Source organism: Crassostrea angulata, chromosome 10 (genome assembly GCF_025612915.1).
Source record: "Crassostrea angulata isolate pt1a10 chromosome 10, ASM2561291v2, whole genome shotgun sequence".
Lineage (NCBI taxonomy): Eukaryota > Metazoa > Mollusca > Bivalvia > Ostreida > Ostreidae > Magallana > Magallana angulata.
This window is the reverse complement of record NC_069120.1, coordinates 48,596,439-48,842,649: the sequence shown is the minus strand read 5'-3', so window position 1 is coordinate 48,842,649 and position 246,211 is coordinate 48,596,439. Positions and strand designations below refer to the sequence as shown.

The 246,211-nt window shown below is 34.1% G+C and overlaps 11 protein-coding genes and 1 long non-coding RNA gene across 23 annotated transcripts; 7 read left to right on the top strand and 5 right to left on the bottom strand.

Annotated features, from left to right (window-relative positions):
* Positions 1 to 33,165: 33,165 nt before the first annotated feature.
* Positions 33,166 to 56,034, top strand: LOC128167261 (uncharacterized). Its single transcript, XM_052832865.1, has 4 exons — positions 33,166 to 33,237; positions 54,501 to 54,776; positions 55,074 to 55,196; positions 55,411 to 56,034. The coding sequence occupies exons 1-4, from the start codon at positions 33,216 to 33,218 to the stop codon at positions 55,656 to 55,658; spliced, it is 669 nt and encodes a 222-aa protein (XP_052688825.1). The 5' UTR covers positions 33,166 to 33,215; the 3' UTR covers positions 55,659 to 56,034.
* A 3,982-nt stretch (positions 56,035 to 60,016) lies between these two features.
* LOC128166023 (uncharacterized) lies at positions 60,017 to 61,966 on the top strand. The gene is made up of 2 exons (XM_052830939.1): positions 60,017 to 61,497; positions 61,916 to 61,966. Exons 1-2 carry the CDS (start codon positions 60,073 to 60,075, stop codon positions 61,964 to 61,966), a joined length of 1,476 nt encoding a protein of 491 aa, XP_052686899.1. The 5' UTR covers positions 60,017 to 60,072.
* A 3,376-nt stretch (positions 61,967 to 65,342) lies between these two features.
* On the top strand, positions 65,343 to 70,905 carry LOC128167425 (uncharacterized). 3 transcript variants are annotated; one of them, XM_052833143.1, is made up of 5 exons: positions 65,343 to 65,584; positions 65,689 to 65,716; positions 68,111 to 68,386; positions 68,833 to 68,988; positions 69,939 to 70,905. In XM_052833143.1, the coding sequence occupies exons 2-5, from the start codon at positions 65,701 to 65,703 to the stop codon at positions 70,157 to 70,159; spliced, it is 669 nt and encodes a 222-aa protein (XP_052689103.1). In that variant the 5' UTR covers positions 65,343 to 65,584; positions 65,689 to 65,700; the 3' UTR covers positions 70,160 to 70,905. The 3 variants fall into 3 exon arrangements, with proteins under 3 accessions (XP_052689103.1, XP_052689102.1, XP_052689101.1); XM_052833142.1 differs by lacking the exon at positions 65,343 to 65,584 and adding an exon at positions 67,015 to 67,110 and having other exon boundaries at positions 65,699 to 65,716; XM_052833141.1 differs by lacking the exons at positions 65,343 to 65,584; positions 65,689 to 65,716 and adding an exon at positions 66,893 to 67,110.
* LOC128167423 (AP-4 complex subunit beta-1-like) lies at positions 70,899 to 73,476 on the bottom strand. Of its 2 annotated transcripts, none has more exons than XM_052833138.1 (3): positions 73,428 to 73,476; positions 73,111 to 73,224; positions 70,899 to 72,806 (listed from the first exon to the last, which is right to left on the bottom strand). In XM_052833138.1, exons 2-3 carry the CDS (start codon positions 73,198 to 73,200, stop codon positions 71,274 to 71,276), a joined length of 1,623 nt encoding a protein of 540 aa, XP_052689098.1. In that variant the 5' UTR covers positions 73,201 to 73,224; positions 73,428 to 73,476; the 3' UTR covers positions 70,899 to 71,273. The 2 variants fall into 2 exon arrangements, with proteins under 2 accessions (XP_052689098.1, XP_052689099.1); XM_052833139.1 differs by having other exon boundaries at positions 73,111 to 73,204; positions 73,428 to 73,472.
* Positions 73,477 to 73,641: 165 nt separating this feature from the next.
* On the top strand, positions 73,642 to 130,878 carry LOC128166022 (U3 small nucleolar RNA-associated protein 6 homolog). The gene is made up of 22 exons (XM_052830938.1): positions 73,642 to 73,733; positions 74,720 to 74,804; positions 75,213 to 75,254; positions 75,423 to 75,494; positions 76,317 to 76,337; positions 76,467 to 76,514; positions 76,914 to 76,977; positions 77,418 to 77,536; positions 78,009 to 78,041; positions 78,143 to 78,187; positions 78,392 to 78,467; positions 78,924 to 79,008; positions 79,757 to 79,842; positions 80,056 to 80,103; positions 120,778 to 120,866; positions 122,467 to 122,544; positions 122,843 to 123,028; positions 125,943 to 126,020; positions 126,137 to 126,243; positions 127,691 to 127,757; positions 130,252 to 130,324; positions 130,462 to 130,878. The coding sequence occupies exons 1-22, from the start codon at positions 73,642 to 73,644 to the stop codon at positions 130,620 to 130,622; spliced, it is 1,755 nt and encodes a 584-aa protein (XP_052686898.1). The 3' UTR covers positions 130,623 to 130,878.
* LOC128164878 (uncharacterized) lies at positions 99,438 to 112,883 on the bottom strand. 3 transcript variants are annotated; one of them, XM_052828936.1, is made up of 2 exons: positions 112,692 to 112,883; positions 99,438 to 101,154 (listed from the first exon to the last, which is right to left on the bottom strand). In XM_052828936.1, the coding sequence occupies exon 2, from the start codon at positions 101,072 to 101,074 to the stop codon at positions 100,088 to 100,090; it is 987 nt and encodes a 328-aa protein (XP_052684896.1). In that variant the 5' UTR covers positions 101,075 to 101,154; positions 112,692 to 112,883; the 3' UTR covers positions 99,438 to 100,087. The 3 variants fall into 3 exon arrangements, with proteins under 3 accessions (XP_052684896.1, XP_052684898.1, XP_052684897.1); XM_052828938.1 differs by lacking the exon at positions 112,692 to 112,883 and adding an exon at positions 105,519 to 105,648; XM_052828937.1 differs by lacking the exon at positions 112,692 to 112,883 and adding an exon at positions 103,689 to 103,970.
* Positions 130,879 to 131,037: 159 nt separating the features above from the next.
* On the bottom strand, positions 131,038 to 137,553 carry LOC128164876 (kelch-like protein 18). Its single transcript, XM_052828935.1, has 7 exons — positions 136,189 to 137,553; positions 134,633 to 134,779; positions 134,365 to 134,496; positions 133,592 to 133,768; positions 132,970 to 133,116; positions 132,454 to 132,619; positions 131,038 to 132,105 (listed from the first exon to the last, which is right to left on the bottom strand). The coding sequence occupies exons 1-7, from the start codon at positions 137,138 to 137,140 to the stop codon at positions 131,949 to 131,951; spliced, it is 1,878 nt and encodes a 625-aa protein (XP_052684895.1). The 5' UTR covers positions 137,141 to 137,553; the 3' UTR covers positions 131,038 to 131,948.
* Positions 137,554 to 144,167: 6,614 nt separating this feature from the next.
* On the bottom strand, positions 144,168 to 205,506 carry LOC128165362 (uncharacterized). 7 transcript variants are annotated; one of them, XM_052829782.1, is made up of 105 exons: positions 205,440 to 205,506; positions 197,398 to 197,474; positions 195,348 to 195,441; positions 194,638 to 194,764; positions 193,372 to 193,514; positions 193,049 to 193,182; positions 192,671 to 192,868; positions 192,218 to 192,426; positions 191,952 to 192,076; positions 191,609 to 191,783; positions 191,328 to 191,458; positions 191,105 to 191,238; positions 190,779 to 190,964; positions 190,163 to 190,389; positions 189,930 to 190,060; positions 189,701 to 189,807; positions 189,410 to 189,595; positions 188,020 to 188,279; positions 187,459 to 187,592; positions 187,091 to 187,221; positions 184,592 to 184,771; positions 184,145 to 184,353; positions 183,747 to 183,910; positions 183,381 to 183,517; positions 182,916 to 183,113; positions 182,541 to 182,758; positions 182,124 to 182,287; positions 181,871 to 182,007; positions 181,464 to 181,661; positions 180,567 to 180,775; positions 180,252 to 180,397; positions 180,018 to 180,145; positions 179,223 to 179,390; positions 178,739 to 178,935; positions 178,311 to 178,447; positions 177,931 to 178,049; positions 177,553 to 177,759; positions 177,070 to 177,272; positions 175,992 to 176,796; positions 175,660 to 175,839; positions 175,222 to 175,412; positions 174,726 to 174,841; positions 174,095 to 174,213; positions 173,704 to 173,892; positions 173,233 to 173,456; positions 172,979 to 173,097; positions 172,732 to 172,850; positions 172,309 to 172,485; positions 171,840 to 172,024; positions 171,435 to 171,544; positions 171,223 to 171,326; positions 170,923 to 171,111; positions 170,422 to 170,603; positions 170,217 to 170,332; positions 169,999 to 170,126; positions 169,521 to 169,712; positions 168,686 to 168,849; positions 168,301 to 168,437; positions 168,013 to 168,107; positions 167,569 to 167,759; positions 166,739 to 166,869; positions 166,342 to 166,472; positions 165,985 to 166,191; positions 164,955 to 165,145; positions 164,534 to 164,667; positions 164,273 to 164,391; positions 163,962 to 164,159; positions 163,530 to 163,707; positions 162,990 to 163,145; positions 162,669 to 162,808; positions 162,207 to 162,326; positions 161,389 to 161,641; positions 160,908 to 161,037; positions 160,635 to 160,808; positions 160,345 to 160,462; positions 159,862 to 160,052; positions 159,344 to 159,482; positions 158,771 to 158,975; positions 158,473 to 158,583; positions 158,017 to 158,185; positions 157,721 to 157,840; positions 157,485 to 157,568; positions 157,155 to 157,351; positions 155,547 to 155,705; positions 154,899 to 155,110; positions 154,266 to 154,398; positions 153,589 to 153,850; positions 153,185 to 153,280; positions 152,811 to 153,038; positions 152,173 to 152,345; positions 151,901 to 151,961; positions 151,520 to 151,697; positions 151,118 to 151,233; positions 150,708 to 150,855; positions 150,038 to 150,291; positions 149,716 to 149,836; positions 149,388 to 149,456; positions 149,168 to 149,274; positions 148,515 to 148,656; positions 148,019 to 148,153; positions 147,571 to 147,674; positions 147,016 to 147,108; positions 146,822 to 146,927; positions 146,117 to 146,254; positions 144,168 to 145,997 (listed from the first exon to the last, which is right to left on the bottom strand). In XM_052829782.1, exons 2-105 carry the CDS (start codon positions 197,461 to 197,463, stop codon positions 145,767 to 145,769), a joined length of 16,911 nt encoding a protein of 5,636 aa, XP_052685742.1. In that variant the 5' UTR covers positions 197,464 to 197,474; positions 205,440 to 205,506; the 3' UTR covers positions 144,168 to 145,766. The 7 variants fall into 7 exon arrangements, with proteins under 7 accessions (XP_052685742.1, XP_052685741.1, XP_052685740.1 ...); XM_052829781.1 differs by lacking the exon at positions 205,440 to 205,506 and adding an exon at positions 200,275 to 200,328; XM_052829780.1 differs by lacking the exon at positions 205,440 to 205,506 and having other exon boundaries at positions 197,398 to 197,576.
* On the top strand, positions 179,321 to 180,289 carry LOC128165364 (uncharacterized). Its single transcript, XR_008241052.1, has 3 exons — positions 179,321 to 179,408; positions 180,027 to 180,107; positions 180,200 to 180,289. It is a non-coding gene; the product is annotated as an uncharacterized LOC128165364 (long non-coding RNA).
* A 10,818-nt stretch (positions 205,507 to 216,324) lies between the features above and the next one.
* Positions 216,325 to 227,227, bottom strand: LOC128165646 (uncharacterized). Its single transcript, XM_052830376.1, has 4 exons — positions 227,122 to 227,227; positions 222,777 to 224,225; positions 219,481 to 219,654; positions 216,325 to 218,487 (listed from the first exon to the last, which is right to left on the bottom strand). Exons 2-4 carry the CDS (start codon positions 223,735 to 223,737, stop codon positions 217,844 to 217,846), a joined length of 1,779 nt encoding a protein of 592 aa, XP_052686336.1. The 5' UTR covers positions 223,738 to 224,225; positions 227,122 to 227,227; the 3' UTR covers positions 216,325 to 217,843.
* LOC128165647 (cytokine receptor-like factor 3) lies at positions 227,130 to 234,108 on the top strand. Its single transcript, XM_052830377.1, has 8 exons — positions 227,130 to 227,251; positions 228,183 to 228,331; positions 228,625 to 228,832; positions 229,406 to 229,493; positions 229,965 to 230,145; positions 230,750 to 230,993; positions 231,606 to 231,848; positions 232,049 to 234,108. The coding sequence occupies exons 2-8, from the start codon at positions 228,224 to 228,226 to the stop codon at positions 232,321 to 232,323; spliced, it is 1,347 nt and encodes a 448-aa protein (XP_052686337.1). The 5' UTR covers positions 227,130 to 227,251; positions 228,183 to 228,223; the 3' UTR covers positions 232,324 to 234,108.
* Positions 234,109 to 238,442: 4,334 nt separating this feature from the next.
* On the top strand, positions 238,443 to 239,574 carry LOC128166745 (sperm motility kinase Tcr mutant form-like). The gene has a single exon (XM_052832082.1). The coding sequence runs from the start codon at positions 238,610 to 238,612 to the stop codon at positions 239,417 to 239,419; it is 810 nt and encodes a 269-aa protein (XP_052688042.1). The 5' UTR covers positions 238,443 to 238,609; the 3' UTR covers positions 239,420 to 239,574.
* Positions 239,575 to 246,211: the final 6,637 nt, after the last annotated feature.

The window sequence follows — 246,211 nt, the reverse complement described above, 5'->3', positions numbered from 1 at the left end:
TTTATAACTTCAAAATCAGTTGAACAGAGTAAAAAATTAAGTAATTTCAAAGTCATATCTTGGATACGGGGTAACCAATTTCTATGCATGTTTACCGGGGGGGGGGGGGTCATTTTTTTATGGGGGTCATTTTTCTTCATGTTTAACATGAAGAAAAATAACCCCTGGGTCTTTTTTCTTCAGAAAAATCCAATTATTCTTCAGCTAGGTGGTGGGGGGGGTCATTATTCTACGTAGAAAAATGACCCCCGGTCATTATTCTACGGGGGTCATTATTCTTCATTACACCGGCTCCTGTAATTAAAAGCTGGAAAACAAATAAACAAAAACAAACACTTTTTGAATGAATACTTTTGGTCTCAAATTTTGGCCTGGCTTCAAATTTAGCACGTACAAAAATTGTTGGCGTCTATTTTATTTTGATATATTTGTTTCGTTTAATATGGGTGATTTTATTGAATTTTACAGATTTAAGTGCAATACGCATGAATCATCACAGTAGATGGCTTTTAGTGTCTTAGAGTTTTAGTTGTATTGAAACATATTTATGACTACAGGTATATGTATGAGTGATTGATTCTAATAGATTTTGATCACTATAATAATACTTCCATTGTATTAGCATGGCATGGGTGGGGGTTTTTCAATGTACATTGTTATTTAACTCAGATTGCTCTCAGCATCGACCAATACTTACACCAAATACTTGTTTGAGAAAAAAATAATTTCAGAGACCAATTTCTGTTTATTCCAACCTACAGCAAAGGTCACAAAACGTTTTGCGTTGTTCAATGTTCTGAAATTGAAGTTCCTAAATTGTTTCCTTAATAAACCTATGCAGAAAACTCTACTTTAATCAAAAGGTAATGATTAATGGCTTCACTTATAATCAAATTATTGAGGATGCAATGTTGCAATCATTCACTGACGATATATATTAGACCGAATGCTGTTAACCTGACAGATGCATTTTGCCTAAAATAAACTAATCAGATCATATCGAACCGTTAAGTACACTGCAATACTGCAAAGTCACCCCCTTTCCGACTTTCTGTATGCAATATGCAACACGTTGATGATGACTTCGTTTTTTATCTTTCTTGAATTGAATTTTCCACATTCACAACATATACATACATGTACAAACGTGACATATCTTGTTCATTAGTTGATACAATCATATTGGAAAACTTTTGACTATTTGAATATTTAATACTGTACAGTCCGTGTATAGTAAAGGTAAATTTTGAGAGAGAGAGAGAGAGAGAGAGAGAGAGAGAGAGAGAGAGAGAGATATGAAGAAGGGGCATTTTTTGCACATGTATGTAATATGTAAACCATATTCACGCGATAGGACCCTGTTCTACATGGATACTTTAAAGCGGATACGAAAATTAAAAGAAAACCATTGCAGTTCTAAACAAAATAAAAAAAAACACAATAAAGAAACAATTTATCCTTATATACTACAGCACTAAAGCTTATTTTTGCTATAGATTTTATGTTCCTTATATCTCCAATTTTTCATTAGCATATATTTTTCGGTCAAAAGCCTCTCTATTATAACAGTTTTTAATTCATGTATATTTGGATTAGCGTTACTTTTATATTTACAAGAAAAAATATTGCTTCACAATAAGAATTACCAAGTTAAATTTTTTTTTTATAAATTTTTCTATTTTCATATTTTCTAAAAAGAACTAATTGTTTATCAAATGTTATTAATAAATCAAACTGTCTCAAAATCAACATCAGTCCATAATTCTGTTATTACAGTACATTCATTATTAAAATAAATGTTAAATACTCTCTTCATCTCTTTTACAGAAAGTGCACACAGGAGACTTTGTTTTTTGTTTTGAAAAGATATGTATTTGTTTAAAAAATACTATGAAGAATTTGGATTAATAGATGTTATTCTTTATTGACACTCAGTAAAGAGATAACTTTTTCGAGATAAGTTACAAAAAGCAGCTGTAGTTTCTACTTTTAAAAACTGTTAAAATGAGTATGATTTCCTGGGAAACTTATATGGTAAATCCAAATAAAGTTTAAAGTTATGTAAGAATATGCCCGTATTATTTACTAGATTCAAATGTCGTTTTTACATACCATAGTTATACTCAAATGGAGTCAAAGTCAATGCCAAAGCCCTTTTTTGTGTCATTGTTTCTTTGCAATTTGTACTAGCTGTTAAATACCGAAGTTTGCAAGTACATTCTTAATGTCAATTTGATTACAACAGATATCATTTCAAATTCATGCAAAATCATTTGTAGTATTCTGTTTCTTGTGTTCAATATTAACTCGAAGTTTTGGGATTGGTTATGTTTATATGGTTTTCATTTCCTGTTTACAATTTGTACGATTTTTTTTAAAATTTGGATTAAGGCGGTATATGACATCTGTCGATATTAATGTGGATTAAAGTACTATATAATTGAAAAACTTTCACCTGTTTAGAATTTTCAAATTTTACAATATTTAACCAAAAAATAGTTTGTAAAAATATTTGAAAAGGTAAAAATTGGGAAAAAAACCAAAAAACAAAACCCAGCAGGATTCGAACTCATGACTTACAGGTTCGTAGTAAACCCCCTAACCCACTCCGCTACGGAGCTAGGTAACCATTTTTGGAAAGAAACGTAGAAAAATGACCCTCGGTCTCGGACCTCGGGGGTCACTTTTCGTTGTTACACCGGCCTTAAACACAATTTTAAAAAAATCATTTTCTGAAAATATGTATGGTAAATTATACATTATTTTAGCATATTTGAAGAAAAAGGTAAGCTTTTGCACTTTTTTACTAAGAGAAATGTAAGAAAATTACTTGTTCTAAAAAATATCATTGCAAATGTATTTTCCCATAGACTTCAATGTTAACTTCAACATATGGTTAATGGGTGTTCAATTTTTTTTAATTCTAAAGGTGAATCTTTATTATCTAATAAACCCCTGAAAATCACACTATGATTTTAATGATCAAAGTTGCAATTTATTAGATATGAAATATGATAGTTATGGATGGACTACCTTAATGCTTACACCCAATGGCAGATTAAGGAGGAAGGGGCGCACCTCCTAAAATTGTCAAAATGAAGTTAAATCATACCTCTCTTGGCAAAGAAATCGAACAGTGTATGGGTCTTAATAATAAGCTTTCATTTGTTGAAAGTAATATTATTTCTCGACATTGATTATATCTACTATGCAGTATGAATAAACCCGTGGGTTCAATGATACAGTGTATTCGAAAAAAAAACACTCTCCCTGGTTTCAATTGTGACCAATTAGCCACTTCAAGTAATTAATTATACTTTCCCCCGCCCTTTCGTGTCTATACACGGTTAAGATTTATAAAGTCTACGGAGACTTTGCAAACGCAATAAAAGTGTTTGGATAATAACGTTGAATTTTTGTGCGAGGTGTGCCGAGTATTTCCGAATGTAAAAAAATGTCAACATTTCCCATTATTAATTTGATTAGATTCTGTAAGTTTATCCGGGTAAAAATACATGAGGTTATAATGAAGGAATTTAGCTTTTTACCTTTCAACGGTTTCACTAGTGCGTAATTGACAGGTATTTTTATTTTCTATAAAAATCGTCAAAAACTATAACATAAATTTTGAGGAATGTAACAGTGCGATTGAAAATGAAATTAAATGAAAATGTAAGTGGCACTAGGGAAAAGAGTGGTGAAGAAAATAAGTGGTGAATGTAACAAAGAAAGTTGGCTTGGGTTGAAAATTGACCTGAAGTCATTTTCCAACGTTGAATTTTGCTCCGTGGGTGCCTATTCAACGTTAAGAATTGTGACAAAAAGAAACTTTTTTTCAACAGCTTCATTTTTTTCATTTCTGATGACTTTCATCTTTTGAAAAATTACCGTTTGGAAAATTGACCCTAACTACATGTACTTGAACTGTCTTTGAACGGGAATATGCTCTACGCGATTTAAATAAATCTACTTGAAATTTTATTTTAAGTGTTTGAGGAGATATTGGACCTTCCTAAAGCACTAGATATATAACAATTTCATTAACGATTTTTTTTGGTAAAATTTCTGTAAAACACTTACATGTAAGGAAAGGATAGGACCCATTGCATACCCCAACGCATGATCATCTAATTGAATGAATAAAAACATGAGTTTTCTTATTTTTAAAAACTGTAGTTTAGTATTTTGGTGACCAAAAAACGGATAAAATTGAAAACAAGTGTAAGAAAAACTATTTAGAGATTTGAATTGAAGCAAAATTACGTCATTGTCATTCTGTACAACAGTTAGATTACTATATTTTCCATTGCAAAAAAATTGGTTGGTTTTTTTCCATCATCCATATCAACTATGGAAAAATACACGTTTTCAAGATAAATATTTACAGTATAATAGCACTGCACAAAAAAGAGTATGCATTAAAATGTATTCGCAACGTGTCTCCAACCACTATACAGTTTCCAAAATACACATGACTGTTCAAAAATTAGTAACTTTCGGAAAAAAAAAATTAAAAATAAAAACATTTCTCTTTAGCAAATTATGTTAGTCTATTGTCGTATCGTAAAGTTAACGACCTACCTACCTACCAACCTAGTCTTTGTTGCACTCGAGGGAACATAGAGCAAGAACTAGGGATTTTCATTTTTCTCCATTTTTATCTGTTCTTTTCTTTCTCACCCTTATCACCTTTTCCCAGGTAAGATTCATGTCTTTAAGTTCTTTATCTTGGTCGGCTTTTTCCCCTTTTCCCTTCTGGGGTCCATCTTAGTGCTACTATTGTTGCTCTCGTTAGTTGGCTTTCTTAAGACATGACCAATCCATCTCAATCTGTATTTCCTAAATTATGTTCTCAAATCTGCTGTTTTTATGTATTTATGTGGGTTTTTGTTGGTAATTTTTTATGGCTGGAATATCCTGAAGATCGTTCTAATGCAACCATTATGGAAACTTGTTAGTTTGTTTATATCCCTTGTTTATATCATCCTCCAGCATTCAGCACTATACATTAGGACAAATAATACGCAGATATTATATATCTTGATCTTCGTGCGTATGCTGGTGCTATTTAATTTTCACAAATTCTTAAGCTTGAAAGGGATCCCCTGACTTTACCCAATAATTCTATTATGACCTTGTCAGCACCGCTCACTGGCGTCACTACATTTTCAAGGTACATGTATGTTAAATGTGATGTTCATTTCACATATTTTCCATTTAGCTGCATTTTGGTGGGGGTTTTTGTATCGAGACATTACTTCTGGTTTCTTTATATTGATGTTCTGACAGATTTTACTCACATTTCTAGATTAGATGTTTTTCTTTGCATTTGTGTTTCCATATGAGATATTAAAGCCAGGTCATCTCTATAATCTAAGTCTTTAAGGTTGCTGGGAAGAGTCCGCCTGAAGCATGTGTTGTCTTCATTAAAGGGTTGATCTCATTACCCAGTCTTCTGCTATGTAAGTGAAAAGGCTGACACATTCTTGTCTTGCTCTAGATTTTACAAGAAAGCTTGTGTTTGCTGAGATACCAAAAATGCATTTAAATTCTGCAAAGAATGCTTTTATTGAATCAACTATTTTAGATGATATACCATAGTGACTTCGAATCTTTTAAAAAAAAAATTATTAACTGTGTCTGTGACTACCTCAAAAGCTTTTTCAAAGTCAATGAAATCTATTAGTTGGATTTGCCATTCTGTGCATTGTTCTACTATGTTTCTTACTATACAGAGGATTATGGATCACATCGCTAACCTGAACAGCAATACACATAATAAAATCAGCTTTATGGAGTCATATACAGTATATCTGAATAATGTCGTATAATAGTTCCAATTTATAAAAAAAAATTCGTTCATATTTTTACGTTTACTATTTTGTCATACAAAGTTTGGAGTAGAAAATCTAACATGTGAATAGATACGTATTATCGTTTCAGGTGAGAAAAGGTAAACGGTAATATGTTATACTGAAACATGTTTTGTGTTTAATTCAATATATTGCAGGATATTAACACTGATCAAATAAAAGCCTGTATGGAAAACTGCCAAAATTATATCCCACCAAAATAATCCAGCTATACGGTATACTAATACCTTTAAGTGACAAATTCGTTTAACAGATGGCAGCGATTCAACTTTTGTATTACCCATGACTATGAATAACTGAAAGAGATTTGTCATCCACAAAAGAAACTTGTAGCCATTATGGCTCTCATTTTTTCTCAATGGTTGTATCGTATGTGCAGATCTCTTGGTATTGAATATACATATGTACTATTCAAGGATCTTAGCTAGATTATGAATTCCCTACAAATCAATGGAAATAGCGCTAAAAAGGTTGACAGTTTTTATGTACATAGTAACTTCGTTTTTGATAACAGATTATATGTATCTTGTACTTTCGAGGTTACTTTATCTCCTGTGTTGTACAATTCTAAGATTAAGGTTGGGGAAAAATTTGCTATTCAATACATGGTCTGGAAAGGGTGTAAAAGTTGTAAATAATGGATTTCGAGATTTAAAAAAGATGTCAATATATTATCTAAAACTTAGAGAGATGTCTGTATGTTTATTAGGTTCTTTTTCAGGTTTGAAAATTATCCTATAAGTGGAAATTAACTTATAATGTGAATTTTGATAGACTTTTATGTATCATCGGATAATTTTTTTGTAGCACAACTATTAAATATTTCACAGATCACTCCACTGATTTATGAACGTAAAATTACAAGGTATTACTTCATTAGTCAACTAACCTTAACTAATATATGAACAGAGAAAATCAAACCAAAGCTCCTTAGAAATGTTTTTGTTGTAAAACAAGACTGTGACGTAAACATTTGTTTGCATTGTCCATTCATAGCTTATTGTTGTGATTTGACTTTGATTGGTTAAGGAATATCGCAAACATATGTATAAAGCCCCCATAAACTGCATGCAACCGTCCATTATTAGGACAGATAAAACAATTGTTATGTTGCATCTCGTATCGTTGTAAATCTTCGACAAATGTCGACACCCTTATTTACATGTAGAAAGACTTCTGTTGTCCATTCTGTCACTACTGTAGATCGCTATTCGACACAATCCTTCATAATAATTTACCTGGGGTTTTTTCAAAACTAATGTTTTCTCTCTATCCAAAGAAAGGTGAAAGATGCTTTAAGTTTGAATGGTCTGCATTCTGTTTGATGTCCTAATGAAAATGAGATATTCCTTCAATTTTGTGACAAATACCTGTATTTTGTGTACTATTTGACAGTCTAAAACAAATTAAAAATAACTAGTTTTATTAGCGAAAAAAACAGGATCCTTTTAAAAAAAACATCAAAGAAACTCATGACATAGAAAAGATTATGATCTTAATAAATTTAAACAGATAAAGTTCTTTGCATCTACCGACGACTTTCGGATTATTTTTTACCTAACTGAGAATAATTATTCCCAGCTGTTTATTTGAAACAGTATAATATTTTTACTGCTGACACGTTTAAAAATGCTTATCTCTAAAATTTAGAAAATGTTCTAATCGATAACAGGATTAGAAAGACAAGGAATAAACGCAGGTCCAAAAAACTTAAACTGGAAATATTTGTCAGGAAAAAGGAAACTATTCACACTATCAATACTATATATACCTGTGCAAATTTATCTGAACAAACACTCTGCCCTTAAACAGCCAGGAGACACTTCTCTGCATTGCTATAATTTATAAAAACAATGGGAGGGAACTGTTTTTCTGGTAAGAAAATATACCACAGTTTCTTAAGAAATAATCTTTTAAAATTTAAAGTTTGTTTTTTTTTAGTTAAATATTTTTAAATCATATAATGTCACGTTTAATATTAGTGTAAAAGTTGTAGTATTTAATATAATTGAGGATTCAATTATTACAATATATTTTTATGGCTATAAATCATCGTTTTAATGTTTCAGATACCATTTATGATTTTATTCAACATAATAAATGTATTTATTAATGGCCAAATATTGATTTTGAAAAGTTTTTTTGGTTGAGAAAAACTTTCTATTTAAACAATTAATCTCATATAATTGCGTTAAAAAAGTATACCTTATAAGCTTTTCAGGTATTTAAAGTGGTACGGAATACTTTTCGATCTTATGAATTAAAAAATTATCCTTTTATTTTGATGGGAAGTTCGTCATAATATTGAGGTGTCCAATATCACCTTAAAGATAAAAGTATTTGGTCGCCATTTTATTTTCAGTAGCTCCTCACCTGCTGAATGCTGGGTTATACATGTATATACCTGTTCCGATCAAGAAAGTTACAGTCGCTTCCATTCTGATCAGGCATTGTGGGTGCCTGGACTTCTATTTAATCAAGATGATGTTGCGCAACCGTAGAAATTGACACTTTACACGTTATTATGATACAATGCTTAAAATAATGAACCATGAATGTTGTTGTTAATTGCTTTCTTAGCCTATTCTTTTAAATTGAAATAAAAATACATTTGCATGGCTGAATATTTAGAGGAGTATCGGAACTAACTGGGAAAAGAAAAAAATTGTTTAATTTTATTTCAAACACGTGAGTGTGTATTTAGTGCATCTTTCATCTTAATTTTGTTATATAAGTCAACTTTCACTATTTATTTTACCACTGTCCCACAACAGAATTTTAGATAAAAAACATGCTTTGAATAAAACAACTGAGGAGAGAGCCCTCTCCCCCCCCCCCCCCCCCCCCAATTCAACGACCCCGTTTTTTGCATAATCATTTATTCATTTGGACTGTTCATCATTTACAAATTATTGTTAAAGGTTTACTACTCTACCAGACTGATCTAGTTTTAAAACAAAACCGCTAGGTTAGCCTTTGTATATTTATTTCGATATTTTAAACCACGTTAATCATTCATCCCGCTTTCCTAGTTACCACGTTCTAGAAAGTTCTTTCCATCAACATGAAAATCGCATCGGTCCATGTGTATTAACTTTTTGTATTAACTAAGATATCCAATACAAAGGTACATTTATCTGCCAAAAATGCTTGATAAATCGTCCTAAAGTATAATACATGTACTAAATATTCGCCATGACGTTAATTAGTCAACACACGTTCTTGTTAACCCCGTTCTAGAAAGTTCTATTCTATTCTCTCACCAGAGGTCGTGCTTCGCAAGCGTTCTATCCATCAAAAATAAAATCGTGCATTCAAGAAACAAATTGTCTTTTTTATCAATTCATTTTTTTTTCAAATCTTAACTTCAATGTATACTCTAAGGAAGATCACAATATATATTCACTCTTTGCATAATCATTCAATATCATTTTATTGTATTTTACTCGATTAGCTTAGTCGATTAATTGGATGATTTAGTCGAGCGATAGTCGAGTACTCGATGAATTGATACTTTGTGTCCTTTTCAAATCAAATAATGCTATTGCCCCATGATCTTAATATCTTAAACTAAAAAAATGAAAAAGTTATGCACTTAATATATTTAATTTGAAATAAATTGAAAAGTATTTTATTAAAATGTTCTGGCTTTTCTTTTTTTTTCTTCTAAAGCTTACGCATAATTGTGCTCCATAATATCTTAGGCAAATCAAATGTGACTTGTTCAATTTTAATTAAATAACTGTCCATCTCAATCAATTATCAAAGATTAATGCTTATAAAAACAAACGCCTTGAGATAATTGTTGATATGATTATTTTTTTGATTATGCAAACATCTAATCCATTAAATGATAAGAAGAAACACAGATTGTTCACAAGTACATGTACATTTCTGCCTAGGTTAAACAAAGTAGATAAATTATTAGCCGCTTCAAAAATACACCAGAATTAAAAGAGTGTAATTATGGGATCAAACATGTCGAGAAAAGAATTTTTTATTTTACATTCGTTGCCAAAAAACTGCTGCAATAATAAAAAATATATATTTTTTTAATATTTTCAAATTGTATTCACTTTATTACGAGTAATCTACTAAGAAAATTTTATTCGTTGATCAGTGTGACCGAGCGATAGTCGAGTTCTCGGGTACTCGTTGATATCCCTAATTGTTAGCATATATTTTGTTGCAAATTTCCACTGACTCGGATCCGCCAAAGCGTGTCCACCACCTTACTTTCATTTTTTGCTATTTCGGGCTGATTTGTCGAAAATAAAGGTAGTTTTTAATTAATTTAACAATTTAACAATTAATTAATTTATCAGGTAAAATTCAATTATAACTACGGACATCACATTCTTGTGTTAAAATACCAAAGGTGTAAGCAGTTACTCTGGTGCAGACATGCTTGAGTTTATTGGCAAAATGTCTTATAGGTATATATTTTAGCAATATGTTTCAAACAAAAGTAAATAAAATAAAAGATAAAATCAATAAAAGAAAGAGAGGGGGTATTCTTTGAAAGACGTTCAAGATATCCGTACAGGTGCAGGTAGTGCTGCCTGCACATTGACCACGTGTGTTGTTCACAGGGTGCACAGCGTCTACATGATAATGTAGACCCCAACCGCACAACATTCAACATAGTAAATAAACTAGAGCAGAGCTCGTGGCAAAGCCACGAGTAGGTCTTCTGTTGTTGCTGCGGGTTGAAAATATATGATATGATGTCAAACGATTATAATGACTAAACATTCAGTTTTGCTTTGGTTATAAAAACGTGTTGTGATTGAATGCCTGTATATAAAATGTGTTTTGAAAAAGGAAGAAAATGTTTTAGGAAAAACTATTTGTCGAACACAGTTTGTGTAATCGTTTCAAAAATTCTTTAAAAAATGAGATGTTTAATGGCGAGTTAAATTTTCAAAGGGTAGCAAGCCTTATTATAAACAGTATGTACTCATGATTCATATCAGGAATTGTATTTTTTTTTTAAACCGAACCCGCCTAAAAACACGTAACCTTTTCTATGGGATAACTTCTTTATTTAAATCTTTCTAAATTTTTGAAGACTATGTGCAAGTTTAGAATTATTACGTGCTGACAAAATTTAGTAATTAGTCAAAATTGATGGCTTCTCTGAACTTTTCTACAGGGAAATGTGTGTTGTCTGATATTATTTAATAATACGAGTAGACTTGGACATGCAAAATAATATATAATCAGCTAAAAAAAAAAGATCAGCGGGTGAATTTATGCAAAAGCGAGCATCTAAATTTTACACCAGATGGTGCTTTTTCATAGAGACACCGCTATGTAACGTGAATTAAATAACCTTATTTACAGAAATGAATATTACTTCTCTCGACAATGTAATAATATGCAAAATCCTTATTTTTATGTCAGTGGGTTGACTAATTAAATTGAAAAAAAAAACTTCAATTGCGCTTGCGTAAATTGGAATTCTGGGAAGGAATTAGACTGTCCGTGTTAGAGAAATTCGAAGAAGTTATGAAACTGGTCAGTTTCTAGATCAAACTCGGCATTGATGTATTAAAGGACTATCATGGGTATCGTCTGTACCCACGGTCCGGAATCTGTATGTGCAGTCATACATTGTATGTACATCGATACACCTTTACCTCCCCACCTACAGCCATACAAATCAGAGTGCAACCTTCATATACACATGCATAGTATTATAGTGATACTATTTATCTTGTATTTTAATATATTGGGTATTCATTTTTCAGCTAAAATTAGTATTCCACTGGCTGTAGCTAACCTTGTAAGTAAATTAAGTTGCATTACAACCTCATAATACACAACTTCAATTAAAAGTGTTTTTTTTTATCAATTTTCATACAATTAGCAATAAATTAAATCCCCAATAACGCACATCTATCTCACTTAAGTGTAACTTTGAGAAGCGCATATATTTTTGGGAGGCAGATATGTCGCTATACTAGTATTATAGTCTGCGAGTCAAGTGAATTATCACGGTCTTCCAAAGAAATAAGAAATCTGTCGACACTTGCAGTACTTTGATGATTTCTATGGCGATCGACTGCATTGCATAATGTAGTCGTATTTCCCAAGAACAAAATTTCCTTTGACTTCAAACTTTTAATTATAATACATTATGAATTATTCTGTTCATAACTATAGAAGTTTAGCGTGTTTAACAGGTTAATTTATTAGCCACATTCTCAGGTTACGATTTCACATCTTCAATGTGAAGATGATTGACTTCGAATAAGAGTCTTATTGTTTATAAAAGCACCCTTCCAACTGTTACTCAATAACATATGTTCTGAGAGGCGACACAAGATTTTCGGTCGCACGTGGCGATTGAATTAACACAGACTGACCGAGTATACAAACGGGTGGGAAAACGAAACACGTTGAGGAACAAATGTTACACATAAGGAGAATTCACCAAAAATGATTTTCGACAGATCTGGATATCTCTTCGCCAACTTAAAAAAATCCAGCGCGAGCACTTGTCAGCGGTGCGGGAGGAGGGGGGGGGACGCTGCAATGAGTTCGCTTCCACACTGAAACGAACAACCATGTAGAAAAAACTACAAAGTGATTAATATGTGGCCGATAAAACCTAATCTTAAGTTGTTTAAAACTCATGTTAATATTCTTTAAAATAATCATCAAATGCCTCAATTCAGGACAATTCAGGACATTCTTTTATCGTGCTAGCACCTACCGCAAACATGTAACATGGAACTTTGATTATAATTTGATTTGATTTTTAAACTACCTTGTACGCTATCGTATAATTAAATCAATGCTTAATCAACTGTACAAGTAAAATAAATTTATCTTTTCATCTGAAACCTATATAATAGTTGAAAACATAATAAAATATAGTTCTATGTCCGTGCAAAATATGAAAAATGAACGCGTGATAAGGTACATGTAGAAGAATACGAGCCGACCGCGGATCACTTGTCCACTCGCGCTGGATCTCCTTGGCCATGTGCGAGGGATGATCATCATTTAATATTTGGGGGGGGGGGGGGGGGGGTGGTTAAAATTTTTTAGATATACAAACCAACCATTAATTTATATCTGACGATGTTTCCGATTTTGAGTAATATCGTTCATTTATATTCACTTACACTCAATTTTTAATAAAATAAATACAAGATGGACAAACTTTTGTAACATAAATTTAAAATAGTTCTTGTTTTTACGGCTATATATATATTCATCTAAGTGTGCGTCGCGGTGTGCGACACTGTGTATTAGATAACCGCTTACCGCTAGGTAGTGCAGCCGTGGCTGATCTCCTCGGCCGTGGACGAAGGATAGATTACGTAAAGGTACAACGCGCAGACACGCAAAGCTCAGAACCCAGGAAGATTTGAAAAGTTTGCAGTATAATCACCATATTCTATCAAATTGAAGTTCTTTATTTTAAACTTGAAACCCACAATTGATCTATGTCTGATATTGCTTTAGATTGAGAATGACACAATATTATATGTTGCTTTTATTAATTAACTGAACGATTTCTTAATTGACACCTTGTCGTTTAGTCCATAAACTTTTATGTGTAATCAACACTAAAACAATTCTTGAGTTTGCGGCTAAATAAATTCATATTTAAGAGACGCAACTCTCGTGTATTAGATAACCGCTGACCGCTAGGTAGCCCAGCCGCGACCATGGTGACCGATTTTCTCGGCCGCGGGCGAGGGAGAGTTTCGTTAACTTGGCCAAATTGCCGCGAGACCTGGTCAACGCGTATTGCTTTTTACCCTCATATTATGCAATACCTGAACACAAAAACAGTTTTATGAGATCAATAAAGTCACAAACAACATTTTTTGCAGCGACGCCCATATCGAAAAATTTACCGTTTTAGAGTTATGAGGCAAAGACGTCTAAGTGATCTAGACCCCTCATTGTAGGGGCTAGCCCCTTTTTTATGGTATCAAATGAAAGCTCTTAATATTCTGCACAACTTTTGTTCTAAATGTGACTAGAAAAAATTTACGACTAAAAAGTTATTGAGCAAATATATAAGCAAGATTTAACATTTTTTTAAACATAAATTTCGATGTAATTTTTTAAGACGTAAACGTGGGTTAATCAAACATGTAAAACTAGGAGAGCAACGTTCAAGATGTCTACATTAAAGATTTGTAAATTAAAACTACTTGCTACGGATCAACTCGGAGCCTTTGCAGGTACACGAGACCCACTAAAATATTATTCAAAGGGGAAAAACTCAAAACCGGAATTAGCGATTTCACAATATTTTGTGCTATAGTAAGCTATTGTCATTTCCAATAAACCCTGAAAATTTGAATAAAATCTAATGACAAACAAGCGAGATATTACAGTTTAAAGAAACGTCTAGAAGAAAAAAGAAGAAGAACTAGAGCAAAGCTCGTTGCAAAGCAACGAGTGGGTCTTCCGTTAATGTCGGAAGTAAAGCTGGAAGTTCCTGTACGAAGCAGAGCTCTTTTACCAATTACAAGAGTAACTAAAATAAAAAGATGAAAAAATCGAATTATTCCTGGTACGACTTAACAAAATACGAATGATTTTAAGTACGACTTAACAAAAACCTTTCCAATTTCAAGAACGACTTAACAAAAAAAATCCGAATGTGATCAAGTACGACTTAGCAATTATTTTTGGTATGAGTTATTTTACTTTGAACATTACGTTATTTTTTAAACCAAGGACGCGGAATCAAAATTTCCGGAAAACTCAATTTTAACACCCCAATTTCTCTGTAGTACATCGTCCGATTTTTAAACGGATTTCAGTTTTAAATTAAGCTTAATAAAAGCTTCTTTGCTGCTTCATGATTAATATCAAATTATTGGTCAGAAAAGACTTAGTAGCCCTCCTGATCCCTAATTTGAGGGGTCAGCCCGTTTTTCTTGATATCAAATAAAAGTACTCGTTAATATAAACATATTTTGTTCTACAAGTGTTCACGAATTGTAAACCGTTCTCGAGATATCTAAACAACTGTGTTTTAGGGGCCAACCCTTTAACCCCTTACCAGGGCCGCTAACAACAAAATTTTTGGTATCATATTGTGCAGAACATTATTTTGAACAATTTTTGTTCTACATTGCTTTTCAAAATATTTATCCTTTTTCAGATATTAATGATCAAAGTTTTGAATTCTGGCCCCTTGAAACCCCTAATTGCGTAATATATGACTTAAGTATGGTACTGTATAGAGAAACAGCTGCACAATGAACATTTTTGCTTCTATAATTGATAACAAATTATTGATCAGTAAAGAGTTATTGTAAGAAGACATTAGAGCCCTCTTGGCCCCTAATGTGAGGGGCCAGCCCCTTTTTCTTGATATCAAATGAAAGGTCTCGAAAATATAAACATATTTTGTTTTACAAGTGTTCACGTAATGTTAACGGTTCTTGAGATATCTGTACAAATGTGTTTTAGGGGCAGACTCTTTAACTCCTTAATGGGGTCATAAACAAAAACATTTAAGGTTGCATATTGTACAGAACATTATTTTGAGCAACTTTTGTTCTACATTGCATTTAAAAATATTTCTCCTTTTTCAGATATAAATGATCAAAGTTTTGAACTTCTGGCCCCTTGAAGCCCCTCATTACGTAACATATGGCTTAAATATTGTACTGTATAGATAAACAGCTGTACAATGAACATTTTTGCTTCTATAACTAATAACAAATTATTGTTCAGTAAAGAGTTATTGTAAGAAGACTTTAGAGCCCTCTTGGCCCTTAATTTGAGGAGTCAGCCCCTTTTTCCTGATATCAAATGAAAGCCCTTGTAAATTGAAACAACTTTTGCATTACATGTTTTAACAAAATATGTACACATCAATAGGTATTACAGAAAATGTGCAAAAATTTCGTGAAAAAATTTGGTGCTAATTTTCAGGTTCAGGCGAGCTTCAAGGCCATGAGCAATTTTCATAATTGGAAGCATGGGGGTACATCTACAGACACTCATCTACAATCCCTGAAAATTTCAAGCTTCTATCTTGATTAGTTTCGGAGGAGATGCGTGGACAAAATGACCCGTAAAAATTTACAAAATCGTCTATATCTGAAACCGGAAGTGACGTTATCATTTGAAAATTTTTTAATATGTAGCGACGACGTTGTTCTATCACTCCTGCAAATTTCGTGCAAATTGGTTTGGCAGTTTTTGAGAAATGACGCTCCAAAAAAGTCAGAAAAAGAAAAAAAAGAACTAGAGCAAAGCTCGTTGCAAAGCAACGAGTGGGTCTCCCGTTAATGTCGGAAGTAAAGCTGGAAGTTCCTGTAAGAAGCAGAGCTCTTAAACCAATAACAAGAGAAAATAAAATAAAAAGATGAAAAAATCGAATTATTCCTGGTACGACTTAACAAAATCCGAATGATTTTTAGCACGACTTAACAAAAACCTTCTTGATTTTAAGAACAACTTAACAAAAAAATCCGAATGTGTTTAAGTACGACTTAACAATTATTTTTGGTACGAGTTAATTTTACTATTAACATTACGCTATTTTTGAAACCAAGGACGCGGAAACAAAATTTCCGGAAAAATCAATTTTTAAACCCCGATATCTCTGTAATGCATCGTCCGATTTTAAAACGGCTTTCAGTGTTAGAGTCAGCTTAATAAGCTGTACAAAAGACATATTCTATTTTGATTTGATCAGAAAATTCATTTTTTCGAAAAATTTGTTTCACTTCCGGTTTCGACCGGAAGTGACAGATTTTCATTTCGAGCCTTATTACAGAGGTAAATCGATTAAATTATTACCATTGAAAATTTCAAGCCTCTATCTTAAAGCGTTTTTGAGAAACGCCGCGGACAAAATGACTTTTTGAAAATTTTAAAAATGACGTAACGTTAAAACGGAAGTGATATTTTCAAAGAAACTTCATAAACTTCGAGGTATTATAATTGCACATAATCTCTGAAAGTTTCATTAAAATCGGTTGTATACTTTTTGAGTTATAAAGCCGAAAAGGAGTCAGAAAAAAAAATAAAAAGAATAATAACTAGAGCAAAGCTCGTTGCAAAGCAACGAGTGGGTCTTCCGTTAATATCGGAAGTAAAGCTGGAAGTTCCTGTATGAAGCAGAGCCCTTAAACCAATAACAAGAGTAACTAAAATAAAAAGATGAAAAAAATCGAATTATTCCTGGTACGACTTAACAAAATACGAATGATTTTACGTACGACTTAACAAAAACCTTTCTGATTTCAAGAACGACTTAACAAAAAAATCCGAATGTGTTCAAGTACGACTTAGCGATTATTTTTGGTACGAGTTAATTTTACTTTGAACATTACGCTATTTTTTAAACCAAGGACGCGGAATCAAAATTTCCGGAAAAATCAATTTTTAAAGCCCAATATCTCTGTAATGCATCGTCCGATTTTAAAACGGCTTTCAGTGTTACATTCAGCTTAATAAGCTCTACAAAACACATATTCATTTTTGATTTGATCAGAAAATTCATTTTTTCGAAAAATTTGTTTCACTTCCAGTTTTGACCGGAAGTGACAGATTTTCATTTCCAGCCTTATTACAGAGGTAAATCGACCAAATCATAACCATTGAAAATTTCAAGCCTCTATCTTAAAGCGTTTTCGAGAAACGCCGCGGACAAAATGACTTTTTGAAAATTTTTAAAATGACGTAACGTAAAATCAGAAGTGACGTGGTCAAGAAAACTTTAACATCTTTGCGGGATATTAGTTTCACATTATCTCTGAAAATTTCATCAAAATCGGTTGGAAACTTTTTGAGTTATAAAGCCGAGAAGGAGTCAGAAAAAAAAAGAAAAAGTATAATAATAATAAAAAGAAACCGAAGAATAACAAGAGGGTCTTCCGTTGGAAACGGAAGACCCTAACTAGAGCAAAGCTCGTTGCAAAGCAACGAGTGGGTCTTCCGTTAATGTCGGAAGTAAAGCTGGAAGTTTCTGTAAGAAGCAGAGCTCTTAAACCATTAACAAGAGTAACTAAAAGAAAAAGATGAAAAAATCGAATTATTCCTTGTACGACTAAACAAAATCCGAATGATTTTAAGTACGACTTAACAAACACCTTTCCGATTTCAAGAACGACTTAACAAAAAAAAATCCGAATTGTTCAAGTACGACTTAACAATTATTTTTTGTACGAGTTAATTCTACTTCAAATCAAAATTTCCGGAAAAATCAATATTTAAACCCCGATATCTCTGTAATGCATCGTCCGATTTTAAAACGGCTTTCAGTATTAGATTCAGCTTAAAAAGCTCTACAAAACACATATTCATTTTTGATTAGATCAGAAAATTCATTTTTTCGAAAAATTTGTTTCACTTCCGGTTTCGACCGGAAGTGACGGATTTTTATTTCCAGCCTTATTGCACATGTATATTGCCAAATTCATAACCACAGAAAATTTCAAGACTCTATCTTAAAGCATTTTTGAGAAATGTCGCGGACAAAATGACTTTTTTTAAAGTTTAAAAATGACGTAACGTGAAAACGGAAGTGACGTTGTTATGGAAACTTAAACATCTTTGAGGCATTATAATTGCACATAATCCCTGAAAGTTTCCTTTAAATAAGTTGAAAACTTTTTGAGTTATGAAGCCGAAAAGGAGTCAGAAAAAAAAGAAAAAGAAAAAAAATAATAATAAAAAGAAACCGAAGAATAACAAGAGGGTCTTCCGTTGGAAACGGAAGACCCTAATAACTAGATTCGATCTCGTTGCGAGCAACGAGTGGGTCTTCCGTCCAATTTTTGAATAGATAAGATTAAACCTATCAATTCAAAGATAAAATCGTAGATCTAAGCGAAAAAAAGAGAAAAAAATTTTGCGGCACTCGAGGCTTGAACCCGGGTCGCCTGGGCCATGTCCACGACTATAACGACTGAGCTACTCGAACTCTCGCTTCAGGACTTTGACGCTTAATTTCTCGAGAATGCCTTGATCGATTTTAAAACAAATTACATATTATGAATCAGTAAAAGGGTCACTATAAGATGTATAAGTTTCAAAAAAAAATATTAAAAAATAAAAAAGTCGAAAAATTCAATTTTTCAAATTTCCTTCCAATGACGACCGGAAGTGACGGCGGAAATTTTCTTGAGTGTGTTGCACCAGAAAAACGGTAGATCTATCGTCTCTGAAAATGTTAGCCCTATATCTTTACTCATTTTTGAGAAACGTCGCAGACAAAATTCGCTTTTAAAAATCGTTTATCGACGATAACTTCCGAACGGAAGTGAATTTTCAAATATTGAAAAAAACCTATAAACTTCAGATACCAGCGCGTTAGTGTTGAAAATTTGGATGAAATCGATGGAGCCATCTCCAAGAAATCGTCTGCACAAAATCAGCTTGAAAAAAAAGAATAATAACAATAAGAAAAGTGAAAAAGAAACAATAGAATAATAGAAGGGTCTTCCGCTGAAGACGGAAGACCCTAATAAGAACTAGAGCAAAGCTCGTTGCAAAGCAACGAGTGGGTCTTCCAGTGGTGTCGAGAGTAAAGATAGAAGTTCCTGTAAGAAGCAGAGTTCTAAAACCAACTACAAAGAAAATAAAAAAAAAATATTTTTAAAGAATCGAATAATTCTTAGTACGACTTAACAATGTCTGAATGATTTCAAGAACGAATTAACAAAAACCTTTACAATTTCTAGAACGACTTAATAAAAAAAGTCCCGAATGTCTTCAAGTACGAATTAACAATTTCCGAATCATTTGAGGTACGAGTTATTTTAATTTTTAACATAACTCTGTTTCCTTAACCAAGAACGAGGAATCAAAATTTCCGGAAAACTCAATTTTTAAATCCCAATATTTTTTTAATGCATCGTCCGATTTTAAAACGCATTTCAGTTTTAAATTAAGCTTAATAAAAGCTCCTTTGTTGCTTCATGATTTTTATCAAATTGTTGGTCAGAAAGGAGTTATTATGAAAAGACTTAATAGCCCTTCTGGGCCCTAATTTGAGGGGTCAGCCCCTTTTTTTTATATCAAATAAAAGGTCTTGCTAATATAAACATATTTTGTTTACAAATGTTCACGGATGGTTAACCGTTATCGAGATATCTAAACAACTGTATTTTAGGGGCCGACCCTTTAACTCTTTACCGCGGCCACTAGCAACAAAATGTATGGTATCATATTGTTCAGACAATAATTTTGAACAACTTTTGTTCTACATTGCTTTTAAAAATATTTCTCCTTTTTCAGATATTAATGATCAAAATTTTGAATTCTGGCCCCTTGAAACCCCTAATTATGTAATATATGACTAAGGTATGATACTGTTTAGATAAACAGCTGTACAATGAACATTTTTGCTTCTATAATTAATAACAAATTATTGTTCAGTAAAGGGTTCTTGTAAGAAGATTTAAGACCCCTCTTGACCCCTAATTGGAGGGGCCAGCCCCTTTTTCTTGATATCAAATGAAATGTCTTGCAAATATAAACATATTTTGTTCAACAAGTGTTCACGAAATGTTAACCGTTCTTAGGATATCTTTACAAATGTGTTTTAGGGGCCGGCCCTTCATCTCCTAAATGGGGCCATGAAGAAAAAAAATTAAGATATCATATTGTACAGAACATTAATTAAAGCAACTTTTGTTCTACGATGCTTTTCAAAATATTTCTCCTTTTTCATATATTAATGATCGAAATTTTGAAATTCTGGCCCCTTGAAACCCCTTATTACGTAACATATGACTTAGGTATGGTACTGTATAGATAAACAGCCGAACAATGAACATTTTTGCTTCTATAATTAATAACAAATTATTATTCAGTAAAGAGTTATTGTAAGAAAACTTTACAACCCTCTTGGCCCCTAATTTGAGGGGCCAGCCCCTATTTCTTGATTTTAAACGATAGCCCGTGTATTTTGAAACAACTTTTGCATTACATGTTTTAACTAAATATTTATACATCAAAAGATATCACAGAAAATGTGCAAAAATTTCGTGAAAAAATTTGGTGCCAATTTTCAGGTTCAGGCGAGCTTTGAGGCCTTTAGCAATTTTCATCATTGGAAGCATGGGGGTACATCTATATTCATTCATCTACAATCCCTGAAAATTTCAAGCTTCTATCTTGATTAGTTTCGGAGGAGATGCGTGGACAAAATGACCCTTAAAAATTTACAAAATCGTCAATATCTGAAACCGGAAGTGACGTCATCATTTAAATTTTTTTATAATATGTAGCGCTGATCATGCTTTATCCGTCCTAAAAAATTTGTGCGAATCAGTTGGGTAGTTTTTAAGAAATAGCGCTCCAAAAAAGTCAGAAAAAGAAAAAAAAGAATAATAAAGAAAAAGAAACCGTAGAATAACAAGAGGGTCTTCCGTTGGAAACGGAAGACCCTAAAAATAGTAATGAAGAATTTCCAACAAAATCAGTACAAGGTCTTCCGTTGGAAACGGAAGACCTTAATATGCGATAGTAAATCCAGGAGGTTAACAACGAGTGATTGTTTTATTTAATTTCTACAAAAAATTGCTCAGTTTTCTGAAGCCCGTGCGCTCACTGAATGATCTACTTCAGTGTGTAGTTTGTACATGTGCGGGGTGTTGAAACAGTACGTATACGACACAGGAAAACGTTTTACAATGATAGAAGATTATTGAAATACGTGTACCTTTCAGTATCAGATATATCCCAATGAACTGAATTAAAAAATACCACAGCTAAAGTCTGAGCCATTTATTTTGTATTTTAGATGTTTCGATCAAAATAAAAGACATTAAAGCTAACCTGACAAGAAAACTTAATGATTAACGTGATGACTTCAATTTTTCTATCGTCAACTTTCCTTACTTATGTAGCAGTATACCCTCATCACCTCCATATCGAATTTTTGTCGCTCAGTTGATTCGATACGCAAGGACATGCACAACATATGAACAATTTCTATAACGAGTCAAGCTACTGACAAACTAGTTGAAAAAAAAATGATTACAACAGAGCCTGAAGTCGTCATTTTGTAAGGTCTTCGGTCGATACAACAACTTGTCAACAAATACAATCTTCCGCTTCATACTTATTCTTAGGTCTTTATCAATGAATTGTCTAGGAATTTTTCCGTTTTCCCGATTAGACAAAAAGCACACGGCGGATGTGACCGATCAGAAAAGGATGCTCACTCCTCCATGGCACCTTATCCCACCTTTAAGTTTTGTAAAGGTCCGTGTTTGCTCTGGTCCTGTTTATTTTTTTTTTTATCTTGGACTTTTGATTTTGGAACACTCTTTGTTTTCCCCACATTTATTATGTTTTGTTTCGTCTTTCATTTGATATTCTCTACCAGTGTAGTGGTTATTATATATTTTTTTCAAAATGTGTTTCTACAAACTATTCCGCGCAAAGTAACGTGTGTGGTAATCTCTCACCTGGGGCTTGTTTCATAAATGGTCGTACGCCCAGACTTAGATATTTGCGTCTCATTAAAGAGCGCATCTTTAAGTCCTACGAAAGTTAAATAAAAATTTTACGTCCACTCCTATGTGGGCGTAAGTTCGGACGTAACCACAAGTAAGCATATATATTCTGAAAGGACGATTTTGTCTTGTCACTTATGCGATGTGAAATACATCTACTTTAAAACAGGTTTATGAAAAACAAGGTGCCTTTCTCTTTTTTACTTTTCGACATATCTTTCACAACACATGTTACATGTAATCAACGGCCTTCATATGAGATTCGTAAGTTGCATTTTACAAACTTTCATTTTATTTTTCTAAATCATTTTTTTTCTATAAGATTTTTACTGGATAAGTTAACATCACAATTAAAAATAACGTTACCTTTAAAAACATATTCATGAAAACATATGCTTCCGAATAACAGATACTAGTTTTTCGTTGTAATTTATATATGAACAGAATATAATATTTTTATAACCTATGATGTGTGTACTGGTAGATGCATTAATATTGAATGCAAATGGTACTGAAAATCAAAGCCGATTAAACTCATTTATACTGATGCACAATCATAAACTTAATTTGTGATTCTCTTTTTAAGGTCACGATTTATTATTGATACAGGGTTCTTAACTACAATAATGATGACACATTCAAGTTTAGACAAATTTGCAATTAAACCTGATTTGATTTATACACTTTCAAAATATTTTTAATACTGGACACAAAATTGTCCTTTGAAAATGAAACTTATTATATTACATGTTCATGTATAAAAAAAAATTATACTGTGCTAAAATATAAAACATAGCGAAATGATAAAAAACAGAAATGCATTAATTTTGTTTAAGAACCTTTTTTGAAATGTGCAATATTAATAACCGACAAAGGACCAGAAATTTGATGTAAACACAAAATTTACAATGTGACAACTTGTAAATTGACAGATACCCAGTAAATTGAACATTTTCAATATGATAAAAGTAATAAGTTAACATATTTTTTGGTCTTAATTATTACTTCAAATGATTTCTCTTGAAATGATGTATAGAAAATTCTATTGAGCAAATTACACAAGTCATTTACTTTAACCTAAATAATGTTAAGTAAGGGCCCATTTTAAAAGAAAAACGATTTTACCATGATGCGTATTTTAGCAGTCTATGCATGTATAATAAGAAACAATTCAGGTCAATAACAATAATCAAATACAATGTCGTGTAATATACGAATAGTGCATATATACGATTTACATGTCTCTTTGATTTTAAATAATACTCCTTGCGGTTGTATTCCAGAAAATCATATACACTATCCCATTTATTGGTTTCCGTTAAATGTTTTATCTATTTGTAGAATCTAATTTTGATACTTTGTGCTTTTCGTTCTGTAAATTGTTGAAGGACAAGGAATTTTATACAATAATTTTAACATTGGTACAATACTAGTAGTTATGCATGCGTCTTTGTACATACTAAAACAAGAATTTATCAAATCTTTTAAATAGTTTTCATTTAAAAGTAAAAATTATTGCAATTGATAATTCCACTAAAATTGATCATATTTTAACATGCTACATACACCTGTACATAACAGAATAATAAAAACATTTTTGGGCGTGTTCAATGCTCCGTTGCCAAGGACTTATGCCAAAGCAATAGTCTAACGTTACGCCTCTAGTTACGGCACTTGATGTGAAAGTCTTCGGACTAGACTAAAGTTAGACCCAAAATTTAGGCCTCTTTTTGAAATGAGCCCTTGATCTTATAAAGGGGGTATGAAGCGATGAGCAGAACAATTGAAATCGAAACTGATATGACAGTAGTCGGATATAAATACTTATGAATTAACATCACCTTTAAATATGCCCAGTGATGGTAAAAAATACCCCACTTGTTAATATTTGTTTTCCAGGTACGTACCTTTACTCGTGCCGGAGACAGGGTGCACACATACTCTTCACGATTTTCTCACAACTGTAAATTGTAAAATGTACAATCACAAACTAATTCCAAACATCTGATTAGGAATTATTATATCTACAAATACACAATGAAACAAAGTGTTCACCCAGTCATTTTAATTACATGAAATAAACGCTACGCAAAGCTTTGATTCATAAATGATGATGCATGGTTCTCTTGGTTGTTCCGATTAAATCGACTAAGTGCTTCAAATGACTTTAGGGTAGTCCTTCCATAACTAAGGCAAATTTAACAATTTTGATTGATCTATACTACATCAAAACACGTATTTTAAAGTATTTATGATTCTGACATGAACCAAACTGGGCACTTAAAAATTTTTTTGTAGAGTTGTCCGGTGTAACGACGAAAAGTGACCCCCGTAGAATATTGACCCGGGGGTCAAATTTCTACGGAGAAAACTGACCCAGGGTCAATATTCTATGACAACTAGGGTCCTTTTTCTACAGAAGAAAACCATTCCAGACCTGTAGATCTACGACCCCCCACACGTTGAAAACTGACCCCCATAGAATTTTGACCTCACTTATAAACTACATAGAAATACTAGTAATAGAAATTAAAGGCGATACATTTAGCATTCATTTTAAGTGTCCCGGGGGGGGGGGGGGGGGGTTGGAGGGCAGCGAAAGCATGTGAAAGATTAGACAGAACTACCGTTTTACCCTTTTACATAATAAAACATAATTTTGAACAAAACGATGTCTGTGTTTATCTTGAAGTACTTGTCAGCTTGCCTTGTGGCCTTGCCCCTTCACTAAGCCGTATTAGGGTTGTATAACCCCGAGGTATATGCATTATGATGTGCTCGCACGCGCTCCCTTTTTGCATTATGCTCGTTTTGCTAAATAGGCCTCATTATTATAGTACATGATTTTACAGACAAACCTAAATTTTATGACTGCGTAGTGCATATTTTTAGAAGAAAAAACCCCGAAGACAGATGTGAAATTTCGACAAATAACGCGGATTTTTTTAGTATCTATTCTATTTGGTAACACTGAATGTCTGACAACCAAACACACCGTCACACCAACAGACTTATTTTATAGGTACACAGAAAACAGCACCTCGCGTGTAAATTCGGAAGTTTGAATTTATCACGATTGCGCTAACGTTACACAAAATGTTTGATAAGTTTAATTTCAAACTCTGCATCGCTGTCATTATATATGCTCAGTAAAGTTGTTAAGTACAGTCATATAGTATCGTTTTTTAAAAGAAATAGGACAGACTAATCCGAAGTCAGGACAAGCGAAAAGAAGAAGAAAAAAGGAAATAATTAAGGAAAACTTCAAGATAAACACAGACATCCCGGGGGATGGGGCCTTATAAATTCATTTTTTTCCTTTGTAAACTTAAATATTTTACCATGAGAGGAGAGGTTTGGAATTCGACTGTGGTTTTTTTTTAACTATATACAAATTGGCCGGCTCTTGTAATTAAAAGCTGGAAAACAAATGAACAAAAACAAACACTTTTTTGAATGAGTACTTTTGGTCTCAAATTTTGGCCTGGCTTCAAATTTAGCCTGTACAAAAATTTTTGGCGTCTATTTTATTTTCATATATTTGTTTCGTTTAATATGGATGGTGTTATTGAATTTTACAGATTTAAGTGCAATACGCATGAATCATCACACTAGATGGCTTTTAGTGTCTTAGAGTTTTAGGTGTATTGGAGCATATTTATGACTACAGGTATGTGTATGAGTGATTGATTCTAATAGATTTTGATCACTATAATAATACTTCCATTGTATTAGCATGGCATGGGTGGGTTTTTTTTCAATGTACATTGTTATTTAACTCAGATTGCTCTTAGCATCGACCAATTCTTACATCAAATATTTGTTTGAGAAAAAAATAATTTCAGAGACCAATTTTTGTTTATTCCAACCTACAGCAAAGGTCACAAAACGTTTTGCGTTGTTCAATATTCTGACATTGAAGTTCCTAAATTGTTTCCTTAATATACCTATGCAGAAAACTCTACTTTAATCAAAAGGTAATGATTAATGGCTTCACTTATAATCAAATTATTGGAGGATGCAATGTTGCAAGCGTTCACTGACGATATAAATTAGACCGAATGCTGTTAACCTGACAGATGCATTTTGCTTAAAATAAACTAATCAGATCATATCGAACCGTCAAGTACACTGCAATACTGCAAAGCCACCCCTTTCCGACTTTCTGTATGCAATATGCAACACGTTGATGATGACTTCGTTTTTTATCTTTCTTTAATTGAATTTTCCACATTCACAACATATACATACATGTACAAACGTGACATATCTTGTTCATTAGTTGAATTAATCATATTGGAAAACTTTTGACTATTTGAATATCTAATACTGTACAGTCCATGTGTAGTAAAAGTAAATTTTGAGAGAGAGAAAGAGAGAGAGAGAGAGAGAGAAAGAAAGAGAGATATGAAGAAGGGGCATTTTTTGCACATGTATATAATATGTAAACCATATTGACGCGATATGACCCGGTTCTACATAGATACTTTAAAGCGGATGCGAAAATTAAAAGAAAACCATTGCATTTCTAAACAAAATAAAAACACAATAAAGAAACAATTTATCCTTATATACTACAGCACTAAAGCTTATTTTTGCTATAGATTTTATGTTCCTTATATCTCCAATTTTTCATTAGCATATATTTTTCGGTCAAAAGCCTCTCTATTATAACAGTTTTTAATTCATGTATATTTGGATTAGCTTTACTTTTATATTTACCAGAAAAAATATGTTGCTTCACAATAAGAATGACCAAGTTAAATTTTTTTTTAATAAATTTCTCTATAAATATAAATATTTTCTAAAAAGAACTAATTGTTTATCAAATGTTATTAATAAATCAAACTGTCTCAAAATCAACATCAGTCCATAATTCTGTTATTACAGTACATTCATAATTAAAATAAATGTTAAATACTCTCTTCATCTCTCTTTTACAGAAAGTGCACACAGGAGACTTTGTTTTTTGTTTTGAAAAGATATGAATTTGTTTAAAAAATACTATGAAGAATTTGGATTAATAGATGTTATTCTTTATTGACACTCAGTAAAGAGATAACTTTTTCGAGATAAGTTACAAAAAGCAGCTGTAGTTTCTACTTTTAAAAACTGTTAAAATGAGTATGATTTCCTGGGAAACTAATATGGTAAATCCAAATAAAGTTTAAAGTTATGTAAGAATATGCCCGTATTATTTACTAGATTCAAATGTCGTTTTTACATACCATAGTTATACTCAAATGGAGTCAAAGCCAATGCCAACGCCCTTTTTTGTGTCATTGTTTCTTTGCAATTTGTACTAGCTGTTAAATACCAAAGTTTGCAAGTACATTCTTAATGTCAATTTGATTACAACAGATATCGATTTCAAATTCATGCAAAATCATTTGTAAAGTATTCTGTTTCTTGTGTTCAATTCTAAATTCGAAGTTTTGGCATTGGTAATGTTTATATGGTTTTCAGTTCCTGTTTACAATTTGTACGATTTTTTTTAAAATTTAGATTAAGGTGGTATGGGACATCTGTCGATATTAATGTGGATTAAAGTACTTTATAACTGAAAAACTTTCACCTGTTTAGAATTTTCAAATTTTACAATATTTAACCAAAAAATAGTTTGTAAAAATATTTGAAAAGGTAAAAATTGGAAAAAAAAAAACAAAAACAAAAAAACCCAGCAGGATTCGAACTCATGACTTACAGGTTCGTAGCAAACCCCCTAACCCACTGCGCTACGGAGTTAGGTGACCATTTTTGGAGAGATACGTAGAAAAATGACCCTCGGTCTCGGACCTCGGGGGTCACTTTTCGTCGTTACACCGGCCCTTAAACACAATTTTTAAAAAATCATTTTCTGAAAATATGTATGGTAAATTATACATTATTTTAGCATATTTGAAGAAAAAGATAAGCTTTTGCACTTTTTTACTAAGAGAAATGTAAGAAAATTACTTGTTCTAAAAATTATCATTGCAAATGTATTTTTCCATAGACTTCAATGTTAACTTCAACATATGGTTAATGTGTGTTCAATTTTTTTAATTCTAAAGGTGAATCTTTATTATCTAATAAACCCCTTAAAATCACACTATGATTTTAATGATCAAAGTTGCAATTTATTAGATATGAAATATGATAGTTATGGATGGAATACCTTAATGCTTACACCCAATGGCAGATTAAGGAGGAAGGGGCGCACCTCCTAAAATTGTCAAAATGAATTCGAAGTTAAATCATACATCTCTTGGCAAAGAAATCGAACAGTGTATGGGTCTTAATAATAAGCTTTCATTTGTTGAAAGTAATATTATTTCTCGACATTGATTATATCTACGATGCAGTATGAAGAAATCCGTGGGCTCAATGATACAGTGTATTCGAAAAAAAAACGCTCTCCGTGGTTTCAATTGTGACCAATTAGCCACTTCAAGTAATTAATTATACTTTCCCCCGCCCTTTCGTGTCTCTACGCGGTTAAGATTTATAAAGTCTACGGAGACTTTGCAAACGCAATAAAAGTGTTTGGATAATAACGTTGAATTTTTGTGCGAGGTGTGCCGAGTATTTCCGAATGTAAAAAAATGTCAACATTTCCCATTATTAATTTGATTAGATTCCGTAAGTTTATCCGGGTAAAAATACATGAGGTTATAATGAAGAAATATTAGCTTTTTAACTTTCAACGGTTTCACTAGTACATAATTGACAGGTATTTTTATTTTCTATAAAAATCGTTAAAAACTATAACATAGATTTTGAGGAATGTTACAGTGCGATTGAAAATGAAATTAAATGAAAATGTAAGTGGCACTAAGGAAAAGAGTGGTGAAGAAAATAAGTGGTGAATGTAACAAAGAAAATTGGCTTGGGTTGAATATTGACCTGAAGTCATTTTCCAACGTTGAATTTTGTTATGTGGGTGCCTATTCAACGTTAAGAATTGTGACAAAAAGTCGTGAAATTTGTAGCCAAAGTCATTTTTCAACAGCTTCATTTTTTTCATTTCTGATAACTTTCATCTTTTGAAAAATTACCGTTTGGAAAATTGACCCTAACTACATGTACTTGAACTGTCTTTGAACGGGAATATGCTCTACGCGATTTAAATAAATCTACTTGAAATTTTATTTTAAGTGTTTGAGGAGATATTGGACCTTCCTGAAGCACTAGATATATAACAATTTCATTAACGATTTTTTTTTTGTAAAATTTCTGTAAAACACTTAAGGAAAGGATAGGACCCATTGCATACCCCTACGCATGATTATCTAATTGAATGAATAAAAACATGAGTTTTCTTATTTTTAAAAATTGTAGTTTAGTATATTGGTGACCAAAAAACGGATAAAATTGAAAACAAGTGTAAGAAAAACTATTTAGAGATTTGAATTGAAGCAAAATTACGTCATTGTCATTCTGTACAACAGTTAGATGACTATATTTTCCATTGCAAAAAATTTGTTTGGTTTTTTTTCCATCATCCATATCAACTATGGAAAAATACACGTTTTCAAGATAAATATTTACAGTATTATAGCACTGCACAAAAAAGAGTATGCATTAAAATGTATTCGCAACGTGTCTCAAACCACTATACAATTACCAAAATACACATGACTGTTCAAAAATTAGTAACTTTCGGAAAATAAAATTTAAAAATAAAAACATTTCTCTTTAGCAAATTATGTTAGTCTATTGTCGTATCGTAAAGTTAACGACCTACCTACCTACCAACCTAGTCTTTGTTGCACTCGAGGGAACATAGAGCAAGAACTAGGGATTTTCATTTTTCTCCATTTTTATCTGTTCTTTTCTTTTTCATCCTTATCACCTTTTCCCAGGTAAGATTCATGTCTTTAAGTTCTTTATCTTGGTCGGCCTTTTCCCCTTTTCCCTTCTGGGGTCCATCTTCGTGCTACTATTGTTGCTCTCGTTAGTTGGCTTTCTTAAGACATGACCAATCCATCTCAATCTGTATTTCCTAAATTATGTTCTCAAATCTGCTGTTTTTATGTATTTCTGTGGGTTTTTGTTGGTAATTTTTTATGGCTGGAATATCCTGAAGATCGTTCTAATGCAACCATTATGGAAACTTGTTAGTTTGTTTATATCCCTTGTTTATATCATCCTCCAGCATTCAGCACTATACATTAGGACAAATAATACGCAGATACTATATATCTTGATCTTCGTGCGTCTGCTGGTGCTATTTAATTTTCACAAATTCTTAAGCTTGAAAGGGATCCCCTGGCTTTACCCAATAATTCTATTATGACCTTGTCAGCACCGCTCACTGGCGTCACTACATTTTCAAGGTACATGTATGTTAAATGTGATGTTCATTTCACATATTTTCCATTTAGCTGCATTTTGGTGGGGGTTTTTGTATCGAGACATTACTTCTGGTTTCTTTATATTGATGTTCTGACAGATTTTACTCACATTTCTAGATTAGATGTTTTTTTTTTGCATTTGTGTTTCCATATGAGATATTAAAGCCAGGTCATCTCTATAATCTAAGTCTTTAAGGTTGCTGGGAAGAGTCCGCCTGAAGCATGTGTTGTCTTCATTAAAGGGTTGATCTCATTACCCAGTCTTCTGCTATGTAAGTGAAAAGGCTGACACATTCTTGTCTTGCTCTAGATTTTACAAGAAAGCTTGTGTTTGATGAGATACCAAAAATGCATTTAAATTCTGCAAAGAATGCTTTTATTGAATCAACTATTTTAGATGGTATACCATAGTGCCTTCGAATCTTTAAAAAAAAAAAAATTATTAACTGTGTCTGTGACTACCTCAAAAGCTTTTTCAAAGTCAATGAAATCTATTAGTTGGATTTGCCATTCTGTGCATTGTTCTACTATGTTTCTTACTATACAGAGGATTATGGATCACATCGCTAACCTGAACAGCAATACACATAATAAAATCAGCTTTATCGAGTCATATACAGTATATCTGAATAATGTCATATAATAGTTCCGATTTATAAAAAGAAATTCGTTCATATTCTTACGTTTACTTTTTTTTCTTACAAAGTTTGGAGTAGAAAATCTAACATGTGAATAGATACGTATTATCGTTTCAGGTGAGAAAAGGTAAACGGTAATATGTTATACTGAAACATGTTTGGTGTTTTATTCAATCTAATGCAGGATATTAACACTGATCAAATAAAAGCCTGTATGGAAAACTGCCAAAATTATATCCCCGCCAAAAAAATCCAGCTATACGGTATACTAATACCTTTAAGTGACAAATTCGTTTAACAGATGGCAGCGATTCAACTTTTGTATTACCCATGACTATGGGTTATGATGGCAGCGATCCACAATTATGGCTCTCATTTTTTCTCAATGGTTGTATCGAATGTGCAGATCTCTTGGTATTGAATATACATATGTACTATTCAAGGATCTTAGATTAAGAATTCCTTACAAATCAATGGAAAATAGCGCTAAAAAGGTTGACAGTTTTTATGTACATAGTAACTTCGTTTTTGATAACAGATTATATGTATCTTGTACTTTAGAGGTTACTTTATCTCCTGTGTTGTACAATTCTAAGATTAAGGTTGGGGAAAAATTTGCTAATCAATACATGGTCTGGAAAGGGTGTAAAAGTTTTATATACTGGATTTCGAGATTTAAAAAAGATGTCTATATATTATCTAAAACTTAGAGAGATATCTGTATGTTTATTAGGTTCTTTTTCAGGTTTGAAAATTATCCTATAAGTGGAAATTAACTTATAATGTGAGTTTTGATAGACTTTAATGTATCATCGGATAATTTTTTGTAGCACAACTATTAAATATTTCACAGATCACTCCACTGATTTATGAACGTAAAATTACAAGGTATTACTCATTAGTCAACTAACCTTAACTAAAATATGAACAGAGAAAATCAAACCAACGCTCCTTAGAAATGTTTTTGTTGTAAAACAAGACTGTGACGTAAACATTTGGTTGCATTGTCCATTCATAGCTTATTGTTGTGATTTGACTTTGATGGTTAAGGAATATCGCAAACATATGTATAAATTCCCCTATAAACTGTATGTAACCGTCCATTATTAGGACAGATAGAGCAATTGTTATGTTGCATCTCGTATCGTTGTAAATCTTCGACAAATGTCGACACCCTTATTTACATGTAGAAAGACTTCTGTTGTCCATTCTGTCACTACTGTAGATCGCTATTCGACACAATCCTTCATAATAATTTACCTGGTTTTTTTTCAAAACTAATGTTTTCTCTCTATCCAAAGAAAGGTGAAAGATGCTTTAAGTTTGAATGGTCTGCATTCTGTTTGATGTCCTAATGAAAATAAGATATTCATTCAATTTTGTGACAAATACCTATATTTTGTGTACTATTTGACAGTCTAAAACAAATTTAAAATAACTAGTTTTATTAGCGAATAAAAAACAGGATCCTTTTTAAAAAAGAATACTTGAACGAAAAACTCATGACATAGAAAAGATTATGATCTTAATAAATTTAAACTGATAAAGTTCTTTGCATCTACCGACGGCAGGCAACTTCATAAAGACTTTCGGATTATTTTTTACCTAACTGAGAATAATTATTCCCAGCTGTCTATTTGAAACAGTATATTTTTTTTTACTGCCAACAGGTTTAAACATGCTTATCTCTAAAATTTAGAAAATGTTCTAATCGATAACAGGATTAGAAAGACAAGGAATAAACGCAGGTCCAAAAAACTTAAACTGGAAATATTTGTCAGGAAAAAGGAAACTATTCACACTATCAATACTATATATACCTGTGCAAATTTATCTGAACAAACACTCTGCCCTTAAACAGCCAGGAGACACTTCTCTGCATTGCTATAATTTATAAAAACAATGGGAGGGAACTGTTTTTCTGGTAAGAAAATATACCACAGTTTCTTAAGAAATAATCTTTTAAAATTTAAAGTTTGTTTATTTTTGAGTTAGATATTTTTAAATCATATAATGTCACGTTTAATATTAGTGTAAAAGTTGTAGTATTTAATATAATTGAGGATTCAATTATTACAATATATTTTTATGGCTTTAAATCATCGTTTTAATGTTTCAGATACCATTTATGATTTTATTCAACACAATAAATGCATTTCCTTAAACTTGGACAAATATTGATTTTGAAAGATTTTTTGGTTGAGAAAAACTTTCTATTTACACAATTAATCTCATATAATTGCGTTAAAAGTATACCTTATAAGCTTTTCAGGTTTTTAAAGTTGTACGAAATACTTCTCGATCTTATGAATTATAAAATTATCCTTTTATTTTGATGGGAAGTTCGTCATATTATTGAGGTGTCCCATATCACCTTAAAGATAAAAGTATTTGGTCGCCATTTTATTTTCAGTAGCTCCTCACCTGCTGAATGCTGGGTTATACATGTATATACCTGTACCGGTGAAGAAAGTTACAGTCGCATCCGTTCTGATCTGGACCCGGGGCCAAAAAACTAAGACGAGCTCACTTTTGATCTAAGTCTCACTTTTCTACTATATATTCCTTGTGGAAAAGTGAGACTTAGATCAAATGTAAGCTCGTCTAAGTTTTATGGCCCCGGGGCCAGGTATTGTGGGTGCCTGGACTTCTATTTAAACAAGATGATGTTGCGCAACCGTAGAAATTGACACTTGACACGTTATTATGATACAATGCTTAAAATAATGAACCATGAATGTTGTTGTTAATTGGTTTCTTAGCCTATTCTCTTAAATTGAAATGAAAATACATTTGCATGGCTGAATATTTAGAGTATCGGAACTAGCTGGGAAAAGAAAAACATTTTTTTTAATTTGATTTCAAACACGTGAGTGTGTATTTAGTGCATCTTTCATCTTAATTTTGTTCTTTAAGTCAACTTACCACTGTCCCACAACAGAATTTTAGATAAAAAAAACATGCTTTGAATATAACAACTGAGGAGAGAGCCCTCTCCCCCTCCCCAATTCAATGTCCCCGTTTTTTGCATAATCATTTATTCATTTGGACTGTTCATTATTTACAAATTAATGTTAAAGGTTTACTACTCTACCAGACTGATCTATTATTAAAACAAAACCGCTAGGCTAGCCTTTGTATATTTATTTCGATATTTAAGACCACGTTAATCATTCATCCAGCGTTCCTAGTTACCACGTTCTAGAAAGTTCCTTCCATCAACATGAAAATCGCATCGTTCCATGTTTATTAACTTTTTGTATTAACTAAGATATCCAATACAAAGGTACATTTATCTGCCAAAAATGCTTGATAAATCGTCCTAAAGTATAATACATGTACTAAATATTCGCCATGACGTTAATTAGTCAACCCACGTTCTTGTTAACCCCGTTCTAGAAAGTTCTATTCTATTCTCTCACCAGAGGTCGTGCTTCGCAAGCGTTCTATCCATCAAAACTAAAATCGTGCATTCAATAAACGAATTGTCTTTTTTATCTATTCAGCTTTTTTTTTCAAATCTTAACTTCAATGTAAACTCTAAGGAAGATCCCAGTATATATTCACTCTTTGCGTTATCATTCAATATCATTTTATTGTATTTTACTCGATTAGCTTAGTCGATTAATTGGATGCTTTAGTCGAGCGATAGTCGAGTACTCGATGAGTTAATTAATACTGTGTGTCCTTTTTAAATCAAATAATGCTATTGCCACATAATCTTAATATCTTAAACTAAAAAAAATGAAAAAGTTATGCACTTAATATATTTAATTTGAAATAAATTGAATAGTATTTTATTAAAATGTTCTGGCTTTTCTTTTTTTTCTTCTAAAGCTTACTCATAATTGAGCTCCATAATATCTTAGGCAAATCAAATGTGACTTGTTCAATCTTAAATAAATAACTGTCCGTCTCTAATCAATTATCAAAGATTAATGCTTATAAAAACAAACGCCTTGAAATAATTATTGATATGATTAATTTTTTGATTATGCAAACATCTAATCCATTAAATGATTAGAAGAAACACAGATTGTTCACAAGTACATGTACATTTCTGCCTAGGTAAAACAAAGTAGATAAATTATTAGCCGCTTCAAAAATACACCAGAGACACCTTATTAAGTGTAATTAAGGGATCAAACGTCGAGAAAAGAATAATTTTTTTTACATTCGTAGCCAAAAAACTACCGCAATAATAAAAAATAATTTTTTAAAAATATTTTTAAATTGTATTCACTTTATTGCGAGTAATCGACTAAGAAAATTTTATTCGTTGATCAGTGTGACCGAGCGATAGTCGAGTTCTCGTGTACTCGTTAATATCCCTAATTGTTAGCATATATTTTGTTGCTTTCCACTGACTCGGATCCGCCAAAGCGTGTCCACCACCTTACTCTCATTTTTTGCTATTTCGGGCTGGTTTGTAGAAAATAAAGGTAGGTTTTAATTAATTTAACAATAACTACTTATCAGGTAAAATTCAATTATAACTACGGACATCACATTCTCGTGTTAAAATACCAAAGGTGTAAGCAGTTACTCTGGTGCAGGCATGCTTGAGTTTATTGGCAAAATGTCTTAATTTATAAGTATAGATTTTAGCAATATGTTTCAAACAAAAGTAAATAAAAAAAAAAGATAAAATCAATAAAAGAAAGAGAGGGGGTATTCTTTGAAAGACGTTCAAGATATCCGTACAGGTGCAGGTAGTGCTGCCTGCACATTGACCACGTGTGTTGTTCACAGGGTGCACAGCGTCTACATGATAATGTAGACCCCAACCGCACAACATTCAACATAGTAAATAAATAAGCGATAGTAAATCCAGGAGGTTAACAACGAGTGATTGTTTTATTTAATTTCTAAAAAAAATTGCTCAGTTTTCTGAAGCCCGTGCGCTCACTAAATGATCTATTCCAGTGTGTATAGTTTGTACATGTGCGGGGTGTTGAAACAGTACGTATGCGACACAACGACACAGGAAAACGTTTTACAATGATGGAAGATTATCGAAATACGTGTACATTTCAGTATCAGATAAATCCCAATGAACTGAATTTAAAAATACCACAGCTAAAGTCTGGACCGTCTATTTTGTATTTTAGATGTTTCGATAAAAATAAAAGACATTAAAGCTAACCTGACAAGAAAACTTAATGATTAACGTGATGACTTCAATTTTTCTATCGTCAACTTTCCTTACTTATGTAGCAGTATACCCTCATCACCTCCATATCGAATTTTTGTCGCTCAGTTGATTCGATACGCAAGGACATGCACAACATATGAACAATTTCTATAGAGAGAGAAAGAGGGAGAGAGATCATATCATCTAAGGTGTAAAATACACCTACTTTAAAACAGGTATGAAAAACAAGGTACCTTTCTCGTTTTTTACTTTTCGACATATCTTTCACAAAACATGTTTAAAGTAACCAAATGCCTTCATATTAGATTCGTAAGTTGCATTTTACAAACTTACATTATATTTTTCTAAATATTTTTTCCATAACATTTATACTGGATAAATTAACATCACATTTAAAAATAACTTTTTAAAAAATATTCATGAAAGCGTATGCTTCCCGATAAACAGCTTCTATTTTTTCGTTGTTATTTATATGAACAGAATATGATGTATTTATAACCTACGATGTATGTACTGGTAGATGCATTAGTATTGAATGCAAATAATATTGAAAATCGAAGCCGATTAAACTTATTGATACTGATGCACAATCATAAACTTAATTTGTGATTCTCTTTTTAAAGTCAAGATATATTATTGATACAGGGTTCTTAACTATAATAATTATGACACATTCAAGTTTAGACAAATTTGCAATTAAATCTGATATGATTTATACACTTTAAAAATATTTTAATACGGGACACAAAATTGTCTTTGGAAAACGAAACTTATTATATTACATGTTCATGTATAAAAATATATCATTTTGTGCTAAAATAAAATCCATCGCAAAATGATAAGAAACAGAAATGCATTAATTTTTTTTAAGAACTTTTTTGAAATGTGCAATGTTAATAACCGACAAAGGTCCGGAAATTGGATGTAAACACAAAATTTACAATATGACAACTTGTAAATTGACAGACACCAAGTAAATTGAAAATTTTCAATATGATAACAGTAATAACTTAATGTATTTTTTTTACTTGAAATGATGTATTGATAATTCTATTGAGCACATTACACAAGTCATTTACTTCAACCTAAATAATGCTAAGTAAGAGCCTACTTTAAAAGAAAAAACGATTTTACCATGGTGTGTATTTTAGCAGTCTATGCATGTATAATTAGAAACCATTCAGGTCAATAATCAAACATTATACAATGTCGTGTAATATACGGATAGTGAATATATACGATTTACATGTGTGTTTGACTTTAAATAATACTCTTTGCGGTTGTATTTCAGAAAATCATATACACTATCCCATTTATTGGTTTCCGTTTAATGTTTTATCTATTTGTAGAATCTTATTTTGATACTTTGTGCTTTTCGTTCTGTAAATTGTTGAAGGACAAGGAATTTTATTCAATAACTTTAACATTTGTATAGTTCTAGTGGTTATGTATGCGTCTTTGTACATGGGGGAACAAGTTTTTATCAAATCTTTTAAATACTGTGGAATCATTTAATTTCGTGGGGGCAAAATTTTCGTGGATTGTAGGATTTTTGGTTATTCGTGGGGATGTAATTTCGTGGATGCGCCGGTTTTCAGTTTCAGTAGGAATACTAAATCTTTTAAAATTAGTTAATTAAAACAAGTTTCGGTATAAGTCCTTGGACTTGACTAAAGTTAGTCCCAACCTTGAGGCCTCTTTGTGAAACGAGCCCTTGGCCTTGTATAGTGCGTATGAAGCGATGAGCAGAACAATGGAAATCGAGAACTAATAGGGCAGAAGTCAGATATAAGAGGGAAATTATGCGTATTTATGAATTGACATCATCTTTAAATATGTCATGTGTTGGTAAAAAAAAAATACCCCGCATGTTAATATTCGTGTTTTGGTACATGCCTTTAATAGTGACAGAGAAAGGATGCGCACATACTCTTCAAGATTTTCTCACAACTGTAAATTGTAAAATGTACAATTACAAACTAATTCCAAACATCTGATTAGGACTTGAGATATCTACAAATACACATTGAAACAAAGTATTCACCCAGTCATTTTAACTATATGAAATAAACGCTACGCAAAGCTTTGAATCATAAATTATGATGCATGGTTCTATTGGTTGTTACGATTTAATCGACTAAGTGCTTTATATGACTTTAATGTTTACACCCAGTGGCGAACTTAATAGGGGCCTCCTAAAATTGTCAAAATGAAGTTAAATCATACCTCTCTTGGCAAATAAATCGAACAGCGTATGAGTCTTAATAATAAAATTTGTTGAAACTAATGGTATATCTTGAAATTGGATATATCTACGATGCAGTATGAAGAAACTCGTGGGTTAAATGATACAGTGTATCGAAATAAAAAAAACCGCTCTCCGTTGTTTCAGCTGTGACCAATCAGCCACTTCAAGTAATTTATTATAGTTTCATCCGCCCTTTCGTGTCTATCCACGGCTCAGAATTATAAAGTTTACGGGGACTTTGCAATGCAAACGCAGTGAAAGTGTTTCGGATAATGACGTTGAGTTTTTGTGCGAAGTGTGCCGAGTATTTCCGAATGAAAAAAATGTCAACATTTCCCATTATTAATTTGTTTTCGATTCTGTGAGTTTCTCCAGAAAAAAAATACACGAGGTTCCAATGAAGAAATATTGGCTTTTTACCTTTCAACGGTTTCACTAGTACGTAATTGACAGGTATTTTTATTTTCTATAAAAATCGTCAAAACCTATAACATAGACTTTGAGGAATGTAACAGTGTGATTGAAAATAAAAAGGCACTAAAGAAAAGAGTAATTTAGAAAAAAGAAAGTTGTGAATGTAACAAAGAAAATTAGCTTGGGTTGAAAATTGACCTGAATATTGATATTGATTGAGTGCCTATTCAACGTTATTGAGACAAAAAGTCGTGAAATTTGTAGCCAAAGTCATTTTTCAACAGCTATTTCATCTCTGATGACTTGCACCTTGACATTGACTTGAAAAATCAATGTTTTGAAAATTGACCCTAACTACATGTACACAGTTTTGAACTGTCTTAAAACAGGAATTTGCTCTACGCGATTGAAATAAATCTACTTGAAATTTTATTTTAATGTTTGAGGAGATATTAGACCTTCCTGAAGCATTAGATATATAACAATTTAATTAAAGAAATTTATTTTCTGTGAAACACTAAAGGAAGGGATAGGACCCAATACATAACCCTACGCAGGATTATCTAATTGAATAAATAAAGCAATAAAAACGTGAGCATTTTTATTTTTAAAAATTGTAGTTTACCATTTAAGTGCCCAAAAAATGAAAAAATTGATAACAAGTGTAAGAAAAACTGTTTAGAGATTTGAATTGAAGTAAAATTACATCATTATTCTGTACAACAGTTAGCTTGCTATATTTACCATTGTAAAGAATTTGTTTTGTTTTGTGGTTTTTTTATTTAGAAAAATATTTTTTTCATATCCTCTACATCATTCATATGAACTTCGGATAATTACCCGTTTTCAAGATTAATATTTACAGTATTATAGCACTGCACAGAATAGAGTATGCACTAAAAAGTACATGCAGCATGCCTTAAACCACTATCTCGTTTCCAATATACACATGACTGTAAAAAAATTAGTAACTTTCGGAAAATGAAATTTAAAAATAAAAACATTTCTCTTTAGCAAATTATGAAAATTATGTTAGTCTATTGTCGTATCGTAAAGTTTACTGCCAACATGTACCTACATGTACCTACCAACCTAGTCTTTGTTGCACTCGAGGGAACATGGAGCAAGAACTAGGGATTTTCATTTTTCTCCATTTTTATCTGTTCTTTTCTTTTTCATCCTTATCACCTTTTCCCAGGTAAGATTCATGTCTTTAAGTTCTTTATCTTGGTCGGCCGTTTCCCCTTTTCCCTTCTGGGGTCCATCTTAGTGCTACTATTGTTGCTCTCGTTAGTTGGCTTTCTTAAGACATGACCAATCCATCTCAATCTGTATTTCCTAAATTATGTTCTCAAATCTGCTGTTTTTATGTATTTCTGTGGGTTTTTGTTGGTAATTTTTTATGGCTGGAATATCCTGAAGATCTTTCTAATGCAACCATTATGGAAACTTGTTAGTTTGTTTATATCCCTTGTTTATATCATCCTCCAGCATTCAGCACTATACATTAGGACAGATATTATATATCTTGATCTTCGTGCGTCTGCTGGTGCTATTTAATTTTCACAAATTCTTAAGCTTGAAAGGGATCCCCTGGCTTTACCCAATAATTCTATTATGACCTTGTGTTTATAATGTGCTTTAAAATATCTTTTCCATTTAGCTGCATTTTGGTGGGTTTTTTGTATTGAGACATTACTTCTGTTTTCTCTATGTTGAAGTTCTGACCTGTTTTACTCACATTTCTACATTAGATGTTTCTCTTTGCATTTGTGTTTTCAGATGAGATATTAAAGCCAGGTAATCTTCATAACTTAAGTGCTTTAGGTTGCCGGGAAGAGTCCACCTGAGGCATGTGTTGTCTTCATGAAAGGGTTGATCTCATTACCCAGTCTACTGCTATGTAGATGAAAATGATAAAAATGAATCGACAATATGTCAAAATGCTTGCATATAAGTAAATCCATATATAATAACACTTACGTTTTTGCATTTTAAAATTTTTCCTTTGTAATATTGGACCCTCTTGTGGCCCAACCCTACTCCTGAAGATTATTATTTTGACAAATTTTATTCTACATTCTCTGAACTGACTAAAGTTACAGTTGACCACCCCCACCCCTCCCATTGTGGCACCACCCTTCCTCCGGGGGATCACGATTTAAACGAACTTCAATCTTCCCTATGTGATGTGCCTTTCAAACAAATTGCAGTTTTTCTGGCCAAATGGTTTCTGCGATAAAAGTTCTAATTATTTTTCATACATATTCCAATGTAAAAATTTGACCCCTTCCCCACTGTGGCCCCATCCTACCCATGGGAATCATAATTTCATCAGCTTTTTTGGCCGAACAGTTTCAGAGAAATAGAAATGTAATTATTAACTCTATATATGATTTTGTAAAATTTGAACCCTTGTGGCCCCATCTTACCCCCGTGGTCATAATGTTCACAACTTTGAATCTACACTTCCTAAAGATGCTTCCACATAACATTCAACTTCCACGGCCAAATGGTTCTTGAGAAAAAGATTTTTCATAATTCTTTTTATCTTCCCTTGGAAAAGCGAGTGGTTCTTAATTTTCAAAACTCTGCATACTTTTTGCCTAAGTGTGCTTTGAGTCAAGTTTGAGATTGGACCAGTTGTTCTGGAGAAGATTTTTAAAATGTGAAATGTTTACGGACAGACAGACGGACGACAGACAAAACTGAATCAGAAAAGTTCACTTGAGCTTTCAGCTCAGGTGAGCTAAAAACTTAGCTTGTTGTTGACTACTGTCTTAATTCTGTTTACAATTAATTAACTGATGATCTTGCTTGGTATTGAGAGTAAAATAATACCTCTCTAGTTGTTACAGTCTGTGAGATCTCCTTTTTGGTAGCATGTCGATGTTACCCTCAGACCATATTGTTGGAATCATTTTATTCTTCCATATTTTGCGGAAAAGACGATAAAAAATATATACTACTAGGATAGGGTCTGCTTTGTAGATTTCAGCTGGTAAGTCGTCATTACCAGGGGATATACATATATTATTCTTCAAACTCTGGATTACTTTTACAAATAGTATTTCTTGATGATTCGTATGTATTAATCTGAAGTCGGTGTTTGCTTCAGATATTTCTGATCTGTTGTTAGGGTTGGGTGGTTCAATATCTCTTCAAAGTGTTCTTTCCATTTTTGATCTCGCCTTTTCTCAAGTGTAATCATTGGGTCATGTTTGTCTCTTACTGTGATCTGATAAACATCGCCCATCCTCTGTTCAGATGCTGCTCTCTCAGCTTCGTTTGCCATATTTTCAATGAAGTTCTTATGGTCTCTCTTTGTGGCCTTCTTTACTTCTCTGTTGTTGTTTTAACATTGTTCTCTTAGTTTCTCTTTGATTATTTTTGAATGTGTTTTACCTATTTTCTTTCTTAGTCCATACTGTTATCTCTAAGTATCAATGAGTGTCTGGTGTTTATGTACTTGATTCCTAAAACCTATAATTCTCTCTATTGCGTTGTTAAAAGTATCCTTCGCTTTTTGACAGGGCTTGTCTATCTGCTCTTTATCTATATCACTGCTTTGTTGGATATGGAATCTGTTTTATCTCAAGTCTAAACTCTTGCTTGGTTTTGAAGCAACTTAATTTACCAGTGTTTATTTTTTTACTGCTGCTTTTTGGGATTGATTTCATCAGCTTAAGTTTAAAAACCTATAATTTTTTCGTTTGCGTTCTTAAATGTATCCTTCACTTTTTACCAGTGGTGCTCGTCTATTTGATTTTCACACGTGTCACTGCTTTGTAAGTTATGGAATCTGTTTTTCAGCTCCAGTCTAAAATCTCTCTTCACTTAATTTACCAGTGGCAAAGTTTTCCTGTTGCTTTTTTGGTACTGATTTCATCAGCTTAAGTTTAAAACCTGCAGTTACTAAATGGTGATCACTAGCCATATGTATCCAAAGAACATTTCTTCACGTATAGATGGCATACTGAACCTTGTGTTACTCTCACATCCTGAAGCGATCTTCTCCATTTTCCATTTATGATCTATTTGATATTTGTCTCTTCCTCCAGCTGATACGTCAACTAGTGTATTTTTTTATGTGGGAACAATACCCCACCTATCACAAGGTATTTGTTACCACATAACTCTGCTAGCAATTACCATTCTCATTCATGGTATACTTACCATTCTTTCACATGATTCTTTCATATCCAGTGTTGTCTTGTCCTAGTTTTGCATTAAAATCACCCATGATGATGGTTAAATCATATTTTGAAATCTTTTCTAGCTCGACCTGTAGTGCATCATAGAAGTCAAGTTTCACTTCATCTTCTGCATCATTTGTAGTAGAGTAGACTTGTATGATATATGTTTTAATCGGTTTGTGTTGAGCCTTGTTCTTATCATTCTCTAACAGGATGGTATTCTATCAATGACTTAGCTGCTGCTTTACTCAGAATAATTGCTACTTCCTCATTTCTACTATCTATCCTGTCTTAGTATATGACTGCTTCACAGCTATTTGTCATTCCTTTTACATGTAATTTGTTCATCTCTCTGACGACTTGAGCTTAATTTCCTGCTTCGTACTGTAGACGTCTTTAATTCTGTATGTCTAAAATTTCACGATTTCCTGTGTTAGTACCTTTTACAGTGTCTTGAATTTCACGGTTAATCGGCTTTAATTTAAATGAAGACTGCAAAACATATATGATATGTAATGAACTTGTAACCATACATTTACATTTTTTTCTTTGGAATCACGCGCACCCGACATTTTGAGCCTGAAAATTAAGGGGCGTAATATGTTAAAAAAAACTGTACGACTTTATAATCAATTAATCTTAAAAGTGAATTGCTCATCATGAACGTCATCGTAAACAATCCACAAGGTGTACAGGAAGCTTCGGAGATGTTCGAAATAAGTGGCAATTAGCGCACGTCTTCACAACAATTGCTTCGATAGGGCCGCAGATCTGAGGGGTATTAAAAGATAAAGGTGAATAGAATGTTCCGTTATAATAAGTTGTTTAATTAACAATATTCATACATAATATTTATGCTTGCGTTTTTAAAAGTACGATAGGGAAGTGGTAATTTAGGCCCCACTCATGCACACGCCTATCAATAACATCTGTAATGGCGGCATACACGGAGATTGCAAATACACATTTAATATTTACGGTAGCTTAATGTTCACGGAAAATTGTCTGACAGTGAACATAGTGATATTAAATTACTGTAATGTTTTCCACGTCTACAGTAGATTGTACATACCAAAAGCCAATCTTAAGTTTCGTTCTTGTGCTCAGTATTCTCTTTATGCGACCAGATTCCGGTTGGCTTTCACATGTTGCATTTATGTATATACGCAGGTTGCTGCTGGTATTCTGATGCTTCAAGAAAACTTAAAGGTGAAATATTCCTAACCGTTGTATCTGTAATCAATTAGTTTTCTCGAGAAGGGGAGATTTCTACCCTTCCTCAACCTCCAAACTGGTGGACCAGGGATTTGTGATTAAGGTTACCTTCCTCTAAAATTGTTGTTTGCCACAGCTCATGAAGCCATTCTCTACAGGTTATTATCTGAGTTTCGTTTCTTTGATTTTCTCTCTGGATTTTCTTCCATAGCTTTTGACCTTTCCAAGCCATTCTCGAAGCAGTGGAACTGTTTAATACATAGCTGGGAACAAGGTTCGCAGGCATCTGGGCATAACCAAACACCGTTGAGTCATGCATACCGTACATTTAGGGGAATAGTTTCCTCCAAGACCTTTTGGTTCTTTTTGCCATCGTAAGGTAACGAATTCCCAGAGTCAAATATCTGGGACAAGTAGGCCTTGCTGAGGAGAGACTAAACCTGGAGGAGAAAACTTACACATTTGCTCACTCTTTCGCAGTAAACTGCTAGCCAAGGGAGGTGCTGAAAGCGAGAGTGAAAAACACAGACACAGACGAACACACACACAGTACGCACCACACAACCATTTAGAAGACCGATAATCCGATAATTATATTTCCTTGGTAGGTGTAAATATGTCGTATTGCAACTTTTGCTGTAAATTTCCCTAGAGAACGTAAAACGTACAGTTGATATATAATTAGTAGACACATATGAAACAAGAGGTACATCGGACACATCGCTCACCCGAGCAACAATGTCACAATTCTAGTCAAGTCAGCTTCATCTAATAGAATACAAATAAACAAATACAAAAAAATTAAATACAAATTTCTAATGATCAAATAAAATTTGAGAGTCATCCGTAGAGTTATGAGCAAGATACAGGGCTCACAATTCTTTGTTATGTAAACAAGGCTCGTGCCCTGTTTTTGTTTACATAGATTCAGTATACAGTAAACAAACTTTTTACTGCTTATTAAATGTCTATTTATTTCATTTTAAAGGTATATGTGGCGTATTTGTTTCATGCTAAGAAATATTTGATTGATTTATTTATTTCAATATGTTATATAAAGACATATCTTCACAATAAATTACGCAGTTTATATCAATCGGGTTAAAAAGATATAGAAATTAATAAATAATTTTTATAATTATTTTCGCGTCCACAATAAATACAGCATTTGAATAAACTCCGCCTTAAATCGGCCACGTGATACCACGCTCAGTCTTTCACAACAACAATGGCGACGACGAGAAAGATAGGTATACCCGTAACACCGTTAAGTTTGACAGATTTGGAAAAGAAAGAAAAAAGAGACAGACTGACAAGGATAGGAACAAAGGGAAGATTGTTATCGGAGACCATGTAGATTGAAAGCCGAATTAAAATTAAGTTTAATAAGTTTTTATCATGAAGTTGTATGGTTTTGCTAGTTAGGTTCGTACGTGCTCCATGTGTTCCATGTCTTTACTTTAAAAATTATGAACCACAAGTGGATTTTCGTTAAGAGAAATTTTTGAATAAAGAATTAATAAACACTCTCAGTACATGCATCTCTCAGGAGAGGCTCGTTTGGGTATTTATTCATTTTACCGTGTCGTTAATGATTATAAAATGTTTCATCTTATTACACATAATTAGCAATTTATATCATTCTACATTAATGAATAATGCGCCTCTGGTATCATCTGATATAAGAATTATCTAATTAAGACATGAAAAACCTCATTCTAATTTGTAAACAAACTGTTCTTTCATCGTGTTTTCAATACTACATTTTCCCGCACTCATGCGCAGTGGCGTTACAAATGGCCGATCACATTAATATTCATCAGACTTGTAGCAAAGTTTCTAGACAAATAACTAAAGAAAAAACATGTTTTACGGGCCTAGAGTTTGTCAAACGTCTAATTATAAGAAGCATGATGCATATTTTTACTAAAACTCATACGTCCAAAATTTTACTCCAAGCACGCCACATATACCTTTAAGCACAGATAACAGTTTCTAACGTTTAACCAATTCATTTTAGGTCTAAACCTGGAATTTTCACTTCATCGTTCAAAATGTAAATAAACGCTTTGTTTACATAGCAAATAACTAGTACTCAACAAATGACTCTCAAATTTAGGTTGCCTATTAAAAATGCCTTACTGAAGCATTGTATATATTAAAATCAGAAAAATAATTTTTGACCAAAATCGTTACCATGCCCCTTTAAAAGAATTTTATGCTTAACGTTTAGTATCTTTTGTATCGTCACGTTTTGTGTTGTTTCAACAATTTAGAATAAAACATTATTTTGGGAATTTAATGTTACGAATATTAGCATCGAATTCCGTAAAAGAATATTTGTTATAGATTTTCACAAATATTCCTACTATGAATTTTTAACCTCGCCAGACACCCATTATTAATTTTTGGGTTTTGGGGTCATGATTTGAACAATGCAAAATCTAAACTTTATTCCAAAATTAACAATTTCTTAGGATGATATTGCATATACAATTTTATAAAATCATAACATAGGTGTTCTTGCGAAAAAAAATTCTTTAAAGATATTTTCTAATGTTTAATATAATATCACCATGTGGCCCTACACTACTCCCAGAGATCATGATTCAAACAAACTTGAATTTCTGCTACATCACTTCTTAAGGATGCTTCCTCACAAGTTACAGCTTTTTGGGCTGATAGATTCTGAGAAGAAGTTCTTTTGTTTTTTCCTATGTAAAAATTCAACCCTCGTTTTGACCCCCAACTATCTCCATGGTCACGATTTGAACAATTGAATCTACACTACCTAAGGAGGCTATTACAACAATTTAAGCTCTTCTGACCAACTTTTCTTTAGAGATTCTTTAAAAAATGCAAACAAGTTTTAAATAATTTCACTATCACTATCTCCACTTAAAAGAAGGTTCCTTTTTGAAGATGCTTATGTTTAAACACTTTAAACAAAACATAATTGTAAATCAACTTTAATTTTTTTTACTTTGAATATATCATAAATACTACTATCAATTCATTAATACATAATATTTTGCTGTTGAACTTAGAACCTGTTTCATGACTAAAATATCACGATGCGCGTCAATTTTCAACTGACAAGTGTCTTAATTCAACGACTTTAGTCTCAATATTCAACGTTGAAAAGTTACCCCCGGGTCAATATTCAACTCGGGTCAAAATTCTTCGTTACAGAGAAAGAAAGGGGTCACATAAATGAGACTTGCAGAAATTGTCAATTCCATCAAAAAGATATGTTACGTTGCCTTCTTGTTTTAAGGATGCCTCATTACTTAACTTAATCTAGAACAATCCGATTTTTAAGGTAATAAAAACATCAGTATGTTTTCTCTTGTTTCTCCTGTCTAAGCACGTCTGCTACAATCTATAGTCCGTCAAAGGTTTTACTTTTCGTCACTTATTGACGAATTTAAACGAGAATAGACATAGTTTATCTATTTTTACCCGGGAAAATTAACATGTACGAAAACAAATTTCTTACGGAGATTTTTCATTGGAAATATTGAAATATTTTATCTTTCGGATGTCAATCGACTCACACACTTTTCAACGTAATCATCCGGATACTTTTCATGTCGTTTGCAATGCAAAATCTCCATAGACTATTTTTGGTTGTATATTGAAACCAGAAGCGGTAAATAGAGTGTTTTCAAAGAAAATAATTAGGTGTTTTTTTTCTAGTTGATGAACGTAGTTTGGGCATCAAGGTATTTATGATTATCAAATTATTAAGCAAAAGATGGTGGAAGCAAAAACTTGGAACATGGTGTAGTGCACCATCTTTCTTTACTTACTTTTAAGAACTTTTGTTTTTCCCATTTACAGTAAAAGTCATTCTGATGCAGTAGGTACTAGTGTTCAGATGTTCTTACTTCAGGATTTAAAAAGAAGTGTATGTTACGAGGGTCATTCAAAAAATACGAAGACAATGTGGCTGTCCATCATATATTTTTCATGAAAGTCATACTTAACAGGTTAATCTGTGCACATACACTTATGATATTGATATGCGAAGTTTTAGTCCATTTGATGAAACGGGTTTTTTGTTACCCCTTTTTAAAAACAACATGTTTTGTCACCACGGCGCACGGTAACGTTCAAAACATGACGTCAAGATTAAATTTGCACACATTTGTTTGAGAATCATAAGTTTTCATTTTCTAACCGGGTATCTCTTAGTTTACAGTAAGAATAACCCTGAACGTCGGTTGACGTTACTTCTTTTTTGACCAAATATTTACAGATATTCTACTCTCTTTCGTACGAAAGCCGAGAAGGATCATTCGAGATTCGAAATACGAGATTCGAAATACGAGATTCGAGATTCGAAATTCGAGATTCAATATATAAATTAACCAATCAAATCAAGGATCTGAAAATATGTATCCTAGCGACATCAAACTGTTCTAAATAAAAATCATACGTACATGCTCTTATATACAAATAAATGATATGTTCACTTCTCCCTACCTAACTAAATAATTATTTGTATTTACTTTTACACAGAATATCTAAGTAGACTAGTAATAATGCAGTGTGCTTCGCGGATCTAAGTGATTTTTTTTGCCCTGGTGTATTTCCACCTGATGCGTTTGAACCCTAAGGTATTTCACCACCAGTAATAGTTTAAAACCCGGGTTTATTCACCCCTTTTGTGTAAAAATGCGGTTATGGTAGAGATCTTCATAAGCGTAGCTAATTTTTTCTGTAGGGGGTCCTAGGCCAATTTTAAAAAATTTTACAATGTAAATTTAATAAGCTCCAATTTTCCCGAGGAGGGGGTCCAGATCCCCTGACCCCCTCCTTTCTAGATCCCCGCATGAAGAATAGTACATGTATCTAAATAATCTAAATATAAATAATCTGTCCTGTTTCACTAATAAATATAAGCATTACTTATCGTTTTTATGTATGCATACAGTGATACACTAGTACTATGATTATAAACAAATCATTGAGATATTATCATATCATACGGAATTACAATTTTTTTTCCTTTTCCTCAGTAAACAACTTATTATGAGTCTTACTTTTGGAATTGTTTTCAATATAGAAGGATACCTACTCTCTACAATTAAAGGTAGGGATGATAGGATGCCAATTTGTTCACATTGACGATTTCTTGTGCAGAGAACAGTAAAACCTTTTATTTGATTGTGCATGAATATTTTTTTTTGGTCTTCTTTGTAACGTAATTCACATTAATTCTTTAAAGTGCAAATCAATACGGTTTTTTTATGATTAAACAGCAGTATTTTTACAAATGAAACTATGGGAAATAAAAAAAATATATTGCAATACCTATGCAAATGATAAAATATATCTCCAAAGTGTTATGATTGTTTCAAATCAGATTATGGCACATTTCACATATCTTGTTAAATATCAGGGAAATTCAAAAGCTGCATGTTCTTAAAGAACATAATAACTACTTACTTTACAGATAATAAAGCAATATTTTCTTGTGTCCATATAAATTTGATGGGAATGGGCAATGAATTATATTTCAAAATAAGTCTGTAGAATAAAACAAGCAACGTAACGTAATTCACAAACGAAGTTGTAAGAGTCAATATGGAAATAAAAATAAAAAGTAAATAAAGTTAACTTATTGAAAAGATTTTAATAGTTAATCACACAAACTTTGAACTTTTCTTCATATATTTCAGAAAATTTAAGCATATTTCTAGTCTCTTCCTGCTATACTGGGTCGTTCAAAGAGCAAAGAATATCACTATTTCTCTGTACTAGGAATCCAAGTTTTGTCTGTCTGTTCGGGCATTTAAAGGACTTTTCCCCACCTATCATAACTGTGATATGATATCCCTGGTCTTATTCGATAATTATTTCAACATACAGTGTACTATAAACCATCGTACATGGTGGCAACATGCACGCATCTACTTGATACTTGCGTTCACCTAATCACCAACAATATAATTATATGTTCCAGTGCTTGCTTTCTGTAAAACTGTTGGTAGGGGTGTTACCTTCACTGCCTTGCCAAGGAACAGAGCTCATACAACAAGTTACCCACTCTTTGCAAGCCACATGGTACCAAATTGACGTTTTTGAAACTTGCGTCCCAGAAACATGATCTGCACGGCTATTACAACTCACAACCCCCCCCCCCCCTCCCCCCCCCCCCCCCCGTGAAATAACAGCATAATAACCTCTTTTTTGCGATAGTTTTCTCTAACCTTTGGTCTTTTTTGTTCCCAGGATTTCTTTTAAAGCTTTGCATATTTCATTCTAGTCATTATATTAAATTAAAACAGTAGTTATGTTTGTTCGTGAATTACGTTACACTGTTGTAAATTACGTTACACTCTAATATAGACTTATACCTCATTTAAACACCAAACGAATCAATGTTTCATATTTATGATATCAAAGTTTAACCTTTATTCTTCATTCTCAATATAAAATTCCAATAACATCATTAAAAACCAAAAAGTTTTCGTCAGTCACAAATAAGCATAATCACACTTCTGACGATTGCGTACACAACTGTAGTAGTCAAAATGGTTACCGCATGTAAACTTTCTTTCTACAAGTGCGTGTATGTTAAGCGGTGTCAATAAATAAAGATTCATGGTGATTTTGCCCCCCTTTAGGATTATTTTACAATATAAAGTAAATCGGTCATAACGTAATTCACTGCAACGTAGTTCACAGTCTTGACTTTTAATCAGAATACGAAATAAAACTGTGGCAGTTAGAAGCATTGTGTATGTAGTAACAATGATAGGCATCGGTGTGTACATCAGTCTGGATAGTTGAAGTTTGTAGCATTCAGGAACTGTTTGCAAGATTGCGTAACGTAATTCACAATTTAATGTAAATATGGAAATTTTTCGAAATTTGTTATTCTTTTTTCAAAAATGGTATCTTTTGTTAGTGAGTCATAATTTTTTTCATAACTTTGTAACTTTGTGATCAGTTTTATCCATTTAACATCACGGTAAACGCCTATTACAATTTCATTATTGATGCAAGAAAATTGTAACGTAATTCACAGCATTAAATGGGACACTCAAATTTTGGATTGTATTTTTTTCTTCGGCCAACAGGGAGAAATTTATAGACAAAAAATGTAAAGTCTATCCCCTGATCATTATAATATTCATCACTTTGCTTCCTATATTGGTGCTTTTAGATTATTTTTTTGTACCTAAATACGACCACTCTCGTTTGTGACATTTGGTTTTGATCAAATTTGGCTTATAAATTCTTTATTTTAGTACAGTAAATGGGATTAATACATCGTAATATCTTAATTCATAAGTCAGTCATACCTAGATATTAAATTTAATCCCCTTAACAATTAAAGATGGAGAATTTTGTTTTCAAAAATCGCTTGTGACAACGAAAACTGGTTTTGGGGCACTTTAACTGACTTTGGATGAAAATGTGTGTGGTTCAAGATTTTTCTAAAGGACATACCCGATTAGAATTGAAAAAGAGTCGTACGTTTAAAACTAATTTTGTCAAAATTTTAGATTCATTTGGTTATATTTTGGTCCATTTGGGTAAATATATGAACCAGCGCAGCTCTAATTTATATATAATCAGGCCATAAATTCAAAATATTTAAAAAAATTAATAGCTTTAAATCCAGCGGATGAAAGAAAAGGAAAGCAAGTCGAACTCGATGAGTGCTAATACCTGTGTTGAATGAATGGTACAGTAGGATATGCGCAAAAAAGTCCCGTCTACTCTTTCCTACACTATAATTATTGGAATATTAAATCCGATTATAAGAGTCAAATTAAAAATCAAGTACGGATATGTACCTGTTTATCAAAAGTAAAACTACTCATAATTTATCTACAGTGCATCGTTATGGAGCTACACAGAAAGTTTTATATTAATTTGCCGAGCCAAATAAAAAAAACCTGGAAAACGAAGAGAAAACAAAGTGGGGACAGAATAACTGACAAATTAATTAGGACTATATAGCCCCCCCCCCTCCCCCCTCTTGAAATGTATATACTGAAAACAGATTATTGGCGTACAACATCCGCACACAATTTAAAGAAAATTTCATGTTTTTTTTATCCTTTTCGCTAGCTAATGTAAGACATCACAAATATCCCAAACCCCCTCACGGAAAAGGAAATGGTAGGTGATGAGAGAGAGAGAGAGAGAGAGAGAGAGAGAGAGAGAGAGAGAGAGAGAGAGAGTCGATGTCAATCACAGGTGCGTTAACACCGTTAAAATTAAAGCTTGCTAGTTGGTCTGCCATACCATAGCTACCTCCTCTCTTTTCTCGTTTTAGAGGCTTAATTATTGTCTATATATGCTTGTATCAAATCAAATAAATTTCAAATTCTAAATCAAACTGAATTTGACACTACAAAACTCTCTGTCTGTCTGTCTGTCTGTCTGTCTGTCTGTCTGTCTCTCTCTCTCTCTCTCTCTCTCTCTCTCTCTCTCTCTCTCTCTCTCTCTCTCTCTCATATCGACAATGGAATTGCCATACCCTACAATACACTATTTGTCTTTGAGGTTGTAAATCCTTATATCTTCTATGGTTTAAAACTTTATCATAACCTATATTTTGACATGTCGATTATTTCATTGAGTTTCGTTTCATAACTAAAACATTTAGATTAAACAGATCTTTCTTCGCGAGCCGATTTTTACACAGTTGGGGCGAATACACTTCGGGTTAAAATTGTTCGGGGGGAAATACATACAGGGCAAACACGCAAAGCCAACAGTGTTATTTCTAATTTAATTGTTTATACTGTGTGGGGTTAATTCATCAATGTTAATTTAACCATTTTATAACCACTATATAAGAGCTATTAAGACATTTATTTGTAGGAAAGAGCATGTACGAATGATCTTTATTTAGAACAGTTTGATGTTGCTAGGATACAGGTTTCAGATCCATGATTTGATTGGTTAATTTAGATATTGAATCTCGAATTTCGAATCTCGAATCTCGTATTTCGAATCTCGTATTTCGAATCTCGAATCTCGAATGATCCTTCTCGGCTTTCGTACTTTCGGGCTGTTTTATATTCAAAATACAATGACCACCACTCCCACAAAAGTTGCGCCGTGACGTCCGGCGACGTCGATGTTTTTAGTTACTTATATAGAGGACTATCTAATTTTAGTTACTTATATCTGTTCGACAAAACAATATATCCCGTCATTATTTGGTACATAGAATACCATGACTATACTAAATTTGAACATTCAATATTATTTGGGTATTTGAGATATTACTTTCAACATTATAAGGCTTATTGTTGAAATAACACAAATTTTGACCGTGTGTCGTGACCTCATTTTTGCAGGAATAAATTCTAAATAATTCTTAGAAATAAATAAATAAATCTTTTTTTCTTGCAAATTGTTTGAAACTACTGCTAAATTATGTCTACCAAATTTAGTAATGATATGACGTTAAGTAACATAGCTATGACAAAAGTCATCGTATTTTTTGATTGACCCTCGTATAGGTACTTTAAAAAAAACATTATTGCGTTAATGTCATAGAATTCATGTACACTATTGTTATATAATTAATAATTGTGTGGAAATAAATTATGAACTGGTTGTTTTTGTTAATGTAAATAGTACAAAAAATATTTAACATTAATTCGAAGTCATGTAACTATTTTGCTATTATTCAGAAAGATATGGATTAGTATTTTTCTTAAAGAATGTCATGGGACATGTATTTATTTTCCATCAGATTTATAATATTAACGATTCAATTCTTGTAATACATTTTGTTATGCATCTTTTGCAAATGTACTTTTGTCATTTCAAGTAAACAAAAACAATCCTGAAAGGAATCAATCCTTATATATTTTTTTCAACTTCCAGTGAGGTATATTAACAAAGGATTATCTTAAAGTGATGAAATGAGATTTAAATACTAATATTTTTTGTCAGAATCGTAGTTCTTTTTAATTTAGCATTGCCTCAGACAAAAGATCAACTCATAGAGAAAAACAGAAAGCTACGCAAAGAACTAGACACCGTCAGTCGTCGGTATCTAGAGAATGTGTGGAGCGTGGTAATAAACCTTAAAAAGGGTTACGTTGAAAATAAATGTGACATGACGCCCAGCTATGGAAAACTGAAGGAGCTGATTAAATCCTCCACCAGTGACGAGGTTCTGGAGGGATGCAGGGTCCCTAAACACAAACACTCCATACAGAACAAGGGAGTCTCCTGTTATAATAATAATGGTATTTAAAAAAATACAAATAGTATGCATTATTCTTTATTATTTAATTTTTAATCTATTGAGATATATATACGTGATGATCACGTCATCTAATCAAGATAAGCACGAATGACATTCCTGTAGAATTGTCCCCAGTATTGACATCCTTAATAATGTTAAAGAATAAGACCCCATTCTTTAAACTCCTACAATATTATATTTTTTAGAGAAAAATTGAGGAGTTTATGTATCCGCGTGTTGGAGTTGTACATATGAGTCGTGTTTAGCTTTAGCAACCTTCATTTCGTTCTACTTTTAGCTTCCACCGATAACATCTATGATGCTGTTGCTGCACGCTACGATCAGTGTACGGGAGCATTAGGCCTCCGGAAGAACTGTGCACAACTTGCGGGCTATGTCGCCATACCATTAATGATAAAAGGTATAGGGTTATAGACCATAACTTTAACTCAGAAATGTCAAGTTAACTGGAACAATGACTAAATTATTGAACTACTTACTAGTCCAGTGGGTTTTTCTTAATAATTTTTGCAGGGGAAAATCTTTGGTGATTCTAAACTAAAAACATTTAAAAGATATTAACCCTTTCCTGTTGACTTTTAAAAGATTTTGATGTTATCTTATTTTGAATACAGAGGTTACAGAAATGCACAAGGCGGAAATTGCTGATGAAAACGACGAACTAAAACATTACATACAATGTTATGACCATATGTTCGAAAGGGCACGCAGAAGACTGAGCAATCTACGAAAGGAATATGAAGAATCAAAGCAGTATCTGCTACCCAAACGATATCCACTTCTGAAAGAAATGGTTAAAACTGTGATCACGGACAAAAAGCTGATGCCTGACAGACCTGATGACGAAGCTACCAGTGAATGAAAAGTTGTAAAATGGGTATATATATAATACACATTTTGATTTTTAATTTTTGAACCGATGCTAAGTCAAGCCTTGATTTTTCAAGAAATATGACCACAATAATACCTTCCATTATCTGAGAAAAAAAGGCGACTTTCCTCATTTAACATTTAGTTATTTGTGCAAATAATATCGAAGAAGATTTAAAATTTCTGATTTTGTTCTGATTTACTGGTTCTTCTTCGATATGTTGTGTAACGTTGTTTTCTGTTTTTAACGAAATACACCCTTCGCTTCCTTCATCTCTATAATTATCTTTGGTTTGTAAACAAAGGTCGAGTCTTGTTTTTGTTTACATGCGAGTTATATTTTTAGAGCTTGGCTCAGCTTTCATTGAAATCTGATGTGATCTGTGATCTTTTTATAAAGTTATCTCTGAACACAATAACAGTTTATCTTGTTTAGCATGAACAATTAAATGCTGTGTCAGATATTATAATAATTATTTGTTAACAAAAACATGACTCGAGCATTGTTATTTCGTTAACAGAATAGCATTTTTCTTGTCATAAATTAAATGAGTTGCGTGGTATGTAACTACTAGTATGATAAATTTTTCGCTTGTAATTATAATATTATACTGGTATCAGTAATTACTGATATTCAGATATTGATAAACAATGAATAATACCTTTTAAAAAAACAGTAGCTACTAGCAACTAACAACATGAAGTGTTTGACCATTACACAAAATTATATTAATAGTATCAATTTTACTTTGATGTGAAAATTTGTAGAACATAAAGCTTAAGGATCATTTTCGAAAATTATCAGGAAACTCTCTTCTAAAATTTAATTGTTTAATTAAATTTTAGAAGAGAGTATCCTGATAATTTTCGAATCATACCATGCTCTAATTATATGCTTTTAAAGATGTTTGAAGAAATAATTTAGATATTCAAAGCTAGTAAATATGTGAACTCATAATAATACATATTTGCTACGTCTGTGTAGCCCTATAGGTGCCCAATTCATTTCTAATTTTAAAATTTCATCAATTTTTATTAATTGAATGTATATCAAAGATCCTAAACACCATGCAACCCAACAGCTAAGTGTAGTGTGACTTTTCTGGACTTTTCTAAATAAATAAATAAATATTTATTTTAAAAGAATTATGAAATTTTGATTACTTTTTAATTGACTATTTTCAATGCATAGACATTTTAAAAATTTTAATGCTTAGGTGATATGTATTTAAAAGATGAAATGCTTTCGTTTGTTATTTATGTGGTATATGAAAGTAACGACACTGCAAAAATATATATATATACTTGTGTACATAATCCGCGGGTTTTTTTTTCTCCAAATGCGAATTAAATGATTATGCATTGTATATATATATATATATATCTCCTGGTTTATAAAGCTATGCAAATAATTTTTTGTAGTTATATTAAATAATAAATGAAAATTGAAATGTAACTTTAGTGCATATTATTTTGTTAATAAAAATCTGAAAATAGGCTGACATAGCAAACTTTTTTGTCGTACGAAGTATGGTGTAGAAAATCTTAAGACAGGTGAATAGATATGTATTTTTTTTGGGGGGGTGGGGGGGGGGGGTTTGTTGGTTTTTCTTGGGGGGGGGGGGGTTTGTTTGTTTGTTTTTTGTTCTTGTTTTTTTGTTTTGTTTTGTTTTTTTGTACCAGAAGTGAAGAGGTACAAATGTAAACATTAAAACTCGTTTGATGTTTCATGGAATTTAATGCATGATATAAACACTGACCAGATAATAGCCTTTATGAATACCTGATAAGGCCTTAATTAAGCTTCTAAAATTTGGAATGAAATGACATTATCCAGTATAACGTTTAGGAACACATTTAATAAATTATACGTGTTTTTGAATGTAACGTCGCAAAATGCTCGTACATGTATATACTTTGGAACGCCTCAACTGCCTTTGTTTATAGGTTTCATTTAAACCGTGGCAATAAAATGCTTTCTTTGGTGATTCATTCGGGATATGAAGGTATCGACATTGCAAAAACAATACATAACCCGCGTTAATTTATGTATTGCTGCGGAATGTAAACAAGCTTTCAAGATGTATTCGGTAATTCTTTATGCTAACTTATTTAACTTTAATTTATTTCTTAATATCAGTTGATTATGTATTGCTGCAGTATTAATTTGTACATGGATGTTGTTTGTGTGAAAACCTTTTAAATTGCAAATAAAAGAATTACATATCAAATGTATTTTCTGATTTCAGAAAATGATTTTCAGATACATGTATCATGAATTCGAATTCTTGCTATTAAAAATTTTAAGCTGCTTTGATGTAAAAAAAAAACAAAACGATTCTCTGATATCAGAAATTCAAACTGATTTTTTTTTATATCATAAGATATATTTTCTGATATCAGAAAACTGAAAAAGTACCCCCTAGATTTGAACTGCAGTGTCCAATTTGTTTTTAAAAAGTGCGTTGTCTTCAAATTCATTGAATAATTTGATAATGTTTTTGATATACCTGTTCACATTCATTGGAAGCACTAACTGTACGCCTGCACAGTTTCCTTAGGGGAAAAGCCTACCAATTATTTTCCCATAGAACTCTATACAAACCTTAGGACCTCTCAGTACTTTACTATGACAACAGCAGCCCAATCTTTGGTATCATTTGAAACTTCATTTTAAGCACTTTCAGAAATTTCCAAAAAAAATACATGGTCCCGTGGCGTTTATAGGTCAAATTTGCACTTGTTTACAACTTACAGCGATCAGCAGTAAATGGCACCCTGCATAAAAAATTAACCCCCACTACTACAATCTCCTCTGGCATTTCTGTATTTTCTGCAATATTCCCTCATCCCATCATTTCTTTCAAACATTTATATTTTGGCTTTAAAATGAAAATAATTACATACCTGAATTCAGCCAATCGCCTGACGCCTATCCATTTATTCCGTGTTACAATGTTCTATAACTTTTTCTCTGATGTCAACATCCGGTGCATTGGTACTCTTATTCCTATACTTATATTGTTACCTACCTCAGAATTAGTCCATTTTACAATTTTTAAAGACTTTACACCTACCTGTGTATGTGTATGAAATTTGAGCCTCGGGACTTCAGTGTCACGGATTCTGTGACCATTTCAATGATGCCATCCAACTGCCAACATCGGTGTAATATGGAGTGATGAACTTTACAAACTCTGTTCCTATATGGATGAAAAAAGTGACTGTAATGAATAAAACAGTTTTCAAATGTCTTGTTTTTGTTTTATGATGTTAATAAAATGATATAAACTCAGGTTTGTGTCAATTTCTTCATAGGGGTGGATTCTACCCAGAATTTGAGAGTAGCCTCAGAAAATCAAAGAAATTTAGGAATTAATGTAAAAAATGGAGGTTTTTAATTTACCAATTAGCAAAATTTTTGATCTATATGAGAGGAAAATTATCCCTGACCCTAATGTAGCTAGTGATTCCTATCTGGACCTTCCTGCTGATTAAGCATGTTTGAGATGTATCACCACCCCCCAAATCTAATGCAGCTTCAAGAGATAGCAGGTGCCCCCATCATCTTTGTTTACAATTAACTTAGACAAGAGAAAGTCCATCATTGTTGAAAACGCATTAGAGTTCAGACACTGGAGCTTCACTCTACACAAAAATTAAGGGAGACTTTTGAAATCTAAGACTGAAAAAGGATTAATTTAGAGAAATGCCAAAATTCAAAAGGAGAAACAATTGTGGCTTTAAGGCAAGAAATGTACCCCACAATAAGGGGGGTAGCAAGTGAAAAGTTGCAAAATTCCCAAGGACAGTACAGGAGACTGCCTGAGGATATGGACCAAATGGTTCGAGACTGTCCGTCAGCCTCCGAACGAGAGGAAATGCTCCTCCGGCCCAACTGCTACCATCTCCTGAGGCCGAGGAGGCTTAGGGCAAAAGATCATGAAAGTTGCCTAGATGGAAATGAATCAGAGCAGTAAGTCAAATTTTCAGAAAACGAGTAAGACAGGAGATTTTTTTCCCCAATTTTCTTACATTTACCCCATTCAAATATCTGCTATATGGTTAATTATCCAAGAAAATGACCTTAAAAGGGTGGGGTTCATGTATTTAAAAATTACATGTAATTACATGTAGGTACATGAGAAGTCAAGTGTGATACATGCAGCTAAAGGGCATTTCAGTAAATTGAGACAAAAACAAGAAGCTTAGGTTGCCTAAAACTGAAATTACATCAATTTGAAATTGTACATGTCAAGCCTGTTAGTCTAAGGGAAGTAACTCTAATTACTGCTTGCATGCTCTGCATACTGGTGACTGTTTCAAGTAAACAAATCATTGTGACTTTACCTAGGCTGGCTGATCAAAATTCACATAGACTCCTCCACCTGGGAAAAACAGCTGAGATGTGGAATGAGGTTCTCCGACTTCACCAGCAGGAGACACCTAAATGCACTGGACTTCTGTCCTGGGACTTGGCGTCGGAAGAGAGGCGGGGACTTGGAAGCAGAATGGGGCTCCGCTGCACCAAGTGTACCTACTCGTCTAGGCGTTACAACCTGTATGAGGAGGTAGATACCAAATCCCCGGGTAGAAAGGCAGCTAAAATCAATTATGGTCTGCAAGTTGGGCTCAGTCAAACTCCTGTGGGTAATGATGGGATGCGGAAAATTCTTCTCTGTACTAATACTCCTCCTCCTGCTCGTAGGTCCCTACAAAAAGCTTCCAATAAAGTTTTGCCCTTGATCCAAAACATCAACGAGGCTGACATGAGTGACAGGTGTCGCCGGCTGGTAGATGTGAACACCCTGAGGGGAAATGAATCCCCACATGCCATCCCTGTACAATGCGATGGCATGTACAATAACCCCCTCTACTCGGGGGTGGGTGAGACACCCTTCCAGCCGGCGACACAAACTGTGTACTCATTTGCTGAGAATGTCACCTCAAAACACCAAATAATTAAAATGGTGACTAAAAATAAAATATGCTCAAAACATGGTCACTTACTTGATGAGGGCTCTCGTGACCATCAATGCACCCCCGGGGTCTGTGGGGCAAACCTTCCGATGCATCACACGATAGGGGATGAGTTCACGTGGGCCAGGGAGGGTATGGCGGAGCTACTCTGTGAAGATGGCCTGGAGGTAAGGGAAGTCACCACCGATCCAGACAGCTCTGCTGGTCGGGCTGCAGACTCCCTCTATAAGGATGGTCTGCTGGAAAATAAGCCATGTCACTATATTGACACTCGTCACCTGTCTGAGAGCATAAGAAAAGCAATCAAAAGAGACCAGAGACTCTTGGAGATCATGCCGAAAAGAACCAAGGCAGAAAAAACCAAACTTTTGCACAATTTTGCCCTTGATGCTGTTGACAGGTGTACAGCCGAGATAAATCAAGCGCATGCACTATATGCGGGTGACGCAGATAAAATAAAAAACAAGCTCTCTTACACCAAACATGCAGTGGTTAAGTGTTACACAGGGGATCATGCCTTATGCAAAAAACACTCATTAGTGTGCAAAGGGAGGGTTAATAATAACTGGGTACGCAAGAGTTCTTACCTAGGTCAAAATTTTTCGATACCGTCCTCCGACGAGAATGAAACAATGCTCCATGCTTGTTTCTCAAAGCGGTTGTCTCCAGCTGTCTTGGACAAGACAATCAAAAACAGTAATTCTCAGAAGGTCGAAAGCTTCAACAGAACTCTGCGACGATCACTGCCTCGCAATGTCACCTTCACAAGAAACTTTGCTGGCCGGGCTCACAGTGCTGCTCACTCCTGTAACAACGGTCCCGGCAGCTCCCTCCGAGGTCTCTGCGCAGGGGTTGGTGCTTCCATACCCTCTGGTGGCCAAGTGGACCAGACCCTAGATAAAATACAAACAGATTATGAGTTAAATAAATCATATCAAAAGTCTTTATCTTACAAAGCAAAAAGAGTAACAAAACGAAAAAAAATGTACAAACTTTATGAGAAACATCAGGAAGAAATTAAATATAAAAAAAACATGATGTTGACTGAATCTCGAGCCCGATCATGCAAAAAGACTCATACAGAACACAATTATTCCAAACCAGATCAATAATTCCATGATTATATTTTAAAAACATCAAATTACACTAAAATATGCATCTTGGATGGGGATGGTGTGCCCCACTGCATACCCCCTGCTGCATGCAATGGATCCTCTCCTGATTCGTGGCATGAGGCTCCAGTGAGAGGTGCATCGGGTTGACACACAGCTTCTCATGGCAGAGATGGCTGACCTCCAGGTTTCCACCTGGAAACTGTGACCTCGTCAGACGCATCTCCACCATAAGAGCCACCCGATGCACTCTCTCAACCTTGCTCCCCTCATCTGGCCATAAAACTCTTATATACCCATAACCATTTCTCCCAACCCCCCCTTTCCATAAGACACAACCCCCCAGACCCCCAACCCTTTCACTCTTTGCTTCTAATTTGTTTCTCAATTTGTTAAAAACGTCCTCCATCATGGATTCTGTAACTAAAAATAACTACTTTCTTCTTTAAAGTCACATGACATGTCAAAAACTGGGTCTCTATAGGGAAAAGCCTACCAATTATTTTCCCATAGAACTCTATACAAACCTTAGGACCTCTCAGTACTTTACTATGACAACAGCAGCCCAATCTTTGGTATCATTTGAAACTTCATTTTAAGCACTTTCAGAAATTTCCAAAAAAAATACATGGTCCCGTGGCGTTTATAGGTCAAATTTGCACTTGTTTACAACTTACAGCGATCAGCAGTAAATGGCACCCTGCATAAAAAATTAACCCCCACTACTACAATCTCCTCTGGCATTTCTGTATTTTCTGCAATATTCCCTCATCCCATCATTTCTTTCAAACATTTATATTTTGGCTTTAAAATGAAAATAATTACATACCTGAATTCAGCCAATCGCCTGACGCCTATCCATTTATTCCGTGTTACAATGTTCTATAACTTTTTCTCTGATGTCAACATCCGGTGCATTGGTACTCTTATTCCTTAGATCTTGGTGCGCTTCTTCAGGATCGAGTATGTTATTTCCCTTTATAGTGAACCGCAGATTAGAATGTACTGACCATTGTAGATTGGATAAATTGTCATAATGAACTCAAATTTACTATTGAATGTAATTTATAATTCCTCAAATACATCGATAGGCAACATATTTCTGGCGGGAAGATGATTGTGTCACAGAAGTCGATTTTCTGATATAAAAGATACAAATCATTTAATTTTTCTTATCAAGAAATCGATTTTTCTGGTTCTCAAAATTTAAGGAGGTTGGAAATACTAGTAATGTCAATCATCAAAAAACGTCTTGGTTTTAAAGATGGGGACACAAGATGTTAATTTATTTTATTTGTGACCTATGCCACATGCCATATTTTTTTTTTTTTTTTTAGAAATATAGGGTCCAAAACAGATATGATAATTTTCCTAAAAATGTTTGCTTAAATTTGGCATGGAAAGTGATTATTTGAAGAAATCAAACAAATATTTATAGTTTGAAGTATTATTTAGTTACGATTTCAATACAGTATAAAGAATGACACTTTTAGTAACTATAACAGTAATATCCAAGTCAAAATTAAAAAAAAAAAACTTGCTTTACTGATGGCTTCAAATGCCAGTATATATTGAATTCAACCGTAAATGTAAAGAATGTTGAACAATTTTGGATTAATCAAATTATAACGCAAATTAAAAAAATAATAGTAATGCCAACATTCCAAAACGTTGCATACAAATAGACATACATTTAACGTCTCGTATAAAAGTAAAAAAATGTAGGGGTTTTATCTAAAAAAAAAAATGAAATATGACATTAAATAAGCTAATTTAAGGCAAAAATTGGAATTAACTTTTTCTCGACTTCTATGCAATATAAGCTAAATGTGCAAAAATACATCGATAGAAATGTAAAAATATTGTTCAAAAATGTTTTATAGAACAACATGAATATATCGTAATACAAAAATTATCTGTAAGTTTAGTTCGTGCTGAAAATTAGGAGGCTAAAGTACCAGTAGTCTAAAACTATTGAATTATGAAAATTGTTCATTTTTCTCTTGAAAACATTCCGCCACAAAATAATGTCCCTTACTAAACTCTGTAAATATATACGAAAGACGAATAGAGCCACATGAAAAATATTTTCATCTCGTAATTACGAGAAAAGATCTCGTTATTACGAGTTAATTATCTCGTACGTAATTACTAGAAAAGATCTCGTTATTACGAATTAATTATCTCGTTATGATGAGAAAAGATCTCGTTATTACGAGTTAATTATCTCGTAATTACGAGAAAAAAATTATATTAAATAATGCGTCTCCAAAAAGACCTTCTAGTCGACTTGATCAACCTTTCAGTCCATCTTTTTCTTTCTAGAAACGTTGATTTAATTTTGATTAATTTTTATATAACAACGATCATTATCCATTAATTTCTACAAAAAATGATCGGAATAGCAATTTATGTTATATGAAAAAAATGGAAAAAGTTCTCAATTTATATATAATAATCCCACTCCGAAGTAAATACCAGGTAGTCCTGTAGTCGTAAAAACACAATTCTGTTAGTTACAGATGGCTTTAATGACTACTAGTATTAGTTTCAATTATGGATATATTGGATTTACCTGAATTGTGTTTTATATGTTCATACACAACCTACATGTATTTTGAAAATAATTGATTTTGTATATTAACATTTTGGAGTCTGAAAACAAATTACATGCATCCTTCTTATTAATAAACAGTTCAATGAATCTATTAATCAATCTGCTTTGCTACTTCTTCTGAAATTTATTTAAAACTGCTTGGTCCAATTTTATATCAAATTATGTGTGTGCTTTTAAACGATGATTATGCTATGGATGTGTATAATAATAAACATTGCAGTAGTTCATACACTTTACATAAAGGGATAAGAACAATGAAATGCGCCATTTCAAATAGATCTTTTCTCGTAATACGAGATAATTATCTCGTATTAACGAGATCTTTTCTCGTAATTACGAGATAATTTACTCGTATAACGAGATCTTTTCTCGTAACTACGAGATATTTTCTGGTAACTAGAAGATAATTAACTCATAATAACGAGATCTTTTCTCGTAACTTCGAGATCTTGTCTCGTAAATGCGAGATAATTATCTCGTGATAATAAATAAATAAATAAATAAATGAAAAAGGGAAGTTGGGTAATCTTGAAAATCCTTATCGTAATTCAATTTTGTATTAATAAATTCAAAGAAAAATGTTTTCTGCGAGAGGAAGTGGTGTTCCCCCTACCCACCCATTGCTGCTTCGTGTCTGAAAAATTCATATATATCTTCAGGTCTGAAATTTGTTTCGGAGATGCTTGTTAAGAATGATAAGGTAGCCTCAACAATTTTATTTTTTATCATTATGGCCTGTTCGGTATATATTACATGTATCTACAATGGTCAGCACTGCTTTGTCTGCGGTTTGCTGCATGTTATCTGAACGGAGTCGATCCTGAAGAACAAAAAGAAGCAATGTTATTATAGCTGAGAGAGAGAGAGAGAGAGAGAGAGAGAGAGAGAGAGAGAGAGAGAGAGAAAAATGTGACAGGAAGTCCGACGTCTGTTCCAGATCCTGATCTGTATCGAACCGTTCGAACTTTGGCTTTGTTTGTGAGTACGTCGCGTACATAAAGAGAGGAGAGCAGATCGAAGTTAGTTAAGGGAGGGAGACTCAGAGGGCACCAGCTTGTTACAGGACATTTATAAGCAATCCGTACTCTCGGTAAATATTATATAGTCTAACTCTTCGACTGGATCCGCTCCTCTGTAAACCGCGGGAATACACAGGATTCTTGCACACTGAGCATCCGTGTCTTGAGCAGCGAGAACCCGGAGTCACAGGTCTGTATATTCTACATGTTGATCTCTGTAAACTATTCGTTATCGTTACGATATTAGTTGTTTAAGCATTTACGGTTTAATAAATTACTGTGTTTATTTCAAAGGTGGAATAATTGATGGACAGGGATCGGGGTGAGTTGTTGTGGATCAATCAGCGTCCTTGTTTCTGTGTTGTGTTATAACTGTACGGCAGTAGAGTTCTGACAATGACTGATGACGTAGTACGTACTGTATCTAGACATTGTTGATGGAATTATTAACCATCGCTTGAGACGAACTAACGAATTCCCAGTTTCCAGGAAATGTCAGGGAAATTATTGGTTTATCACTATATGACATAGATAGAATTAATTATTTATTGAAGTTGGGGTGGGATGGGGGCTGGTAATAAAAGGGGGTGTGGACTGCTAATGAAGATGCCAAGAGCTAAAAATACACGGGGATCTAATTCCCCACTACTCTTAATCTCAACCCCTATAAAACCATTTATATTAGCACATGATATATTGTTACATTTATCATGTTTCTATCCAACAATAAACATGATAAAGATATTGTTTAAAAAATGCTTACTAGGGAGAAAAAAGAGGAAAATATTATAGAAATATTAGTGTGAATAACTGATTTTTGTATGCAATGTAATAATGATTAACACAGTAAGTATTTAAAATTATAATCTTATCAGTTCCTACACATTTAAAAAAAAGTGTCAGATCTTTATGCACTTGGACAAAACAGTAGTCAAATTAAAAATTAAAGAGTTTTCTCCAGAAAGAGAAAAATTGCTGTATCTGATTATTGTTGTGTATATAGTGAAGTTTTTTTTATCACAATGTATTAACGATAGGATCCTTTATAGGCATGATATAAAATGACATACTAACATCAATGAAATGTAAAAAAAAAAAAAAATAATGTTATTCAAGTTATTTGATGATTTAAACATATGTATAAGGGTAATACTCAAAGCAGGTTCTTTATAAATGTTCAAGGTGTTAGGATATCCAACTTTTTAATTCTAAACTCTCTCTCTCTCTCTCTCTCTCTCTCTCTCTCTCTCTCTCCATAGCTTTGATGCATCTTTATCACTCCTTGTTAGACTATCAGTGGAAACATCTAATCAGTTCTTTCATTAACCGAGTATAAAGACATTTCAATAAACTCCTGTATGAATGATAGATGCATAAATCTATTTTTATCTGATCAAATATGCATGAAGTCAAATACCTGAATTGGAAATATGTCAAATGGGAAAAATGGATGACTTTATCTATTTAAATCTTGTCTCCGTCTGTTTCAGCGAGATCAATTTAAGACGGACGGGTTTACGCCAATTGGCATTTCCTTGCATGTTACCTGTAATCCCTGGGTCTGTCATGCATGAGCGACTCTGACCTGTAGATTTATTATGCTGTGTAACTTGTCATTAGGTAGAGAGACAGTCTTTCCTCTGGTGTAAACAAACGTTTAATGAAGCCTTAGTGACACAAAGATGTCCAAGGGACGGTTAGACCACTCAAGATCAGGTATGTCTGAAATTGTCTTATAGCTTCACTGTTATGATGAAAATGAAAATAAAACAGGTCATCAGCACTCGGTCAACGAGCTACATGTATGAATGAAATTTCCTTCTCATATTTCATTAATATGAGTTGTGATATTTTAATATATTCAGTAACTATAGGGCTGTTTAATTGTTGACCTCAATTTGAAACTGTTATGAATAATATTGTTGATGCCATGCCCTGTGGGTTAAATTTAATCAACAACTATTAAGACTAGCCAACTCAGAATAAAATTTATATCATTGTTGTTTTGCAAGTTATTTAAACTAGACTTTCAAATTCTTATTCATTATTGTGTTTTTAGACAATATCTCATTAATATATCAATTCTATAAATACCACAATGAAACCGAAACTACTAACCACCTGTCCATTTAAAACCTACCAGTACATGTATATGTGTGTTCTAAATTAGGCCACTGTGTAGGCATGCTTTTAGGGGATACAATACAGCATTGAAGTTGCATCAAATTCTACCGTATAAATATTTGGTCAGTATTATACAAGTATCAATGTATGGGTATGGCACCAACACAAGTGCATGGAGTTAGGACCCAATATTATCCTGTTTTATGGGTAGTGCAACAGTTTAGAGTAAAATTATCTTTTGGGTGTTGTATATGACAGAAGTTAGGCCACAATAATGTTGTATATGACAGACGTTAGGCCACTATAAATCTGAACACTGTTCATAATAGCTGATGTACCGCTTAAAACCGGAGAGGATTGCCGATTTACTCTTAGTTTGTCATTCAGGTATTATCCTAACTCATGCATGAATCATTGCTTTCAGGTGCCTTGATTTTGATTAATTAAGTTATTTTTCACTATTAAATAGTTCAGGAAATTCAAAATCCTGCATAGGCCACAGATCCGGTACAGATCTAATACACAATTTTATGCACAAAAATTACAGAGTTCATGTGGTTGTATGCATGACCTACATGTAATCTTATTTCAGTAAACATTCCACCTTTGCCCAAGACGAAGGATCAACTTAAGGAGAAAAACAGGAAGCTACGCAAAGAACTAGACACCCTTCGTCGTCAGTATCGAGAGAATGTGTGGAGCGTGATAGAGAATCTCAAAAGACATTACGATGAAACAAAACATGACCTGACGCCTAGCTACGAAACATTGAAACGTCTGATCAAAATATCAACCAGTGATGAGGTTCTTGAGGGATGCAGAGTCCCCGAACACAAACACTCCGTACAGAACAAGGGAATAGACCACTGTACGTTTAATTGTGGTATTTGAACACAGATAGTTTTTTGATCAAGTGGGATTAGTTAGGAGATGATGGTGATATAATTTAGCCATTGTTTTTTGTGGTTCATGTATTCCCAGATGACAAAGAGATTTAAGATCATAGTGTTATTTTCCCTTATTTACTGAAGTTGTTGGTAAAAACAGTTTGTTCTTCACACAAAAATCAGAATTATGCACTAGAATACATTAATTTCAGTGAAAATCAATGCAATAAGGAACTTATTACTTAGGCTAATTTTTTAAGACTGCTTTTTTTTTCTACTCTGAAGTTTATTAATTTCCCCATTAACATTTATTGCATACTTTGTTAGAAAAAAAAATTTCTTTATTTTCACAGGTATCTGAAGCTTAAAAATCTTATATATCACTGAATATGATTACCGGTAATCTGACCTCGTTGTTTCTCTGTAGCTTTTAACCATCATTCCACAACCTGTATGGAGACTCACCTTCAAAACGCAGTGGCTTCTCGCTACGAACCGCGTAAAGGAACAGGAGGCCTCCTACAGTCATGTCGAGAGTTTTCCGGGCGGGGGGATAATCATGCAGTTCAACAAAGGAGGAGAGGTAAATGGACCATGACCTTGAAGGTTCAAAGCCATTCACTGAGGCTGTCATCATGATCAAGTTTGAAACATTTAATATAATAATATTTTAAAGCCTTGCTAGTATTTTTTGTAAAACATATGATACATTATGTGTGTACCTACAAGAAAAAATCAAAGTACTGAAGTACTGACGGGAGTTGATTTTATTGATTATCATTTATTTTAAAGTCAACTTATCTTGCTTGGCAATTAGTTTCTAGTCTGTATTTAAATTACGCACTTTTTTTATAAATATGAAATTTCAGACTTTTCCGACAAGAATTTCGAGAAACCCCATATGAATCAAGTGTAATATTTAAAGATAGATTACAACTATGTATAAGTACCATGATCGAAACAATTCTGAAAATGGTATGGATCCAAGCACTATTGATATCGAACTCTAGTCCCGTTTAACCAGACGCTCGGCATTTTGCGTTAATCTCCGACAAGCAAGAGAGCCTCTCTGATTGTCGGAGATTTACGAAGACAGCCAAGCGTTTGGTTGAACGAGACTATATTTAGCCCTGGCGTAGGAATACATGAAACTACGAAAATATCTAAATTGTTTGTATATAATTTTATATAATTGTTTATGTAAATTCTGACTATTTTTAAAGAGTTTATAGATAATTTTTCTTGAAAAACAATGCTTTAGCATACATTACATCAAATTTATCAATTATTTTAAGGAACTAAGTCTTGTCAGCGGAGATGATTTGTGCTTAGGTCCAAACACTGTTTCACTTTCGGTTTGCCAGAGTAACTGCATAGGAGAGTTGATTAAATTCAACTCCCAAAAATGAACGTCTGAAGAAAAAAAAATTTGATCACAAACAAAACTTTTTTGGTTGACTATTGATTTAAAAAAAAATTGGTCTTTTTATTACTTTGATAAGAAATGATCAACTATTTACTGTTTTTTTCCAGAGGTCACAGACATGCACAAGTCAGAGATAGCTGAAGAAATTGATGAACTTAAACACCACATACAGTGTTATGACAGCAAATTCTTACGGGCACACAACAGACTGAATAAACTACGGCAGGAATATTCAGCATCCAAGCAGTATCTGCCTCCCAAGCGATACCGGCTGCTGAAGGAAATGATCGAGACCGTGGTGGAAGACAGTAAACTCAAGCCTGACTGATCAATTCATGGTTAATTTAAAGTTTTGTACCGATATGATGAACTATATATATTTTGAATGCACGTGTTTGGAATTCAAAAGATGCAGTTTTTTCTGTAGTTATTGTAAAAAAATACATATATTTTTATCAGTGTATATAAAAAAAATTCAATCATATTTAAACCACAAGATATTTTGAGTCTCTGGTCACTATTTTTGGGTTTTTTTTAAATTACATGATATTGAAGGATAATTTGCATATGCATGTATCAAGTTTTATATATACTAAAATTAATTAATTGCTAGGGCTGGGACGATACTGTACTGAGCCGATTCGGTACATATCACGATACATGAGATGCGATACGATACATATCACGATACATTGTAATTAAATGAAAACATGAATAAAAGTTTAAAATTTATTCAACCTGCCGATGTATTACCGCATGTCCAAAGTTATTTTGTTATATTCATAATGAGCGTTGCACAATTAACAAATTACTTTAGTCTTGTGTACACTAGTTTTTCATAAACAAGTACTCCAAAAGTTTTCCACACTCCATATTTAGCTTCCTAACAGTTTTGACAACTTTACGAGGTTTTCCGCCATCTTTGTACTTTCATATTAGGCGCGCGGACTGAAAATAGCCGATATAGGAAGCTCGGATATTTTTGAAAAATAAAAAAAATTCGGTAAGGTATCCTTGTATTAATGGTAAATGTATCGATCCAAATATCGTCAAAATAAATACCGCGATGCATCGGTGGATTGTCCCATCCCTTTTAATTGCATACGTAATTTTTAAGGGGACTTAATTATCATTTTTATTGCAGTTTGATATTTGATGTGCTTTATTTTTTTCAAATTATTAAGCTTTATTTTTAATTATAATTTTTTTAGACATAGAAGTAAACGTTAAATACTGATGTTTTAAATACTTGATGCGGCCTTCAGTTTTTACTTTATTGAATCTCAAAATTTTACATATCGTGCTGTTTTATTTTGTTATATATGCTACTGCTGTTATTGAAATAAATGATTAAAATACTTTTGATAGATTTATTACAAATATATTTTCTTCAATAAATATTGCTATATCAACTCAATACACAGGATTACACTAGAGATGGGCTATAACTCTTGTAGTTCTTGCATTTCTATGGATGTGATTATTTTTGTGTGTTCCACGTCATGATTCAGGAGCCTGTAGTATAACAGAGCTTGGCTCTGCACTGATTTATCTGCATCCTGAATACACAACTCCAAAACCTGTCCAAGAATTCCCTGCATGGCAGCAGGATGATGGAAAAACACATGCACACAGGTCATTAAAAGCTGATATTTTATCACAGAATTTGTTTCATTTGGAAAGTTCTCCACATACTCCTCTATTATATACGGACTGTCCTCCAACAAGTTTCCATACTGAGAAAGAACAGACAAAAAAGCCAGTTGTCCCTCTGTGTCTGTCAATTTCTGATGCTTGGAAGCTATTTTTGCAATAATTTCTGATCCACCCTTTATTTCATTCAAGTTCAAGCTTCTCACAACTCGAAAAATATTTGATAAGGTATGGGGGTTTTCCGAGTCAATTAGCTGCTTCAGTTTCTTTATAACTATGGGTGCAGTGGATGCATCACACTTGAAGACCACAGTGACTGCTTTCAGAGCCCAGAGGGAAATTTCTCTGGAAGAGCTAGATGTATGAAGAAATATTTCACTCAGAATTTCTTTAGCATGAGATGGCATGGTCAAATGGGGTAACATATTTAACTTAAGTTTCTTTAAATACAGAGGGTCGCTTTCTTTGCAGAAGAAGATGGAATAATGGGGTTGCAATTCTGCCTTAATTTCTTCCCTGTAAGAATTCAGGTGATCCAAGATATGAAACACTAGTTCAGGATTCCCTTGAGGAATGGCAGCAACAATATTTTTAATGTACCTTTTAAAAACTTGTGGCCGTAAATGGGGCAGGGATGAAATGAGACTCAGAAACAGCTGCAGACATGCGGTAGTGACTGCAGTGTTCTGACTGACAAGAAACGCGTCCAGGATATTCAGCATGTTAAACGTGTCGTCCTGTGTTTTGGGTTTGTACTTCTGTAGGATATTCAGGATGTAACACTGACCCCAGGGAGTCATGTCCTTTAGGTTGTTCAGGAGGTGGTTCGCAATGTTCTTGTTAATAACAATCCCTCCCTCCTTGCTGAGAATTTCTTCAAGAGCCATCATAGAATTGACAACAACGATGGGATCAGAGTCCCTTAGCATGTTGTACAGCTGATTGACAAGTGTTCCGTCGTTATACAGGTCCACATTCTGCTGGTAGACTCGAGCACAGCAACGTGCGGCCACTCTCCGCACATAAACACTCTTGTCTGAAAGACCCTGGTTGATGCCTCGTAAACAATACTCGACAAAAGTCTCGTGGTTGAGTGAGGTCAAGGTCTTCAAGGCAAGGCCCCTAATAAGTGGGTTACTATCGGAACATTCTTGCATTAGTGTGTTCACAGCAAGCAAAGATAACTCTGGATTCTTGCTGGCATACATTGCTGTACAATGGTAAACTGCCTTTTTAGTTACTAAATCTGGGTGTGCTAACAGTTTCAGCATCCCTGGCAACAGCCTGGCACAGTCTATTCCATTAACATGCAGTCTCATAACCTGTAAAATGTTACTTTTATTTCAGTTATTGAACATAAATCAATGATCACACATAAACATTGTCAATGGATAAAATAAATGATCTCTTATTGCACTGCTGATTTTACAGTTTACCTACACAATCATGCAATTTCAAATGTTTTAATTTAAAAAATGGATTCTTATAATCCCTTTCACTGCCTTGATGGCTTCAATTTCATAGATATGCTATAATCTGGTTACATAAATTAATATTATTTTCATTACATTAAAAGTAATTATAAAATTGCTTAGGCTACGGAGAGAGGTTTTACAAACCACATACCTGAGATAACGCAGCTCTACAGATCTCTGGATTAGTATGGACAGAGAGGGGTTCAAACTGTGCAGCAACATTGTCAAGTTCTGATGCCATATTGCTATCAAATCAGATTAGATCCTTCAAAATGAGCATAGGTGCAATTGATTTTAAAATAACACCTACAAATAGTCTTAATGGTTATGATAGATTTTAATGACCTATATACCACTTTAGCTGGGTTTTTTTGTGGATATTTCCAATGCTAACATGGTAAAGGCAATATCTTGGTGATAATTAAGCGGATATTTATCAGAGAGTTGAAAAGGATAAAGTATACTTACTTCTAGAAATATCATTAATATGAAATGTCAACAAACTGAAACGAGAAATGGATATGGAAAGCTAAATACAGAACTAAATATATTTTTTTCCGGAATAAATTGGAAATCTTTTGCATGGAAGGGGAGAATATATAAACTTCCGATTAATGTTTTGAGAAAAGAAGGCGCACGTGTGAATTTGTTTACATTGACAGTGACCGTCTAAACTCCAGTCATGGCCGAGTTTGTCCAGCAGAGTATCGAGGAAATGCTCCCTGAGCTGGAGCAGATGGAAAGGATCGAATTATTTACGAAAGCAGAGACGAAGTAAGGAAGGGGGGGGGGGGGGTGTACTGCAGTCTGTCAGAACTGTAAACACACTTACATGTATGCAACTGTATGCGTCCTCTGATGATCAAATGATCATGGTACAGTGCACTCTATCAAAACGAAAATTTGTAATTTGTACACAACGAGTTTGTTTTTGTGTTTTAAATATTTAAATCTCTCTCTCTCTCTCTCTCTCTCTCTCTCTCTCTCTCTCTCTCTCTCTCTCTCTCTCTCTCTCTCTCTCTGTGTTATAGTCTGTCCCTAATATTTTTGATAAAAATACACTTCCAAGATATCTTCATTACACATTATCATTTTTTACCTAAAAAAAATCTCCGGATCGAAAACAGATTTCTTACGGAGATATAATGGGGAATGTTTTTTCTATTTGGAAGTACTCGGGCAACCTCGCTCAATTTTTCAACGTTATCATCCAGGCTTACTGCAATAATTAATCCCCCTATACATCACATTTTTTATAGCTGTGTATTAAACTGTTAAAACCAGATAATTAAGCTAACGGGAGCGTTTCAACTGAGAGATCTTGAAAATTTTTCATATTCTTTTATGAACATCGTTTGAACCCAGAGGTATTTAAAATTATTGAGTAATTAAGCAACACATGAATCAAGGATATCTTTTGACAGAATATAGAACATGATCACCAACTCCCTATTGACACCATTAATGACACAATTTTTTTTTTAAAAGATGTAATTTTTATATTTGTTATAGTGTTTGACCTCAATGTCATCTCGGCTTTCTACTCCCTGTTTCTAACATATTTTTCACATTCAAAAGCTTTAGAAAACAGTAGGAATAAATCACAGAGAGTCATGCATTTTTAACACAAAAATTATATATTAAAACAAAGTTTTTTCCTTATATTTTTAAATTTTAGATTTACCAAAACTGTGAAAAAGGTATTTTGCTTGTGGATGTAGTTCTATTTGAAATTGTACAATTGTTTAAAATGTTTGCAGTCAAATACTGAAAAAGAGAAAAGCACTGGAGTACAGAATGAGGAGAAGAACGAAGTATAAAGAGGACTACATGCAGTATATTGAGGTATCTTACTTTGATAAACTTCCTGGTAATTTGAATAAAAGTTCCTATGTGTCTGTCTCATTATCAGTTTATCTTACGTTCTGGAACAAGAGAAATGTTTCTTGCAGCTTTACTTGGTAGGCATACACTTATTAAGAATATATAGTATTGACACTGATGTTTCAATTTATGAATACATTCTGTAGTGATTCATGCCTTTGTACTTGCATATATTCTTGATCAACCAGAGTACTTTTCTGGATAAAAAGTGAACAAAAACCACCCAGTATATTTCCTGCTGTGAAAAGTGCAATAACATGAAAAAGCATACTGTATTACCAACCTTCAATATTCTTTTGATTTGTATGGTTGTTTTGTAATAAAATTAGAAGTTGAAGGTAATAGTAAACTTTGATTTCTATATTTCAGTATGAAAAGGGTGCTCTGGACTTGATAAAGAAAAGGAGAAAGGTATATATATCGGTATTTATCTTATTTTAATGAAGCATGATGCTTAATATGTTTATTTATCTAAATTTGCATTATCAGATGAACATACACACTAGTAAACTCATGTTATAAAAAAAGGATATACCTGTATGTAAATAAGGTTGCATAATTCGTTTGTTGACTTTACAGAAAACTGGAATTCATTACAAGAAGGTTGAAATTGATTATTCCATAGTCCATAGAATTCACAGGCTCTACAGAGTAAGTTAATACAGAATGACAGAATTCTGATTGAAAATGCATGTAGGTCTTTGATCAAACTAATGATGTCATTGAAAAGAAATTACCGGTACATGTAACTAGATTTACTCTCTTTAAAATTGCCCAGTCTTCAATATGATAAAGTCCAAAGGCTAAAAATTCTTAAAGATGTTATTTAATAATTTATATACTATATATCTTTTGATTTTATTTTTCTACAGTTATTGTACATAAATTAAACCAAAGAAATTTCCCCTATGATGTTAAGGTGCTTATGATATACACAGCTAAATCATTTTTGACCAGCTAAGAAATACTGTAAAGCAACTTTTATTTGCATTCAAGAAATATTCGCGAGAGCCTCTTTGACGCAAATATTTCTAGCAGCGAACTTGTCTTTGCTGTATGGATGCTATATCAAAATGACTATGGATAAAACATGGTCGCTAAGAAATAGTTGTCGCAAACCAGTTTATCGCCGGTAAATTGCAAAATAAAATTGATGCAAATAAAAATTGCTTTACAGTAATGGAAAATATAGGAAAGGAATTTAGAACAATGGAGTAGTTAATCTAACAAACTTGTTTTCATTCATTTTACCACTGAGCAATTGATTAGAGCAATCATAGAAAACTATTAATTACAAAACATTTTCTTTTAATAAAATCGAAATGTTATGATACAAACAAATTATTTTTAGGTTTAAGAGTGATTAAGTCTCACTGTGAAAATATTGAATTGTTGGTTTTAAATTATCTCTTATGATTCAAGTAGAATTTGCTTCTTAATTTCAAAACACTGACTTATCTTTCTGTTTTGTAGCAAGTGATAGCCAGGTTTCAGGTGAGAATTGTTTAATAATTGGACCATGTTTGTATACGATACATGTAACTATATCCATTGTACAAGGACCACAATTCAAAGAGAGATAATAAAAGTGATGTTTGACATTTTATTGTTTCACTTATTCAGAGTGATGTGGAGCTGTGGTTGTCACATATCAAGTTTTCCCTAGACAGGGTAAGTCTGGGTAGTTTTATTTACATTAATTATATGAACAAAAAAATATGTAAAAATTGTACTTGAGCAGACCTGCCCTCTAGACTTCCAAAAGGCAAAATATGGTTTAAAAAATGGCAGTATTTTCAACTGTTTGCAAATTGCAGGAATTAGCTATTAAAGTGACAATACATACTTGATTAATGAGCACCTAATGGACAATGATGAGAAAATATCAATAATAAAAATTAAAGTGATATTAAACATCCTCTGAACACTGTTTTATGAAGATTTAATTTTGATACAATACTACATGTATATACCAGTATTTAAAAATTGGTTATTTTGACCATTGCAAATATAGTCCTTTGTTAAAAAATATCGCATGCAGTGCAATAAACATGCGATTTGTCTTTATAGAATGAGAAATCTCATGTCAGCAGAATCTTTGCCCAGCTGCTTCAGGTTCACAGCAAGAATCCAGGTAATGTAATCAGTCATTTTGCTTCATCAGGAAAACTGAATTAGATACAGGTTAAACAGTGAAAAAATGGAAGAAGTGAAATTTTGTTTTCCGAAGTAGTTGTAAGAATAATATGATAATGATATAAGACCCAAACAAAATGTCTTTTAGATTTCAAACGCTTGAGCTACCAATCACTAGAATGGTGACATAAAACTGAGCTTATATGTTGGATTTGTTAATTATTATGAATATAATTAATGTAGTCAATTCATTGACATATAAACTGCCATCAAATTAAGTCACAGGATGATGGCATTCCTCAAATGTATAGAGAGTCAGTGTGAGTAACGTGCGTATGATGTCAAAGTAAATGGATTTCAAAAGGCAGGGTGTCAAAGTCAGAGATTGATATTATAGGGTCATATTTAATGTTGATATTTCATATTGTTATTGACTAGACCTGTGGATTCTGGCCGCTAAGTGGGAGTTTGAGAACAACAAGAATGCAGACAATGCCCGTACCCTGATGCAGAGGGGGCTGAGGTTTAACCCCGCCTCTAAAGCTCTCTGGCTGGAGGTAAGTGTCGGCTATGGTCTGTGATGGGGCAAGAGTTCTGAGGTTTAAATGTTTATTGTAATGATATGGAAAGAGATATCAAAGCAACATATTCATTAAGTCATGTGACCTCTTGCTATCTGTAGTTGATTAATATATTTGTTAGTAATTTTTTGATCATTTTTGGCAGTAGATTTGTTTTATAGAATATCATTTGAGGAAAACTTGCATAACAAAAAATTGCCTCTGAAGTTAATTACTGGTACAAGTACCAGTATTAGTTACATGAAGAAATTATTTATTGTATCATGTTATTGTAGTAATGACAGTGATTATTGTCTTGTTTGGTATGCTTATTACGAATGCCAACACATACAGCTTGTTACAACTGCCAGTCATGCATGCATATATTTGAATTTGTGAAAAGATATTTATTTTAATGCTTTGTTTGAAATATTAATTTTATTTGAAGTTTGGTTTTCATTACTTTCAGTATTACAGAATGGAGCTGCTCTTTGTAGAGAAGGTATAAATCTCAAAAAAAAAAAAAGATTATCAATCAATTAAGAATTTGAAAAACTAAAATGAAAAATGTTTTAAAAATGTATTTTGCTTTCATTTTTTCAGCTGAGGAAGAGAAGAGAATTGCTTCAGTCAACAGGAATGGACCAGGTACCTGATTTTTGTAGCTCTTAACAGATACATGTTTTGGTTATGGAGGATAACCAAAACATGTATCTGAATACATTGTTTGTAAATTATGAACCATAACTATTTTGATGTACCTGAAGCTGTATCATATTCTTTGCTTACATCTTTTTTTAGCATATGCTAGTAATTAGTTGTTATCTGGATATCCTCTTCTATTTTGCTCAGAATGAAGAATCCAGTGAGGTCCTGAATGGAGTGATTGCCCAGATTGTCTACAGGAAAGCTCTGGAGGCTTTTCCAGGTAAGAACCTAGAAGATCAGTAACATTGTGAAAAATACGAGAATATCAGTGACATTATAAAAAATAAAATAGACAAGATATCTGTGAGCCAATGCTCACCTGGATACCCCTGCTCTGATATTTATTCAATATACAAAATAAGCAAAGTCAACATTTAACAGGAAATTGACGTGAGATTTGTTCAAATTGCATGCCTAATTAATGAGTGTGACAAAATTTCAACTATCTGCGATGAATAGTTTTGAAAAAAAAACTTTGACAAATATTTGTTTGAAAATTTGTTATGGACAGACGGACACACAGGGGTATAAAAATACAAAAGATTGGAGAACACAACATGAAAACTTGCCAACTAAAAGTTATTTCATAACAAGATGTTTTAAATAATTTTTTTTTGCAGAATAATATTACATGTAATTTTTTGTGTCGGTCTTTAATTTATGTGTTATATTTTAGGAGACTTGAAATTTGCCCTGTCCTTTTTGCCAGTCTGTCGATTGTTTGATTTTATGTCGAAAGAAGAGGAAGCCATGTTTGAAGGGTAGGAGTTACAGTAGTGGCCAAATGAAAAGCTAGAATTGTCTTATTTTTAGACTGCTGTAGATTTTTGCTTAGTATTGTCTGACATTTGTTTTCTGTACACAGTATACTTTAGCTCTGCACTCTCACTGTTTGTTGTATTGTCTGTTTTTTGCTTCGTGTTGTATTGTCTGTTTTTGGTTTGTGTTGTATTGCCTGTCTTTGCTTTGTGTTGTATTGTCTGTCTTTGCTTTGTGTTGTATTGTCTGTCTTTGCTATGTGTTGTATTGTCTGTTTTTGCTTTGTGTTGTATTGTCTGTTTTTTGCTTTGTGTTGTATTGTCTGTCTTTGCTTTGTGTTGTATTGTTTGTTTTTGCTTTGTGTTGTATTGTCTGTTTTTGCTTTGTGTTGTATTGTTTGTTTTTGCTTTGTGTTGTATTGTCTGTTTTTGCTTTGTGTTGTATTGACTGTCTTTGCTTTGTGTTGTATTGTCTGATTTTTGCTTTGTGTTGCATTGTTTCTTTTTGCTTTGTGTTGTATTGTCTGTTTTTGCTTTGTGTTGTATTGTCTGATTTTTGCTTTGTGTTGCATTGTTTCTTTTTGCTTTGTGTTGTATTGTCTGTTTTTGCTTTGTGTTGTATTGTGTCTATTTTTGCTTTGTGTTGTATTGTCTATTTTTACTTTGTGTTGTTCTGCCAATTTTTACTTTGTGTTGTATTGTGTCTGTTTTTGCTTTGTGTTGTATTATCTGTTTTTGTTTTGTGTTGTAGACTGGAGACCCTCTTTCCCTTTGACCCCAACCTGTGGGAGGTCAAGGCCAAAAGACAGCTGGAGATTGACCAGGAGAACCCATTAGGTAAGGCATCAGGGAAACACTCCAATTAAAACATATGACATTTTGTCCTTATCATTATTGTCTCTTATTAGTGTCTTTCCTGAAATAAAGAATTTGAAGGCATTTTTTAATTGCATCTTCTGTTCTTAGATATTAATACAATTAGCTTACAGAAGATATGCTAGCTGACTTATTTGAAATCACAAATCATATTCAAAACTTCTTTTTTTTCAGAGATGTTTCATAAGATATTTCAGCAGGCAACAGAAAATGTGAAAAGGGGTAAGTTAATTAACATTAAGCAATAGCAATATAATACTAGACCACTCATCTTCTGGTATTTCTATTTCAACACTCTTTTTGTGCTTAATAGACCCTGGCTATCATAATTGACTTTTTAGAGCTCTTTCTCATACATGTATAACACATAGTGAAAAGTTAAGTCTCAAATAGGATTCTAACCCTGTGCTCTAACTACTGAGCAATTGACACCGGTTGCATTGATTGATAGTCACGCACCTATTAACCTGATAATATACTGTATACAGGGTTATTTTCGCCCCTTTTTATTTTCGACCTTCTTGATTTGCAAACGGTTTCACCTCGATCTTCTTGAATTCACCCAGAAATAATTTTGTTTAAAGAGAGATACGTTAAGACATTAGAATTCGTCCAGTCTAAAATTTGCTCATTGACAACGAGGGCGAAATTAAACTGGAGCGAATATTTCCCTGTATACAGTACTCCCTTTTTTGGTAGAGATTTGTCATTGAATTTGCAATAGAATTTTATGATGTGAAGCAAGTTCCTAGGTAATGGCTGTGTTTTTTGAATGGTGGGCACCAAATGTAACAGGTGCTGACAAGTCAATTCAAGTCTCAAACGGAACTTGAACTCAGGGCCTCTGTATACAGTCCCAGCATTCTAACCACTAAGCTGTTTTAAAACTGTTCAAATAGGTGAACCTGTTGTAATAAAATAACTTTTATATCAAAATCCCTTTTTAACCTATCAAGGCAACATCGAAGCTGGTTTGTTTACACTCCCTTGTCAAGGTAAATAAAGACAGTAACAACTTGTGATAGTTAAATTATTGTCATTTATTAAAAAATGATGCAAAAATTATAGAACATATTGGTAAACATAAGTGGCTGGTAGATCCACAAACATTTGATTAAAGAAAACAAATTACAGAGTTTAGAACAAATGAGGTCTCCCATCCAAAAAATTGCTATAACTAGTACACATGCTAAAAACTACAAAAAAGAAATACAATGGAAACAAAAGTGGTGCATAAAAAAGGGCTATTTGCAAAATCTATATATCACTGATAAATAAGGTTTAAAAATATTTATAATTTCAATTAATTTTTAATTCATCTGTATGTCTGTATACCTGGTAATATTTAGTTCTCTTCTTGAAAATGTGCCATTTGACTGGTTTTTATTGTGCATGTACAACAATGCTTTCAAAAAATTATTGAAAGCAGATAAAAATTTGCAAAGTCATTTTATTTTTATGGAAAGCCACAAAAGAAAAATGAATTTGCAGCGTTTGTTCAGTTTGTCAGAGTTATTCCTCTTTAATTTAATGGGCTGTTTTGGCAGCCCAGACTGATGTGAGCACTTTGTCCTAAAACGGTAAAATTGTTTTATATGGAAAGCAAATCATGGAGATATTGTTTTCTTTAGTACATGTACTTGAAAATTCCAACACTGTTGTGTGGAATGTCAGATGCAGATAGGGGTTTTGTTGTATGGCATGCCATGTACTGAAAGATTTATATGAGATTTTAGCAAATTGAATTCTGAAAATAAATAAAAAAGAAAATTTTAACACATTTTAGGTATATATCTTCTATGTCTTGGTTCTCAAGGTAGGATAGATCTGCAAGAAATTTTCAGTTATCAAAAAATTTTTGGCCAGCAATCTTTTAAATCTGTCAATATCTCAACAGAAAATTGGATGGATAAATCCCTTTAATCCTAGCTGCATGTCAAAGTTATAATATTGTTTGGTTAAGGATTCAAAAAGGATTCCATGATGAAATTTAGAAAGCAATCATGAAAAATAAACCTTTGTCCTATATTGACTTTGTCTTAAGTCTAAGACTAGTTTTCGATTATCAAGGTGCACTTTGTCAGCCAAGATTTATACCCCGGTTTTAGAGACCACCATCTTTTGCAAGGTGTCCCTGGAATTATGGGAGCTTCTTGGGTCAGGTGTCTTCTTCAAATGCTGCCATGTGTCCGTCGGAGAATGATGCAGACCAGACTAGGAATGCAGTTAGCGGCCAGGCTAATTATTGATAAACTGTCAAGTTTGGGGAATACCTGAGGGTTTTTGTAATGATAACAGAGCGATGGGTCCATGCAGGGCGGGTTTGATGGAGGACCCTTGACTAAACAATGTGTTATCTGTTGCAAGAACCACAGGCAACATGGATTAAGAAATGGCATACAAATACACTTTCTTGAGAAAGCATTTGAGAATTTTTGTATTTTCTCTCAGTTTTGTAAGATGAAAAGTTCCGATCTTCATTTATATTTGTGAAATCGAAAATCAGTGTCCTAGGTTAAGCATTTCATTATTGAGCAGGCTATTGCAGTTTACAAACATAAAGACGGATGAGGAAGGCTCACTGGAGTTTTTAATTGAAATTCCTTTCATCTTCTGGTGTTTAATCAGTCTGCTTATAAAGATTTGAACTATTTTAAATGAATAGATGATTACCAAGTGTATCCATGTTACAAACATATAAAGGCTGAATGTGTTGATACAAGGCTGTATCCATGCAAATTATTGATTAAAAGTAAACATGTCTTTAACACACATGTATTGCCGAACGATTATCCAATTATTCCAGTGTTCAAAAGTGAAAAGCAACCTATAATCGGTTGTAAAGAGTTCATTTGACCCAGACTGTCAAAAATTCAGATTTGAGTAAAGTAAATTTCAATTTGCAGTTTTCTTTTCTTTATTTTAAAGGTGGGTTTAACCCTGGACAGGTATTTGTTAAATTTATATGAAAAGAAGGGTTTTTTTCCTTTCGAATCAATACTTATTTTGCTTCCATCTGGGAAAATATTTTAATCCACTAAGTTTTATATGTGGAATGATTTCCATTCAGTTTGAAATTATCTGCTTTTAAAAAAAGTGTATGTTGAATGGTTGGAAGGGGGTATTTTAATTGGATACTAATTGACTTGTGCATACAACATGGGAACTCGCAACAGATCCTCTCTTTTTGCCCTTTTTGTTCTAACGTTTTGAGTTGAGACAGAGTTTTGAAAAGTTTGTCAGCTAACAGTTCACCACGCAACCCTTGGGCTGTTCATTGTGTGAAAATAATAATGACAACGGGAAATGGATTTTCCCTACAAATAAAGCACTGTTTGATAAAAATTGAATGAAAAACCAAGTATTTATTAAGTAAGACACTTTAATTCAGTCATAATTTTCTCTCCCAATTAAATTAAGTATGATAGGTACATTAATTTCATTTATATCAAACCAAGGCTTATTATTACTGACATCTTAATTCCGATAAAATTAGGTAATAAATGGCACATAATGTAGTTGGATAGAATACATTGAGGACATCATTAGCAATTGAACGTAAGACTAGATCCCAAGATAGCATTCACTGAATAGCGAAGGATTTGTGATGTTCTGACAAACAAACATTTAATTATACGTTTCCATGCAAAGAATTTCAGTAGAAAGTGCATTACACTAACCATCATAATCAGGATGAATGCGCCAGATCATTCACTCCCCGATCAAAGCCTGTACTTTGAAGGACATTTCCAGGCCTATCTCATGAACTTCTGAAAAAAGGCTGACACTGGGTCGCATGTTAACACTTGATTTCAGAGCGATCGTCTAACAAGGAACATTACAGACTTGCTTTCGCCTTACTTATGCCTCATCAAATTTTGTCTGATAGGTTTTTTTTCAATGTTTTGAGATGATCTGAAAAAATGATAACTAGCATATCAGAGATGGTGTATGTCCTGCATGTATGCAGTGTGGTTTAGTGATTTTAGGGGACTGGTTATCTAAAAAAATTCTGGTTTCAGTTGTCAATATTTATTGTGCTAAGTTTGCTAGCACATCATCTAAATAAAAACAACTTTTATTCATCTAGTGCGCAGTATCAACGTTGTATACAGTACAGTCTAAATATTTTATAAACTTGGTCTATAATTCTGAAAATGGCTCCTTAATAATTTATTGTTTCTCAGAAAATAAATATGAAAAGAATTTAAAATGATCAAGCTTTCAAAATTTACTCTGATCATAGTTAAATGTATTATTTTTAAAATGCACAGTTTTTTTTCCAAGAGAAAATGTGTGTGAATGAATATTCCTCCCCCGTGCTTCTACCTGATGTGATGTTACATGTCTGACAACCTCTATGACCCCTCACTGATCACTCTACTGCCAACACCGACCTTGACTTGTCAAACAACACGTTCAAGGTCAAAGGTTTCCCTCCAATTCATTCACTACCTGATTCTGTGAATTAATTAAGAGATGGCATGCATTGTTGTTGCTGTGGTGCTAATTAATTCTGTGGTCTAATAAAAACCCCAATGTGTCAATGTTTTGCACCTTTTTTTAGGGGGGTGATAATTAATCAAGATGCATAATTCATCTGTTGAATGCCAGGAGAAAATCCTATAATACTGTGTAGACTATTTCAGTAGAACACCCACCTCAAGGGTTTCATTATTTAAGAACATAACATCTCATTATTGATGCAAGTGGTACCATTATTAGCTTGTTTTAAAAAGAGAGGTAAAATTTAAAAGCATGAAATATGTCATATTTAGCATTAAAAATGGGCAAAAGAGGATTTATAAGATGCATGAAAAATACCATTACACGGATTAGCAACAACAACAAAATGATAAATTTGAAATTATAAAAAATTGATTATATTACCGGTACTTGTTTTATTTATCATGAATGCTACATATTGGAAATTGATGATCACCTTTAAAATTTTTGCCAGCCATTAGGCCCCTTCGTGAGGCAACAGACAATTTGACGGACAGATTTCCTCTCTTCTTTTTGTGACCGTTGTGCAGAAATCGATCTGTCGTCTGCCTCTCAATGGGCAGACATCTGCAATCACGGAAAAAATTTCAATAGCAGAAATGGACAATAGAATTAAATGAGTACTATATCGATTTCAAATGAGAGTTGACCCCATACAAATGTAAAACACGTACAACTACAAGTTTGACCTCTAGTGACCTTCAAGGGATGAATAGCAGACGGACATAGTGACCCTATCATTATAGCCTGATCTCAAATAATTAACTCTTAATTATCAAACACTGACCATTTGAAGGCAGATTGCATTAATATCCAGGTAGAATGTGCAGGGCAATGAGAGGAAGAGGAAAAGGGCATGAAAGCTAGACAATGGGGTCTGGGAGAGTCAAAATCCGTCCATTAAGTAAAGAATAAAACTTCTCCTATATTTATCTTATTAGTTGGGGATTGACTCGGATGGCCTTTCAAGAAGTCTGCCAATTTACACAATAATTCATTTTTCTTATGGCTGAAGAACAAACTTTTCTGGATATCTGTTGTAGATAATTGCTATGTTACCTGCGGTACGAAGGAAGGTGTTCGTACACCATGTTTTGTCTCGCTGCGGAGGTTTCTGTGAGCCAGGGGTTCCTTCTATTGTTCAGCAACGACTGTACCGGAGAAATTATTTAAACAGGGAACAATTTGGTCCAGGATATTGGACAGGGTTATGTAATTCCTGAAACTGATAAAAGATTAGACTGCTGGGTCTACCAACAATTGGAAACCTGTTTTGACTATTCATTTAGAGCTTGTCAGACTTGACAATTCTGATGATATGCATCATAATACACACCCTATTTACAAAAATAAAAATGAATTTATCAAGCAGGTTTTTTCACAGATTTTGCATGCTTTAAATATGCTTCATACTAATCTTGGCCCAATTCAGGTGTCAAAGATTTTTTTGTATGATTCATTTAATGAATGAGATTTTAATGCGATTTCAGTTATTAGTCAATTATATAAATTATACAACAAATTATGAGGGAGTGAGGCAATATCTCTTTGTAAAATTTAGTTTTCACATCTACAAAATAAAACTTTTATTGTTAACAGTGGAGATATGATATATAGTATAGGAAATTTCCTATCAAATCTACATGAATTGATATCATTGAACACTATATTTCCCATTCAAAAAGGTACCATTGTATGCCAGTAGTTTACAAATCAAAATTATCTCAGCTTAAAATATTAAGCATGCTAAAATTGAATTGATTGCCAACAAAGTCTGGTATATAATCAAAGATGGCTGCCATATTTTGTATTTGTGAAATTGTATTTACAGGTGTAATTGTTCATTAGTGATGGGAAGAGTGGGCCAGAAATTAAAATTGCTCATCAGATTGACATGATGATCAATATTTGTAACAGTGTAAAAATAGAACCTGTGCACCTTTGAATGTTAGAATGGATATTCATTGCTAACTGCAGACTATCAAGAGAGTTGTGACAGACAGTTCTTTGTTGTCGCTGTATTATATGTTTGTAGATTGATTCCTATCTAGATGCATGTGCACCAATTTAGACCAGAATATGACTAAAAGCAGAGACTTGATTGCAGTATTTCAACAAACTATACGTCAAGCCTCTCTGAGGAAACTGCCCTGATATATGTTGAGAATTGCTAAGAATTATCTAGCCTAGAAATACTCCAAATATCATCACCCGAGTTGAACTCCAAATATCCTAGCCTAAGTTGTTCTCAAAATATCCCAGTCTGAAAATTGTACTCAAAATATCTTAGCCCGAGTTGTACTCAAAATATTCCAGCCTGAGTTGTACTCAAAATATCCTAGCCTGAAAATTGTACTCAAAATATTCCAGCCTGAGTTGAACTCAAAATATCCTAGCCTGAAAATTGTACTCAAAATATCTTAGCCCGAGTTGTACTCAAAATATCCCAGCCTGAGTTGTACTCAAAATATCCTAGCCTGAAAATTGTACTCAAAATATCCTACCCTGAGTTGTACTCAAATTATTCTAGCCTGAGCTATACTCAAAATATCCCAGCTTGAGTTGTACTCAAAATATCCTAGCCTGAGCTGTACTCCAAATATTCTCGTCTGAGATGTACTCAAAATATTCTAGCCTGAGATGTACTCAAAATATCCCAGCCTGAGCTATACTCAAAATATCCCAGCTTGAGTTGTACTCAAAATATCCCAGCCTGAGATGTACCCAACTACTATGATAAACCAAGTAATGTTTGCACCATTTTTATTCATTAATTGGCAATTGAGAAATGATACATGACAATTTATTTTAGCAAGCAGCTGGAGCAAGTAATTTTTATGTAAATTATTTGAATTCTGTCACCCAAAGAATATCTCAAAATTGTTTTTGTTAAGGTATGTCAAATTATAGAACAGAGAAATTTTGGACCAGCATTCCTTATCATGCTAGACCTTTGTTAGACTAAAATAGGTATAAAATTAATGCCTTCAACCAGAATTCTCTGTTCATTATTATCTATTTGTATATAATCAGTAAATGAAATGGCTGGTCTAATTGAAGAGTTTTTATCAAAGTTGACATTGACATCAATTTACCCTGAAAAACTTGTCTTATAATCCCTTGAATCTGAAAAACTCTCATTTTTGCTGTGGCAGTGTCTGATTTTAAGCCTTTTTCTGTCTCTATTAATATTACAAACAACGATAACACAGCCGAGGTGTACAGAGTCAAGTTTATCAGCCACCCCATTACCGTGGGCGCAAGTTTGCATCTTTACTCCACAGTATGGAGTCTAAGTGGTGTATGATTCTACTGTTGTGGACTGTTGCCTTATATGTGGATGGTTTGGACAAACGCCTGTCTCTCCCAGCTCCACCAGACTCTTCATATTAACGTGTATCCTACACTGGAAGTTTTCTAGCTGACCTGTGCAACAAGAGATTTTAAGAAACAGGCTTATTTCCATGTGGACCAAGACATGCTTTGTTAAATCCTTTTCTTGGCAAAGATAATTTATTCGAAATGGCCTTTCTATAAGAGAACTCACAGCACAAATCAATCATATTTGTTTTTATATTGTTGTAAAATGACTTTGTCTGGTTTTGACCCCATCATTGCTCATAATCATTTCAATTGTCTTGTGAAGTAGCCCAGGTGCTGCCATGCTTTTTCTTCAGCTCATTTGAAGTGGAAACTTTCTTCATAAAAAACCAAATCCTACATTCACTATATCTACAGATTTTCTGCCTCAGTGTGCATGACAGGCAGTGGATCTGAGGTCAATTCCATCAATTTTCCATCTGTATCCTACACAAAAGGAGAAAATAGAGAGGGTATGCCCCGGCTTAGTGGAAACATGCAGACCAGTTTGCTTTATGGTCGTTTTTAGTGTCGCAGAGCGAAAACATGCCTTTAGCTTATGAGTTTTCCCTATCCATTTTACGAGTTCTCCGAATGAAAACATTATTTTCCCCAACACCATTTTGCAATATGTGTTTGGGTGACCAAGTGTAGCTGAGGGCCATTTCCCACTGTAATTTCATTTGGAAGAAGATGCAGCAGTGTCACCATGAAGACATTAGTTCCCCAGTGTAATTACAATGTTATGGCTGGTAAATTAAATTATTAAAGCGGGTTGTGCAAATGTTTAAGACCACATACCTTTTTCACACAGTGGGGGAAATTGTTGTAATTGTTTTTTAAGAACAAAGAACATCTGCCATAGAATTTATTGCTGTGTTGAGACATGATGCCAATTGTCAGTTTGTCACCAGTAGCTGATTGGTGAAGCGATCGGAGTGTGCCTGTCGTAATGTAGACCATTTTGAAGTCTTTTTTATGAGATCAATAGCAAGGATTACTGCCCTGAATGTATGCGATGATATTGGATAGTAATTACTATACATAAATCAGGCCAACATCTTTCATTGATGCCCAATTCTACCCTGTGTTCTCTCTTCCATGTTAGAAAACACAAAACAGCGTAACGATTGGTCACAGAGTTGGAATGTACTCTCCGTTAGTTGGTATTAATGGAAATGTTTTACTGTATTATCAAGTAATGATGTATGTACAAACTAACAAAGAGCCACGATCAGAATCAGATGTGTGTAATGTTGTTGGGGGATCGTCTTCATCAAAAATCAACAAAGTCATGGAAAACGAATTTATGATGCATCCATTATTCTTCGGAACGCTTAATAACACGTCTATGGCAGTTAATTACTTCCATAATTGAATTGCAAAATGGCTTCCTTGAAGCACTCAGGCCTGAAATTGTGAGGTGATGAAGTCTATGTTCTAAGGCAAGAAAATGATTGTCATTTTTCTTGAAGAAATTAAGGCCCCTCTAGTATGATGAATTAGCTGGTTTGTAACTATTGTTGATGAACTCTGGAAAAGTGATAAAGAACCAAAGGATAAAAAAAAGTGCTAGCAATCTGGTTCCACAAAGCCTAAAAGCTGTCAGAATTCAACTTTGAAAACATAAAAAAAACAAGGCATTTAATCAATAGAGTTTATTTCATACAAATTGAAAAAAATGGAAGTTTGTTATGCAGGGAGAAAAAAAGCTAATGGATTCATGGCAAATGTTCTTCTGAAAAAAGTATGCTGAAAAAACCACAATAGCTGCATGTCGTTTGATGCAGATATGCTTGACGTGCAGAGAAAATGCCAACCATCGTGGAACATGCTTTTCATGCTGAGGAAATCTAAAACTGTAACAGATGGACATGCTTTGTATGTTCGAACTATAAAAATAGGTACAGATAGGTAAATGTTAAGTTCTTAAAATTGAAATGCTTCAGTATATATATAGGTTCTTTAATGAGAAAATGTATTACATGTACTGATATTGTTAATTATAGCCTTAAAGTAATGTAACTCTAAAATTCAAATGAATTTATTTAGTATCATAGAATTTACCTGTGATTATGTTAATATGTTGTATTTGATTTTTCTCATTCCAAAGAATTTAGACATTTTCAAAAAAATGATTCTTTATGAAATTTGTAATTATTTGTCACATGCTGTTTAACAATATGAGTAAGCTAGCAAATCTTAAAAACAGTGAATGGAGAGTTAAGTAATTTCAGAATAATCAGGTTACAACAGTAAAATACATGACGAAGTAAACATTTTGAAAAAAAAATGAAGAGCTAAATTGTATTGAATGGTATAACATGTACTTGTTAATGTGGTATGGAACACTTCCATATTGTGACATACTGTTTATCGAAATAAACAATGGTATCAAGTGTAATTGTAGAAACAGTTTCTTTCTAGAAATAGAACACTTATAGCGTAGCACAGTGGGTTAGATGGTTCGCTTCGAATCTGTAAGTTTTGAGTTCAAATCCCGCTGAGATTTTTAAAACTTTTTTATCTTTCCAAAAATTTTTATAACAGGTTTTTTGGATATATATTGTAAAACTTGAAAATTCTAAACTGGTGTAAGTATTTTAATTCTAATGTACTTTAATCCACATTAACGTCGACAGATGTCCCATACCATCTTAATCAGAAAAATGAGGTTACAATATAGATTACCAAGTAAAAGTTATGACGAAGTATTGAATGATATTGTACTTATTAATCAGAATAATGAGGTTACGACATAGATCAGTGCCCCTGGCCTAGAGGTGTGTGTATCGGTAATTCTATTGGAGTGAGGGGTGAGGGACTTGTGAGATATGATGTATGGTTATGTGAGAGAGAAAGTCATGCTGGAGGTATTGGTCGATGATTAAGCCAGCCATCCATCTCCCTGTCACAGCCATGTTTACATCATGGATCATAACCAGGCATCACCTGTAACACACCTTACAGGTGGGAGGGGGGAGGGGGTCAAGCCTGTACACCTGTAACAACAAACCTTACAGGAGAGGGGAGGGGTAGTCAATTCTGTACACTTATAGGAAGATAAGGTAAAATCTGCTCACATCCAGTGGAGGATGAGAGGTGGAACCTAAAATACCTTAAAATAGGTTATGATCTATGACTTAATCTGGAGGATGGGCATCATGACCCTTCATTAGCCTGTTATATAGAACAGGCATGTAGTTTATAGTGTGAAAATCAGTTTTGTTCTATGACTTGTGCACTGCATCCAATGTATCTATAGGACACTCATCCAAAAAAATAGGAAAGGGAGGTACTTCCATTGGCTGTTAGTAGAGTTAGATTACAATATGACTACCTAAAGACACAAAAATCACATGTACATGTCTGAATAATGTGCTGATAATCAAATTTAGGTGTCTAGTATTTTAAAGCATAGGAAAGTAGCTATTATACTCCTGGTTTTACACTTCTAATGACAGTTTAACGACATTGTAAATTTTTTTGTCACACAATACACATATTATAAACAGGTAACATTTCATTTGCATAAAAGTTATAAATATCAGTTTTGTCAGTCTATTAAGACATCATAAATGAAGCATTTATAGACCTTGGTTTTTTGTCACGCCAACCCACCCTTTCTGATGCTTAAAAACCTGCACATGTACATGTGTCAATGTGCTGAACAAGTACCTGTGAAATTCATTTATCATCTAAATTGTGTTGTCTAATTGAAAACGAATGTAATAGAGGTTAACATGTTATAAATACGTAGAAACATCTTCAAAGATTAATATATGCTGGTAATTAAATATAAGTTAGTAATAGTCTATTGGGAGTTTGGAGACATCTTTATACTACATTTCTTGATGAGCACTTGAAGACATTGCTTAAAATATGATTAAATTGCAACAGAGAGAGAGAGAGAGAGAGAGAGAGAGAGAGAGAGAGAGAGAGAGAGAGATCTTGGTGGGGGATGTCTATTTTTCAATGAATGTCCACTTCTTTGAATACAGGTTTCCTTGAAGTTCAAGGGTTTTTTGTACTATAATGCCTTTGAATTTGTACCGTGTGTGTGTATAATGTTTGCTGGGGTGAAATGTGGTGTAAGTAAAGTGACCTAGGTCAGATATATTTTCTTATCTTGGTGCCTCTTCATTATTAACACCCTCATAGTGCACCACAAAAGATGGCCCGCAAGGAGCCAAAAAAACCTTCATTAAAATATCGCAGGTATTGATAAGGAAGCCGATAAGAGAGGTAGCCTAACATGGGATCGTTTGTATCAAGTCGTGGTCTGGCCTGGTTACCCCAACACAGAGAAAGGGACTGACAGGTTTAAATAAAATATCAAAAACACTTGACAGAATATTCTTTGGGGGCTAAGTGCTTGAGATATCATCTGCTGTCTCTTCAGGAACAAGCAGGGGATTTAGATAGAACACCGAGATAGACCGATCGTAATGCAAGTGACAAGTGATACTCTGCTCTCAAAGAAACGCACCATATTCAGATTTTGTCTGCTATGTCTGGTTCAATTTCTAAAGTGGTAGGGAAAAAAGATGAGTTCATTTAGGTTTGATTGATTTAAACCCAAAACAAGCAAAGGAAGTTTTGAAAGTTATTTTTTTGAGGTATGATTAAAGTAACTGAATTAGGCCATATATAAGATTTTAAGATATCAAAATATTGAAGCAATATTTGATATTCCCAGATTTTTTTAAGTTGGAAACTCAGACAACAGTTAAACATTTATTTGTGTTATGCAGCTTAGGCAAGTTGAATGTTGTTGGATTCTGGTTCTTCCTTTAATATGGACCAATGTCTAACCTGATACCCACCATTGTTGTCAATATTGGATTACAAAATATCCAACCCTTGATGTCTGTCTGATCAGACGGTGTTGCTGTATTAATCTGTCCCGGGAAGGATCGGGGATAATCTGATTTGTGTGACTGTCCACCATTGTCCACTGTGTCCGACCCTGACAGGTACAAGATGAGGAGCTACCTGATACTGCCCCCTGGGAGGCAAGGTCACCTGTCCTCTGCCCCCATCAGCAGCAGAACACAATTCAATCAGGTAGCAGACGGCAAAAGGTGCAATTGGATGAACCATTATCTTAACTAAGGCCAATCTGATGAATTCAAATATTTTTGCCAGCATGTTTTTGCCTCTGAAAAAATTGATTCTGTTTATTGGTCAATGAGGAAAGCTGCCAGGTAAAGAATTCCTATCCCAGACCTTCCGACCTCTGCATAAAGCTTGCCATGCGGTTGTCAATAAAGAAAAACAATTCAATCAAGCAAAGCCTCTATTTCCTTTGGGTTTATTGACAAAATGATGATATGGGATCTTTTTTGCTGAAATATTAAAACAACAACAAATTTAATAAGGGCCCTCTGATAAAGACTGGCCTGCACTTCACCTGAAGTTACCTGTCTGGTGTACGGTAGATAGATTCTTGGGCTGTTATTGTAACATTCCTGGAGTAATCCACCTGGTTTGACCCCTGTTTTATATGCAGGTCTTATCCACCTTGATCTCCTGATAAATGTTTAATATATTTATACCTGCTACAGATTTTCCATGCCTTTCTGTTAGCGTCTGTTGCCCTGGAGCTGGAGGGTAGTTTTGGGTGATTAGCCCTCTCAGCATCCTGATTCCTCACCCAATGAAAGAATTCGGTTTTGATAGGTTTTTTATGCATTGAATTAACGAGCTTCAATAATTGATATGTTTTCTTCATTTACTGTCAGAAAAATTAGGTGATGCAGAAAATTCATAAGAAGTCATCGAACCTTTCTTGATAACAAACATAAGGATCATGATCTTGGAAATGTTTTTTTAAGATAATGAATCCAAAACAATTTTTCAGTTTAGTTTTAATTACAATGTAGCTACAGAAGCTATTAAGTCTGAGTATAATCTATTTCAGTAGGTTATATGACACACTCCATTATAATACATAAACAGTCCTTGTAAGAAGAGGTGACAGCACTTGGGTTTTTTATGACAACACTTAATGAAGATTTCAATTTAGAATGCTTTAAGTTAGACCCAAAGTAATGATGGCCATATACAAGGTCCTAGTGTGGACACATATGTCAGAGGCGTTGCTGATCTGAAACCATGGACAACACCATCATAATAAATCATGGTGAAATGGCCAATAAACTTGAAATCCCCCTACATGTTAATAGCTGATCTTCAGTTTAGCTAATTGTCTATTATCAAGATTTGTAATGAGGGGATTATGTAAGTTAATCAGGCAGCAAAAATTTGCCGATTTTTGGACACAAAAATGTGACTTTTCCGGACAAGTGTAGGAACGGCCATAATCCCCTTATAATCATTACAATGAGTCCTAAGCAATATAGATTAAACTGGCAATGAACCAGAAGGACTTTCAACCGCTGGTCCACAGAAGTCGCAGAGATTGAACACTGACACAAGTCTGTGTGATTGATAGCACTGCTCTCAGGTGTAATTTGAATTTAATACAAATTTTAGCAAGAGCTATGCAGTGGCTTGTTGGTCGTCGGAGATATTTGGGGATCCGATAATGGAGGCGTCCTTTTGTTATGATGAATGATGATCATCTGTTACATGGTTCAGTGATTTCTGATACTGTCACCAATACAAACTTTGATTCTTTCAGACTTCTTTTCAAATAGTTGTTAAAGAACTAGAAGTGCACCGGATAATAAAGAATGTTTAGAGTGCACACAAATCAACATTTTATTGTATCCCCATTTCCTTTTGCCAATAAAAAGAGATCTGTGAACAGCCTGATGGATTTAAGCAAGTTTTAACCAATCAAATTATTTAATGTTTGTCATCCTGGCTTTGGAATGTGATGATTTTTTTAAAAGAATTACCTTTTAAATTAATTGTAAGCAAATAACTAATAAGTAATAAAAATGGTTATAAAGGGTGACTGCTGCAGATACAACTTGAAGTAGCATCAGTATACATTATGATTGTAATAGAGTGATTGGAGTCTTTTGTCTTTGAGTGAATCAACACCCACCCAGTAGCAGTACTTGTACACCCGCTGAAAAGCTCCCAGAGTGATTGGAGTCTTTGTCTTCAACACCCACCCAGTACTTGTACCCGCTGAAAAGCTCCCACAATCCACTGCAGGTCTGTACATTTTCTACCAGTACAGAACAAACGAAAGAGACCGCAGGTATTTACCCAACACACAATACCCACATTGATCCAACCCCTGCACAGAACCACTAGCTCAGGCCTTCCGTGAGCACACTCTGTTTTGAGAACATTTAGCATTACAACAGCTGGACAAGAAGTAAAGAGAAGTCTAAAGAGCTGAGGGGAGAAGTGTCAGTCCAAGTGACTCTCTGTATAAGGTGTTTGAACAGGAAGATAAATATTTGGCCTGTATTTCATATTCAAAAAATTGATATTACACACACCGCTTTGGTACTCAATAGGCGGGGGTCAAAAATGTGACCTATAACGTTGAAGGAATTTTATCCCTTTGTCAAATTTGATAGTGTAACTTTGTGAAGTGAAAGACTTAATTATATTGATTGAGACTCTGAAAACTGTCCCAGGATAGGTATGTTTAGACTAACAAAACCCAGACACACAGCCCTGGTACTGTTGTTTACTTGGTCCACAAGGAAGAATGGCTGAAGGATTATTTTCCCCTTCATTATGTGATTTCTTATCCAAGAATTAGATTGTCACCCTCTCTCCTCATTTTTGAAAAAGCAGAATGAAAAATAGTTTGTGTATGGTATGTCTTTGATGTTTTAACTAATCCGTACAGATTGGTGCAAATCTCAAGATGGCCACATCTATCGAGCATAAACTGTTACATTATGACGTTTGACATAAAAGCAATATTCTGTGGATTAGGTCTTAGAGTTGGGTTGTATTCACGTCATTTATGTATTCAGACCTAATCCTATAATACTTCATGAATTTACACACTGATGTTGAAAAGCAAATCTTTTGAAGCAGAAGAGGTGAAAGTAATAATAGTAGGATCTATTGACAGCTGTAGCAAATGTAGAAAAAAAAACCTGCAATCATCTTGTTCGATGTCTCGTGAAAATTAGGGAGGAAGTTTTAGTTCGGAAAGCCCACCTACTATGTACCCCCACTGCAATTGCTAAATTTGATTTAATTGATTAATGTAAAGAGTACATCAATTTAATTTTCAAGAATCCTTATCAAACATCACTATAAAGGCAGTAATGGAAGGTGACCTACTTCATAATTACTATAAATAGTAACATTCTACTTGAATCAAATGGTATAGAACCACGGTGTCTATTTAGGGTAGAGCTATAATCTGAGTTATACTCAGTACTGATAACTTCAAAGGCTTGATATGATAGGCTTCTGTTGATAAGGGTTAAACAAAAGGTTTCCATGTGTTGATACCTAGTAATGGTCCACCGATAAGATTGGAGCCAGATAGTAGTGTGAGTAGATGGGGACCCCTCATGTACAGATTAACTCAGCTTTGATCTTTGTTGTCTGTTTGGATTAAAATGCAGAGTTAACAACATTACAAAGAATTTACTAATATTTGTATATTTTAGTGATAAATATATATTAGTAAGCATAAACATGTACACAGAGTATGGATTTGCACTATGATACTCATATACCAGGTACTGGGTACATGTATTTTTAAGGACTAAATTCCCACACTTGTTGTTTTTAGAAATTAAACATATGCAGTAATTTTTCCTTGCAGCTAAAATATTTGGCTTATTGTCAAATTGTAAACATTATTCATTTAGGTTTATTTCAGTTTTCGTCATTCTTTTGCCTTATTTTTTTTACATATGTATATGTTAATGAGGATTTTTAACCTCAGGTGTTGAAAAGTAGAAAAAGATTCATTTAAGAATTAGTCATATGGATGCCATCGTTTGAATTCCTTATGCTAGAGTGGATCTCAAAAAGAAATTAAAATTTACAGTGAGTTTTACATTGTTTGCATTGTATTATCTGTAGATGACACACCTGGTCTTATTTAATGGTTTATTTTTTTAGTTGACCGCGTATGATGCATGGCCGTGTTTGATGTATGTAGACGGATGACCCACGACCTCTCCTTATATTGTTACATTCTCTTAAATGTACAGAAAAAATTCTTTCATACTTAAACATTTATCATGAAATTTGTTTCTCTGTTTTTGACGGATGTTTTTGTTCTTTTTAAGTATGTTTTCAAACACCGCAATACCCTTGTACAGATAATTATTCTCGCTCTTACTTAAATTTCTTTGAGTTATTCTTTCGTTTTGTTTCCTTTGATAAGAAGCTTATTTAAGAACATAAACAAAAATTTATTTTTTGACCATTTGATTAAATAAAAATATAGGTGTTGAAAGGATTACAAGATTTATTTCTCACTTACAACTTCAGATTAGATAAGGATTTATTAGATCTTTGAAAAAAAAAAAAAGGGTGAGAAAAGGATTACAAAGGTCTGTCTATGGAGCTGGTCTGTTTTTGTGTTTTGTTGCTGGCAGACATCTTTAATCCCAATGGTTTTTCTTTGTCACCAGTCTCGCACTTCCTTTATATACCAAACTATGAGCTCGCTGGGAGAAAAGTTTCTTTTTCTGCCACTGTATCTGTTTTTCTATCAAACTTCTCTGTGGACTAACCCCAGCGACAAACTAAGCCCATTATCGGGCCCACAGGAAGTTTTATCACTTTCCAAAGACATGTCTTGCTCATATGGGCCGTCAATGCCTCTCTCCACAGGGGCCAAAATGAAATCATCAACATAAAGTTACGCCTAATATACCCTGGATGAAAATTGTCGTCTCGGACAATGAGGTTGAATATATTATCCTTTCTCATAAAGCAATAAATTGGTTAGGTTTTTTAAAGTCATTTATTCATATCAAATTCTTGGTCATTCATATTAGAAAATTTGTGAAGAGACCAAATCTGAGTGGGTCTCGGGATGTTGGAAATGTACAGTTGACATCTCAGGTGAAAGATTTGTCCTGTCCTAAGCCATTTCTTCTAGGTGCGGGTCTAAAATATTTCAACAATCTTTTCATTTGTAGATACTTGAAGATCACCCAGACTCAATTTTCCCATGGGTGGGACTTCTCTATTTATTTTTACAGCGCTACTTTTTATTCAACCCCAGGCCCTGAATAACTCCTAAAAGAGGCAATTGTTTTGGAATGTATTGAGTTACAATCTCGACAATATCTGATAGCTCCAGTTGAGGTGTATGTAACTTTATCTTCTCTATTAATTCTTAGATAGAATCTGGCTTGGTTACAATTTTCCTAATGTCTTTATTCTATGAATTAAATAATTTGTAGACGTGTGAAATAAGATATTTTGTACTAGAGCCATTCATTTTTGAACTTACATGACCTGTTTTATTTTTGCTATCTTTATTATTAAATTTTGTTTAAGATATGTCCCCCAAATTTTTAATGAAATTTAGAGGTTGAAATAATAATTATGTTTTCAAATATTTGAGAGATAATTGAAGGCGATTTTTTTTTCTGATGTGGTAGACTTGTAAATCCATCATAATCTTTTATTTGAAATTTGAAAGTAAGTTGGAACTTGTATTGTGAAGTTTTTTGATAATAACAAAGAAATAATACTACCGCTGAATATGTACTAGACTTAGTTAGGGTTAACAAATCTAAAACTTATTCATGGTTTGTTTTACATTTTATCTTGTGTCAAAAATTTAAAAAGGTTGCCACTTGATATTGCCAATCAATATTTTATTTTTTTCAATATATTATTTTATTATTATATTTCATGTTTATAGTCCTCTTGCCTCCCTTTCTTTCCTAGCTAAAAATTTTTAGGTTGTATAATTGAATTGAATTTTTTTTTTTTATTTGAATTTCAGCCTGTTTTTGCTTTGGTAAATAGTGAAATGTTATACCAAACATTTCATAGTAGATGATCACATAACATCAAATAAATAAAAAGGCAATTTAATTGGACCACCGCTCTCAACGCTTGAAATCATACAGTTCATTTTTATATCGCTTAAATAAAAAAAAGCCAATTTGCAAAGATTAGATTTATTTAATTTTAAATGATTTGTTGGTAACTTGTAGAATTGTTTGAATATGTGTGAATGTAGATAGTTTTTTCATGCTTGACTTAGAGTAGAACCTAAAGATGCAGGAATATTCAATAGAATTTTTTAGCTGTAAATTTAAGCACCCTTTTCCCTTTTATTGCACGTTAATTTCAAGATAGGTTAGGGAATATAGAGGAATTTGTCATTTTAGATTTATTCAAAAAATAAGCAAAAAAATGCAATCAAAAGTGTATTAATTTCTCTTGGTAAGTATAAGTAAAGGTGATTTTTCTTCTGTAAGTACTTGTTGCTTTTGAAAATTTTTCCTGGGTTAAAATTTGCATGTATCTTATGTTGAACTTGAGCTAGATAATTTCAAAATGCAAACCTTTTTCCGATATAATTTTCTTGAAGTTTAAAAAACATTATCATGAAAAGAGGGTCCTTAAATTAGGGTGTGTTTCTGCAGTCTTGGATACACTGAACCACAAAGTATTGGTCCATACCCTTGCGGTTTGTGAAGTATATAATTACCCTGCCATCCTGCCATGTACAAGGGATTACAACTTAATCCCTAAAAGACAGATGGTCTTAATGTCTTCTATCCCTCAGAAAGAAAATAATAAAAACCTGAATAGGAAATATTTTCTCGTTATTTATTCCACACTTCTTCTGAGAAGCAGAATATTTTTTGTTTAAATAATCAACATAGAAATTATGAAAAATATAAACGTTTTCACTCCACTCAGTCGCACAGTTCAGTAAGACTGTTCATTAAATTCACATGAACTAGCAACACTTGATTTTCATATATATTTTGAATTCAGCATGACAAAATGAAATGACCTCTAGTTCACTTTAATCCAGAGGTTTCGTTCATTGAACGGCAGTACATTTATTTGATTGTCATAACAATCAGTCACACATCCAAAGTGAAAGTAGATTTTCTGTCGGATATATCACAGATATTGTTTTCTATAAGAGTCGGGAGTCACGAAATGTTTTTGCTTTCCTTGTGGATTTCCAGAAGTCGAAAAATTAATTAGGATTTCTTGTAAGGTTTTTTTTTTTAATCTGCAGCTCACAGATTCGTACAGAAATAAATACATCAACAGCATGTATTTGCTTTGTAAGCTAAATGTATACATCCTGTCTGAAAATTGCACAAGGATCTTTCCTCACCGAAAATAATCCTCTACTAAGGGAGAAAAAAATAAGCACTGTACAATATAATTCCAATTTCTTCTGGATCACAAAATATTATGTGTCATAATACTCCATTGTATGCTACACCACCGAGTATGACATCCTGGGTGTATTGTCTGTGTAGTGGTGAAGGGGAGCATGCACTATAGCCGTCGTCATAGTCATTGGACGACACTGCTGGGAAATCGAGGGAATATGGCTGAGTTTGACATCGGTCTCGATTTGCTGTAGATCTATGGCTTCCGGGCTGTTCTTCCTGTATGTGTGGGGAGGGGGTAGGAGATCCAGGGTGGAGGGAGATGAGTTACTGATAAATGTCATGGTGACAGGATCAAGCTTTGTACAGGTTGGTGATGGAGTCTGATGTAAGGTGGATGGGGGCCTAGTATCACAAACTTTCCTCCTGGATGAAGGACGACTCTGTTTCTGCTTAGACTGTCGACTAGAACTTCGACAAAAGTCACAGTTTGAATTTGCGCGATGACTCGGGCTGGGCTGTTTGGACGAACAGCCTTGATGCACTGTCATCGTCAGACTTTCTCGATGAGATTTTATAGGTTTAAACAAAGGCATGTCCTGAGTATTGCTATTTTGTGCACTGTGTAAATACTGTCCAGATCGGGAACTCCGAAACCCAGAATCCTCAGAATCTGTGGACGATTGAGAGTACGGTCGCTCTTGATCGTAGCGGTACTGCGCCTCACTGAGATCGGACATTCCGCTGTCATTACAGGTTTGATACAGCTGATGATTGCCACCCTGAGCTTGAGATATCTCACCAGCTTCATCGTAAGCTTCATTGTCTCGCTCACACAGAAGTCGGTCCTTCTGTTTGAATTGCACAGACTGTCTGCTCCACATTGGAGGAAGAGGAGGTGGTGGAGGAGCATAGGCTCCATGGAGTTTCCGCAGTCTTCCATGCGGATCATGCTTCTTCGTCATGATCTCTCTACGTATTCGAAACTTGCGCATGCAGTAGATGAACACAATAAAAAGAACAATGGTGATGATGCATGGAATCAAGATCCCAAGGAAGAACAGATAATTCACGGTCATTGCGTCGGTCATGCTGAGTGGATTTCTCTGTTACCCCTCCTGTACTTTTTCGCCATACTGTGAGTTCAGGCAGTGGTGTCCCACACATTCACCTGGAGAATGAAAAGAAAAACCAGACTGTAATCCCAGATTAGGCTATCACAAATATATTGTCATCACAAAATACAATGCTGATCTGCAAACAGATTACATGTATAAGCCAGCATTATTTAGGGCTTCAGAGAGGACGTGATAAGAGGACAGGACCTTATCCCAACAAAGCTTGATGGACAACCTGTGTTGGAAACACATCATACTTGACCTATTTTTGATATATTTTCAGAGAGGAGAGAAATATTTTTTGGTCGTCATTTATTGATACGCTCCATTCCCAATGCAAATTTACACTTCAGAAGTGAAATTTACCTGTAAAGATATAAGATTAAGTCGGAGATAAACCAATTAGTTGGCTGGCTGCTTTTTGACTCTTTTATTTCTTTATTTGAGGTTTGTCATATAATGCCCCTCATCGTCTCCCAATTCTACCTTTAATAATTCCTCCATCTTGCATCTGTGAATGGCAATCATTTCCATTCCCAAATGAAAAGTGAGAGATTGGAGATTGTGCAGGCTTATGCAGGGAACTGGCATTCAAAAAGTATGGAGGGGTACCCAGGCAGAAAGATTTCACCGAATATGTCTCGTGACCATAAAACTAATAAAGCATACTGGTGTAATTACTGTGTACATCTATAGGCTGGGGGTGGTTCAGCAGGTGCTCTCTGACAAATCTCACCCAGGCTGGGTGTCAGACAGGGGTGAAAGGCTGGGGGTCAGGGGTGGGGGGTGGGGGAGGTCAACATCATTGAGAGCTGTAATTAGCAAATTTACTTTGAAATTGCGCTGAAAAATGCAAGTCTTTGCCTGACTGGAATGAGGCTTGATGGTATCATTTTGTGTAAAGTTAGACGTGTCCTTTGTTGTAATGGGTATTTACAACGCTGCACACACAGTTCCTAGATAAGCATCATGTGCATTATTTTGGGGAGTTTCGTTTTCACTGTTTCATTGACAGGAAATTGTGGTACTTATACAATGCAACCCTCCAAATATCATATCAAATTTGTTTTCTTATGAATTATGCATTCTCTGCAAAGTTTGATATTGACTGTTAATGGTGTATTATTAAAACAAAAAACAGGAAAAAAGCATCAAGATAAGATCTTATACAAAGAGTGAATGTTTAAGTGCAGTTTTGCGTAAGATCTGCTTTTTTATTTACAGCAAATGCATTTATTAATTGATTTTCAATGCTCAACACCCCAGGTAATGTAAAATTTGTCAGAATTTTTTTGTTACATTTCTGTACGGCAAATTTTATATTCAAGATTGGTTTTAAAAATCTAATTTGTCAGACCTATTTATTTTGAAGTGCAAAATTTAGTTTAAAATTATAATCGGTACAAGTCTCAAAAATTTCTACAAAAATAAACAAACATTGTGTGACACTGAACAAACATAAAGAGTAATTCATGTAGATTTTAAAACTGGGGGCTTTTTTTTGTATCTGTTTATCATCCATATATAATGACGAGAACTATGGTGTGTTCCCTGAAGCCACATGGATCTGTGTCATCCTCAGTAAGGGCTGAGAATTTTATCCTAATCTGACCGGTGAACTGCCTGAGTTCCTTTTTGATCTATATTCAACGAACTAAAATCCTTTTATTGTCAAAAAATTGTCTGTCCGCATGCAAAGTCTTAATTGTAGTTTTTCTTTTTTCGTGTACCGGTCTTTATTCAATTCGATTTGGTATGCTTGAGAAACTGACAAAATTGATGAAAATTTGCCCGTCATATTTTATTAAAGATGATTTGGTTGAAAACCTTATTGTTAGCGTACCATCAGTTGATCCATTGTTCACAGGGGAGGGTTTTTTATTTCGTCTTTCAATGGTTTAACAATTATTTGTCTTTTATTTTCATTGCGATGGTTACCCCCTACTCTTTGTTCCCCTCAGAAAATAAAATTTGGAGGGTTTAAATGTAATTTAATCTGGAAGACATGGTTGGAACATTTTTCCTTTCATGGGGACGATTCCTCCAAATCTGCTGTTGACTTTACCATTACTAACTGTTTGCACAAATTTAAATCTAAAACCCAGCATAATGACCAGCTTTTGTGTGAGAAAGCAATGCTTGAATATTTAGAGAAAATTTCAAGGCTTTTTTTGCTTGTTTTGTTTGAGTCGCATTGAAGGAAAACCTTTTCAATTTTCTCTCTGTTCGTCAACTTTTACACAACTAAAACTCTCCCCATTATGAGATAAGATTACAATAAAAACATTTGAATTAATCACAGAAGAATTTCAGAGTTACTGTTAACGACTGTTTGGTTCACACACAATTACACAAGAAGCTTGCCCCCTCTTCACAAAACTTCATTTTATTCATGATTTCTGACTTTGCTTAAAGACTAATCAATCAATCTATTGACTTTTGATTTCATATCTTGCTCAGATGTCAGCTACAAGAATCTCAATCCAAGCATAGCAATTGATCAAATCAATTTCATTAACCTACTTATATGAAAGGCAGCGTCTTAATTAATCATTTACCTTGTTAACAAGGTGTGGAAATGCCTTACCTGAAATTTCACATGTAGAAAAAAGAGAAGAAAGATAAGAATCCGGATGGCAAGACTTTCTGAATTGTGTGCGTCCCAGAGTGGAAATCTAACATGTCTTCCGGGGAATTAACTCCAGAATATTAATCAATACAGTCTACCTATCACCACAGACTCTGAGCCATGTTTTAGTTCCAGAAGGAGGGATACATGAATGAATGTCTCACTCAGCCCCACGAGAGCAACTGAAAATGATCCAACCGCGTCAACCGTCAGGGTCCCTTTAAAACTACGCTACCTTTAACACCTAGCCTGTGTCGAGTGACGTTGTCACCGTGCGTTTTTTGATGATAAATGGTACACATGGTTGTGTGCTAAAAATACTCGTTAAAATCTTATCTTTGCAATCAGACTAATTTTTCAGAACTTTTATTCACTTGAAAATCCAGGTAAACCAATTTTGTTGAGAGAGATGAAATCATGGTTTAAAAGTCATTTGAACAGCTTTTGACATATCTTAATTCAATACACGATTTAAAAGTCAAAAAAGCAATTGGGAAGAAATTCTTTTAAGGAGTTCAAAGATTTGAACCCCTCCCAGACTTTTAGAATAATTACATTTATTCCACAGCAAAAGAAAATAACAGCAAAGAAGCTTTATTTATACAGACAGAGAAATATAATGATATAAAGGGAAAAACAGCTTTCCACCATGTGGATTTGACGATGTATGTTATATGAATTATGATAACCAGTAATTAATCATCAGCTTATTTCTTCCCATTTGGAACCCCTCAGGCTATACAGGTAAACCCAGAGTTCTCACCTTATACCCTCGTCTCTGAATGCAATACATGTTCTTATTACTGGTAAATTCTCAAAAGTTTGTGAAGAATCAATATTGACAAAAGATATATATTCCCGGCAATGTGTACACACACCATGTTTGCTGTCTGGTCGTTCGGAACAAAGACCTAGCCCCATACCCCGAATACTGTTTTCAAATGAAAGAAAAACATCTTTAAATCATTTTAACAGTTTCTGTTGTATTTTGATAGCGTATATAAGCTCTATATGATCTGAGAGTGGGATTGATATTATTGAAATCGCTTCATTTATTGTGGGTATTTTCACACGCATTTGCTGTGTGTTTTGTCTGGACTTTTGATATAAATAGAGAGAAATATAACAGGATTTTGGAAGCACTTCTTTTGACCACTCTGCCAGCATGTAAAGAACTTGGTTGTATTGATTGTGAAATGGGCCCACTGATTGAATTAATGTTAGTGTAAACATTTTGATAAGAAAATAGGCTTAACCAACCAAATTTTGATAAACCATACTAGTCCTTTTCTGGTTTGGCGGCTCTTTGATTGATTTTACTTAATTGGTTTAGATTGATACAAAAACAATTTGGTCAATCTCGACAACAGATTTACGGGTCTATTTGGAGCCATCAGAACTTTATTTGGGAAAACTTTTACCACTTTAAACTTCAATAGAATAGATTTCATTAATTGATTAGTGGCTTTTCTTTGGTAATTGTAACCTTGTTTTATCAGTTTGATCTCCTTTGCTCCTGGACAATCTGTCACTTTTAAACTGTTTTGACGAGTACTTGTGGTCACATATGTACTTCAGAAGTGAAATGTTATATTTATATATAACAGTATAACATATGATTCACAGCCTCTCTATTAATAAATGTGTAGACTAATCTATATGAATAAAATGAAATTAAAATATTTTTAAAAAATCATGATATTTTCCCCATATTTAAAAATGTGAAAATCATATGAATTTTTTTTTTCTTTTTATGAAAAATTTTTGGTTGAAATATATTGGTCTTACCTTCATTTTTATGAAGTACTCCCAATTAGTTAAAAATTAAGAAATCTCTTTGGTATTATGCACAGGGTATAATATATGTTACTTCACAGAGGTATAAACATCCACAGTCACTTAGATACAGGACACAATTGGTTAATATGACCTAGAGCTGAGAGGTTTATAAACTGAAGAAGGAAGCAGTGCTATTGACATAACTCTCATTATCAGAACTTGGTCAGTTTTGGGAAGTACCTGTGAAAACAGGTAGACAATAACTCCAGAGGCTATGATCAGCCAAGAGTTATGTCACCCGGTCTAATAGCACAAGGTGTCACACTATATAGCTGCACCAGTGCTCTCCCCTTTGATCTCTGTAGTTATCTACCCTGATTATATATATACTGGTCATTCCAGATAGACTGGTCAATTAAGACAGAAGAAATTGGATTAGCTGGGCTCTTTGTTATCTGTCCAAGGCATTTTTAGTTATTTATGAGGTTGAGATCATTGCCTTATATAATTATTATATCACACAAACTTTATTGGCCAATTTACAGGGTATCAATTTTTTCTAAGATATCAAGCGGATAAAACTTTCAACACTCTTAAAACTTTTATAGCATCTGAATTCCTCTTTGTACAGTTGATGAATTATGTAATACAGTATGTTTGAGGGAATTAGTTTGTGCTTTGATAGTTGTGATATGTATCTTTCAAATATGCAAAGCAGAAATTTTATCTTGCATGCAGTGCCAGAAGCTATATGTCATGTTTTGTAGGTGGAATTGATCAAAGAAAAGAGATAAAAAAGAAACATGGATTTTGTAAAGAAAATACCTTGTCCAAGCTTTATAATTTGATATGAGACACTTTTTGGCTCTGTTTAATGGTTGACATCCAAGTCAGTCAAGTAATGAGTTTTAAATTGTTCACTTTTCTTGCTTAAAATACTAGCAGTTGACTGTACGAGATATAAGCCCCAGTTTTAATTTGAGTCACCCAAACAGTTAAAAAGAAAAGTTGGAACAAGAAACAGTTTATTTTTTATCTGACCTGCTTTGACTCTAAAAATGCCTTGTTGAACCTGGGAGCAATTTGTATGGGGCGTTTGACTATGGGAGATAATTAGGGGACTGTAACAATATTTTTACAGTACAAACTATAATTACTGCTCAGAGATTTTAGGGGGAGGAACTACAACAATGTCATAAAATTTCCCACACAAAAAGTGAACCAAGCTTTAGGATGGAGTCAATAAAAATATCTTGTTTGTTCATTGAGCTCCAATTGCTAAGTTACACCAATCTGACAATCATCTTGTTTTACAAGGAAATGCTGAAGATGTCATCAAAGCAGTCAACTTGTGAAGGTTGATAATTATTACTTCAGAAAACCTTTTACTCAGAGAAGTTGAAAGCAATTAATTAGTGAAATAATAAGATTCTATTACCTAAGAAAAATATAAACATCATACATTCAGACAAAAAAAAAACACCAAAGGTTACAGTATGAAACTGATCTTTTGGGATTCAATTGACTTGAGATTTGGGGAGCTTTGAGATATTTATAAATAAAAGATGAATGACTGTCTGCATGCAGATTCTGAATTACAAAATCAACACCAGGCGGAGCCTCACTTTGATCTTGGCTTTAACCATGTGACAGCAAAACACCAATAAAACATGAGGATGTTTAGACCTGTTGGATGTAGATCATCACCTCTGTGTATCAGATAGCCGACCACATGGCCACACCTAGTATCACCGACTCCTCATTCAATAAACTGTGGTTCATACACTAACAGATTTCTAGAAGCTGTATTCCTGTGGCTTTTTTAATTTTTTTTTATTGCAAATAAATTAAAATGAATGATTAATACAGTGTATGATCATGAAGAGGGAAAACCATGGATTTCTCCAAAAAAAAAAATTATTTAATTAGTATCTAATTTTTTTTAAATAATATATGATATACAATGATTTTATTGTAAAGTCTGCAGGATTTAAAATCTCTTGATATAATATATTTGGTTTGAATTCATTTCTTGCAGAGAATTTTTTTTCTTTTAATATGAAACCAATAACAGTATTACACACTAAATTCCTGCCAATTCTGAATAGTTCTTGTAACTGTGTGATAAGCTGCTATAATCCTCCATAGAAACAAAGAGATAGAAGGGGGCAATAAACGAACATATTACACAGCCATTTGTTAGCCATTAATGAAATTACATGAAGGAGATTATGTAAGTCTCTTATCATGATTCCCCCACCCCCAGTCCCCTCTCAGTAACGGAGAGAGGGACAAGGGGTTTGTAAAGGAACTGTTGATTAACTAGGGCCATTCCCTGATAAAAGAAGGCCTACCATAGCTACAGCACACAAAAAGCATCCATGTACTGTGTAGAGTCAATAGGGTTATGGCACATTTCATCGCTGTGGTGCAACAGAACTTGCCAGACCTTCAGATATTTCTTTTATTTAATATATTTCTTAAATTGGAGTGCTCGAGTTCTGTCATATGACATCGAATGAGAAGTATAGAGGGTTTAAATATCGACAGACAAGACAAATATTCCAAGCGCTGACGTCACAGGGCTGTTAATATGTGTTAAAAAGACCCAAATATTTAAGGTTTTTTATCCAGGTCTCAAATCAATATAGCACAGAGTACTCTTGATTTCTGCTTTTGTCTCATGTGTACGGAGATAAATGCATGCCTCACCAATAAAATGTTCATGCTGTCAAATTCTTTATCAGGAAAAATAAATTGATATTTTTGTTGGTCGACCTTCCTGTGTTTGGGGATATCACAAGATTACATAGTGGTATCGCAGTGGGGTGGGACCACTTATCAACCCCCACGTAAACATCGACTCTGTACAGCGGAGCCAGCTTTACCCAAACGTCCGCCACGCAGCAGGGGCCACATCAGTTTATCGGGCCTGGACGAGAACGGACCACCAGTCTGGGGGCCTGAGAGACAGTTGCCAATGACAGTCTCATCACAAACACAGAATCTGCTTATCACAACTTTTGATGCAGGTACGACATCGCTGGGCAATTTGTTTGTGAATTGCTGATAAAATACTGCTACCCAGGATAGTCAGGTGAAAATCTATAGGTCATATTGGAGACACAACAATCAGCGAATCACCGAACTCTTATCACCGTGTTCAGGGACCAACCGGGTCATGTCAGGTGAAATTTACACCTGCTCAAACTGAAGTGTCTTTCGGGGGACACACCCAATATTTTCCAAGGATCTAGTGACTTATCATTACTTAATATGTGTAAATTAGTATGGGTATCTTTCAATGGTGAAATGTCTTGATATATATTGTGTGGTGATCAAGACTTAGGCTGAGCTTGCTAATTTAGAAAAAATGTCCATGAAATATTATATTGATAGCTAGGATTGAATAATATGATAAAATATGAAACCTTCCAGTATTAGGGATAATTTTCAAGCATGAGTATTGTTTTTGTACTGGTATTTATTATCTTATTATTTTAGGCAATCTCTTTAATAGTATGATATAATGTAAGTCCCTTGATGCAGATTTAAAAAGAATGTGTATGCAATTTTTTTCAGTTAATGTTTTTCTGCTAAATCATCTACATTTGAAAACATAAGTACTCTCTTTATATTTGTGTCATAGAATGGATAGAAACAGTGTTTTTTGGGCTAAAGTGGTGGAATGAATCGGCAGTTTTTCTTGTAAAGATAAATATAATTCCTGCTGGGTTGAAGTGTTTTAGTATATCACTCAAATATGCAGTTATATTCTTCATTTAAAATAAAACCTGCATCCATTTCAGGTGATAATAAAAAAAAAACTGCTTGGAGATATGTTTTCAATATTATTTTTCTTCTACCTTTTACGTTTAAGTTTGAAATTGATTTTAAGGTACCAGCATAATAGGTGTGTATGTAGCATTTCCCATATTGTGAAAGATAATAATGAAAATTGCAAATAAGAGTGGTACATTCATCGTGTTTGTTGTCGGTTTTTTTCTTTGATGCCGCTTTGAATTTGAATTTTGTTTTCAAGTTCTCACTTGGGTAATTGTCCCTAATTGCTGTGTTTGATTGATTTCTGGGTAAAAACAAGTTACACTTCAAATGTATTCGTACAAGTGAAAACCCCTGTGGTGTTTGCCGGACAATTAGTTCACAGAGAAGCATATGGGTTACTTATTTGTGCAGGGGTAATGTCAATATTGAACAGGAACTATCCAAATGTAAATAAATTCAGAAATTGGTGTGAATTTTCTGAATAGTTTCCTCTGGATACAATACCTATTGATGAGAGAGACCAAAAGAAAAACTCGTATCATCTAAATATTTTATGGGAGTTTTATGGATAATTTTTTGCTCTACTACAGATAAAAAAAATCAAAAGAAACAATTATCAAATTCTATTTTCAAAGCTGGATATTCATAAAATTTATTCAAAAAATTAAAAAAAAATAAAAATTCCCAGTTTTAAACATGAAAAAACAAAACAAAAGTCTGTGATAAACAAAAGAGGAAGAAAAAATAAATAAAAATCTCAATTTTATTACCTAGAGGTATTATGTAGTTAAAGATATATTCTGAAATAAATATGTGTTTTCATTTCATTTGCAGAAATTTTAACATTCTAATATTTGTTGATTAATCGATATTTTCATAATCAAAATATTAAAAGCTAGTGTTTAGAAAATATTGCATGATCATTGCGGTCAATAACGACGGAATGTCGGGTCAAGATCTTTCAATTGATTGTCTAAAAATTGATAAAAAGATAAAGTTTCACCAACAGCAGTGTATGAATTATTTAAAAATGTTTTGTTTAACAAAACAAGGAATTTGTGTTTTAAAGCTGAAAGTGGAATAACTTTGTTGTGAATCTGAACCGCATTATTTAACAGAGATTGAGCACATCCTGTCTGTAATTAGCTAAATGTGTATTTTACTTTGTTTCCTGAAAGTTAATTTTCAGGTTTTAAATTGACTTCATGCAGCTCTTCTTTCTAGCTGCCTGCTGCGGTAAGTTACAAATTTTCATTGAAACTGTACCCCGCCTAATGGAGTTACCTGATATAAGTTCTACATGAGCCAGCCTTGCATCAGGAATAAAAATGACACACATTCCGTAAGGATGTCGTCAGCAGGTGAACGATTACCTGGCTGGGCAGGTGTCGGAGAGGGGGCTGTGGCGGACACAGAGCGGCGATCAATCTCCCTGCCCCAGACACGGGGGATGACAGTGTCGTTTGTCAAAAAGTGCAGATAAAAAGAAAAAGAGGCTGATTTAGGACTGCAGCTAGTTATGTGCTGACATAGACTGCAACAAGATGAGAGAAGGCCACAGCAGGAGCTGGCATGATCTAGTATATAGGGTTCCAGCATCAAGGGGACTCGTTCCAACTACCGACACACTGCATTATTTAGGGCAGGCAAAGTGATATGTCGTAAATAGTTCAAAGGAAGAATTTGTTATAAACATAGTGTCTACAAGCAAGCTATGGTAACAATGATATTGTCAAAAATGGTCAATTTATTTTGGTAGCATCATTTAACACATGATGAAGAACAGGGAATTTATTTGAAGGGAGGGAGGAATTTGAAATCTGAACTAGTCTATATTACATGTATATTTGTTCTAGATACCCTTGCATGGAAATAAACCTTTAGGTTAATTAAGTCACAAAAAAAAATACTCCGTGTGTCTCGAGTAATTCTTTATTTGTTTATAAAGTGACATTTATTTTGTAATTTGATTGAGATATAAGAAACTCTTTTTAAGTTTGTAACAAAATTTTGAAGGAATTTAAAAGAATGTGGTTTGGTGTTGATTTGAATATTTGGAGCAGTCTGTCCCTGTGTAAGAGTCTATGGGACCCTGAAATGATACCACAATTTGTTTCTGTCAAAATCCTCCCTAAATTCGTCATCATTTTTGTACTCTTGCTTGCTTTTAAATCATTTCTTTCACTTTCATTTTTACTTTTTTATAGTTTTAAAGAGAACTAATTAATCAACAATCATTTGAAATGACATAAGAAATCTGTATTGCGAGCATGCAGTTTTTAATTCTGCCTATCATTCACAATTGTAAGAGAAATATTTGCGGGATGACTTTAACATTGGATTTATTGGCCAGCGTTCAGCACTTGTAAAGGTCTGGATTTAGAAGTTGAAATCAAATGGTCTTTTTGATTAAATTTCAACAAAATTAATACTAATTTTATTTTTCTTAGCTGTAAAAATTTCCCTCCTGACCAGATGTTTCTTAGAGACGTAAGAATTTTATGGCTATTTTAATCCTAAAGTATTTCTCCCACAAGATGAGCAGTGTAAAGAAAGTCTCCCCTCTTGCAAGAGAAAGGTTTTATTAATGGCCCTGTTTATTTTGTTATATCTTGCTCTGCAAATGGCATTCTTTTGCTATATGCTCTGATGTGCATAGTTATCAGTTACCGAGATAAAAATGCACACACATTCAATGGAGACAAATTTCCTTTAAAAAAAAATTCCTTGCATATCAAAGACGCAATGAAATGAAGAAAGAGTAGAAAGTGGAGTAAATTAATTGCAAAAGAAACACATGACAGTTGTGCTGCCACATTTCAATTTGAACTATAAGCCCCTTTTTTTTAAAATATTTTTGTTAACAGGTTAAAGAGGTATAAGTTTTGTTTTCACTACGGTTTTTTTTTTAAGTTTTGTGTTTTTATTTTCTTCCTAAAATTATTTCAAAACCCTAACCTCCCTTAAAAGAAATAAAGGAACAAAAAATGATTTTTAAAATATCAAAAGAATTGCTTTTTTTTTTTTAAAGAGAGGTGGAAAAATTAAGTGTCTTTCTTTTAAGATTCAAGAGATTTTTTTTTACTTGCTGTCAATGTAGAAGTAATTGAGAGAGACAAGAATGTTTTGTATCTGGCCATGACAAACTCATTTCATGATTTAATTATCCACAACAAATTACATGGAGGAATCTGTGACCAATTCCTGAAACTCGGTCAAACCGGCAAGTACATGAATTAATTTTTTAGTCAGCAAAGACTTGATCAAGCGGTCAAATAAAACAAAACAAAAATCATTGAAATCGTCCCCATCATATAATTATTACATGTAGCTTACATCAGAGATATTGTAACATCGTCTGAGTTTCCCCCGAAGTCAAGGGAGACCTGTATTTACCTGGTGCGAGGGTTGGGGTTCCCCTGGGTGCATTCCCATCGTGTATCATTAGGCCGGGTAAGAATGTCCAGTGGTCCACAACACTATCTAAATGTCCATTGTCCTTGTGAACTGAGTATCACACTTATGATCATGTACTGTGTTTTGGATGGAGTAAATTGTTAGTAATCATTTAGTGTGGAGTTAAGGTAGCATGACTGTAAAAGATGTCATGTCAGTCAGCAGACTGAACACTCCCCTCACATAATAACCAGCCAATCACTGGAATAAACAGCGCAAAAATCAATTCCTTATGTAAATCATGTCGGATATCTCGGCCTGATATTGAACTCTGAAGGGGGGAGGATGTGTATCAAATGCGGTGTTTGATTTTCAGATTAAACTTGTATTGTGGTCCTGACGAAATTTACCTGTCGGCCATTTGGTTAGCCTAGAAATTTATAAGACAGTGAAAACTGAACATCCTTTCTAATCAACCAAAAATAAAAGGCCTAGAGAAAGGGAGAATTATACTGCACTTTCAAGTGGTGTTGGCAAAAAGAATATTTATTTATGAGCCAACTGTGAAACACTTCAGTAGCAGAGAATAAATCATTTCGGGCCTTATACTGTTCAAAGCTTTCACACATATAGGTGTTGACACTATCATGGATAATCTGTTATCAAATGATAAAAAATAAATTGGTTAAAGGTATCAATACCTGTTTAAGATGTATTGTGGGTTATCCTTAAAATTTGGTGTGAACATTTTTCTTATATTGATGTATATTTGCTCAGTATGGTGTAAATTGATGGGATGAGAAAAATCAGAAATTTCCCACTACCATGTCTTATACTACTGTCTGCTGTAAACAAGATGAATACAAGTATGTCTATACCCCTCTTCATAAACATAATTCCATTATATACACTATTTACTATTAGTATTGATATTGTCACTGTTAAACTCATTTCCCTGAGAGCATGTCTGAGAATTCTCAATGGAGTCTTTATATTTCTGGAGAGATCGAGTCATATTAAAGGTATATATGTATTCATGCATTCAGAATGAGTAATTCGATTATAATTCCACAGGGAGGCACAAAGAATTGAATGATCAGGTTTGTTGAGAAAAATAAATTTATGCTCAAAAGTTTCTGTATTAAATCATAACCCTGCTTTTGATGTTTTGCGCATTCCTCGCAAGGGGAGAGGGAATGGGAGAGAGATACGTTCTTTATTGATTTTTCTGTGGTCTTCTAAATTAAACAGGACAGTTATTTGTGAAAATTCCCATCTACCGTTATATCTTTTCAATAATCCTATCCCCTAATAAAAGAACATAAAAAATCACCTTGTCTAAGCTCACACTACATTGGTCAATTAATTTGTTGATTTACATCTTAAATTTGAGTCAAATTGGAACACTGTTTTGTCGTTTCAAGTCAAATTGAGGATTAAATTTCAAATCGTGATAATGAAATCCGGCACAGGAGTTGTTTTCTAAACGTAGAGGACTGGGTCTATGTTTGTACAAGGGGGGATAATTTTGTAATTTGTTTGGACTGTGCATGAAGTATGGTTTGGATTGCACTGAAAGAAGTCTGTCTGAATGGGTCAGTCTCAACAGTGTTCAATGTCGATGATGTTGACAAAGTGTCATGTGCCAGAAAAAGTACTGTAATATGTACAGTGACGATGTTTGCATTTCACTGTTTGCCTTTGTTATCATCTGGCAGTGTACAAGAGGAAAAGAGATATTTTACATAATGCTTGATAAAATCAATTCAATCCACCTAATTAATGGGTCCATAAAGATTTTACTCTATCTTCTTAGCGAGATTTATCAGTTCTGTTTTTGACGAAAAAAGTTACCTTATCTGACTGTGGATAGAAAAAAAGAATTCAAGGGTGTAATAGTCACCAAAACTCGGCCTAAAAACTGTTGGTATTACATGTGTAAAAGCATGTTGAATCACAAATTTTCGTTTTGTGTTACATCATGAAAAAGCCAACAAATCTTTTAAATAACATGTTTAATTGCATGTTGATATGCGACTTTTGGTATTAAGTTCATATTTCATGACATTCCTTGCATTTTGTTTCAGTGCATCGCGAAATAAAGAGAATTATTTTGTAAGACAGTAAGGGTGCATCTAGAATTACCAAACCAGTTGGTGCCGCAAGGGTGTATCTAATAACCCAATAGCTATAACAGAGAGGACTGGGGCTTTATGGCTGCTGCGTGGATATATAGAACAGCTGGGTATGAACCGTACCCTCCTTTAGGAGGATATCTCACCTGCAGGGCTCACAGATTGAATGACAGAATAAAAAATTTACTAGCTGGCAAAATTGCAGTCTGTGGTGATTAAGGAAGAAATCAGAGCTAGAGATTACCATCTGAAGGAAATCAGTTAGATTTGACTACCTGAGAATTTCATCAGATTTCTATGTATAATGATTGAATTAATTGCATGTGTTTGTGGTAAATATTTTGATTGGCTTTCAGTGACTGCTAAAACTTGTAATAGTTGTAAGATATGACCTTAAAATTGACCTTAGTTGACCTTGTTCTGAGGAAAGCAGACAGCTTACCTTAATAACAATTTATCATTAGAATGATACACGTGTGAGTTTTAAGGCTTAGTTGCTGGTACACAATTATTCATGTAAAGCTGACTTCCATTTGGTCATGTTCCTTTTGCAGTGGTAATGGACTTAATGTATAGGATAATGCCATGCACGAGATTTAGTGAGCGTCCAACAGATATACTAGTAGTCCTGTTTCAGACTCACATGCACAGCCAGAAAGAGTTTTTAAGGAGGCTGGGTGGTCAACATACTACTCATCAGATTTGCCTTAAACTTTTAAAAACGATGTTTTTTGCCATACATTATTGCTAAAAAAAAAAGGAAAAATTGAAATACTGTGTATTCTCAATTTCTGGTTTTTTTTCCTTTATCTTGTACAGAACTCTTTGTATAAAGGAGGTAAATATTGCTTTAAAATGGACAATAAACATCTGGCCCTCTTATAAATAAATGAATTTTAATGATAAAAAATGTATAGTAATATTTCAGTCGTTATACTGTTTCCAAAGACTAGACTAAGTATCAATATGACATTGAAAGATCTTCTGTCTCGTACATAAACTACTGCATAAAGATATTAAAGCTGCTTGGTCCGATTTTTTTGTAATTACAGTATCAAAATGTTTTCCATACAAATCATTTATCTTAGAAAGTTATGGACTTTCTCCTATTTACACCAGCAGAATCAGTCTCCTTTCAAAGTTAGAAATATTCAAAGTAATTAAAATAATTTCTCTTTGGGCAAACGAAAAAACAAACCAAATTGCATCACGGGAATGTTTAGAAAAGGAAACCGCTTTGTTTATTTGTAATTTGTCTGATCATTTCGACCTTTATTTAAAGCGATGTAGAAGTCGTAATACAACCATACCCGTCTCATCGTCAGGGGTGAAATTTAACATAAGGCGAAATAACGCGGTTCCTTTTAATGTCGTTTGTTTTGTTAGCAAATTTTGTACGTATTTTTCTTCATTGAATTTTGGCATAATTGACGGGTAGAACTACTGCAATGTCTATTATTATACATATACTAAGCATAGCCATCGTTTAAAAGCGTGCATAAAATTTGATATAAAATCGGACCAAGCAGCTTTAAGAGTCTGAACATGCCATATCCATGGAAGTTTATACATTTTGAATGAAGAATGATGCTAATGTTGCTGCATAATGAATAAAACCAAAATAAATCTATTGATCTATTGTTGTAAAGGAGAAAGAGCTTGGAAAGATCTGCTCAGGAAAGAATTCAGGGAAAAAAGGTTCATGAATTCATTAGGAGGTGTCTAATTGCAGAGATGAGTAGTAGCTGCTCTATGCTGAAACAGTCGACTATATCGCTAGATGTATTGGGTGGTGTGTATCGGCTGGAAGTAACAATTAGTACTTTCTGTCGGTAATTGAATTCAGCAATTATGAGGTACAAAAAGATGAAAATACCAGTTCATAAATAATTGACAGCTAATTGGTATTTACATGTAGTGTAGTCGAAGTGATGTAAAACTTCCAGATAGATTTAGGGTTTAAGTCTAAAGCTTGGTGCCAAATAGAGTTTTATTACTCTGCTAATCGCCCTGAAGGAAAATATAAAAAATCTAGAAGTGTTGACAAATTAGAGGCAGATATTTCCTCGGTGGTCCCCATCAATGTCATTGATAAAGAGGCTGGAAAGAATTAAAATTGGAGCTGTTTTCAGTCCTCAATCAAACCTTCAAGAATTAGCTGAAGCAATGTGTCTTGTGAAATTAAATTTATTGATTAGCTGGGTTTTAATTTTTGGGTGGAAATGACTTAATTAAAGTTAAATTGATTGATTTTAGATTACAGCTTAGTGTGCAAATGCCTTGGATTATTTACATCAATATTAACTACTGGGTATAGTTTTGCAAAGTCAAAGAATATTTTATCATATTAGCTGAGCAAGCAGACTTAATGTGCAATTTCAAAATTCGAAGTGCATAAGAGTCAATAGATTTTTTTTTGTGTTGTTATAAGATCTTGTTCACTTATTTACTGTAACGCACATGTAAATCAAATCACAGACGTATTCCATCAATTACCGGCTGGAGGTTTCCAAAATGATAATACTTTTTGTAAACCTGTGTGAAGAACTAAAAATTGATTTAAAAAAATGAAACAGAAATCTAGTTGCCATTGAAATTGAAAATTGATCGACTTATCAGTGTAAAAGAAGATGTGAGATATAAGAAATATTAGGGTCGTTAGATTGATTAAATCCACTTTTCACCATATTGAATTCCATGCGCAACAATGTTACTAAAAAGAACAGTTGATGATTTAAGATGTTGCGCTCAATTTACAACCAGATATTTGGGAATATATTCAAGGTTGGAAGCTGGGGTCAAACCCTAATCCATCCAGTGTCATGTACAGCCCAATTCACACCAGTGGACATCTACACGGTCTTAATGCTGGATTAGGCAGTGGAAATTCTAGGGTATGAATTACAGCCCTGATAATTGCAACATTGAATAAAAGCACGGGTAGCAAGAGTTCCCAGTGCTTCTGTGGTAGATATTTGCTGTCTATACAGTCGGGTGGGCAGAATAATTGTTTTTGATTGAATTAGAAGGAAAGGAACAAGACGAAAGTCTTTTGTAGCCATAATGGGGGCAAGGTGTTTATGGGTATTCTGAAGGCAAAAACACTCGGAGATGACATGTTAATTATTTTATCAACAGAGAAAATCGAAAGACCACATCCAGAGTTCCCTTTGTCTAAAAAATGTCACTTGGGATATTTATTGCCCCGAGGATCAAGATGAATGTCATTCTGTCATTAAAAACTAATACAATTACATCCATATGAAGAATAAAGACTTTTTTGTTTTGCATCCGGATTAAAGGGTTTAGGCCGATGTCAGATGGATCACAATGGCGGGAAATTGATTTCACGTCATTAATCTCAAATTTTAAGCAGTATTGATGGAGGTGGGAGCAGGGTCCAAATAAATGGGAAAAAAGATAATTCAGAAAGAAACAATTGGTTTTAGCGAGGTTGTGAATACATCGCATCAGAATTCATTCCAGTCTGGATCAAGCTTCCGGATGTTGACAAGAAACAGGAATGACATCATTTGTTATTCCAGATTTCTTGTACTCGGATAATGCTGCAATTTTGTTCCGATGGGAAGATAAATTTGATCTATTATTATATTACTGAAACAGTTCCCAAGAAACTAAAAAATAGAGTAACAAAAAAGTTAATTGTGAAAGAGTGAGAAAATCAATTTATTTAATCCCCTCAATGATTTGAATAATGACTCTTATAGTTCTTTGTGAAAATTCTCACAATTATAAAGTAGTCAATATAGAGAGTTGAAATTGGTGCATTTTTTTTTTTAAAGTTCAATTCTCAGATTTAGGTCTTGTTTTCTAAAATCTGTACATGTATCATGTAAATATATCCTGTATTCATAATTTTTGTAAGGTTCTTTTTCTGCATGCTGACAGATAATTTCAAGATGATCATGCAGTCCTCAATTATTCCCGATACCACGTCATTTATGCCTCATTTAATTCTTGTCAAAAATCTTTTAATAAAACTCAATTGATAAAAGCATCATTTGGTAGTAATATGATGTTGCCAGGTCTTTTAGGAATAGCCTTCAACTGGACTGCTCGGGGAATATTCCTGGCATTCATCAGCCCAAGATTATGATGGAGGGAGATGCGGCATTCTCTTTCAGAGGCCCAGAGGGAAGGGCTATTTTTAACTTTGCGGTACATCGTAATCACATTTGATTTTCTTGGAATAAATTTGGTCATCTGATCTCAGCTGCAGGTCCTTTATTTGATATTGGTCCTCACTAATGGCATGAACAGAATAAAAAAAACACTATGGGCTTTGATTGATTTATTGGACACCTGTGGATCCACATGGTTTTTCTTTAAGCTTGGTTTATGACAAGATGCTTTCTGGAAGCTTTCTCAAGACACTTGTTTTGGCATGACAAAATCTCTTGGCCCTCCTTATGGCTATCTGACTCATGGTTCACATTTCCCTTTGGATCGTCAGAATAAGTCTTTCCTAGATCTTCATATAATGTAGTCTTGGATATAAAGCCATATTGAAGACCATGATAAGCCTCAGTCCAATCTAGCTGTCTGCAGTATCATTTACACTTCTGACTGAATGCTACTCACACAATCTTCATTATCTTATTTGAGGATAGCTTAGTCTCTGAGTATCATTCTTGTGTTTAAGGAGTTTTCAGAAATGACAGTTTTTCTTGGATCTTGAGAAGAAAAGCTATATGGTAATATTTTCTATAAGTCTCTGAGACTTGATAAGCCAGAACTTTGAGTCCACAAATGATATCTCATTCCTGAGTATGTAAATAGGAAACACATATAATTCATAAATTTTATGGTCTCACTTTGGAAATTTGAGGTGTAAATACTTATACATGCATGTTCTAAATACCTGCTAATGAGTTATCTTAGATGGAGATTTGTTACCATAATTAGAAATCACATCAACCAACAACAAAGCACTTCATGTTGATTCAGTTGGACAACACTTTGTTGTTACTGACCAATCAACTCTCAGCTGAAAAGAAATTACCCAATGTTAAAAAGGTCATCTTTAAATAAAGGTTGTCATCAAGTTGCATGTTTTAAATTGTTCACTTCATGGTGCCGTGTATGGTTTATAATAACTTTTATAAACACTAGAACACCTGAAAGTTAATTCTGGTTGTACTAGCTAGTTTATGAGACCATTCCTTTGAATGAAAATCAATTTCTCCAGTTTCCGATACTGGTAGATTAGACTTTATCTAGAGTTGACAGGCAAACCTTCAAAAGAGGCGGCCATGTTTTTTCATGTTCAATGTCTACAAGGGTCATTGATCAAACATAGTAATTGTCGCAATTTGTTTGATTAAAAGTAAAATGGGTGCAGCCGCTCTGTGACATTAGATTAGTTCCATGTAGCGGACAGGGAAGAGGAGAGTCGCGCCAAAGGTTTCCACTGACACCGAAACTCATTATATCCTCTGATTAGCACTAAACATGGATACAGTTATACTGTAATTATCATGTACCAGTGTCAAGTTGTTGCTTGAAGATTTTACAATCCTTATCTAACTCCTCTACAAAATGTACACCCAAAGTTTCCTCAACGCTCCAATGATAGATGGTTTTTAAACAGTTGGTAGAGACTGGTCTTAAATGCTACACTCTTCTGAAAAATGATACCCTTGTCCATTCATCTGCCTGTGTGTCCCTTCATTCAAAATGAACATGCTTTTAAATTAGGGATATTATACATTATTCAATCAACCAGGTATGTCATCAAATGGCTGACAAGATATTCTAATGATTTTTTTTGCATAATGATGAAATTTTCTTACAGCAGAGTACTGGTATTAACATGAATGTATTTTTATAAATGCTTAACTGATGCAATCGTTTTAAAGTCTTCAGATGTTTGATGCTACTTGGTACTTCTATGATTTAGTTACTGCAGCATCTTTTGTTTTGTCTTACAGAGGAGATATGGGCACTCTACATTTCTGCCTGCTTCGATGTTATTGAGAAACGCTCCCCTTTGGATGAAGATTCCATTGACTTCACTCAGGTATGAAAACTTGGGTTTTACTAGCCAATAATGACTATATATATAAATACATATAAATGGTGACATTAAAAAAGTCACCATTTGGCAATTGAGAAGCCCTGTTGGTAAACAGTCTATGGTCTCTGTCTGTAATACTAAATACCTTAAATATTTTCTATATGTTTAATGCAGCCAATTTGGGTGGTAAGGGTGGTATAAAATCTGATTTTATGCCCAAGCTTTACCATAAATCTAAATATTTCAAATTATTTAAATACATCTTGTACTAGCTGTTTCAGTTAATACTTGGAAGCTAAATTTGACCCTTTTACTATATAGTCCCTCTTACTTTTTAATTGCTGGTAAATTGTAACTTGACTCTTAAAAGAAGTTCTAAAAGCCAATCTAGCAGGGTCTAACAAAATCATAATTTTACCAAATACGGTAGTAAGGAATGCAAAACCATCTGTTAAAAGACCTATTATGACAACTGAGATATTAACATTCAGTCTGTTTTGGCAGTGTTCATTATTGCTTCAGAACTTGTAGTTGTCACACAAAAGCAGCTACATTACACTCATTAAAATCACGGCCCAGGCATCATAACTCATTACTGCTGGTCTGTAGAATGAGTGACAGCATGGCCAGATCCTGTATTAGGGCCGGGTCTGATTAAGTGATGATAGATGACACACAGGTCTGGGGACCCACCATCTCCTCAACAGGTGCCCCGATGAAACCAGATCCCTAGAAATGTTTAATGTCAGGCTTCATTTATGACGAGCTTTATCAAAAAATTCTCCCCCTTTTTGAAATTTTTTCTTTTGGTATTACATTGATTGAAGTAAGGGTGGCCTGTACCTGTCCATCAACATAGGATACCTTCCATTCATCTCAGTGTCAGCAGGTACAGTATTAGAAAGCGTATTGAATTAGTATATTCATATCAAACTTTTATAATTTGATGGATAAAGTTGAATTATTCCTTTAATAGACATATTCCGGCTGAGGCCTTTGATGTCCTTGTACAGAGTAAATGTTGCATACGATTCAGGGATCAGTAGAGATCTTTCTCTCCAGACGGCACGATTTAGATATTAATATTTGCAAATTCATCGCTGATGTTCGGAGGAATTATTTTCTTCAATAGTATTCAAGTCTGGGACTTGGTGCCTTGGTGATAATTTCTTTGCTCACTATATGATCTTTATACAGTATTATCTGATAATTCACCCGATGATAACTTTTTTTGAGTATTTTTATTGGGTACATTATTATGGTGATGCCAAACTTTTTAAGGTAATTTTACAACATAATTTATAAATGCCATGCCACATAAAATCAAGTTATGAGCAATTAGGTGTGAAAGCCAATGGACACAAATTGGGTGCAGCAAATTGTGCATAAGTTATGGCCCCTTAGGTACACTAATTTTAATGGCCTACATTATGTGCTTGGTATTCGCGATTTGTAGAATTTTACAAGCGAGTTCCTTCTTAAATGGTATAATTCCTTTTATTTCCATGTTATGAGGATTCTTCTGTACAGATAATGGGCAGCCCGTCTGCTATGCTGTTTCTGTAACAGTATGCCATTAACAGAATTTTTTGTGTACTCACAGGAAATAAGCCGGCTTTTGAGATTGTTCCAAACAGCTTCGGAGAAAATACTGTTGTCAGAAGACTTGTACAAGCAGTGGGTAAGAAAACCTGTCAAAGTGCAAGAAATGCTACACAGAGGCATTAGCAATGAATATACATTTTATCGCTTGCTGAGCGATTTCTATTTGATTTTTCCACCTGCCCCCTGCTGATGATCATTAACTAGGAGGAAGCAAAATACAATTTATTTTATCAAAACTATGCCAATAGATTCAATACTATTTACATGTAAATGACATCAGGGACCAAATTATCATAGATATTACAAGGTACAAAGCACATGTTACACTTTACATTCTAATGTTTTACAGACAAGTATAATTTGAAATTTTGCAGGTAAAACTTCTGTTTGATCTTGGAGAAATTGGACAGGTAGAGACAGTTTTGGAGGATGCTGTCACCAAACACCCCACATGTGTGTCACTATGGAAACGGAGACTGGAAATGATGATAGGGACCAATGCTTCAAAGGAGGTGGTGCTAAAAACCTTCAAGAAGGCCCGAAAGAGGGTTCCTGAAAAAGTAAAGATGAAGAGGGCCTTCTTTGGTGATCTGAGAATCAAGTCTCAATGAGCACTTTTTGAGAAATCAATGTCTTTGTGTCTGTCAGTGTGTGTGTCATTCTCTTAGATTTTATTTTGCTGGTGGCAACAAATGTGCTCTGAGAAATGTATTTATGTATGTATTTTTCTCAGTAATTTGTAGTGAAACTAGGTTAATAGAGTACTGGGTGTATATTTTGATTTATGAATGAACAGTGGGGGTAAGATATTTTAATTATTTACTTTTATTGAGTTGGATTTTCAGTGCAAGAAAATATTATCCATTGTGGTTAAAAAACTGAATGTGAAGGTAGTAACTTATCAAATTTCTGGGACATGAATTCTAAGTTGGGGTTGTGTTCTGGAAAGAATGAAAACAAACCACCCTGAAAATGAATGTGGAAATTGGTTGAACCCAGAACAATAGGGCCACAGATTATGAAGCAAGGTTTTGGATTAAGCATGACATATCAAGTTAAAATCAAATTAGAAATGAAATCAATAAGGGGTCACAGATTCTCCTGATTATGTTTCTGCAAAAGTTTACAATAGTGCACCAATGTTTGAGAATGCTCAGATACCAATTAGTTAAAGGATATAAAAGATATTGGAAAATATGTTGCACATTCAGAATTGAATTTGATTATTTTTGTGTTATTTCTACTTAGTCAAGCGACATGGATGTTCGATGTCCTAAGTCACACATCTGATCTTTATTAGGGTTCAGCCCCAGTAGATAGGTAATTAGATATCCTTTATATGGGACATAAAAAGCAAGGCATTAATACAAACACAAATCAATGGTCTATCATCATCACCTATCATTAACTATAACAGCATCGTTACTGTCAGAGAAAGAGACACACTCTAGATACAAATGTCCTGTCAACCGTCGCAAATTTACGCACTTAGAGATGACGATGCCGATTTTGGGGGAAATTTCTTTTTCGTTGATTTTTTTGGCCATCTTCTAATTACTCTCGTATTAATTGTTAATCATTTATTATTGAGTTAGGAACATATGTTTTTTAACCAGTTAGGCCATTATTGTAGATTTGAAACTGATAGAGTGGTGTACTTGATTTTCTGTAGTCCTGGCGGAGACTGTTGTTTCCAGATCTCTATGCCACAGTCATGTTCTTCAGAACCTACAACAACCTGCCAGTGAATGTCTTGTAGAGAGATAACAATTGACAACTCACAAACCCTACTCAAACCTTTTCTTCAGGTAGAAAAAAGAAAGGCCCAGAAAGTTTGATGATCAATTTTTAATTGATTTTTTACTCCTCTGTCTTAATGATTGTAATAGAAGACGCTGATTTCAGGGGAGATTTCCAGATGAAAGGAAGTCTTGTGTCAGAGGGTGCCTCAAAAACCCAGTGGGGCCATTGTATCAACAACTTAACACTTGGGTGACAAACAGAGGGCAGAAAGCTTAGACAAGAATTGATTGTCATTAAAATATTGATGATAAATTGTTTACTCTCAGCTGTATAGACTCCAGTGTGAAATGTTGACCCACGCAGGACAGAAGAATATTGTTACATATGAATTCATAGAAACTCCATTGCTTCTCTGAGTAAACAAATTAGCTGTGACTTTTGCCTTCTGCTATTGAATGTCCATGGCTAGAGTTTAGTTCTATCAAAAGGAGAGCATTTTCACCACAAAGCCCTAATTGATCTCTTTGATTGGGATCTGGTGTCCTCCATTGTAATCTTCTATTATATTGGATCTGTTGGACGCTATATGTAAATTATTGAACCAGAGAATGGGCATACAAATAGGATCAAATGGATATCTATTCAGCCCTCCCATTGGTCATTCAAAAGGGTTTTTTCTGCTGCTAATGAAAGGCTCATGCTCGATTTCCATGACAATTTTCGGAAGATTTTTGATAAAAAGCTTTAATTACACTTTCATTTCGCTGTCAGCTCTAGGATCTCTTCAATTTCCTCTCATTTACAGGAAAATGGACGCGTTTGACAGCAGAACTGATTTTTCTGTTCAGGGGTTGTCACTACAGATCATTGACATATTTCATTTCTGAGTTATTATCCATGATTTTAGCAACATTGTACATAACACTTCAGAACTTGAAGTCTTCAGATTTTCACCAACACTTACAATTGGGGACTTTTCTGAGTTATTATTCTTGATTTTTGCAACATTGTACATAACACCTCAGAACTTATCAAGTCTTCAGATTTTCACCAACATGCACCCGTACATGTAATAGGTGACTTGTCTGAGTTATCATTAATGATGTTAATAGCAACATTGTATATTACACCTCAGATCTTGTTGACTTAATGCTGCAGACCTCAGATTTTTTGGTGACACTTACATGACACCAATTTCACATATTTGTCAATTGAGGGACAACCAAAACACTACAAGTAAAGAGGGAAAAGGAATTCTGGAGCTAGATTCAGCTAGAATGATTGAACATCATTATATGATTTCAAAGAATTTTAAGGGACCCTAGTAGTCTCTCAGTACACTGTATTTTACTCTCTAAATTTTCCTAAAACTCACACTTGCTGTAATGGTGAAATATTGATGATGAACAGGTGGGATGTGAACTAGGGACAGAATAAGTTTTGGAAAATCATAAGATTATTGTATTTTTCAATATGATTTATAATTTTGAGCATTGAATGTTTTAAGGTGCTAAATTTAAATTCATTGTTATGAAAGTACAATCTATTTTGAACATTGAATTTCTTTAAATTTTATAATTTTTCTATATGACAAAAATTTAATCCATTTTTGTGTCACAAAAGTTTATTTTCATGTTAAACAAATGCCATGTCACAATCTAATATAGGAAATTCTATACTCTTGAAATTTGAGTTTGATGGCTTGTGTAAGAGATCTTGTTATACATACAGGAGAGCTACCCATTATGGATTCTGGTATTGGAATTCTGTGCAGCGTGCAACCTTACAGAAATACAGGATTTATTTGAGGTAATTGTACTGCATTATACCAGCAATCTCACACCTTTTCTTTTATTAACCTATAACATAGGGTGCAGTGGTCAGAATTAATGCAACACCTTTACTCTTTGTTTCCATGACAACAGAAAGGCATCGTGGCTTGTCGAGAAGTCTGCATACCTGTGAAGGAAGCTTACTTGCACTGGACCTGCCTGAAGGAAGGGGTCAAGGCCGCAAGAGAGTTGTATAGCAGGTAACAAAGAAAAACCATGTAGAAATTATTTTTAATATTACTTAATTATCTAATCAGCACAAAAACTGATATCAATTGATTGAAATATAAAAAATATGACAATAGGATCAGGTTTTTTTAACTTTTAAAACGTCACATTGTATTTGCATATTTCCCTGCAAGTTGATGGAGTTTTGTGATCTGGGTACCATAAACTGGTTCTTTGTTCCAGATGACCAATTTTTATACGGCCCTCCAAGGAATAAGTTGTCTACTGCTTTTCATCTTGTATGCATGCTTCTCTGAATTCAATAGGCATCTTAATCTGTTTATTGTAGTGTTTTTATCATCAATGTGCATCCATTAGGGGTAAAATTGTTTGATGTTAGTTTTGATGTATAATTCATTAATGATGGTTCCTTGTGGACATGAAATTCCATCATTACAGAATCTAATTAATTTATGACGGTCAAAATTAATGAAGCAACACTTAATGATACTGTTATCATGGTAAATACATTTTCACAATCTCCACTTAAAAAAAAAATGAGTGGGGGTATATAAAAGAATTAAGTTCATAGCAGGGATACAAAAACACATTTCAAAAGGATGAAATTACATTTTAAATTCACTTAGAGAATGCAGCGAATAACCTTTAATGTTGTTTGATTTGAAAAGGAGTGCAAGTGTTGTGGGTTTTTTTTCCAATGGTGTAAAGACTTCGCCAAGAGTTGATATCAATTACCATACACCTTTACCTATAAAATGTTTGATGGAAAAACTGCATCCCTAGTTGTCAACTCTGATGTAATTCATGCTTTTAGATTTCAGCTTTAATGCTTTTGTTCTCACTCACTTATTTTTTTTACGGATATCAAAGATGGATGTTTCTTTGGGTATATGTCGAAGTATATATAGCGTGGAACAAAAACCATATTTCAGCCACTGAACTGCAAGAAACAAATCTATGAATGGTCTGACATCAGCAATAATTTTTATAACCATGTCAATAAATGTTTCAGTAATTCTACATTGCGAAGGAGAATGGCCGGGGATAGGTTGATGGATTTTTTTACCCTGTCTCCATTAATAATTTAACAGGCCACGCAGTGTACAATTGGTGTGTGTATGGAAGTATTGCATGCAACAAACTCATTTGATTTTTCTTACGTTGACGATAATCTTAGCACCGTTAATTCCACTTGAACCTAATTACCAGTTAAGAGTATGTATTATTTCGGTGAAGCATTAAACTTTCTGCAGCCATTTTGTTTGTGGTGCCGTTTGGGACCTCCCCCCGATGTCCTCCGGTAACCACCAGCTGACTCCAGGTCCATGGGATCACCTAATTGAAGCCAACTTGATTTATCTTCATTGCTTTTTGTCATATCTTAAAGTCAGGTATTTTGTTATTAATTTCAAGTCATTTCCCAAAATGCATTAACGCTTTGTTCATATTTTGTTGCAGACTTCAGCATTTAAAGCCATTATCCCTGGGGTTTTATCACCTGTACATTCAACTGGAAAAAGCTCAGGTAGATCCACTGTAATTGACTTATAAATCTCTCCTTTTTCAGTTTTCAAAAATTTAGTACTTTGTATACAATTTCATACATGTTCAATGAATACATGTGCAGCATAATAAATCTATTTTTCTGTAGTTAGATTATGCAATTAAAACTGATACATGTATAACATATTATGTTCATAAAAAAGATTTCATTTTTTTTCCAATGGAATACTCATAGGAATATATCATCATATTAAATATGACATAATTTGTGATAAGGTTACAAATGTTCAAGAGATGTACTACAAACTATCGGTAACTGTATACTGTGGTTTCATCAATATTCGTTGAATACCAATTTTCGTGGATTTCGTTGTTAAGTTGATCCACGAAATTAAATGTTCATTGAAGTGCAATTTTTATTAACATTTTGTATTGATAGGGTCATTGGCCACGAATTACGTATCCTTGAAACTGTGATTTTTACTTTATCCACGAAATTTGATGCCCTTGAATATTAATGAAACTACAGTATTCACTGCTATGATATTTGCTGACACATAGTTATGAGAACTTGTGCAAATATAGTACATGTATGGTCAACCTCAGAGGAAAATGATGGGTACTAGCTGTATTCAAAGATTTGAGTACTATGGTTAAGTTATACAAATCTAAAATAAGCAGGAGTGGGGACCTTCAGCTTGTACATGTACAATGTATTACACATACATAACAGGTATATTCAGGACATTAAAATTCAACTGTCCTGTGATGTTTAACTGTCCTAAATAAATAATGATGATGTGACAAGTTTATAGAGATAGAATAACAAACATCAAATTGAAGCGCAATCAAAAATTATAATGAAGGGAATCTCAAGTAACTGGAACCATTTTAACAAGAGCTTGGACTTTAGGTAATTGTGTCAAACAGCAATGTGACATAGGCCTGTCTATTTCATTGCTGGCCATTCAGCCATGGCTCTTTGAAATCAAACAAGATTTGTCTGGCTTTTGAGCTAAGACTACACAATCAGTGCATATTTCCCTTGAAACCGATCATTTTTAACTGGTTGTGATGCAAGAAATAGATAGCTACGTCCAACCGAAAGTCCAAGGTCTTGTTAAAATGGTTCTAAAGAAAAAAAAAATTTTCAATCATCTATTTTAGTTCTGTGTTATTTTGATAAAATAGTTAAATTACTTTAGCATCCGTATGCTTCTAATTGAAGATATTATAAATCCTCTAACAGTTTTAAGAAGGTTATAATTTATTCGTTATCTAAAGTCAACAGTAATGGCTTGCAAGAAAGGTTCATGCAATTCCTCAAATTTTAAGAAGAAAATGGTTACACTTGCTCCAAAGAGATGACCTTGGTAATCAGCAATTAACATGACTAATAGCTAGTGTAAACATAGTTGTACCGTTAATCTCTGTAATTAAGACTCCAACTTGGTTCAACCAGTAATAAATGTGATTAGGGCATGAACCTGCAAACTGAAGCTCAGATTTCAGCTATTGGTACAACAAGTTGACAAATTTACAAATAATGTAATCAGAGAAATTTTAAAGTCAGACCAGTTTTTGAAGTTGGCTAGAAAGGAAATATTTGACATTGCCTTAGAACCTTTGAGATACTTTTTGAAAGAGATTAAAATCTGAATGATAAAAAACAAGACCAGAAAAGTTGCCCTTGACAATATTTATTGCATCACTGATACATTGATCCCTATATGTTACTGATCTCTCTATCCATCATTTGTCTCTCTATCCTTCAGTCTGTAGGAGAAAAAAACACATCAATTCACATCACTGAGGCGACACAGACAAGAGACAATCCTCATCTGAAATCGTTCAACATTCTTCATTTTTGTCTTCTTTTTAATATAAATGTCAAAGTTCGTCTGTCCCAGCTATCTTGGATTTTGGCCTCTGATGATGAATTTGGCTGCAAGATGATGGTTTATTTTTCTATGGTTTCTAGAACTTCCTGCTTCTGTTGATTAAGTATCTGACAGTTTTTGGACCCTAGATACTTGATTTTTTTTTTATATGACGGCCTTTTCAAACCTATGGACCCATTATTCACAAGATGGCAAGACCAGCCAAATAAGCTCTTTTATTGCAAGAAAAAACTATAAATTTACACAATCATTGGTAATGCCTAGTAAGATAAAACAAATCAATTTCTGTTGTCACAAAAAAATTTCTTTCTTTTAAAAACAAAACTGATTGTTTTCATTGATTGAAAAATGACACTGCTGTCTAGGTAAATAAAATTGCGTAACATCCCATATATCGTACCTTCTATAACACTGCATTAAATAAATTTAAAGTACCACTAGCATGTACTTTTAGGCAAACATTAGAGAATTAGGTTTTATTTGACAATGAGATACATGTTTGTTCAAAACAAAATTGGTCGGGTATTACCCAGTACATTTACTACTGTCTACAACACAATTTGATGCAATCAATCATCACTGGATTTTAATGCATCTTGTTTCTTTGAATTAAAGGCTAAACAGAAGATAAAATTCTTGAGAACAGCCTATGAAGATGCAGTGAAGGAGTTTGGATCATCTAATCCTGGTATTAAATGATTTTTTAAAGCAATTAAATGGGTATAAAGTAGACACTTCAGTGCAATATGTGAAAGTTTTGAAAGGCAATGAACCCCTTGTTACTTTTTAAGGACATTTTGTAACCTTTTATCTGATTGGTTACAGGGATCTGGATTGACTACATCAGACTGGAGTCGGAACATCCCGATGGGAATGCCGAATCAGCGGCTCAGATCCATTTCAGGGCCCTCCGAAGACTGGAGGGGGAGGCTAACGAAAAATTTGTCACACAACATACACTACTGCAGACAGGACATATCAACTAAAAAAGTTGTTTTGATGCCTGGAGTTCATCCAGTAACAATTTAATTGTGTTGAAAGAACAGTACAGTCCAAGAAGTTGGTTCAAAGAAAATCTCTGGATGTTCAGCATAAGAAATGCTATTTTAATTACATGTTACATTGATCAATGGAGGGATACAAAGATTTTCGTTTTAATATTTCTGAATTATCAAAATCTTCAATACTTGAGTGTTTGTGAAATAGAAAGACAAAAGTTCATAAATAAAGCTATTTTCAGACCTTCAGTGTTTATCTGTTTTATCATGAAGGAATAAAACAATACTATGCTTTCTTTGCTGTTTTATCTGGGAAATGTATATATTGCTACATTGTAGAAAAAATACAACTCACAATAGAAATGATCCCAGCCATTAATTTATAATCTATAAAAAAAGAACAAAGAAAGTATTTCATTTTATTTTATTGTTTAACTCTCTCTTCATATGATTTGTACAGTTAAAATATAACTGTCACCGATGACAACACAAATTGTAAGATAGATAAAAGAGTTTAATAATTTTGATATAAAAAGTTTAATGTATATACATTTTAATCTCAGATCTACATAATGACAAGACTACAATCATTACAACTATGATTTAATACATGTAATGTCATGATATCGACATTGGCAGTCCTAGTACAAGCACGGAATGTATTTAAAATGTGTCAAGGGGGATAACTCATATAACATTAACTTTGCATCAACCTTTCAAAGCTCCTTTTGTCAAAAAGTAACATGTTTATGAGAAGAGACCAGCTCTCCTGTTTACAACCTTACACAGTTTGGATTTCTTCTTAAAACTCAATCTAAAGCATTGTAACAATGCGGAACACATTTACATTAATTAGCAGCCAACAACACAACTTTATATTTGGTATGTTTATTGTGTTCTCCCTTAAGTACTTACAAATGGGAATAGGAGACAATAATTGGTACTCCAGACATTATTTGACAAAAAGGATTGACATTATAAAATCAGTGGTGAAAACTAACCTAGTTTTCATTAAGTTTCTATATATTAATGTTATGTTCATGCAATATCCTTTTTAAAAAGAGACAGTGCAAGATTTTCATGAAAACATATACATGTACAATGAAACAAGAATCATTTATAAATGTATTCTGATATGACATTTGTTCTTTAAAGTAGAATAAAGGAAAGGGGAAGGGGGTTAACTGAATACATGAAAATTACCAAGGGTCATGATAGTGTAGTGATGCTATGTAGGAGTTGTGGATATGGCTTTCATAGGAACCACTTAGTCTTTCAGACAGTCAAAATGCATGTGGAATATTAGCCTGACAATCAGACATTGCAGAATGGGGTGGATCTTTCTTTGTTGATGATTTCTTTCCTGATCACCATGGATACACAACTGAGCCAGCTTCTACTGGACTGCATTTCTGCGATGATTTCCCAGCTGTCCGATTCTGGGTCATAACACTCAATTGTGTCATGATATCTACACAACATAAACAAAACAAGAATTGTACCTTTTTCCAAATAATTATAACATAAAGTTCAAACAAGACAATAAAATATTGTAAACTTGAATGATAATTGTCTGTGACCAAGAAAACCATGCTTTGTCTATACATGTACTTGAATACTAATTGTTGGTAACAGAGAAAATCATGCTTAATCTGTCTATACTTGAGTAATAATTACCAATACCGGTACATAAGAAAATCCTTTATTCTCAAAATAGTCCTTATGAACATTTTATTACAAACAAATAAAATTAGAATTCAAATTATCAATGACACTGTCCCTAAATACCAGTTTAAGTGTTCTTTTTGTATTTGTTTACCTGTCCCATCCCTCCTCGCCCCCACACACATAGATCTTCCCACCCACCACCGCCACTCCAGGGCGGTATCTCCTCTCTGACAGAGACGCTTTCTGGGTCCACTGGTTGGTGCGGGGATTGAAACACTCCACTTTGTTTGTATTCTCTGTGGAAGCATGCCAGCCACCTAAAACAGAGCCACAGAACATCAAACATCAAATTTTAAAACTTTTGTGCAGTTGCATCTTCTGATTAAGCTTTTTCAAATCATATTTCAATACAGAATCTAAATTATGAGTTATATTATTAAATGAATACCGGGTACATGAAAATTAATGTATAAGTTTGGTTTCAATGGTTTTAATAATTGTAACATAGCAACCTCTTTCGAATTACGATAAAAGGAAAAAAAAATACATTTACGGTAGTAGACATATTGTTCACAGAACATGTATAAGTTCTTTTTCCTGCCATTTGTTAAGTTGGAAAAACCTGTACAATTACATTAATTTTTCAAACCCTTGCATGTTTGTATACCTATGATATAAATCATTCCATCCAAGACACAGGCCCCCGAGCCTGAGCGGGGGATCAGCATGGGGGACTTCTCCGACCAGACGTCTGAGCGTGGATTGTAACACTGGACTAACTCTATCCCATCACCATCCTCCAACACAGCTCCACCTGAAAGCAGGTGTATACGTGTATCTAATTACCTGTATACTGCAGAAGTATCTGTATCTAATTATACTATACTTGAGTTAGTGGAATCTGCCTGGTCTAGAAACATTTGAAAATATGAAAATTCCCTTCTAACACAGGTAGTAAACCACCCCCTTCAAAGTAAAAGAACATTAATTGTAATAGATAATATTACATGACAACGGTGATATCATAAAAAGATACTACAGTGCAAAACTTTAATATGTATATATTGTATAAGTTTTATAGGCACTGTGAATGTTACTAACCTGGATTAATTGGACATATAATTAACATACATGTTCAGTATACATGTAATATAATAACTGATCATGGATTTCTTTTTTATATCGGATCATTACTAAATATAATTGCTAGTTTTCAGTTTATATTTTAAGACAGAGGCCGTGTTGAACCCAAAAATCTGGACTGAGTGTATGAACCTTATTTTACAGACCTGTGACAAAGAGACATCCATCCACTGCTGCCACAGCCGGACTGGTCAGAGCCATCTTCATGTTGGAGACGAGACACCAGGCATTGGTGTATAGGTTGTACTGCTCAACAGTATCCAGCCTCATAGAGCCGTCCCAACCCCCAACGGCATACATGTAACCGTCCAACATAGCAAGCCCTGAATGAAAAACATACACCTAAATACATAGAGCCGTCCCAACCCCCGACCGCATACATGTAACCGTCCAACATAGCAAGCCCTGAATAAAAAACATACTCCTGAATACATAAAGCCATCCCAGCTCCTGACGGCGTACATGTAACCGTCCAACATAGCAAGCCCTGAATAAAAAACATACTCCTGAATACATAAAGCCATCCCAGCTCCTGACGGCGTACATGTAACCGTCCAACATAGCAAGCCCTGAATAATTAAACAACCTTCAATATATTCTCATAGTGCCAAAATAGCAAGCCCTGAATATAAAACATATTCCTGAATACAGAGAGTCGTCCCAACCCCCGACGGCATACATGTAACCAGACAGCAACCTAAGTAATAAAACAGAACCTTCAATACAGGCTTATAATATAACCATCCTACCCTAAACAAGATACATGTAACCATCAAACATAGCCAACCCTAAATATTAATAGACTTGTTTTAATAGACCCCTGACATTATGTTACCATGTAACCATCCAGCGTAGCTTGTCCTAAATATTAATACAGATATCTACGAATGTGTCATTACATGAAGGTTCAGACTTTTACCTAGCTCAGATCTGGGGGTTTGCATGCTCTGCATCTCATCCCAGGTATCCAGACAGGGATCGTACCTCCAGACACTCCGGCTCGCATTCCCATCTGGATACTCTCCTCCAGCCAGATAGAGGGAAGCACCACCTGGATATCAACATACTTGGGTTATTGGCTGATTATTGATCTAATTGTGAATAAACATTTTCTGAAAAATTTGAACTTTTTTGACAAACTGTGAAAATATATTTACTCTAGTTATTGAGTCTTGACAAAATCTTACCAACAGAAACAAGTCCGTGTTTACTGATAGCAAACGGGAGACAAGCGAGTGGTTTCCAGGTCAATGTAATAGGGTCAAAGGTCTCCACGCTCCGTAACACCACCTTGTCATCCTCTCCACCCACAGCCACCACCACCTCCACAAAACCTGTCAATCAAACAACCAATACAAACTTCAGTGTTATACCAGTAGTACAGTTACTACTGGAGTATATTTATATAATAGTGTTGTGTTGTGCATGTACTATGCCTAAATAGTAGTCAGGGTTTGATACATAGTGCACGAGCCGGAGGCGAGTGCACTATGTATCAAACCCTGACTACTATTTAGGCATAGTACATGCACAACACAACACTATTGTTATTATTATGCCGACTGTTGAATATACTGACGTGCTTTGGTATTAGTAGCTGTGACGTTCGAGTGTTGACAAGTCGCTGAAAATAATCACTGGAAAAGCAAGCGGTTTTTTCTTCTTCAAATTAATCAATTGATTTGATTGTTTATTTAATCAACAAGTTGTTGTACAATAAAAAGTCAACAAAGGTTTATGTTGTTTTCAAGAAATGAGAGACGTTTGGCCTTACCGAGAAAACTCGAAATGTTTAGCAGACGAAATCTCATTGAATTTCTTTTCTTGAACATTCTTTTTCAAGCGTCATTTAAAAAAGCGTTTTTGTGATTCTCATGTAGAATTTCTTTGAAAATTGTTCAATCAATTTGTTCAAAAGTTTATAGAAAACTTTAACTTTAAAATCACCGTCAATAATGAAGTGTTTTTGGAAAAATGAATAATTTTAATTGCTTGATGTCAGTCGTATATATTTACGTTTTATATATCTAAATACCATTAACTTTAAGAACGGCTAATTTTGGCGTAGCGGTAACGCGTTGGGCTTCAAGCTAGAATGATTTTAGTTCGAGTTCGAATCCCGCTGTCGGCGCTGGAAAGATTTTCGTTGAAAATATTTGCCGTGCTCTATTTCGGCATAGTATGCTTACGCTAAATAAATCCTTTGATACTATGTGAAAATAGATGAGTATTGAATGTATAGTGACAAACTGACAGAAGGCATAATAATATCTACTATAGTCTGTCCCAGCCACCAACACCTCCAAAAACCTGTCAATTAATACATCAACAGAATGTTAGTGTTATAACTATTTCATTGATTTTTTTTGTATGTTCTCCCACATCAACAAATTAACATCCCCAATAAATTATATGTATGAAGTGCATTTTTTATACAGAATAGGTACCGTACTAGGGAATTCACAAAATTACTTCCCCTGGTACTATTAAAAAGTTAATGATTAATCAAACACTGGTCTCTATGAATTTAAATGATTCCACAGAAGTACCTGTACTATCTATTCTTCTATAATAAAAATTATCACTGCTTAAGACCCATTTATTCTAGTATTCTACAGTAAAGTTGATATTGTTTCACTTGTTAATGATTAGTACTGTAGCTGTATTGCACCAACTCTGATTTCCAATGATGCTGATGGATAAGTATAGTTTAAATGTGTGAATTGATGTGATCTATACATACCTGCAGATTTACGTATCCTTGTACGTTTGTTATTGAATTCTGTTCTTCTGTCGGGAAGGAGATGGAAATTTTTGGCCTCATCCACAAGCTTCTTACAAAGTTCACAAGATTTTATGACATCATTTTGTTCCACAAAGTCATGTAAATAGTAAGGATTGATCATGGGTAATCGCACACACTCGAGAACGTGGTGGAATTCACCCAGGCGGTTTTCACTGCTATGGTCCAGCCACCTCATGGCGGCTTCATATACAGTCTCTTCAGAATCCACAATCAATTCGTCATCTGACAGAAGTTCCGTCAATTTGCTCTGGGATAGATTGTTGAACTCTTCAGTTTGTGACACGGCTGTGAAATTCTGCAGAATGAAGTCTCTAGATTTTTGTTGTAGGTCATCACAAGCATGTATTTCTGCAAAACAGTGGATTCCAACAACATTCGTTTCATCCATGTTTTGTTCTAAATAATGGCAGCAGGCTTCCTTGACTTGCATGATTTCAAGTAAATTAGATGCTGCTAAAAGATTCTGAACATTTTGTCTATTTATTGTGATCTCTGATGTATATGCATAATCTAGCAATTTTTCTAGGATGGAGGATTCGATTCCGTTGATGGTGACTTTGTTTTGCTGACTCTCTACCATGTTCCCACTAAACATGGCCTCAAAGTATGAACTAAACGCAGCCAGAACACATCTGTGACACGGGAATTCCCGTCCGTCGACGCATAATGTAACATCACACAGCTTGCTGTTTCGTCTTAAGGTCTGTAATCCCGCTAACATCTGAGCAGGATGGGAAACCTCTGCGTATCTGTAATCGTCGCCGGACTCACACGATCCATTAATGCTCATTACCGACTCCATGCTCCCACGGTTAAGTCCACGCAAGAGAGACGGACAGAAGTTTACAGGTAATGACATGGAGTCCCTCTTTCCTGTGTACACAGACATTCTATGGACTGTTATGATTAAGCAATTCCCTTCCTGTATACTGTTAAAATGAATTTATCAGGTGAAAGATCCTAGGTTCACGTATATGTACAGATACTTTTTTGCATCTTTAAAAAGTATTTTTTGTACACGGGGTCTTACTGTTCATTGCATAATCCTTCACACAGTAAAGCGTACTTCACAACTAGCATGCACAGACAGAATGATGTGTTTTGTTCACCATACTTACAGTGATGTTATGGCATCAACATATCTTCCACAAATAATACATGCATAAGAGTCTGTTGTTGCATGGGCATAAATCTTTATTAGATGTAGTGTTTTGAATTTCTAAATAATGTCACCAGCTCCTTTCGTCTGAATTATTTACTAAAGTAGGCATTCTCATCCTTCTGATTTCTATTTTGCTTCGGTATGTATACCAAACCCGATGTAAATATTTTTTTTTCGCATCAAAGTACTAAAAGTATTGACAGTTACAGACAGTTTCTCAATTTTAGATAAATTTCCATGAAAATTTACTCTTATCTATTTGCATCTATTTTCTGTCAACAAAAATCAGGGTACATTACCAAGCTATATTTGGATTTTCCAAACCTGATTAAAATCAGATCCTTGATCCGCTCCTTGTTTTTTTTATTGCCGGTCTCTGGGTGCGTCAGAGTATTTCTAGTGGTACCAATACCTGTTTGCCAATGGTAACAATTTGTGCCATTAGTGCCATTGGACCCATATGTACTCTGAACGAGTTTGCGTTACTAATAGTAGGATATTTATCAGTGTTAAAAATGGTACGTTTGGTGCACCATTGTTAGCACTGGCTGATAATTTAGCGGAAAATGTCAAATCACGATGCAATATTTTGGCCTCGTTGATCATTTTGCACCAAAAGCATACATTCAGAGATATAATCTGTGTACAGTAAAGTAAAGTACTTTTTCCTGACATTTTTTCTCTCCTACAAAACGTGCGTTTAAATCTTTGAAAAACATATCTAATACCGTTTGTCCAGAGACACATTTGAAAGTCAATGCTATGGTTAATGCCAACAACAATCTAAAGGGTCCTACCCCTAGTGTTTAAAAGGAACCGTTGGTGTTTTGTGGAAGCTATACGTTTTAGAGCTTTTGATGTATGTTTTAGAAGATATATAAAACAAAGTTTTTATAGAGTATATTCTTATCCTTAAAAAATGTTAAGGCCGAATAGATAGCCTACATTACAAGCGAAATATTGGAGAAAACTTTCGATTTCCAAATGTTTTTGGTGCTTTTGATGGCAGTCATATTCCAACCAATGCCCCAAAACACCTGCAACATGCCTACATACACAGAAAGAAAGTATAATCAGTTGTATTTTGGTATGTTACAATGCTTTTAAGAAATTGTTCAACTACAACAAGATTTAAGGTGGAAAACGCTGTGAAATTAATCTGTTGTCTTCAATGCATACACAATATCCGCAATTTTTGTGACGTCATAAAAAGTTACCATTGCTAACAGAGCTCTAGATCGTCTGCAGAAATGTCTGCCTATGGTTAATTTTATCGGCAAACATTGGTATCGTAGGCATACCAAGGGTAAACAAATTTACCAATAGTAATTTTTGTCTGCCAACGGCAGTACTCTGAACGCACCCTTTTCCTTTTGGAGCGACAATGGAAAAAAGGAGCGGATCGATGATTTGATTTTAATCAGATTGGGATTTTCATTATTGTCGCAAACAAAATGCAATAACTATTGAATGCCTGTAAACCGATAAAGTCAGTACATATTTTTCTTTAGAAACTATTTATTCAAAAAGAAAGATATCAGATTATATTTACGGTATTGCGTCGGTGAAATCTCAAAGTGTGAAGATACAACAAAAAATTTATAAAATAATGGAAGATAAGTCGCATCTGACCTTGAAAGTTTGTAACAGACTTGTGTACGGTATTTTGGAATTAAGAATAGATCATTAGTGCTATCAAATAAGACAGAGCTCGCCGAAGGGCAAACTACGTTGCTGTATATTATCATACAACCTCATGCTATGTGTTTCTATTTACAGTTGTTCAATAAACCGGTAAAAGTTTGATTCTATGTCGTGGTCATTCATATACCAAGTCCTTAACTATTTTGGCTTCGGGGAGAATATTATTCAGTGGATTAAGATTTTAAATACAAACTTCCATGCTGCTATTTTACAGTGCGGCCATTTATCACAACAGTTTGTTGTACAAAGGGGATGTAGGCAAGGAGACCCTGTTGCTCCATATTTATTCATCATGTGTGCAGAAATCCTAGCAATAATGATTAAACAAAACAAAGACATTAAAGGTATATTTATTAACGATAATGAACATAAGATATCACAATATGCAGATGACACTTCACAAGCCCTTGATGGTTCACCCAAATCTCTTTTTGCAGCTCTAGAAACCATAGAATTTTTTTCTAGTTTTTCTGGTCTTAAAATAAATACATCTAAGACAAAGATTATTTGGATTGGATCAAAAAAATTTCAGATCAGGTCTATCATCACACAAGATGGAAATTGGATTGGGGGTCAACAACATTTAACGCTTTAGGAATTCAGTTCTCGGTTGATCTTCATAATAATGTCGATATTAATTATAATTTACTAATTCCAAAAATTATAGCTATGGTCCAGCAATGGAAACGACGAGTTCTTACTCCCATTGGTAGAATTACTGTTATTAAAAGTTTGCTCATTCCAAAACTAAATCATTTATTCATATCACTACCAAATCCAAAGAAAGAAACAATTTCATATCTTAACAAAACTATTTTTGAATTTTTGTGGAAATCTAAGATTGATAAAGTTAAGAGGTCAGTCATTACTCGGGACTATTCGTCAGGAGGGTTAAAAATGGTTGACATTAACAATTTTATAACATCTCTTAAGTGTTCTTGGATTAAAATTAAGGCTTACAAAAGCACACAAACCTTGGATGGATTTTTTATTTACCATTTATGGAAATGATTTTTTACAGAAATTATTTGATTTTGGTGATAGTTTTGTAATTGAATGCTTACACAAGGTAAACAATGTTTTTTGGAAAGATGTTATGTTTTATTACCACCTATAAGAATCACCCAAAGGTAAAAGATAATTTTTTAAATACTCCAGTGTGGTATAACTCAAATATACACATAGCAAATAAATATGTTTTTATTAAAGCCTGGTACAAGACCGGTGTAAAGGTTATTCAAGATTTTTATGATGAAAATTGTAATTTTTTAGATATTGAGGAATTTAAATGTAAATACAGTCTCAAGGTTCTATGTACAATGCAATACAATAGTGTAAAAACAGCAATTTTTAAGTTTTTCAAAATGTCTAATATTGACAGGACTTCTGTTAAAAGAAATCCTAATCCATGTATACCATTTCTTTTCCAAACAGTTATACCCCATGAAAAGTGTACAAAAATTATTTATAATGTTTTGAATGAAAATGTAGTTGTTCCAATTGCTGTAACCAAATGGAAAACAGATCTAACGGATTATAATGTTGAAGATCTTACTATATGTGACATTTTTAAGATTTGTTTTAATACTACCAAAGATTCTTCTGTACAATGGCTTCAATTTTGAATTTTACACAAAATTCTTCCAGTTGGCTTCTACCTTAAAAAAATTAATGTCAAAACTACTGACATATGTGGGTTCTGTAAAAGTAATGTTGAAACTATTATACATGTTTTTATTTCTTGTGAGAAAATATATACCCTGTGGAGTGAACTTATATATAGTTTATACATTTACAGAAAGACCTCTGAAAGAGTCGGATTTAATACGTCTAATATTATACTTGGCCAACTTCCATTGTCGTTTAATAACAAAGTCATTAATTTTATAATTCTTTATATGAAACAATATATATTTTGTTGTCTTATGTCAAATAAGATTCCATGTTTAATTGGTTTCCTTTGTCATTTAAAACTAAAATACAATATTGATCGAAAGATATGCTGCAGTACAAACTTGTAAATTACAATATTTTGAAAAATTATGGGATAGTTGGAAATGTATCTTTGATGCTGACATCTAATCTATTTTCGTTATGACTATTTTTTCTATTTCTGTTTTGTCACTTAAACTTTCTTTTTTTTCTTTTCAATGTAGGCAAGTAACCACTAAATAATACATTTAGGTGTTTTTTCATAAGTGTGGGTGTGTATGTGTGTGTGACTGAATGTCTTTTCTGTATGTTTGTTCCTTGAAAAAGAAATAAATTATAAAAAAAAAAAACAACAAAAAACCGGTAAAATTAAGTTCTTTTTCAATATGATTTTTTTATCTGCTTATTCGATTTGAACACAGATAAACAGTTCCTAAATAGCTTTTAATTGTGATTCATTTTAGGTCTAAACCTGAAATTTTCAACATCTAAGATGTAAACAAAATCATGAGCCAAAAAAAAAAGAAGATCGAATTTTGAGCTCTTTATCTCGATTAAATTACTCGACGACTGATATTGTTTCCGTCCAAAGTCTGACCGATGATCAAATTATCGATGCAGTTACTAACAACGACGGATCTAGCGACGATGACAGCGAACCAGTTGACCATGAACCATCAGCAGACGTCTCAATAACCACAAAACAAGCGCAAGTCTACTTGCATATGTTGCAGGTTTGCGTAGAGCGATCCGAGAATGTTCCCGACTCTTTGTTTAAAGCATTCTTTGATATTAATAACCACTTGAAAAAAAACCCATTGTATACTTCGTTATAAACGATATTACGAAGTATTTTTATAGCGGAGTAAATTTACAAGTCCCCAGCACTTCGTTATAAGCGTGTTTTACTGTATGTGTTTATTTATTATTGACCAAGAACCATATAACGATTCATGAATTTAACATAATTACAATAAATTAACATACAGTGGCTGTTCTGTGCATGATGCAGACAAACTTTAAAAGTTTCAATTGTGTGCTGCTCTAATTGTCACTGGGTTGCCAATATTTGTATCTTATAGGGAAGCGCTTTACCTAGAAATTAACATGGTGGGAAAATTTACAAACCAGACGCTATACATCCATGACTTTGCCTATTTATTGGATATTATTTCTAACAAGCGGGAAAATATATCACGATACAACACACGAAACAAGGATCAGTTTAATGTTCCTAAGCGAAGGTTAGATTTACTAAAACAAGAGGCCCATGGGCCACATCGCTCACCTGAGGAACAATAGGTATGACAAAATCAATGGAGTCATAATACAAACTATCTGGACAATGTACAATAATACACGTAGATCCTGTATAAATTAAATCCATTTTTCCACCTGGATATTCTTATGTTTATAATCATTAGTCCCTTTTCTAACAGGATGATTTTATAGTCATATCACATGTTGAGTATTGCAGTTCTCAAAAATATCCTTAACGATTGTTTAAACATGTATATGGGATATAAAGCTACATCAAACTCTGAACCTTCTTGTGAGGCCAAAGAATTGTGCTGGGGCCAAAGTCTTAACAATTATAAAGAATCATCTGGCTGATTAGTTTCTAAAAAGAGGTTTTTAAAGATTTACTCTATATATTCCTATGTAAAACTTGGACTCTCCATTGTGGCCCCACCCTACCCCCGGGGATCATGATTTTCACAACGTTGAATCTACTCTACTAGGGAATGCTTCCACACAAGTTTCAGCTTTCCTGGCTGAATAATTTCTGAGAAGAAGATTTTTAAAGATTTACTCTATATATTCCTATGTAAACTTCGACCCCCCCCCCATTGTGGCCCCATTCTAACCCCGGGGGTCATGATTTTCACAACTGTGAATCTACACTACCTGAGGATGCTTCCACACAAGTTTCAGCTTTCCTGGCTGATTAGTTGTTGAGAAGAAGATTTTTTTAAGATTTACTCTTTATATTCCTATGTAAAACTTCGACCCCCCACTGTGGCCCCACCTTACCCCTGGGGGTCATGATTTTCACAACTTTGAATCTACACTACATGAGGATGCTACCACACAGTTTTCCTGGCTTAATGGTTCTTGAGAAGAAGATTTTTGAAAATTTCTCAAATTTTTTCATCAATTTCTAATTATTTCCCTTTGAAAAAGGGTGTGGCCCTTAGTTTTCACAACTTTGAATCCCCTTTGCCTAAAGATGATTTGTGCCAAGTTTGGTTGAAATTGGCCCAGTAGTTTTTGAGAAGATGTTTAAAAATGTGAAAGGTTACGACGGACAGACGGACGACTGACAAATGTGATCAGAAAAGCTCACTTGAGCTTTTAGCTCAGGTGAGCTAAAAATCATTTGTACCCAATGCTGTAAATCTGTGGAATTCACTAAATGTAGAAGCCAGAACATCCACCTCAATCAATTTGTTTTGCAAACATATGCCTACAGTTACAAAACCCCCTATTTATTTTTCTTTTGGTAAACGGTGTACCAACTTTATTCATACAAAGCTGAGACATAACTGTTTATTAAACTATGATCTTTGTAAATGTAATATTATAAATAATCCGTTGTGTTTATGTGGTCAAACAGAAGATATGTATCATTTCCTTTTTTCTTGCAAAAACTACTCTAGAACGAGAAACAATATGTTTGATCAATTATTTGTGTACATTTAGTTAATGTTGATACTAATTTACTTTTATATGGCAACGAACTACCTTTAGATTTTTTACTTCTGTACAAAAGTTTATATACAAATCCTTGAGATTCAGATAATTTTTCTTTGTATACCAATATTATAATATTCTTTCTTGTATTAAAAATTTATATGCATGACAAATATTGTTATATTTAAGGAGAGGAACTTGTAAGTTGTTAGAACTTGTTTCTGATCCTTTTGTTTAATCAATAAAATATGTTCAAAACAAAACACAATCATATAATTATACATATTTAAAAATATAGAAAATAAATAAGAAGATGTGTATATAATATACTTATAAGGTTTGGAGGTGATGTTAAACGCAGAATTAAGCTAGGGCAACCTAAGTACTGTAAAATCTGCAATCAACAACAAAACTAGAATACTAGTACAACAGAATTATTTTATTGCTTTAATAGATATATACATGTACATAGATATAATGACACTATATATTAACAAATATGTTGCATTGATCAAAGCTTTCAGAAAATACATTCATAACAACAACAAAATTGTTTGCATTGGTTGTAAGGTGTATAAACATATTCTCAATACAAAGAGAAAGGAAATTTAAAAAAATGTTCAACAGAGATCTTGAGGGGGAGTGGATATCAAGATATATATAATAGGTTCATGTATGAAGTCCTATTTGTTACACCCCCTCCCTTGCACCTGTGCATGAAGCATGGCACTACAGAAATGGTTGAACGAGAAACACATAACAGATTTACTGGTGATCAGATAAAAAAATAACAATCACATGAATAAAACTTGCATTGTATTATACAGCATAGGCCTGCAAAAGGTTTGTCTTGACAACGTTATGATAGGAATAAATAAAATGTAAATTAAAAAAAAAAGACTACCCCTGGATTTGATCATCTAGATTTGTCTTTTGATTTTTGTTGCACAAAATAACATCAGTATACACGTAGTCTCAAAATCAGCAACTTTTTCTGGCTGTAACAACATTACTACCCTTATACTGATAAAACCTCTTTAAATAAAGCCAGTTTTGGAATGATGTTAACAGAGTTCTTTATTGCATTGGACATATTGTTGAATAGGTAGTATCACAATTAATGAACTACATTATAGGATATAAGTTGGACACTTTGTTGGAAAGGGAGTCTCAATACAAAAAATGTCTGTAAACCAGAATTCTTGCTGTGGTTGGAATGTAGAGTGGAAGAATTACAAAGGTTTTTGGATATATAGGTTTGTCTGTATATGGATGTTGGGAGAGTGGGGATACAGTACAACCTAGCACTGAATGATGGTTAATACATGAAAGTTAGCACAGAATATAACAGGTAAAAACAGGTGGAGAAAACAATGAAATATTAAGTTAACATAACACAATAACTATCAAGTCTTGATACTGTGTATCTGGGAGAGAAAAAGGGACTTTCTTTGGTGGCTCTGAGCTGATACAAGTTTGCATTGATTAAAAAAAAATCTGATCTGATTGTATAAGTAGAAGACATCTGAGTGTCATGATGCAAGATTATAAGTACACAATGCTCTAAATTTTTACTGAACAAGAAATGAGTTAAATTCAAATATGAAAAACATGGAACAGGCAAAACTAATTCATTAAATTCTTAAAATATCTCCGATTATACAATATTTACATGCATGTAAACACAAAAATATTTCATTACATAACTCTATTCCTTTCACCTGCAACTAATATTAAAACTGCAATAAGTAAATGGAATTGATAACAATTAAAGTGGAAGACAGAATGTCAAAACACAATTACCCAGTTTCCCAGCAACATGCTGTAAAAGGATTTATGGATATCACAAGAAGATGAAGACATTTTAAGCATAATAAAATGCTCAGAGCACCATACAGAAGGATATCACAGACCTCTTTGGTTTGTTTAAAACATGGTAGATATCAATGTCTAATACCCCGGTACATAAAATACAAAAATAGGTCTCTTGCTGATCTAGAAAACTTGTTCAAAATTCCACATATCAAAAGGATGTGAATTCATCGTCTGGATTGACGAACACTGCCGCGAGCTGTCCCACCTTCTCGCCCTTATCTCCGGAGTAGCCAGGATTCATGTAGGCAAACTGGCTCTTGGCAATGGAGTGGCTGATTTGAGGCGTGTCATCACTACTACTGCTAGCAAAGTCCGTAAAAGATTCCGTCCCATCAACACCAACTCCGTCTGTTTGTTCACGGGCAAAACTTAGGAACACCTATATAAACAAAATCAAAAGCAACAATGTTGAGTCAAGTCGTTTGACTAAGTTTAGTGTTACAATGCAACAGGGAACACCAGAGTCTTTCATGTTATTCCTGATACTTGAATACTTACATCATCTAGTGTGGTCTGCGAGACAGAGTAGTTCTGAATGGCCCCTCCATCCTTCATCTCCTCGAGGACTTGGATGATGTCAGCCACTGAGGTGTGGTCACTGGGCACCTGTACCTCGAGGACACCTTGGTGCTGCACCTGGAACAAAGCATAACAGAGTATCAGTAAACTGGACACCTTTATGTAACAAGGCTTGATACATTTCTACTAGCCTTCTTAACCATCTTTTCTTTCCATTCTATATCTTACAAATGTACCAACTGCATCACTTCCACCAAATACATATTTACTTCTACTGGTATATCATTTTAGAAAGAGTTCTTCATGTAATACATCTGAGAAACACACTTTGTGATAAAATCCAAAAAAAAATGTGTACTTAAATTTCCCAGTTTTCTTTTCTTTACTCTCACTAGAACCTTTTCTGTGCTAGTAACACTCTCAAGCACATACAGGACATTTTTTAAAAGCAAGTTTCATCAATGAATGATGCTTCTCTGTTTTATTCTTATATTCCTTGTACATATAAACATGATTAACCATGCTTTCTGTACAAAATATGCTGTCTTTTATCTCTGCTATCATATTAATGAAAGCAATTTTTTTTATATGAAAGTAAACAGAAGTATTATTCCTCCTCAGATATTACCTTGAAAACTTGAAAAACTATTTTTCAGTTACCAGTAAGAAAACAGATCTACATACCCTGAATATTGAGCCTGGGAACCGTCCCTGGAACACTGCCATCAGCTGTTGTCTGTCCGAGGGCAGGCCGCACTGGAACACCGTCACTGTGTGTCCACCACCAAACCTACAGAAAACATCGCAAGATGTTGTAAAATGAAACAACAACAGAATGCAGTACCACAAAGTGTGCTCGCTGACCAAATGAAACCTACTTGTCCTTCAGGTGCTGGGAATTGCCGATACATTGGAAGGATCCGTTCACCATTATGGCTAACCTTGTACATATGGCATCACATTCCTCCATACTATAATAATAAAAAAATGATATTACAGTATTTTTGGAACAAGACAAATACATAACTTAGTCAAATCAATATTCCCTTGCTGTGAAGGGACACCTTAAGTTCATCTTTGCATATTAAGTAGAAATGTCTTGGGACCAAATCACACATTACAAATGAAATTCTTTTCCACTCCATTCTGACATGAGGAGGCTATAGCTGATTGGGATTCTATCACTTTGGCTTTATTTCAGTGTTTACAGTTTGAAATATTTTCATCAGATTTAAACTACTGTGCATTTTACAGTTATCAAAATAATGCATCTCTAAGTTATAAAAATTCAAACAGATGTTCATATGTAAATTTAGCACGAAATAAAACCTATAATAGTGGCCTATTTTCAACTAGCCACTGACAGTGGAATTGAACCTATTGAACCTATTTGGAGTATTTCCAGAGAACATTATAATTCTGGTGAACTGTACCTGTGTGAAGTCATCACTACTGACTGTCCCTTCCTGAGGGCGCTGGTCAAACAGTCCCACACCAGCCGCTTGGCCACTGGGTCCATACCTGTTGTAGGCTCATCCTATAGAGGGTAAAAGTCAAATAATCAATACACAGATGAGGAACTATCAAATTTAGAACAAACAAATCATAAAACAAAACCATAGTCATGATATAGTAAGACATCTTCCCTGCTTCTCTTGCATGTAGAGGTCAGAGAAGTAGCAGCGAGAAGGATAATGTAAATCTGAATCCTTTTCTATACAGTGTAAATCTTTTAAAAACTTAGATGAATTCACTTTTGATCTTAGTCTCGCTTTCCACTATTCCCTTAGTAAAAGTAAGACTGAAATCAAAGGAAAGCTATCAATATTTTTTATGGCCCCAGGGCCTGATGTTATACAGTTAATGACACTGCTGACTGACCAGGAACACGACGTCAGGATCCCCCAGTAGAGAGATGGCCACGGACAGCTTCCTCTTCATCCCCCCGCTATATGTGTGGACAGCCTTGTCTGCATACGGGGTCAACTTCAGCCTCTGGATCAGGTCTTGTACAGTCTATAATAAAACATGCATTTATACATCACCTAATTTTACCATGATACATGCATTTACATAAGTAATTTTGTAGCATTATCACATTGAAAGTACTTTATAAAGTACAGTAGTAAAACATGGTTACAGCAAAGCAAAGTTCCAGAGGCATATGCTATTTGCTGTATCCAATAAGCTTAAAATATAGTTAAAATTTGAAAAATGACACTGACTTTGCAATAATTCCTTTTTAGCATGTTTGCTCAAACCACATTTCACTATAACTAGTAACTTTCAAATTGAAAGATTATTTCTGCACGTACTGGTATTTCTCAGTAAAATAATGAGCAAGCCATTAACAGAGACACAGTGAAGGCTAACTTACATATTTCCTGTAGCTGTCTGGGAGTCCTCTCATTCTGGCGTAGAAGTGGAGTGTCTCCTCACCGCTCAGGTACCGGTCCAGGGCCTCATCCTGGGGGCAGTACCCCAGATCCTGACCCACACCGGACTCACCGTACCCTATCCTGTAGGACACAGAAATTAACAGTGAGGGCATACATTTTGTTGTTGTGTTATTCTTATTTTGGTAAGCTCACTACTTCATTTTTAACAAAAGAGACTTTTGCAAGTCATATTACATATGTTATATACATGACTCAAAGATTATTAAATATTTATAAAGGAGTTTTAGTTTAACTATATTTAGGGATCTAATTTGGTTATTCATATTAAGAAACAGAGAGAGGGTCTTTGTTCATTCCCTTTGAGGACAGATACTGTAGATTCCTTAATTTATGCGAGTACTTAATTCAGCGTTTTAACCGTTTTGCATCAAATGGTGAGAATACATGTATAAAATCCAAATGCCAAATGTTTATCATAGTTTTATTTAGTTTACATCTGTCCGTAAAATAAATTCTAGATTCTATTAAACACGCGAAATGTGCTTCTCACAATTTTATGCAGATACTAATTCCTCATGTTTAATTAGGATTCTACTGTAGGTATTTTATTTTGAGTTTTGTGTTTTGATACCTGTGATCTTTCAGGAAGGCTGCTCCTTTGGACGGCGGGATATCTCCTGTTAACATTCGGAACGTTGTGGTCTTTCCTGCCCCATTCACTCCAAGTAGTCCAAAACACTGAAATTTATTATTGAAATAAATTCACATCACATTAATTCAAATATCCAGGTACATATGAAACATGAGGAAAGAGAGAGGAGTTTCCTCCTATAGTCGTTGTTTTAGCTTACCTCTCCTTTTTTGACTCCGAAGCACAACTCGTTTACTGCCAGGAAATCGTGTCTCCCACGGGGGAACACCTGTCAATTACAAAATGAATGTGTGCTTATTATTTGAAATTTGACCGTTTTTTCACCAAAATACATATCAAGTATAAACTTTTAACTCCCTTGTACTATAATTGCTCAATAAAACATTCTCATTATTTTCATTTTCTTTAAGTTCAGGACTGGAATATAATGCATTACCAGTAATTAACTAACATAAGGTATGTAAGATATGCTAATGTTAGTTTTTCTAAACATAGTTTATAATTTTTTTTAGAGTAGGTCTGTGTACCTTGGATAAGTTGGACACAGTAACGGAGTTTCCAGTCGTTGTGTTTTCAGTGACTCGAGCGCGCTCAGCACTGACATCCTCATCTTCCTTGTGATACTCGGGGTACAGTGAGGGGGGAATTCTGGAGTAATAAAAATTACAACAGGATTCAAAGACATTGTTACATATTCTTGAATATAATATATTGCATGATTTCAATAATGTTAAAATGAGATAAAATGATTCAAAACAAATACCATCCAACCCATAAAACACGATGAGAATTGTGAGTTATTACAGTAGCATTAAATAATTGTACACAATCTAATTTGTATCTACACACCTTCTATTGCATTGACAGGCATACTCAGTCAGCAGAGTAATAGCAAAGAACACGGCTCCTTGTATTGCCATGGCGATGTAGTTCCAGCCCAACATTTCAAAGGAGAAAGGATCGGCGTAGACATCTTGTCCGAATAGGGCAAGGATGTCCGTTTTTAGCTGATTGGCCGTCAATTTCAGGAACCCGTTCACGTAACTGAATTGTGGGAACACCATGAAGATGTAACTAAGAACCTCAAACGCGTGTTTCATTTTCTGCAAAAAGAAAACATTTTATTACCTATCTAATATACATGGCTCTTTGGTCATGGGCGAGTAACCAAAATGTCTTTGGTTCAAATCCAGCTGTGGACACTTGATGCTGTGTGTTGTGCACTTAGACAAGGCACTTTATCTACATTGTCTCAGTCCACCTAGCTGAAATTGGGTACTGGCTTATGTTGGGAGTTAACCTGCGATAAACTGGTATCCCATCCAAGGGGAGTCATCTCATCCGAGAGAAGTCAGACTCTCATCCACTTAGCACAATCGAAATTGGGGGATAAGCACCAGTCCTATGCATTTTCATCGCTTGAAGAGGGATTTAACTTAACTTTCACCTATTGCACGCAATTTCAGTTTCAGAATGTTCAGGAATGATAACAAAGGAGTGTTTGTTGAGAGTGGTGTACCTGTGAATCAGAGAAGTACTCCAGGAGGAATATACAGCTAGCGGTGGTGATCCCAATGAACACGCTGCCACAGAACAGAACCATGTAGGCGGTGGAGGTGTCCCTGAACAGCTTCAGTGAACTGTACATCAGAGGGATGCTCGCCCAGCTGAAAAAAACCCACAAACCAGGTCAAAACTGAATAACTACATGTACATGTCAGTAAGAGGTCCATTGATTCTATGTATAGGCAGTCTAATTTTGATATACCCATACCTGGGTGGTTATTTTAGAGATATACTGACAAGAAAATTAGGACAGAATCAATATATTTTGAGACAATCTATTACCGGTAATTCATGCAAAAAGAAATATTTAAACACTGTTTAGAAATAATATTAAGGAAAGATTCTGATGACATTGACACTTACCCATACATGACAACCAATAGAACACTGGCTTCGAGGTTCGATCTCTCCCAGTAGGCTGCGTTTTGGAAGATGGCCATTAAAACCACAGTAAAGGCCACAGTGATACAGTAAAGCACCTAGAAAGGGAGGAAAGCATGCCTCAATCACACATCCAATCTAATATCACTGTGTCAGATTTCACAATAATTTGACATTAACTGATATTTTATTGCAGCTAGCTCAAATTTAACGTGTTTCAAAATAATAATATTGTTGATCTATGGTTTGGTGGTAAAGAGTAAATCCCCTTTCAATATGATGGTTTTATTTGTACTACCTAAATCAACCTAAACTCAATATGGCTTATTCTTGGGTAAGAGAATCCCTGTCTAACGTTATCAATAACAAACACGGCTTGCTCACCATATCCCACAAGATGGAGGTGAACCAGTACAGGAGGGGACCAGTCCCGCTGAGGAACTGCAGCTGTTTCTCTTTTTTCAGCAGCTCGTTCAGGACGTACATTGTGAAGCCAACTGGGATGAAGGAGAAGGCAATCAACATAAACAGTCCAATTCCTACATCGGATGCCTTCTTCAACCTACAAAACAAATCAACTCTACTTCAACCTAGTGTATGGATAAACAATATCAGCATAATCCAATATAATAAAATCAGCTCTGCTTTAGCCTTGGGTATGGATTAATATCAGTTTCAACCAATTTGACATCCTAAATCAACTTCAATAATTAAATCATCTCTTTTAAATAAATCAAAACATTGCGTAGAGGATGATTGACTTACAGAGTGTCGCTGGTTAGTTGTTGAGCATGGAGAAGAACTGGTTGGTTGATGGCTGTGATGCCTGTGTAAAAACAATACAGATCTAATTTACTACTGACTCAATGTGAGCATCAAATGTACACAAGTCATGCTATCTCCTAACAAGTATCTAATACATATAATTGTGGACTTTCCTTGAAGTTATGAAGTCTAATTTCTAATTTAACACATGTAAAAAATATTTTCAAAATTATGAAAGTTCACTGCTGATATAAAGTAAAATGATAATTTACCAAAGTTTTCTGGGTCAGAAACCCCAGCCTCTGACAATGCAGCCCTCAGCATGCTGTTAGACAGGGCGTTGTAGAAGGAGGGCAGGGCGTGTCGGCCTTTGTTGTTGAACCACACTGTGGATTTCATTGCCATAGGATCAGAAGTGTCAGGGTCAAAGGCAAGGCCACCAAATCTGGAAACAGATGTCAGCAAGTCTAATCAAACTTCAATCACATTCATATCAAATCAAATAGCTCATAGTGAAAATTTATGATTTCTTGAAATATCTTTGTACATTGAAATAGGTTTTATTATAATTATGTTACCTATGGTTTACAAACTTCATCATTGTAACACATACAATGAACTATGACAATTGTTCAATACCAAGTAATCTATCCACAAAGATTTAATTTAATTGGATAAAACAACAGATTTTCTTGACCATCAAGATTTTTTCCACATATAACTCTTGTATCCTTTATACATTGCATGTCTTAGAGCAAGCAGACCAAAGTTCAAGCCCAGTACCATTTGCTTATTATCGTAACTACGTACTGTAGGGCATGCAGTAGACATCTGCTACCTACATGCAAATATTCCACATGGATTCCTGGGACTATATACGAAGTGCCTGCAATAAACCTTTATGACGTACCTATTCCATGTGAATCGCTCTGATGTCTGCAGTAGGTACAGCTCGATGTCCTTACTAGCCAGGTTGTACAGCTCTGTCGTCGTTCGTGTTGTCAAGTGTGGAACTTCCTGATGTACGGTCTGCTGACTACACGTGTGTTTGTTGTTTACACAGGTACAGTTGTCGTATTTCTGTCCAGCTGCTACTGAGGAGAATTTCTGATCCGGGGTGACACATTCAAATGGAGGGCTGAAATTGTTATATAAAACCAGTGAAAAACAAACCCAGGTAGTTTGATCTCCATACTTGGAGGTGGTCTAATAACATTACACCTGCATTTGATTCTCTGCAGAGTTATTTATGTAAAAATTCTTGTCAAAGTACCAGGTACATACCCATAGTTGACACCTTTCATGCAGGTTGTTCCGAATCCCGGCAAGTCTTTCATGGAGTCGATCATGTTTCTGGTCATCTCATTGTTGATTTTATCTCTGTAAACAAAATTATCACAATACATTGTTTAAGGTTAATATAAAAATTGTAACAAAAAAATTGTATTATTTAAAAAATTATCATGGAACTATCTATAAATGGAAGATGTGGGGTCATCGTACATGCTAGTATAATGATCTAGTAAATAACCCAGACTATGTACATGTATTTACATGACTTTCAAAAAAATTTAGAAGAAAAAAAACCCACAAGGAATAATTTATGGAATCATTGTAATACATGTATAGAAAAGATATTTTGGATAGATGATAAAAATGCGTAATTATTATCTGTGTTGTTCACTCACTTGAAGAAGGCGTGGCTGTAGGGTCCATAGAGGGGTGGGGTGAGGATTCTGGCCGGGGCACTCTCTGTTTTGGGCTGTAACTCCATCAGTCCAAGACTAGCAGTCATAAACACCAGTGGTAGGACGAAAACAGACAGAAACATTCGCCAGTCTCGGCGGTAGTGGTGGAACCGCTTGATCAACATTCCAGAAAACTGGCCCATTTTGTGACCAATCAGACCCTTCCTTTTGTCTCCAGAGAAGCCCACAGAGTAGGCAGCACCTGAAAATCAAAATAAATGGGTCAGGGCACACTTAAATATCAGACAGTCAAAGTTGAGGGGCACGTGTAACTGATTTTGCACTTTTCAAATTTAGTACATATTAACTAACTGTTTTTTGTTGAAAAAAAAACAAGTTCCCGTATCTGACATTTGTCTGTTTTATGTTTTTCCCTTCTAAATCTAAAATACCTAATACATATTTTATCATCATTGAAAAAAAAATCTAAATAAAATAGTGCAACATTATTCTTAGTATCAATTATTCAGACATCATGAAAAATAGATGCATCTATTCTATTATAAAAATGCACACATTAGCACTGGCATAAAAATAATGTTAATTAGTACATGTATTTATAAGAGTAAAACTACAGTGCTAGTGAATCGTGTAGGAAGACTTTAGTTGCCACTCACTCTGATCGCTGGGGACCTCCACACTGACTGTATCCTCCGATTTCTCCAGTTTAGGTTTCTGCCGACATTCCTTTAGGACTTCCTCCGTCAGAACCTTTTCATTGTCTGCTACTGTACACACTTTGTGGAACACCTAGCATTGTAGAAAATAGAGAACATTTTACTACAAATAATGAGAATATCAAAATGTTTCAAAATTGAATACCGGCACGTCGCATTATGAAAAAGATGTGTCTACGTACTCCAACAAAAATAATGATCATCAAAGATGCAGGTGTAAACTATCTTGCATTTGTGTATCATCTAAAATAATTACCGTTGAACATTACAACACTGATCTCAGATTTCAATTAATAACAAAGTGCTTTTGACTTTAACTGTATACAGGGAAAAATTCACCCCCCCCCCCCTTTTTTTTTTACCCTCGTTGTCAGTGGGTAAATTTAAGACTGGATGAATTCCATTATCGCAAATATCTCTTTTAACACCACTGCATCTGGGCAAGACAGAAAAAACCGTTTGCTAGTGTAGAAAGTCAAAAATAACACTGGGCGAAAATAACTCTGTATACAGTATTCTCTTGGTAGTCGGGTAACTACAAGCACAGACAGAGACGATCACTGTAATTCTTACTTCTTCCAGTGTGGTGTCATAGATTCCGTAATTATCGATTCCCAGTGACGTGGCCTCTCTGTCAATGTGGTGCAGACATTTGAAGAACTGGTTTGTTTGGCCATCTGAGAAGGGTAAGGACACGGTGACCTCTGACCCGATCTCATTAATGAGGTCAGCTTGTGGTATGAATGACTTAATTGTAGACAGGACAGCGCCAGTATCACAGACTTCTGTTTGTTAGAAAATTCAAGGGTTATAAAAATGACATACTTTTCAAAGGAAATCATCTTAAGAGCTGATGTTTTTGGATCATTTATCTCATGAAAAACAAAGAATTTCTAAAGAAAATTTAGTATGGGTCTTTGATTTGAACAATAAAATTTGGGGCTTCTTACTGTAAACGTATTATATTTGGTGTGTACGATATTTGGCAGAATATGTTTAGCATGGATTTGATTTGTTTAGCATGGATTTGATTTAGAGCAATTCTGAATATAACTATTTATCTACTACTTATATATTTAACATTTGGCGATGTATTTGATTTAGTGGACGCCATTTTTTGCCAAAAACGCTAAATAGAATACACAGCCAAATGTAATATGTTTACAGTATTTGACACATAAGATAAAGAATTCCTATGAAAACTCCTTTGACGTCACGTACGTGATTTGGCAAACTTGAGATGGTAGCCACTGCCCACCTTCTGCTTCAGGAACATGGGTGACCCGGTACAGAGGAGACGACCTTTATGCATGACCGCAATCCTGTCTCCCACTGTGTCTGCCTCGTCCAGAAAGTGGGTCGACAAAAGAATGGTGCACCCTGCCACAACCACAAATGAAAAGTGAATGACCATCAAACAACACATCAGACTGAATCATTTCTTATACACCAATTCCCATAGAAGAATTTATCTTTAGTTAGTAAGACTAGTGATTTTCCTTTTCTAAGCTATGACAAACAACAGACATGTAAGAAAGTTGATAAAGTTTAACTTTGTAATGGGTTGAAATGCATTTCCAATTGCTAAAGTGTAGGATACAAAGCCCTTAAAGCTATAGTTGTGTGGGTTTACTTTTACCAATTGTCTAGTAGTGTGGATTTATATGCACCAATAGTTTAGTATTTCATTAAATTTTAAATGGCATTGTAAGGTTAGCATAAATTTTTGCAATTATTAGTTTTAGAAAATGGTATTTGAAAAAAAAATAAAGAAAAAAGATGTTCGGTACATATCAAAACACTGAAGTGTACAGTAGACATCAGGATCAGTATAATAATACACGTATTTTACATACCAATACCAAATACATTTTGTTTTCAATTTTCAGTATCATGATATAAAGTCAATACAAAAAATTAATAAGTGCTTGTGTATACTAAACTTTCCTACCAACATGGAATGAAATGCCAATCTTTTTTACTCTGTTTTAAGGGATTAGTCGCACCATGCATTGCCACCATACTGTGGTTTCATTACCATTCATGAGCATCAATTTTTATCGATTCAGTAAAATTCAAAGTTTCAAGATTTGGAAATTCTTGGAAGGTTTATCAGTAACCGACAAAATTATTGTAATAATGCTTCTTTATAATGCATATTCATTATAAGGCTCATATTGATGAAGAAATCCATGAAAATTGCTGTTCATCAAGTAATAATGAAACCACGGAATTGTTTTTATATTGACATCACCAACAGGTTAGGGGATAAAGACTTGTTATATTGACATCACCAACAGATTAGGGGATAAAGACTTACCCTCTTCCTCTCTCTCTGATAAATGAATAGTAACTTAATAAGTAGTGATAGAGCTCAGGTAAACAACTGAAATGTCTGTACAACCCTTCATACTAATACATGAAACATTATTCAAATTTGTTCTTTAGAATTCTTCTTTTACATTGTTTCTGGGTAACAGGTAATTATTTATTCTTAAAGCAAATTTCAACATATAATTATTCTGATAAAAGAAAATAAAGTAGTCTGTAATTAATAGTTTGCAATCTTGGATTCCATTGGCGAAAAGTTAGTGGTGTGCCTATTACTATAAAACATCACCTCCATTAATCACAAAATTGAATATCAAAAAGTATAACAACTACAATGACTTTTTGCCTTAATTGGTAAACCATATAATCAACAATACGATCGTATAAACTAATTTGTGCCATGGAATTTTGTGTGTTAAGACCTTTATTCAAGCCCATATCACTCAGTAATTGTACCCTCTAACCCACCTTAGAAGTAATTGTAAGCTTTATACTCACTCATTTTGTGTTTGACAAGGAGGTTCCAGATACTTCTGCGTCCGCTGGGGTCTACCCCACTGGTTGGCTCGTCCAAGATGACCGCCTTGGAATCTCCAACAAAGGCCAGGGCCACACAGAGGCGGCGCTGCATACCCCCAGACAGTGAGGAGACCACCGCGTCCTGGACATGCCACAAGTCCACATCGTGGAGCAAACTGAAAACCACGCAAATACAGAAAAATAAAACTATGTCTACAAGCTATTGAATACAATGCAAAAAACAAGAATTCTGAAATAGATTGAATTTCTATTAAGACTGAGCTATTTCTTCACCCAGATTGGTCTCACCTGTCTATTTCCTGTTTCCTCTTACTCTTAGAGAAGCCTGACTTGACGGCACAGTAAAACTCCATGTGTTCTCTCACCGTCATACTGTAAAACACAACAGAAGAGAGGAATTAGAAGTTTAAAACAATTGCATAATTGATTAAATAAAGAAAAAAAATATGATCTGATAATTTAGAACAGTAACAGCAATATTCAATATGAAATGTGCATGTAACAAAAACAAACAAGGGACTCACTAGTGGAACAGAGCATTGTATTGAGGACAGATTCCAATCTTGGTGGCGCCGTGCCTGACTCTGTGACCATATATCGACACCTTGCCATGAGTCGGCTGAAGAATGCCAGACAACATATTCCTGTAAAGCAAAGAGATCTATCATTTGCATTTGTGAGCCAAGTCTTCTTCAACTAAATCAGATATATTGTTCAGTGAATTTGACTGAGTTTGAGTGGTACTTATGTTATTGTAATGGTTTTGAGTTTGTTAAGTATTTACAATGTAGTGGTGATTCTGAGTTTGAGCGGTACTTACAGTGTAGTGGACTTGGCAGCCCCGTTGTGACCCAGAAGAACCGTGACCTGACCTTCATAGAAGTCACAGTTGATGTCCTTGACCACTTCATGGTCACCAAACTTCTTACTGAGGTGTCTCAGGGACATGCCTACTCTCTGATCTTTACTGCTCACCTCTGACAGAGCAGCTGAAACAAACAAAACTTCGGTGTAACTAAAGGCAAAATGAAAGCTGCATCCAACACTGACACACAGTCAGGTATATGACAGTAAACAACTGTAAATGCATAAACTGAAGCATGTATGGACCCATTAACATTTGTGAACAGAAGCTAGAATGGAGCTGGTTACAAACTAGTGGAGTTTTAGATATTTGACCTAAAAATGCAGTCTTTGAATACAGTGAAATAAATTACAGAGATTTATACTGGTGTAGAGAGTTTTTTGTGTGTTCATTCAGGAACCTTTAACTCACCTGAGTCTGAGTTGGAGAGATATTTGTCTGATGGTTTGGTGGTAGACTTCATACATCCCCAGTAGTAAGGAGACAGGGGAAAATACCATGGCTCTGGCACTCCATATTTCCCTAAAATTCCACAAAATAAATCAATCTACAGCAACTAAGCTTCTATTCTTCACCTTTACGTTAATACATGTACTTTAAAGAGCTATCTTAAATATTTTTCCCTTTTTTGATGCTAAGCAGTTATTTAAGTTGACTTTTTACTAAAAGTAACGAAAACAGCCTGATTTTAATTGGATGAGATAGTTACCTGGTTTGACATTTCTAATGTACCAGCCAATCACAAGATAGATAACACCATCCAATGCCATCATCACCAGGCACCAATGGAAGCTCATTTCATCTCCTTGTATGGGACTGTCTCTGATGTTTTTCCAGCTGATCCCAACCATCTGGATCTCATAGCGAGCCAAGTACCGAGATCCAAATCCAAAGGCAGTGGTAGAGGATAAACACTGTTTTAAAAGAATAAGCTCATTTATTATCAGAGTCAATGCAACAGATGCAGGCTGTACTAACACCAAGGAATGGGAACGCCACAATTAAGTCAAGCTCTAGTAAATAAAAGGAGCCTATAGGTATATTAAATTTGAGATACAAGTACAATTAATGATGCTGATTTTAATATCTTTAAAATAACATTGTATTGAACATAGGTATCTGGATGTGATAACTAATAGAACATTGAGAAAATGCTTCTGTATCTACAAATTCTCTAAATGCCATAAAGTCTATGAAGAAAATTACATCTAGCATCAAAATGAATCTCTAGAATTATTTTCTACTAGTAGTGACCTTGAGCCTATTTAATCAATTGACTTACAGTGAGAATCTTTTGCCAGAACTCCATCTGAGCGTCCATGGCGACGAGGATGATGTAGGGGAGGTAAGAGAGGAGGTAGATGATGACCACAAACAGGATGGCCAGGGTGGTGCGCGTGAAGAAGGCCCCCACCAGGTAACTGTCAAACACAGATCAAAGGTGAAAACAGAACAAATGTTTAAAACAGATCATAGGTCAATCACAGATAACAGAAAATTAAAATTAATTTTGGTTTGAAAAGCTACTAATACACAGTTTGTATAATAATCAAACACCAGCTGTATTAAGGAGGCTGAGTGGTCAACAAACTAACCATAAGATCTACCTGAATTTTTAGATAAGATTTGTGAAGCTATAAACTTTATTTAGTAAAGAATAATGCCATAAATTTTAGCTTTTAAATCTGAGTGTTTTCCTATATCTTTATACAGAGCTCTTCTTATGAAGGAGATCAAGACAGTCTAAAAATGGCCACAACCATCTAGTCCTCATAACTGTAGGTGTATACAGGAACTCACCTCAACATTGTAGTGGAGAAGCAGAATGCCATAAAGTAGAGAATAATGATGCCAAAGTCTGAGTAGGTGAAGAGTCCTCCGAGCCTCAGCAGGAGGAGACAGATGAGGGAGGTCACCGTCATTACCAGCATTGTACTCAGGAACCACGTCCACCATGTCAAGGTCGAACTCAGACCCATGATCTTCAGTGCCTGTATTACAAGTGCAATCAATGTAATAAACTCATATCCATAATCTTCAGCACCTATGATATGTAATCATTGTAATGTATTGATAAACTTTGACCTATGATCTTCAGCATCTGAAATACCTATAAATGTTATTGTTACAATAAACCAGTTTCACAATGCGTGTTATACAAGCATCATTATTTTACTTAATCAAAAGATGGAAGAGCAATAAGTTGTACAAATTTTTTTTTAGCACAAATTTCATTAAATTGATCAGTTATGTGTAGCTTTTCACTGATGAAACTTAATTTACCTCCTCTTGGCCATTTTCTCTGTCATACACCAGGTTTTTAGTGGCCACTGATATGGCAGCCAGCCAGGCTATAGTCATCATAATGGGCAGCAGGTAGGAACTCAGGAGCTCCATATACCTGTAGGACAGGTAAATCAACTCATTAAGGTAATACAGACAGGATATTATAAAAAAAAAAATACAATTTATGTATTTAATAACACAGCACTTATAAGTGCAATTGGTAGTAAACCTTCAATTTGGGAACTGTGTAAAATTTATACAAGAAAGCCAATGGAAGTTGAACTTACTGGTCATCAACATAGCATGGGGTGGGGAACTGCTGTAAGAAGACCGTGTTGTTGATGTCCTGTCCGGTCTGGAGATAAATAATGGCACGGTCCAGGATATCCTGTAGCTGGATAAACCCTCGGAAATATCTCATGTGTAAGAACATGTCATCCTCTGGGTTAGGCCGCCAAAACCTGTCAACAACAAACTCGTTGTCAACACCATCTTCTGTACAGAATGCTAGTCTTTACTGGAATATTTGAGATAACTATTACTGTTTAACTTGTTGTTACCTTTCTTTGATTCTTCTGGTGCTTTCAACATTCTCAATGTCCATCTTGATTTTATAGGTGATATGTTTGGGAATGGAATTTGAAGTTTGCCTTTTTTGTCTCTTGCTTGGGTCCATATCAAAAGCAATACCTGTAATAAATCAAAGTATTTGATCCAATTTCTTACAAGTCTAGGATACCCAATTAAAATTGGAGCTTATTTTTCTTAAATTTAAATTTTTTTGACATACATACTAGGTACATGTAGGTATTTTTCTGACTTAAATGCTAGGTACATATAAGAATGGTTCTGAATTACAAACTAGGTACATGTAGGTATTTTTCTGACTTACATGCTAGGTACATGTAGGTATTTTTCTGACTTACATGCTAGGTACATGTAGGTATTTTTCTGACTTACATGCTAGGTACATGTAGATATTTTTCTGACTTACATGCTAGGTAAATGTAAAACCATTAGGTAGGTATCGTTCTGACTCACCAGCTAGATAGGTATTGTTTTGGTAGAGCTTCAGGGCCAGTCTCTCCATGTCGTGTTCTGATGACTGCGCCATGAATCGGTCGGTGGTGATACACTGGGTGTAGTTAGCCAGGAGTCTAAAGAAGGCTGAGATGTTGAGGACCTGGTTACTGTCGAGGGAGTCCAGCTTGTACATCCCATTCAACACATCGGTCGAGGAGACTTGTAGCGAGGACTCCAGTAGATTGTTGATGAAGTTGTTACCAGCCAGACCCTGTAGACAGAAGGGGGCAGGGTTAGTTCATGTAGTGAGGGGGTACAGACTGGTGGACAAAAGGAGGCAGTGTTAATACATGTACTGTGGAGGTACAGACTGGTTGACAGGAGGGGTCAGGGTTAGTATATGTACTGAGGAGGTACAGACTCTGTACACAACAGGGAAACTGGCTAACGAGCTGCACTGCCAAGTACCAGTATATTTACCTGACCTTTAAATTTTTAAATACATTAAAATACAGTCTGTATATCAAAGTTTTAACAAAATCACACAAACAGTGATGCCAGTTTCATTACCCTTATTATAAAATATGCATTCCCACAAAATTACATCTAGTATGATTAATCAAAATTGGTCTTCCATAATGCTTTGTTGTAATCATTTCACTGAGCAAAATCAACACATTTAATTCTGCTATCAAATTATATTCAGTATGGAATCTATAATTATAGAACCCATATGATCCAATGAGAATGTGACTGAAACAGAAGTTCTCTCCATTGGGATTGAGCTGTAGTGTACAAGTACATATAAATACATTACAGTGAAGTCTAATCCTAACCTTGATGTTGCTGAGGACATCAGAGTTGGACAGGAATTCGCCTAGATCTTGTGTGCCATTGGACCACTCCTCAGCTAGAATTTTCACCTCCTCTAAGACCTTAAAACTGCTGTTGTACATCTGAAAAAAGAATAAATTATTAATGCACATTGTGATTTTTATACCAACAGTTCGAGTGTTGGTGAGAGCAATCTGCATGAAAAATTTATGATTAATATTCTCATCAAACCAATCACTGCATTAAAATTTAATTTAGTCAATGTTGTCCCCAAAATCCTAATGTTCTTTCCATATATAAGTATGGAATGTACAGCCTTTACTATATGTAATATTCTTTATATGCGTTTGGCATTTCATAAATTCACTATGTTTCTATTTTCTTTATTTATCATATTTGAATACACTGAATACATCAATGAATGCCAAGTTCATATGTGGACTGGCTTTTGTACCCGCCCTTACCTTTTGGATCAGCATGCGGGTGGCGGGGGTGTCGGGGGAGTACAGGATCTTGCCCATAATGAGGGGCTTCAGATAGGCCCAGATCACCGGGCCATTGGTCATCTGTACCACAGTCTGATACATGTCCTGGCAGAAGGGACCTGGAAACACACACCAAAAAAGCATAAAACTCAAGGCTGAAAAATTCTATTATAGATAAGCAATAAAGAATTTTTTCTAAAATCAAAAACAGGTAGAAAGAAATATTAGAATTGAGAAAGTGTACCAAACAATGAGGTGATTTTTATTTTCAATAGTCTGATAGCTTTTGAGTTGACTCACTTGGCATGGTCTTTTTCTCTGCCTTCTGCTCTGGGGTGAGGGAAGAGCCAGGGGTCTGGGAGGAGGCAGAGGCCACACCGGTGGAGTCCTGAGTGGTACTCTTCCCCACCCCACAGATCATGTCATAGAGGGAGGACATGGAGGAGGTTCCTGAACCTGAAATTGCAGCAGGCAAACATTGATTCACTTAGACCTAGACATTCAGGCACATTATGATCACAACAGACTTTGATACAGCTTAGTTTAGCAAGTTTAAGCACTTGAAAGCATGCAGTATCAGCACATTAACGTGGTGGTAGAACATAAAATTCCACAAGTTAACAAAAAAAGTTGCTGTTCTGATGCAGGTCACTAATACATGCATATATGAATGTAGAATTTTAACAAAATGCCTGGATATTAAAGAAATGGGTCTTGTACCATGTACATGTAATTCACAAACTTAAATTTCTTGAACTCTCCTAAAATAGTTGTGTGAGATTTTTTTGTGTGAAGACAGAGTGTGTTTGTGTTTAAATAGCTGACAATGTAATTACTTACCATGTAAAGCCTGGAAGCTGCCCGAGTCAAAGCCAAGCTGACTAGATCTGTTGCTGAACATGTCCGCCAGGCTGCTCAGCTGACTGCTGCCATCGTTCATGTACTTCACTGCATCCTGGACTTCAGACGGGGTCAACTGAGCCTGCTCCAGAAGGTTTCCTGATGACATCCTGACATACTGCAACCAATGAAAAAAAAGTTATTAAACCAGACAACCAATGAACATGTTTTATATCAGGCAGCCAATGAACACAGCTGTTATATCAAACTATCATTACTCACAGAATTTATATCAGGTAACTAATATATACATGTGTTACATCAGGCAATAAATGAACACAGGAATGATATCAAGTAACCAATTAACACAGGTGTTACATGTACAATAAGCAACTAAAATATTCTCCGAATCTTCATTTTCCTATCCTGTACCTCTTGCACTAGTTTCCCAAGATCCATATTCTGCAGCATACTCTCCACCATTGCAACAGCTTTGTCCTCTCCAATACCACATAGACTCTTACTGAGGTCAGAGATGCTGACCTTGGTGGAGGTCAAGTTCAACAGAAGGTCAAGGCGAGTCACATTACACACATGGCTGCTGACGTCGTCTACCTTCAGACTCATCAACTAAAATGCGAGTATACATTATACCATCGAGATTTTATTTATATGAACCAAACACTCATAATCTACATGATTTTGAATAGATAACTTCTATTTCTGCTGGTGGTGAAGCTTACCGAGGCATAGTTGATGGTTCCTTCAATTATGGCGGTTGCTTCATTGTCCGTCATGGTCAGATTCTGGGTCAGGTAGTCATGGAATCCAGCTGGATCTTTTAATACAGTCCTTATCAAAACTGGAAATAATTAATGTAGAATGCATGATAAGCCATAAAAGTTATTACTAAAACTTAAAAAAAAAACCATGTAAACTGTCATCTACTCTAAATGAAAAGTCTAGTACAAACAGTTTAAGAGGTTTTTGTCATGAAAGATTACCTGTCCTTGGTATGAAATTCCTAATGGCCTTGAAAGAGGTCAGTCCTCTGATGATGACCTCAAGGTCAGAGGCCACACTGACCATGTTAGAATCATTCAACAATGGCTTGAAATCATTTAGCAGCTCAACCAAACTGTAAGCAAGAAAATCTCTAATGTACTTTTGGAATACCTCTCTGTATCGCTTGTCAAGTATGAAAGTAGTAAAAGCAAATGCAGGATGTGTTCAGAAATTACATAAAAACTGGGATGTCTATATTCATTTGGCCAATGGTGAATAGGACACAGAACCTTATTTTTAAAAGTTTCAAACTTTTAACACTTCTCTGGAATGACACATCAGGGCTTACTCTATTTAAGTCAGTCCTTATACACGTATCAACAATTAGACCTATCAAAGTTTGACTCAAGTGCCAGCTACCTGTCAGCGAGAGCGTCTGGTCCATTCCTGTAGATCAGCTCCTGTATATAGGGCAGTACAGTCTTCATGTCCACATTGTTCAGGTCAATGGAGGTCAAGTTAAATAGCCCCAACTTCTGGATCATACCCACAATGTTAGAGACATCTCCCGCGATGTGGTTCCACCAGGCAGCACTCCCAAAGTCCTTGGTCTGAAAGTCAACCAAAGAGGATCAAGATTTAGTATAAATATATTTTCTTTCGTTAGAATGCTGTGATTTAGATTGAAAATAATTTCTTTTGTGGTAATGATAATATTCATGAGGTAGGCGGGGTTCAAAGGCGATTACGGGTAGATTTGTTCGAGTAGTATTCATTCTGACGATTCCGGACGGCACAAGAAAGTCGATTTTTTATTTAAGAATCAAATATTCAATCTAAAGATTTTGAGCATGTTAGATGTTGCAAAGATGCATATATGATGCACAATTTATAGTGTTACTGACAAGGTGCTTGTCAGGTAGCAAAACTTCTTGAAGTTTTGCGATTGGTTTGGTTTGGATTGATGAAAGTGTGTGTTATGATATTGTGAAATTGAAGAATTTTTTTTAATGAGCGACTACTTGTATAGGATGTCAATGCACAAAATAATAAATATCATTGAAAAATGGGGTCTTAATGTTATGTTTATTCGAGATGGAAGTACATAAGAAGAAACGTATAGCTTCATCCTTTGTCTCTTTCTTCATCCTTATTCTAACAACATGTGCACTACAAATATCTCTGGTGTAAATTAAATCTATTCCTTGATATAATTGTCAAGTAAAGATGTGACTTTTGTTGAACGTTGTTTCAGTCACAAATTCTTTGATGATTTAAAAGTATTTTCATTCATTTGCAAGATTGAAAAGGGGAAAACCAAAATGTTGTGCAATCTAATTAATTAATAATCAACATTTTTTTGGTAAAATCCTTTTTCAGTAAAGCAACACACAAGTGCATCACAAAATTAAAACTACACAAAGCATGTAGTTAGTACCGTGTGACTTACATCAATAACAGTGGCTGTGACCGCCAACAGGTCACCGATGATTTTAGCAGTGTTTGCAGCTTGTCCGGGATCAGTCCCGCACAGCACTGAGGACACGTTCTGTACAGAGGTCATAAGGTCAGCCGGCAGCTCAATGTAATTCTTTAACCTTTCTGGGTCACATAGAATCTTGGCCGCCTCGGCAGAGTCATTGGCTAACAGACTCATCTACAACCAGACATGATCATGAATCAAAAATATATTTCATATGCAAACATTTTATGTCATTAAACAATCTAATTCATGAATTTGTTATTTTGATCAACGAGATATTAATATTTGAAAATCATAAGAGATAACTTCCATTCCTTCACTTACAAACTCTGGCTTAATGGTAGCATTGAGGAACACTGACGATGCCTCTGGTGCCAGCTTGAGAATGTCTTGTAGTTTCTCAGCTATGCTGGAGTTTGCACTCATTAGATTGGAAACCAGGACACCTGCTGAGGCTGAAAATCAAAATTTTAGGTAACAATATATTTTAAAACTACAACATGCAAGTTATAAAAAACTGAGCAGTCCAATTTGAAAATAATTTTGGCAATATAGACTTTTTTCACTTCAAAGTGTTATACAAAAACTCCCAAATGTGTCCTTAATACAGAATACAGTGAAATCCATCATGTGCATGATTTTCTATTACTGCATATAGCATTCAAAGTACACTTGTACAAAAGTATGGAGTGTGACTGTATGTGCACTATGCATAACTTACTGAGATCCTCTGTGGACAGTTTCTTGAACACTGACATAATCATATTAAGGACCTCGTTGTTCTGCATGAATGGTTGATTGAACACCTGCATACCATCCACCATTAGACGAGACACAGACTTAATGGACTCACTAAAACAAGTTAGAGTGAAATAAAGCAAGTGACAGAATGCTACAATAGAGAGGCCTAAATACACAGTAAAGGCTATTTCTATATTTTCATACTATGCAACAAAGAGATTTTGTTGAATTTTAACAAATATGATAAATTGAAATTTATCAGAATGAAAGATTTTAACATTACAGAGATATTAACTGTGGTTAGTTTAAGTTTTTATGTAACTTTTGTTAGTTTGAACATTGCAGCAAAAACCATTGTAAACAATCTTCTTATAGCAATGAGCTGTATTTTTTAGAATTTTATTTTGCTGCAAAAACCTGCTAGTGTGATAAGTCTGCCTGTAACTTAAACTTTTATGATAAATGAGATTTGGAAAAATCATTAATTTTTGTCAGAAAAAAGATTTCTCTTATTAGGAATATCTAGCAGATCAATTTTTGTACAGGACGACAATAATTCAATTTTTTCTCCAATTAAGGCTTCTTAATGGCTTTTCCCACAAAAACAGAGCTGACAGAAATTTTTAAACATGATTTTTGTCATTTTAGCAGAAAAAAACATTTTCTTTAAAAAAAGATTCAACATGAAAATTGCAGCTCATATTGCTTTAAAATCTGATCTCTTCAAGTACCACTTAAACCACTCTACTTTACAAAAACCACCACCAAAAGGAAAAAGAGTGAAAGAAGTTTTTCAATCTGAAAGCTTACAAAACATCCCCCGAGAACATTTTGGATGGAATGGTTGGGATCTGTTCCAGACATTGCATCGTCTTGGAGCCCGGGAGGTAGGTCTGGTTTATCATCTTCTGGTACAACTCGACCATATCCTTCATCGTAGAGAACAGGGAGCGGCATTCAAACCTGGACGGCTGGTTCTGATTGGTCATCAGTTGGATATACTGTAATACAGGACAAAATACACACTGAGTTGATGAAGAAATCCCACCATATTTACTGATACATACATCTGTTATAATTATCAAAGTAATATGAAGAAATCCCAACCATATTAACTGATACATATATCTGTTATAATTATCAAAGTAATATGAAGAATAGAGATTTCTCTTAAATTATGAAGTGCAAATTTACAAGTATATTTTATATAAATAGTAAAATACTTGGGTTGGTGGGGAAGTTTAAGATATTTACCTCTTGAATCTGCTGTGAAATATTCTTTGACTCCAAATTATGAAGCATGGAAGACATATTTAAATTGGTGACATCACATAAAAAGTCTTCCATATCTGAATAACAAACAAATGGATTCGAAATGACCTTTATTCTCTAGGAGAGTAGTGAATTCTTGAAACAAGGACATCAAGAAAGGTAAAGCAAATTCATTAATCAAACCAATTTTGCTATTGTCCAAAAACACATTTACAAATAAATAACAAAAACATTGGCCTTAAATGTGATATCTGTGGAAGATAAACAGACCTAGTTGTAGCTGTAACTGTATCTTAGAGGACAGCAGGCTGGTTTTAATGGAGAGAAGGACTGGTTCTACTGCCTTACTATAATACGTGGAGTTATTGGCATACATCACAAGGTGATTGCAAGAGGTCTCAAAATCACTGAAAAATGTAATAAAAATCAATAGAAAACTGTCAACGTCACATTTTACTAAGTTTAATTGCTATTTTTCAGGTTATATTTTTGTTGCAGCATTTCTCCATTTTGAAATATATCCATCATAAAAAAGTCATATATTAAGTCATCATTAATATTCACAAGTACCAAAAGGACTCAAGTCATTTTAATTATCCAAAATGAATCAACTGTAGTCTATACAACAGTGCACCTCCAAACTACATGTACTTACAGCTCAGACATGAAGTTAGCGTTGAACACCTCCATTACAGGGCCAACCCAGGATGACAGGTCGTTGGTGACGTTGATTTTCTGGAGGTACATGATGTTGTCTAGCAATGTCGCTACAGAAGTCTGTACGGTCTGCCAATCACCTCGCCACTGGTAGTTGAAGATCTGATCACAACAAAACAGGCTTACAAACTTGTCTATCTATTCACAAACATCGATCAACATGTACATGCGTAATTGTGTACTCACTGACATGAAATACTCCAACATGTAATTGCATGGCACTAAGGGCATTTGGTTCAAAAGTGAAAATCAATTCTATAACAACCTATTTACAGTTCAAATACATGTACATGTATTACTATGTATAAGCTTCTCTTTTAAATATGTGTTTTACAAAAGAAAAGCATTTTCATTACCCAATACCATTAAACCAAGTGAAATTTGATGACAAATTTTAGTGGATTGCAAATTTTTTTTCAAGTTTTTGGAATGTAATTTCATTTATTCACATTTATGATCAATGGATACAGATGACCTTTCAAAGGTGGTTGAAGATGTTAAATGAGACCAAAGAACACCCTCAATATCTACAAAAACTGAGCCACTATTACCAGATTTACCATTTTTAACCATACCAGATTTACATTTTCTACATTTACAGGTTTCCAGAAAACTATCTTCCTGTAGATTTACAGTTTACCAGGTTTACAGCTTACCATATAATCTTTCCAGATTTATAGTTTACCAGGTTTACAGCTTATCATCTTTCAAGATTAACAGTTTACCAGATTTATAAATTACTAGAACTACAGTTCTACAGGTTAACAGCTTACCTTGCTGAGGTCCTTTAGGTTCATGTCCTGTAAGAGCTTGTTAATCAGGGACGTGGGCTCCTCCAGGTCTCGACAGAGATCTGACTGTATCTTCTCTACATCTGTCTCAGCAGGGAAAGTGAAAGTGGCCAAGAACTGTGTCAGGTCACACATGGTGTCATTCCAGTTGTCTCTTATCATGAGCGCCACAAACTTACAAAAGACAAAATATGATCATCATGTCTCCATTTTGAGGCAATGAATGGATCTGGACTTGCCATCACCAACTTTCCTCATCTAATTTTTTGTTTGTCTTAAAGTTTTAACTCAACCTTATCTTAAAGTTTTAACTCAAACTCATGCACATGTCTTTTAAGAATTTGAGTTGAGAACTGCCCTGAGAATTTTCAAAATATTTTAAAAGGATGATAGAACCATATTTTAGTGTGATGGACATGTAGATGTGGACACACATCAAACAAATGTCAAGAAGCTGTACCTTCTGTGGATCCATGGAGGCTGTGACAAAGATTGCTGCAGAGGAGTGCTTCACTTCATCATTTAACAATTTGGCCAGAGTTGCACTGTCAGGTAGGAATGCCGAGACAGGTACTTCATGACCAAAACCTATAAAAGAGTAATTCATAGATACTTTGTTTTAATCAGAAAATTCTATTTTAGGGGAATCAAAATTGATCTAGGTAGATGAAAGAGTACCTTTGATTCGCTCCATAAACTGATTGAATAGTTTACTGATGGGGTAAACAACATTAAAGAATTCGCCAATATTGACGTGAAGCTCCTGTTCAAAGAACCTCATCCAGTCCATAACTCTATAAATAAACATGATGTAAAAAATAGAAGCAGTTTTCTTTTACGAATATGTACTTATATCGCATGGATTTTTTCAACAGAAACTCACTGTTTAACGCCATCATTTAGAGAGGTTTGTTTCTGGAGGAACATTTGCCAGTCTCGGGTGTTATTGGTAGATGTTATAGCCGTCAGCACATATTGGATCTCCTTCAGTAGATCACTCCATGGTACTGGTTCAGGGTCAGCGACCAGATCCACTCCAGTTTGGGTTTTGTATATGGCCAACAGCTGCAAAGAAAAATCATCCATTAAATAAGTAACATATTCCATTTACAAATCAGGAGAAGGTATTTAACAAAACATTGATGACAGTAAGTGACTGATTTTTTAATGCACCCAATATGATTACAATAAAACACACTCTGGGCAAAAGAACATGAACTAACAATTTTCATCCATTTTAATTCCCTTAGAATAGAATTTTCTGGTTAAAACAAAACTGAGGGAAATAAAATTAACTGTTAAAATGATATTTAATTGCTGTTCATAATAAACATGTTTCACTGTAACTAAGATTAATTGTATTTGAATACAGCTGAACACTTACATAATTGGTGAAGACATCACGAGGAAGGGCATATTTTGGGAGTTCATTGTACCAGCTGTTGGGAGACATTGAACAGACAAGTTCCGATACAACCTGAGCATTTATCTGAAAGTATCTCTGAAGTTCAGGTAATATTCCTAGGCTACAGAAAACTGATGAGAACTCCACCATCTTCTGAGGATCTTCCAGCTGGAAAAGAACAAAGTATTTCCCATTTAAACATTCAAGCCTGTTTTTAATAAACATTAAGTTCAGAAGCTGTACAACTTAAGCAAAGACTGTAATTATAAGCTAACTCACCAAGATGACAAGCTTATTGAAGCGACTATTGGCCAGTTCATATCTTGTATTCAGTGATGACCAAGTGCTGAAGATGTCTGCCAGACCATTTACATTCTGGGTGTCTGTTCATGAAAGTGAATCAAGATGAGTCAATTAACACACAACACTATAACCCTGGTAAATAAAAAACTTGAAGGCAAAAAAAGAAACTGTGCCAAAGTACTGCTCACCATCTAAGAATTTGAGCATCTCTGTGAGCACATTGAACATTCCTCTGAAGGTGTAAGGGATGGGAGGGAGTCGGTCTGTCAAACTGGTCTGCAGCATGAACTCGATGATTCTACAACATTAATCATCATCAGTTAGAAAAAGAGAATTGTATATGTTTTTCTGACAAGGTAAAAAGAAATTGCATAATTCTGTAATTTAAAATGAAGATATATAATTCAGGCTCTGAAGCTATAAAGTCAGGCTTTAGCTTTCCTTTTCTTTTATGTCTCAATTTCACTTTAACAAAAGGAACAGAGAGCAAAAAAGAGATACTGAGATCAAATTAAGCTTATGTAAGTTTCAAGAGTATACATCTACCATCACCATTTTCTGATTGTAATGATGTCTGTCTGTATTGAGCCTACCTCTGTGGGTTTTGGATGTACTCTGAGATGATGTTGATGGTGTAGTTGGTGTCCAGTAGGGCGGTCAGGGAGAAGGAGGGGGGTGTCTCCACCAGCCCCGTCATCAGGGAACTGAAGGTCTCCATGTTCCGACTGAACTCACTCCAGTCCACGGCTGCATGGCTGGAGTTCCAGATCTCCATCAACTGAAAAATTCACATCCATGTCATTACAAACAGAGCAAGAGGTCTAACACCCTGTAGTGAGGATCTTGAGTGATATATGCATGCAAATTTGGTTATATCTTAGATATTCAATCTGCCCTTATAATGTATATAACTGAGGATGGAAAAAGCACCTTTTTGAGAAACATTCATCTTGATCAGCATCTATACTTCTATCCTTTATGTATTATCATCTAATACAATAGTTTTGATGCTTAATTTTTTTTTTAGTTAATCAAAATGAGTACATCTACATTTGTACTTACTTGATTTGAGATGCGAGTGGAATCGGTGAGATTGTCTAGAGAACTCAGAAGGCCTCCATAGTTGGCACAGAGAAGGGGCACCCAGGGGGAGTTGGGGGCCAGCTCAAAGTACTGGCTGATGGTCCCATGTTTACAGTAGTTCTCTATGGAGCCCACATTCATCAAGGAGTCAATCAGCTACAAACAGGATTGAGAGAGTTAAATGGATCAAGAAAGTCAAAATAAAGAAAATTGAAGAAGGTGGGAGAATTGTAATTCATAATTATTTCATATATATCAGTACTGACTTATAATCTGTATACCAATTATTACTGTATACACTGATTTCATATCTAAGGATAGACCATGCAGCACTATACAGTATACTGAACACCCTGGAGACTTTGCCTTTTTGGTTTAAAGAACACTTAGTAAAAAAATCACCTTCGTAAAATTCATCTTCTGAATTTCCTGAATTCCATTCTGTGTCAAGCTCTGTACTGCATTGAAGTAATTTATTAGGGCAGAAGAGTTCTGGAACACATTGTTTACTCCCAGGGATCCTGTAAAAATATCAAATCACTTTGATACTTGTTCCAAAGAAAGATTTCAGTATGTCCTAAGTTTATTTCTAGAGAAAATTTGATGATATACATGAACATCAGCATTCATTTTTAATGAATAACAATACCTTTCAAATATCGCAGTTTGTCGTTAGCTAACTCAAGAAACGTGTTGACAGTCATTATAACTTTGGCAACTGATGGATCTGGAATAGCACCAAGGGTAGACTGCAACAAGACTGGTGCCCTAAAAAAATTTCAAAGTTAAAGATTAAAGTTCAATTTTACTTTAATTTTTCAATGTTTTAAGGAGGCTAGATCAGAAGTTAACTTTGTAGAATTCTGAGAAAAATAACAAATGTAGATACAGAAAAGTTCTCACATTTTGAGCAGGTTTTGGCTCATCTCGCTCTGGAAGGAGGTTTCCAGCCTGTGTATTGAGTTGAGCAGGGCCGAGACGTTGAAGATGTCGTCTAGACTGGTTCCCATCCAGTTCCTGGAGACCAGCATTGTCAGGGCTCTGTTGAATTCCATGGCCGCCTGGTTGTATGCAGTCATGTTGAGGGCGGCCTGTCCACTCATTGACTCGCTGACCACCGCTTGTAACTGGAATGTATCGTCATTGGATGAATGTCTGTGTTCTCATAATGACGAGATCACAAAAGTTATATACTCCAAATAATATCAAATAGATGTTAATTATGTGTCATATGCAAGTAAAAATAATTAAAAACTTTCAACAAAAATGATTCAGTAAGTCTTTTGAATGAAAAGAGTACATGTGTATCGATGGTGAAGTTAAAAAAGGTCAAAGTAAAATTCTGCAAAACTAAATAATTATTCATCTGTTTACTTGTTTTGCAAATTGATGGTTGGCTAGGAATCCTGTCATGGCGGCCTCCAGTAGAGACGACTGGTTGATGCTACAGAGTCGACCCTGGAGTTCCTTCAGTGTAGTTTCAGTGGCCGGGGAGGACAGAGATTGGAGGATGGCCTCACACACATGGCCTGAGGCCGTCAAATTCTGGAGCGCCGAGGACAACTGATAAACAGACAGAAAAGCGTTAAGTACAGACTACACAATTAATGGTCCACAAGACATTATCCTATTTTATTCATGCTTTACATATCACATTTATTTTATCCATGAACAGTTCATTTCAACTGCTGGTCAATTGATTTTCAAGTCAAGAATATCTAAAAGTATCATACAAAGCATTTAGTTAGGACTCGTCTTTCTATACCTTGGCAGGGTCCACCTTGAGGTCTCCGATACTGTCCAGAAACTCATTACTCAGGATAAACTCGACAGCTGGGTCTGTGCTGGCTCCTCCCAGGATCACAGCCAGACTCAGGGGCTGAGCTGAAGCATCAGATATCAACAGTACATGGGTCAGAATACATTGTTGTAGTTATACAATGCACCTGCACATATATATTATTATAACAGTAACTTGATCCCGAAGGGTGGATCACACCGAGTTGCCTGGGGTAGATCATAAGATCAAATGAGAAGAAATGATAAAATTATAATATGCCCTTGTCCATTTAAAAGTTTTCATTACATAACAATATTATTAAAATCAATTGTACAGTATGACGTTTACTTATACAACACAGCTTTTTTAAATGAACTCTTAAAACGTGCTAAAATACAGACGTTATTTTAAGTGAACTCTACATCATCAGTTTCAGAGATTGGTGATATGGAATCAGAAACCAACAGTATGGAATTCGAAAAATCGGATCACATTATGTAAAATAAACAGTATCAAGATTCAAGAAGAGCAAATTGATGAATGTATAATAAATGCTGTTATTAGACTTTCTTGACTGTTTTTCAGTGAGAAGAGCAATAAATAGACACATGCTTACTGGCAATATTCTCCATTTTGGCTCCCAACATCTTGAGCCACAGTGACATTCCATTGACCACAGCTACCACTTCTCTCCAGTCCGAGGAGTTCATTGCAGTAAAGTATCCGTCCAAGCTGAAAAGAGGACAATGAACTGCTACAGTTATAGTTCTCTTTCAACAGTTAAGTTTTTGGTTTCTTACAGAAAACTGAATTCCATAATAAGAAAATTCCCAGTTGATACTCTGGATTCATCAGTATTTGTTGGCATTAATTTTCGGGCTTTTGTAAAATTCAGAGTTTTATGGGATACATAAATGTGTGGACAATGATGCCTCCATCAATACAAATTGCTGTCATCTTTATTACTTCGGTGAACATTTGATTTGGTGGGTCCGTTCACCAATGAAATCTAAAAAATTGGTGCTCAGCAGTATTGATGAAACTTGAAATTAACTTCAAACCTATATTCAAATAAATCAAAAAGCCTTCAAGGCAGCTTAGCTGTCCTATACCTAGACATCATTAGAGGGTTGGCAGTGTTGGGGAGATTTGCGACTTCCATTTCCAGCTGTTTCTGGAACTCTGTCATATTGATGCCAAAGTTTGTGCTTGATTTATTCAGGTAGAGGGCAAATTTGTTGTTGAGCTGCTCCACTGTATCCAGGAAATGCTTGATGTCAACAACAGGAAGAGTCTGATTTCTCTGTAAAACAAATAAAAATAAAACTCATAAAACTTTTTTTTTTAAGGGGGTGGGGGTTCATTCATTTATAAATTTGAAACTATATACAGTATTATATGCATATGAATATCAATCGAAATCTTACATATAAATATTTGAAGAAAAAAATGTATTTTGCTTTATTTGTTGTATTTATACAAAGAGCTCAATATTGAAGATATTTCAGTGCATTACTAAGAGCAATAACTGTAAATCTATTATTATTTACCATCATCAGTGTAGCCATGAACTGTTCAGCCTCTTTTTCATTCAGGGTGCAAATGAGACTGGTCAGTGCAGTGACATTGGTGGTGGGAGGGAACCAGAACAGCTCTCTCCAAGCTGTAGCATTACATGTGAGGTTGTATATGTCCTGTAAACTCACACCCTCCATAAAGAGCTCTGAAATCTGGGAAAGCAAGAATGATTCAATCCATATCTAAAAATTCTATGCATTCTCATTACTGGTTCTTTAAACACATACCTTAAACTGAAAGATTTTTTTGTATAAAACCTGAGAAAAAATAATCAAAATTTGTAACAGAAACTGACGTTTGGTACCTTATTTGTTGGTTTCATAAAGCCAAATATCATTCCTTTGATGTCATTTGGGTCAAGCATGACCATATGGTCAATGAACCTGATTGCTGAGGTCATCAGTAGTTCTCCAGTCTGTAGGAACTCGTTGATCTTCTGCCAGGCCTCTGTATTGTTGAACATCATCGCCAGCTCTCCGTACAGTTTGAACAGAGCAGTGAAATCATCAGTACTGTTCTGTGTAGTGTAAGCTTTTATCACATTGTTAAAAGCATTGCCTACATCTAAGTGAGAGCTGGAATTGTTGACAAGTCTCTCAATGGATTGTACCATGTGCATGACTTCACCGACAATGTTCATCCAGTTTGGCGTCTCATTTGCAGTTTCATTCTTCAGTATTGCAGTCAGGTCCGAGACTCTTAGAGAATCTATGATAACGTTGATTACATCAGAGTCATTTAGATGACACAGTGTGGAGGACACGGGGCTGACACTGCTGGTCCATGTGACCAGTCTGTCCCAGAACTCTGTCGAACACAGCACGGTCAGCGGTTGGTCACTGGTCATCATTCTGACAAGTTCCGATGGATTCTTGATTGGAGCCAACATCAACTGTTCCGCGGTTGCCTCACTCAGATTGAGAGCCATCATTAACCTCTCCAAAGCTGGGACATAGTGTACAAGATCCTGCAGATTGGAGAAGTTCCTGCCCGCCATCATATCCAGTTCGCGATTGGTCACGTTTAGCAGTTTTTCAAGGAACAGGCCATAAGTTCTGATTGGCTCCTGATTTAGGAATGGGGACATGGAATCCAGAATATTTTTCAACCTGGTAAAAAAAGAGTCAGTGTAAATAAAAGTATAAAGTATTCACCACACAAAGGAAATCTAATCTTTGTGTATTCATCTTATCATACAATAAAGAGAAAATGTTAATCTGCAATATATCATGATATACTTCTACAACAGATGTACAGGCTTAATTCAAAAATTTTATACCCAAGTCAAAGTTGAGATGTATACATGTATCTTGTTAAACTTCATTTGTTTGGCATTAGATAGTGGTTGGTTGTGTGTGTGTGTGTGTCTGTGTGTGACTTACTGAGCTGTGATGTTGGTCAGTGATCCTGAGGAGACAGGCTGCTGCATGAACAGGTGGAGCCAATAGGACTCATTGGACCAGCGAGTGGGGTACCCGGTCACTGCTGGGGGGTGGACCACCCACTCAGAGACCATGCGGGTCATATCTGTAAAGAACACTGTTACCTCTGTCCAGTTCACAGACGGCTCGTAACTTGGATCCAGCTGTGGAAGTTTAATAATCAGACATAAAGGACCAAATTTTCAAGGACACAAGAACACAATCATTACAATTTAATTTCAAGCTGTTTTTATAACAGCTCCTTTCAATTTTGTGTATAAAGCTCATAATTCTGGATATTATCTCAAAATTTGCTGGAAATTTGATAATTTTATTCTCGTTTCTATTTGAACATTGACATAAAGACAATTTTTTCCTGACTCTAATCTTTTAAAAAAATATTAGAAATTCACTCTTTAAATACTTGTAACAGTATATCTTTACCTTTAGTTGTACAGTGTTGAAGTCAATGACTTTCTCCCACTCTGTGGGTGTCTGGGTGAAGTTGACAGTACAAAGTCTGGTCTGTAGGTCTGTCAGGTCAACGGTCACGCCCGCGGGGGCGGAGAAAATCCTTGTAAACATTCCCCGTGACTGATCACAAAGGTCCAGCACTGCCTCTGTCATGTTCTTCTGAACCAGGACATTGAACTAGAATGGAACAAATACATGTATTAAATCACTGCTTAACAAAATATATAAAATCTTTGCATTAATTTGTTATACCAAAGATTCAGCAAAATTGATACAGAACCCATATATACTGTGAATATAATGTACTGAAAGAAGTGTTGTACCAAAATACATGTAATACAAAAGTACCTGTGGTGTGTTTGCAGAGTGCATGAGTACTTCAATGGCTCCCGGTTGCTGTACTAGTTCCCACAATCTGCGAGTGTTGTTTGCTCCTCTCAGGAGTTCAAACAAATCAAGCATTGTGTCTGTAATGTCAATTAGCCTTATAACACCTCACCATCACATAAACTTTGACAGAGGATTCAATGCTTTACCTCCTTAATAGGTAAAATGACAATAAAAAGTAAATCACTCATATACAAAATCTGTATATTGCAATCTTTGACTAACAAACTCATCATTCATAAGTTCACTTAACATGATTCAAATCTAAATTCTAAAGTTTAAAAAAAAAAACCAACAATGAAAATAACATAATTTAATCATCATAATTGTGTAACAATCACCATTTTTGAGGCCGCTGAATCTGGACCACACAGCTTTAATGATAGTGAAGGAGGCATCAAAGACCTGCAGCAGCTGTTTACTGACCTGGGCAGAGGAAGGGAGACTGGCCACACCTCCTACCACACCCCCAATCCAACTGTCAACACAAAACAAATGCGTAGTTCAAACTGTAGTTTTCTAATTCATTACTTCAGGTTTTGCTTTTAAAATTTAATAAAGAAACTTCTAAACAGCAATCTCGAACTTTCAGTGACTCAAACTTGAATCAAACAATAAGCAAGCTATTCAATAGAATTTTGAAATAATTTGAATTTTGAGTTGATTTTAATGTATCAATACTAGCTAGAGTATATACTGAATTAGCTTAGATAAGAGACATGTACGTGTATCAAGTTAGAAACCAAGATGACCTGGGTTTTTTACTCACACACTGATCATGTTCGGGTCGGTCAGTGATTTGACAAAGGAGAAGGAGGCTTTGTTCCAGACCTCCAGCTGCATGAACTTGGGCAGGTTCTCGACATCAGAGGAATTGATCATTTTAACAATGTCTTCTATCTTCTGTATAATATCTTCCAAGCCTGCACTGACGTTCAGAGAGGAGGCAGCTGTCTTATCGGAAACCTGACAAATAGATCAAGGTAAGTTATTTCTGTTAGAAAAATAAATGATTTTTTTTTTACATTCAGATATTCTTAAAATATTTTAAATTTATATAATACATATAAAATATAATATTTTTTTAATATCACATAAATAATTTAGCATGAGAGAGAGAGAGAGAGAGAGAGAGAGAGAGAGAGAGAGAGAGAGAGAGAGAGAGAGAGATATGCTTTGATATTTCCCTGATGTCTGATGGTTGGGAGTAAGAAAGAAGTGAAATGATAGCAAACCTTGAAGGATAAACATACCTGATATCTCATCACTTCATTTGTCATTTCTGTGAAATCCAACTGACACAGTTCTTTGAGGAAGGTTTTGGGACTGAATGTGAGAGAGGGATCCTTATACATCATTGTCTCTGTCTGGTTACAGAACCCAGACCAGCTCTCCGTCATTGAAATAATCATAGAGGGAACCTAAACACAAAATCCCAGGTCTCATTATTATCAATATCACTGGAAATTACAGGTAACATATAGTTTTAGATATCAATATATAACTATATATATATATATAATGAATGGTTGGAATTATGAAAGTTTTGTATACTGTAAACCAACTTTTATTTGTGTGCGAGAAATATTCGTGGGGTGAGTGAGAGCCTTGTCGTCGCGAATATTTCTCACCGCGAATCAATCCTTTGTCTATAGTTTTTATAACAATACAGGTCTGGTTAAGGCTTGGTCGCAAACATTAGTTGTCGCGAACCAGTCTATCGTCAGTTAATCGCGAAATAAAGTCCCGCAAATAAAAGTTGGTTTACATTATACCATTGCTAGAACAATATGTGTGAATGTAATAATGGCCAGACTATAAACATTTGTCAACAAAATAGTCATGGTGAAGCCTTACCGTTTTACAATAGTATTTATTACATCTATGAAACTAAAATGAATCTTTGAAACTAGCGTTATTATATCATAATCATAAAGTAGTTTCTTAGAGAAAGTTACACTTCTGAACTCTGAGATGAAAAGAGCAATCCAAATAATGAATAAAAATACTGAATAACAGACATCCAGTTAAACACTAATACATGTTACCTTTTCCAGGTGATGGACGATATTGTAGAGCAGTGTTTGGTAGAAGTGGGGCAGTTGGTCCAGAAGATTCAGCAGCAGCTCCATCTGGGGGTAACCTGCAAACTCTGCCATTATGTTCTTCATTGCATCTGCAATGAAACATTCAAATCATTAATCTGCATAAGTATGTTGATTTTTAACAGTACCACACACAGTGACACAGGACTCAGTGTTGTGTATATGTATCTGACTTACCGGGGTTTCCAGCCAGCACCTGTTCCTTGAGTTCGGCCAGGATCCAGTCTGTGACCTGTACAGTGGTCTGGAACTCTGTCACATTGGACAGGGCGGACGTCAGCGAGTCCAGGATAGGCTTCTGATAGGCCGCTGTCATCAGGCTCCTACAAACAGTTAACAAACAGATCAGCTACTCTAATCAAACAAATGGAAAATTCAATCCATATTTTCTATTTAAAAACTGAAAAAGATTTTCTTGCGAGAGGATTCTTTGGTTACTTATTAAACTTAATCTGATATAAAAAAAATGTGCAGGCAGATCACTGAACTTACTGGAGTATGTCTGTGGATGTGGTTTTGTCGGTCAGTCTCTGTAGGAAGTCTGTAAACTCCTGGGTGTACAGTGACCCGTTTAACCAGGCGTTATTGTCACTCAGACTGATGGAGGGAGGGTGGGTAATGATGTCCGTGATCAGTCGAGACATCAGCTGGGACTGCTCCACCACCACACTCATGTTGACCGACGGAAAGCCACCCGTCTTCTACAGAATTAATGAGGACATTTTAAAGTAGCTGTTGTGTTTCTCTCGTTAGTACTTTAATTATTATTACCATATATGGACATACTTCATAAGCAAAACAGAGATGTATAATATACATTAAATTTTATCTTCTCGTGCATACACATTCATTCAGAAACTCTACCAAAGCTCATATTCAGTCTTCAAAACAAATTTTTTCAGCACATGCCCTTTGGGCATGTTGATCTATCATTTTAACCCAGCCAATTCAATTTTTTACATGCCCAACTCAAAATTCTTATATTTACCGGTACATGTATGGTGCAACCAAAATAAATAAATAAAGGTTTTATATCAATTTTATCATTAATGTACGTCTCGTAATTTAGCAAACATATATTCAATAGGTTTAACTAATCACTTCAAGGATTACAATTAACGCTTATTTGACAAGTTGTACCGAGAATGTAGACTGCACAAAGCAAGTTACGCGAATAACTTGGGTACGATGGAAGAAATGGCAAGTAAACATATTGTATGTTGACAGAAAATTTACAAAAGCCCTCAGGGCATGTAATTTGGCAAATTTTACATGCCCGCCTGCAAATTTACCAGGCCCCGGGCATCGGACTCCCGGGTTACTTCGAAGACTGCATTTTCAGATACATGTACGCTATATTTGTAGCACTCAAGTAGACACTCCTCCTACCTGTAGATCCTCCATCAGCTGTCGGATGCCGTTGGACTCTGATAACTGATGCAGAAGAACCGTGATGTTCATGTTTACAGTGTCACAAACATAGTTACGAAGCTTCTCTGCTCCCTGTATGTCACTGGGATCCACCACAGGTGTCAACACACCCGGGTCTGTACAGAAGCGCATGGCACTGTTTGTCAGTGTTTGTGTCTGTGTAAACAAAGAAACCAATCAAATATACTGAAGGCTATGTATTTTCTTGAGATATAACACAAGTTATAAATATTCTGGCATTTAAAACCACCAAAACTAAAAAAATTCTTTAAATTTTTTTATGTATTAATAGAGCTCCATAAATAGTAATACCAGTATACATATATGTATATCAGTGTAAATTCTGTTAGATTAAATGCCCTCACCTTCTGGGGATCATACATGATGTTGACCAACGTTCGGAACAAGACTCCGCTCATTTCTGGTGAATCCGAAATCTGATTCAACAGTCGGGTCAGCTCAGGGGAGTTAAAGTATGTGGCTAGTGTGATGTGTGTGGAGTCTGAAACAAAATCACAACATTTTCCAATTAAATCTTAACGAGAAAGTATCGAAGCAATCTGTAGTTTTTAAATCTGCTCATAATTATACGATAACTTAGAGATCTGTAACATTTACCATTGAAGAGTTGCAGTTGTTTGATGATGAACTGTTGGATAGTATAGGTCTGGTAGGCTAGCTGTGCTTCCATGGAGATTACTGCTGAAAGTGCTGAGGAATTGCCACTCATCTTATTGATCATGTCCAGAATAACTGGGATTTGATTGGCCAATTCAGCTAACCTATTTAAAGTGAAGTCAAACAAATTGAAAGCTCACAATTCATTGATGGTTTTTGTCAAATTTATACTGGCTGAAAGGTCACCACCAATATCTATGATATACATGTACATGATCCTAAAAAATTTCATTATATGCCACTTATAATCATTAAAGGTGTAAAAAAAAAACTTTCTCCAAAGTGAAAGAGTGTATGCATGTGGTTTTAAGTACAATATAGTACAACCAGTACTTGTAGAGCAGTTACAATACATACTGTCCATTTTGGAGTATGTCGGTGGATGTGGTTTTGTCGGTCAGTCTCTGTAGGAAGTCTGTAAACTCCTGGGTGTACAGCGACCCGTTTAACCAGGCGTTGTTGTCACTCAGACTGATGGAGGGAGGGTGGGTGATAATGTCCGTGATCAGTCGAGACATCAGCTGGGACTGCTCCACCACCACACTCATGTTGACCGAAGGAAAGCCACCCGTCTGCTACAGTACACAAAATCCACACATGTAACATCAATGGATTTATAATTATACATTAGTTTAAAAAAAATTAAAACATGATTTATAGGTATCACCAACGTTTAAGACTAAATGGTAATAGCAGTATTGCTTTTGCAGGTATACATGTAGCAGTCCTTACTTGCAATGCCTCCATTAATTGAGGGAATCCGTTCATCTGAGAGAGCTCATGTAATAGGACAGTAACATTCATGTTTGTAGTGTCACATATATAGTTTCGTAACCTGTCTGCTGATTGGACATCACCAGACGAGACAAACGGAGTCAGAAAATCCGGAACTGTACAAAACTTTTCAACCGACTTGGTCAGGTCTGTCATCTATCAAAAAATACATTAAGTTATTTCTATTGATTTTAATTCTAATGAAATTAAGCATAAAATGCAAGGTCAAGTCCAGTGAATGAAGAAATCATTTGAATGGTACTTTCAACAATACATGTGTCAAGGTGCAGTTTTCAAGATAATCAAATATAACTGCAAGCTTAACCTACCTAAAGTTAGCCTTTAATGTCTCATCAACCTGTGTAAATGTTTTTCAACTTCATCTGAGATTATTTAAATGATACTAGGAATGGTTAGAGTTACCTTTGAGGGATCAAACATCACATTGACCATGATGCGGTAGAGAACACCACTCATGGCAGGAGAATCGGAGAGTTGGTTGATAAGCCTCTCCAGCTCTGGTGAGTTAAAATATGTGGTCAAGGTTATGTGTGTGGAGTCTGCAAAAAAAAGGGCAATAATTCTGAAGGTTATGTCTTCACATCCTGTCTGATTTGAAACAATTCAACTTTTTTTAATGGAAGTACATTAATATGACATCAAATTGAAAAATTCTCTGGATAGTCCAAAACTTCTATGCGGACTGTTTATTAATCAAACCAAATTAGTAATTCCAAAGTAATAATCAAAATTTAACCATTCTAACAGGAAACTGAATTCAACACAAACCATTGAAGTGCTGGAGTTGATTGATGATAAACTGCTGCACAGAGTAAGACTGGTACAGCAGCTGGGGCTCCATGCTGAGGAAGGAAGACAACTCAGAGGAATTCCCACTCAGTTTACTCAACATCTCTATTACAGCAGGTGCTTGTCCGGCTAGTTCTGTCAGTCTACAACCAAAGAATGCCAAAAATATTTCAATACAGGGCAAGTCAAAAATATTTCAATACTTTTAGATGGACAATAACAGCATGTCCTCCTGATAACCATTCACATCAAGGTACCTTGACAAAAAATTATTTTAAAAAGGAAGGTTCCCATTTACAGATATTCAAAAAGAATTTTATTGCACATGAAGAATACCCCATTCTGAAATTTTATGAACTGTTTTCGACAGCACTTACTTAGAAAAGTCCATGTGCTGTGTTGCATTGACAAAATGCATGAAGCTATCCCAGGTCATGCCATAGTCTGAGTGGAAGAACTTCTCCAAAGATGAAATTAATTTGGAAGAATTAAACAACAAGTTCCCAATTTCCATGAAAAACTTCTCTGTCTGATAGTAGGTCTCATTCCAGTTAATATTCACTTCAGAATGCAAGGCAGAGTCCATCTATATCAAAGTAAAAGAAGTTGATTAGCTGTGAGAAAAATATTGCATTAACGTAAAATGATTATCGAAAATTTCAATAAGTTTCTTCATCAATTGTTTAAGTACTCTGTAAAACATCTTTAATACTAACCACATTTTTATTTACATTCAACAGTGGACAATGTTTGAGCTTAGACTTTGTTCTTTTATAAGATAAAACTGTTTAGCATGTGACAAATTATATATTTATATAGCTTACATCAAAATTAACGATTGCTGCTAGGCCTGTGTTATTGAGCACCTCTCTGAACACCTGGGACCAGTCCACCTGACACAGGTGATCTTCATAGGGAGCCAGAGCAGGACTGTCCAAGAGGTCAGAAACCCTCACACCACGACACACCTGGGCTAAGTCTGTTGTCAATATCTTGTTCAATAACTAGTGTAAAAAAAACCCATTCAGATGAGTAGAATGAAATCATGCACAAACTATTTCTTTATTGTATTTAAGTTTGTGGAAGAAAAAATTCAGATGCTAGCATTAACCATAAACTAGAAAACTGACCAGTCAGGAAGGGCCCCGTTATGACAATTAATATAGAGAAGTGAAAAAAACTTTGAATTCCATCCTCTTTATATTAACAATGATGAGAAATAAATGCCCAGCATAAGATGTAAAGAACTGCAATATATAGGATCTCGTGATTTGTAGTTGGATATGATTTTCATCCAACAATTAAAGTGTTTTTTTCTTGAGCCTTAGTGAGGGGATAAAACACACAAGTTGGATAAAAATCATATTATACTACAAATCATATGAGATTCTATTTATCCCATGTTTTATACACCACAATCAATGTTTACACTGTTTATTAAACTCCACATTATTTTACTTCATTATGCCTACGCAAATCCCGTTGTAAAGTCACAACTGTGGGATATCCAAAAAATATCCAATGAGTCATATCCATGGGATAAAGGAGGTTAACATGGGATGAAATAAAATTTGTTAGAAAAACAAAGAATTGATACCAATGCAATGATACCTAGACTTTGCCTCAACTTCAAACAAACCACTTGCATACACATGTGTACGGTAATATTTATAACAGATAAAGACAGACCTTAGATTTTCTGAAACAGGCAAGATAAATAATCTCAGGGGATTAATTATCCTGCTCTCATCCATTTATTGAATTTAAAAAGGGCTTACAGAAGGAACATTTTCAGGTACTATTCTTAAGTTTCCTTTAATATAAACATAGCAACCGAAAACAACAACACCAAAACATCTATTAAAAAGAAAAAAAAAAAAGAATCAAAAAACTGATATCTAAGGCCTAAGAAAAAAAAGTGTTTGTTTCCGCTTTCCCGACCGACCCTAGCTTTTACCCCCCGACTCAAAACTTTTTTTTAAGGATTTTTGATGGAAAATCGTTTATTTTCGTTTTTATCCGATTTGGAAAAAAAATTACTCAAAATTTTGGTCACAAAAAGGCTTGAAGCAGTTACTCTTCTCAAATCAGTGTAACTCAAACGTTTTGTTTCAAAATGGCTGTATGTTTCCATGTGTTGTAGATTTTAATAATGCTCTCATCGTTGGCAGAGAAAGTATCTGACATATAATATCATTTTTGTGTTTTCTTAAGACCAGCTGAATAGTCAGGAATGATATTAAAAGTATTTCTCATTTTATACCATTCAGCAGTGTCAGTATCTAACCAGCATGTATGGATACTGCAATATTAAAGGGAAAAAAAATATTTGAAAAAAAAAAAAAATTCCGACCGACCGACCCTACTTTTTTTCAGCATGAAAGCGGAAACAAACCATTTTTTTTGTTAGGCCTAATTAAAAAATTTTTTTTTAAATTTATTGTAATTCATATATTTTTTTTTATTTTACAGAATATAAGTATTTGGACTAGAATGAAATATATTCATTATCAAATACCATCCTTTAAACTGAGGGGTAAAAATATTAGGGTGCAGCTCATGGAATGAGAGTTTAATTTGCTTCAAAACAAACATCAGTGCAGACAAAGGTGTTCATTAATCTCGATATGACAGATAGAGATAAGCCTCTAAATTTTCTGCAGCAGGCAAGATAATTAATCCCAGGGGATTAATTGTTCTGCTCTCTCATCCTTTTCTTCTAAATTTAAAATTAAGATTTTTTTTTTTCAGAAATGACAGAATGGGGTTATTATCTGATTACCTGTTAAAATTAACAGCATTAAGGCAGAAAAAATGAAATAAATAATTAAAAAATAAAATAGTGTGGAAGGTTAATTAATCCCAAAGGACAAATATTGCACAGCCTTCAATGTATACGATGGTAACATTCTCAGCAGTTATCTCTCTTTGCCCATTCATTCTCAGCAGTTATCTCTCTTTGCCCATTCATTCTTATGCATAGTTGGGAATCTACCCCACCACCCTAGCTCCAAACCAGAAGACATAGAGAACCAAACTTAGCATCAAAATATGTATTTCTGCCTACTGAACTACCATACCAAATTTGAACTTGATTGGGCAACCATAAAAAAAGTTATTAGAAAAAAACACGAAATTTGTGGACGGAAGAGTGACAGACGGACGGACAGAAGGACGGACGGACAGAGTGATTACTATAGGGCACCCGCAAATCCTTGCGGGGCCCTAATAATTATAATCTAATTAACATAGAAAGTGGTTAATAAAGGGTAAGTGAGGTAGATGGAATGATATGTTATTCTTAATTTTTAAATTTCCAATACCATGCTAGGATTGGGTGTGATTTTTTCCAGAGCAGAGAAGAGAGCCGGAGCAGAGCTGTTGACTGTTTTCAGGAAGTCAGCAAAGGTGGGGGACAAATCACTCAGCACTTTATCTATATCCATTGTAGAACCTACAAATGTCAATGAAAATTGTTTTTATCATAAACATTCAAATACTACTTTAAATTCAATTTTTAAATGATCTTTCCAGACTGTCATTATTTAGATTAATATTATGATATGCAGATATTTCAAAATAATCAATGCATGCTAGGTCACATTCTTATTCATGCATTTTAAAATTTATTCATTTACTTTAAAATCAAATAGAAATTGCATGAAAACTCTGGCTAAGCTGATCAGCTTACCCTCCAGGAATTCCGTCCCAAGCTTGATAAGGCTGGCCCACTGCTTGACGTAATACCTAGCTATCCTCCATTCCGTCACATTCTCTAGCTGTTTATCCAACTGTTCTAGAGTAGGGACAAGACTAGCTCCCACACTGTATTACATATAGATATTCAAATAATACATACCTAGGCCCTGGTCAAGACCATATATATACACGTACTGAGGAGACTTTAATTAGTAAAGTCAAATATCTATTAATTTTTTTCAAAATACTTTATAAATAAAGCCTCTACTCAAATTCAGAGATCAAATTTTACATGTATTATGGTAATAGACCCCTTCATGATAACTGTGGTACTGCTCTCTTGCAGGGCAAAATGATATACTTTGCCGAAATTTCAGTAGGTAGATAATTAAATGACGTAAATGAAACAATTGACATTATGTCATATTTCACCAAACCATGTCATTTTGCCCTGCAAAAGGGCAGTACTGCAGTTACTGTGAAGGGGTTAATTAGTTTTTTATAATTTTTTTAACATCTCTAAGTGATTGCCATATAAATTCGCAACCCGTACTTCATCATGTTCATATTCATAATATTCAGCGTATTCATGATGTTGGATGTCTGATCTGTTGGGGGCATAATTGGTGCCTTCATCTTGTTCATCATCACCTCTACTGCTTCAACAACACGGCTAAAATTGAAAGACTGAATGGATTCAATCATGTTCGTCACTGAATTCTGCTCCATTGTCACCATGCCCTGTATGTTGTACACCATTTGTGCCCAGTCAAAGTCTGTGTTGGGGTCACTATGGCTCATGTACGTTGAGATCTGTAAAATAGGTTGATTTGAATCAATTGCAAGTAATCAAACAGTAAACTGGCATTGGTAAGCTAAAGAAAACATTTCTATAGGCTATAGGCCATATCAGTAGATGTTTCTAAGCTACGATAATTAACAAAAGTTAACCAACAAAGTTAACATAACTAAGTACTTCTTATCATTTATAAGTTTTATCTCACCACATCTAATAGTTGCTGATATCATTTTTTTTTCTATAACCTATCTTAAACCAAAAGTCCAAGCTTAAAAGGATTTTTTTTTATGAACGTGCAAACCAGAGTATATGCATATCACACTGATCAGCAAAATTTCACCTGTCTTTAAACTTACAGATATCAATCCACCCAACAATACCCCCGAACAAAATTTTCAAGTAAAGGATAAACCAAAGATTCCATTTGCCCATGATTTTTATCATAAATCGTAAAAGTGACTAACGACAGACGACGTGACGATTTGGTTTTCCCGCATACGAGAAAACTCCGAACCCGATGCAAAAAAGAGCTACGAAATACATTAATCCCAGTTTTAGAATCGAAGTCAGTGAATATTTGTCTACCAGTTCAGGTGTTTTCGTGCATATTCAACATCATCTTTTTCAAATATAGAGTAGATATGGATATCAGAATACTCCATAGAAAATTGGTATTATGATTTATGTCTAAAATTGTTATTTCCAATTAAAAAAGGAAAAAAAAATTTACTATATAATATACCAGTATTTTTTATTCATATCTGCAAATTAAAACATTTATATATTGTCTATACTATAGTAGCCTTTAAGTTACAAAACAATCCGATCTCTTCCTTATAAACACAAACATATAACGGACCCTCCCCTCCGTTATATGTCCGGCAATGAATAAACTTCAATTAAGGTTTCTAGACTACTTTTGATTTATATAAAGTACATGCAAAAATCTTTTAATTTTCTTTTCACATATTTCACATATAACCAAAAGGTACAGGAAATTAAAACTCAACTTGTAAATCAACTTATTTACGAAAACGTCATCGATAGCACTAAACTTAAAGCATTCATTTTGACTAAACCATCTCAGTCATTTAAACTTACAATGGTACAAATATTATACACGGGATCTTGTCAATGCACTGACCTCGTTTGCCACATTAGTTGTATCCACCGCGGACACGACTTTGGTCACCATCGCTGTCCAATTGGTGGAGCATATCATTGTCTCCATGGTTACCACGGGTACGTAATCTGGCATGTTCATCTCTTGGAACCAGTGATTGTCGCAGAAAGAATCCATCGTAAACCCTTGCGATATGTATCTTTGAACCTTCAAAATTATTCAAAAAATTATCTATTTTTATTACGATAAAATAAAATAAATGCGGTAACATTGCACAAAAAGGTTATTGTTCGACATTTCAAACATCGTTACCATGGTTGTATTCTGCATCATGTTCATGGTGGCTTCGGCAATCTCCGGAGAATAGTTCACCACAAACCGCATCATTGTCATCATCGTAGAATTGTTACCTGTTAGCTCTGCAATTGTAAAAAAAATAATTTGAAATATAATTAATGCAATAATTCCCGTAGTTTTGGTAACAGGAACAGGTGCTTTCCCTAGGATCCATTTCCATCTGAATGATTGGAAATTGCGTCACCTTCGAGTTTCCTATTCTGTTCTAGTTGACTCTGCATGACAGCGCTCATTGACTTGACGATGGGACCGACTGAGTACCACATAGGGGAACCCTCAAGAAACTGACCAGTCTTCACGACCACCACAGGCCAACTACAAACAACATAATATGTTTATAGCAATAAACCTACTTTATGCCTGTATAAATTGAGTTACTCGTATAATTTAAAGACAAACCACACCGTCGCTATTTACCTTCCTTGTACAAGATACAGTTGCGTGTCTTTGAAGAACGCTTGCCATTCCTCAGTCCTTGGATCAATGACGGGAAAACTCATCCTCCCAACCATTGCCTCCCACACACTGCCGCTCCCATACAGCTGCTGTACCCCCATAATCACCGTGGTGGCCTTCTGGTAAACCGTAGCCAGCTCCACGCGTCGGACCGTACCGTTCACGAGGTCGTCTATCATTGGTTGAATCTACGATACAGAGAACACAGCCTAACCAAGGAACAATAAGGGGCCCTTGTTTTCAACAGTAAGACAAAGTGTATTTGTCGGCTACACTGTTGGAGACAGTAAGTTAATTGTTTATTTGCAATGGTGAGTGCAAGTTGATGGTAATGCATCACTTAACTACTTTATTTCTGGTTATTACTTAAAAAATATGTATGCATGCTTCGAAATGAACGGATTAACGACCCAAAAAGCGTGGCTGCAAGGTACATTTCAGTCTTTGGCTAACTACTCAGCAATAGTCAAAAATTGTTTTGCGTTGTTGCTTTGTAGCTTACGTCTGTATAGACTGGAATGACGGAAAGCAAACATTTTTTTTTCAATTTACTTTAAAACATCTTTAAAACAAGCACCTGCTTTGCGAATACATCCTCCCAGATCTTCATGCTTGCTTCCAGATTCTTGGCGATTTGGTGAGTACAGAGACTTTTCTCCAGTTTTGCAATTTCTGCGTGGAGACCATGGTTACCGTCTGGCATACTCATCTCCACGATCCTCTTACACACGGTAGGGTAGTCAGAAGTGTTGTTGATGATTGCCTAAAGTATCGAAAGTGTATTCATAAAATGATACTTTCACTAACTAGAGGACAATTTAAAGCCATCACTGAAATTTTACTACCGACAAGCAAATTTACTACAATGAAATAAAAGAAAGGTCACACAATAGGAAACTCTACCAGTAGATTTGCAGGCTCTATGAATGCCATGACCACAGACTTTGTCACGTTTGGTCCATGTTCAACCAGTGAAGTGAAGGCATCCAAAACATCTTGATTGTACACGACGGTTGAATTCAAGTTTTTCTCTAAATCTGGAAAATAATAAATATGTTTAGAATATTCTATCCAAAATTACAAATACGTATTGTAAAATTTACTCCGAAGAAGGGTCATTCCGCACCTCTCATGGCGTCAAGGACTGTTATAACAACGTCCATTGTACCATCTATTGAGTCCAAGACGAACTGACTGCTGTTGCCCAGTACCATCTCGGTCAAATGCTGAATCTCGTTCATACCACGGAGAATAGTTCTGTATAAGCCAACAAAACAAGTCTTTCATCATCATCATCATCATCATCATCATCACTTGTTTTTATTTTTCAATATCAATATTAGTTGTCTTTTAAAAAAGAATAAAACCAATTTTTTTTTTAATATAACACAATATTTATTCACATACGTTTCATTTAGGGCTGTGATATTTCCGCTAAAGAGAGAGGAAATGACGTTTACGGCGTTGTCAATGGATACGGTAGAGACCATGGACAGCATGTCTAAAGAAATGTTATTAGCCGTCAGCAGTGCCATTATATCCTTTTGTTTTTCAACAAGCTCAGTCAAGTTGAAGCTGGACTCTGAAAGAAAATGTCGTTTACAACTTAAACAATCCAAAAGTAACACTTAATGAGACAACATCCTAGCTGTTTTGTTTCAATAGTCAAAGAACATTTCTGCTAAAAAATCATTGACCCAAACAGATCTGCGGGGTGCTCAAGCACCGATGTCTGAAGAACTCAACTTACTTCCGCTTGCCATGTTGGAGACATCCAATGCGACACTGACTAAATCTTTGGTGACATTCCAACCAACATTGCCCGAGTCTATTTTCTCAACGATTGGATCCAAAAACTTGACTAAATCAGACATCCTGCAATCGTAAAATCGTTTTCCATCAGCAACAACTTCAGTGGTAATTTGAAAAACATTTGATTTCTTTTGTTAAGGTTCTAAAGTATAAAATTCCATGATACGAAAATTCCGAATTTGGTTGCATTCTACTCTAACTTACCAAGAAAGATCAGTGAACCCAAGGTGGGTTATGGAATCAACCAGCCCTGGAATCTTGTGTAGTAGACTCGGAAGGTCCTTAAGGTCTGGAAGGTCCCGGATAATGTTCATAAAGTTTGAGGTCCCATACAGGAGATCTGCCATTGACGCTAGGTCCTCCATGGCGTCAGTCAAAGTGTAGTCCATAGTCAAAGTAGTCAGTGTTTTCGACTGAAAGGAAGACAAAATATGACGTCAATTCAACCAGAAAGTGAATAGGATTTTTAAGATATTTTTTTAACGATCTATTTGTGAGGAAATTTTATTTTTGTAAAGATGGGGGTATCTAGCTATTTGGTGCTTGCAAGCACATTGATTTGATTGTGATATTTTAGGTTTTACATAGAAAAGCTCGGATTTGAGTGCGTCTAAATGGAGTCTCGTTCTTCAACAACATAAACTTTGCCGTACATACCACGCGAATGATGGCCGCTATATCTATCTGATTCTGGACAACGTTGGTGATTTCTGGAATCTTGCTCTCTGGAATTCCACAAAGTGACGTAGAAACCGACGTCACGTTGACGCCAAGCCGAAACATCATGTATTCCCTTAGCCTGTCTTGGTCACAAACAATGCCTCTGAAATCAATGGATCCGATGTTGTGTAGTACCTGTTGGGAAAAAGGGATGTCCAACAAGTATTGAAGAGTATAAAGTTTCTGCAATTATTGGTGAAAAAATTTTAATATTTTAAAATTAGGAGATTTTTAAAAAATCATGAAGTGTTAAAGCACAAACATTTATGTTAGTATTCAAATCAAAACTATATTCTGCTAGAAAGCGATATTTACCTGTGGAATGTTGAGATTGGCATTTAGTAAGGCGTCTGCTATGTCATCTGACATCACATTGAGCTGGTTAACTAGGGTGTCCTTCATTTTGTCAGGGTCCCTGAAAAAGTTCCTCACCACAAAGTTTGTATCGTCTGTAAAACATTTTAGAGAATAAATTATTGATTAATTAAATGAATTTAATTTTCTTGAATTGAATTAAGTATACATCAACCAGTTAAATATCGCTTTATCTTCATGCATCGAGATTAAATGGTGATTTCAATTTCTTTGCTTTGTTAATGTCTCTAATTACCCCCCCCCCCCTTCCACCCGTCACTTACTCATGACACTGGACAGCGAGCCGTTCCGTGAGATGGAGTTGATGACGTTAGCAAGCTTGACTCCCGTCTTCACTGACCTCAGGGCCTGCAGGGTGGGCTCGTTAGAGAAGTGGGGGGACATATCCTGTATGGCTGCAGCAAAACTGTAAAATAGCCCAGATAGATGAAGTATATAAGTGTAAATAGAGCAGATAGATGAGAATGTATAATTAATGCATAAGGACACTTTTTTCCGAATTTCATATTTTTTATGTGGTGAGATAGTGATTCATATCTTAAGATTAATTTTCAAAGAACCGCATTGTCTTTGGTTTTCATTTTTAAAAACAAAAATCATGTAGGTAAAATGCTTTATTATACTAGTGTGCACTTTCGTTCTCTCGATTTTATTCTACATTTAAGCATGTTAATTTTACAAAACTTCTACAGCATTCCTGTTTATTTTGTGAATACACTAACAAAACCAATGATTTGTTCATTGCTTACAATTAGAAAATTGCAGCGATTGACGCTAGGTATATTCATGTAACAAATTCAAGGCAGCTGAATCCTTTGGTTCAAATTTCATCAAATTAAAGATCCGAGGGAAAACGCTTTAAATCACCATTATTATCACTTCCCTCTCGATTACTCATGTATGGCAAATACAAAAAAATGTTTGTCTAAGCCACGCATAAGATAATCACTTCTTATCGTTAGTAGTAAATTCTACAGTAAAACTCGGTTATAGCGAAGTCCTGTGGACTGTAATAGATTAACGTTTTCTTTGCTATATTCGTAATTCGTTGTATCCGTACAACGAATTCATAATGATAGTTATAGCGAATTCGCTATATACATTTTTTTTCTTCCACATCGCTACCATTTTAGCCTAATGCATAAAATAAACTACCTGCTTTAAAAACTTAAAACAATTCAAAGAATTGTGTCAATTTGTATTGCTAAGTTTTACAATTATTTTACAGTTCGCTGTAAAAGTGTAAATTTCGTTATTTTTCATCTCTAGAAGTCTCAAATTCGGTTCGCTATATCCGTCGTTATAGTCTTTTAATTTGTTAGAATTTGTTAAGAGTCTTGCTTGGAACTCGATCCACAAAACTTCGCTATATCCGAGATTTCGCTATATCCATGTTAGTACTTGACGTAACCGTGTCAATCTGAATGCAAATTCTTTTGACCGCATAGAAACTAACGAATTGAGAAACATACATTTATATACATGCTTATAAATCCCCTTCCGATCAGGGCGGACCCCTTGTTACCCACCTGTTCATGCTTTGTTGCTTTATCTCTATCCTACTGCGGGCCTCGCACGGATTCTGTAGGTTGCACACAGTAGACTGTAAAAACGGCACAAGTCCAGCGCTCGGCAACGCGTGCTCGTTGTAGGAACCTACCAAAATTACGCCCAAAATTAGATTTAAACAAATTACTATAAAGCCTTGGAAAACCGTTTGATATAGATAAGTAAAGAAACGCATGCATCCATATTATACAAGAAAATTTAAATTTGACATGTGTTATTGTATAAAAATATATTAGACAAAAGGTTTGAAAACAATTGTTTTTAATATTCGGTGTTCTCACCTTATATATATATATACAAGAACATTTCATTTCTTTAGTTGTATAATATACATTGAAAACACAATGATTGCTTCTATCATTGTATAACATTAGAGGTTTTTTTTTCGTTTTGTTTGTATTTTGCAGCAGATTTAGTATCATGATAGACTTGCAAATGGTTGAACTAACGTATGGCTTGGTCAGTACGAAAAACCGAATTTTGTGAAAATTTTATTCAAAATTTACTGTATAATGATATCAAAATGTTTTTGTCTATAATATTTTGATGTATAACATGGTTATTGTGAAAATGTTCTTCAAAATCTACAGATGAAACTGTAATGTTTATGCATGTATTTATTGCCTGACGACTTGTAATAATTATTTATTTGCATGTTGAGTTTACTCACATGTTTCTTTTTTCACGGGTGGTGTCCCTTGGCGAATGATGATAAAGACCAGGAATATGAAAACTGGCCATACTACTTCTAATAATAACACATGCTGAAAAATAACAAATTTAAAGTTAAATTAGTTTTTTTACTAGTAATTTCTTTCTCTGAAAACTGTTATACAGAATTAGTGTAAAGCTCAAGAATTTTTCCCGGGTGGCGGTGTTTTGTGGTCTTTCTTTTTTTGTAAATTTTACTTTGTATATTTGATAAGTCTGAATGTCCAAGGAGATGCCACCGATCCCCGAATGAACTGTGTGACCCTCATGTACTTTGGGATGGAACATTTCTACTTAGTGTAAGTAATAAAACATTCTCTACACATACGATGACGTTGGAATAGAGAGGTTTATGAGAATGATAGTGTTTTCCGATTATCACATCCGTAAACAGTTAAAAACATTCAAAAATGAAGGATTCAAATGACATACTAAATTCATAATTACAAAACAGAACAAAGATCTAATGTCAGCAATTACTTTGAATAAAAAAACTTAAAACGTACGCACAATACTTCAGAATTTTTCAACACCTGGTCGATGTTTCGTGTATTGTGAATGGCAGAATATGTAAGATAAAAACTATCATGCAGCATTGTTTGAATAATGACGAGTTGTTTTACATGTATATATCCTGGGCGCAGGCACGTAAAAATGGAGGGGGGGGGCGCAGGCTCACCCATAAAATCTTGACACGCAAATAAAAGTGGGATGGGGCAATTTTATATATGTAAAATTAAGGAAAATGTTTTCTGTGAGAAAAGTGGGGGGGGGGGTGTCAGCCCCGTTCCCCTCCCTGCCATTCCATCCGTTCCATCCCCGACCCCCTGCCACGTGCCTGGGGCGCTTGAGTGTAAAGTCTTACTGTGTCGAATTGAACCTCCAGATTTAGTGTTTTATGCATAATTGGTCTAGTCTATTAAAGAAATTAAACTCTTTTGCACTCATACAATGAACGATAGCATATCGATTACCTATTTATATAATATCTATGAGCAATGTTGCCAATGTTAACATACATCTCGATGCATAGGTGTTGATATCGATATTGATTTTATATGAATGACATAAAAATGAAACTCTGTAGCAAGACTATCATTTAACTATACTTCATGGTTCAGTAAAGCATGCAATAAAAAACATTTTAACGCCATTAATCTCAGAATTATCGCAAAGATAAATACATTAAAAGATTGAAAACAACAAATATTTTAATATCAAAATTTTATGGGACTACCAATTATAACTTATACAAACAACTTTCACGTCTGTTCTACTGTGTATGTAGAGGTGGGAAATCCGCCTGGGATTGTCAATCAACTAAACTGTCATTACAGAAGTGCATTGTTTAAATTAAACAAACAAAAAACACACCTCATATATTCTTGAGTGATGCAAAACTGATTACGTAATGAACACAATGATTCTTGTTTATTTTCCCTGTATATATGAATTGTTATATAGGATAAGTATAACATATTGTTCATCTGTCCTTGACGATCCAAGTAACAATCAATAAGCAAAGAGCCTACGGACCACAGCTCTCACCCGAGTAACAGCTCTAAATCCATCTATATTTTTTTATAAGATTTTTAATTTACAATGTGCCTACATTCTTTCCTCTTACGTTTTGAGAGAGGTTGAGAGTGGGTGGCAGGGATCATTTCGACGTTTTGAATTTCTACTAAAAAGCTATCAATTTCCCATACATGCACGATTTAATCATTTGATTATGCTACCATAATCAATCAGTTTGCACAAATCCATATCTTCACTTTATCTGGGTACCTGTTTTATATAATTTTACAAATAAAAGAAGCATGTAATGTGGTTCTTTCAAAGATTTCAACAAAATTCTCACTCTACGTATTTTAACTAAATATTGTTTCTTTTTAATTTTTCAATTTTTGTTTTTTAAAATTAGACAATTACTTTATTGCATAACATAACAGATATGCTTCAGTTGTCTATCGTTTAGGTTTCAAATATATATATGAAAAGTAGCTCACCTTTTGTCTTTTTCGAAGAATGACATTTTTCCACAGAAGCTGCAGAAACTGTCCAAACAGGCCCATTGCTCTTTGACCTGAAACATTTTTAAAAAGACGGCGATAACTTGAGTTCGGGTCTTTTGGGGGTTCTTCGTCGACATTGAATCGGTGATAAACCATTGTAAAAACACACGGGAAACATTCGAGTATACAGATATAAATGTTGGGATGTTTCCTGTTGTTTGTTCATAGCATGGGACAATCCACGCAGGATATACTTGTAGAGAGGAAGTGTGAAAACTTTATAAGATACGCAAGTAAGGCATAAAGACAGTAAATACGCATACATGCAAACGTTTGTATTTTTTATAGGAGAACTGAAGTGTCAGAAGAGAGTCTGATGCAGCATAAATTGTATTGTTTTATTTAAAAGAAGCGTTAAGAAATGTAGCCTTGTTTCCTTCCCACTGCCTCGATCATAAGAAAAAAATGTTTACAAGTCATAGATTACATGTAATTACATATATATCATTCAGACAAAGCCAAAAAGAAAAAAAATTAGGGTTATCGCCAGAATTTGTGGAATCTCAGTCTATGAAGAATATTTGTGTCAATACATGATAATAGTTGCAATGAACATGCACATGGATATTCAAATAATTTTTTTAAAGTCTGTGGTGTTTTGACAGGAAAAGGAGTTGTGTAAACTGAAAATTAATGGCAAGGATCGGTCGTGCTAGCTCCATGAGCCAAGATCCTAACCTATGAAATACATATATGTACTTTGATTGAGCCGGGTGTATGAAATTTTAAAATAATTTATAACGTTCAAATCTTAAAAAAAAAAACAACAGGAAAATAAGATTAAATAATTTACTTTGATAACGTTTTAGAATTTTTAAAGATTCAAAATTTGTTTTTCTCAAGTTCCTCCAACATTTGACCTATTTCACATCTACAATGTACGTAGATTAAAATACTTAACCATACGCAGGTTGGTCATTTATAACTATGGAATGTAATGTGTTCTGTTCCAAAACTGAAGAATATTTGATATTTGTTACGAAATGTTTACTTATGATGTAAAATCTCTGAGTTAGCATATACATGTACATTGCATCTTCGAAATCACAAGGTTAAAATGATCGATCCATCATATTATTACAAGGTGTCTTGCACATTGTTGGTGTTTTTAACTGGATTTAAGACAAATGGATTTTGTACATTATCAATATTGGTGGTGAAATAGTTGTAGACCCAATTATTCCTGCGAGTAGGTCAATATACATACCGGTGTATTAGCATTGACGGCCCCATGAGGTTTCACAGGTAAAGCAAATGCTCAATATTTACCTTTCGTGCATTTCGAAATGACTACGATGAAGAAATATGCCATCTTCGACAAGAATTTAGACTTCAAGCGCAGCTTAATAAAATTTTCTGGCATGTTGAAATTCAACAAATGAAACCTAATTACTTTATTGAAATAGAAACAATGTGAATCTTCAATAAGTTTGAGTGTTCCAATGATGGCATTTATCATGTATATTTATTATCAATTATTAGTTTTATGTGTAACAGATATTACTCGTTTCATTGCAAATATATTTTCTAAATTAAAAAATTAAAAAAATTAATCAAAAGGTCTATAGACATGTTTTTCTGTCTTTGTTTGTGATTGGATGTATACTTTATTTTTTTGCAAAGTTAATGTGTAATGTGGTGTTTTAAGTGCTTCGAATAAAGAGGCTAAGAACAACAAAGATAAACTTTTTATAAAAGTAAATGCTCTCAAGTGCACAGAACGGCATAGTTGACCGTATTTACATATCCGCATTGTATCAGGATAATATTCAATTTATCAGGAATTGAAAAGGAAAGTTTATTTACGAAAACCAAGCAGCTTATATCCGGGAGAGGTAAACAATTTTTTTTTATTAAACTGTATAGAAGGAGACACGTGACTTATTTTATTAAGTTTGGGTATCATTTTAGCGATCTAATTATATAATTTTTTTTAATATTTCGCTAATAAGTAAGATACTCGTTACATCAAGAAAATATATTTTCGTGAAATTTTAGCGATAAAGGATTTGCTCTCTTCGCCCCCTTTTTATCGTTAAAGCAATATGAGCTGTATTTTTTATAATTTTATTTTGCTGCATAAACCTGCTAGAATGATAAGTCTGCATGTAACTTAAACTTTTATTGTAAAACAGGTTTGTAAAAATCATTAATTTTTGTCAGAAGAAAGATTTCTCTTGTAAAGAATATATAAAATATCAAATATTGTACAGGACGACAATAATTCAATTTTGCTCCAATTAAGGCTTTTTAATGGATTTTCCCCTCAAAAATATATCTAACAGAAATTTAAAGACCATGATTTTTTGTCATCTATGTAGAAAATAACAATTTCGTTAAAAAAAATTTTCAACATAAAAATTGCAGCTCATATTGCCTTTAACTATTGCATAAATTATGAATACTTTATTAAGTCTTTGTATTTCATCAGTGATAACAGGTATCAATATACTGAAATGCAAACTTGTTTCCAGATCTATATTATTGACCTTTTTTATTAAAGAAAGAAATGACCAGTTCCTAAGATAATAAAAAAATGTTAAAACTACCTCCATTGAGGAAAAAACCCCTGTCGATCCCAATTGAGTAAAATGATGCATAGTAATCATTTGTAATAAATGATTCATAGCAAAAACAAAAGAAGCTAATTGTTTTTTTTTATTTACAAAGAATTATCCATTAAAAACTGAAATTGTACACATCCTACAGTACAAATAGAATTCTATGATTTTGTTCACTTTAAGAAAACAAAAAACCAATGCATAACAGTAATTGGATACACAAAGTCATGAATTAAAAAAACGATCCTACCTGTTCAGAAGCTCAAAAACAATAAAAGTAAAGTTGTGCAATAATACAAAAGCAAACTGATCGAGAGAGAGAGAGGTGTGGCGTATGGTGATTTCCCGCCACCGAATTTCTCAATGCTGTGCTGGGTTTAACTACGTCACAATGCACAGGTAACTTGTTTTCTTGAACCCAGTCCAAAATAGGTGTACATATATATACAGAAAAACAGATGCATGTTCGAGATCGTTCGCTTACGGTGTTCATTTTCAATAGAATTAGTAAACATATTAAAGATATGCGTCTTGAATTTTACAACAGGTTGTTTGTCCCCTACTAATTTTTGCATCTCGTAGTTCAACGTAAAAGATTTGAAAATGACACTTTTTTACTAGATAAAAGCATGTAGGAAAAAACCCCCATTTATATCATAAGTTTAGATATTCGTGATAAACAACCTGATGCCAAATCATCCATAACAGAGCGCTCTGTATGCAGCTAATATTCACTTGGATCAAAATATCACTAACTACGGTGTTAGCAAAGATGACACTTATATATAAAGAGTGACCAATAATTCGTATACTTGTGCATTGTCTATCTATGTCTACATGGTATACTTTACAACATTACCAAAAACAACTGCGACTGTTCTTTATTGAAAGAGAGTAACGAAGAATCAAATATTGAAATTTTTTTTAAGCAAACACAATTTCCAGTTTTCTGCTGGCACTTACTACATACTACTATCTTTCGGCTAAACGTTCGGCTAATCTACATCAACTGATGTTCTGTAGGTCACCTTGAATAGATCTATACATTTTATCAAAAACTACTGAAAATAGCTGGTCTGTTTCATTAGCAAGATCATTTTCATATATCCCAAATTATTCATACAAATACTAGTAAGTTTATTCTAAATATCAACAAAAATCCAGTAATATAAAAAAGGGCTTCCAATCGATGAAAATCAATTTGTGTAATTTTTAGATCTAGTTAACCTCTTATTTGTCAAAAAACAAATTCTTTTTTAACCTTTTCCGTGGGTAGAATTCAACAAACGTTTATCTCGTCAATATCTATTTCAACATCAGCGTACACACGCATTAAGACAAGTCCTACCAATCGTTGAGCGTTTTTGTTTTGATTAAGGATTTGCATAATTTCTAGCCTTTATAAACAACTCTCAAGCAACTTGAACGCGCATGTCTGTGCTTAATTGAAAATTATCCAGACTAATTCCGAGAAGCTATTAATCTAATTTTAATGTATTTATGGAGTTTTTTTTTTATTTCTTAAGATTTTAAAATTCCGAAACTATTTTTTAACTTCGATATTGTATTGAATGTCCTGTTAAATAAAGGTCTAAATGATCGGATACGACAATTTGAATGGATAATTTAATTGCTAAATATATGCCATGCCATACTTGTGTATACATAAAACACAGCATTTTTAATAATTCTGACCAGTTGGCCTTTTTTTTTTTATCTTCATAACCCGCATAGATCATCAAAGAAAACATTAAATTGTTTTATTTTAATCTTTACTTAAACAAATTAATGAACTGGTTGTAAAGAGTAAGTAAAAGTAACTGAAGTCATAAAGAATGAGCCAAGTCATCTTATATGAAAATTTGAGTATGACATAATCATGATTATTTCGTGCATTCCGTGATTTTTGTTATAGGTTGCCGAAGGTTTCGACCGATCAATAAACTGGTAAGAACTGGATCTTGCCGTTTTCAATGCAATCAATTTCCATTAGGAATGGAAGGAGGATGTAATAACATCATTATTCAAAATTAATATAACAGAACCATTTTTACAAGACCTTGATCGTTCGGTAAGATGTAATTATTTCTTCTTGCATCAAAACTAGGCAAGGTGCCCCTGGTTTCATGTGAAATATTCACAGATCGTACAGACTTCCCTAAAAAAAACCTAGACAAATATTGCTGATGGCAGAGGGTAATGTCTGAGTGAGTCAATATTATATGAAACAAGTCCTCTAATATGAGTATAAGAAGATCAAAATTAGTAGAACAAATATGCATGTTTATCGAGAATGCAATACCTTCCGGGTTATTAATTGGTTTTTAGTTCATAAATTTTCATTTTGCGTAAATAAGGGTTGGGAAAACAAATATTTTACCAGGCCCTATAACTGTACCGTTCCATTATTCTGTCCATGTAATGCGCAAGTTACAGATGTAAAAGTGATCCAGTAATGGGCCTCATTCAGATTAAAAAACAAATTCTACACCAGCATGGTCCGTTTTCATTGAGACTTTATCATTATTTCACACCTGTGTATCATAGCCGAATAAGAGCAGTGTGACCTATTTTTGGAGTTGTTTACCTGGGTGTATTTGTACGTGCTCAAGAGCACAGAATAAAATCAACGTTTTTAATTAAAATCAATTTAAATTGTACCTAATGTTTAATGACAAATACCAGAATATCAGAACCTGCAGGTACAGAGTGTAACAGTAAAACAGATAATTAGTTTGATGTTGGTTGCTCTCTTCAGAAGATACAAGGACATAATACACATGAATAGAAATAAGTTTATTTACGCACTTTGTGTTGATAAATGTCAATAAATATACTATTTTTAAGTGCTGGCAAAATCAGTATTTATACTGGTAGATTGAAATTGTCGAAACTTGCCAGTATTGATAATTGCTGAATTTTCCTTAATAAATTATTTTGCTTCAAGAAGAAAAATACAGTAAATAGAAAAAATAGGGAACATAGCGTATTCAAAAGAAATTAAAAAGTAGTAATTAAACGTAATTAAACTAGATTTTAATAAAATAAGAAAAATGATGAATTTGTGATCAAGAAAGGCGAATTGGAAGTTTTCCTGACATAATGAGGCCAAATGGCAACAAGAAAACGTAATGGAATACTCTGCACACACACACACACACACCCACCCATACACAATCTGAAGTTGAATATTGGGTACGTTTAAACACCTTATATATACCACAGTGTGAACATCTAGTTACCTTGTTAACTTGGTAATCATTCTGAATACTGTCCTGTACCCAATGTGGTGACCAATTCTTTGGCACATTTTATGAAGAGTCTTTGAATGCACATGTTTACTGCATTGAAATCGCGGTCTCCACATTTGGGATTGTACTCGGTGTAAAATTGTCAAGGGATTAAATATCGACGTCAATGGTTGTAGAAAATAAAGATAACAAAAAGAAAAAAACCCCAGAAAGACAGAGACGCGAGATGTTTCCCCAGTTAAAAATTAGCACAGTTTGAATTTTTTTCTTTTATCCTACCTTAAATTACTTTTTGCAGTTCCTCAAAAACTGTGTTGTTAAAGTTGATTAAGACATCTTCTGAAATTACATTATTGTGCTCCAAATTTCAAGTATTTTCATTTGATTATGTAATAATTTAACGATTGAGGGTTGAACTTTATCATGATTTGTACTGTCTTTCCACAAATTTATTTAAAAATTAAATTTGTTGTTATGACTATCCGTTTAGTACACGTTGATCCAATAGGAGCGAAATCAAGACGTGTCAGTACAATACATTTAACATAGCATCTACAAAAAACTTCATACAAATGAAATTTTAATTTTCGATATTGATCGCATTTACTAGACCTTTTAAATAACTCAAAAATACTGCACTCACCCATAAACAGAACAGTTGCATAATTTTCGGTATGATGTGTCTGGTTTTAACTGAACTTTTAGATAAATTATGGAATTTTGCTTGATTCTTTTTAGCTTTCAAAATAAATTATTCACAGATACTGTATCTATCAGTATCAGATCAGGTGAAAGTTTGACAATGCCGCTTTCAACAAGTAAGGATATTTAAAAAAAAAAGAAGAACAAAGAAAACCCCATTGTCTTATTTCGCATTAATAGAAATGAATCCTTTGGTTTTTTTTACAAGTTTTATTACTTTTAGAAATAAAACGGAAATATGTTATTCATCCGAATTTGATCATGTAATACACGTATCCTTGATTTGTATTGCAGCCCCATCCATTCCATTCCAACTCTAAACACAGTATAACATTTTCTGAATTACAGTAGATTCACCAAAAGATTTTAAGATAATTGATGAAGCGCCGATACATGGAGTTTGAAAAACGTCACGTCTATGGAAACTGAAACAATTAAAAGTTCACTCTTTAGGATTTTTTCCACAATGGACAGTCTTCATTTAATTTGACCCCACACAGACCTGTCAAAGAGATTTCGAAATGTCGGGGCACGGACTGTTATCAAGGTTCCACTCGAGAGAGTCTTGTTAAAGGAAATATGCAGTGAATGGTAAACTAAGATCATAATTCATATAACTTGGCCATACTAGATCAAAAGGCTTCACCCTGGGTCACACAGTTTCCATATAAATTATATCTGTTTGTTGCTACAATACGTATGAAGTACAGGAAAAATAAAAAAAAAAACAAGCAAATCCTTTCTATTGTAACCATAAAGAAGTGTAACCATTTTTTCTGTAACAAAATTCCATAACAGGTTGTCCTGTTAGATTAATATTACCGGTTACAAAGTTACATATTACATATCATTTAACACAAATGCATCGTCCGAAACATATCAAATTCACCAATGACTGATTATTTCGAAATACATAGAAAAACATTCTTAGTTTGTCGATCGCTTTGATGATAATTTGGAAACTTTACATTATCTCTCAAGAATTTTTTTTTAAATAACATTAAACGGTGGTATCTAGAAACTGTTGCCATCTCCTTTAAAAGAAGCCTTAATCCTACCTTAAAGCTTATATCAAAAACTTCGCATTAATCCAATTTGGACAAGATTCACAACTCCGTTTTATATGAAGAAAGGGGTCCCTGAAGTTCACCTATATCGATCTGTTTTGCTTTGTTAGCATTCACACTGGAGAACCCGCTGAAGCGCGCAACGATGTTCAAACACCACGGGTATCACCAATAGGACAAGGAGAGACCGGGTAGCTAACGGGTTGTCTGAGATCTCCCACGCCCTCAACAACTTTCATTGACCGTACAGATTAACTTGGTAGACTTTGTAGACTAACTTCGTGATTTAAATATTCCAAATTTGCTCTACTTACTTGTCACTGTGATGACCTTGCTTAAACTTAGAAAAGAGTATGTAATTTGGGGCTAAAAATTTGAAAATTTTGGTAACTTACCTGTTAGTTAGCTAGATCCACTTTTCTTAAAACACATAGCAAACTTAAACGTCAGGGTTTGGTCTACGTACGCAGTGAAAGAATGAGGGCTCTGATAGGGATAACTTCTGATAACTATATGACCTACTTTTTTGTCTCTCATTACGCTCATTTCGAAACATCATTTTAACGATGAAATTACCAATATTACACTTATGCTGCATATGCACTCCTACCCACCCTAGTCAATGCAAATTTGAACGATCGTTAGTTGATTTATCCTAAACTGTTTACGGATTTATTGATATTTTTCTGTCAAAAGGGTTTCTATAAACCATAAAAGGTCTTTGTGTTCTTATCAAAACAAAATTAATGTGTATTTTTCTAATAACACATTCTAACGAAATGTATGAAGGGATTCAGCTTCTCGAAAACCTTTAGCAAAGACATTGGTTGGACACTCTTTGTGTGATATGAGAGAGAGAGAGAGAGAGAGAGAGAGAGAGAGAGAGAGAGCAGGAGGTCAACCGTTCAGTCTGTTTATACGGCAGATTAGACAGTTATATGTGTGTATTGCCGTGCAGTGTTTGTGATCTTGATGCAAATAAGGTATATCACACATATATCATATTCCTTGGGAAGAGCCACTAATATCTACCTGTAAAATTTAAAATTCACGACCATCATATTTTTATAACCTATGATAACGTTAAAGCAATTGCTCTCGTGGAAGGTATTACTATAATTATACTAGCGATTGTCGCGCAAAACTGAGGGTGAAATTTGGCAAATGGATGTTAAAAGGTACCCAGACGTACGTTACGTAATGTTACGATATCAAAACCAAGACTGCTAGATTTGATGTTTGGACCCTAGTTCTGATCATACATAATCTTTACGTAAAGATTTTCTTATCGATATTTTTTGTCGAATCTTTTATATATTTTTTACTACCAAGAACTTTGGTGATTATCCTTGTAACCAAGATCAGTTGGTGATGGCGATCTGACGAAGATTAAAAAAAGCTAAAATGTCAAAATACGTTCCATTTTTACGAACGACTTTATGTTAAAATTGAAGATGGAAGGGGGGGGGGGGGTAAAATAGCGCAAATGCCCATTTGGTTTCATCGTTAAATACAATTTCAAATTTTATTTTCCTCGATCATATTTAATAATTATTTTATAATACAAGTTTTCAAAAGCACAGTTTCTAACTATAATCATATATTATTTTAACAAATAATAAGGGAAAAAAATATTATATCAAGTTTTGGTGGTATCGAATCCTCAGCATTTTAATAAAAGCCTAGTCATCTAATGTAAGTTAATATCTGGTGCTCTAATCACCGAGCCATTTCAGTCACAACAATGTTCTTTAAATGCTTTATGCGACTTTGGCCACGAATTTACGGACGTATCATTTTTCTAAAAAAAAGATACAAAATGATATTTTTGATGTAGAGTGGGTCATCTCTCCACGTTTTTGTTGACTGAAATCGGTTTAATTGTTTTCCATTGAACCCTATTTAGACTATGACAAAAATATGGAGCGCAGACCCACTCTTTGGAAGACAGGACATTGTAGTTCTAAAAAAGGACACCATTTGGAGGTTTTGATACGCATACTCCAGTTTAAATCAACATACTCCGTGTATTGAAAATATAGAGGAATTACAACTCGAAGTTTTGCTATAAATATACAATGTTTAGATTGATTTTTCAAAACTTTATCAAAGTTACTCTTTTCATTTCTATATCTTATACGTCCTTTTATAGGCATTTTATACGTCTTATTCACCCATCTTCTTTCAAAAAAGCATTGCCTAAGTAGAAGTTTGAAGGCTGTTTCTATGCTTAGGGGAGATTATGGTGATTTCCTTCGGTTTCATGCACATAATCTATGGTTGTTCGGTAAACTTATTAGATACGTTGATCCGTCGTGTTTTTACATTTTTTATTAGCAGCTAGTGTGTTTCGTTGAAAGATCGTTCTGCGTAGAGTATACCAACAGCAAAGATTTCAAACTTTACGCTGTCAGCAATTCTTTGTACATGTTTATATCTACATGTACATACAAAACGTTTTAATCACAGAAGCAATATTGTCACACTATTAAAATCATTCAAAGGATAACAACAAATATATTTCATGAAAATATGCATTTTTTTCCGACCAAAATTAATACATTATTTTTTCTGAACCATAAACCGCAAACAAGAAAACAATCCGATCGAATTTTGGTATTTGGTATTTCGTAAACCTAAATAATGATAACTATTGGAATTGTAAAATTTAAAAAAAAATTAAAACAAGATAATTTTATTTATGTTTTCGATATTTTTGTAGGAATTTACAATAAAGCAACTCAATTCTGAACATAAATATAATTTAGACAGCGTCAAGGTGCATTCCGGCCATTCTTGTCAATTTATTTATTAATTTCTTCCATTTAAACCAGCTCTAACGGAGTTTCTTCTTCAGATGCGAGAGTTTTACCTTAATTTTAAATTTAGATCAGCTATTTTCGCAGTCTTTTGGCGTTTCGCCGGGACTGCCATTTATAGTTATCATTAAGGTGAGCTTACGACGAGCAGCTACCTATCACCAGCGCTGACATGAGACATGAATAGCCGGGAATTAAACTAGAAAAAGACCTGCAGCCATGGACGAAATCACAACATATATATATATTTAAATTTAAGGTGATAAATAAGAGGACACATCCACCAGTGAGCAGGACGCATTAAAAAGAGAAATACAAAGTAAGCATTGAAAAGGTGTGCCTTAAAAATCAGAACGAGGCCTAGGGCTCAGTTTATTATGTGTTGGTTAATATTCAAAAATGTTTACATACGGATATTTCTGACATTTGCATCGTCCGTTAACAATTTTACTTTTCTAACTTCTTCTTGAAAACTAAATGCAATTGTTACTATTTTAGTTTGAAGCATTTCTAAAGCATTAGAGAAATTAAAATTATGAATTTGATTTTACCACTACTGGGCCTCATGAGCGGGGCCAAATACGCAAAAAAACCCCAAAAAAAAACAACAACCAAAAAACCAAAACAAAACAAAACCCAAAAAACCCTCAAAAAACCCAGAAACCCCACTTGTTGGACAAACCTAAAGCACGGCTATGGTGTCTATGAAACTATTTAACAAAATTGTGAAATTCATGGCCTCTGGGTCAGGGGTTCAAACCCTAGGACGGGACCAATAAGGCAATAGAGTTAAAATCTATTAAATCTTTGAAAAAGTATAAAGAAATTTACAACAAAGACAACTCTGTCAGCTATGGCCAAGTAACCATCTCATTCTATGAATCTCAATGATGACCACGCAACTGATTGTACCAACTTCTGTCAACCAAGAATTACTGTAATGGATAGTCATAATGTTGCTCAGCTCTATCACAGATGAACAATTATTGACTTTACAAAAAGGTGAACATGTATATAAACAAGCGGCTATCAGGTATACTATGGGATACTTTATTTTAAATCCGTTCAATCTCTAGTCATTAGTACATGATTTTGGTAGTACATTACCCAAGTATAGCGCATCGCCTGATCACGTGACCAACTAAGTTCACATCGCAGAGACCTTTAAAAGATCACGATGTTTTCTTATCCACCAATATCGGTAACCGATAAATTTTCTGACTAAATATTCATTTATTTCATCATTTTTTTTTCTAAATGATACTTGATATTAAAAAGAAGCCTATAATGATGCACTAACGATGATAGAGTTCAATACGCCCAGGACAGTAACGGCTGTGCATCTGAAGTCGGTTGTGGAGTTTTGGAACACGATTATCTGACCGACTTAGATACCAGCTGGACCCCCCGACTTTGTCCTCTGATGTGTGACCAGACAGCCTTCCTTTCAGTAGAACACAATACGAAGCATCACATGGGGATACGACAGTCTGATAACACGGGTTCACTTTTAATATTAAGTCGTTGTTTCAGATTGGTGTGTCAACAATTCGTCATTGGCGAATGGATGATTTTAACTTATCAATGTTTTACAACATTGAATCGGGGTTATCGTGCACTTAAATCAAGTTCAATTTTTAGAGTACTTTTCTTAAATAATCTCATTTTGCTATATTATAACTAACATAGAGAAAATTATTGTGTCTTTATGATAATATAATACCGACAAGTTCCTAATAACGAATACATGTATATATTAGTAGCATTTTTATTATTTTGTAGATATTTCTCCTAAAGTTTATGGGACTGAAGTAAATGATATATCTGTACAAAATAAGATTTAATTTTCCTCTCTGTAGAGAAAAACACAAGCAATGACTTACACATGCACTGAATGAATATATAATTTATCCAGTGCTTTTGGATTTGCATTGTATCTTATAGTCCGAAATGTCTTATGTTTCCCTGGCTTGTTGACGATTTTGATTGTTTACATGCCATGTAAAATATCATAATCGTCTAAAAAAGTCAGGAAAACGTAAGATATTTCGGACTATGTCAATAATAAATATGGATTTATAACGCCAACAACATTATATTGATAGCAACTGAATAAATAAACGAACATCATACCGGTATATAGATACATATTCATATAGATACAGACACATGTACATATAGATACAGTGTCGTGAGTAGGAGTAACGCGCACCTGACGTTATATAAATTTCTCATAAATTAAAAAAGAATAACCCCCTACCCAATAATAAACAGGTGTATTATTAGGTATAGAGGGTACTTATTTCTTTTTTATTATGAGAAAAATATATAACCTAAGGCCACTCAGGTGCTTTTGCTATAAGTATCAAAAGCATGATAGCTGTCTTACATTATTTGAGTTGCACATCGACTTTTATCTCTGGGATTTTTCTGTAGTAAATGCCATAAAAATACGACGCGGATATGCTGCGGATGGGATATTTTTGTTAAAATAATAAACTTAATGTACCTTTTTGTCAGATATGTTCATTTCATTTAGCAGAGATGCATACAACGTTCACATATAAATTTCATAAAAGAACAGAAAAAAATCATTGCGTAATGAAATGAAAAGCACCTTTACTGGTTCACTGGTACAGACGTATCCCGTTATTACTCGAATACCCTAGCTCTGGATTTTTTAACAACCCCTCTCTCAATAAGATAAACTTTTTCTTTCGTTAATTGAAATTTATCTGCTAGCCTAGGCTATTATCTAAAGTTTGAACAAGTACTAATGAAAGCAAACGTACAAGGCCAAAATATTTACACGACATCCCTATCTCCGAGTAAAAGGGTTTTTCCTTTTGAAGACCGCTTTGTTCTAGAATGCCGGTTGCTCTAATAACACAAGAAGTGGTCAGTTGCCCATCCACCTAACGATATAGCTGCTTCCCTTAAGTGAACTTTCCCTTATCAAGGTCGAGACAACCTTAAGATTGACAAAATAAGGACTTGCTACCTGATTATTATCTCGAATACGTAGGGACCGAGGAAAAACCGAGGATGTGAATAATTATGAAATACATAAAGAAAGAGTGGTTGAAACTTCCATCATATTAAGACGAATCTAATTTAAGGTGTTCGAGAAATCGAAGATCAATTTTAACTCCATTTTCCGTAATAGTGTATAACATAACTTGCCTATGTCACAGTACGACGCGCACGTGCAAAACCTATCAATCCGCTGGACGTTACAAATTAAGGTCATTTTGTTTAGTTGAATTAGTTGCGAAAAATTAAATTATATGGAATAAATTTAATTTCTGCTTATACTATACGAGTATAACATAACTTGTGACAGTTTGTTAACGCTTTTTTTTTATAAAGCGTAAACTGACCCACGATTACATATAAGTAGAATTTATATTCATTAGAATAGTCATTGATGAAATGTATTGGACTGTATTTTAGAAAATGAAACTGGAAGATGTAAATAATGCAAAATAAGTGAATTTTTGAAAATAATTCAATAGCAGAATCTTATATTCATACATTTGTACATACAGTAATACTTCTTTTCTTTGAAAATATTTCCAATAGATAGAAAACACTGCATAATCTTCCATTAGGTGGTGTAACTTATTTAGGCGCACAAATGACACACTCTTTGATTTCACTGAGTTATACGTGTACATAATAATTGAATTTTTCCACGTTTATTGTTAGGCAGTTGTTGCATGTTCTCACATATGCTAAAGATATCAATTCTAATTTCCCCCGGTATTGTCACATAAAGATTTTGATTAAAAATGTACATGTACATATAATTTGTTTAAAAAATGTAAATATACACAAATGAATGTGGTGCATGGAAACTTTGAATATGAACCTTCCTCCGAATCTAAGTTTAAGGCTCTTATGGAAGAGATTGAATTGATCCTATTATTTAAGATACATAATTAAAGTACTATTTTAAAGAACTGTGCTAGCTGTGTAACGGTCACCTGAGTACCATAGCTCAAACACAAAATTCTCATAAATCCACGAGTTTCTTCCCTACCTGAATTCTTGTGTAAAGGACTCTTAAATCTATAGTTTAGCACAAGACCTATAGTATATCGTGAATATATGACCTACTACTGAAAAGGTGTACAGCTTCCATACAAAGTATTTTTTCCCAGGTATGTTAGCTTTCAAAATAGGTTTCATGTTGATATGTTTTCATAGATAAACTAAAACAAGGTGGCTATAGTCTGTCCCAAGATATTTATGCAGCACATTTGGACGATTTTTAATGAAAATACACTTACCTGTGAAAGAAGAGCAATTGAAATAGTTGAAAGGGATATTTTCCATGATAATTTCATTGACACATTATCATCTTTCACTCAGAAAAATTCACAGGAACGAAAACAGATTCCTTACGGAGATTTATAATGGGGAATGTTTACATCTTTTCTCCATTCGGAATACACTCGGAATACATCGCGCAATATTTCAACGTTATCATCCGGGCTTGCTGCAATACAAAATCTCCGTAGACATCACATTTTTTAGCATTGTATTGAAACCTGATAAGCTAACAGGGGCGTTTTGACTGAGAAATCTTGGAAATTTTTCATACTTTTGAATGAACATCGTTTGAATCCCGAGGTATTTATAAATATCAAGCAATTAAGCCAAATGTGAATCCAAAATATCTTGGGACAGAGTATAGTATACTATACTTATTACTTTACTATTAACAAGTCTACTTGTTTATTTTAAGAAATTTAAAAACTGTTTTTGTTTCAAATGATAAAATACTTGCATAACCCTTGCCTTACATGCAGGTGACAAGAAATATTATCAAAGACTAGATTTTGACCCGTTCGTGCACGGGTTGACATTGTATATGATGTCGGACATTTACGAAATAGATACATCGACAGTCCGTACGCGGGGGTGTTAAGGAAGCATATGGAATCTGAGTTACATGTAATTCCGTGAAATCACAAATCTTAGTTATTATATACATATTCAAATATATAAGCAACGAAACGTAGACCAAAAAACAAATAAAAAATACTGAAGACAATTTTTGCCAGAAATTAGTTTGTATTACGTAGATGTACACATTGATGACGTCATGACTAAAAGTTGAATGTCGTGTGAATTTGATCGGAAAGCATTGTAAACATATTCAAAATATAACTAATCTAAGAACTCTAATAAAGTATTGTGGTTTGATTTATTGAGAATTGAACATAGGAATACTAGAGGAGATGTTAGTTTTATCAATCATTCGCTAAAAGGTATGTAAATTTGCTTTTATTTCTCGGCCAGGCTTTCCTCTGTCGTTGTTTACGATATAAAAATCCGACTAGAACAACACTACCCCGCGTATATTGAACTTGAAATTGTATACGTATCGTTAGTTTGATCAATGCTTGAATTGAAAAGTGCTGCTAGAATCCCATGCTGTGTGCTGTTTTAATGCAATTTGCCGTTTTCCGTGCAAACTTTATAAACGTTGGGAAGGTTTTACGAGAACCGGATGAATAACTTTTTAATAAGGAAAAACATAGGATTCTAGCAGCGGTTTTGATTAAACTGAGATGTTTTGCCTTCACTTGGTATGTTTATTTTATTTTGGAAACCGCGGGGTAGTGTTGTTCTATCTCATTTTATGTTAAGGAATATACGTAAGCTATTTATAGTTGTCACGTGATAATGCACAAATGTGGCAGTGATGTACTATACCCGATTTTATTGCACTGACATCTATTTTAAAGGATAATACTAAGTTTTTTATCTTATTCAAAATAATTATTTAATTTCACGATTTTGAATACAACAGTCAAAATAAGACGGCATATTGCCCATATGCTTCCTTAACACCCCCGCGTATTAATTGTTGCCATTTGCTTGATAAAGCTTTAAGCCTATAATAATGCTATTAATTTCACTACACTCTGCTTAGTTAGAATAATCTAACTGTGTCTCGGGACAGGCCTATACCACAGTTAAAATGCCTCCCATATACCCGTAATGTAGCAAAAAATTGCAGAATCGCTCCGAAACGATTTTGGAGAAAATAAATGAAGCTGCATTGAAAAAAAACCCAGTCAAATTATTCATAATAAACCATCTTGAGCCTGTAAATACCTTTCTTCTAAAAATTTAATTCATATTAATGAAGAATTCAACACTTTCTCCAACAAAGTTTTTCACTCGCTTCGAGTTGACATTCGAAACTATCGTGATTTTTGGGAGTTGATTTTAATCAACTCTCAGACAAACCGAAAGTGAAACAGTGTTTGGACCTCAGCACAAATCATTGCTGCTGACAAGACTTAGTTCTTGATAATAATTTATAAATTCGATGTAATGTATGCTAAAGCATTGTTTTTCAAGGAAACTTATTTATAAATACCTGGAAAATAGTCAGATTTTAAATGGTACGAACAATTTAAATATTTTTTGTAGCCGAATGTATTCCTATGCCAGAGTTCAACAGTTCAATATAGTCTCGTTCAACTCGACGCTGGGCTGTCTCCGTAAATCCTTGTGGGATATTTACGGTGTCAGCCGAGCGTTTGGTTGAACGAGACTAGAATTTAATATTGCTTGGATCCATACAATTTTCGAGAAATATTTCTATTACTGATACATAGTTTGATTTAATTAATTTTATCTTTAAATATTATTTGATAACATGATTCATATGGGGGTTTCTCGACATTCTTGTCGAAAAAGTCCAAAAATTCATATTATAAAAATGTGCGTAATTTAAATTAGAAACTACATGTACTTGTCATGCAAAATAACATGTCATTGATATTAAAATAAATAAACATCGACAAAATCAACTCCCGTCAGTTCTTCAGTACTTTGATTCATATTAAATGCACTGAGTTAGAGTTATCTCCCGTATTTCATTTGATGAACAGAATATATAATATATATATATGACAAATTTTCAATGAAAATTTACACGTATTTGTAATATTGTTTCTGAGTTTATCCATGCAAATGTGATATTGTGGAAACAAAAATTCAGAATCTCCCGTGATCATGGTGATTTAGCGTGAATGTAATGCGCATTGAAAGGAATTTTCGTTGATTATTAATTAGCGAAGCTTCATTGAGGAAAAATAAAAACAAATTGGTAATCTTCAAGTGCCAATAATGTTTAAAATATATAAAACAAATGACAGTACTCTTCCGATTTCTCGGTATTAAAGCCCAAAAATTCGAGTCTATTATTTTAATATAGTAGTATAGAAGATGACAGGATAATTTTTTTTCTAAATATGCAGTTAGTTTTTAATCCGTGTTCTATGTCTGTAGAGAAGAAGATTTTTGAACATCATTATAATAAGCATTAACATGTCTATATGGCCATATACATCCCACCCCTACGACCTGAACCTCTGACCTAGGGGCCATAATTTCACTATTTGGTTAGATTAGTTTGTGGACATCATAACCATGCATTCTGTTTTATCCCCACATGTGTGGGAGTAAAGAAGAAGATTTTGTAAGATTTAATACATTTTCACTATATGGCCAAGGTGGCCCAACCATATAGCCTGAATCCCTTTTTTTTTTTTTTGCATATTTTGTCCTGCCTGTGTCCCGCCCCCCCCCCCCCCCCCCCCGGGTAGGTAGACCCATGAATTTCACAATTAAGATTCCTCTTAAGCTGAAACTTGTGTGAAAGCATCCTCAGGTAGTGTAGATTCAAAATTGTGAAAATTATGACCCCCATGGGGTAGGGTGGGGCCACAATGGGTGGTCGAAGTTTTACACAGGAATATATAGAGTAAATCTTTAAAAATCTTCTTCTCAGAAACTAATCAGCCAGCAAAGCTGAAACTTGTGTGGAAGCATCCTCAGGTAGTGTAGATTTAAAGTTGTGAAAATCATGACCCCTGGGGGTAGGGTGGGACCACAATGGGGGGTCGAAGTTTAACATATGAATATATAGAGTAAATCTTTAAATATCTTCTTCTCAGAAACTAATCAGCCAGGAAAGCTGAAACTTGTGTGAAACTTAAACCAAAAGTGGTAAGAATTGGCCTTGTATTTTTTTTTAATATGTGCATGGAATTTTTTTTACAATGAATGTAAAAATTAGATCATAAATATGTCATAAAAGGATAATTTATTGCATAAAAGAGCTAAAGACCCGGAGGTCTATACTTTGGGGTAGGGGATTGAGGGGGTCAGTCCTTTCCTCAAGCACCTGGGGTAAAAATGCTCTTTGGTAACGAAATCACAAGGAATTTGTTCTCGATGACATCTTTGGAAATTTGGTATGCATACACTCACCTGCCAATCATGTTATAGCTAATTATGACTATTGGATAGATTCACACATTCATGTTTCATACAATAACCCGATAATTCTAACTTCTGACGATCTCAAAACACTGTTAATATAGAAGTGACTGTTAATTCATATTGGTCATACAAAATCAACCGAACAAAGCTCTATCTGTACAAATTGTTTTTAATGTGTTTACAAGAACTAATTCATGAATCACTGGCAATATTGCATAGAAATAAAATGGTTTCAATAGACCATCATAGATGGCTTGATCAACCTTTGCTAAATTCACAACATGGTGGACAAGCTACAGTATTTTGTTGTGAAACAAAATATCACTAAATGTTACACATTTACAACAAGGAATGCCTACGAAACTGCTGCTGTAACAGGATAGTCACATATTCAACCATTTAAATTTATGTGTATGAACATCTACTAAAAACTTTTAAGTTGAACACATAAAAAATAAGCTTACAGATTATTTAACGCCACAAAAAAAAGAAAAGAAAAAAAATGGAGCTTATTATTTGCTTGAAATATCACTTCTTTTGATATGAATGTATACGTGAAAAAGTTGTTATCAATATGTATTGAATCATAATGTGCAGTATGCTACTTGCATATCAAAATTGTTATTAAAAAACCGAACTCTTTATCATCAAACTCATTAAATGTTCATATTTTTAAGATACAGTTTTTTTCTTTCAGAAATTGTGTTCTTCTTTCAGATTTCCTTAGTACTGTATCCCAGTGCCCATTCAATACATTTTCCTGTATTTTGGAAATGCTGTACGAGTAGCATAGTATTATATGTATTTCTTTAAATTAGCCAGTATTTACCAGTCTTTGAAGCCAGTGAAGATATTTATTTACTAATTAACTATAATGGGGAAGCGAGGCAACAATTGTGGTGTGTGTCAACTTGGTCATGAATCACTAAACAAAGGGAAGTAACTACATCACAAAACAGCAAGGCTAGAAAAAGCTAAAGCCACCTACAGATCCTGCCATATTAGATATGTACATTGATACAGGCAAGAATACACACAATTATTTGGCACTGTAAAGTAATAACATTCGTATTACAAGTAAAAAAATAACATCAAGTTACTTGTTAGATAAGTTTACATTCATGCACTACACAGAGAAAACGCAATGTCACTAAAAAGAGTTATCCTTCTTGCATGGAATGGCTAGTTTCTATGAACTTGCCACAGTTATGACAACACACAATGTCACATAAACACATTTTAACATTTACAAGGCAATACTTTGCATTTCCTAAAAGTACATGTAATATCAATTGCACTAAAATAAAAAGTTTTTCTAAAATATTGATAAAGTTGTAAATAGTGTTAGTTTAAAAATGACGATGCCATGTTGAAATTTATCACACGATATGAATAAAATACTGCTTTATATTAACATAAAATTTATATAAATAAAATCATAAATATCAAGTTATTTTGATATAAAAAGATTACTCCACAACACATTATAAAACCATTATATATATTGTACAAAATTAGTGACAAATTTTTATATGGAATGGTTAACATATGCTTATTATTGCCTCTATATCTTAAAAACACAAAACAACAATCAAGTCAAACATTGCATTAATTTATGAATCACACAACTCACTATATAACTTATAAGTAAGCCTAGGGGTGCCCAATCATTATAAGGGGGTAAACATTGGATAAATGTCCTCGGTCGTTTCTTGGGCGGGGTTATCTGCCCCTGTCACTGCATCCAATGTCTGAAGTGTCTGTTCTACAGCACTGTCCAAAAGTTGATCCTGAGATGAACTTGACACTACACTAACACTGACTGCCACTGAACCACCTCCCTGCGGCTCCACTACTGTGGAAACCACATTCCTGTCTGTTGAACTGTTATTCCGGGAATGTATTCGGAAATTCCCAGCACTACTATTACGGGAGTGCTGCTGCGAATTACCAGTATAATGTCCAGTGAATGCCACGTCACTTCCTTGCTGCAAATAATCTTCTGGTAAGGATGGTCTCTGATGAGCTGTGTGACCTTGAGTGCTGGCATGTGACCTATAGGTTGGAGGTCGAGAATTCTCCCCTTGGGTGGGGGGAAATGTGATCTGTATCCCTGTCCTGACAGTGCTGGCTCTTGACCGGTAGGAGGGGGGCGGGGAGCTGGGGAGGCTGTAGTCCTCAGCTGGGAGTTCCTCAGTGGCGTGGAATTGTTCTCGCTGACTCTGGGCCAAGGCCAGCTGATGCTGGAAGTCCTGCATCGAGGCGTTGTAGGAGGGAGGAGGTCGTCGGTACTGGAACTCAGGGTACATAACTCCTACAGGGAAAACAGAACCAAGCAATTATGTACCGTCAGTTTATCACACTAAAAACATTATTTAATATCAATATGCAAAACATGTCATTGTCTATAAAAAAAGCCATCAATTTTATTCCTAAAGATTTCCTGTGATTGGAAATAAATACATGTACTATTTTAGATTTTACATGGTTTTAAGACTTTTCCAAAATCCAATAAACAGTAAAATATTAAAAATAACTTGAAAAATCTATTTGACTCTCCTATGGATATTAAATAACAGAAATTTTTAAAATGCACTTAATAATATTTACTTATTATTGAAAAGTTGAGGTCTCTTTAGCTTTAGCTGCTTTGCAACTTTTGGCAAACCAAAACTATAACTCCTTAGGATTGTTTTACTTATTAATCACGAATTCAAAAATGTGCTCATGAATAAAGAACTCTTGTATGACTAAATTATATGAAAAGGAATTAATAATGTTAATAAATGCATCAACTCGATTATTATTTTTTTCCGAAGAGCACATGCAATGCTCACTCCGGGAAAGATTAACTTTATTTTCAAAATTACTGAGGAATTATTCATACATGTATATGACAAGCAGGAAGACATTTTTCTTGATAGATGAACAAAGCTCAAGTTCCAAGGGGAAGTTATTAAATGAATAGACTTTTTCTTGCATAAATATGTCACCACTGTTGACAAAGAGTCGGTATTCATGGGGTCTGACAGGGACGTAAACTTATAGATATCGAAGAAAATTATGAAATCCATGACCTCTTATTTCCCTCAAAGCCAAAGGCACTTCACCTTAAATACATTTTTATTAAAATTTTACTGATATATACCATGATTTAGCATACTATGATAGCTATAATTATAGTTCAGGAAATTATTTACCTAAAAATAATTTAAAAATCAAGTGCCTGCGTTGACAAAAGCCGACGATTCCCCAGCATTGGTCACTGTACTTCAATTCATGCCCTTCAAATTCATTCTTATCTTACCTCCATACCACTGCTGCTCTCTCGCCCTGGAAGATCGACCATGGCGTCGTGACCTTGACCTTCGTTCTTGGTGCCTGAAATCTCCAAGGCCAAACAGAGCGTGCAGGGGTTCATGACCCCGAGGGGTACATTTCCATCCCACAGCTACGACCACAACCAATAAGACGCCAAGACCTAAAATAACAATACTATAGTCATGATATCAATTCCCACTCAGAGGGTATTAAGACTTAAGAGAATATGTAGTTGTTAAAGGGTTAAAACTTTATAAGTAGGGTTATATGGATATCGGCCTGGGTAGCTCAGTGGTAGAGCTCCTAACTACAGTTGCAGGGGTCCAGGGTTTGATTCCCAGTCCATATTTTCATTGTACTTATATGCTCATTCCTCCTTTCCTACTGCAGTTTACTAAGATAAGAAAGTCGGTAGAATGAAGTTGTCCTGATTTTATGGTTATCAGGTAAATAATTAATAAATATAAATCCAACTTTTACTGCTGCCTTCTAACTTTGGGGCTTTGTCAACAAACACTGGAAAAGTTATCACAAAACATGGTGGAAATGGAAAAACGGTCAGCACAAAAGTAAATTTCATTTGATAATTATTTCTGTTTTAATTGCTTTTTTGTTAAACCACATTTTGTCAACAATGAAAAAAACATTCTAATTTCATTTGATAATATATTTTCATTGTTGACGATGATAAAACATTAATAATTCATTCATCTAAAGGTTGTCATTTACGGGCAACCTATAGTGGTTTCGAGATGTAAATTGAGGTGGAAATGACGAGGTAACTAGCATGTCGGTCATATATTCATAAAAAACACTGAATGTTTCAACACCATTTAAGTTTTTATTTTATTTTTTGTTATGAATTTACGCTGACATTAAAACCTCACTATTCATTATTTGGAAGATCAAATAGTAATGAATACAGAAGATGGATTGTTTTGCACTTCCACATGTATTTGAGACTTATTAAAAAAGATAATGAATTATTGAATTGAACATAATAGATCACTCATTCCTGATATCCTGCTTTTATAGACTGCAATTATTCCATTTTGGTTGTTGCATAATCTATCAATTAAACACTCAGGTATCTCAAATGACATTCAAATATATTGATCAATATTTCAGACAGTAATGAATTTGCTATAAATAGTTTTAAGTCAACAGACAGTATATACAGGGGCAGATTTTTACAATATCCTAAATTAAATCTTCCCTAATGTAGAATAACCTACAAGGATGGGGGGGGGGGGGGCAAAGTAACATTACCTTCCTTTGCTCATCAAAATAAAGGGATTTTTTCTTCACACACTGTACATATTGATTAATCACTCACAATCATAAAATTTAATCACTCACAATCATAAAATTCATGCATTTGCTCTTCAAGAGAGCTTTGAATTTATTCCTAAGTCAACAAAACTGCTAGAATTGATTGCTGGCTTACAAACAAATGTAAATTAATAAAACCACATGCCTCTAATAGAAACTAGCTGCTATTTGTTGTAGCACAACACATAATGAATTTAAACTGCTGGGTTTAACCATAAACCCTGGATGACGTTGGTACTTATTTAGAATCAAGTGATGCATAGAATATTATTGAACACATTAATAAATTAACATAATTTTGTTTTTGCGCAAATGCTCATCTCCCAAAACTGTTTTATGAATTTGCGTAGATCTTCAAAAGTTGTCTAGTGTAATAATTCAGAGGTAGATGGATCAGGCTTTTTTGGTACAGTTTGGTATACTATATGTATTGAGCTGATATCAATGATTAATGTCCACCCTGTGGGGTAGACAAATACAATATAATGACCTTGAGACCCAGCCAGCGACCATTTCACTAGCGAAAACACAGCCAGTGTGTAACAAGATAAGGGTCGTTCCCCCAGGTGAGGGTCAGGTAAACAAATAAGTGTAACATCACGACCCTAGGCAGGAAATGGAGATAATCCAGGACTAATCCATTACACACACTCAGGGGAGGAAATCGGAAACAGATCATTATCTAATCATAAAGGACAAGAGCAAGTTTGCCTTAAAGATAGAGAGTGAGTTTGCAAATGTTTATAAGCAATAGAAATTCCAACAATTTCAATACAGACTTAGCTTACATGTCTTTACCACATATATATGTAATTTTAGGACTTTGGCCCTGTTCCTTTAAAATTGTATTGAGTATTTTAATACACTTATTCAATGAGTTACAATTGTCTACACAATTGAAAGTTTAATGGTCTGATGGTTCTAGTCTGTCTGACTACTACTTCATTGTTATACAAACAACTTGATACAAGCATGAAGAAAGAAATTAGTAAGAATAGACAAAACTTTTTCATAACTTCCTGTTTCCTGACTGTATAGCTTCCATGTGTTTCATTGTACACTGTACCTGAAAGCCAGGTCACGAAAATGCATTCAAGTCTCAGGTTTTAAGGAAGCTAAGAGAAAACTCTGTTGACAGACACAAAAATAGATGTGATAAATGACAATAAATTAGCCTAGTAACAAATTGCAACTCCGACTTAGTCCTTGGCAATAAAAATTAAAATTGGTTATGTCGAGGCGTCTAGGACAAGGTGCAATTAATGATAAAAACACTTCTTGAATGTATTTTACTATTTCAACTGACTAAATGATCAATGCACTACTGCAAATCTCATCAACATCAGGAGACAGTAAAACAATGCAATGAGAGCTAGGGACTGTAAATTTTCTTTTATAAATAAGTCTGAGCATTTTATTTCCTTTTGATCACAGCCTGAAACCCCGGCAACTTTAAAGCACACTGCACAAAGCGTGTTCTGGGATTTACTTAATAATGCATGGACAAATATTGATGTAACCTTTAAGAATAGGTCTGGTGTGGGATTCTTCTTTACAATGTTAAGACAGGAGATATTCAATTCAGTCTAGGCCGAGGGAGACACAGACTATCCTGTACACAGCCCCAAAGAAGTAAAAATATTTATCAAGAAAACAGCACATAAAGTACATGCTTAATGGTGGCAGTGAACTTTACAGGGCACTTTATTAAGTTACCATAATTGGTTTGCTCATTTTACATTCAGGGCACAAAGTGGGATCTTTCAGAGAAACACCTTTGAAATATACAAATTATATATATATATGTACCAGTGTTCATGAAAATGTACTTGCAAAGATTTAAAAGCTTGCAAATAAAACTCATCCCTATATTTTAATCATTTCAGTGGGTAGTTAGGAAGTGCACTGTAGGTGAACTTAGCATGTGGAGTACAAATCAACATGTCTTACCTATAAACATAATGGCAAGGAAAAGGAAACTGTTTCCAGTGGCGTGTAGGGCCGCTAACACAATCCCAGTCACCACACAACACACTCCCAACAAAGACAGAATCACAAGAATCCATCGGAATGATGTGGTGGCAGCCAGACAAGACAGGCATCCTTCCTTGCAGGGTTCAGGTTCTGTGGCAGACGAACTCCGCGATCGGTGCCGCCGGCGACTGTGATGAGAGCGATGTCCAGATCTGTGGTGGTGTCTAGAATGATGGCGGTGGTGGTGGGGATGGTGGGTGTAACCCCTGGGGTCCTGACCACTAGGGTGGGAATGCCCCCCACCCTGCCAGGAGGGGTTGGAACTTTGTGAGGGAATGACATGAGAGTGCAGAAGATCAGGTAGAGGTTCGTGACGCATCTCCGGCTGCCGTCCAGAGGTGACTCCGATGTCTACATCCTGAGTTTGTATCGGATGTCTCGGGGCCATGTTTTCATTGTTGGCTGACTCCTGTGATATATCTGTGCGCACTGTGGGGTCAGAGCCTAGGTTCAGTTCCCCTACAACTTCTCTTGGTTGTGCCAAGGAAGCACTGCCTTCCACTGTGACGTTTGATTGGCTGGGGGTGCCACTAGTTTGTCCTACTGATTCATGTAAATTAGAATTGCCTCTGGCTGAGACACGACTGTCACTTTCTTCATTGTTTTGTTCCATGTTTATACAGTTATGCAAATTATGACTATTATGCACCCAACTGCGATTGTCAACAAAACTTGACTGGTACTCTGACCGTTGGTGGTTCCTCTGTAGATTTCCGTGTGTGGTATCTGCTCTCCCACCACCACTGCTATTTCCTATAGAGGAACTGCCTGTTGTGGATCCTGTAGAGGTAGTGCCACTTTGCGGAGGCTGAGGTGCAGTCCTTTTATCAGGGTTCCACACTACAGACCTGTTTCCGACATTACCACTGCTCGCCATTCCCCATACACAAAAATCTCAATATCCTGGCCGAGAAAAAACGATTTTCAATATAACACCCACATTTCTTAAAACCCTTTCCCTGATAAGAATACTAAATCCCTCCTTGAAATGTTTCAGGATTAGGTTTTACTTTTATTATCTTCACCATAAAACCGAAATACTCTCCCCAATCAGTAATCCTTGCTCTATTTGACGATATCCCCACCGATTCTTTTTTTGTTCCGACTTCAGAGTTGCCCACTGTATGATCAGAATTTGACACCAGTTTTAGAGTTCTTCAGACGAGCTTGTACCCCTGTCATTTAATAAAGACATTTAAAAACCTGGAGACTTGATTTCCTCATGATTATTCTTGGTTATAACACAAAGGCCCCAATGGAGCTTTCCCTCATGGTCTGTGCGGATTGTTTTGGATTAAGGACACAGCTGGTGATCGCTATACAGGGTGACATCAGCACAGCTGATCAAATCACAGATTCCAGGCTCTGTGAAAAGAAACAACAAGAACATAAAGCTGACATCACTAAATGGATCACCTTCTTTGTTTAACTTGTGATCATTCACTGAAGCTTAACTGAGAAACAAACAAACACTGAAGCCATACATTCGTACTGTATCTATTGACCTTTATCAGCTGTTTCAAGCACTCACGTGTGTCGCGTTTAATTTGTTTAAGGCAGACATGACATAGTAACTCATCAGGAAATTGCCAGAGACATTTTTTATTTACCTGTACATGACCACAAAGCGAGAGTTTATGTGTAGCTTTCATATATTAACATATATTCTCTGGCTTTTACAATAAATTACTATCTATGTGTAAATGATAAAATACAAGAAAATACTAAAACACATAAATATTTCTTCCAATTATGAACTTTTTACAATGTTAAAAAATAAGCATGTCATTGTGTCTTTAACTGTATCAATTTAGCTTTTCAAAGACCATTTCCGGACAGAGAGTAAAAATGTGAAAGTAAAATCATGATTATGCTACACATATACATTTTAAATGTCGATCAACTCTTCTTAGTGAAAAACATTCAAAAATAAATATTTATGAAGTTGGTGACAATTTAAATAACTTAATGAAAATGACAAAGGTTGATATATATTAATAATAAAATTTGAAATCATCTCCAACATTCTAGTTTTCTGCAAAAAAAAAAATATTACAACAGCTCGGAGTAATTTTGCAGAAAAGCCAAAAATACTCTAAAACCTGTTTTGACCTCAATGATAATAACAATTCTGACTTAGAACAATAAATGCCTCTGGAACGACACTAAAAGGACATTTTAGTCTGAATTCATAATTTGTTACGAGTGTTTAACTTCAAACAAAAAGAAAAAAAAATGACATTCACAAAAAGTTGTTTCAAAGTGACTGTATTTTAAAGATCATACAAAGTTTGCTATGTAATACCTTAATAACCCTGGCCTGGGGAGATACAGAAATAAAAAAGAACTTGAATTCAGTATTTCACAAAGCAGACTGATCACTGTGAGCTTTAGGGTCTTAATTTAAAAGTCTTAAACTTTTCAGTTTCTGATAATTACACATATTACAACTGTATCCATGGGGAATGAAATCTTTTGGCATGAAAGTTTTAATGAGGCATGACTTGGAGACACATGGGAACTTGAAAAGACAAGAAACTTGCATGTATGTGGGCCTTAAATAAACTGCATTTTGATCAATGTAAAAATTCATCCTCTGGTGCTTCTGCACTTTTGTGGATCAAATAGGCAATATAATGATACTAAAATTGAAAACCTTATCTAGATTTATATATATAGAACATACATGTATATCTTTAAATACAAGCATTTTAGTAGAAGTCTGTGTATCATTCTTTTATATAATAAATATATTAGGTTTCAAGTGAGGTATTTATATTTAATTAATTAAAAATTGATTAAACCCTTTACAATTCATATTCATCTAAACAGAGCTCAATAATATATACTTGCAGGTAATATGCATAATATATAAATAATTTTGAATACTTTCATATTGATGTTCAAAATATTTACAATAAAAAAAATCATGAAAAACTAAGTTAACTTCATTGACCAAGAAATATATGCCATACATGATCAGGATTAATTACCGATGTTATGACATAAAACAAACAACAATGATTTGACTATATAGAAAGAGAGACTGTTGAGGCGCTTTATCAATATTATCCATTTAGTACAAATCAATATGAAATGTGGCCAATTAGGCTGATAACAGATGTCTCTTTGTGTAGGGAATGGGTCAGACTGACCATGAGTGTAGCAGTTCTGTTCATTGCACTCGGTCTGGTCCAATAATAAAACATTGGTAGAGCAACTATATTTATGAAAGCATGCAATGCCTGATATCTTAATGACTCTGTCTTGATTTGAAAGGATGTTATCATTTTCATACATTCAAAATTTTACTTGATATGGAACCAACCATTAGATTAATTCCTTTTTATTCAGTTGCATATTTATGATATTTATTCCATGCAACAACAAAAATAGATATATTAAAATGCAGTTAAGATTTCATGATTATATGAATTTTAAATACTTTTGGTTTCATAATTGGTAAAAAATCCTTGCAAGTTAATTCTTTTAAAACAATACAGCAAAAATATTAATTTGACTCTCTAGATTGTTCATTTGACAAAAACTGGAGACATATATTTACGTCCCTAAAGAGATGGTACATGTATGAAATGGATCGATGTAATTGAAAGGACCACTGACACTGTGAAGTATATATATACAAAGGTAACGGACCTGTGGGACCCCTAATCATCAGCTATCATCATGACATGAGGGTTATACAAGGGTTAATATGATAATTTCAGCATTAACATATTATCACTGCAATAGAGTGCATATTGATATAATGGTGCTTGATAATATTGATAAAAAAGATAAAAAAAAATTAAAATAAAACAATACACAATAAATAACGCATGTGGAACTATTTTAGAACAATGCACAGAGATTAAAAGAAATTTCATGATTTGTTAAAATTGGAACAACATTTAAATGAATAAAATAACCCTGTTTCAATTTGATACATCTATTTGATACCCAATACTTTTTAGACCAACTTTCATAGTTTAAACTCAAAGTAGCAAAGTATCCCCAATTCATAAAACAGGAAATAAGACCTCCACAACTGACACATTTTATTATGTGTACAAACAGAGACCACAAACTGACAAAGGATATCACATTACATTTCTATTTACACACTGTAGGTTGGGATTATGTTATAAATTTAATGTATTTACTTTCATTCCCTGTTGATGCGGCATAAAGAAATTACAAAGCGATAAATGAAAATTGTCATATGCATATAATACAAAAGTACATCCAATGTCAATCTTACCATTCCGACATACGTCTTCTCCTTTGTTGACAGAAGTTATTGCAGGCTTCGGTAAACCAGGAAATGAAATCCCGCGTAGTCTCGGCGTTAACGAGATTAATGGCAGCCTCCATGGTCAACGGAGGAAGAGGTAGGCGAGACGAATGAAATATGCTATCTGACGACTACTAAGTGATATCTTCCCGATAAATCGATTCTTCCGTCTGAAAAAAAGGAATTTGAATGATTGAAAGCTTAATTTAGACCTTGATTTTTCATTTTTTTTTCATTCTACATGTAACGTTATAGCTGCAGGACTGTAGCTCCCGGTCTGAAAAAATTCGGATGGACGACCTGGGAGCTACAGTGCCTCCCATAGGAAAAATCTGCAATTTACGGCGCACAAAAAAATGCGCTAATTTTGGACTGATTAACCTGATTTTTACTCAAATTCTGTAAAAATAATTTGTACCATTAAATTCTTCTGCCAATTTACTACTGATATCGTCACTTTACTTGCCTCAGACTTTCTCTTTAACATGATAACCGACCTCGGAAAATGAAGTATGTTAATTTACGTCGAGATCGAGAGTCGCCATTTTTAAATGTAAACAAACTTGCACCACTTTAATTTGCAGGGCTGTGATGGTGTTTAAAAGAATATAAGAGGCAAGTGAAGTGACGATATCTGTAGTAAAATGTCCGAGGAATTTTTTGGGATCAAATATTTGTACAGAATGTGATCGTAAATGAGATTAATCAGTCCAAAATTAGCGCAATTTTTTGTGCGCCGTAAATTGCAGTTTTTTACTATGGGAGGCACTGTAGCTCCCAGGTCGTCCATCCGAATTTTTTCAGACCGGGAGCTACAGTCCTGCAGCTAGTAACGTTAAAGCTTCAATGTCGTACAGTGTAGAATTTTTTGCGTTTAGATACTCAAAGTCATTCTTAACTCATATATTCCATGATTCATTTTTACCTTGCATTAACTTTATTCTTAATCTCAGAGGGTAATGATGCATCATTGTGTTTGTTTAACTATTAAGGAATATTTAACTGTTTAATCCTTTTTATTTCTTCAGAATTTTAGGCGAGGTGTCGGACTTTTGTATCTAGGATTAGGATGGCTCAGCAGTTGATACAGAATGTTGTTGATATAATGGACAACGCCCACTCTCAGCAACAACAGCTGACTGAGTCCATGAGCTCCCTCTCCGAGGCCAAGCAGCAGGTATATTATCTCTGTGTTATATAATACCTGTGATTGAAGTTCTATCATCAACTGTTACAGCATTTTGTATTGATCCCGGATCAAAGGATAACTGAAAAAATTATGTAGTGATAACAATAACCTGCTGATAGAATATTTGATTTTTTGTTTTTTTTGGACACATGTTAACTTACTGATTATCTACATATCAAACCATAAAGTATATATACTGACAATACTGTGCTATCAAATGAATATTTATTTATCAAATTATTAATATTTTGAGAACAAATTACAAAAAATATGTAATTCAGGTAAAATTCAGTGCTGAGCAGTCCAAGAAATGTCTGAAAGAGCACTTCAAATGGCTTGAAGAAAAGGCTCTAGAAAATCTGAGGAGCAGACTTAATGAATTGTTGTCTGAGGTTGACGTGGTAACGGCGACGGCATTAACTCCCCTGATGGACTGTGAAGAGATGTTAAATTCCAGCATATCAGCGGCAGCTAGAATCATGGAAGAAGGTACAAGATAGACAGTCAATGACATTTTATTTTTTTTAAATGGATCTAGGGACATACATCTATATATATTTACATTTTTTTACCCCTCTGACTGAAAAGTGGTTGATGTGTATTATTTTGATAATGATATGTTACTGCTGGTAATTTTTTGTGTTTGGTTATATAATGGTAATTTCCAAGTACATGTATATAAAAAGAATTGTGGCCAACAATGTTGCCATCATATACATATATTTGGTATATATCTCTCACATTATGATAAACCCTTTGCTATCATTAGAATTTTTACTGTACATGTCTGTCAATGAATTCTATCATGTCAATTGATCTAATAGATGACTGCATTGCCTTACCACCAGCTGTGAGATTTGATCAACCTAATATATATCCATTTACAATAATTTCCTTATAAGTTAAAATATTCTTGATTAGTGTGAAAACATGTCATGTTTTTCAGAAGTATAGCATTTCCTAAAAAATTATTACAAAAAACTTGACTTTGAAAGTTTGAATGGAAAATGAATAATTTGCTGCCTTTCAGTTTAACCCAGAATATTGTTTTAAAATTTCTAGGGAAGAAAATCTTGGGTAATAATCCAAATGACCATATCGAAGATTTAGTCAAATTTAAAGACAATCCTGATACAAGGCAATTACATAGGTGGGTACACGGATAACCACAATTATCATTTGTTATTTTTAATGGAAATAAGTCTTCTCAAAGATTCATTTACATTTTCTATGTACATATACAGGTATTTACTATAGCTGCATTTGGCAATTTGAAGCATGCAATGACAAATGCTCTGTGTAGTTAAAGTAAATGTTAAATTTTTTATTTAAGTGTTATTAATTTTGTTAATTTTGTTTGCAAACAGGTAAATTGTCAATAATTTTGGCTGATTTTTTTGTGAACACAGAGTTCCAAGATGTTTGTATAAAGCAATGCAGGGTGTAATTTTGATGATTAAGATTATCGCCAGCAACTACCAAACTTGATAACAATCCAAAAGAAGTATCCTGCTATTAAATAAACCTGTTATACCAAACATTGTAAAGAAACAAGGCAAGAGAAAACTTTCTAAAGCTATCCCCCAAACAAATAATTTTTTTTTTGACTTATTTTTTTCAGCGTTCCAGAAATCCCCTGCCTAGCAGATGTGCCATACCTTTCTGTTGACAACTTCCACCCTGATCTAGAAAAGAAACTCCACAAATTATTTGAAAATGAGGGCAGGGTACTAGAAAGGGCACCAGCACAAATCTCAGAAATCGAGGAGCGCCCCGGGAGTTTGCTGATAACTTGGGCAGAGGTGAGTTTATCCTAATAACAATTGGTTTTATATCTCAAGCAGTTAAACTGGATTTGATGTACCATAGTACTCATCTACCAAAGACAACTAATTTATTTACATTTAATTTTACTCAATAATTATCTAATTTTTTTTTGTTTTTTTTTTGAGGTGGATGAGGAGGTACCGGTACTTAACTATTGTATTGTTCATCTAAGGTGGAAAAGTGATATAGATGAAGTTATATTTATCATTAAGTCATTTATTTTAGGTGGATGATGAGGTAGATACTGACTTAAGCTTTATTATTATATTATTTGAGGTAAATGAAGAGGTAGAGGCTGATATTAGTTTTTTCATTGGATTATGTAGTGGAGGTGGATGAGGATTTACAAGTACTAAACCATGGTATTGGTTTTTTTGAGATGAATAAGGATATACTTAACCTTTGTTTGTTTGAGGTGGATGAGGATGTTCTTAACCATTGTATTGTATATTTGAGGTGGATAAGGAGGTATCTAACCATTGTATTGTATATTTGAGGTGGATGAGGAGGTACTTAACAATTGTACTGTTTATTTAAGGTGGATGAGGAGATACCTAACCATTGTTTTGTGTTTTTTAGGTGGATGATGAGGTTGAGGCTGGTGAGTTCTGCCTCCAGTACTGTTATGGCAGGGTCCAGTCTAACGAGGACAAGAACATCACATTCCACACGGCCTACACAGGCCCCAACACCTTCTGTACTATACGTCACTTGAAGACAAACACCCCTTACTCCTTTAGGGTCTGCTCCCGACCTGAGGGTGAGGAGAAGTGGAGCATTTGGAGCGTTCCCAGAACCGCCCACACTACCATTCCACACTACCGTGAGTGTCCATCTTTCCCCACTGCTCATTATTGTGTGGTGTCTTCACTGTTTGTTGAACCCTCATTTTTGTAAACTTTGTTGTTGAGTTAATTTACAAAATCAAAGCTCATCAAAGTGAAATGTATCACAACAGATGATATTGTCCAGACTATTATACACAAATGTATTTCATCTTTGAAACTGTTAATCTTACTTACCGGGTAATCCTTGAAAAATGATTGCAACAAATATTGATAAAACCATAAATTGCTTGCTGTTTTGCAATGTTTATAATGAAAATGAATGTGTTGAAAAGGCTTAGATTTTTTAATGTCGTGCAAATGTGTGTGTTTTTTTCCTGAAATGTTTTCTCTTTGAAGATCAAATTTTATTTAAATCTTTAAAACACAAACAGCCATTATGGAATCTGTTTTGTCTTAATTTTCATGGAAAGACAGCAAACCTATGCATGGATGAAATGTACATATTCTATTTATGTCATTTGTCTTATGTAATTCAACCACATATTTTTAAAAGTGGATGGATTGTCTTGCTGAGAGAAAGGATATTTTCCTATCATTTATAATGTACATGTATATCAAATCTAATAAACTAGCAATTTGTTCTCCAGAATGGAACAATACTACTGAAGGATACAGTACAAGTAATGAAGACAAGACAGCCACACGGTTATCTGAGGGCACAACCCGAGTCTTGTACTCGAGCGACAACAGTTACCGCTGTGGATTCCCTATCACATTTAGGGTGCTGGATGCTGGAGAGAAGACACCCTTTGATGGCATTGGTCTCTCAGCTAATGATGAAGACACTGAAACATTACAGAGAAGCAACTCAATTTTTGTAGCAACATCAGGTAATTGTCTGTAAAATATGAAACTTTCTTAATCAATTATTTGAAATCTTCTGGTTGTTGTGAATGGTATTTTGACAAACTATTGATGTCTTTTCATGGATGGAGAAGCTTCCCAGAAATTAAACACTGCTTAATAATGATCCATGATGATCTCACAGAAAGAAATAAAGTGTAGTTTGTGTTGTGTTTTCTTTTTTCAGGGAGTGTTTTCGTAGATGGCCAAGAAATGAAAACAAAACTTCCCATGCTGACAAGGGGGTCAGCTGCAACCATAGAAACAGAAGACCTTGGGAATGGAAAGGTCAGAGTCAGTATTGAGGTTGAGGGTAAGGCTGTGACCTTTGACTGGAAGGTGGACCAGAAAGCTGATGTTGGGCGTTTGATGGGGCTAGGGATGGGACCGGCCAGCACCTCGGTCTGTCTGTACTTTGGGATGAAGTTTAGCCATGAAGACTGGAAGGTTGGAGTGGAATAAGCTTAAACAGAACCAGTTTAATGTGTATTCTAGTCATTCAATATGCATAAAGAATTATTGTTTTGCACATCAGGAGAAATATGGATCTCTTGTTTGACACTTTGTTGGTGCTTATTTCAAAAATACTTGTCAACAGATTATTGTTTTTGCAAATTTCTTACTATATGACTAAGTCATTCAATTTGTAGTCATCATCAAAATGATTTCTTTAAAAAAGATTGTAAAAGGTGTTTATTTTACACTGTACTTATCATTTTTAAAACAAGGGTGAAACACTCTTTCAAAACTCAAGATATCTATATATGTTAAAAAATAATATTGTTTATTTGAAAAAATAAAGAAAACCAGTGGTTCAAATATTGTCATATGAGGATTATAAATGCTCAGTATATATTTTATTTGTTAATAATGCAATGAAGGTGATATAGATGTATGATTGAAATCTAAGTAATTATTTTTGAAATGTGAAGATGTACATACGAAAAATAACCACAGATACAGTACAATTGGGGCTCAAAGATATGTACAGAAGACTATTTATAGTATCATGTATTTTTGCAATTATGATTTTTTTCTTCATTTATGTGGATTCTATCAATCTTATTGATATTTCGTATATGCTTACATATATGTATTCTTATGATATAATGCTTGAACAAATGTGGAACAAACCATGCATATCTGATGTCACACCTTCCCCCTCCACCCCAGACATATCACCAGATTTTAACCCAGGCATGAACTTGAGTTATCCCCCTTTCCCTGAATGTATTTCGTGTGCAGTGGTGTGTATGTTAATTAGCAGGCTTTTTAATGTAATCTATTCATAATTACCGTATATTAAAACTGAAATAAATATGCAAACAAGCACTGATTGTAACTGAAAATTGTTTACCTTCTCAATAAAAAGCTGATATCCATTTTTGTGAAAAACATGTACATTTATATTGATCAAAGTATTGTATTTTATATAGGTTTTATTGTTAATGATTAAAAAAAATGTTTGAATCAGGAATACTGTAGAATTTGTCTAGGGAAGTTAATCAAATAAAAAAATGTTAACCGGGAGCTCAAGAAAAATAGAATTCTTACTTTTCCAAAATTTTCTTCTTTTGTATTAACTTGCTTGTATTTTAGAACAATTGATAAATATTTATTCCAGGTTTTTTTTTTTAATCATATATGTTGATTTTCGTTTCTTACTTTTCCAATTTTCTTTGTAAAGTATTGATTTGTTTAGTGTATGATGAATTTCTGATCATTCTTTATATAAGAATTGAGTGCTGCTATGCTTGAGGAGTTCAATCCATCTGTTAGTTTCTGCTTATATTTGCAGGAGGTCTAAATGCTGTGTAGATCCCCTATCAGCTCCTCGGAATTCTGTCTGTTACTTAAGCATTTGTGAATTGCCAGTTAATTGAATGTGTTTATCAGATGATTTAGCTGTGGAAAATGAAGATGCATCAGTTTCTCCACTAAAAAAGAGAGGTTTATACATATATTTTGTCTTACAGACATTTGTTTGAATTTTGTTATTAAGGTAGCTTCTAGGGACCGCCTTAATTGAGCACCATTTTATTATGTGTGATATCCCAATCTTGGTGACCAAGGGGTAATTTTATCTTTGTGATTTAATTTGTCTTCCACACATTTTTCCTTTGTCATTCTGCAGTGGTGCTAATAAATTCATGTAGCTTAAGCTGGATGTTAATAACAGATTTCTTCAGAAAGATGTCCTTTGAATGTGTTTTTCAAAATAAATGTAATAAAATATATAATATTATATATTTGGAATACATTTGTTTTTCTGATGCAAGAGAGGCCCTTTGATTGCCAGTAATCTCTCAAATCGAAAAGAATTGCCAGTAAAAAACTGTAAATGAAAGACATTCCTATTAAGGGCCTATACACACCTTGGAAAAGTTCTGCCTACAAGCTCATTTTTCTGAATTACTTATTAAAAATATGGAATTTTAACATGTGGTCGACTTGAAAATCTCAATTTTGGGGGGAAAATCAACTTTTAAAATTTTACCGCTGTTCATGAAAATTAAAACCCTTGCAGTATTCGAACTCGTGACCTGTGGGCTGGTAGGCCGAAGCAACACCCACTGCACCACAGAGATCGTCAACTGAAAATGGTGGTATAAACTGTTTCACGGTGTCGAGGATCCTTAAAGAACATTTTTATGTTCAAGGTAGGAGGTTATACATATAAGCAAATGATGCCCCAGACTATACACTTTCGACCTAAAACTGTAAGTAAACTGTTTATTCCCTGTGATGTAGGATGATCATATATACTCGGTACTAATGTTGCTAATGACAAGAATTAGTAGCCAATGTATATTCAAGTTCAAATGTCAATGTCAATTTGGACTAATCTAGAATTATTTTTCCTGGTTTTAAACCATACAGGTAAGATAAAGACCTACATACCCTTGGGGAAGGATGATTATACTTGACACTCTATTGCTTATGTCTTGTGGAATAAAACCTATCTACACTTGTTAGAGAGTCTTTTGTCTCATTTGCTGAATACAATTGTACCCAGGAATTCTGGAAAGCCATGAAAAACTTAAAAATTTACAGATGGGCGCCAAACAAAAGTGATCAGATACTCATGGCTCAAGTGAGCTAAAAAGTCTGGGATGGAGGGTGTAGAAGAAGGGCAGGCCCACTGAAGCTACATGTCTGATTTACAGATAGGAGACAAATGATAAAAATGCATAAGATTGCAATACAATGAACACATGCCCACGTTGTTTAACTCCATTGTATGCCTGTACTTTTCTTTTAAAAAGTGCAGCTCGTGTCTGCCAAATTGAGACATGCTTTGATAATTACGAGATCACACATTTGCGTGCCCTTCTCTTATCTTAGAATTGGTTCCCGCATTGCCAAGTCAAAAATACTTCTAACATTTTCCAGGAATTGTCAGCAAAAAGGGTTTTAATATGAAACCGAATTAGAAAGTTATAAACCTGCAGATTATCAAAAGGCGCATGTTTTAGAGGGAAGGCCTAGAACCGCTTATTTTCATGATATTCCTTTTTATGAAACCAGCAAGATAAAGTAAAAATTTAATAGACAAGTTTGATTTACGCTCTATTATAAACACATAAAATTTCGAGGCTTGCCGCGGTAAGAGATGAAGTTAATTTTCTTCACTCGCCTGTCGATATATAACGGTTGTCTACAACATATATCCATCCATATCACACTGCAACTATCTGGAAAATTTTCTTCATTCATTTTATTTATAAATGCATCAATGGATACATATATTGTGATAATTCAAACTGAATGATACCCCACAGCCCCAAATGATACTTCATATATTCTCCTTGATAACGTTCCACAGTATCTGGATTTTCCATAAACCATTGTTTTGATTTGGCATGTGAGGTCTGGCGAAAAAAGCACAACAACGAAGTTTTGAAATCTCATTGGATGAGCTAATCAGTGCATGTTTTGTACAACGATATAATGTTAGATATATGAACCGATTCCTTGTACAGGGACTTTCAAAAATATGTCCACGAGAAGCTAGGATATCAGTATAAAGTTGAAGCCATTAGCTACAATAAAATATTGCTAATAACTATTTTAATGAAAGCTTTACTATAAATTCTGAACTGTGCATTTACGAAATCTTTTTTCTTTACAAATGATCTGTGATCCACATTGCCTTAAAGTACCAATCATTCGTTAAGATCGGAAGTTAGATCTATAATTTGCTGTGGGATTTTCCCATGTGGTCAGAGTTATATTTCATATATAATATATTATTTTTTTTACATTATATAAAAAAATAATATGATAAAATGTTAGAGATGTTTATATATATATATATATATATATATATAAGATAAAAAAATGCATTTTCTGTCTAGATTTCCCATACTCATATTTGTAGTAACCCGTGCTAGTCTTGTATATTTTTATTTCACGCATACCATTATTTGAGCTATAAAAACATAATCTATTGTTTAAATTTCTGTATACAGTTGTAAAATGGTGTTGATTATCAAAAACTAGACACACCCCACATTCTGTGTTATATTTGAAAATATAGTAAATTGATATTCCTATACGGCTTATTGTATGGATCTCAATTCAAAAATTCTAGCAAAACAATACATTTGCAGATTTTACAATAAATCCCTCACTGCCAAAATTAGAAAGCCAAGTTCAATTATCTCATTAAACACTACGGAAATGTGAACACTTGCGCAGAATCTGTTTGATTTTTATTGAAGACGGAAACCCCTTTGTTTATCTAGCAGACATCGCAAGAGAATTAATTTGAATCAGCGAGTATTCTTACTCGGTGCGATTATCTACCAGAACTCGCTGTCTGCAATATCCAAGAAACATGCAAACTGTTTTCGGAAAGGTTTTTGGTCAGTTTATTTCGACAGGTAAAAACAAAGTAACGTTAGGTAAATGAAATTCATCATTTATCAAATACTGTTGAGTAACCCTTGAACATTTACCACTATTTTGAAAATCAGAAAATCTTCTCTAAAAATACCCCCCCCCCCCCCTCGAAAAAAAGAAGAAGAAAAAAAACAACTTGACAAAGAGGACCCCGCACCACTCAATCGACTTAAAAATAAACAACTAAATAACAAAACCAAACGTTTGGGGTTAATAAAATTTCACATGCTACATATATTGAACAAGAAGATTGCTCTAGTTTATCTTGCAAAGAGCGCGGACTGAACGGCGCAGTTTGAGGGTGCGAGGCGCGAACTTTCTTCTACACCTGCTATTTCTAACGAGAACAAACACGACAACATGCCACGTTCCCTTTTATTTTGGCAGGAAAGAAGATTTTGGAAGAAATCTTTCAACATTCCTGATAGTTATTAGAGTCTGCAGACCTCTATCTCTTCTTGTTTTCCGTAATCAAAAATCAATCACGTTGTAGGTAAAAAAAAACTGGTTAACCAAATTACAAAAAGGTTCTTGGGTTTGGACGTCTTGTAATGAGCACATTCCGACATTGATCTCCACACCATATGAAATATGGTTCACATAAACCTTTTAGTTTTATATAAAAAAAATACCAAAAATAAAAGTGCAATTAGATGAAAAGGAAAGCGTTACGTCATTTGATTAGGTAGATCACCTTTGTCTTGGAGCAGAATCATTTATATAACAGAGATAACGCACATGCTGAGATCTAAACAAAACTTGATAATTGAATACTGCAAAAGTGAATATATCTTGAGTTATTTTCAGAAGCTGGTGTATCTGTTCCCTTTATGTTTTATCAAATTGTGAATATAATGTATTAACGATTAATCGAAATTTTGGGTAGTTAGACCATCAAACAAGTAACCTTCATTTGGAATAGTCGCTCTACAAACACCACCCTCATAAAAACACATATCATTCAAATTAACTGAAACATTTAATTAAGATGGCAAAGATCAAATCAAAGTTTATTTCATTAAAAAATAGGTTTTTTTTTGTGAAACGCACCCTGATCGAATTGCTACAGTACATTTCATCCTATTTAACTCTGCTTTTTAAAAAGATTAAAAAATAAAACACTTGGTTCCTTTTTAACAGACCATATCATTGTATCTCTAGTTCGATTTACGTTTAAATTACAAATTTTAGGTTAAAATTACACATCATACTAACAGTTATTGCTATTGTATTTTCAAAACAGCGACAGCAGTCCAAGAAAACAAGAGAGCTATCTGACGATGCAATCTTCGTGGAAGGCTTGTAGTTCGTGCATTAGGAAGGTAGCGATACAAGGAACCTTGAGGCCCTGAGATGAAAATGACAACAACAGCAGCAGAACATCAACAAAACACAGATAAAGGATAAAATAGATAAAGTAGGGAAGCCTTCTTTATCTCAGAATTACTAGCATTTCATTTGATTTTGTACCAGTAGTGGTATATTATCAGAATGTGTTCTTTTGGCAGATTGAATAAATATATTTTCGAAGTATAATTAAGATTAATTATTGATTTGCGCTATGAAGGTATATTTTGCCAAAGATGCCGTTATCTCCTGTGAATAGCCACCAGATGGCGTGATAGCGCTAATCATCACCGCAATTAAAGGGGTTACTTTAAAGAGAAGCTAGCTGTGTTTTGTTTTCCCTCATACGATGTCTTAAAGCATCACTGCTTGCAGATCTAAGGAGTACGTCTAAAGCTCCACCCCTTTTAATTCGTAAACAACGCATCGTTTGTTGACTGTAGTATATAAGAAAGTGTTGCTCATAAATGCTTTCAGGAAAAGCGCACCAAAAGATATGGATGACCATGCTTATGCTATACAACACAAAATCGACGATGGTGCTTTTGGTGAAGTTCTCTGTGTTAAAGATACTAAAACTAACCAAATACTAGCTATGAAACAAATTCTATACCGTGGTGATATTTCTAAGGACCCCTATATCATGAATGAAATATACAGCTTATCTCATTTACATCATGAAAATGTAATCAAGCTGATGGATGTTATCATTACTGATAAAAGTGTTAACTTGATCATGGAATTAGCAGAAAATGGAAATTTGGAGACATTCATTCAAAACAATCCACTTGCTTTTGACCAACTGTCACATATTTTCTTTCAGCTATTATCTGCTGTGGATTTTTGTCATCGTAATAATATTGCGCACCGTGACATCACTCCATGTAATATATTGCTTACTAACAAGACGAGTGTTCGATTGGCAGATTTTGGTCTTTCTGTTCCTTGTCGTGATTCTGAAGGACACGTAATTCTGTGTGATGATTATTTAGGACACATCCATTATTCAGCACCAGAAGTACTGAAGAAGACTCAATACGATCCGCTCCTTTCTGATATGTGGAGTGTTGGAGTTGTTTTATATTTCATGATTCATGCAAATATTCCATTCACAGGGGATGAGGAGGAAATAATATCTCAACAAACAGATGAAAATATTGTTACAGATCTTATAAATCGAGGAAACGAGAAGGGTGAAAGGTACGCTGGACAATTCATCACCGTTATGCGAAATGTGTTTCGTGGAGACCCAGACAGACGCTGTAAAACTAGTAACTTGTTAATTTTGATGAACAACGAAGCATGAAAGACGCATGAATTCTAAATGGACAATTGACACTACATTCCTCTTCCTGTTTTTAATGTTTTCATAAACAGTTTTCAGAATGGTAAATGACTTTGTAGTCTTGAGTTATGTGTATTTGTTTTAAAGAACTGGAAAAATAAATAAAACAGATTTTCTACCTGTGTTTATTAATAAGTTTAATCAAAGGACACAGTAAACAAAACCCTTGGTGGTAAGACTTTCAACATTTATTATTTTACTTTGCGACCAATTATTTTTCTTCAACATATTAGTATGTGTGACTTTCAGAACTATTGCACATGATATAAATCAGATAGCTCATATTTTAGAGCTCTTGTTAGCAAGGACTTGTCTGTTTCGTATTTGTACTCTGGACAACTTTAGATATTTATTAATGAGTGTGATAATCAAGTTTGCAACAAACACTTGAAATATTTTTGAGTTCTAATTTAGATTTGAAAAACCTTATAAAAATCTTAGAGGAAAAATTCAATTTCGCTATATAGCATATTCAGGAAACGTTTACGATTCTTTATGTGAAATTAAAATTGTTAAAGAATTCAGGAAACACGTCAAGAAAAATTCATGATTTAGAATTGTCATATACTGGAAAAAAATTCTAGTATATTGAAAAAAGATAATAATTCCATTAAAACGATATATTGATTTGTTTACCCTAAGAACACAGTTTGGCAAACAGCTTGACACATATATAAGTACCATAAAAAGTATGTTGATCCCAAATAAAGGCAAACAAATGATGTTTTAAAAATGATATAAGGTTATGATCTTTTCGTGTAAGGTCGAGTAATTGCATTCGCTAAAAATCTAATAAATTAATGATTCTATGTAATGTTTTTCACTGTTCAAATGTTATTTTGTGTCTTTAAGTTCATTTCGTTTAGCTGCTAGTAAAGTGATAGTATCAAATACATGTACATTATCGTATTAGGTAATTGAGGTGAAACTTCAGAAGCGAAAGTTTAACAACTTACATGCAGCACACTTTCTCTCTGTATTATCCTTTTGATAAAATGCTCACTGCAACTGTGTTACAAATGTGCAAAACGCAGATATAACAATATGTTACCGGTGGGTGTTCATAAAAATTGCGGGAGGTCTTACCACAAGGAACATCCATCATTACTGGTATGCACCTGTGTAAGACATTAAATAAATGCAAAGGTAGTTGTACCTATTGTATATGCAGCTTCTATGCACGAGCTGCCCTCTGTGTCTGTATAGAATCAGTGCATGTAACATTTCATATTTGAACGAAATACATATCAGAAACACAAGGTTTAATATGCCGTACAAGTTGAATTATACAATGTTGTGTAGGGGAACAAAATAAAACCCGACAAGTACCTTAACAACCTACTATCTAACTGTACCTTTTCTGACTAAAGTGTGCATGAAAAACTGATCAAAAAATTCTATTCTGTAACCTAAAAACTTTACTTTCATATATACACATATTTTCCCCCAGTTATTTTGACATTAATTAACTTTCAATTCTCACTGAGCTTAGTTCGCGTGCACTGTCTGAATAATGAGATTGGACAGCAACAATTTGTAGTGCGATATAGGTCAGCTGTTTGCTTTGATATAATTAAGTATGTATCTCTATTGGAGACTGGAGTCTGGTAAACTCGTTTCCTTATTATCATTAACTATTAAAAATAGATTTAAAAGAAATTGACCATAGGTAAGAAAGCCAGATCGTGTTTATATTCTGATAGGCCGACTACCGACATTTCTGCATGCATGCAATCTATACATAGACATATTTTTAAAAGCAGTAACAATAGAACAGAAAGGTACTAATGATTTGCATACATATTAAAAGTTATAACTACTGCGTATTGTGCAATGTATATAGTTGACATATATGAATTGTCTACAAATGTTTTAGAAATATAAACCACAAATGAAAAAAAAATCTAAAATACAATAATGCTAGTTGGTATTCAGCATTGATATTTTCATTTTTTCCAGAAAATATGTTAGTGATTACAATGGTGATAATTAAAGGAAGTAGTATCCTAAGAAAATCTGTGTAAACAATTTGAAGCCCCATGGAAATCACAAACGATAGAAAATGGACTTCAAAGAAGAGTTTTCAAAATAGTAATCATCTTGCCAGTTAATCTTTCGTGCATAGATAAATATATACGTTATTTACTTTGTATGTTATTATTATACAACGTATGTTATTATTCACTTTTCCTTTTCTCCACAATCTTTCCTTGCCACTGCAAACAATGTGAAAAAGAAAAGTATAAAACTGGGAGCACATAAAGAGACACAATACATGTTCATGCACTGAAAGAACTTTGTTAGATAAAACACATGTTCACAGAATTTTGCAATATTCAAGGAAGAAATATTGAATACGAAACTCTGAAATTCTAACTTGACCTCACAAATACTCATACTTCATGTAAAAATAATACTTTGCAAAATATTTTTACAGTATAAAACTTAACACTCTTACAACAAGCATTACGTGCTTACATCTCAATACATTCGATAATATGATAAAATAAGAGTAATACATGAAATTGGGATTACTTGTCCATTAGAGGAAAAACAACCAAAAATCATTTGGATAAAGTAAAAACTATTTTTATTTCTGGTGACGTCTGTTTATTCTATATTTTTAAGTACACTTATCTACAATAATCTTAAAATGACTTGTCCTCATTATCTTTACACGTTTTTATATCTACTTTATAGCTTAAAATCCGCAATCTCACAGTCCAGAATCTTTTTTCCTATACCTTTTCGTGTACAAATAAGCTTAGAATTCAAACCATATTTCCTCATTAGAAAAAATGGGAAAAACATCTGTTAAGTGTTACGAAAAAGTTCAAATGGTCCAACACCTTTGATTGGTCTATTACAGATTACGGTATAAAACTTTATTCTTTCTTGACGATTTCTTTAGATAAATTAATCGGACATACTAGTATTGTAATCTTCAACTTTTTGAATTATATTGATTTTTTACTGATATGTAATTGCATTTATAAAAAAAATTGTCAAATAAGAAAACCTGATATATCATCGATATTTTTATAAATTTACATGCATAATTATCATAAAACATATCGTTCCTTCTGGTGATGTTAAATGTGGAAATACAAGAGAGTCTTTGATAAAATTTCATAGTCCAACTAAATTCAATATTAAACATAACTGTGTGATTTAAAACTGTGCTGACTGTAAAAAATTGTTTGAATAAAATCCCGCAAAAGTCACTATGTCAAAAACAGATCAAGATTTAAACCGTATTATCTGAGACAGCATTACGTAACATGTGGGAGTAAAGAATGCTATTTCGTTAACTTGATAAGTTGAGAAATAAGAACAGACGTTTACGTTCCCGTTTACAAATCTCAACAATTTCGCTGCTGTATGGACACAAACATTCCGGGAGAGGCTTTGATAGTTTGAAGTTTTATAGCTATTTTGGTCAGTATTTCACAGAAAAAACCCCGCATACTTGACGTATAACATTGTTTTATTTGCAGTGGCAAATACAATGTTGTTTACTTGTTAAGTGTATGTAAGATGTTGTGCATTAAATTATATAGTTGCCGTTTTCCTTTTTTAGCATTCGGTCGTTCCGACTCAATCATTACTATAGCCTTTTTTTACGCTTCATTCACACTGTTTACATTTTGAACTATGTATGATATGAGTTAAATTTGGCCCCATAATTCGCCATTTTTTAAAGTGTTTCTGGTACAACAAAATGTTATGTTTTATTTTAGAAGAGTTAATGTAAAATATATTTTTCACCTATTTATTTGATTTATTTGCACTCACTGGCAGTATATATAACGTCAGAAGTGGCGCTATTTCTACAATTCAATCAAAATCAGTCAAAAATTGACATTTTTCTTATCTTGTTATGAATGGAAAATATAGAGCGCATACTTGAACAAGGAAATTTTTTTTGTCACTTATAAGCCTTGGCTAGATACATCTCTGATTAAAATATTTTGTTTGTTCAAGCATGCTCTATGTTTTCTGAAAGAAAAACTGCTTGAAAACAAGCTGTTTTATGCTAAAAATGCAAAAATGCAAAAATGGCGGGAAAAGGTTGTCTTTACGATGTCATATTTCTAAGTTGTGGGCAGTTGAATCAAAATGCACAGTATGTAAAGACATCATCTATATATCTGTACAAAGAAAACAAAGAATTACATTGAAATGATGATGTTCATTTTAGGGGGCCATTTTAGGCCCATATCATATATAGTCCAAATTTACCCACAACGTTCATCCTTAATCATTCAGTCAGAGATTGGTAATAATGTAAAAAAGTCATCGTTTTACTATTTGTTTCATCATTTATTACATCCATTAATTTGCAAATTTGTTACAACCTTACCGATATAGGATCATTTTATACAAAAATAAATCTTAATTGAATAACAATCTAATACATGCACTTATTTGGACAACATCAATGTTACCCATCTATCGTCTTAAACTATTTTTTTCGGGTTTCATACGATAAACATAATATCATCACTTCATTAAGGAGCTTCGTAGATTTTGATAACTACTTGACTTGTCTGACCTCCATCTGAACCACGAAACCTTGTAATGTCCAAGACAACAATCTTGTACCACAGCAATCGGGACTTTACACGGTGACTGTCGGCTTCACTTATTGCTTGATATCGTTGGATACAGTTATGGTTATAGATTTTATGATTAAAGTAAAGTACAACTATAAATATTGTGAACATACAATGTACATGTATATATAGGTATACGTACAAGTGGTGAAAAGCATAACAAAAATTGAAAAGACCCTAAATATTTAAATCTGCATTCCCTTAAGTAGACAATTTTAATGTTATGACCTTGAACAAATACAGCTTTATAATGTAAATATCAAGCCTTATCTAAAAAGCAAGTCAGGCCACTGGCACTACTTCGTTTATTTCTTAATTACATTGATATTTCAAAAAATTAAAACAGTTAAACCTTTTTACTTAATTTATCACAATTCTTTTTCCTCATATTTTCACTGATTTTAACTACAGTATCTAATTTTCAGTTTCCTTTGTTTTAGATTGTTGAGTGGACTTGATGATACATATACAGCTGCATAAAGGTTTTATAATAGTTAATTATCCTTATGAACAAAACGCCCAGCTTTTATTAATTTGATTTGTAAACCACATGAGCTTTGAATACCTTCCATTATATGAGAACAGACATTATAGGAAAATATATGAAACTATGAGTTAATGCTATCGTTTAACAGAATTACACATTTATGAGCTATGGTCTTCTGGGCGTCAACCCTCATTTATTCCTTTATTTTTTTTTGTTTAATTAAATTTGCCATTATTTATCACTCATATTATGAAATCTTAAACTCGCAAACCAAATGAGAGAACAAGCACGAAATATATCTTTAGTTGCTCTGAAGATAACAAAACTCAAGAAAACTAAACACAGTAGCATGCAATACTTGATTTGATTAAGGAAGAAAGGGGTTCACTGTTGGAGAATTAATGTGATACAAGAAGCATTCTCTTTGATTGTTATCATATACAAGTACATGCTATCTGCAACAGGAACAAAAGTGCATAACATTTTCTAACAAAGGATAAAAGTATTCAACCTTATTTAACGGTCATGTTACAATAATTATGCCTCACTATTCATTTAGAAGTAAGCGTACCATTGTATGTTTCGATTAATTTTGAAAAAAAGACTTATTACATTTAATTTGTAAAAATTCATTTCTAACAATTAGACCGAGATGTATGGATTCATATAATAATGTAAACGATAACATATACTGTGGTTTCATCAATATTCATTGAATACCAATTTTCGTGGATTTGGTTATTAAGTTGATCCACGAAATTAAGTGTTAATTGAAGTGCAATTTCTATTAAAAGTTTGTATTGATAGGGTCATTGGCCACGAATTTTCGTATCCTTGAAACTGTGATTTTCACTTTATCCACGAAAAATGATACCCTTGAATATTAATGAAACCACAGTATTTTGAAAAATAGGATTTGTTTGGTAAACAAACTTTATATACTAAAATACAGAACCGAACGAAAGGGGAGGCTTTACAGAAAACGGAAACTACATTATTTTCTTCATTTTACACCTGCTATTTAAAAAAAAGAAATACAGATAGCAATATTCACTGCTTCGCGTCGGGGAATATTTCGTCCCTCGGGGGATAATATGCTCACTCTTGTTTTTTTGGCAGGAAAATCATGGGACATCTTCGGTATTTTTTAGATATCTGGTGTGTTTTCCATAATAAAAATATCAATTAGGGTTCTAATAGTAATTTCATTGGATATTGCAGTTTTAGTTGCTTTCTTATTAATGATGATATTTGTTGAATTGTATAATGATACTCTTGTTGAAAGTTTTATTTCTAGTTCTTATATCTATTTGAAATAATATTTTTAGCAATATTTTTAGCAAAAATCCCTCATCTAATATTAATTTTATCATTTGTATAAGATTAATGACGAAAAATTAAATAAAATCAATCTGCTCATTCACATTTAAAATAAAAACAAAAAAAATTTCAGATAGTACTATGGATAACATCTTCTTTGACGCTCTTGATAAAACAGTTTTAAGCACACAGACTATGTACAAGTTTTTAAGATAGATTTTATAAGTACAGTGTTTGCTTGACCTTCATACGAACCATGGAACATTGTGATCTCTAATACAACAATTGTGGAGTACATTAATCGGTTTATCAGACGTTGATACATGCAGT

Bases quoted from the DNA above. Each gene is read 5' to 3' on its own strand.
- LOC128167261 (XM_052832865.1), top strand. From the start codon at position 33,216: ATGGGAGGGAACTGTTTTTCTG. The intron at 54,777-55,073 runs GTATTTAAAAAA...TTCTACTTTTAG, and splicing joins CTCCTGTTATAATAATAATG to CTTCCACCGATAACATCTAT. The intron at 55,197-55,410 runs GTATAGGGTTAT...TTTTGAATACAG, and splicing joins CATACCATTAATGATAAAAG to AGGTTACAGAAATGCACAAG.
- LOC128166023 (XM_052830939.1), top strand. From the start codon at position 60,073: ATGTGGAATGAGGTTCTCCGACTTCACCAGCAGGAGACACCTAAATGC. The intron at 61,498-61,915 runs GTTGGTGCTTCC...GTTGACACACAG, and splicing joins TCCGAGGTCTCTGCGCAGGG to CTTCTCATGGCAGAGATGGC.
- LOC128167425 (XM_052833142.1), top strand. From the start codon at position 67,077: ATGTCCAAGGGACGGTTAGACCACTCAAGATCAG. The intron at 67,111-68,110 runs GTATGTCTGAAA...ATCTTATTTCAG, and splicing joins GTTAGACCACTCAAGATCAG to TAAACATTCCACCTTTGCCC. The intron at 68,989-69,938 runs GTAAATGGACCA...GTTTTTTTCCAG, and splicing joins AGTTCAACAAAGGAGGAGAG to AGGTCACAGACATGCACAAG.
- LOC128167423 (XM_052833138.1), bottom strand. From the start codon at position 73,200: ATGGCATCAGAACTTGACAATGTTGCTGCACAGTTTGAACCCCTCTCT. The intron at 72,807-73,110 runs GTATGTGGTTTG...AACATTTTACAG, and splicing joins GTAGAGCTGCGTTATCTCAG to GTTATGAGACTGCATGTTAA.
- LOC128166022 (XM_052830938.1), top strand. From the start codon at position 73,642: ATGGCCGAGTTTGTCCAGCAGAGTATCGAGGAAATGCTCCCTGAGCTG. The intron at 74,805-75,212 runs GTATCTTACTTT...TCTATATTTCAG, and splicing joins ACTACATGCAGTATATTGAG to TATGAAAAGGGTGCTCTGGA. The intron at 78,188-78,391 runs GTACCTGATTTT...TATTTTGCTCAG, and splicing joins AGTCAACAGGAATGGACCAG to AATGAAGAATCCAGTGAGGT.
- LOC128164878 (XM_052828936.1), bottom strand. From the start codon at position 101,074: ATGACCGACGCAATGACCGTGAATTATCTGTTCTTCCTTGGGATCTTG.
- LOC128164876 (XM_052828935.1), bottom strand. From the start codon at position 137,140: ATGTCTGTGTACACAGGAAAGAGGGACTCCATGTCATTACCTGTAAAC. The intron at 133,117-133,591 runs GTCTGTAAAATA...ACCTGCTTTCAG, and splicing joins TGGATGTCTCTTTGTCACAG to GTGGAGCTGTGTTGGAGGAT. The intron at 132,620-132,969 runs GTATACAAACAT...GCTCTGTTTTAG, and splicing joins TGGAATGATTTATATCATAG to GTGGCTGGCATGCTTCCACA.
- LOC128165362 (XM_052829780.1), bottom strand. From the start codon at position 197,559: ATGGTTTATCACCGATTCAATGTCGACGAAGAACCCCCAAAAGACCCG. The intron at 180,146-180,251 runs GTAAGTCAGATA...GTTTCATTGCAG, and splicing joins GGTGCTGGCTGGAAACCCCG to ATGCAATGAAGAACATAATG. The intron at 164,392-164,533 runs GTAATCTTTCAT...AATTATTTCCAG, and splicing joins GAATTTCATACCAAGGACAG to TTTTGATAAGGACTGTATTA.
- LOC128165646 (XM_052830376.1), bottom strand. From the start codon at position 223,737: ATGGCGAGCAGTGGTAATGTCGGAAACAGGTCTGTAGTGTGGAACCCT. The intron at 219,655-222,776 runs GTAAGACATGTT...TTGTTATTTTAG, and splicing joins CCTTGCCATTATGTTTATAG to GTCTTGGCGTCTTATTGGTT. The intron at 218,488-219,480 runs GTAAGATAAGAA...TTTTCCCTGTAG, and splicing joins AGAGCAGCAGTGGTATGGAG to GAGTTATGTACCCTGAGTTC.
- LOC128165647 (XM_052830377.1), top strand. From the start codon at position 228,224: ATGGCTCAGCAGTTGATACAGAATGTTGTTGATATAATGGACAACGCC. The intron at 228,332-228,624 runs GTATATTATCTC...TATGTAATTCAG, and splicing joins TCTCCGAGGCCAAGCAGCAG to GTAAAATTCAGTGCTGAGCA. The intron at 230,146-230,749 runs GTGAGTTTATCC...TGTGTTTTTTAG, and splicing joins TGCTGATAACTTGGGCAGAG to GTGGATGATGAGGTTGAGGC.
- LOC128166745 (XM_052832082.1), top strand. From the start codon at position 238,610: ATGGATGACCATGCTTATGCTATACAACACAAAATCGACGATGGTGCT.